The 234,990-nt window shown below is 26.9% G+C and overlaps 40 protein-coding genes across 44 annotated transcripts; 20 read left to right on the plus strand and 20 right to left on the minus strand.

Annotated features, from left to right (window-relative positions):
- Positions 1-16,501: 16,501 nt before the first annotated feature.
- On the minus strand, positions 16,502-17,790 carry LOC128957878 (forkhead box protein B1-like). The gene has a single exon (XM_054303693.1). It carries the CDS (start codon positions 17,708-17,710, stop codon positions 16,502-16,504), a length of 1,209 nt encoding a protein of 402 aa, XP_054159668.1. The 5' UTR covers positions 17,711-17,790.
- A 15,814-nt stretch (positions 17,791-33,604) lies between these two features.
- On the minus strand, positions 33,605-36,213 carry LOC128957527 (major facilitator superfamily domain-containing protein 12-like). 2 transcript variants are annotated; one of them, XM_054303300.1, is made up of 7 exons: positions 35,851-36,213; positions 34,704-35,723; positions 34,541-34,633; positions 34,281-34,460; positions 34,041-34,214; positions 33,872-33,959; positions 33,605-33,809 (listed from the first exon to the last, which is right to left on the minus strand). In XM_054303300.1, exons 2-7 carry the CDS (start codon positions 35,628-35,630, stop codon positions 33,712-33,714), a joined length of 1,560 nt encoding a protein of 519 aa, XP_054159275.1. In that variant the 5' UTR covers positions 35,631-35,723; positions 35,851-36,213; the 3' UTR covers positions 33,605-33,711. The 2 variants fall into 2 exon arrangements, with proteins under 2 accessions (XP_054159275.1, XP_054159274.1); XM_054303299.1 differs by having other exon boundaries at positions 35,795-36,213.
- Positions 36,214-37,200: 987 nt separating this feature from the next.
- On the minus strand, positions 37,201-37,581 carry LOC128957879 (gastrula zinc finger protein XlCGF62.1-like). Its single transcript, XM_054303694.1, has one exon. It carries the CDS (start codon positions 37,579-37,581, stop codon positions 37,201-37,203), a length of 381 nt encoding a protein of 126 aa, XP_054159669.1.
- A 172-nt stretch (positions 37,582-37,753) lies between these two features.
- Positions 37,754-38,539, plus strand: LOC128957880 (uncharacterized). The gene is made up of 2 exons (XM_054303695.1): positions 37,754-38,468; positions 38,526-38,539. Exons 1-2 carry the CDS (start codon positions 37,754-37,756, stop codon positions 38,537-38,539), a joined length of 729 nt encoding a protein of 242 aa, XP_054159670.1.
- Positions 38,540-38,982: 443 nt separating this feature from the next.
- Positions 38,983-42,292, minus strand: LOC128958355 (translation elongation factor 2-like). Its single transcript, XM_054304201.1, has 6 exons — positions 42,189-42,292; positions 41,527-41,938; positions 40,755-41,450; positions 40,498-40,693; positions 39,710-40,430; positions 38,983-39,641 (listed from the first exon to the last, which is right to left on the minus strand). Exons 1-6 carry the CDS (start codon positions 42,189-42,191, stop codon positions 39,132-39,134), a joined length of 2,538 nt encoding a protein of 845 aa, XP_054160176.1. The 5' UTR covers positions 42,192-42,292; the 3' UTR covers positions 38,983-39,131.
- A 126-nt stretch (positions 42,293-42,418) lies between these two features.
- On the plus strand, positions 42,419-43,525 carry LOC128958356 (translocon-associated protein subunit beta-like). Its single transcript, XM_054304202.1, has 5 exons — positions 42,419-42,524; positions 42,585-42,901; positions 42,970-43,068; positions 43,126-43,321; positions 43,391-43,525. Exons 2-5 carry the CDS (start codon positions 42,723-42,725, stop codon positions 43,514-43,516), a joined length of 600 nt encoding a protein of 199 aa, XP_054160177.1. The 5' UTR covers positions 42,419-42,524; positions 42,585-42,722; the 3' UTR covers positions 43,517-43,525.
- An 85-nt stretch (positions 43,526-43,610) lies between these two features.
- Positions 43,611-50,618, minus strand: LOC128958783 (peroxisomal multifunctional enzyme type 2-like). The gene is made up of 23 exons (XM_054304714.1): positions 50,318-50,618; positions 50,191-50,244; positions 48,389-48,496; positions 48,262-48,321; positions 48,117-48,185; positions 47,947-48,031; positions 47,571-47,635; positions 47,381-47,503; positions 47,067-47,309; positions 46,863-47,000; positions 46,629-46,798; positions 46,436-46,559; positions 46,182-46,360; positions 45,746-46,120; positions 45,342-45,660; positions 45,116-45,246; positions 44,850-45,020; positions 44,624-44,768; positions 44,430-44,563; positions 44,228-44,362; positions 44,019-44,160; positions 43,828-43,958; positions 43,611-43,759 (listed from the first exon to the last, which is right to left on the minus strand). Exons 1-23 carry the CDS (start codon positions 50,370-50,372, stop codon positions 43,661-43,663), a joined length of 3,255 nt encoding a protein of 1,084 aa, XP_054160689.1. The 5' UTR covers positions 50,373-50,618; the 3' UTR covers positions 43,611-43,660.
- LOC128957881 (uncharacterized) lies at positions 50,344-56,571 on the plus strand. The gene is made up of 5 exons (XM_054303696.1): positions 50,344-50,363; positions 55,079-55,289; positions 55,349-55,484; positions 55,568-56,182; positions 56,260-56,571. Exons 2-5 carry the CDS (start codon positions 55,099-55,101, stop codon positions 56,569-56,571), a joined length of 1,254 nt encoding a protein of 417 aa, XP_054159671.1. The 5' UTR covers positions 50,344-50,363; positions 55,079-55,098.
- Positions 50,864-58,853, minus strand: LOC128958784 (protein arginine N-methyltransferase 5-like). 3 transcript variants are annotated; one of them, XM_054304716.1, is made up of 7 exons: positions 58,713-58,853; positions 53,006-53,101; positions 52,852-52,934; positions 52,089-52,789; positions 51,946-52,023; positions 51,844-51,887; positions 50,864-51,780 (listed from the first exon to the last, which is right to left on the minus strand). In XM_054304716.1, the coding sequence occupies exons 2-7, from the start codon at positions 53,089-53,091 to the stop codon at positions 50,910-50,912; spliced, it is 1,863 nt and encodes a 620-aa protein (XP_054160691.1). In that variant the 5' UTR covers positions 53,092-53,101; positions 58,713-58,853; the 3' UTR covers positions 50,864-50,909. The 3 variants fall into 3 exon arrangements, with proteins under 3 accessions (XP_054160691.1, XP_054160692.1, XP_054160690.1); XM_054304717.1 differs by lacking the exon at positions 58,713-58,853 and adding an exon at positions 53,172-53,237; XM_054304715.1 differs by lacking the exon at positions 58,713-58,853 and having other exon boundaries at positions 53,006-53,163.
- A 3,760-nt stretch (positions 58,854-62,613) lies between these two features.
- On the minus strand, positions 62,614-68,846 carry LOC128958634 (insulin receptor-like). Its single transcript, XM_054304525.1, has 20 exons — positions 68,513-68,846; positions 67,760-68,181; positions 67,549-67,687; positions 67,312-67,487; positions 67,070-67,250; positions 66,898-66,999; positions 66,665-66,812; positions 66,211-66,585; positions 65,922-66,148; positions 65,691-65,861; positions 65,409-65,625; positions 65,027-65,346; positions 64,806-64,966; positions 64,581-64,743; positions 64,341-64,502; positions 64,083-64,281; positions 63,872-64,007; positions 63,622-63,799; positions 63,313-63,559; positions 62,614-63,253 (listed from the first exon to the last, which is right to left on the minus strand). Exons 1-20 carry the CDS (start codon positions 68,613-68,615, stop codon positions 62,707-62,709), a joined length of 4,374 nt encoding a protein of 1,457 aa, XP_054160500.1. The 5' UTR covers positions 68,616-68,846; the 3' UTR covers positions 62,614-62,706.
- Positions 68,847-70,532: 1,686 nt separating this feature from the next.
- On the plus strand, positions 70,533-73,128 carry LOC128957883 (co-chaperone protein HscB homolog). Its single transcript, XM_054303697.1, has 5 exons — positions 70,533-70,784; positions 71,705-71,909; positions 71,981-72,101; positions 72,323-72,480; positions 73,006-73,128. The coding sequence occupies exons 1-5, from the start codon at positions 70,636-70,638 to the stop codon at positions 73,126-73,128; spliced, it is 756 nt and encodes a 251-aa protein (XP_054159672.1). The 5' UTR covers positions 70,533-70,635.
- Positions 73,129-84,585: 11,457 nt separating this feature from the next.
- LOC128957884 (photoreceptor-specific nuclear receptor-like) lies at positions 84,586-90,035 on the minus strand. Its single transcript, XM_054303698.1, has 12 exons — positions 89,978-90,035; positions 87,903-88,449; positions 87,682-87,769; positions 87,531-87,546; positions 87,408-87,440; positions 86,327-86,428; positions 85,974-86,102; positions 85,334-85,572; positions 85,053-85,278; positions 84,863-84,968; positions 84,696-84,784; positions 84,586-84,629 (listed from the first exon to the last, which is right to left on the minus strand). The coding sequence occupies exons 1-12, from the start codon at positions 90,033-90,035 to the stop codon at positions 84,586-84,588; spliced, it is 1,677 nt and encodes a 558-aa protein (XP_054159673.1).
- Positions 90,036-93,957: 3,922 nt separating this feature from the next.
- LOC128958589 (uncharacterized) lies at positions 93,958-100,267 on the minus strand. The gene is made up of 14 exons (XM_054304470.1): positions 97,915-100,267; positions 97,675-97,840; positions 97,509-97,609; positions 97,332-97,408; positions 96,812-96,910; positions 96,189-96,225; positions 95,867-96,009; positions 95,496-95,582; positions 95,081-95,431; positions 94,769-94,981; positions 94,587-94,706; positions 94,437-94,520; positions 94,312-94,368; positions 93,958-94,244 (listed from the first exon to the last, which is right to left on the minus strand). Exons 1-14 carry the CDS (start codon positions 99,953-99,955, stop codon positions 94,173-94,175), a joined length of 3,648 nt encoding a protein of 1,215 aa, XP_054160445.1. The 5' UTR covers positions 99,956-100,267; the 3' UTR covers positions 93,958-94,172.
- Positions 100,268-100,304: 37 nt separating this feature from the next.
- LOC128958587 (cyclin-dependent kinase 7-like) lies at positions 100,305-101,952 on the plus strand. The gene is made up of 5 exons (XM_054304468.1): positions 100,305-100,671; positions 100,744-100,803; positions 100,868-100,969; positions 101,044-101,223; positions 101,274-101,952. Exons 1-5 carry the CDS (start codon positions 100,600-100,602, stop codon positions 101,910-101,912), a joined length of 1,053 nt encoding a protein of 350 aa, XP_054160443.1. The 5' UTR covers positions 100,305-100,599; the 3' UTR covers positions 101,913-101,952.
- Positions 101,953-101,984: 32 nt separating this feature from the next.
- Positions 101,985-104,836, minus strand: LOC128958586 (fibropellin-1-like). Its single transcript, XM_054304467.1, has 5 exons — positions 104,363-104,836; positions 102,972-104,294; positions 102,835-102,897; positions 102,454-102,758; positions 101,985-102,378 (listed from the first exon to the last, which is right to left on the minus strand). The coding sequence occupies exons 1-5, from the start codon at positions 104,778-104,780 to the stop codon at positions 102,169-102,171; spliced, it is 2,319 nt and encodes a 772-aa protein (XP_054160442.1). The 5' UTR covers positions 104,781-104,836; the 3' UTR covers positions 101,985-102,168.
- Positions 104,837-106,415: 1,579 nt separating this feature from the next.
- Positions 106,416-107,869, plus strand: LOC128958588 (charged multivesicular body protein 4b-like). Its single transcript, XM_054304469.1, has 6 exons — positions 106,416-106,619; positions 106,798-106,883; positions 106,940-107,106; positions 107,190-107,320; positions 107,375-107,597; positions 107,660-107,869. Exons 2-6 carry the CDS (start codon positions 106,804-106,806, stop codon positions 107,722-107,724), a joined length of 666 nt encoding a protein of 221 aa, XP_054160444.1. The 5' UTR covers positions 106,416-106,619; positions 106,798-106,803; the 3' UTR covers positions 107,725-107,869.
- A 57-nt stretch (positions 107,870-107,926) lies between these two features.
- Positions 107,927-109,939, minus strand: LOC128957885 (beta-catenin-like protein 1). The gene is made up of 3 exons (XM_054303699.1): positions 109,204-109,939; positions 108,906-109,120; positions 107,927-108,820 (listed from the first exon to the last, which is right to left on the minus strand). Exons 1-3 carry the CDS (start codon positions 109,799-109,801, stop codon positions 107,927-107,929), a joined length of 1,707 nt encoding a protein of 568 aa, XP_054159674.1. The 5' UTR covers positions 109,802-109,939.
- Positions 109,940-110,029: 90 nt separating this feature from the next.
- LOC128958712 (MAU2 chromatid cohesion factor homolog) lies at positions 110,030-113,157 on the plus strand. The gene is made up of 15 exons (XM_054304617.1): positions 110,030-110,453; positions 110,547-110,630; positions 110,698-110,793; positions 111,067-111,345; positions 111,404-111,479; positions 111,542-111,615; positions 111,688-111,778; positions 111,837-111,940; positions 112,016-112,159; positions 112,226-112,356; positions 112,422-112,499; positions 112,564-112,671; positions 112,739-112,833; positions 112,909-113,036; positions 113,111-113,157. The coding sequence occupies exons 1-15, from the start codon at positions 110,223-110,225 to the stop codon at positions 113,132-113,134; spliced, it is 1,743 nt and encodes a 580-aa protein (XP_054160592.1). The 5' UTR covers positions 110,030-110,222; the 3' UTR covers positions 113,135-113,157.
- Positions 113,158-113,894: 737 nt separating this feature from the next.
- On the plus strand, positions 113,895-165,081 carry LOC128958519 (protein unc-13 homolog B-like). The gene is made up of 25 exons (XM_054304390.1): positions 113,895-113,980; positions 114,044-116,136; positions 154,448-154,503; positions 154,682-154,763; positions 154,846-154,854; positions 155,149-155,223; positions 155,312-155,531; positions 155,594-155,714; positions 155,956-156,062; positions 156,626-157,053; positions 157,119-157,184; positions 160,848-160,945; positions 161,016-161,166; positions 161,559-161,627; positions 161,689-162,044; positions 162,105-162,317; positions 162,396-162,492; positions 162,571-162,792; positions 162,863-162,940; positions 163,005-163,093; positions 163,187-163,583; positions 163,648-163,867; positions 164,316-164,414; positions 164,485-164,644; positions 164,712-165,081. Exons 1-25 carry the CDS (start codon positions 113,929-113,931, stop codon positions 165,028-165,030), a joined length of 5,877 nt encoding a protein of 1,958 aa, XP_054160365.1. The 5' UTR covers positions 113,895-113,928; the 3' UTR covers positions 165,031-165,081.
- A 1,116-nt stretch (positions 165,082-166,197) lies between these two features.
- Positions 166,198-167,588, minus strand: LOC128957640 (probable phenylalanine--tRNA ligase, mitochondrial). The gene is made up of 2 exons (XM_054303441.1): positions 167,000-167,588; positions 166,198-166,935 (listed from the first exon to the last, which is right to left on the minus strand). The coding sequence occupies exons 1-2, from the start codon at positions 167,555-167,557 to the stop codon at positions 166,201-166,203; spliced, it is 1,293 nt and encodes a 430-aa protein (XP_054159416.1). The 5' UTR covers positions 167,558-167,588; the 3' UTR covers positions 166,198-166,200.
- A 143-nt stretch (positions 167,589-167,731) lies between these two features.
- Positions 167,732-169,614, minus strand: LOC128958886 (cell division cycle protein 23 homolog). Its single transcript, XM_054304846.1, has 2 exons — positions 169,526-169,614; positions 167,732-169,449 (listed from the first exon to the last, which is right to left on the minus strand). The coding sequence occupies exon 2, from the start codon at positions 169,438-169,440 to the stop codon at positions 167,797-167,799; it is 1,644 nt and encodes a 547-aa protein (XP_054160821.1). The 5' UTR covers positions 169,441-169,449; positions 169,526-169,614; the 3' UTR covers positions 167,732-167,796.
- Positions 169,615-169,854: 240 nt separating this feature from the next.
- Positions 169,855-171,907, plus strand: LOC128957565 (DDB1- and CUL4-associated factor 12 homolog). Of its 2 annotated transcripts, XM_054303354.1 has the most exons (6): positions 169,855-169,948; positions 170,152-170,632; positions 170,690-170,896; positions 170,973-171,224; positions 171,291-171,652; positions 171,733-171,907. In XM_054303354.1, the coding sequence occupies exons 2-6, from the start codon at positions 170,165-170,167 to the stop codon at positions 171,896-171,898; spliced, it is 1,455 nt and encodes a 484-aa protein (XP_054159329.1). In that variant the 5' UTR covers positions 169,855-169,948; positions 170,152-170,164; the 3' UTR covers positions 171,899-171,907. The 2 variants fall into 2 exon arrangements, with proteins under 2 accessions (XP_054159329.1, XP_054159330.1); XM_054303355.1 differs by lacking the exon at positions 169,855-169,948 and having other exon boundaries at positions 170,088-170,632; positions 171,291-171,659.
- A 625-nt stretch (positions 171,908-172,532) lies between these two features.
- On the plus strand, positions 172,533-174,793 carry LOC128957886 (methyltransferase-like protein 17, mitochondrial). Its single transcript, XM_054303701.1, has 11 exons — positions 172,533-172,681; positions 172,755-172,914; positions 172,985-173,116; positions 173,176-173,290; positions 173,366-173,447; positions 173,514-173,753; positions 173,827-174,102; positions 174,184-174,279; positions 174,353-174,416; positions 174,516-174,639; positions 174,703-174,793. Exons 1-11 carry the CDS (start codon positions 172,607-172,609, stop codon positions 174,791-174,793), a joined length of 1,455 nt encoding a protein of 484 aa, XP_054159676.1. The 5' UTR covers positions 172,533-172,606.
- A 2,283-nt stretch (positions 174,794-177,076) lies between these two features.
- On the plus strand, positions 177,077-179,214 carry LOC128957887 (piggyBac transposable element-derived protein 4-like). Its single transcript, XM_054303702.1, has 4 exons — positions 177,077-177,197; positions 177,286-177,350; positions 177,479-177,650; positions 177,836-179,214. Exons 1-4 carry the CDS (start codon positions 177,077-177,079, stop codon positions 179,212-179,214), a joined length of 1,737 nt encoding a protein of 578 aa, XP_054159677.1.
- A 2,194-nt stretch (positions 179,215-181,408) lies between these two features.
- Positions 181,409-184,105, plus strand: LOC128958373 (sphingomyelin phosphodiesterase 2-like). Its single transcript, XM_054304219.1, has 7 exons — positions 181,409-181,618; positions 182,147-182,243; positions 182,299-182,398; positions 182,484-182,591; positions 182,654-182,712; positions 182,773-182,959; positions 183,030-184,105. Exons 1-7 carry the CDS (start codon positions 181,566-181,568, stop codon positions 184,064-184,066), a joined length of 1,641 nt encoding a protein of 546 aa, XP_054160194.1. The 5' UTR covers positions 181,409-181,565; the 3' UTR covers positions 184,067-184,105.
- Positions 184,106-184,195: 90 nt separating this feature from the next.
- On the minus strand, positions 184,196-184,871 carry LOC128958396 (40S ribosomal protein S17-like). Its single transcript, XM_054304244.1, has 3 exons — positions 184,800-184,871; positions 184,482-184,739; positions 184,196-184,397 (listed from the first exon to the last, which is right to left on the minus strand). The coding sequence occupies exons 1-3, from the start codon at positions 184,800-184,802 to the stop codon at positions 184,263-184,265; spliced, it is 396 nt and encodes a 131-aa protein (XP_054160219.1). The 5' UTR covers positions 184,803-184,871; the 3' UTR covers positions 184,196-184,262.
- Positions 184,872-184,999: 128 nt separating this feature from the next.
- On the plus strand, positions 185,000-186,529 carry LOC128958379 (NAD-dependent protein deacetylase sirtuin-7-like). Its single transcript, XM_054304226.1, has 4 exons — positions 185,000-185,258; positions 185,321-185,670; positions 185,733-186,291; positions 186,348-186,529. The coding sequence occupies exons 1-4, from the start codon at positions 185,176-185,178 to the stop codon at positions 186,511-186,513; spliced, it is 1,158 nt and encodes a 385-aa protein (XP_054160201.1). The 5' UTR covers positions 185,000-185,175; the 3' UTR covers positions 186,514-186,529.
- Positions 186,530-186,994: 465 nt separating this feature from the next.
- Positions 186,995-193,320, plus strand: LOC128958362 (THO complex subunit 2-like). The gene is made up of 21 exons (XM_054304208.1): positions 186,995-187,115; positions 187,185-187,311; positions 187,368-187,419; positions 188,162-188,238; positions 188,318-188,439; positions 188,498-188,625; positions 188,687-188,847; positions 188,922-189,017; positions 189,098-189,420; positions 189,495-190,020; positions 190,095-190,658; positions 190,725-190,889; positions 190,957-191,099; positions 191,164-191,590; positions 191,654-191,782; positions 191,853-192,151; positions 192,218-192,618; positions 192,685-192,722; positions 192,780-192,893; positions 192,959-193,060; positions 193,136-193,320. The coding sequence occupies exons 1-21, from the start codon at positions 187,069-187,071 to the stop codon at positions 193,187-193,189; spliced, it is 4,095 nt and encodes a 1,364-aa protein (XP_054160183.1). The 5' UTR covers positions 186,995-187,068; the 3' UTR covers positions 193,190-193,320.
- Positions 193,190-194,593, minus strand: LOC128958385 (ribonuclease P protein subunit p30-like). The gene is made up of 8 exons (XM_054304233.1): positions 194,464-194,593; positions 194,341-194,396; positions 194,161-194,274; positions 193,942-194,103; positions 193,752-193,868; positions 193,634-193,701; positions 193,503-193,582; positions 193,190-193,408 (listed from the first exon to the last, which is right to left on the minus strand). The coding sequence occupies exons 1-8, from the start codon at positions 194,546-194,548 to the stop codon at positions 193,263-193,265; spliced, it is 828 nt and encodes a 275-aa protein (XP_054160208.1). The 5' UTR covers positions 194,549-194,593; the 3' UTR covers positions 193,190-193,262.
- Positions 194,594-194,607: 14 nt separating this feature from the next.
- LOC128957888 (gamma-tubulin complex component 4 homolog) lies at positions 194,608-197,244 on the plus strand. The gene is made up of 12 exons (XM_054303703.1): positions 194,608-195,034; positions 195,106-195,245; positions 195,322-195,378; positions 195,440-195,519; positions 195,584-195,798; positions 195,867-195,994; positions 196,049-196,202; positions 196,258-196,435; positions 196,505-196,697; positions 196,753-196,887; positions 196,958-197,047; positions 197,113-197,244. Exons 1-12 carry the CDS (start codon positions 194,608-194,610, stop codon positions 197,242-197,244), a joined length of 1,929 nt encoding a protein of 642 aa, XP_054159678.1.
- Positions 197,245-197,265: 21 nt separating this feature from the next.
- On the minus strand, positions 197,266-201,546 carry LOC128958364 (protein transport protein Sec31B-like). The gene is made up of 5 exons (XM_054304210.1): positions 201,244-201,546; positions 200,661-200,814; positions 199,808-200,593; positions 199,622-199,750; positions 197,266-199,530 (listed from the first exon to the last, which is right to left on the minus strand). Exons 1-5 carry the CDS (start codon positions 201,357-201,359, stop codon positions 197,293-197,295), a joined length of 3,423 nt encoding a protein of 1,140 aa, XP_054160185.1. The 5' UTR covers positions 201,360-201,546; the 3' UTR covers positions 197,266-197,292.
- Positions 201,547-201,955: 409 nt separating this feature from the next.
- Positions 201,956-202,956, minus strand: LOC128958386 (uncharacterized). Its single transcript, XM_054304234.1, has 3 exons — positions 202,426-202,956; positions 202,203-202,359; positions 201,956-202,136 (listed from the first exon to the last, which is right to left on the minus strand). The coding sequence occupies exons 1-3, from the start codon at positions 202,864-202,866 to the stop codon at positions 201,997-201,999; spliced, it is 738 nt and encodes a 245-aa protein (XP_054160209.1). The 5' UTR covers positions 202,867-202,956; the 3' UTR covers positions 201,956-201,996.
- Positions 202,957-203,481: 525 nt separating this feature from the next.
- LOC128957889 (E3 ubiquitin-protein ligase RNF113A-like) lies at positions 203,482-204,635 on the minus strand. Its single transcript, XM_054303704.1, has one exon. The coding sequence runs from the start codon at positions 204,544-204,546 to the stop codon at positions 203,482-203,484; it is 1,065 nt and encodes a 354-aa protein (XP_054159679.1). The 5' UTR covers positions 204,547-204,635.
- A 353-nt stretch (positions 204,636-204,988) lies between these two features.
- On the plus strand, positions 204,989-207,471 carry LOC128958374 (ubiquitin carboxyl-terminal hydrolase 3-like). The gene is made up of 7 exons (XM_054304221.1): positions 204,989-205,607; positions 205,722-205,805; positions 205,875-205,977; positions 206,050-206,808; positions 206,874-206,993; positions 207,055-207,169; positions 207,247-207,471. Exons 1-7 carry the CDS (start codon positions 205,363-205,365, stop codon positions 207,369-207,371), a joined length of 1,551 nt encoding a protein of 516 aa, XP_054160196.1. The 5' UTR covers positions 204,989-205,362; the 3' UTR covers positions 207,372-207,471.
- Positions 207,472-207,511: 40 nt separating this feature from the next.
- LOC128958389 (charged multivesicular body protein 6-like) lies at positions 207,512-208,553 on the minus strand. The gene is made up of 5 exons (XM_054304236.1): positions 208,383-208,553; positions 208,204-208,313; positions 207,897-208,137; positions 207,710-207,830; positions 207,512-207,652 (listed from the first exon to the last, which is right to left on the minus strand). The coding sequence occupies exons 1-5, from the start codon at positions 208,458-208,460 to the stop codon at positions 207,576-207,578; spliced, it is 627 nt and encodes a 208-aa protein (XP_054160211.1). The 5' UTR covers positions 208,461-208,553; the 3' UTR covers positions 207,512-207,575.
- Positions 208,554-208,778: 225 nt separating this feature from the next.
- Positions 208,779-210,073, plus strand: LOC128958384 (WW domain-binding protein 4-like). The gene is made up of 5 exons (XM_054304232.1): positions 208,779-208,863; positions 208,944-209,016; positions 209,112-209,174; positions 209,239-209,602; positions 209,667-210,073. Coding segments are annotated over exons 1-5 (879 nt in total). The 5' UTR covers positions 208,779-208,861; the 3' UTR covers positions 210,044-210,073.
- A 159-nt stretch (positions 210,074-210,232) lies between these two features.
- LOC128958375 (uncharacterized) lies at positions 210,233-212,562 on the minus strand. Its single transcript, XM_054304222.1, has 5 exons — positions 212,472-212,562; positions 211,971-212,398; positions 211,752-211,910; positions 210,810-211,690; positions 210,233-210,449 (listed from the first exon to the last, which is right to left on the minus strand). The coding sequence occupies exons 2-5, from the start codon at positions 212,247-212,249 to the stop codon at positions 210,308-210,310; spliced, it is 1,461 nt and encodes a 486-aa protein (XP_054160197.1). The 5' UTR covers positions 212,250-212,398; positions 212,472-212,562; the 3' UTR covers positions 210,233-210,307.
- A 2,882-nt stretch (positions 212,563-215,444) lies between these two features.
- Positions 215,445-216,791, plus strand: LOC128958383 (alpha/beta hydrolase domain-containing protein 17B-like). The gene is made up of 3 exons (XM_054304231.1): positions 215,445-215,940; positions 216,011-216,416; positions 216,479-216,791. The coding sequence occupies exons 1-3, from the start codon at positions 215,643-215,645 to the stop codon at positions 216,693-216,695; spliced, it is 921 nt and encodes a 306-aa protein (XP_054160206.1). The 5' UTR covers positions 215,445-215,642; the 3' UTR covers positions 216,696-216,791.
- A 2,395-nt stretch (positions 216,792-219,186) lies between these two features.
- On the plus strand, positions 219,187-222,132 carry LOC128957890 (dual oxidase maturation factor 1-like). Its single transcript, XM_054303705.1, has 8 exons — positions 219,187-219,434; positions 220,137-220,194; positions 220,245-220,472; positions 220,528-220,681; positions 220,748-220,977; positions 221,036-221,152; positions 221,721-221,782; positions 221,881-222,132. The coding sequence occupies exons 1-8, from the start codon at positions 219,246-219,248 to the stop codon at positions 222,130-222,132; spliced, it is 1,290 nt and encodes a 429-aa protein (XP_054159680.1). The 5' UTR covers positions 219,187-219,245.
- Positions 222,133-222,710: 578 nt separating this feature from the next.
- LOC128958377 (uncharacterized) lies at positions 222,711-224,297 on the plus strand. Its single transcript, XM_054304224.1, has 2 exons — positions 222,711-222,958; positions 223,022-224,297. Exons 1-2 carry the CDS (start codon positions 222,784-222,786, stop codon positions 224,251-224,253), a joined length of 1,407 nt encoding a protein of 468 aa, XP_054160199.1. The 5' UTR covers positions 222,711-222,783; the 3' UTR covers positions 224,254-224,297.
- Positions 224,298-234,990: the final 10,693 nt, after the last annotated feature.

Raw genomic sequence — 234,990 nt, forward strand, 5'->3', positions numbered from 1 at the left:
TAAAAATATCGGCAATTAATTTATCGAATAAATAATTCAATAAATTTATTCTGATTTAGCACTCATTGATATCCGATTATTACTTAATTCAATTAATTTAAATCAAATGCAGTTTATTAGGTCTAGTTTTTATGCAATTAAACACCAATAAAATAATTTTAAGTTTTTGTTGCGGTTCCTATTCTTCGGATTGGTTTTTAAAAATGATTTCGGTTTCTATGCCTATTATACAGTAAGAAGTAATTTATTTAAAAGTAAGGTAATTATAAACCATTAGTTTGATAAAACAAAAAATTAAGTGAGAAAAATTAATGGTCTAATAATTTAATTTATATATATTATATATATCATGCTTTTTATTATAATTAATAAAACAAAATAAGACATTTTTATGTAATTAGTAGTTATGATAAAATTATTTACTGTATATTAAATACTATATATTGTAACTTAAATTATCACTTAACACACATTACTTACTCTAACCATATGTTAAAATAATTGGTCTAATTTTGTTGTTATTGTCTGTTATCGATAAGTTGTATATAATATACAGTTTCACAGTTGGTATACCCTTTAACCCAAAACAGGAATTACTATTAGATGATTACAACGGACACTATTTTTGTTAAAGATAGGCCTATAGTTACGGTTTAGTTGATATTACAACACCTAAATGAGTGTAAAGTTATGGATATTTTGTGAAATGTGTGTAATATTTGATAAGAAGTCAAAACTAAAGTGTTTTAAATGATTGTCTGTTAGTACTATTTGGTGAAACTTATAGCTTATTATTAGTATTTAATGGATGTCCGGATCGTAACAATGTTTGATGTAATTAAAAGGTTAGTTTCATTGATAGAGAGATAGACTTATCACGAATTTCCGCAAAACATTAGTCCACAATTGCCATTATGAGTCCATTCATGTCATATTATAAACTTATGTTTAGTCATGTTTTACACCATTTCCTTTCAGTAGGCCTGCGATCTCTATAATTTGAACAAACTTTTTAAACAAACTCATCCTTTTGTATAATATATACATAATATAATATAATATAATATTATATATATAGACTATATTATGTTATGAAATACATATTTCTTAAATCAAACTATTTTTTACTTTATTGACACCTCAGGGCTGGTATGATTAGAGTGCGCTCTCATATCTTAATGATTATTATGCCTCAAAAGAGGCCACGGATGCGAACCAACACTGCTTACATTTAATTCATTTTATTATACATACTATCATAGTATTACTATACTATATATGTATTAAATTGTATAATGCAAATACTGTATTAACAATATTACAATATATGATTTGTATTTTTTTAAATCAAACATTTGAGACCATAATATCAATGATGGATAGTCGATATGGGAGTCAACAATTACATATATATATATAATATAATATATATCAATATCTGGATTTGGGTTTTATACTTGAAATGTTTGATATTTATGATGTGTTTCTCCAGTAATTCAATGGTATATATAATTCATTTGGTTTTTGTGTTCAAATCATTCATTTTGTTGAATATTTTGTTAAGTCTTGTTTGTATTAATATTACTATATTTAAGTTATCGTCTAATTGTTGAAGCATTCAATGTATTGAGTGTTTTTAAGCTCCGGGCCTTTCATAGGCTTACCCTTACTATTAAAATTATATGTATTATTGGCTCTTTTTTACAGTATTTGGCATATTTGCCGCACTTTCTAATTGAGTGGCCGTCCGAACTGCCTTTCCTTTAATATGTATAACCATTTTGTTCGGTGCTATTCTTGGTGGTGACCGTCACGTATATGAGTACAGTAGTCAACAAATGTTTGCCTAAATGTATATCTTTGGCAATACATATCAAGTGCATTGTATTGAAGGCAATCTTGAGTAATACCTGAGTGCACACCTCTCCACCTCTGTTGCAGTGGATGTGCACAGGGATGTTGTCCGTGATGAGCCCGGGGGCCAATTCAATGCATACTTCAAGTGTTTTGCTCTGTTATCGCAGCACTTGAAAGGCACCGACTTTACTCTTCGTGGTGTGAATGGTGTGAACACAACGCCCACAGACAACAACTTTGATAATAACATTCAACACAAACCATTGCTGGGCTGTCGACACCACTGTTATCAAAATGTGATCAAACAGTTATATAGTACTTGTAATTCATACTTATTGCTTGCATACCAGTGCTCAATGGCATCACTGCTCTACTGATCACATCTTCTAATGAAATGTAAATGATATGAAATGGCATTTTGAGCTACTCTTCAAATATTAAGACAAACGTTGCATTCATTTGAATGCCAATCATTGTATGCCATAGTCTGGTTGTAGCCATAAGTTGTGAACATCTTTATTGAATTATGAGGTGTAAAGTGTATATCAATTGTACATCAAATGCAAAACAGATAACCAATGCCGACGTCACTCAACCAATACGTTGCTATGAATGCCATCATATGATAATCATTTGATACTCAATTATCATAAAATTATTGCTCAAAAATATTAACATAAAAATATAATTTCAAAATAACTTTTCAAATCAAATGAATTAATATTCAAGTTTTTGTCGATTAATCCAAAGGCCTTTCAAAAATGTCTTTCAGATGCTATCCGACATAACATTGATTTACAAACTCTGATGACCACCAGTGGTTCAATCAATAGGCGGTTCCAATAGATCCGAGCAGTGGCGGCACGCAGACTGAGATGCCATCACTGACACTGACATACCTGTGCCTGACTTTGTGAACAACAATCTTAAAAATTACTCGAAAGCTATTTTTAGAGAGAAGTCTCACAATTAATTGGACGCACAGTTTGCCAACGCTTTTCTATAATTCATTGGTTTTTTGGGGGCAAAAACTCAATCAATACAACTGATCCTTATTTTAGCGTAAGACTTCATGTAGAGTCATATATTCAAAATTCCTCTTTCTTTCTTTCTCTTCATATATAGTTTATATTATATATACAGTATATATATATATATTAGTGAGATCTCAATTAATTTTTCACGCCTTTTATTAAACAATTGTTTTAAAAAACAATTTTATTTGAACTTCAAAAGTAATATATTTGAAACAAAAATATTCTTTCACTTTCTCTCAGATTTAAAATAAAATAAAAAGCAAGTAAATAATAATAATAATAAAGTGGTAATAAAATGAGGACTTAAGGGAAATGTTGAAAATATAGTGTAGAAGCGAGTGTGGGAACTGTCGATGCAGTGAATTGGATCGACAAAAGCCAATATCAGTGAACAAGTGATTCAATGACTGCATCAAAAAGTGCATCTCATAGCAAATAAAAGTTTGGCGTAACTGAGCTCTAAATAAACACACCTACAAAGGTCTTAAAGAAAACAAATTAAGTCCAATGAACTTATCTAAAAAATTATAAAAATATCAATTAAAATGTGTTCTCCTTTTTCGTACATCCCATGGCATCCTTGAGCTTGAAAACACTCAATGGATGGCTTCAATGGCAATGGCGTTCATCTGACTGTTAATTTATTTCTCAGGCCTGACTATAGCACTGACAATATTTTATATAATACAGTATATTATAAACTGTATATAACTAAAAGCCTTTGATTTTTATGTGAAATTGATTTTAATTTAATTTTAGTTTGTTTTTATTATAATGTTAAAACTATTATTTGTAAAGAAACTTGGATTTACATATTTAAAATTTATTGTCAATTGATAGTTAATTGGTAGAGAGTTTGTAAGTTTAGTTAGTCTTAAATGGGCCGATATATGGCAGTGTATTGAGCACCTGGTGGTGAAACAACGCCAAGCAGTCTCTCAAATGCAATGGAAAAGGTGTCAAAATTGGCATTCTTTAGCTGTTGGAAGTCTCACATGTTTTCTTAGCTATAATTCCCGTAAGGCATACCAAAGTCGGCAAATATGTTTGAAGCCAAACTTATAAGAGCTCGTATATGATGTGCCCCGCAGTGCCCCCAGTCTAGACACTCCCTTCCAACACATTTATCTTTAATCAAAACCTTAGAGAGAGAGAGAGAGAGAGAGAGAGAGAGAGAGAGAGCACAATAAGATTAACAAATAATTTTTTGAGTATTTTTGTCGATTTCATCCAAAGTGTAAAATCAGGAAAGAGTTTTACAACTGATACGAGATGTGAGAAAAAGGTGTGCAATACAATCAATCAATTGGACAGTAAGCTTACATGTCTGTACCATAATTTATATAAAATCATATCATATATTTATATATACAATATTTACTGTATACTGAATATACTATCATTTTGGTTGTACTCACACAGTGTTGACCACTATTATCAGGCAATTTTGATTATAAAACAAACAGCAAAGTAAAGCGGCAAATATATTGTCAAATTCATTGATCACATTAATCATATTTAAAGTCTATAATTTAGAGCGCCGTTTAAATAAACAGCTCTTAAACTATAAATAGCAGTCATTTAATGGACACTACATTTTATTAACATTTTTGTTGATTGCTTTTTTAATAAACTGTTTGTTGTTTTAATAAATGTCATATATTTTGTTGAAATTAGTATACATTTTTATTATTATTATTATATAGCAAGTTATAGCTTAAAATTCATTTTCTTTATTAACTCATAGTTTGCGTGCTTTAATGCTTTTGGTTGTAAAACAACAATTTCTCAATACTTGCTAATCAAATACAATATACTGAAAAATATTGTATATATAGCACAACAAATGTAAGATTAATTTTCATAACTTTGTGAACAATAACACAAAACACCACTAGAAATATGAATTTCTTATTATTATTTTATTAATATAATACATACATATTATGAATATATAAGTTATTTATGAATACATAAATCAAATTTTCAGTGTGTGCTCTATAAAAGGTGATTTAATAGCCGTTATTATGACTTATTTGTGGTATATTTTTAATATAATTATGTGCATAAATTTTGCACTTCAGGTCACTTTTAATAATAATAATAATAATAATTATTATTATTACATTATTTTATATATTTATAACGCATTTATATAATACTATATAAAAATAAAATATTATATACTGTATGATACATATTATGAGTCATTAGACATAAAGTTAGTTACTTCTTATTTAAAATTATTTTTTTTGTATTAAAATTAATTATCATAATATGTTTATTCAATTAACAAATTAATTATTAAAAGCACAGCAAATAAACATATGTTTCATTTATTATTTACATACAATATTAAGTTAATAAACATTATTAAGTGATTAGTTTAGTAAGAGTTGGCAACAAATACATCAATTGATTGATAAAAACAATTGAGAGGACAACTGTAAGCCATGCATAGCCTCAATAAACATATAAGTTGTCAATTGATACACTTAAGCCATTCAACAATCCGTAATTCCCAGTTTTTACTGGTGTTATGGTTGGCGACTCTGAAATGTGATGAAACACAGCCTAAATCAACACAACAATTAGCTTCACAAACAAATTTTTTTATTGGAAATCGTGTCTCATCTCAATCAATGTCATCTAATTCCGTGACATTAGACTTAAAGGCATTTAAAAGTTAAGGTTTGAATTGTTTTATATAATATTATATTTTGCATATAATATTAGCTAAAGTCATGCAAGAAAGTGACATTTGAGGTGTCATTTACTTGAAGTCTACACTACTCTATACATTAGTACTCAAATGTATTACCTCATTGTTTGACTATTATTTAAATAATTATATAATAAAACAAACAAACGCCTAATTATAAATAAAAAGTTATTGTCTTTAGACTAAACAAAGTTTATTTTGTTTGCAATTAAGACAATCTTTTTAACTTAAATTAAATTTCTCTCTTTCTTTCTCTTATATAGAAAGGGTAGTAAATAGAGGTAAATGTTGGTAGTGTTGGTAGTGAGGGCACAGGTAAGTGTTGGGCACAACATTGATATTGTATAGTATGTAATGCTTGAGGCAATAGAGAGGCAAAGAGGAGGTATTTTGTTTGGCAAAGTGTTTCTCTTTGTCGGTGCTGTCGGCGTCAGTAACATCAGGTGCGTTAAGCGCTGTTATATCAGTTATATATAAATAGTGTATATATTATAGTTTGTATGTATATAGATAGCCACAACACAAGGAAAAGCGATTATTATGATGCAAGAGATGCTTATCATAGGCGTTAAAATCAACAGATCGGGAACCAAATGAAAAGGCAGTGATGCCGACGCTCACAGCATCTGTTATACTGCCAAAGCGTAAGCCATATTAAATTGTATCACAAGTCAGGGCTATCAGTGTTATGAGTGCTCAATGCGCCTAATGTATAACGAGGGAGGGGTCAGAGGGGACTCATTGGTATTTGTATGCATTCCTCTCTCTCTCTCTCTCTCTCTCTCTCTCTCTCTCTCTCTCTCTCTTGTTTGCTCTACAACTATACAACTATTTAAACAAAACACAAGACATTCAAATTGCTTTTTAATCTTAAACTTCTCGCATAACATGTATTTTTTACAAATTATATGATTGGTATCACATACTGACTACAACTCACTTTTTTGTGGTCAAAAACAAACTGTTTTTACTACAAGAGATGAGTTCACTCGATATCTTATCAAAACATTTCAAATTTGATACTTTTATTAAAAAACATTTTTACTTTTTAACAAACTTTAAACACACAATATTTTGAATACATTCTAAAGTTAAATACCATACAAATGACTTGTTATATAAAAGTGTAACTTATATTATATTTTGATTGTAAATACCATATATTGCATGATAAGCCTCTGGCGTTTTGCTTATTTAACTAATAGCCATTGAACTATACATTATAAATTTATAAATTGTTTATTATTTATTGTATTGCATTACTTTCTAATTTTTGTTGTATATTATTCTGTAGTTATATAAACAATTTATTTAGTAAATCAATATTCTGCTAAAAAAATGTTATTTTAGTAGATTATAATATATATATACAATAGATTTACAAAGTTTTTATGAATATTTGTCTTAATAATTAAGATATTATTTAAATAATAAATTTGCATTAATTATTTTGTTTAATTAACTTGTTATAAATAACAAATATAAGTAAACATGTATTAGTAAAACAAAACAAAAAATATTTAACATAATACAGTATATACTATATACAGCTTAGCGCTTATATTTATGATTATATAATAGTATGTTAATTATTATGAAATAAAATATAGATTTAATAATACTAATAATTATAATAATAGTTTATAAAATAATTTTAATAATTATATAAATTTAAACAACATCTTTTATCTATCTATATTTCATTTTAAAATACACAGTAATTAGAATTTGCTATAAAAACTTTATACAATATATATATATTAAGAATAAGAATAAATATTAAAATTATTAAAACATTGCTATATTTATAAATTGTCTTTTGATTGAATGATTACAAACTGTGAATGATTGAGATGACATCCCAATTGATGTTTAACAATATACTGAATATAATTAATATTATTGTAAAATTATATTTATGTTGTTAATATAGAGTATACAAATATACATTATAAAAATACTCAATATTTTATCATATTTTAGAATAACATATTTTTGCAATGCATATAAAAGCTGTTTGTTTATAATAAAAAATTTCAATATTGTATTTCTGTGCGAATACTAATTATGATTATAGTGTAAACTTATTAAAATAATACAGAGATATTAAAATTGTATAATAATGCCTTATTATATATATATATTTATACATAAATTTATGCTAACAGATAAACAGTTTATTGTATCGACAAATGAAAGGAGAATAAACAAATGTTTTGATGATATGGATATGAATTATTTCAATATTAATTTAATTCAAATCAATATTTTATAGGATACGATACAATACTATAGACATTATAGTTTTGTGATGTGAGAAGCAAACAGTAGATACCAACAAAAAATGATAAGTTATGTAAAACAACGAATACTATAAATACTGTGTTATTATTGTGAACAAATTGAAATTAACTCAGTCTATGCATTACTATTACTAACTATAGGTTTGTAATATGCATATTCTGTATGTTACTAACTTAGTATACATGTATATACATAGTGAGTGAGTGTGTGTGTGTTTGACACACACACACACACACACAGAGAGAGAGAGAGAGAGAGAGAGAGAGAGAGAGAGAGAGAGATTGTATGAGAGTTGGCATCGGGTTTGGCACTAATTATGGTTAGTCAGTCGCTTATGCTAAGGTAGGCCATCCATAGCATCCATTGCTACTTGTGATTCAATAATATAAATTAATACTAAATACAACTACTGTTTTCATTTTGGGGTTAATTTTCATATTGCATGCAAACACTCGACTCTAATGCACGACAATTCACTGCAATTCACAACCATTTGTATCCGTCCAACAAAAATACTACAAAAACAGTCAAAAAGTGCAAAAACAATGGCAATCATAATATTTAGTATTATTATATAATAACTATTATATAGTATAATATTCATAATATTCTCCAATGAAATTAAATATTTTACTAAAACAGCGCCAATAAAAGCAAACATTAGATTTAGTACTTCACTCAATAAACACAAACTGCTATACAATTTGTTTCTAATTCTCATCAGTTTTATAATAATTATTATATCTAATATAAATTTATATATGTATTGCATAACCTTATCAATGGGCGTATTATAATATTGGTTTACCGACTGTATTACTACTAGTGCTATAACTGCCACAATGCAATCATATTTATTAAATAATGTATTTCTTTTATCAAATTGCATTAAATTTTATTTGTATTTTAGTAAAATATATTAAAAACAAAAACAAATGACTTTAAATGATCTAAATATTTCATTATTTAATTAAAAAAAAAACAACCATCAAGTCTATTACTCATTATATAGATATATCAATAAACATGATATTATTTGAAATACTGTAAAATGTTAATGTTTAACATAATATAAAAAGTTTATATTAAATATTTAATGTTTAATTAACATACTTTTGTATAGACAACAAACTAAACAATTACTTATTTAATGACATTATGACTAAACTATTAATTTTTTATAGTATTAATATTAATAATTATATAAAACATTAATTGTACTTTACTAATAGTTATTCAATAGAAAAATAGTATACTATTAATTGTATTATTTATCAATTTTATTATTTGTTATACAAAAGCTGACAAAATCGATATATTTGTTTCAATTTATCAATCTTTTTATAGTAATTTTATGTCAATTTAGTAAATATTTATTAGCATTAATAAAAATAACAATAATATACACACAAAAATTCAATATTTGTTTGCAATCAAACAAAACAATTATACCCTTTTTCTGGTAAAACAAATTCTTACAGTAATTGCATAAATCTATGAAAATATAAAACCTATTATTTCATTACTTTTTACGCGTCAGTAAATTGTCGGCAAAAAAATTGATGAACTTATCTTAAAAATAGTTGAGTTTTTTCAACTAAAATTGATGTTATAGTTTAGTTTATTTAATAAAAGTTATAGAGTATTTATTTTTTAAAATTTATATATTTTAAGTTAAATAAAAATTTAAATAACAGATAAATTCTTTTTTTTGCTGTAAATCTTTATAATTTCTATTGATTTTATTTTATTTGAAAAATAATATGAATGTGTGAAAATTGCTGCGGTAATAACAAAAATAAATACTATATATAGTTAACGCGTGTTTGTATACAATATCAATAAAAAATAGTAAATAATTTGTTCAATTATTGAATAGTTAGACACAAGTGGTGTATTATTATTATAATATATTAAATACATACAAATAACACATAATACTGTATATACGGTAGTTATTTAGTGTTTTTATATACTGTTGTAATGTTATGTTATTCAAAAACCTCGATCAGTCATAAAGTGTTGAATTGTGAAAATAAAGCGACAAAATCTACTGTAATATAAATGACATAAAAGATTTTGTCATTTTGTTGAAAACAAATATTGAATTTATGATGTATTGAATGCTTGTGTTTTTAGTTGAATGTATGGCCTCTAGTGTTGTCTCATATAATGTCTTTGCAAATAATAATCTATTAAAGGTATTACTCTATTATTTAGTTTGATTGCCTGCCAGTCCTATGTCACTGAGAGTCTATAAAAAGTATAGCAAATAATACAAATAATAGAAATAATACATGTAATACCAGGTGTATTACATGTTATATTATATATGATTTTAGTCTCAAAGTGTCAGCAAAAGACATGTTTGGCCAAACAAATGCCAACCCATGAGAGAGAAAGAGATGTATGTTTTTGTTCACTTGTATTCATATCAAATGAAACTACACTACAATATATGCAGGTATTGGCCAACGCTATCGGTGCTATCGGACCCTATTATTGTCGTGTGTAATGACTCGCTCTAAGTCATAGCTGCCAACTCTAACTTTAGTCTCTCTCTCTCTCTCTCTCTCTCTCTCTCTCTCTCTCAGAGAGAGAGAGAGAGAGAGAGAGAGAGAGAGAGAGAGAACCAATAAAAATGAAAATACAAAAACACTGAAATGGTTGTCAAGACTTCAAATAATATTTACAAAACTCAAACTCAATTCTTTGCATTGAATTACTATTACTATCATTGCTATCATTGTTAATGTCGTCCAACGGAAAAATCTCATTGACTTTAATATCAATCATTAAAAGATAAGTAAAAATAAACACTAATATCACATATAACAAGACATTCGGTTAATGCACTCATCTTTATGTCATATATTACTTGATTTTCTCTCAAATTATGTATTCTTTACATTGTTTTTATATACTTTTAAATAAATATTTTGATAATCAAGCAATAAATGAGTTTTATTTATACAGTATCTCTTATAGATTTATTAGTAATAAATTAATTAGTAGCATTATTTAAATATTTAAAAGTATTACTAAACATATCAAATAAATACATTAATACTATAGTAAATAAAAATATATAATAACTACAGAATATTAAAAGATTATAAAAACACAATAAAAGTCTATACTTTTATTAAACTAATTTAATAATTTTATAGACCATCAAAAAACAATAATATTGTTACTACATTGAAAAGTAATTTTCTAATGGACATAAAACCAATGCTAACATAATATATTAATACTATTTTACATTAAACTTAATAGTCATTGTTTTTATTATTAATATTAAAAGCCATTTTTATTAAATTAAAAATGTTGTTTTAAAAAAATATCAATAACATAATGATTATAAGTTATAATTTATAACATATACCAATAATATAATGTTTTGATGTATTATATTAATTTGTTGTTGATTTCCCTATATTTAAGTGTCAGATCAGATAAATGCAAGTCTAATGAATGGTGTTTTGTGTTGCTTTTGTTCGCACGTATTGTTAAAATATTTACAATTTTTATACATATCATAAGCATATATATAACCAAAAGGTTTTCTTAAAAAAAATTAATCAAAAATTGAGACAAATTTGTGTTCATTGGAAAAGCGGTACTTTTTTTGTTTGTGTTAATAATTTTAATGCCATTCTCTATGCTATTTCGGATATAATCGTTAAGTTTATATAAATATTATGTATAGTGTTATCCGATGCTCTAATCAAACCTGTTATAAGACATCAAAACATGTTATACACTATTTATGAACTCATTAACAATATTTTTCAAATCATTATAATTTTACAGATAATATATTATCCCCTATAATAAGTTGATTACGAGAACCTTATCGGATATCTTCAAACAATATATAATGAATCACTTTTTGCATTATTAGCTGAATTAATAAACTTAATTTAAAGAGCAATCAAAATGTTTGACTTTATTTTATTTTGCTTTCGGCCCTCACTTCTCTGTTTTTAAAACAATTTTTATGTTGTTATTAGAAACTAAATTATTAAATCAAAAAATATTTCAAATAATACGTTTTAGATAAACATTTGTATAGAAAAATTATAATATATATATATTTAAAAAATAAATTTTTGAATTTAAACTTGATTTAATTGAATTGAAATTTAAATTATTGTACATATTACAAATCTAGATAATAAAATGTTAATGATTTATATTTATTTTATTTATTTATTTATTTTGATACCATTTTTAGAAAACTCATTACTCTATTAGCAAATTGATAAATTATCTTGATCAACCATTGATTTATTATATATTTAAATATTTGATAAGTTTCTTGTAAATTATGCATATTTACATAATATTTAAAATTTAAAATAAACAATATATAGTACAGTATATAATATATTAATGTAACTGATGTCAGCAAATAAGTTGAGAGTAGTAAATAAGTTTATACATATAATATATACTATACTTATGTCGCACCTGTACTTCAAGTATCACAGAGGGGTGTCTTAAGAAGCAGTGACTCATTTTTGAATGAATGACTTCTTTATGTCCAACAAAAGCAACTCGACTTTCAATACTTAATTTAAAGATGACTTATAAAGAGTCAGTACTTTTCATCTTAAATCTTAAAATGCAATCAATATTATGTATAAATATTTTAAATAAATATATATTTAATTTATTAAATACGAATAGAAAATGTTGTATCGTTTCAGCATTTATAAGGAAAACCATTTGTTAGGTATATGTCTGCATTTTTTCACAAAATGTCAATTATTTTTATATTATTATTGAAATAAAAATATTTTTTTCAAAAAACATAATCAAGTATTGAAATATTGTAATGTTTAAAAGTTATGTTGTAAACATATTTTTATGAATTTCTGTTATATATGAATGCACTATAAATGAATGCCCGGTTTATAATATTAGTAAAAATGTAATGAATACATGTTTATCGTATAAATAGCCGTATATCCTTATATACCATATATATATATATATATATATATATATATATATATATATATATATTTGTTACTGATTGAGGTCTATTGCTTTTTGACAATAACCTAACATTTTTAAGTATTTGCTTGTGAATGACTTTTTGTAGTTTAGGTATTTTATGAAAGGCCTCACTATTAATGGACATAATAGAGACCAGTGATGGGCCATAAAGACCACCCACAACAAGCACACATACACACACTAACTATACCATTGAACAGATATGCTAATAATAGACAACTATTATCATTTAAGATGTGTATTCACTACCTATAGAAATCTATTGCCATTACCTCATTGAGTAAACATTTTTTTGACCCATAGATATTAGATATTAAATGTTATGAATATTTCGTATACATTAATCATGTGAATAACTTTCACACCAATAGTATTACCGAAAGTATCAGTGAACAGATCCCGGGGTTTTACTCACACACCACATAAATATAACTAAAAAACACAGATATTTATATACAATATATACTGTATATACGGTAAAATACATTATAGATAAACATTTTTGTTGGCCTTTAGCCCCTTTAAAAATCTCATCTCAAGGACACTCAATTTAATGGACATTAGCCGTAGATTAACTACAAATTAGAAAACACCGCAAATAATGCTTTTTATATGTAATTGCAATACAACTATTGAATATTATAGTTAAACGATATACCAAAATGAATAGCTATATAAACGATAAACTCAATCATCAATACATCTCTCGCATCGCAAGATATATCCTATACCTTCAAAGTGTGTGTCATTGGATACAGCATTTGAAATGTAATAAAATACAAATCAACACTAAAATTATTAAATAATGATTATTTAATAGCTATATGTAAATAATTTTACTTTCATTTATGTTACATGAAATTATGGCACTTTAAAGATAACATATAAAAATAATTTAAAAATTAAAAACTAATATTATAAAAACAGTTTTTATAATTATAAAATTTCTTTATTGTAAACTAATTTGTACAAACATTAAATTGTTGACATTGTAATTTTGTATTTTTATATATATATATATACTGTATGTACAATATTTATTATATTGTTATTATTATTATATAAAACATTTGAGTAACACTACAAATTAAAATAGATATAACATTTAAAATAATATAAAATTTTGAAGCAAATAAACATTTAAATAAATTTTAAGTTTTTTATATAAAAAAAAAGATCTAGAAATATATCAAATTTATATTTATTTTACTATTGAGATATACAATATATGTAATATACAACACTATTGCCATAAAGAGAGTATACTTTTAATATTGATTGAAAGATATTTCATTATTTTATATGTATTGTATATTGTAATAAAAATTCAATTATAATGTAATATATTTTTATATGTAGAAATTTTAATATATCATATGTTTCACTGATAATTTATATAAACATAATAACATCATTATTTTAATGATAATTTTATAATAATTATGACAAATATTTGTTTATATTAATAATATTGTAAATATATCGAATAAAATTTAAATTATATTTGTATTAAAGCAGTAAAATAAAAAAGTTTAACGATTGTAAGCTAAAGGTACTGAATATAACGTTACAATCAATTAATTAAAATCTCATTTATGAAATATTATATTTTTGTAATTAAAAATAAATTATCACAAAATATAAAACTTGAAAAAATATTACGTTAAATGATATTCTTTCATAACAGAGATATAAAGTGTTACTCATATTATTAATGATTCATTAGTCAACAACAAGTTAACTATTGACAAGTTTTTAAACATATATAAAACTTGCCGTATATTGTATTTGAGACAGTCTTATGAAAAACAGGAATCACACTCATGAATGTATTTAAATAAAAACTAAATCATTTGATTATTATCTCAAAAAATACAGTATTTTGTAATTATCTATTTGTTTGCTTTGTTTGGATGTGTGTTGAATGTTTGATAATATTATAATGCCTTATATTAAAAATGATGTCACTATTCAATGTATTTATTTCTCTTTTTTATTCTTAGCTTTCAGAAGTTTGTTTTACCAAAACTTTGTGTTATACTATATTGTGTATTCAAATATTTGTATAATAAATTAAATATTTACGTTAAGATAGTAAACAAAACATATTTTTATATACGATAAGATTTTGTAAAAAAAATATTTTTTTTTGTCACTAATTGAGTTTAATATCCTAAAAATTTTGCTTAGAAATTGTAAAACCTAATAAAATAGTAAATTACTATTATATAAATATTATTCACATATTTAGAACTATAAATATAGTTTAAATCAATAAAATAAATAATACTATCTTAGTTTTTATTGCTTTGTAATATACAATACTATAGTTTTTTAAAGATAATATAAATCTTCAAACTTATTGATAACTTAAAAATACTGTACAGTATAATGAATAATTTTAAAGAATGTTAAGAAAGAAATATATTTATTTTCATAAATAAAAAAATATGTGATATATTTTAAATGATGTATTAAATAGTATTTTAAAATAGTTTCTACTGAACTATAAGGTCAGACAAATAAAATCTAATCTATAGTTAATCCTGTGATGTATTGACTTAATTTGATGGCATTTAATTAGTCTATCTATTCAATGGTATTATCAAAATAGCTAAATAAAAAATTGTATTGTATATTGTAATATAAATTTACTATAAATACTGTATTAATGAGAGTGCCAGTGCTCATCATAAGTGTCGGTCCTTTTGTGTGGAGAGTAACTAACACATGGGCTTTAAGTCGTGAAACCGATTATACTATATATACGGCATAAGTTATATCTTAGAGTAAACTATATAAGCATTTAAGTCATGCTTTAAATATGAACTTAACTTTTTTTGGATGCATTATTGAGTTTAACTTTATGCGAGTTTTGAGTGATTGTGACATTTGAACACATATTTAAAGTCGCGCTTAAAAACTATTCAAATAATAGTCAAATGGATTTTGTTTTTCAATTATATAATTTTAATGAGCAAACGTGAGACTCATTTTAATCACATATTTGAGGCATAAATAAAAATTTTAATTATTACTTTACAATAATAGACAATAAATGATTATTATAAATCATAAAATTATTTCTACAATGTTTTTTGTATGTTATAAAATGATAGATTACTTTCACTTAATATTTATTTTTACAAAAATTAAATCCTAAACATTATACCTATTTAATGGTGTTATTAATCTAAACAATTAATTATATTATTGAAGGTATTAATCCTACCATTCATTTCATTCTTTAGATTCATATCTTCTTCATAATGTTTGTTAGTTTTTTTTGAGTCGTTGTATATCTTTTTGGAAGTTATTATTGCCGATCAGGTCCTCAAATATTTTCTTTTTATATGACTTTAAAATAAATATAGTTTTTAGGAACAGAAAAAATGGTGACAAATGAGACGATAATAATAATTATGTGAATGTGTTGATTATTTTTCTATACATTATATTAAATATTTAATACATTACACTATTTAACACTAAAAATATCTTAATACACAAAATGAGTCATTTTTATCAGTCTTTTGTAATCATCATTTAGTTGTCATTTGAATGAATCCTCTGAAACGACATCTAAAGACTTGGCTGAGACATCACTTGAAACAGAGTCCACTCTAACAGGAGGTGAGGGCGTACTGGTTGGGGGTGGCGTTAGATTTGCAGATCCGGCGGCACTCAGTAGAGCTGCAGTCTGATCGTGGGCTTCAAGAGCCGCGGCTGCGGCCGCAAAATTGGGAAACTGATGAAAAGCTGGTAACAAATGTTGTCGCACTGATGGTAATGAAGAAAAATTTAGAGAATTGAGTGAATTTAATGAGGTATTTGTGAGACCATGTCTTGCAGCAAACGAAGCGCTATTCATTGCCAACAAATGAGGAAATTCTGCCGGAAATGGTAGAGCTGTTGCTCCCAATGGACACCCATTGGGTCCCAATTGAGAGTGCAATGATGCCGCGGCTACGGCTGCCACAGCCATTGCTGATGATGTAGTATAGGGTGTAGTCCACGGTAGTGTTGTTGGAGGTACTCCTGGTGCTCCGGGAAATGCGGGTAAACCTGGCCTAAAACCAGGAGCCGACATAAGAGATCCTGCAGAAGCAGCTTGAATAGCAGCCCTAACAGCTGCCTGTGCCTGTTCCTGTGCCACTGCCAACTGGTGCGGTGATATCGACGAATTTTCTTTGGTTTTTTCTGCTCCGATTAGATTTTCTATTGAAAAAGACTGTTTGTTATATGGGTTTTGATGAAAACTATGACCGATGTCTGAGTTGAGATGTGTTTGCAGATGACTCGGAGCGGCCGCGAGAGCTGTCAGACGCATCTTTGCCTGTTCTTGGATGGAGTTGTGGGCATCCAAGTTGTTCTGGTATTCAGTGATACTTTTTTGTTGTTGTGGATCCAAGTCTTTAAAATGTTTTCCGAGTTTGAATCGTTTGCGTCGCCTAAGAAACGATCCGTTTTCAAACATATCACCACTAGTTGGGTGTAGAGCCCAATAACTCCCTTTGCCGGGTCTATCGGGTCTTCGTGGGATTTTCATAAAACAATCATTAAATGAGAGGTTATGTCTTAAAGAGTTTTGCCATCGCTGTGTATTCTTGCGATAATAAGGGAACCGATCCATTATAAACTTATAGATCTCACTTAAAGTCAACATTTTTTCCTTTGAACTCTGGATTGCCATAAATGTGAGCGAAATGTAAGAATAGGGCGGCTTTTGATCGCCGTATGTGTTTCTTCCCGGACGAGGCATCTCTTGTGACTATTTGTGACCACTTATACCACTTTCGTCTATCGACTCCTTCGTCACAAACTATAGGCAACTCTTTTCTCAATCCATTAAAGCTTTGAATAAAACTCTTAAACACCGCTCTTTGGGATTATTGTTTGGCATTAGTAGACAAAGATTTACAAGAATATCGGCGATTCACTACTTTTATTGATTTAAAAGTAAAGTCTAATATTTGATATATTCGTTGTATATATATATTGGTATAAATGTGTGTATCGCACGACAACACAAACAAAATTGTTTGATCCGTATAGAGATCACTGTTAAGCACACCTGCGATCACAACTAGTGATGCATATATTGAGGCGGAATATAATACGAGAGAGAGTATATCAACGCACAAAACATTACAAACATATCCATAGATTACAGTCAGAGAGGAGTGCAGTCATAGACCAGAGGACCAGTGCATGCGTTCACTAATGCAAAACACCTATACTATCATATAATCCAATATTTGCCACAAAACCAAATATTCTCAAAGCATTCTCTTAGCTTTTTAGACCCCCCTCTCTCCCCCCATATCTCTCACATAGTCTCTCTCTTTACAAATTCAATACTTACTAAACAACTAATTTTGTTTAGAAAGAGAGAGAGAGAGAGAGAGAGAGAGAGAGAGAGAGAGAGATGTTTATGACTCCTCCCGATAAACTAGAAAACTAAAGCTCAGGGAGGAGTTTGGTTGGAGAGCAAGTTGTGTTAGTTGTGTGACGAATAAAAGTCATCGGAGGAGTTGTGTTCACATTTCACATATCATTACATAATATTTTGTTTGGTACTCAAAAAAGTGCACACATTGTGTATGTATTAGTGTTATGATTGTGGGCACTGACATTAGCACTGGCATTAGGCATCACTAAATGAACAAAAGAGAGGCATCTTTGAGATGGATTGTAGTGTCAATATGAAGAATTGTCATATGAATAGTCCTATAAGATATGGACTCTTTCAATGGCCATTACAAAGGGGGCTCTTCTATGTGAAGAAGTTCTTCATTTGTATTGAACGGCCTCTTAAGGGGGCTTTCATTGCTATTATATTTTTAAAGAAAACTAACGCTAAAAATATGCCCTAAACTTGTTATAAACACTACAAAAGCAAAGCTAACCTAATACTGTATTTTCAAATATTTCTCACTTTTCCTATTTAATACTTAAAGACCACTCGAGCCCTGAGCTATCAATAACACCAAAATTGTAACCATTCTTCATGAATAACAATATCTATGAAAAACAACTATCAATTCACAACAATCTATTGTACAATACTTGAGACTTCTTGAAGTAGGTCTCATATAAATATATATACGAAAGAGAGGGGAGTGTGTGTGTGTGAGAGAGATAGAGAGAGAGAGGTACAATGATAACACTTAAAAATATAATATTATTATAAGATTTATTTAACATAACTAAACATAAGTTGGAAAATACAAATATTCTTTAGCCAACACACAAAACATGTGATTATCACCACAACATTGACACAAACCAACCAAAAGTCAATTTTTATTAATAGCCGTCAACGCGACATATCTTAACCATAGAAAAAACGACAGCTTTTGCGTGAAATTGTCTTTTATTATATGTACTGTACTATTGATGGTTTGGGATGTGTTGTGAGTATGGTATGGCATACTATGGCATAGATATCACTGATAAGAGTATATTGTATTTATGTGTGTATTGCTTATGTAACATAAATGCCGAAACTTTTGTGGCTATCAATCAATCGGCTCTTTACTATCAAAGTTTTGTATATTTTAATATTAAATAATCGAGTTATTAGTTATTAGCTAATGCTATGTTATCAATATATATGTTATCAATAAACTATATAATATACATATAGTTATACATTACATAAATATGATTTGATTTAATGTGCGGTCACAGCAACCGATGCCTATCGACTTTATTTTATGTTATTTAACGCTTCAATTATTGTGCAAATTTCAAACAATGAGATAACACTTGTAATACAATATATACATTACTTTTTATTCATAAATCTCTGTTTAAAACACTATTAATTTAAACATTGGCTTCACTTTTGATAGAAAATCATCCCTTAAATCACATTTTATAAAATATTAATAGAGTTCCACTTATATTATGCAAATTTATATTTAATACAAAATCATTTTTATGGCACTAAATAACAAAATTAAGTGATTGACTAACAAATTTTACTAACACTTTATACAATATTAGTTACTAAAAAAATTCATCCAAATTATAATTAAATGAATGATTGACTTTTCTAGTTTTCATTAAAATTGTTTCAAAGCTTTTATTGAAAAACAAATCAACTTTCGTTCACTTAAATCATAAATAAAACACATTTACGTTATATACTATATACTAAATAATATCTCATAAAATATGCAAATAATATCATACATTCATTTTTTTATAATTAAGCGACACTCTGAATATCTTTATATTTAATATTAAATTTTTTATCATTATTTTACCATTTAATTATTTCTAATTTATATAACAAATAATACTAATTATTTACTTTATTTGTAATAAATTATTCGCGTTAATTATTTTTTTATATTATAAATATAAAATTATACATTCTAAATTTACTTAATAGATAAACAAAAAATATGAATTATTTATTACAAATTATAATTTATAAATTTAATTTAAATTTTCAAACAATTTGCGAATTTTACTAATGATTTATGCATTCATTAGGCTAAACAAACTATTAATGGTTTAACATTATTGTAAGTTTATATCTTTTCATGTGTTGTGTTAATTATTGACATTAATTATTTCAAATATACAACCCTTTAATATAGTGTAAATTATATGAAACTAATTTGTAAAACAGTTTTCTTTTAAGCGTAACATTCAAAATGATAATACAGTTGTTGTATACGGTTTCATACAATAACTATAAATATAACACTTTTATCTATTATTTTCAATATTTGTCACTAAAAAATCAATACAAACATACGATCTCTTATGTTAGACAAAGTTTAGTCTACAAAACAGTTGCAGTGACTGACTTGTCGGCTAACTTTCACTGTAATTCTCTCTCTCTCTCTCTCTCTCTCTCTCTCTCTCTCTCTCTCTCTCTCTCTCTCTCTCTCTCTCTCTCACTCGACTTAATTAGTATTAAAATTGAATGCAAAGTACAATATTTGAATTCATGTACTGTTTATGTCATTAACTCTCGTAAATAGAATTACACTAATTATAGTCTACACTATTTATATCATATTTTGTATTTTATATGTGTATATAACTTATATATATTGTACTGCAATTGTTTGCAAATATAATACATAATTATTTTATGATTAGAATTTAGAAATTCAATTAAAGACATTTACTTTGACTTAAATATATGATGCGATTTACTATCCATACAAATATTGTATTATATAATATACTAAACATACTGTATATTGTATCATACCTTTACTATTATTAGTATACCGTATAACATACACATATTGCTTAAAGTGATGGAAACGGTGCTAAAATAGAGATAAATTTGTTGGAAATATAGCCGACTATATAATTATAGTTAACATATAATTGTTTAGTTTGTTTATCTCTCGACTAGTATTCAAATGAAGCCAAAAAGCATCACATTTTTTAGAGTACAACTGTTTTTAAATTACTGTTTGTATAAAATTAATGCTATAATTAATGCATTAATAGTATTATTTGGCGCACAATCTCTTTGTTATTATTATATTAACATTTAATGGTTAGCCGCAGGACTTTTTCACACAAACAGATGCACCGATCAAAACATAATTGATCTCAAAATCTTATATACAATATATAACATAACAGACTATTACACTGTGACCATAGCTTTTTAAGTATATTATATATGATATATAAGTTTTACAATAAGGAGTGATTCAGAAAGAGAGAGAGAGAGAGAGAGAGAGAGATTGTATAAAAGTTATTCAAAGGTTAGCCTTTTGGGACAACATTTTGTATTTCAAAACTAATATTTAAAGCAATTTATTTATTTTATTGACAGTAATTAATTAAAAATAATTATTATTTAAACTTCAATATTTTATTAGATGTCAGAAACAACACTTAAAACTCGTTTCACATCAAATAAATTAATGTTTATTATATATTAAATATTTTCATTAATGTTTTATTTATTCGGCACTTTTATATTGCTAAATAAAGGCATTTAATAATACAATTATTTAGTTTTTATAATATAAATAAGAAAAATCAAATTTTAAAATTAAATTAATTCATACTAGATATTTAAACAAAACTTTTATACAAAATTTATATCAACTTTTATCGTTAAATAACTATCGAAAAAAAGTTTATTATATAAACATTGTTAAAATTGTTGTGTTTTTATTATTTAATCACATTGTCTGATAATTGACACCAAATAAAATCTATAAAATAAAGGTGTGTAAAATTTATAATTCTTCAATAATCAAAAATTTCAAAACTAAAAATTGCTTAAATTATATAAGCATTTCAACTAAGTTTTGTTATTTGTTATTTCAATTAATCATGATTTAATATAGCAAACTAATTTTTTAGCGATCTCTAGTTATAGTTAAAACTGCAATATATATTTCAAATTTTCAATTAGGTTTGAAAATTATATCAATTATTGGAGACACTCAATTAGATAAGAGATATCATATAATTTAGTTAAACATTTGGTTATAAAATATATGTTGTTTTGATACCAAAACTACGTCCCTATAAATTAAGTATTATTGACTAATAGAAAAATATTCAATTATAATGTGTATTTCATATTAAAACATCGTATATATTAATAATTTAAATGCAAAAGAAGTGTCAAAAATCATCTGCTCTTTGAATATAACCTGAGAGGAGATGTGAGGAAATTGTTGTAAAAGTTTTTTGAATATTAGACTCACATTTAATTCAATTATAGCAATGACTTAGTAATGATATGTAGAGCTCTGAGTGTCTAAATTAAATCCCGGGAGTCATCTCATCTCTAAACTGATTGCTACTAATGGCACTAATGGTAGTATTGTTTTACTTATCATATATTACTTATAGTAGATTTCAGGTTCACTTTATTATAATTTACTTGTTTTTTACATTTGTTGTATACTATTTGGCTTTTATAAGACAATAATATTTTTTTTGTAGACTATTATAGACACTTTGCTTCCACTAAATTATAGCTTTTTATAATTTTATGTCTATGTATTTATTTATGTATTCGTATAATTGTATACATTATATTACATATGACTTTAAATTTTACAATCATTTTTTGGGATTCAAATTACTACTTATATCACTTATAGCCGGTAAGTAAAGACACTAAAAAAGACACTCAAATCCCGAAATGTGTTAACGGAAGTCACGTATTGTGTGTTTGTCTCTCCCATTCTTTTCCAGTCTTTCTATATCTCTATAATAGTGTTAATAATTACAAATGTCATTAAGTCTGATGCAAATCACTTTAACATTAAGGAGCAAACATTTACGCAATTTAAGTGTGTGTGCAAACTGTCCGCACAGGTGCTACAGCTTCTCTCTCTCTCTCTCTCTCTCTCTCTCTCTCTCTCTCTCTCACCCGGTGTCCGGTCTCTCCCAATCACATTTTGTTTAGTATCTGTTCACCAAAATTTAGCTCCCGGTGCATGTCTTGATGCCGCTACCCATCCTATTAAGACTTGCATATTGAGTATTTCATGTATAATACAGTACAATACGTGTAATGTACTAACACTTGTATAGCTTTATATACAACTTGTGCTTATTGTTTGCCACAAAAAAGTAATAAACATTAGTTGTTTGTGTTGTTCACGTATTACACAATTTTTATGATTATTTCTCATGACATCAAACAATAGATTCTGTAAACAAAATATAAACAATTTTATGCTATGTTTTCAAAATTAATTTTTACAAGTTTTTAACACAATCTACAATATGCTGATTAATTGTTTTAAACTTTTTTTTAGACACAACTTTATAATTAATTAATCTCAGACTAATTCAATTTTCTATAAGTGAATAATTTTATGCAAATATTTAAGAATAATTAGCAAATATTTATCTCTGAAATTAAGACATTATAAAAATACAATATTTAAGATATACTTGTAGTTCTTAATATAAATTAAATGCAAAATTATGTTTATAATATTTAATAAAGGTTAATTTTTTTAATCAAAAATTAGTAAAACAAATTTATACAAATACAACAATAAATTTGTATAAAACAATTTTATACAAATATAATACACTTTTATTGCGATGATATCACAACATAAAAGTAATTATTTGAAAGCCATTACCAGTGAAGCGATATATACACGAATTTGTGACAAATTTTCAAAATAATAATTAAAATGCATTTGAATATAACATTAAAGCAATAATTGTTTTTCTCATTAAACAAAAAGTTTATTTTTACAAATTTTTCTCGAAATAGCCCACAGTTTTTACATGTAATAAACTATATGATTTGCAAAACATAAATTGTTATATATATATATACAATAGTAATTTATATATATATATATATATACTGTATATAAAGGTTAGCAATGAAAGTAAAATAATATAATTTTTATTTGAATAACAAAAAAGTTGATGTATTATTTCGGTGTGTTTGACGAAGTACTCTATAACTTATGGCTTTCGGGCATTAATTACATTTAGTTACATATATATGAAACAAATAATTATTTACATTTGTTAGGTCTGTGTCCGCCCAGGATTCAGACTTGAGTTCATATATCATGAAATCCATGAGTTTGGCGCATATGATGCGGGTATATGAATGACAATCAAAACTTTTTTCTTAAGTCATATTACACGCACCGATATATACATTAGATATATATATATATATATATTATGATATATTATATATAAGTGCCATCAGTGCCATCACTAGAGTTGATATCATTTAATTCATTGCCAAAACGTGATCGCCGTTTGCAAACTCATGTTACGAACGGCTTCTATATATTATATATACAGTATATTATTGTTGCTAATGACCACAACTTTCATATTAAAATATTATTCATTACCCAATTTGATGATATATTTACTTTTAAATTATATTTTATATATTTTGCTAATATTATTAGAAAAACAAAATATTAATGACCTGAGCTATTTTGTTAAAATAAACCAATTTTGACTAAACATAAACTTTTTTTAAATATAATTATTTGTCATCAAAAGTGTTTTTAGCCTTTTATAAGTATTTTTAAATATTAATCATTTACATATAAAAACATTTTAAAAGATAAAAAGCAAAATAATCTTATTTTGTAATATTTTTAAAAATTATATTTAGTTTCTTTGAAAGACTATTTGTTAATTAATTATTTCCAGAATAATTAGCATATATTAATACGTTATACAAATATATTATTAACAAAATCACAAACAAATTATTTTATTATTTACAGTAATTATCTAATAAAAGTATTTTATAGCTACAATGGAGCAAAAAGTTACCGTTAAAATGTTTTAAAGCAAAGTTTACAGAAAAAAATGTAATTTTATCCAATGTGTCTAAATTTGATTAAACAGTATTTTTGTTTTATTAAAAATTTAATTGTATAAATCACTACTATTTTTTAATATTTTGTACTAGTTAAATTAAAGTATTTTCTATATTATTTTGCAATTTTAATCACTGATTTATAATTATTATCATTTTCATATAATAGTTTTATTTTTTGTGAAAACATTTAAACACTAAGCATTTATTGTAATTTTTTTATTATATAGTAAATTATTTGTAATTAAGCTTATTATGTTATTTGCATTTCAATATATTTGTTAAATTACTGTAAGTTTTCAATTTAATATTTTATAATAAACTTTTAAAACTATTATTATTTTTATCAGTCGTATCATTCATTATAATTTGAATAATCATAATTTACAAAACACAAGTTTAAAAATATTTGTATAAAAAATAATTAGAAGTTTGCATGACTAATGTAATAATATTAACTGAAAATATAACTTAATTTTCTTTTATCAATGAATTGTTAATCATATTTAACATATTTAAACATTTATAATAAATAATAAAGATTTGCAAAATTGGTTTATATGAAAAATCCTAAATTATTTGATTATTTTCATAATAAGTTAATTTTTAAATTTACTGAAATGGAAAGCTTTTTTAAAAATTAAAAGGATTTCAAAGTATAAATAAATTAATAATATTTTTAAAACAGATTTATTTAAAATATACTAAAAACTATTTAATTATCTTAAATCTTAATCAATATTTAGCGTGATTTCAATTATTAAGTTTTTAAATGATAAACGCTTAACAACACAATGACTTTGAATGCATTACAAATTAATAATTTTTTATTTAATAAAATTATAAATTTGATAATAATAATTATTATTATATAGATCGTAACGTAATCAAACATTTAATAATATTTTTAAAAATAATTTAGCAAAACATTATACCGTTTAAAATAACATTGCATTTCGTAATGATCTTAAACAACTAACTAAAAAATAATTAAATAAAATTATATTAATATATAAATAATTAAGTGCTAATAAATGTTTTATAATTAAAAATATATTGAATGAAATATAAACAATTTACATTTAAAATGTACTTTATTTACATTATCAAAATATTTCTAGCAATAAACAATTAATTTATATTAATTTTATTATTATTAAGTACAAGTTATCATAGATAAAAAATTAATTTTGAGTTTTTGTTTTTACTAATAATTACTATCGATTATAATAATAAATTTTTCATATATAGTCTAAAACAGCAAAAAAATTGCATATAATAATTTCATGATAATATTTATGATATGAGTATTTGTGTAGTGTTAAACTGTTTTAATTAATTGCTTAAATTAAAAATAATTTAAAGATTCATCTTTTATTTATATTATTATTATTTAATTTCATATTTTATTTTTTAGCAATAACTTCTAATGATTATTATTAACACTAAAGGCATTTATCGTTTTTTTCAAATAAATTAAAGTATTAAAACAATTTTTATTCAATTTTAGATTAAGTAAATATAATAAAAATAATTTTTTTGTATTTAATAAATTATTCAATAAAACAAAAATATAATGCAATGCATATTTATATTGTATTATTAAACAAACTTATTTATTCAGTTTTTAATTATAAGTTTTGATTCAGTACTATATTTAATCTTTTAAAAAACAAAACAAATGCTAACTTAATGATAACATATTTTATTTATATTGCAATATTAAATCTAAGTAAATGAAAAACTAATACATTATAAAGTTGTCATTATTGACCTGGACAAAAAATTAATTATTATTATGTTTTATATAAAATCATTTAAAAATACTTTAAAATATAATGTGTCAATAATACAGTATAGCAAAATTACATTTTATAATATTAATTATTATAATATTATAGATGAAAATTTGTATTATCAATTTGCATCAGACTTGTATCCACATATAGACCGTCACAATACTGTATACAAAAATCTATGATTAGTTAATTTTTCTATTACCATATCATTTATAAGTTAATGAATAAAATAAAAAATAAAAGTGTGTCTCAAAAAAATTATTTATTTATTAATCCCAATATCTCCAAATAATTATTAATAAAAATGGAGTTTAAAGTATTTTGAAAAAATGTTGTTTCTGTTAATTTTGATATAATATTAATTAAAATTGAGTTCAGTTGACATATAAATTATAATAAGATTTGTTGCGTTTTTGTAAAACTATTGACAACTATTTATACGTGAGAAGTGGCAATTGGTTATTGAAATTAACTGAAAAACATCTGTTGTCTTATAGTTAATAACAACTGACCAAAAAACTGCTCATAACATACAATGTATGGCATATACTGTAGATTATAGCACATAAAATAAGTATAGCATTATAGTAGTGGTCATTTAGAAATGATTAGATATTGTATGTAAGGTATGGGTAGACCCAATGAGGCAGTCAGTTATACGATGAGTGCTTACTGTAAGCTTATGGGTAAAGATATGTATAGATATTTATAGATATGTATGGATATCTATCGGGCGAACCGCCCATTCTTTACACCTGAGCATCATTGAGATGACACATTAAAATGTCCGATCATGTTATGGACATAAATGATGGCCAAGTTAGGGAACACCTGTGGTACTCATAAGGTATGGCCCCATAGTATATAAGTGCCCTCAAGTGTTCGTTTGGATGGTGAGACCAATTTGGATAACAGCAGGAGTTTAGCGGCGATACAAAAGACTACAATCTATTCTCAAGCCTTCAATCGAAAGTTCAATTGTGAACTAATGTATTGCAATCTATTGCACTCTTAACACTCTTTCATATTATTTGGCTTTTGTTTTTCAGAGCTCATCATCAGCTTCTTGACTGACACACACACATACATACATATATATATACACATACATACACACATACATACACACATACATACACACATACATACACACATACATACACACACACATACACACACATATACATACACACATACATACATACACAAGAATTGGCTATTATTTTTGACTGGAAATACTCAATGAAACTGCTATTAACAACAAACATCATTACCGGTACCAACAAAATATGAGAACAAAATATGAACCCGAGTTACCAATAGACTGTTTGAACCACTTATTAACAACTTCTGCCAACTAATAGTATATAATCTAAATGTATTATAACTTAGAGTATATGTATTATATATGTATTTACAACAATATGTTTTTAAAAAATCTAAGTATAGGAATCTTAGAGTTATATGATATGAATTGTTTTTAAATTTACAAAATGAATAATCCGAGACTTTTTAAAAACAATTCATATGATGTTCCGGTTTATAATAATGTATTTTTTATTGAAAGACAGTCATTAATAGTATGTGTTATTTGCGAGTTAACCCGTTTGTGGCATTTCCCATATAAATTAGCAGTTATTAGCCATTAATTTATTATTGTATACAATACATAAAACATTTTTCAATAATATATTATATAATAATATATAATATTATTGTGGTTTAGATTTGTTGCATGAGATATATCGAGATCAAGAAGTCATTAGCAGCGGCACAATGCGTTCAATGTCTTCAATGATTTTTAAATATACAGTAATATTAGTGTCATTACAGGAAATACAATTGAATTCAACAAAAAACAATTGCAATAAAGTTGTAAAATATTGTTTTGCATGTTATGTGATGAGTGGGTAATCATATCTTATTAATAGTTAGTACTTATATATAAGTTATACATGCAATCCAAGTGTTTGTGATTTAAGTGATCCGTACTTTTGAGACACTAATGAGTCTTCATTTTAAGTCCTTAAACATAGCAAAGATGTGAACATTTGTTGAATGCATACAAAGCCAATAGAGTATGCATTTGATACCACATAATACATGCACTCAATTGTTTAGTTTACATTACTTTTCAGTTGACTATATATTAGCTTCTAATATAATAATCTATTATTAGTTGTAAATTAAACCTATAAGTCTGTATACATAAGGATTGGCTACAAATGTTTGGCTATAGCTATGACTGTATAGTAAATATACAACAATTTTGTGGTCCTCTAAAAAGTAAATTTTTCACATACAAAGAGTTTTGTGTGTGTGTGAAGACCTTTACAATAACTATTGTGGGCATTGATAGCACCGATACCCCACTGGGAGCCCAATAACAGTTACAATGCAGTGGCTCTTCGGGCAAAACACCTGAACATCAATGAGAAGGACATAACTTTAGAGTATTTGAGTTTGAATTCAAAGTAAACCATTTGCTGTAAATGACTCGCTATATAAACTAAACTACATTTTTAACAAATACTTTATAGATTACAAACTACTTGAAACACACTTTTAAGTGGCTTTTCTAGTTGTCAAATGTGATACCTCAGCAAAACAACATCACCACTGATAGATCTCAACTTATGTTTACATTTACTTTAATACTGACTTATTTTCAATATGTGTTAAATATAAAAATTACACAAAAAAACCAATAGACATATCTATACAGTAGAGACTGATTTATGTAGTGTTTGTATACAAATTGATTTTTTTTATTGTACTATAAAAGTCAGAAATAATATTGTATTTGTTTAATAGACACAAAGTTTGAAGTAAAAGTAAACCGAAATACTTTAATTCAATCGCAAGTCTCTTTCAGCTCTCTTTCTTTCTCTCTTTCAATAACTACTATATTTTTTAAATTTCAATAAAATTAAATCTTTAAACAATATTACAAAACTATAATTACAAATTTGCTTTCGGTTTGCTTTTGATGCAAATACTGAATACATTTATACTGAATATATATATAATATTATATATATATATATATAATTATAATTACATTTAACTGTAAGTTTATTTAAGTTATTATTTTTAAAGTAAAGCTATTCTTTAATTGTTTATTCAATGCAAGTGATGGATAACATCACGAAAATGAGTGCACATTCAATGAGATCGTGAATGTGTCTCAAAATAGATACTAAGTCTTACTTATATAACTTTTTGCGATATCTATTAAGTATTGTGATTCATATGATGTTATAATCACTCATTAAATATAATTTTAAAGTAAAATATGTTTTATTTTTGTAAAACTATATGTTGTAAATATTATATTTATATTGTTTATACACTATATTACTATACAAATTATTATTAGTAAGCTTATAAACAATAGCAGTAAAAATACAATATATACAGTATGTTATATTACATTATAATGTACCGGTATATTACAATATATTTATAAAAAAAATTATAATAAAAATTTTATTATATATTATATTAAAAAGCAACAAAGTATAGAAAATTATATTATTAAATTATTTAGTTAAAATATTTTTATTGATTAAATTAACAGAAAATATTATTTTATTTTATAAAACAAGAAAATGCGTCAAATAAAATAAATTTAATAAATTAAAAAACTTTTGTTCATTATATTCATGTGATAAATGTTTTTACATTATTTTTCAATTGTGTTATCAAATAAGTTATATTACTTAGATTTTGCTAATATTATTATTACTATTACTGTTATTATTATGAAACTTTCAGCTAATTTACCACAAAATTCACATAAACTAATGTAATGACATTATATGTGTTTGTAATGTTTTATTTCATATCATTATTGCTATAATAATTTTCTTTCAAAATATAGATTATAATTTAAAATTTATATTTCTTTCGGTAATCGTTGTGAATAAACTTTTATATATAAGAGGGTAATCAAGATTTTTGGTTAACATTTCTAATAATATATATATATATATAATAATTTATTTTATTAATCCTTTAGAGATTCTTACGTAGATATACTTAAAATATCAATTACACGAATAATATATTTTCAGCAATGGTTTCTATATTAAGTGGTGAATAATATTTTTAACATGAATGCAGAGATTAGATAATAAAATAAATTAATAAAAAAGTTTTTGTATAAAAGTCGTGGCAATTGTGTTGAAATGTTAGAGTAATTTGTGCTAAAACTTGTTAACAATGCAACCAAAGACATAATAAAAATAAATAAGATTTTACTAAATGTAATAAAATAAATTTAATAGTCAAAGTAAGCAAATATGTATATGATATAAATGCCTTAATTTCCTATAATATAATGCATTTACAAATGTATATTATATTTAGTCATTTACAGCAATTTGCATCTGTTTTATAATGTATTAGTAAGTAACCAAGGTTATTTTGTTGAAATTTAATACTAAATAAAATATATATTGTTTTAATTTTCATAATTTTAGCGACAATGCCAATTACTCATAATGATAATATAGGAAACTTAAACTAGAAATAGTTAAACTAATATAGATTTTTTGTATTGATTTTTATAAAAAATAATAGTAAACAAATTGTTGTAAATGTAAACTTAGTTTTTTTAAAGTTTATAATTATTGCCCGTAATGTTTGACTTATATACAGTATATTATAAAAGTTGTGTATTTTGTTTTGAAAACACCTTGGTTACTTATGTCATTATAATCAAAAGTGATTTTGACAAAAATTATTGTATGTCTAATATTATTAATAATACTATAATAACTTTGCAAAAGTAATAAAAATAATGTTTTAACAACAGTGTTAACATTATTTGGCGACAATCAAAATGTTTGTCTCAGTAGTAAAACATTTGAAATACTGATGAGTTTTATTGAATATATAGTACAATATAAAAATTTATATTATTATAATAATAAATAGTGTTAATAGAGTAGAATTAATAGTCAATAATACACATATGATATCATTTACTTCTATAGTAAACTTTGATATAATGTTAATGTTATGTCATTTAATCAAAAGTTAGTCATTGAATAGATAACACAAAAATCTCGATGAAAGTTATAATGCAATGCTTATAATACATTATATAAGTTATGATTCATATCTTGACTAATATTATGAGTGTGTTATGTCATAACTTAATACACACAATGGTTACTCTTTGAGGCAGAAATAATAAGTCCACAAAAAGAGCAATATTTTGTTATATAATATTTTGAGTCACAAATGATAGGATAACACAAACTGTATATATATAATATATATAATAATTGTGCAAAAAGTGCTGTTTTTAGTGATTTATGAGCACATCATTTACAAAATACTCTTATATTTATAGTTAACATGTTTTTTATTTGAAGACAGATATATCTGTGAAAAATGGAAAGCCTTTTCCGTTTACACAGTTATACCAACTTTTATATGACAACTGACTCTTTTGTTATCATTATATAATATACAGTAGTATTATTATATCCAACATATAGTATATAATTTAGTCACTATAAAGCTTTAATCAATGCATTCAATGAACATTAACTCCAAATGCAATTGTATTGTCACTGATGCTCACAATATTAAACACCCCAAACAGCATAACATATTATATTAATACTTTTGGCAAAGCACTGGGTCTTACAATCAAATTGTTTAATGTAATGGCATAGCTGGGAATAAATATATATATTTTTTAAAACAAAGTTAACAATTTGATTAATACCACAGCAATTATCGTTGATATAACATACTGTATAACACGATTTTAGTTTTTAATTAAAACTTTTAATGCTAATAGACTATATTTTCTGGTTATATCTATTGTCAATTTCTCTATTATATCTTACATTATAAACAATTTTAGTTTTATGTAATATTTTGTTAAGACATTCAATGTTAAATAAGATTTTATGCAACCACTGGTTATTATATAACCACTAAAGATATACATTGTATAAAATAATTGTATTGGAGTTACCCGTACTTGGTTACTTTTCTATTCAAATTTAATATAAATTTTATACTGGTCATATACAGTACAATTTCAATATTTAATTCATTCAAAATTTTGTATTTATATTTTTTATCTTATTATTATTATTATTATTATTATATAACATTATATTCATTTGTCACAATCATCACTACTGTATAATTTAACAAATATTTTATAACATGTTTTTGAAAATCAATTTTTATGACTCAGAGTTTTAATAAATTGATTATAAATATGTATATTTAATATTTATAAAACTACAGTACCGGTAATTATACAGTAGTATTTCATTAATACAATATAATAAATGAAACCTATGATATAATAAAACTACAGGTATATTAAATAATACTACCATTCAATACAAATAAAACAAACAAAATGCTGTAAAATAATTTTTAATTTTATTGCAATAATTTTTTTATAAAACATTTGTTGGATAACTCAACAATAGATAATTAATTTAATAAATATAAATTATTATAAAAGTTTAATTTAGTGCTTTAACAGTTATTGTAGACTAGATTATATTATAAAAATTTATAAAATACCAATAAAAATAAACAGAATATATATATACTGTAAATATTTATATTTAAAAACAAATAAAATCAATTAATATTAATATCACGATTGTTGGAAATTAATGGCGAAACAGAATTATCGAAACAATTATCTAAGTCTTCGTCATCGGACTCAATCTCTTCGTCTGTAAATATTTTTTTTTGTTAAATTTAGTGTTAAATTTGAAATTCACATAATTTTTCATACCATTATTGATAGTATTACTTGTGGTAAATAATTGATTATTTCTTGAAACACCGATCGGATGCGGTGCTAACAGAGCCAATGCAATCAACTATTTAGTTAAAAATAATAATAATTATTATTATTTAGAAATAATTTAATGGTATAATCAATAATTATTAAATAGACATACAGTTAAAATGGTTGCACCACCGCAAACAAAAGCCAATATATTTCGATAATAATTATCACAAACACTACATCCGCATGTCTTACACGGATGAAGATTCTCGATGACAATCACAGCGATTCCATTCGACAATTTATCCATAAAACTCATGGCACCAAAAACAAATGCTCCGCTTGACTGAATCAGACAATTATATTACCGTTAATTATAATTTGATTAATAAACTTTAATTTAATAAAATACAGTGTTGTGTCCAATCATATCATTGGTGATCGACAAACTTGTGATTAACATTGTAGAGCCTGATATACCCATTAAAACTGTAACACCATAGATGTCATATTTCTTGAACGAATCATAAGTACCAAAATATAACCAAATGCTAGCACTCAATGATATACTGTTTCCAATAAAATAAGTTAACTAAAAAAATAAATATTAATACAATTATAAAATATATTTATAAGTTTTATTATTATAAATATAATACTATCGATAATTACTTTTTTTCCTATTTTTGTGTTAATATACTTCATTAGAAATGATGAGATAAATCCTGAACTGTATATTACAAGAGGTATATAAGCGATGCTATCCTAAAATTTAAAATAAATTATAATTATTTAATTGTAATTAAACACAAAAAAATGTATAAAATAAAAATACTTTTTTAAGTTTTAATGTTTCCTGAAGAAAAAGCGGGACATAAACCTGAATTAAATTAACGTAAAGTCTGGTACCCGTATAAAGAAGACCCACTTTATAAAACTGAGATTCTTTAAACCAATGTTTCCACTTGAGATGCGTTTCAATTGATGGTAAATCTAAAGTCATCAAATTATCTCTTGAGTTTCGTATATTTGTAACGATGGACATCTGTGGGGCTTCTTTGACACCAAAGTGAAAGATAAGTGATAAGACAACGCCGATAGACATAACAATTAGTATAATATCTCTAAAGATAAAGTCATCGTTAGGAGTGATTTGATCGCTGTCTGCTTTGTGTCTGCCGTCGAGATAAAACATAAGCCATGCGATTAAATAAACCGTTATATTAGAGGCAACAGATAAGGCATATCTCCAGGCATTCAATTCAACCCTTTCACTGGAATAAGGAGTCAAATCGGGAATCAGAGACAAATGACTGATCTGAACGGCTGCCCAACCAAACTGGAAGATCACTATAAACGCTGAATAATAGACCATTTTGGCGTTTTCACTGGTGCTGTCACAGCCAATACATTTGGTAAAAATTATGGGAAATGTGACACATATAAGAACTGTTCCCAATAAGTGCCAACACTTTTTACGACCATATCTGCAGATCCACCAGTCGTTGTCTTTGTCGAGTTCAATGCCAACAAATGGTGTGGCGATTGCATCGGCTATTTGTCCAATTAATAGTAAATAAGCCGCCGTTTTATGGAAACGATTAATAAAATGCATGTAAACCAAGAAGTATGAAAACCAAATGGCGGCGCAAACATCATTGAGGACATGACCCACACAAAAGGCCAATCGTTGTCTTAATGGTAAAAAATGACGATTTGTTGATTCACTTAACGATATCATCGCATCGTCTTCTTCAGCCATTTTATATCTAAATCACAATTAACTCTTACAATAGGCTATAGTCAACTACAGAGTGTGGATACTATTGTCATCAATGGTAAAGATTGGTATCATCTGAAAATAATTAAATAAAATTATGTCATTTTAATAGACTATAATTACAATTAAACAAATTAATGTCTAACCAGTCATTTGATGACAACAAGTGATAACAAATGTTTATAAATAGCAAAAATCATACATTTGTTTCCATCAAAAGTCTTTGTTTGTTTGTTTTCAAATCACAGAAGTCTTCATTTGTGTAATAAAAACAAATGTTTCGCATATATATTGTTAATAAAATTGTGACACAAATACAGACAATTACTGTACAATGATTTGATGATAATAGAGAAGACAAGTGACAACTATAGTGTGCAAACAAACGCCCACTTAAGTGATCACTTCAACTGATCTCACATTACTTTGTTGTCACTCCAGAGTCGTAACAATTAACACATTATTGTAATAAACATAGTATTCATATGACTATTGTTTTGATTGATTGTAAAACCTGTTGTCAAACAACTTTCAACCAATAGTTAGCACAACATTACAACTGATTCATCACAAAAATATTATTTTATTTTTTATATTTTTTAAATAACTCTTATTTAACAAATCTTTTTTGATCATCAAATCAATGAGTAATTTCAACTATTTTTTATATAACAAAATTTTAATATAGTTTCAAAAATAGTATAATAATTATTTAATTTATTAATTTAATGATTTTACTGGTATTATAATGACTACAAGTATTGCATCAAATGTTTTCAACACAATCTTGTCATTACAACAATAATAATATTGAAATAATAGTGAAACCCCTGGACTATAGACTTTACTGCAATTTTCATTGATTTTGTATTAATTGATATAATTTTCAAACTTTAATATTTAAGTGAATTTTTAAAAAATATATTTCAATTAGAAAATACACAATAAATTAATAATTTAAAAAGTAATTTACAATAATTACAAATAACTATTTTTTATGAATAAGATTTGTTTTAACATTTGGCTGACTCTTATAACTTTAAACATAATTATTGCAATGAAACCAACATTTATTATAATAATATAAATGATGGCTATATTTGTTTTTGGCGCTCATTTTAAACATTTTATCGGTAATTGATTATTAATATTTGAAATGATATTAACATTAATATCATTATTTCATTTTTAATGTAATATAAATCAAAAAATTAATTTTTTATGTTAACAAATTAATATTTATAAAAAAAACTTAATTGTATTTAAAAATTATTGAAATATCATAAATTAATTATTATTATTATCTATAGACTATAGCTAATAAATAAAATATCCTATTTGTTTAAATTTTTGGTAATTACGGTACTTTAAAAAAAGTATTAATTAATTAATTGATTGATTGATTACAAAAAAAGATAAAATAATTTTAAAATTTATTTTAGTTATAAAATTGCGATAAAACTAGAAATATAATATAATCAATGAAATCGATGAAATAATTATCGTATTATTTGAGTTCAATAATAATAATAATAATAATAATAAATTTTATTTAATTAAGAGGTCTGTCGTGTGAATATAACTTTTGATGGACTTGTAATTGGTTTTGAGTGAAGAAGTATTTTGCACACCAAAGACATATAATGGGCTCATCTGTCGAGTGGATCACCTGTTTGTGTAACTCTAAGAGTGATTTCTTTTTAAAGTATCGTTTCGGTTGACAAACACTGCAATGCATTTGTTTTGATGCAGTCTTCTTGCGGCTCTTCTTAGTATTTCTTGTGGACCGACTTCTTGTGTTTGTTTCACTTTCATTGTTTGTATTGTCTGCAGTCGTCAACAGACATAAGTCTTCAATCTCTTGTTCATCACTACTTTCTTGAATTATCTCGTATTGTGGATCAGGTGATGGTGTGTCTGATGATTTGGACATTTCTTCATTTGTCAGTTGTGGTCAAACATCAAATTAATTGAAGTGTCAGTCAATTGGCTCTCAAATTACTAAACATATGATAACTGAGTTCAACACTAATGTGAGTAATATTAGACTCAATGATGCACTCAATGCACGTGTATTTCACAGTTATTATAACTAAATGTAAACAATGTTTTCAATCAAACATTCAATCATTAAATTCAATACAATTGTCACTAATTGTATGAAACAAACCATTTATAATAATGTGAGACAACTGTCTTCAAGTCATGACATGCCAGACGATGTCTTTGAATTACCACCATTGATGCGATTCACACCTCGAGGAATGCCTAATGTGTTAAAAACATTGAAGAATCAGTTTTTTACGTTTTGGTTGATTAGACCAATGATTGACAATGACTTTCAAATGAATATTTTCCTTAATGGCGCCAAACAGGCCTTATCTACCATTTCTTGTAATTTGGCCAATGATAACATCGATGGCATTCAAGAAATGCTTACCAAAGAAGCTTACGATGAGGTGAAGACTAATTTAGCCAAATATAGCCCTCAAATGAAAGAACGACTTAAAGTGAATGTCGAAGACATCATCTTTTGTTTTCCATATGATATTAGTGTCGAAAGATTGTCATCTGATTCAGCGATCATTAAAATATTTGTTGTCTACGATTGTATAGTTGGACTTCAAGATGTGGTGCGAGATATGGCTTTCAACCGCAAAGACCTGAATCTGAAAACTTTTTTTGGTTTTGATAAATATCTCGAAAACAAAATTTGCTGTAATTATGAGTTTAAACGACATTATGTTAAAGGAAAGGATAGTCAGTGGATAGTAAACAAGTTATTACATATTAAGGACAGGGATGTACTTAAAATGTATGGTTTGTTTAAAAGATAAACAATTTATTCAATTGTAATATTTGTATTTATAATTGTAGTTAATTTAGAATAACTTTAAAATTATTACTGCTATTTGATAATATATTTATGATAAATATAATAATTTACATTTTAAATACTAATCAATATTATATACTGATAGTTAGTATTCAATGTTTTATTTACTGTACATACATTTTATTGTAATTGAGAATAACATTAAAAATATAGTAATACTGTATAATAAACTTAATAAATAATTAAATTATAGTAAAGATATGATTTATAAACTTACGTTAATATCAAGAAATTTAATACTATAGTAACTACAGTATAAATAGATAAGGAGACACTTGACGTTGCGATAAATAGCAGATTTACGGTAATATCAAATTACTATTTTTCATTATAATAGTAAATCAAATTTAATAATTAAGAATAAGAAATATAAATAAAATTGATTTATTGCTAATTATTACCAAAAGTATGCAAAAGCAATAAAAACAAAATGATTTATCCTATTTTAATAGGTTAATGGGATTTTAATTTGAATTTAGGTAATGGATTCAGTATTTAAAATATTAAATCAATTTATAATCAAAAGTATTTATTGTAATAATTTGATAAAACAATTGTCGATAGACTGATCTTATAAGAAATTGTTCTTAAAGTTTATCCATATATGAGTCTAAGTCTGGAAGTGAATCCTTAAGACCTTTACGTTTTCGGGTGTCCATCACGACCTGCCACGGGCGGGACTTGCCGTCGGTTGGATCTCCGGGTAGAATCTGCCAGTGATCAAACACGCACTGCGGGAAGGCCTGTCCACCCGTATTGGATCGTAAATCAGCAGTGAATCCGAATGATTCATTGACGGGAAGATAAGCCTTGACCTGAAACATAGGAGTTCCAGTCACTTGATTCTCTTCGACAACATGTCCTCTTCTTCTGTTTAATACACCGTAAATGCCACCGACAGCCGATTCAGGACATTGAATCTCAACGTTATAGACGGGCTCAAGAAGTCGTGGAGCAGCTGTCAAAATACAAGCATAAAAGCAACGACGAGCTGTTGGGATAATTTGTCCGCCGCCGCGATGAATGGCATCGGCATGAAGTGTCACATCGTGAAGATTGAATCGGACGCCTCTCATATTCTCTTCGCACAATACACTCTATTGATAATAATATAATATATCATTAGTTATAAATTAAAACCATTTACTCAAACCACTTCCTCTACCTCTTTGGTGGCCCATTGGAATCCAGCGACAACACTATCCTTGATTTCGTTTAGATATTGGACTCCTTTAGTAACATCACATAATAGATTAGGACCGGTTCCTTCGGGTCCAAAGGCCCAGATTTTTCGGGCTTCAGTTGCGTCCCATTCATATTTCTCGGCCAAATAACGAGCTCTGGCCTTAAATTCATCCTTTGGATTAACTTTTCCATCATCAATGTCTTCAGGAAGACCATCAGGCATTGGCACGGCTTTCATGTAAAGACGATTGTGTTTGTTTGGAGATTTTGATAGACACATAATATTGGATTCTTCTGATACTGTTTCTCTGTATGTAACCACAGGGTCTGATGTCTTAATGGGGATCTGTGCGTGATCTTCTTCCAAATCTTTAAGACAGATTTCCAAATGCAATTCTCCAGCACCGGCAACAATATGCTCTCCAGACTCTTCATTAAAACATTGAACCATAGGATCAGATTTAGCCAATCGTTTCATTCCTTCGACCAATTTTGGCAAATCTGCCGGATTTTTAGGCTCAACCGCTACGCGCACAACAGGACTCACTGAAAACTTCATAACTTTCATGTTATGAGCGTCTTTGAATGTCGACAGAGTTCCTGTCTTAACAAGAAACTGATCCACACCGACCAATCCACAAATGTTACCACAGGGCACGTCCTCAATAGACTCTACGTTACGACCCATCATAAGAACTGTGCTATTATTAGAATAAATAAAACAATATTAATACTTAAATCATTGCAAATAATATATTAAATATCAACCGTTGAATGGCTTTCTCAACCAAATCCTCCTTCTTTCCGGGAACATAGTTGGGTCCCATAATTCGCACCTTCTGTCCGGATGAGACAATACCAGAGAAGACACGACCAAAAGCATAGAATCTTCCCTTATCAGAGGTCGGAACCATTTTCGAGATGTACATCATAAGAGGTCCTTCAGGATTGCAGGTCTTAATAGCTATAAAACAGTTTACAATTAGCAACTAATCATTTGTAACAAATGGTAACAATCAACGTACCAACAGCTGCTTCATCGTCATGTGGTCCTTCATAAAGCATTTCCATTCTATACTTCTGTGCGGTGATCGGTGACGGCAAATGAATGGCTATCATCTGAAGCAATGAGTCACCGGCCGGAAGCCAAGTTCGCATCACAACCTTTAACAAGTCTTTGCCTTCTTTGTCTTTATCGTCTCCCTTAAGAGTGACATTGATTTTCTCCAACAACTTTGGAATCTCATCCTTCTTGAAGTTCATGATATTATCGAACACTCTGAAGATGGGCTCCAATACAAACATACAGAAGGATCTAACATATCCGTCCTCATACTTCTTAGACCATTTGCGAGTCTTTGGGTTATAAAAGTTTTCGCCCCACAGTCTGTTCATTAGCTTTTCGGTGTCGATCTTAAACTTTTCGGCGTACATCTCAGAGAACTGTTTCAAAGTAAAAGCCCATCCATGAAGTCCTGATCCAAAACCAACGCTACCTTTTGATGGGTCGACCTTAATGTCACCCATAGGACCCGATTCGTCGGCATAAGTGGCGATAATTACGTTAACAGTTTCAACAATACGAGCAAACTTCTGGTAAAGATCCTCTTTTTCCAGTTGAAGTGTAAGCATTGCTAAATCCATTTTATTCATAAAGACTACCGGTTTTATTCTCTCAGCAATGGCCTGACGTAAGACAGTCTCAGTCTGAACACAGACACCTGTTTTGTATAAATAATTAGTTAAATAAATTTAATCACTATATATATATATATATATATATTAAGTATGCCTTACCTGACACACAATCAACTACAACGAGTGCACCGTCAGTGACGCGCAAAGCTGCTGTTACTTCAGAGCTAAAGTCCACGTGACCGGGACTGTCGATCAAATTAATTAAGAAACCTTTTTCTTCTCCCGACTCCTTCTGATCGCCAGCTTTGATGAAAGTCATGTCCTGTTCTCTCATTTCGAAGAACATCGAAATGGCGGTCGACTTAATTGTAATACATCTTTCCTGTTCGTCCTTTCGGGTGTCAGTGAATCGCATTTCGCCGGCCTTAGAGGCGGCAATGATACCGGCCTTTGATACCAAAGAGTCTGTCAAAGTTGACTTTCCGTGATCTACGTGTGCGATGACAGACATATTGCGGATATTCCGCTTCTTGTTCATCATCACACGGATCTCGTCGACCGTGAAGTTCACCTATCAATGACATTACATATCATTACAATCAATGGTTAACCATTATGTCATACAATCGTAATGACATTTAACTGATGCCAACAGTGATTAACATTCAATACATGCCATGCTTTCTATGGTAAGCAATGGCTCTCAACAACGTGTCTCACATTTGGTCACATAATTGACATTTAAATCATTTAAATTATTTCATCAATCAATTGATACGATTGTTGACATATTAAGACATGTGTTAACATTGATTACATACCATTTTGTCGTTGATTTAGTGGACAATCAGTTTTAATACAACAGTAATGACAGGCAATGAACCAAACGGTTAGACAAATGCCAGAAAAGAGAGAGAAGTCGTCACTCAATCGTACTATTAATGCCTTAATGGCGATAATCAGTCCAATCGTTAGCCAATCAGAGAACTGCAATTGTATGACGTTTGGGGCAATCAAATGAAGTCAATACTGTTTAGTTGCCCTACAATGTCATCGATGGTTGCAATCGATTGTCTAAACTGTCGATTCATCGAAACCGGTGTTGAGCTCCACGTGTCAGTCAAATGGCATTTAAAGGCATTTAATGGCAACCAATGGTATGACAACCAATCAATTGACTCAATCTATACTTTACTTGAATTTATGTATACTTTTAGACTGTTTTTCTCCAAATCATTACTTAATGAAAACAATTGGTTATAAAGACTTAATATGTTTTGTTGACCACTAACTCAACCATACATTGGACTCATATTTGAAGAAACAATCATAACATTCATAATAATTATTAAAAAATGGTTTTTAAAACATTAGTGTTTTGTTTATTAAGTATATCATTGAGTGGTATAGTCGTGACAGAAGAAGAGGTGGTAACTCCGGCCAGACTTCTGATAGAGAAACAGATTCTCAACAAATATTTGGTCGAAAGCCGAGACATTGTTGTTAACTATAATATCTTTAACGTCGGACAGAGGTATTGATTGGTGTCAACAGTTTTATTGATCAACTGATGCCATAATTGATGAGTTGTCCCGTTTGTAGTGCCGCTGTTGATGTGCACATCGCGGACAGCAGTTTCCCGGCGGAACACTTTGATGTGGTCAGTGGTGCTCTCAAAGTGACGATCTCACGATTGGCGCCGTAAGCAAAGTACTTGTTTGTTTAAAACAGTCTTAAGCTATTTGAATTGTCTTTCAGTGGATCCAATTTAACGCATACATCAGTTGTTCGCCCGAAGATCGGCATTTGGGGCCGATTTAACTTTACGGCCGCTGAAGTGACTTATTTACCTATTGAAGACTCAAAGGACATTCAAGTGGCCTACACTTCTGAACCGGGAGAGGGTTTCATTGTTTCGCTTAAAGAGTTTGATAGACGGTTCTCACCCCATGTGGTTAGTATAAGAGTAATGATAAGTAATTTGATTACCTGTAATACATTAATATAATTAATGTTAAAACAGTTGGATTGGGCGGCATTTGCTATCATGACTTTGCCATCACTTGTCATACCATTCCTGTTGTGGTACAGAAGTAAAAGCAAATACGAGTCAATAGTATCAGCAAAACTTGCGAACAAAAAACATTAGTTTTGCCATTAATTAAAATAAAAAGATTTTTATTAAAAGTTTATTCAATTGTATTTTATCTTAATATAAATTTTTATAAAAAAAAAACATTGTATAACAAAATATATCTAACTATACATATAATTATAAAATAGTGTAAATAATTTAAAGCTTTGCTCTTGTAGTCGGAGTTGCAAACAATACGTTTATCTTTTGTGGTATACTTGTATCACCCGATACTTTGATTCTTCGGCACGAAATAGCCTATAATTGACAAGAAATTATATTATTGATAAATGTTAGACAAAACAATTAAAATGTATTAATTTTACGTCTTGTAAATTAAGTCGATTGTATGTAAGTCTGACGAAGTCGTCGTCATCAATGGTAAGAATACAATATTTACTATCAGGTAATCCCCGATCGAAAACTCCGGTCAATTTGTTTTTAGTAAAATCCAGAGCTGTATTAAATATTTTTAAAAATATTAATATAAATCTAGTTTAACGGTTAGATTTCTTACTCCATTGCGATACAGATTTGTTATCTTTAGTGATATCAAAGCCAATAAGTGTAGGCAATTGAGTGCATAGTTGAGGCAAACGAACTAATCTCTGGACTAATTCAATAATCATTGATTCACTTCTTAATCCAGGGATAACACTCTAAACAATTGATTGAATATAATTTGTTTAAATAATTTTTTATCAAAACATAATAAACAAAACACACTGTTTTAAGCATCATATCAGTCAAATAGGGTAATTCCGGTGCTTTTCCAGCTTTTTGTAAGTCCATCCAAAGTGAATTGAGTTTTTGAAGAAGCATTATATTGCCCTTAATTTTCAACTTTCCCATCATAAATGCCTATCAAATTTGAGTAAATCATTTAGTTATTAATATATGTGTAAATTAATACAATAAAAATACAGACCCGTTGGGGATTCAATTTTCCAACCATTAGCTTAAGGAAATCGTCGTCTTCTACGGTCACCAAACAATCTGATTTTCCGTTCTTTGGCGGACCAATATATACATCACCTTCAGGTCGTGATTTATTATCGGTTGCTTAACATAACATAATATAACATAAGTTTATATTAAATAAAATATTAAATAAATTCTTACTCCAAATGGTCTTCAATTTTCCGTCAATTGTTATATTGAATTGAAATACAACTCTAAGACTTCGGACAAGTTCTGGCTCTTCATGCATACGATTTTTAAATACATTAAACACAATATCACATTTGAGTCCAGATGTAGGCACTGACTACAATGTATATAAAAAATATATATTTTATAAAATAATTAATTATATTAATATATGATTTCAAATCAATGGTTTACTCACTTCTAATAGAGCCAAATCATCTGTCGAGTTATTCTGTGAGGAATTTGTTGATACCATTGGTTTTTCATCTAAACTAACTGATCCGCGCGGCGCCTCTTCAGACCAAAGTTGTTGTAGCTTTTGTGCGGCTAATATATTGCCAGAAATTTTCAGTTTTCCGCCCATAAAAGCCTTGATTTTAAAATTTAAATGAGTAAAACATAAATGTATTTGAGATAATAATTTATATTAATATTTCCAATTGATTATCAATTTTAAAACCATACTTTCATAGCGTCTTCACGACCTTCAAATATATTGACTGCTGCTTCTTCATCTATAATAAGAGTACAGTCAGCTTTTCCTGTTTTAGGACTACCCTTATAAACAGCTCCGTTACCATTTTTTAGATCAAGAGCTACAACAACAAAAATTATACGGTATTAGATAATATATAAAAATTACTATTTTTTATAGAATTATATATTAATTAATAATTATTAGAGAACTCACTCCAAACAGTAAATACTTTGTTATTTTTAGTAATATTCCACTGATAGACAGTTTTAATAATAGGAACCAACTCTTTATGATCACTAATCCTAACTGATAGCCATCCGTCAAATATCTTATCAATTCGTGAATTATGTTCATCTCCTCCTCCACCTGACTGTCCATCATTACTACCATAAGGAGCGCAAACAAATTTAATATTATTTTCCAAATTTTCTCCTTTTATATCATCCATTGAATAACTTTCTATTTCTTCGACATTTAAAGCATTGTTTGTATTTATGACATTTGAATTTAGTATAAAACTATTATTTTCCTTCTAATAAATAAATGTAAAGATATTTTAAATACATTAGTATACACCTAATATATAATATAAAACTTTATAAATGTATAAAGCAAACCTCATTAAGTCTAAATTGATTTGAATTGTTGTCTAAATAATCATCAGATCTTCTATTGTGATTGATGTCCACATAAGCGCCTTTAATAATCTGTTTTCCCGTTTCTTTAATAAAGCTCTCAAAATGTATTCGTTTGCCTTCTTTCCACATCCGAGTTTCAATGGTCTGACCCGGAGTTATGGGTCCAACAAATCGGGTTTTAATACAATCAAATAGACGAACGTTATAATCGGCATATTGTTTCAAAACGTGTCTCAAAGCATAACCCATTGTACACAAGCCATGAAGTATAGGATTTTGAAAACCTCCAGCCATTGCAAATATCGGATCGATATGTAATGGATTTTTATCACCACATAGACGATAGAGAGCCGCCTAAGATATTTATTTATTTATTTATATTATATTTGTTTTCACATAAATTAACTTCAATTACCTGATCAATAGATGTCTTTTCTAAAATTATAGCATCCGGTGTTCTTTTAGGTGGTTCCACTATAGGTATAATGCTATTATCATCACTTACTCGTTTTCCATTGAAATTTCCAGCACCAATCATAAACAATGATAATTGATTGTAAAATATGAGTGAATCCGTTTCATCATAAGTGTTAACTTTAAATTAAATATTTTCATTTAAATAATAATTTTATATTAACTTTATATTACTTAAAACATTTAGATCATTACCTCCTATAATAAATAAAGCACCGGATCCCTTATCTAACACATCAATTATTTTAGGAACTGATTTAAGTGAACCAAATGGAGGAATTGGTTTCAAAAGCTGAAGGTATTGTTCCCCGTGAACTAACTAATCACATCATCAAAACAATCAACAAATTATAAAATTGAAATCTTTTTAAAATAATTAATAAAATACTTTAGTCACATCTCCTGTTATATTGAGGGCAATCATCGCGTCTTGCATTAGGGAACTATTCATAGCAGCACTAAGACTAACAACTGCACCATAAGTGGGAATCACTGAATATTCTTCATTACATTCATAAAGAAAACTCAAATGTTTTGATTCTTGAGTCGACACACCAACTGTTAAACCAAACAATCATTTCAATATTTGAAAAATAAAAAAAAATATTTTACATTAAATTACCTGATAATGCATAGAGTATAGTATCATCAATGGTATAATTATGAAGTGTTGAATGATTGGATACATTATCTGAGAAATCAATTTCATCTTTCTTATCATTTTTATCTTTAATTGAATTAACCAAAGTTAAAGTATGTTCTGTATTAAATAAAAAATGTAATAACAATTAAATTATAAATTAATCGATTTGTTGAACTATCAAACCTTGAAAGTTATTAGGAGATGTAAATCGATTCATATCAGTAATTTGTTGCCAATTATCTCTAATGGCTTCTATACTTATAGTATCGGGTGGTGTAAATATTTTGCCGTCTGAACGCATCCACTGATATTTGCCAACAAAACCTCCAGCAGTTTCGAACAGACCGCCTGTTTCGGGACAGTCCTCATGTGAAAGCCAGGCCACCAAAGGAGCCACATATGAAGGTTTGAAATACTCCATAAAAACTAATCATAATTAATAATAACGATATGTATATTAAAATTAATGATTATCGATAATTTGAAAGTATTCATACTTTCTGGAAATATATCCTCAGTTAGTCTGGATGCAGCTACCGGTGCAATAGTGTTACACTTGATGTTATATTTTGCTCCTTCAACTGCTAATGTATTGCTGAGTCCTACTAAACCAAGTTTAGCTAAATGTATAAAATATCAAAATAACATAAAATTTATTGATACCAAATATAAATAATAAACAATTACCTGAACTGTAATTTGTTTGACCAAAATTTCCGTAAATACCAGCCGGTGATGAAGTCATAACAATTCTATATAACAGTCAAAAAATATCAATTTAATAGAATTTATATATTAATATTAAAAAATAAAAACTAATATATGTGTGGATTAACCCAACAATCATATATTTTTATAATTGTTTTGTAATATTATAAATGGATTTTCATCAAATGTCATCATTTTTACAAAAATATAAAGTATGAATAATAAATGTTACGGTAATATAATTATTTCCTAATGTTATGCTATTTATTATTGTATTAATATAAAAACAAAATTGTTAATATAATTTGACAATTTATAATAAATAATAATAAAGTTAATATTAAATTGGTCAGACCGGCCATATTTTTGTTGTTGAAAGTAAGGCCAGGCAGCTTTGGTCACTAACATTGACCCTTTCAGGTGTACATTATGTATAATATCTGTAATCAACAATATAATAGATATATTGATATAAAGTATATATAATTTATAAATAGTTATTATAGAAATATATGCAATTAATACCCCAATCCTGTTGAGTCAGTTTTGTAAATGATATGTCGCGAAGTATTCCCGCGTTGTTTATAAGGATATCTTTACAATTGATATCAAATTAAATTATTTTATTATATATTTTTATAAATAATTTTAAATGAAAGTTCAAATTTACCGATACGTCCAAAGTTATCGATAGCAGTCTTAATAATCTTATGCCCCTCTTCTACAGAGTCTAGTTATACAAAATGTTTGATTAATTTATTTGAAAACATTTAATTCAGATATTATTTAATTATTACTATAGTCTGCCACAGCTTTTCCTCCCCTACTTATGATGTCTCGGACCACTTCATCAGCAGCTGTACTACCAGTTCCTTCTCCACTACGACTGCCGCCCAAATCATTGACTAAAGTTTAATAAAGTTTTTTTTTACAATAAACGAAATATCAATTTCTAATGAGAATTGGGATATGAGTTAACATTTGATAGGTATCTGTGTTTTGGAGGACTCGAGGGCTGACACGACAACACTCTTTTTAAGATATAAATCGCTTAAATATGTTATGTTTAGCTCTTTTAATAAACAGGTAAATGCTCTTATAGTATAGTATACTAAGTATAGTGATGTTTAGTATAGTTTACAAAAATAGCAAACAAATATTGAATACAAATAACAGGTTTTCTTTATTTTTGGACTAAACATAAATAAGTTCATTATGTCATACAATATATAATTAGATGATTTGAAATTACTTGAAATTATTGTTTACATCCTATCAGTCATTTAAGAGCAATTAATATCTATAATATGTTTACAATTCTAATAAATACAATTAGCAATGATTTTTTTATTAAATAAAGTAACTATTTTTTCCAAAATTTTGAAAATAAAAAAGATTTAAAAATATTAATTATTTCTTATACACTGATATAAGATAATCAAAATTGGGTTTTCATTATAATATTTTCCCAAAAGGCCAACAAAAGTTTCATAAAGACTCATATTTTATGATATAAAAGCAAATCACAAATAAATTTAATGTTATTTTTGTTAAATAAGGAAAAAATAATGAAACTATAATTTCTAGTAATTTCATAAAATCGTTTTTTATATGCATTATAATATAGTTTTTTCACTATTATTATATTATGATCTATTGATGTTATTTACTGCAAATAATAATAAAAAAATATATGTTTAAAATTATTATAATAAAATAGAGACAAATTATTAGTTTGACTACTTTTTGCACTATTGTAATACTGTATTTAAATATTTGATTTTTTTATCATAATATAATTTAAATTATAATATACATTAAAAAAATTTAACAAAACTTTAATATATGACATTTTTTGTTGGGTTTATTGTTTGTACTAAAAGTACTTAAATACAAAACTTAATAATATCCTAAAAAATATGGTTTGTAATATTAATATATTGTAAATTATGAATTTCATATTAAAATTAAATTTTGCAATTTTAGTGAAATAAAATATAATTATAATTTATATCAAAAATTTTATCTTAAGTTAAACAAAACATCAGACAAAACCTATAATACTAGACATGAATTGTGTGATATATGTATAGACTATTGAATTGTCACAATTTGTTTAAGTAATTATTAATTAGTTTTATTTTATTTTGTGTAATAAAAAATCAATAATTTGTTGCAACTTTTTCAGAGCACAGCACAGCTAAGTAATTATTGGACTAAAGATATAAATAATATCTTAATATAAGTCATACAAAAATTTCAATCAAAAGTAGCCCTAAATATTTGCTATCATTTTTAGGTCACAAATATTTAAACCATTTATTTTTAATGTCTTTCAATTATAGATACAAATTGACAACAATTGAATGCAATGTATATAATTAATTATTAACAATTAAATATATAAAATAAGCATGCTCATTAACTTGACATAAACTTCGATCATTAATAAAAAACTAATTAAATATTTTATATAAATAGATATAATATAAATATAGTATTAAAAACATAGAAATAATTTGAATTCATAAAAGTATTAATGAATTAAATGATAATTCATTGGAAATTAGTTATCAATTGTTGTCAATACAAGACATACCTACAAGTGATGCCCCTTTCGATGATAACAACAGTGCGTACTCTTTGCCCAAACCTATTGATGGATACAATAGACTGTCATTTGATTTATGCCAATAATTTGCATATAATATCACTAAAAGTATGACCTCTGGCAGCGCCGGTAACCACAGCCACCCGTCCATCGTATCTCAAGTGAGACATTATTTAAATTTGATTCAATTGATGATTACACTCAAGTATTTATATAATTATTAATATCACATATAATTTAGCAATTGATGAATAAATTTATTAATAAAACATTTATATCATATCATTCATACAGAGTATAACTTATCATAACTTTAATCATAAATAAATAAATGAAAACAAAACTCAAAATCCCTTTAAAAGTGTTGTGTATTTTACACACAAACAGTCAATAGTATAATACAAACAGTGTTGACGTCAGTAATAATTTATATGCATTTCTATGAAATCTAAGATCCACTCAATTATCAGTTAAATACATCAAATGCTATGCTTTTAATAACATTAAATTAATTTTCATATATATTTAAATATTATTTGATTGCTTTATTTTTTTACTAATTAAAAATACACTTTTATAAATTTAAAACATTGATTTTACAATGAAATTAACAAAATTGGGTCAAACATATTGACTATATTTTTAATATACTTAAAACTTGCGATAAAATGAATTTCAATTTAAAACAATACTAAATGAATATAACATTACAAAAGACCGATAGAATAGGTGCGACCGTTTGGGTTATGGATTGCCGATGGAATCGGATCAGTGATCGCCCACTCATACCAAATCTGTCGACGACTAGTCATTCGCCAGTAATCCACTTTAAATGTCTGACCGGCCTTTAGAAACATAGGACTGAAAATTGGAAAATATATGGGAAACCAACTAAACATTCCCGATGTATGAGTCGAGGGGACAGTCGATAGTTTGATATTTCCATAGAGAGTGGCTTCAAAATAACCGGCAAATCCGTGGCAAACGGTGTCCACTTTGACTTCAAAATCAAGTGATTTGAAGCGAGAATTGTCTCTTTCACTTGGCTTTAGTGTGAGGTTGTTGTGACAAAAAGTGAAGAGAGGTTTGGGGGCATCGATGCTATAAAAGTTTCTCATAAACACCACATAACCCGTTTCAAAGACACCGTGCGCTGGTTTATCCCTTTCGCGAAGCTGTGCGGCCTCACTGTAAAGTCTTTGTGACTGAATTGGTGCTAAATATGAAGTATAAGAGATCGGAATAGAAACAGCCGTTTCCTTCACATAAGACCAAACGCCATCCAAACACTCCGGACTCAATTCGTTGTCACCAAAAGAGCCTAAAAGTTCTGATATAACGATATCAGCCTTTTTAGATGATTCCCAGTCTCTCATATCACAGGCAATGACATCAACTTTGGAAAATTCAAGTCCTTTCTCTCCTCCCCATCGCTGATCACGAAGTGTTCGTAACGTCACCACAGCGTTGGGGTTCTTCTCGACGGCAAAAATTTGAACTTTCTTTTTGCACTTTTGTGACGCAGAAATACTCGCCTCAACTAACGGTCCTCTTCCGGCGCCAACAACCATAATAACTCTATAATATTTACAATCAATTAATAGTTATTTAAAATCACTAAATAATTGTAATAATAATTACATTTCTTCATTGCTTTGTAAATCACTCAACGCTTGATTTATGGCCTAAAAATGATGACAAAAATGTTTAAATGTTTAAAGTATAAAATGGATTATTTGAAACCTTTCCATATTCTTCATATTTTATGGGATCCTTTTCAAACACCTCATAAGTACACGACTCCAAGTTATCCATCAATGGCTAAATTAAGAAAATATTAGTTAATTAATTAATTACCGGTAATTTAAATGACTTCAACAAATTACTTGAAGTGGTATTTGCAGAAAGTCTTCATAGCCTCGAGCAAAGGTGGCCACCGGATCGCTTGGCAATTGAGTCAAACGAATGTGATCTAAATATTGGACATAATGTCTAATATCTGTATGTCTGTTGTGACCTTTGATTATAAAATGGATATCATTTGACATTTTTGTCATTAAGAGGCGTACAAACAATTGATGAGCTTTTGTTAAGACTGGATAGACTTTACGATTACTAAGAAACATAGCGGTTGATAGGAAAATAGCCTTAACGGGCTCTCCAGCCCAACGAGCGATCATATTATCATCGGGTAAATCACCGTTAAGTTCGAGAGCAACGGCCAACCTTTTATCAGTTGCAATGAGACTTCTAAGACGATTCCACCAAAACCAAGTGTCTTCACTGTCATTGTCATTATCTACCAAATCGTTTCTCCAGTTTTTCGAGTTTTCATTCGGTGATTGAACTGGAATTTGAATCCAAAATTGAGGCAAATTTTGAAATCCACCCGAAAATGTGAGCCGAGAATTGATAATTCTCGCCAATTGGTTGATGCCATCAATAGTAGTGGGACATTGAAATAGCAGAGCCGGTACACCTAAATGTACTGCATATGTAATCTCGGCCTCCATTTTGGTTATATTCTCTAAAGTATTGCTTAAGAGATCAAAGTCTGACATAATTCCCACCACAAGAGTATTCCAATCTAATAACGAACACAACTCTAAGATAATTCATTTAATACTTAAATTAATAATAAAATATTACCACTACTTGACAGCTGAAGATCACTGTATGGAGTGAAGTCATGAGATCGTGGATGAACTAAATTGGTTGCAATAAAATTAAAACTAAATGTCAAAAATAAAAAAAGCAATATTAAACAAATGTATACTTAAATATGTTATCAAATTAAAAATACCCGCTATTTGTAGCCAATTGTATGGCTGATGGCAAGTCTTGACAATGATTTACATAATATCCACATTTGAGTTCTTTGGTGGACATTCTTCGGAAGCTATATTGAGATAAATATCTGGACATCATTTTTAATCTTTCAATAATTTGTTAATTATTTTTAATTTTACCAAAATTAAGTATTTTAAACAATCTTATAATAAATGTCTGTAATTGTTATATTATTTATTAATTTTTATCGTAATTTGTTTGATTAATTCATTTATTTAAATGCAGTTCAATATACTGTATTATATTATATCTCGTGAAATACATTACAATAATTATTATGCAAAACCTTTATCGTGTTATTTAAGCCATTATATAGTCTTTTAGTATTATTTAATAATTAAAACAATTAATATAATAATTATTTCATTTGTTAAAATATTATCTGATATTACAGTATTGTATTTAATAAGTATAACTAATAATTGCTATAATTGTTTGATATTGATATAATTAATAATTAAGTTTTCATATTATAGTCATTTTATAGCAATTAATTTAATTCTTAATCATTGATCTAAAACTGATACCTAAGTCAAGTCTGAGTCTAATTATAATACATGTTATAAGTTATAACATATAACATACATCTTCTCTGTTCTCTATTATCTATTATTTTATTTCAAATCATAATAAATGACTACTTTTATAATCATTTGAGTAATAAATAGCATTTTCAGAAATAAACTTTAATAGCATTAATTACTTCGTAAAAATATCCCAAATATTCATTACTAATATACAGAAACATTGGATGAGTTTATGAATAAATTAAGTTTTACTATTAATTAAATAATTTAAATTAAATTTACTATAAATTATTATAAATAACCGTATTTTTCGTTCTTAAGTCAATTTTAGTAGATTTGACATTTAAACCCAACTTTTCAGTCAATTTTTTGTTATTTTCCGATTTTATTTAATCGCATCTTGAGATCCCAAAAGATGAAGTTTTGACTACTTTTCGATTACTACACTAATGGCCTGTCATTAGTTATTTTGTCAACTTTTTTCAAAACTAGATTTCGTAATTAACAACCAATTCTTTGACAATTAATTTATTTTCCATTTTTTTGCCTAAAGTCAGGTTTATTCTGGACTTTATCCGGATTTTATGATTTTTATCTTTAGATCATTCCTTTAGATAATGTGATCCTGACTTTGAGTATTTGATTATCACTGAAAATGACGACATTTTCAAAATGCATTTTTAATTAAAAATGTTAATTTTACTAAATTTTGTTTTGTATGAAAATAAATATAAACGTAATTCAAATCTTTATTAAATAACTTCAAAAGTTCATCCAATGTTATGTAAAAATTATAAACAAAATATTTAGTTTATAATCTTTATAAGTAATATTATATCTAAAATAATCATTAATATAAGTATTATAATAATGTTTTATTATATTTATCTTATACTATATATTTCTAATCTTTTTAAAAAATATTCCTAATTTTAACGGTTTGACTAATGCTTCTTAAATCACTCTTATTCTAAATTTAAGAGATTTATATGAATTTGTATTTTTATAATTTGGCTGTCATTATGTCTGTTACTAAACTAATGTAATTTTATTTTAAATTAATTAATAAATTAATAAATTATTTTTCATTTTCTAACCAAATCTGAAATCAGAATTTGAAAATTTGCAAAAAAAAACATTCGACAAACAGACAGACAGACAGACACATTCCAGAAAACAAACCTTTTAAAGTTTGTTTGAAAATATTTATACGAATTAATGATTATTATAATACTCTATATTTGTTAGATTTCTAGAAAATATTTTAATTAAAATATTGTTCGGTGTCTCAGAGTTAGGCGTGTCATAAGTGTCCCTGAGTTAGGAACAGTTAGCTTTAATATATAGACTGGAAGGGTATATAGAAAGTACTGTATATACTATTTGTGCTATACTTAACAGCCAATAATATGCAATTATATAACTAGATTAGTAATTATACTGTATATTACACATAAATATAGAAAACTAATCAAAACATATACTCAATTGATATTCAGAAAGTAATAAATTGAAATCAATGCGGATCTGTATAATAGGTGCCGGAGCTGCCGGTCTGTGTGCGGCCCGACATCTCTCACAAAACAAAGAGTTTGAGTTTGAAATCTTTGAAAAGACTGATAAAATCGGTGGCATTTGGAACTACACTGATTTGGTAGACTTGGATGAAAATGGACAACCAATACATACGAGTATGTATAAGCACATGAGGTATGCATTTATTATAATTTCATATTTTGTTAATTATTATTAATCAAACCTTCATTCAGGACTAACCTTCCGATGGAAATCATGGCATTCCCTGACTTTCTAATAAAATATGAGACATCATTCGTATCGCATACTCGTGTCCTTCAATATCTCAATGAGTATACAAAACATTTTCAATTATATCAATATATTCGGGTAATTATTATCTATTAATTTATAAATACTTTCCATAAGACAAACTATTCTGTAATGAATTTATCGTTTTTACCACAAAATAGTTTAATCACTTGATATTAAATGTCTGGAGAAATGAAAATGTTTGGAAAGTTAGTGTAAAAGATTTGAATACAAATCAAATTAGTGATAATACTTATGATTCAGTTTTCGTTTGCAACGGAAGATATTCAAAGCCTAAGATTCCTAATATTAAAGGCTTAGAAAATTTTAAGGGAAAAGTAATACACAGTCATAGCTATAGAGAACCGCAACCTTTTAAAGATCAGATGGTTCTGGTGTTAGGAGGGGGTCCGTCGGGAATCGATATCGCCATTGAAGTGGCAGATCAGGCAAAACAAGTCATTTTTTGTCACACAAATGATAAACCATTTATTAATTTACCCAAAAATATTAGACAAGAAATAAGTAATATTAAAGAAATCTCAGAAAACAAAGTTTTATTGAAAAACGACAATCATTTTACAATTAATGCTATTATATGGGCCACTGGTTATCACTTTGACTTCTCATTTCTTGACCAAAACTGTGGTATTAATGTTAATACTAATGGGAGAGTTGAAGGCATTTATTTACATTTAATTAATCAAAAGTTTCCCTCAATGGCTATATGGGCCATACCTATGACTGTTATACCATTTCCTTTATATAATCTACAGGTAATTCATAATCTAAATATTTAAACTATAAATTTACTACTATATACTACAATATTAAATTTATATTAAAATATTAGATCTTATTATTTATCAAATGTCTTACTCGACAATTAACATTACCGTCCATTGAAGACATGGATAAAGATACAAAACAAGACCTAGAAATGAGACAATCGCTGGGATTAAGTGAAAGACATAGTCATAAAATGAGTGGAAATTTATTTTTTCAATACTGCGATAAATTGTCACAAATTGCTAATATTGAGCCCTTTTCACAAGTTATGAGAAAACTTAATAAAGATATACATGTTATGCGACAAAATGATATAACCGGATATAAAAATGTAAATTTTCATATTATTTCTGATAAAACTTATATAATTAAGTGATTTCTAATTGAAATCTTAACTAATGTTTAATCTTATTATTAATACAGTAAAAGTTAAATCAGTAAATATATTACAATAATTTTTATATTAAAAATGACCCGTCTTTAATTAGCACTTAAATGAAAATATTATTCAAATAGACTATTATTTTATTATATAATAATTTATAATAAGCTATAATCTCTATTTTCAATTATCAATAAATTCATTTGTATTTGAAATTTAAACAAAATTGTCATAATTTATAAAAATGATATTTTTAGTCGTCTATAAAAAAACTGTTTGTCAAAATAAGTCTCATAAAAGTAGATTAATTGTATTCATTAAATATATATTCAATTATTAATTGTTTGTAATATAAGATAATTATCATATATTTTATAAACTATTATTAAATAAGATATATATCACTACAAACTGAGATATAATATGTTGTATAATACAGTATATGAATATAAAATTTATTACAATAAAAGTATCAATTTATAGTCTAATTTATATTTACGATGTATTCATAAAAATTATAACAACTATTTCATATGTTTATTAAATATCATATCATTTAAATGATATTTCAATTAATGTCAATATATTGATGTAATAGTAATACATATAAGACATTAATAACAATTGAATGCACACAAAAAACAAGTTTTTAAAACCGTATTTGAATACAAATCAATTTGTATTTAGAAATGTATTTAAATACAATTGTATAAATACAAAAAATATACAAAAAAAATTGTAATAAAATTGTAACTAATTGTATTAAAATACAAAAATAAATAAATACAAAATTTTTGTATTAAAATACAATTTTTTGTATTAAAATACAATTTTTGTTGAATACATTAATGACGTACTCAAATATCTCAATTATAAGTTGTAATATATGTTTAAATAGTATTATTTGTATTTCAATTGTATTTTGATACCAAATAAATATACAAAATTGTTGTATAATATCTTAATAACGTATAAAAATGAAAATAGTATACTATTATATGTATGACATGTGAGTTGAATCAATATTACATTAAATATCCGTTTGTTAGTAATTCAATGACTATTGATTGACTGTTTGCCTAAAAAAATAAATTATCAAATAGTATACTATATATGTATTATTAATTGATTTAATTATTTGATATGATTATTTGATTAATTGATTATTTGATTATTTGATTTTTGATGTCAATTATTTTCTCAAAAGGTATTTTCAATTAAACTAATAAATAGTATACTATTTGATAATTATTTTAATTTTTCTAATTTATTATTTTATAGAGAAGTTTCAGAGATTCACAATGAAGTAAATCATATTAAGTAATAGTGTTTAAAATATAATATACTATTAATATTGAAAATCATATTATAATCAATTTATTTTTATTGTAAATCATATAATTATTTAGTGATTATTTTATCAAATTATTGTCATTTAAAATTTTTGTTTTATTGTAATTATTTTTGAATATTTAATGTATTTTTTATATTTTGCATTATTTTATGTATATTTATAATTATATTGTTTGTAATAAAAAACAATTTATTTGATTATTTTTGTATTTGAATTCATTTTTATTTGTATTTTGTTTTGCACTTAATTACAAATGAGTTACAATAATATTGTATTGTAATACAATTTTTTTGTATTTTGGTTTTCATTACATTACAAATGAGTTACAGTATTATTGTATTGGACTACAATTTTTTTGTATTTTGATTTGTATTATTATGCAAATAGTATGCAATTGATTTTGTATTGTAATACAATATTTTTTGTATTTAATTTGTATCTCAGAATACAAAAAAAAATTGTAACTCATTTGTAACAAAACATCGAGAGTTGTATTTTAATACAAATTTTTAATTCTGTGTGATTCAAAACAATTAATTTCAATAATAATTACAAATTATTTAATCGACTAATTGTCTCATTTTATTGACTAATATTGTCAACACGTGTTCATACACTTTGTAATAACACGTGTTTAGTTAACATATAAATGCTAAACATTTGCTAAACAGTGGTCAAAGTGGTCACAATCTCTGCCGACTTTTTACTTTAATTTCAACGCACGTGTCGTTAGTTTGATGGGTAAGACTAATGTTAATATTGTTTATAATAACAAACTTACCATAAAATATAAGACGATTACACTAATTGTATAAATAATTTGATTATAAAAACTATGATTTAAATTAAAACAATTAAATAATAATCAAATGTTTTTAATGAGAAATGTATTCAAATGTATACACATGTGGTTCACAACAATGACATCAAATGTTAACACCAATTACGTTGACTTTAATTACAATTATATTTAATTATGTTTTATATAATTTAATTATTAATACTATTTCACACAAATTTTTAGTTTTTTTTAATTATATAAATAACAAATCAATAAACTAACTGTTAATAAAAATAATAATATAAATTTGATTAAAATATAACGTAAACTGTGAACAGTGTATTGAAAATTTAAATGTTTTGGCGCTAAACAAATAAATTTGAATTACGGTATGAATTGAGGAATTGCTAAAACATTTAATATTATTAATAAATTGTTGTTAAATAGGGTTTAATTTTGCGAATTCCTGTAATCGTTTTCTGAATAAAATATATAAATAACAATTAATATTAATTATCATTTAATTAAAATTAATTTTATTGAAAATATCAAACCTTAACTCTAAATCAATGCCAGAATTACGGTTTATTTCAATTGATTCAATACAGCGATTCATTTGACCAATCAATTGATGACAAAGATGTGGACACCATTGACACACATATTTTAAAAGACTAAATACTTTATCTCTTGAATGACTATTCATTAAATTGGTTTCAATATTATTGAATAAAACTCCATCGATAAGAATCCTATGAATCAAATCGTTAATAAAAAACAAATAAATTATATTTAAAATATTATTTAACTGACCTATCATTATGTTTCTCAACAAATATCATAATTATAGATTGAATTAATAAAAATATAGAGTTTTGAATGTTATTAGATAAATACATGGCATCAATAATATCTGTTAACACTTGAATCAATTGATTTTCAGTTAAATTATTGAAACAATCGTCGAGTAAATTGCTGTCAAAATTTTGTATTTGTTGGCAATAATTGTAAATCGCTTTTGCAATGAATTTAATATATTTCTCTTCATTAATCAATTGTGATTTCAACTTAAAACATGTGAATATAAATTTTAAGATCATTTCATATATATTTGAGTTAGTTTTGCTAAACAATTGGTTAAACTGAGCCAATACTTTGTCACTGATATCACTCCAAATTTCTACTCTGATATTAATAATAATCAAATAAAATGTCAATAAATTAAAAACTCCGGTTTCGTTGAGTTTATCGATTATTCTGGGCTGAAGACTGGCCATAAACTTGCCCTTCAATTTGATCCAATGTATCTTTGCATTTGATTCATTCAACTTAATAATAGTTGAAAATTGTTTATTCATTAATTTTAAGAATAAATAAAATGTATTTTCATTATAACTATTGTTACGATCACTAATTTGTGACAATTCATTGATTATTTGACTCCAGTTATCACTAGACTTAGGAAACAGTGACAACTCTTCACTACTTGTTTTGACAAAATTTTTGTTAAGATTTTTGATAAAATATTCAACAAATGGTAAAATTAGATCTGTGTTTGGCTTCCAATAACTACTCGATTCCGCACACAATCTAATAATAACTGTAATTTCATTGTCACTGACATTGGATTCATTTTTCTTTAAAAACTGATTTAATGTTTTCTGAAAAATCAAAGGAATTGGTTCTGAATTGAATTGTTGTTTCAATTGACCAAAAATGTTAAAATCAAATGTTTTAACTATATTCGTGACAAACCATATAAAATGTAGCGAAGAATTATCACAAGAATAATGACTTAAATGAATTGTTTTGAACCAATTTATTGGTATATTATCTTCTGAATTGGTATTTGGTATTAATTTAAAAGTCGATAAAACTGTTTCAAAGAATTGTTGGTTATTTTGATTATCACAACAATTAGATTCATTCATTTGATTGAATATATGTCTTAACAAAATAAACAATTCTTTAACACACAAACAGTCAAATACTGATAAATGGATGTAATTTAGCGATTGTTTTGCTTGTTTGAAGCGATTGACTGATAAAACAATCAAATCATATAATACTAAACTTATAATCTGTTTACTTAAAGGACTGCCAATTAAGTCATCAATTAAAGTGATGTCATTTAAAGTAATTTCGTTGTTTTTCTCTAAAATATATATAATTTCAATGGCTTTCCACCAAATGTCAAGACATGAGTGATAATAATTATAATGACTAGTCTTGTCATCACTAGTTATAGACGTTTGGATCTCTTCAGGCTTGAAGTTTGAGAGACGACCGACAAATAGTAACAGAGATTTCATTTGTTTTATAACTAAAAAACAAAAACAATTGTCATTAATAGACATCTCATTATTCCACTTCTTTAAGATACAAATTTCAAAGAGACGTCTTGTAATAAACATTAAGAAATGTGTGATTTCGTGTCGTATTTGATGGAAATCGGGCCTTCGGTCGTTCGGCTCATTTCGGTGGTCAACATTTACGGCCAAAGATTCATATCTTAGTTGATTCAAGTATTTCCTGACAACACATCCATTTAGTTATTAATTGCAATTATTATTATTAATATATGATATTTACTTAAGTAATGAAAACAAGTCTTGGATGAGCTCTTGTGTGATGTCATTGTATTTAATAGAAAATGTGAACAAATGAATGGTGTCTTCATGTGTCCAAACATTGCAATAATCATCGCTTCCCTGTAAAAGACTTCAAGTATTTGTCAATTAGTTTATGAAATAATAACATCAAAGACTTTTGAATACCTTTTCAAATGATTTGATCCTAAATATGAGTTTTCAATGCTTTTGTTGTTTGAATTACACCCAAAATAAGTCAACAATTGATTTATTGAATCAATCATTACTTTATATCATTTAAAGTCAATAATAATCAGTAAATCGTTTGTTATATTATTACTGTAAATAAAAACATATTTTGGCGCTAAATGTATGACAATATTAATGTGCAAAACATATTGCCATCTATTGATATATTATTGAATTATCATTTTTATAACATCTAATAAAATGAATGTAAATTTAATACTGTATTTATAATACTGTATATAACAGTATTATATTGAGTAGTATAGTGACCAACAGTTTTAGTTAATGTCCTGGAAATTACTAAAATTGTTGAATAAATTATATACACCTAATAATTATTTTGATAGTAATAAATTAATTTGAATGTATAAATTAAATTCAGTTAAATTTGTTATAAAACTATAAAAATCCTCGAAAAGTATTTAAATAAAATATACTTTAATTTTTCAATAGTTTTATTTAATCTTTTGATTGAATTGTCTGTCACTCTCAATCTAAACGGTTTGATAAATATATTAATATAAATACTATATTTTATTCAATCAATTTATTAAATGATATAAATAATTTATATTTTCATATTTTATTGAAATTTGTATGAATTAAGTATTTGATATAACAATATATATGTCCAATGAATTTAAGGAAGGCTTTTACGATGCGATTTAATAATTATATTATATTTTGTGTGAATAATAAATAAAATATTTTATAGTATATCTATGTATATATATATAAATATATATATATATATAAATATTTACAAATTTATATTAATGAAAACAATGATTTATATTTACAAATATTAAACTAATATATATTATGTATAAAATAAATCAATTATTTTGTCACCAAATGAAGATAAAAGTAAATTTACATTACATTTTAAATTTAACGAATGACTTCACAATGGTTTAAAAACTAATAAATAATTTCAGTTAAAAATGTAATCATTTGTTGAAAGCCATTAAATAATTGAGTGAATTTAAAATTATTTACAAATATATGGCACTTATAATACAATAAATTTGTCTAAAATTATGTTACAATTGATGTCATCTTAAATGATAATAAATGGCATTTTAAAATTCCTGAGAATTAATGAATACTTAAATATAGATAACAAATGGAAATGAGGAGCAGTTAGAGCACTGTCAGCACATAGTTGTCTTATACTGGACTATATGTCCATTAGCTATGGATCCATTGGATGTGGTGCTACTGATTTTGCTGCCTTTACTGCCATCAGATGACTGTTTACTATTACTGTTATGATTATTCATATTATTTTGTTGATCACTCGAAACATCTTTGAGTAGTTGTTCGTTGGAAAACTCGTCGATTGTGTCGATGTCGTAGTCCTCCCGAGTCATGGCTTCATCATCTTCTTCATTATCACCATTTTCTGTCACACATATCTCACGACTCAATGGAAAAAAATGAATGGTTGGGTCATCACAGGTATCGATCAAATTTTCTTCTGCATTAAAAGAATTTGATATTTGTTTCAACGGCATAGACATGTCGTCGACAATAGATTGAGACGAAGACTTGTGTTGCTTTAGTTGTGACTTATATTTTGAATAATAACTAACTTTAAGAAAACCTTCGTTCGTATCATTTAATAAAAATTCTATCACTTCTATAAAATTTGGTCTTCGCTTAGGAGTTGGGCCCCAACACCAAGACATTAGATCCCATCTAAAAATAACAAATATTTTATAAATTTAATTTTAATTCTCATAACAATATAATATTACAATTTTTGGGGACAATCTTCAGGTCTTTGCATTTTTCCGCCGTCAACAACATATTTAAGGACGGCTTCATTTGATAAGCCCTGATAAGGCTGAGAGGCAAGTGTTGCCATTTCCCATAAGACTATACCATAAGACCAAATGTCTGAATAAGTAGTAAAGACTCCATCTTTAAGGGACTCGGGAGCCATCCATCGCACGGGTAACAGTCCTTTTCCACCTTTTCTGTAATAATCTGTTTCATATATGTCTATAAATAAAAAACAAGTTATTTTCACTTATTTTTATACAATTATTGAATGTTAAACCAACCTCTAGTCATACCGAAGTCACCAATTTTTACGGTCATATTCTCCGCAACCATACAATTACGTGCCGCTAGATCTCTGTGAACAAACTTTTTTGAGGCCAAATAAGCCATTCCATCGGCAATTTCTATTGCCATTTGTATTAATTGTTTTAAAGTCGGAGGTCTGGCGTTTGGGTTCTCCTATAAAAATCAAATAAAACAATTTAATCAATAATTATATCAAGAGTTGTCATTTAATTTTTTAACGCATACCTCACTATCCGGTCGGTGCGACCTTAAATAGGTTCTGAGATCTCCATTTGCCATAATCTCCATCAATACATAAACTGGATGTCCCTTAGAAATAATACCCAACAATTTGACGACATGATTGCAATCGACAAACGATCTAATTTATCATAATATTCAGTCATCATTGTTAGTAAAAATAAACAGTAATTAAAAATAATAGTTTATAATATACTTCATAACATCTGCTTCTTTCAAAAAATCGATGCGGTTTTTGGCCATCGCATCATTGACTGTCTTAACCGCACATTTTATAAGCTCCTTGTCCTTCAAATAATCGCCTTCATAGACCATACCAAACGATCCCTGACCTAACTCTTTTCCCACCCGAATCTTATCGCGATCCACTTCCCAATAAGGATCCGCTTGATATTCTGTTAACCAAATGTTATGTTAATAATGTTTAATTAGTTTACATTAGTTTATAACATACCGATTCCGGCACTGATATATTCAGGATTGACTGATACATAATCGAGGGCTCGTTTATTCTTTTTATATTTTAAATACAAAACACCGGCCAATATAACAAACGAAACACTGACTACAGCGGCCACAGGTATTACGATATATATCAGTAGTGGATATGTTTGGGCTATAATAACATGTCATCATATTGTTAATGTGAGTACCAGTAAGTGTTGTCCGCATATATAAAGCATATATAACTCACGTCTCTCTTTAACAGTAAAGTAAACCGGTTTTGTCCACTTTCCTAAACTGGCCAATGAATGAGCTTTCAATATAAACGAGTAGTTACCGGGAGATAGATCTTGTAGTATATGTCCATTATTATTTCTATATTGATCTTGAGTAATACATATTTGGGTATATGCCTAATATATAATTAAAAACATTATTTAAATAATAATTTGTATAAAACAATAATATAAAATACCGATTCAATTGACACTTTTTTGTACTTTAAATGGTAAGAAACAATAAATCCATTTGGTTTCGATGGCTCATCCCATTTGATATAAACTACTTGTGATTCAGCAGTTGTGTTATTATCAGTGATAGAAGTAATTGTACTTTCGATTATGTCATCGGCATTATCTAAATGTTTTTTCATTTTAATAATCAATACATTCATAAATTTAATAAACAAATGCAAACCTAATGGAAGAGTTCTGACAGATGTCATAGCTTTAAGACTGCAATAATCAGTAGATCTGTTATCATTAAGTTTCCTGTCCTGACACGCGCGCACTTCTATTGTATATTCAGTAAAATGAGTCAAATTAGTAATTCTGGTACTCTTTACGTTAACTCTCTCTTGAAATTGAAACACCGGTGCACTTGTTGTCAAAGGTCTTTTAGTGGTCACATTGCTCTCAATGCTTTCAGTCGTCAAATGTGATAACAAATTGTCATCACTTTTGCCAGTTTCTCTTCTTCTTCTTCTCCTTCTCTTTGAATTATCACCAATATTTGGTCTAATGAAAGACAAATAAAGAAAATGATAATTTTGCTTTTTAAATGTTTTTAAATATTTTACTTTTTAACGTATATGGTATTAATCAAATGATCTTCAAAACTAATCCTCCGTTCAGCTTCCATACCGTCGACAATAGTTGGCTTACATGAACAACATTCCTCTGATTCCGAATTAATAGATTTGTTTTTTGGTCCAATCCATGGATTATGAGATTGAGTACAATTGTTTTCACTGACAATTTCTTCAGCAATCTTTTTCGGTGTGTCGTGAGTTATGGCTAAATAAAATCATTTATAAATTATAAATAATTTTTAAAAATTAATTAACCAAAAGTATACATACGTTCTAAACAATAATTTCTATCCGAAGAAAACTCAATTTCTTGCATGTCTTGAGTTGCAGTCACTAAAAAATGAGTCACTTCTCCGTTAGGACGCGACGGCTCTTCCCATTCAATCATTATTTCTAAAGAGTTCTCTGATCTGGCGCTCAGTTTTCGTGGTTGAGATGGAGCTGTTTGTGGTAAAAAAATCAATAATAGATAATTTGAGATAATTTATGGTAAATGCTTACTATCTTCTTCTGTTTTAAAGTAATGAACAGCACTTTGCGCTCCTTTAGTTTCAGAAGCAATTGTATAGGTTTTGATATATAGTGCATATTGGGTATAGGGTTTCAATTGTGGGATAATATGTGTAATATATTGGTCATCATTATCGCCGGCCTCATAGTCATCCACTTTCCAAAAATTTGTAGAACAGGCGTCTCTTCCATCATATATACTAATGTTCTTATAAGGACTGGTAATGCAAATACAAAATATAAATTATGTGAAAAACATAAATACTTATAGAAATCTTACGCTTCCTTATAGTAGATAAGATATCCGAGAAGAGAGCGCTGGTCATCCATTCTATGTTTAAAATTTTGAAACCTAATTCCAACCATTTCGGGTTTGACGCCCCAAATAAAAACCTCCAGTTCCTGTACTTCACAGGCAACTTTGTCACCATTAGAATGAGGCGACACGTCATGTGTATCCCAGGGTCGACTGTGGTTCCTAATGTCTGCGTATGTGTCAAACATTTTCACGATCTTATTGTAGCATAATTTGGGATTAATGTGGAAAAATATTTTGCCCCTTAATATAGTCAATGATTTTTCTGTTTTTATACTATTGTCATCAAAGCTCCACAAGTCTTGAAGGTTTGGATTATCCAAAACAAGGAAGGAATACCTGAAAAAATAATATAAACAGTAAACAAATATAATAATAATAATAAATAATAATATGAATCAAATGCTAGACTACTAACTCATTTCTCTCTAATTGGTTGCCATGAATGAGGCGCAACCTCTTGAGAAAGTTGAGTGTAATGAGAGGGAATGACCTTGCCACTTTTAGGAAACCTGTTATCTCCTCCAAGTGCTGCAAATTATCTTCCAATTCTCGAATAACATTAGCTATTATTAATTTTTGGCACAAAAATCACAAATAAATAAATTATTAAAAATTTTCAAAACAAAAAAATATTTTATCTTCAAATACCTCCACCGCTTTGAATATATATTTCAAGAGAGCCATTAATTTTAGTGCAACCCCTAAGACTTTGAGCTGATGCTATGTTAGTCACCTGAGCTGCAGAACATACTGTAAATATATATAATTAAGAGTTAATTTCAATTGTTGTAATCATTAAATTGTTGTATAAGTATATAACCTTTAGGACAGGGACCGTCACAACTCTCACATTTGTGTCGATTTTCTGAATTCTCACTAAAACCAAGCGGACATTCAGTGGTACAAACGCCATCAATTGGTTTCAAAAACTTATCTTTATTGTAATATTTGGCAGAAATATTAAGACATTCCTCTTTGGTTACACATCTTCTACCCAAATACTAATAAATAAAAATTATTATCAATTAAAATGTTAAAATCATAAAAATAAATATTTATTACTTCATAAGTATCTTTGGGACACTTGTTAACACATTTGTTGAGATGAAAAAACTTTTGACACGAAAAGCATTGGTTGACATCAGAATTACTACAACCACTTAAACAGTTTTTGTCACAACATCTCCCGGAGCGCGAACACGACTGGTTATTACGTTCACATTCCACGGGACACGACACTAATTGTGGCAATTGTTATATTAATTAAATAAAATCTTATAAACTTTTAAAATGTCATACAGTGTTGACACGAATCGTTTTGTGAATTCCAACAAAGTCTTCCGCTTTGATCTCCGATGACTTTTCCATCAGGTGTTCTGGTGCTCCCATACAGACATTTTGAGCTACAAGTGGGACATTCCTTCCTTGCTTTGTTACCCTATATATACAATATATATCATTCATTAATTGATACAATTTATATCTAACAATAGTATCCAAATTAACTCACGTGAATGTAATGACCATTTTTGGCACTTCTGGCGATGCGATCCCAATCAATGGTTTCAATGAAACATAGATTGGGGTTCTTCTCGATCCTTACGGCGCCCCTAACTATATGAGTGAGCGATCGGAGGCCTATTTGTTGCAAATGTAACATCTCATAGATTACAAGTGCAAAGTCATGGAATAGATTGCGGCCTCTAATCACAGATAAATTAGGAAACAGTTTACCCAAAGTCGGTAAACCCATCGCTCGAAATACTAATAAATAATCAGTGATTTCTCTCAGAGCCGGAAACGTTAGGTTTTCATAGTCTTTAGGCGTTCCGTTATCTATCAATACTATCTGTATGTATCCCTCAACTACTGAACAGTTCCGCAATTTATTGAAGTTCTCCGCTGTGTTCCTGATGTCAACACTTCCACACACTAGAGGTATAATAATAACAAATTATATCATCATTTGAGACATCATTACAATTGATGAGTGTTTTCAAGTAATCAAAAGTCATTTCATTGATAATAATTACTTTCATATCAATCATAATATTATTAAATTTCATAACAAATAATCAAAACTATCATCAATTATAAGACTATCACCAAATGGTAAACAGGATATCAAATGTGTGTCAAACATAATGACTGTGTTTAAGAGTAGGTCTGACACTCACAACAAACTCATAAATGTTTGGACATTAAGACAACAAGAGTCGTGACATTTATGACAATTAATAGTAATACAAAACTAAAGACATACCGATCTCTTGAGCCGAAATTGGATCCATTAGACAGACAATGGAGAGAAAAAGGAGGCCAACAAAAGTGACGACCATTTTTGAACAATTGTTTTCAATCATCATTTAGTGATTGAGAGGTAAATCATTTTGTTGGTCATCGGATCAGTCATTTGTTTGGTCATCAAGTGATCAGTCAATCAATTGAAGTAATAGTTGTAGTATTGAGTCAATAGTAGACTATTTGATAGTATAGTCAATACAATGGATGACAAACACAGCAAAAGTGTTAAAACCATACAAACATATAACCAATACATACGTCAAACACAATATATGACATCCATTGCACTCACTATACAGGGATTCAATTGTATAACAACATTGTTTGTGGCAATCAATCCCTCAATTGCCCCATAAATTGGCATTTAATGTATACTCGACCTCAAAACCATACGTTAAGATTCCATTGTTTTGCATAATATATATCATATACACTACATCTACATGTAATATAAATGTTATATACTGTACAGTATATAACACAATAAATAATAATTTTAATTAATATTATACTTTAATGTATATATTATTATTAGGATTCGGGCAACTTTCCAACTTCCCGTAAAATAGGGAAAATATTTTATATTCCCTCCCTTTAATCGTTAGAAAGAAAAATTATTTTATATTTTTACAATAAATAGTAAGAAAAATAAAACATTTTGCATAAAATTTCATTGAAATATTTAAAAATCAATTTGAATTCAATAAAATTAGTAATATTATTCAATAATAACACTCATAATACAGTTTAATATTATATTTGTTATTCAAATTTATATTAAAATTTGTTTAGAGTTCAATAGGTGGTAACACAATGAAATAGATTCCCTGGGAATTTCCAGGGAGTATGGAAAATAGGGAACTTTTAAATTAAAACAATAGAAATAACTTGTCCGAACCCTAATTATTATAGAAATTATAATGTTATAACTGAATTAATACACATAAATATATTTAAAGTTATAAAGTTTTAAAATAACAATTATTATACAAATAATATTTAACAATTAATTAATTAATAATGTTCTACATTGTATTAACTAATATATTATATTTTTAAAATAATTTTATAATTAAATAGATTTGTCATATTAAGAACTTAATTATTATACCTATAAATATATTGTGACATTTGATAATTTATAAATTTTTGTGATTTCATGTCAACATTTTTTATATGATGCGTATAAACATGTGTTATATTTATAGTAATACTTTCTGAAAAAAATTATTTTCGAAAATTAAATTAAACTTTTTATGAAATGTTAGATTTCATTATAGTAATCAATATTTAAGGCTAATATATATAGAAAACACATAATATATTTGATTTTGATAAAAATAAATTTCAACAAATTATTACTTTTAATAATTTTAGAATCAAAGACTAACTAATATTTTTTATTTACAATCTGTAATACTGTATATATTTATATATATTAATAACTTTTCATTAATAAAATCTGGATATTTTTTGGTAATCATTAAAATAAATTGAGTTTTGCAAATTATTTTTCTCATAATAGATATAATAGGAAATTTATATTTAAAATATATATAATTGTAATTTTTAAAATTCTGTAATTTAAGTTATAAATAATATTTTTATATATAAATTATTCATTTTTCTGTAATAGACAAATCATGATTTATATATCAAATATAAGTTTATTTCATTTTAATATTAATATGACAAAGCCTTTCAAATGTAATTCAATTTCTTTAATGTAATAAAACTTTAAAAATAATAAAATATTAAGTTATTAAAAAAAATGTAAATAATAATATAATATTTTTGACCATTACACTTTTTTCAAAATTTCAAGCTTTTATAAATTATATAAAACATTAATACGATGGCTGACTATACGTGTGGTTAAAGTTGTTTTGATCTAAAAAGTGATGAACCAATCGGATTGATTGTGTGTTACAGTAGTGTTTGGTGACGTCATTTGGAAAAAACTTGTAAACAACATCAGTATTATATGTGTTATGTATATGCAGTACAATATAGTATAGTATAGTACAGTATAGTACAGTGTGTATGTGTATAAACTGTATGTATTAATATTTATTGTACATAATGTATATGTGTATGTATATGATGGCCAAATACAATTTTGTCAAAATCAATACATTTTCATACCATCGATGGCGAATCGTCCGCACACTTGTATGCAATCAATTGAGACTACTTTCATGTGATGGACAACTGGTCCGCAATAATAATTGGTATGCAATTTATATATGACTTTTAATGTTACATATGATTGCATAATATATTGACAATCAGTTTACATATGGATATATTGAATGTCCTCCACTTGTATTGAATGCTATGATCAAAACACCGATTGACAAACAAACAAAAAAAAAGTCAAACACTAGTAGTACTACACATAAAAATATTTGACAAAATAATAATTATTTCATTACAACATATAAAGTGTTATTTTATGACAAATTACAAGAAAAAACAACATTTTGACTTATTTTTTGATTTAATTGTCATTTAATTTTTTAAATAACTAAATCATTTATCTGAACCTTCATATATAATCTATACTTTCTATGTGTGATGTAAGTGATGGTCAATTGATTGAATTTTTATATTATTTTTACGTTTAGTTTTTGAATAGTTTTCACACACTTTACTAGACTTTAGTGAATTCCGTTCACTGATTGCGACCAATAATTACTATAATATAATCTCTATGAGAGCTAATAATAATTTAAACTTTAAATGATTTTATTAAATTTATTTAATAATAATTATTTATTCAAATAATTTATTTAAAAAAATGGTTTAATTCACAATTATTGGTCTGATTTTGTTTTATTCAAAATACTTGATCCAAATTATATTACAAAACTCGATAAACCAATTCTTTAATTTATTAGTTGAAATATCAAGAAATTTATTATATTATTAAATTGTAATTTCCTGTAAGCCATTTGTTTTTAGATTTTAATTATTGTATTAATTTTCTGTTAAATACAATATATTGTATTAAATAAGTAAAAGTTTTTGTTCAAATAATTTAAATTAAATGACCTAATATTTAAGATAAAATAATTTTAAACAAATGAAATAGTTTTATGAATTTTTGTCCATAAATTAAATATAAATTATTGATCAATATATTTGACAGTTGGAAATGTGGACAACAATTGATCTCAAATGTGATGCTTTTGTGCCACAATTGCCATTCAATACAAGCTATTGAAGAAAATGTCAATTATTTTAATTTGTTTGACCAAAACATATCGTTTAATATTAATTTGATTGACTTGAGTAAGACATATAAAAGTCTTCAGATGACAACACATCCCGACAAATACGTAAAGGCATCACAAGTAAGATTTGATGACATTTTTTATTCAACTCTTTATATATATATATATATTGTATGTATAATTGATAACAGACTGAACACATCTATTCAATGGACAATTCGTCACTTATTAATAAAGCTTACAAAACCCTTCGGGAACCGTATGAAAGGGGACTCTATTTGGTGAAGTTGTCTGACAATCATATTAGTGAAAGTAAGTCAACAAAACAAACTAGTTTTTCAATTAATGTCTATTTTTATTACTAAATTAAAATGATATATAAATACAATATTAAACAGTATTTAGTAAAATTGATTTATTGAAATTAACATAAACAATTAAATCTATTATATAATTATTAGCTACAGTATATGATAAATATTTAATGATACATTATAAATATATGATTAAATAAAACTTTTATTAAAATATAGGCCACACTCACATGGATTCACAATTTTTAACGGATATTATGAAAATTAATGAAGACATCGATGAAAATGTAAATTCAAAAAACAAATTATTAGAAATCTTAAAGACAAATGAAAATAATATGAATGATGTTATTAAAGAAATATCACTTGCTTTTAGTGTTAATGATATAATTAATGCTAAACTATTGTTAGCAAAATTTAAGTTTTATATTACATTAGACTTAAATTTAAAAGAAAAAATAGAAAAGTTGGAATAATATATATAAGACAATAAACATAAAAATATTAATTAATTAAATGTTAGATACAATTGTGTATTATTATTAAATTAGTTGATATATTATTTACTTTTAAGATTGGTTTTGTTTACTTAACAAATTAAAAGACAACTTTTGATTAGTTCAACAAATGGCTATTCAATTAAAATGAATGCTTTTGTTTACATTAGTATTTGAAAGTTGTTTTTTGATGGCATTTACAAAAAATGATTGTTTAATTCAAATATTATTATTATTATTATCTTTATTGAAATTGTTGTAAGTTTTTGATGTTTGTTCGCACGCACAGCCATTTCTTACGCGAATGTAATCCAAACGCCACGGAAACGACTATTTTTTATGAGAAATATATAATAATAATTTGATTTAAATTTTAATCTGAAAATTATGATAATTTTGATACAGAATATAATGTTAACTAACTTGCGGTGCATTGAATTCTCTGACCAAAGCGTAAGTAAAGCTATATTTCTGAACGCATCCAAACCTCGCAATCAACCGATTCTTTGGATACATTTGTGTGAATAGACTGCGTCCGCAACGCTTACCCTTCTCTTGACACGAATATTGATAAAAACTTTGCGTTGAATTGACGTCTCTATACAACTCTAATATGCGTCCACTTCGGGATACACCACCTCATTGGACATTATATTAATTATTAATAATTATTTAAATTATTTAAAATTAATTATAATTACCTAAAGGTTTAATAATTTCTTCTACAACACCACAGCATTCGTTTATTATCGGATAATCTTTTGGATATCTTTTGTTTAAATGTATTTTGTTTTTATAATTTACTAAATTTATTCTATTAAAAGTTGAAAAAATAAACATTTTATTAATAGAAATAATAGAAAAAAGAGCAAAAAATAATTATAAAAGATGTCATACTTTTTAATATAATTGAGTTTTCGTTGAAGGCTTTCATTATCAACTATTGTATCATTTTTCGAAAATGCACTCAATATTATCGGAAATGTCTAAAAATAATAAAAGTTTTTTAATAATTTATTTTTTATTAGTATAAACAAACGTATTCTATAAATGTTTATAAACTACAATACATACTATATATTGAATTTTATTTGTAAATATTTGCTTTCAGGTCATTATAATGTTAATAGTGTGGTAAAGTAGAGTATATAGTATATACCGGATTACAATTTTGGTGTTAATATTAAATCAAGCAATAGATGCTTCAAAATTTATGCGGTCTTATTAAATCAGTTGAGATATAAGTTAAAGATAATAAGTTATACATTATTTACTACTAAATATTGTAAATAATGTATTATTTTAATCCATAGTATTATAGAATATTTATATATCAAAAGGTTTCACTGTTTTATTAATATCTTGATTATTTATCGGACAATATATTATCAATAATTAAATTTATATATATATATAAGAAATATATATACTGTATAAATATTGTGTGTGTGTGTGTGTGTGTGTGTGGTGTCTATGTATGTACTGTAGATTCATTTAAAATTAGACATTATAAAAATATCTAAATATTTTATTTAAATCTAGAGATGGACAAATAGAATGTTTCTAGAAATTTTCTCAGGAATAAATTTCTAAAGAAATTTAACTTTAAAGTTATACTATGGGATCCCCATATTTATAGCTATTGTATAATTAATACTACTATATTAATGAGACATAATGCATAAGTACTATTATATAACGTTAGATAATATTATTCTATATATAAAATTATTATTATAATAATTATATAATAATAATTAGTTTTGTAACATTTTATTCATCATTTTATTATTTATAGTTTAATATAATTTAATTAATTAATTTTTTACTTTAATTAATAATTAAATTACTACTAAAAATATTTAATTATTACTTGTAAAAACAATGTATTGTTACAAGATGACAATAATTAGATAATAAAATTAACATGGAGATCTCATAGATAGAAATTTCTTTGAGAAACTTTTTACAAATTCCTCTATTATTTTATAAATTTTTCTATTTTGCCAAAACTATTTAAATCACAAATCATAAGAACCAATATATTACTAAACATTTTAGATATTAAAACACATTTAGATAAACAAAATCAACATAAAATTTATTGACAGAAATCTAGAAATTCAAAAAATTATTTTTCATTTAATATAATAATTTTATTGGTTAATGTTAAAACAAAATCAAATAATTTTTAACCACTAATTTTTAAATAATTAATAATAAAACTACAAAAATAATAACAGCTTATTTATGAATTAATTAAATAGATTATTATATAATTTTAATTGAAAACATTTTTTATATGTGCTATAATAATAATAAAATCTCAAATTYAMATTTTAGTTATATCGGATATGATCATTATTTTCAATTTATAATTATTTTTATCATAATTGATACATAATGGGACTCACATTTAATTTAATGAATACTAAATGATTATAATAAGACTTCAATTAGAGTATATTTTTAGAAAATATTTTTATATTAAAATAATTTCTATTTACCCAACACTACAGTAGAAATTATTAATTATTCAATAGTATTAATACACCCAAAATCAACTCATTTGATATAATAATTAGTGACAATATAATTTATATCGTTAACATAATTTGTAAATATTTGATAGTTTTTAATATATAAAATAATTAGTATTAATTGCTATTTGTATTATTTTGATTAATTCATGCATTTTTATAAATATAGGGTGTGCATATTTGCATCATAACATTTAATATACAGTAATTATTTATTGTTTAGTTTGTTTATTATTGTATTTTTAAAATATAATAACAATAAGGAAAAATAAAATTATAGTAATATGTTTGTTATATATTTATTATCCTAATAACTTTAAGACATTTGTTTTGTCTGTTTGTTTGTTTGTTTGTTTGTTTGTTTGTTTGTTTGTTTGTTTGTTTGTATGTGTGCACACTTCCTCAACAACCATTTTTTAATTCAAAGCTAAAAATATATTGTTATATTTTCAATTTTAATTTAAAGCAATATTATTTCTATGGGAAATTTTAAATGATTATTGAGCTCAGGTAGGTTTTAGGGACAGGTAGGCTGGTGTCGTGTAATTACACTTTGCTATATTATATGAGTTACAGGGCACTGGGAGGTAAGCTACCTGTGCTAAATTTTTGCAAAATTTTCTCAAATGCAAAAATTTTCAATTTGTGTTAAAATTTTCAATTTTAATTTAAAGCAATGTTATTTCTATGGGAAATTTTAAATGATTATTGAGCTCAGGTAGGTTTTAGGGACAGGTAGGCTGGTGTCGTCTAATTACACTTTGCTATATTGTGTGAGTTTATGGCACATGTTAGCTACATGTGTTAAATTTCAGTAAATTTTTTTCAAATATTATATGAGTTACAGGGCACCGGGAGGTAAGCTACCTGTGCTAAATTTTTGCAAAATTTTCTCAAATGCAAAAATTTTCAATTTGTGTTAAAATTTTCAATTTTAATTTAAAGCAATGTTATTTCTATGGGAAATTTTAAATTTTTGTTGAGCTCAGGTAGGTTTTAGGGACAGGTAGGCTGGTGTGTCGTGTAATTACACTTTGCTATATTGTGTGAGTTTATGGCACATGTTAGCTACATGTGTTAAATTTCAGTAAATTTTTTTCAAATGCAAATTTTTTTTCGCAAAAATTAAATTTTCAATTTTTATTAAAATTATTTAAATATATATAAAAACTAAAATTTCTCAAAAGTTTAGTCGAATTAATGTGTATTGGTTCAGTAGTTTTGTTACATTAGGTTATGTAGTAGTTGTATAAACAAATTAAGTCTCATTCAAATTACTTATAGTAAAATAAAATTATAGTAATATGTTTGTTATATATTTATTATATATTTTAATAATAATATAAAAAGTTATTGTAATAATAAATAATATACAGTAATATAAATGTTTATTTAAAGAGTTTTACATATCTGTAACATTTATAGAGTATTACAAAACATGTAAATGTTAATCAAACTATCAATTCATTAATACCTACAGCAAAGAAATTTAATTATAATTTTTTATATAATTAAAAAATCATATTATTTATTAAAAATTGATAAAATTAGATGACAAACTCTTAATTAAATTATTTATAAATTATTGTACTTATACATTGGGTAGTTTAATTAAGAAAACAAATTAATTATACAATAATTATTTTTTAGTATTAATTAAATAAATTTTAAAAAATAAAAGTGATAAAATTAATAAATAATGGATTATCTATTATATATTATTATAAAGTTTATCAATAAACTGTAGGTTTAGTTAATAACACCGAAAAGTGTTGGGAATTATTTGTTGTTTTGCAACTTAGTTATGCTCTTAAGTATGTCTTTGAAACCATTTTATTTAAATAAAGAAAATTTAAGAATTTTTAAAATTATTTTGACTTTAATACTATATAAAAAAAAGTTTAGTTTAATGTTGTTAAAAAGCAAAGTTTTAAACATTTGATTTTGTAAACTTATATTTTTATTGTTATTTTCTAATTTGTTTAATTATACTTTATTTTTTAAAAAATAATTTGTATTTAATTAATTAATACCTTTAGTATTAAGTTTTGGTTATTGATACACAAATAAAACTTTTTTGCTGTCTAGTCATATACTTTTCATTTGAAAACATCAATTACATTAAAAAAATCTTATTTAGATAAACATTTTTATCACGAAATGTATAATTTATATATTTGTAATTATTTTCAATATCAAATATAAATGAAAAATACAAATTATGTAGCTCAATAGTCTATTTACTACGAGTTTTAGTAATTTTACATTGAAAAGTTTAAAAAACAAGTTTTTTGAAATTAATTTTTAGCAGAATTAATAATAAAATTATTATTATTCTGTATACTATTTAAATAGATTATAAAATGCTAATTTTGCAATATATTATATAAGTATAAACATATAAAAAACTAAACAAAAAATTAATATTTTAATAAATAGTTTTTTCTTATAAAAATTTTTAATACTATTTAATAGTATTAGTCTATAAAAAGTATCAATTTCTAAAATAAATTTGAATTATCGATTATTGGATTTTGTATATAAAAGATTTTACTTGAGTTTTATGCAATTTTATTATATTTTATTGATTTTTGACTATTTTGGATATTAATATTTTTGACTAATATGACAAGCGTTACTGAATTAATGTATTGTTATAAAAAAATTAAAATAATCTATAAATAGTATATTATTTAAGGGTTATTTAAGTTTTGTTTAATTTTTATTTGTTTTAGTCCCAAACCGGGAATTTTAGTTAACTACACTCTAATGGGGAACATCTATAGTAGACTTATATAACGGAATCAGAACTTTATGTACCAATAGATAATCCAATATTTATTATTATTATTTGCATATTAATTATTAGACATTTTTAAAAATATTGGTGATTTTTAGTATAGTTTTATATTAATTTATGAAAATTTAAAAAAGTATATAACTAATATAAAGTTTAAATAAGCTATAAAGTATTATCAGAATAAGCCAATATATACTGTGTAGCTTATATATAAATATCTAATTTGTATATTTAATTGTTGTCTAAATAGTTAATGTACACCCACACTCACTTAACCAATTTTTCAGTAACAAACTTTCAAAGTTTATTAAAAATACCTGTACTTTTATATATTGTTCAATATTTATACTTATTTTTGCAAATGTTAAAAAATCAACGTATGATTTTTAAATAAAAAGTCAATGTTTTATAACATTTAGGGTTAGTTATATACTATCGCAAAATTATTGCTATAATTATAATTATATAATAATAAAATACTTTATTATAAATATAATTTTAAGTACTTTTGCTAATATAAATGTATTGATATACTGTTTCTCATGGGATGTAAACACGTGAACTATTTCCGTAACTATTGTTCACTGGAGTTAATGATTGCACTCTTTGATGGCTATTACTGAACTGATCTTTCTATATGACTATTTGAGTCCAATTTATAGCTTAAAATAATTTACAAAATAATCAATTTATTAATTAATAAAATTTTAGAATTAGAGCTATAATTTGCTAAAATAAATACTAATTATAAATAATATTATTAAAGATAATTGATAACAATTTATAAATGATAATAAAGTAAAAGTAACATGGTGAACTTAGATGTCAATAAAGTGTGTTATAACAGAGATATAATAATAATAATAATTTTTGCTTAAGAGCTGGAAGTATATATAAACTATGAATAAAGTAAATAAATAAAATTGTCATAAATAATAAATATTTTATTCAATGATATCATTTTTATACTTTAATATTTTAAATAAAACTATACTAAAAAACACCAATATTTTTTTAAAATGTTTAAAATTGACACAATAGTATACATTACCATTTAAGTACTGTAATTACACTTTCAAAAACAATTGATAAAATAAACAGTAAATATTTAGCAATTATAAATTAAATAATAAAATATTGAAAATTTTTATACTATTAAGTATTTATATAAAGTTCTCAATATTTAATTAAAACATAATTAATTATTTGATTAATAATATGCAAATATTTAATTTATTTTTATCAATTGTTTATGAAAATGTGATTAACTAACAAATAAATATAAAAATACGTCAATTCTGTTTAATAATTTTTAAGTTAACTTAATGTTTACACTATTCTAAGTACAGGTATATACCGACAAAAATGTTTGCGCAAAACTTAGTTACATATATAGAGTTAAAACGATGACAAACAATGAAAATATAATATCAAAAGTACTAAAATTGATAAATATATTGCTTTTGAAAATATTTCTAAGTATTGAATAACATGGGATAAAAAGTTTATTTTAATTGCTATTTATTGAATATATCGTATAAGTGTCATTCAAAAAGTAAAATAAACAAACAATTCATGTATTTATAGTATAGAGATTTAAAGAAGTTATATTTTTAAAAAAATTATTTTTTTATTTGAAGTTGACGATTGAATTGGTTTTATTACTTTATTATATTTAATTTAATTTATTTAATTAGTTTCCGTTTATCTTATGTGATATTTGTAGAAATTAGTTTTTATAATAATTAGATTATATTAGTTTTTACTAAAGAATTTGACATTATTGTTGTATTAAAAATAGATTTTAGTTTAAATTTATTTTTATAGAAAAAAATAATTTTTTAATTAAATTTTTTAAAAATGCTATAATAAAATATTCATAATAAGTTTTTCTATTATTTAGATTTAAGTTTTCAATGTATCAATACTTTTAATTTAAAATTTATTAATATATTTAGCCATTTTAAATTAAATGACTTTTAATACACAATTAAACAATTAATGAATCATTAAAACAGATACGAACTGTAAATCAATGAAATTAAGGAAATATCTTAAAATCATTTCCTCATTAGACTACCAACTGATGATTTATTTTGAATATCTAGTAAACCATATTTTAAATATAAAAATTGCTAAATGGCAAAGTCATAGACAATTTTATAATGAATATATTTAGCATAAATATGCCAAAAAAATGGTCATTTTTTATTTAATTGTATTATTGACCAGATATTTGCACCCGACTTATTTTAAGGGGTGCAATTATTTGGTTAACATTAAAATTAAATAAAAATAATCAAATACAAAATTATACTGTAGTGTCTATGACTTTGTCATTAATCATTTAAATTATTTAAAATATGGTTTACTAGATATTCAAATAAATCACTATTTGTGAGTCTAATGCGACAATCATATTAAGATAGCCTGAAATTAAAGATGTCAATAAATTTTAATAAATTATAGAATATATATATTTTTAAATCTAGAAGTTTTATAAAATGAATTAGAAATTTTTATTTGTTTATTGAAAATATTGGATTTTAGAGTTTCCTGTTTTATCTTTTTATTTTTTTAATTATTTACTTTATATTTACCCCTCAGGTGTTTAAACCTCAACCCTCCCAATAAATGATGCAATCAGTAATCTTATATATATATATATATATTTAACTTATTGTATATTTATGAATAGTATATATTTGTTTATAAGCTTAAGTATAATAAATTAACTTAAAAATTTACATTCTATGTTAGTTAATATGTTATATTTTAAAATGTAATATAGTATTATAATATATTAAAATTTTGTAATAAGTGTATTTATTTTTAAAAATCCAATTTATTATTTTTTGTATTATAACTTATAAGATTAAAAAATAGATATTTTATATAATGCTAAAACGTCAACATTTGATAAATGATGAGCTGTACTAAAATTAAGAAATATTTTTATATATTAAATGTAAATATATATTTAGCTGAAATATTAGGCAACAGTTTTATTAAACAATAGTTTAACGTGTTTTTTGTTTATATTTAGAAATATTAATACTAAATAGTAAGCTTGTTTTGTTACGCATATTAATAAAAAACAATTTGCTTTAATTTAATAATCTAATATAAATATAAAATAAAATAGAATTAATGTATTGAATATATACATTATTATTTAGTTGTATTTTTTACTGATAAATTTTAAAAACTCAATTTAAACAAACAAACATAATATTAAGTAATAATAAATAAATTCAAAAGTAGAAATAATATCAAATATAATTAAATATAATTAAATAACTATGTTTAGTTAAAATATATTTTAACTTATAATAGAGAGATATATATAGAGAAGCTTAAATATATACAGTTTAGTATAGTTATAACTACAAAGTAACTTTGTATTGTTTTGGTGATACTGGAAGCGCTTAAGTGATGTATAGACCATCACAATGTAATTATATCTAAGATTGTTTTTTTACTTTTCAATATTTTTTAGAAAATTAAATTAGAAAATTTGTATTATTTTAATTTACTATTATTTCATTATTCAATTTCTAATTATACAATAATGTCATTTAATTGCCTTCATTTATACTATTATTTAATTTAAATGACAAATATTATAAATGTCTTATTTTAATAAAATTTTATATTCATTTTTATTTACTAATATAAATTAAGAATTTTATTTTTATTAATTTTATCTTTTTTCTAAAGTTTTTTTTTCTAAATATAGTTAAATATTTGTCATATAATATTTAAACATTTAAATATATCATTTAACTAAAATTAAAATTGCATTAAATTGCTATAAATTCTTTAGAGAATAATATAAATATTTTGAATTCTTTTAGGTTTTATGAGTTTAAAGACTATTTCAACTATATTTAGTTACACTTTTCTAAAGTTTAAAATAAAATCAATGATATTTCTATTTTAGTTAATTATAATAACACAAACTATATTTAAACATTATTTAATAATTTATTTTAATATTTATAATCAAATTTTAATAAAATTAAATAACAGTGTATTAAATAAAACATTAGTAAACAATATACATGTTTAATTTAATATAAACTATATTTAAAAATACATTATTTAATATTTTTAAATAATAAAAATGCTAAAAATATCAATACTCACCAAAAAGCAATAAATTGTTGCTCGAAATGTTTTATCCATTTGATTAAATTTAAAATCAATTGTATGATTTGACTTAATATTTCATATTTCATTTATAATTAATTCAATTGAACTATAATAACTCATTTATTTATTTATTGAAATCTGTTAAAACTTCAATTATGTTAACAAAATTAAAGCTTATATTAATGAATAAAGTAACAAAAAAAGTTGTGTTAATGATATAATATACTGTTAATGTTAAAGCAGTTGAAAGCTGTCTATAGTTATATTGGGACTGATCTTATCAAATGCCTTATGTCTGACACCAATACTATTATCTAATGGTAACAACAACTTCACATGTGCTGAGTCTCTCAGTCTCGCAATATCTTTGGTATGACTCCCACAGCAAAAGGTTGAAAAAAGGGAAAAAAGACGAAGAGATGACATGAAATTCATTGAGGAATTGCTTTCTCATATCATTTGATATATTTTGATTGCATTAGTCATTAGCATAAGTGTTAGCATTTGCAATGACTTAATAATGACTGATCAAATCAATTACTTTGTGTTAAACTTTGCAAACAAAATCATTATTTAATTGACATATTGACATAACATTTTAATTTAAATAAATTTTTATATAATGTTGTTATACTTTTATTAGAATTTTTAGAATTCATAAAAAATGAATAAAAATATTCAATTTTATACAATAATAATATTTACTTAAACATTAAAGAAAGTAGATTGTTTAAGTTAGATTATGTAATTATTATATATATATATATTTTTATTATAATAAAATCTAATAGAAGTACATTTTGTTACAGTTATCTATTGTATTGATTGTAATAATGAAAAAATGATATATTGTTAGTATTATTATTATGAGAGATCATATCTAGTTTATACAGGATATATAATCATATTTTTATAAACAAATGTTTTGTTACATAAGTGGATATAATTTGATAATATATATAGATTTGTTAATTTTTCTGTTTGATTATATAAATATATATTATCTGAAATTTATTTTTTTATATAAATTTCTTATAGAAAAAATATTTCTTATTTTAATTATATGTTATCTCTTTTTATTTATATATAATGATTCCTATATAAGATCTAATTCAGCGCTTAATTACACTTTATTTTCAGTGAGTGAACACATAGTGTAGACGTCATTATCTTTTATAACATTATGATATACAGTGTCTGACGTAATAAAACAAAGTCACGAGTTTTGCAAATAATATTAAACTCATATTTTGTATTGTTTTAATTTTTTCTTTATTAATAAATATCAATCATGTATTCAATAAAATAAAATTATTTTGAATATTATTTTTGAAATGAGATTAAAATTGTGTGAAAATGATTTGTATGATAAACTGTAAGCATTGTATAGTTACTTAAAAAACACTTCACTGCAATACAATGTAATTGCAGTGATTTCATAGAAATTACAATTAGTTTTATGTAATAATATTAATAGTTCTCTATTACTATTAATATTCAAATGGGACACAGAATCCAATTGATTTAATCAAATTAAATAAGTTATCAAATTATAACTATTTACCCAATTGATGTTAAATTAAATTTGAATTATTTAAAAATGGATTATAAATATTAGTTTGTCAAATAGTACAAATATGAATGATAGCAAAATATAATTTAGTTTATAATTTCAAGTATTGATTGATTGCTTTAAGCTTTTACTTGATTTAATGAATAGTGAGAAAAATATTGGTTTATTTTTAGCTTTAGGTCAATAATGTTAATAATGATCGCTAAATGTTTTTTCTGACACTTACACTTTTGGCCACAACGTTGACATCAAATATATTTAACTCATTATATTATAATATACACAACTGTTGATAAACTGGTAGGTGTTTAACATTTATTTGATGCTAAAATAATGCAAATATATACACTCAAGAAATTTATCATTGGATATTTCATATATGTGTAAGTATGTTATAATTTAATAATTTTGTATATTTTCCTAAAAATTATTAACTATATATTTATTTTTTGATAACAATATTTAGATATTTTTATCATTACTAAATAAAAAATATAATTAATTAGACAAATTTATTACAATTTACAGATTTTTTAAATAAAACTATTAAATAAGTTAATATAATAATTTGTTATAGTTTATATAAATAAATTAACATAATTATTTTACTGAATTTAGTTACAACAATTATTTATCAAGTTTAATAACTTGTCAAAATTTTATAATTAATTTTTGTATATCGTTCTAAATGTAATTTGATTTTTATAAAAAAAATTTTTAAAAAGTTTTAAAAATCTTGTTTTTGTTATGATTACTATATTTAGAAGCATTTAGTATATAATTTAAATATATTTTTAAAAAATTATTTGTGGTTTTATAAACTTGAAATTACAGAATGGCTTACAATGAAAATTACAACTAAATTAAGTATTAAATTATATTGTAATATATTATCATTTGAAAGACTTGAAAAATGATCAACACTTAAACATATCACATAACAACTTCTCCATAGGAGTGCCTAAAAATAACAACAAAATTGATGATAATTTAGACCAAATTATAAGATAAAACAAAATAGCATTACTTCCTATAGTCCTTTGGAAATAAATGTCTGCTATTCTATCGGCAGAAATGATTCGCAACGACAACAATGATAACAATAATTTCCCGAATCTATTAGATTTTAATCATAATTAATTGCATTATTAATACTGAAATTTAAATATATAAGATATAATAAAAGATGAATACCTGGTAGGGTTGGTTGGGTGATGTGTTTTGATGTGTTGTAATAGCATGATCTGACCCTGGTCCTGCATGTGCTCAATACGCGATACATCTTTTAGACCTCTGGCCTCTAAATTTAAAAAATAATATATAAAGTAATTATTTGAAAATTACTAATTAGTATAATATATAAATAATTGATAAAATACGAGACCTGGTTTAAAAAGAGCCAATGCCTTCAAACAGGCGAATTCAGCCGCATCTACAGCAGTTCCTCGGTATCTATTCAATGAATCGTTTAATACTCTGATATCAGAGGAATGATTGGCGCCATCGGGAATGTTGGCCACAGAAAACAAGGGATTCTTATCTAAAGGTAAACACCATTGAATGGCACTCAACAAAAATATCTCAGCCCACGACTCCTCCAATAAAATAATCTTAAATCAAGAAAAATTAGTTATAGTAAAATGATTTAAATAATTCAATGTTTACCTGATCTCTAAATGTTAAATTGGCAAAAGAGGGCAGATTTTTGGCCCATTTGACGGCCATAAATAATAGTCGCGCCGATGTCTCGTAAATGGATTCTGAATGGCACTGAACCATAGCATTGAATGCCTGGTCAGCACCCGATGTGTAGCTCAAAGCCGATAGTGAACCGACGGGATTGAGGTTCACATAATAATTGCCACTATTGTTGTAATCAAAATGTGAATTGACCCGGGCTCTTTCTAGTTAATACATTTTACATTATTATTTCATTACTATTATTAAATATATAAAATCTTTATTAATACTATTTTACTAAATATGACACAAATTTTAAAATAAACGATATTTTACGTTAGTTTAAAAATATTTTTGTTATTTAAATTATAAAATATTTTTACTTTATTGCTTCAAAAAGTTAATCATTTATTTATGAATCAACTCTTATAKATATAAGGCATAGACTGACGATATGTTTCATAATATAATATAACTCTATATTTATGTGTTATTCGACTGTTAAATATTTATATATTCACATTAATTAAAGATTAAATTGAAATTAAATAAAAATTATTAAAAATAAAATTAGTTTTAATATTTTAATTAATTAATTTTACTTTATTTAAAATAAATTCAATACCTTTATTATTGTCGTCTATGTTATCATCATTTTTATTTATAGTATTTCTTACATCAGATGCTAACTTATTTTGTGCGGTAAATCCAATATTATGACACCGATTGTTGGGAAGAGACCGAACTCCCATTCCTTATTAAAAAATAAAACAATTCTTAAATTTAAATTAAAATTAAATTAATTGACTTTTTTAGTTAGTTTAGTTTATTTCTAATAGCTTATTGAAGTGATTTTTACTGTTTAAAATAAAATAAATAAATTATATATAATCGTTAAATTGCAAAATACAATATATAATTTTTATTTTTTATATAATTTATTATTTAGTTATAAATAAGATACAAGTGCTGACATACCGGTGCCGGAGGCGAAAACAGCGGCCACAGTGGCTGCCACTCCATCTCTTAACAAACGTTCGCTTTCACTATCGTTGAGCAGACTCTCAGGTCTTATAGTAGCTTAACATTGATTTATCAGTTCATTAATTATATTAACTTTTTTAAGTTATAAATTATAGCTAAAGTTTATATATAATGAATGTATATTAAAAATTTAATTACTTATTTTATTTTATTAAATTAAAATATTTATTATTAGTTATTTTAACTAAATAAGGTTACTGTTTAAATAATAAAACATTAATTAATAATTTAGTTAAATTAAAATATTAACCATTAATTTACTATTTTAACTTAAAAAACATTTTCTATAATTAAAATTTTATTTTCATTAAATTATAATTTAGTTTAGTTATAGTAAAATAATTCATAAACTAAAGAAAAATTGTAGCAATTTAAAAAAAAAAAAAGATTTTTTGCAATAATGATAACTAACTAATCAATTAATATATTATTCATACAGTAATACTCACTCACTTTTACTTTATATTAAATTTATAATATTAAAATTAAGTAATGTATACATTTTGTATTAGTATTCACAATTTGTTTCGAAATATTAACTAATAATTTAATGATTTCTTTGTAAAATTCAAACTATTACTAAAAGTATAAATGTCTCAAATTATTGATTTTACTATCAATCAGTATTTTTATGCGAGATTCAAATGTGAGATAATTGTATTTTCTATCTATGACTCTATGAAAGATTTTTTATGATATAATATATCAATTTTATCTCTATAATTGGTAAAATTGACATTATCATTAATAAAAGATAATTAATATTAAGTTAATCATTTAAAAATTTTACTATTAGTACTAATTCAGTAGTATATTAAAATATTTATAAATATAATTCAATTTAAACAAATCATTTTTATCAACATATTTACTCTTATTTAAAGAGTTTGCAATAAAAATTAAATATTTATTATTACTAAATATATAATACTGTAATTTATATTTATATAACACTAATTTGTAAGCTTAATAAAAATATTATAAAACGTGTTTGAAATAATTAATTAATTAATACCTGTATTACGGGGTTGTCGTTCATTTTGAACAGCTATTTGTGTAAAATAATAATTTTAAAAAATATATTAATAAGCAATTGATTGTTTAAATTGCAAGATTTAATTTAATTTAAAATTCTCACCGTCTTTATTCATACCCTTAATTGTAAGCATTGTATAAAAATTTTTAAATAAAAATATTTTGTTGAAATGTTTATTTGTCATATACAGTATATACATATAATATAATACAGATTACAGGTATATGTATATATTAAAATTAATAAGACATACCATTGTTAAGCATTTTTTAAGTCTACACGATTGACACTGATTTCTATGCTGTTTGTCTATAACACAGCCACCAGTGCCCGCTTGACATCTATTTTAGTAAATAAATTTGAATATATTTTTAATTATATACAGTATATATATATATATATGATATTTAAATTATTGAAAATCTTATAAATAATTTTATGAATAATATATTATATTTTATTAATAACAACAACCTATAGATAAGTTTTCTGCGAACACTTCTCTTGAAGAAACCACTGCAACCATTGCAGGCGAGTATACCATAATGTTTGCCACTGGATGTGTCACCACAAACAACACACATGAGTCCAGGAGATGGTCTTTTAATAGAGTTTTTTATAATTTGATTGTTTTGAATCAAATTATTTGAATTTGATTGGTTTGAAATCGATGAACAATGGTTTGGTGTGATTTGTGAAGTATATGAAACCGATTCGTGGGAAGAATTAGTTACCGATAGATTTAGTGGTCGGCCTTGAGTTATGGTGTTTGTTATAATTGGTTTAAATAGGTTTGGGCTCAGAAATAGAGGAGAATTGGCCAGTGATGGGAAAGGTGCTGATGAACAACCATTTAATGTAAAAGAGATATTCGTATCAAAAATATTTTGTCGTTTGATAGGCAGTCCATCGATACGATTGAGTAAATCAGTTTGAGATGGACTTTGAGGAGAAATTGCTTTTTCCGGCTTAAAGTCAGGTCTAGATTCTGAATCGCTGCCATCACTACACGATTGAGAGTCTAAATCATAAGTATTATATAAGAAATTGTCACAAATATTGTATAAATTCATTGATACTAACTATAGATTCGTTCAGTCAGTTAGTGTATGTGTTATATAGTGTTTTGTGTCTAATGTATAGCAATTTAAGTAATCCATTGATGCGAGTCATCTCTCCATAGATATAATACTATGAACTAAGCATTGAATCGTTAGACTGAATGTGTTTTATCATAATAGCAAAGATGTGTGTCTTTTATGGGCTATAACTATATAACTATAACCCAACAGACAAATTGAAAGAGGATTAGATAGCAGTCATTCCGACTTTATATCAAATCTAATACATGCCTTCTTTATGCCTGATATGTCTGTGCCATAGTTATAGCTATATATATACCAACTATTATAGTATGCATATATACATATATATATATATATATATATATATATCTTTTATATTGATTGTGCGATTTGTGAGATTGTGACACAGCTAGTGATGCTACCGATGCTGTGATGGACTCTTTTAAGCCGATTACACCAAAACGCATCACTTTAATTGATTTCTATAGACTAACATTTAGACCTATAATACACAGCATTATTATAACTACCAGTTCTCTACTCTACTCTATCAAATGAAATGCAAAAATCTATTCAAACATTAGTGGTTTGCGATCCAACAAACCCCAGAAACTCGACAATCAAATGATGCAAACAATAAATGAATTGCTACTATTGGCACCTGATATTGATATTGATATATCAATGATAATCACCGATTATCTAATGTTTGAATTAAGCCGTGATGTGAATAAATATCATAAAAGCATTTAAACCCAAAACTAATCTAAAAGTCGGATTTAAGCTTAAAAATTATCGTAATTGAGTCACATTTGCAAACACTGATTATATTGTTTTGTATAAAATACTCTACATTACGCTTATTAAAAGTTTTTAATGTAATGTTTTTATTAAAAGTTGAAATTATCAAAATGTTTTATTTATAATAGTTTAAGCAAATAGTCTTTTAGATAACAATTGTGTATAATTTAAATTGATTTATAAAGATTAGATTTAAATAACTAATATTTTTAAGTGTATTATTTTATTTACAATTAGATCACTAGTAACAAATTTAGTTATATATTTTTAAAGATTTATATTTTATTAAGTTAATGAAAATTTTTATTAGTAAATTACTAATAAAAATATATACATTGAATAACTACTGTAAAAATTAAAAGTTAATATAATAAATTATTTTATGCAAATTTATTTAATAAGTTAATTAAATCATTTGTTATATATTTATTTTAAAAATTTATTTAATATAAATATATATTCTCAATATAATTTCACTATTTTTAACATCTATAAAATAAAAAATACATTTTAACTTGATTGTATAAATAACTAACAGTTAAATATTTAAATATAAAAACTAGCTAAAATAATTTTATAACTTACACATACATATATATTTTAATTAAAATACATTATAGTTTAATGTAAATAAAAAATAAGTTAAAATATTTAAATAATTACCGCTTTGTTTGTCTTCAAAAGATTCATTTTTGTGAATTTTTCTGCCATTAGTTTCCATATTAAAGGTCACAACAAATATATTTAAATACAATTGTAAAATGAATGCAATGTTATCTAAAGTTATATCAAATCAGATATAAAGTCAGTTATGGTCCTAATCTTAGGCCTGGAGTGGGAATGTTGTGATTGTGTATCACATGAATGGTATAATGCAATGAATGCCACTCCTTATGGACCGCCTTTGAGAGCTTTAGTTTAGTATTTTTGGTGACATGACTTTGGATGACTCCGTCTTCTCGAGTCAATCGATAAATTCATCCAATAGTGACTATAATTTGGAGAAACACAGCCAACATCACTACCGGAGCACTACTGTAAGCAAAAGCCTATATTTATACTTATTTTTCTTAATATTTTTATTTTTATTCAAATATAAAGTTGAATCACAAAAATCAAATATAGAGTCAAAATAAGTTGTTGTGCTTACCATTCATTACAATTGACTTCATTTCAATGCTTTTCAATAATCTATTCATTCACTTATTTAAGCACAAAATCAATTGATTTCAATATACTATATAATAACTTGTTTGCATATTTTTTTATCTTATATCTCAAAAATAGACTTTATATTAGTTTACTAAAAAATAAATTTTTATGTATATAAATTAAAATTAAATCTATTTTAAGATTAAAAAAATAAAGTTTAAATGTTTAAAACAATTTTTTAATAACTTGTTACATTAATTATATACTGTATAGTATACATTTGATATGAGAAAATTAATATATAATCAAAATGCGCATATTTTTTAAATATTAATATAAACAATTTTTGATAATTTAAATGACAATAATATTTTCAACATTGAAACAAAATAACAATAAGATTAGTGATACAAATATGAACTAACTGTGAATACATGCTGTGAGATATCATTGGATATGATTTGTTGAATATAATACACAGTAAGACTTGTATTTTGAAATTTTCTGAATTTGACACTTAAATCGACATTCGCTCTCATAGCTGATGCTTCTCTCTCTCTCTCTCTCTCTCTCTCTCTCTCTCTCTCTTTCTCTCTCTCTCTGCTCCGTATGTGTTGTCTGTGTCACTGATGTTGCCATTTGTATGTAAAGTATATGATAATACAATAATAGACAAGTGTTGGTGTAGTTGTGTATCAGTCATACATGTAGTACTGTATAAATTTGGGGATAAAATGAGTGTTGCATTTGTATAGCATTTGGGTTCAGGTCTGGTATTGTGCTATATATGACTATACTTTATGACTAGTAATCGGGCCTTAAATCCAAAAGGATTTTTGCTGCAAAACAACACCTGAGTCTCAAACTGGTGTCAAAACGCAAGCTATGATCATATGAGACAAACATACTATCAAAGAGTCATCACTGAAATTACATGAAATGACTTGAAATGGATGAGAGTCTGACAGAGAGTCACATTTGCATTGAAAACGTCTATAAAGGCATAAACTGTCGTTCAATGCATTAAAGTATTACAGGGATTGCCTTCTTATGCCTTCATTGAATGCAATATCTCTATACTATATATGCAAAGAGTCGTGCATTAAATACAAATGCTTTCAATCAAAATGTTTTAAATCTAAACTTTTGGCCGATTATTATAAATTCAATTGATTTCATTTGGAGAGAAGTTTTATGACTAAATAGAGACCATTTGATAGCAAAATAGGAAACATTAAAACAGAGCTTTAAATGAATTGCTGGCCATAGAGTCAAGTATGTTATGGATTGGTATTGGCTTTAGGCTCAGGGATTGTCAGTGGGATGAAGTGCTTCCAACTGATAGGTCTTCTCTTTAATCATCGTCAGCGTCATAGTTGAGTGTCAAAAGAGACCAATTTGTCTCTCAAGGCATGACTTGGTTGACAATATGTGACATACATTCACAGCAAATACAAACTCATAAATAATGGTCACATCCGTAGCAACCAAAGCATCTAAAGAAACAAAAAGTGAATACTTTTGCAGCTTTTCTTCAAAATCAATGTATGAGTTATGTGTTATGTATTGTGTTATATACTATATATTAAAATGACAATTGAGTTGAAGTCACTGTTTTGTGTTATGCTTTCAATCAATTAAAGGTATTCAAAGGCAATGGCAAACACAACATAAACTTTTATTATATATAACTCTCGTCACTCTCTAATCAATTGAATTAAACGAAAACGTGATTATCTGATCACTTGATAATAACACTACACTATAGTCAACGCATTCAACACTCATTTAACAACTCTAACACCAAAAGCACGATTCACTTCATCCTAATCGTAGGTCTTTCCCTATATTTCCTTCTCTCACTCCTCTCTCTCTCTCTCTCTCTCTCTCTCTCTCTCTCTCTCTCTCACACACACACACATATATATATATATATATATAAATTTACACATACCCTTCTCATAAACGCATTGACACAAAACATCAAATCAAATCGTAACTTAAATAACTTAACAAAACTAAATGCATTTCAAATCAAACGTAAATATATTGTTATAATTGATTGATTGAGTGATTCAGTCCTCCTATTGTATATATATATATAAACTGTTTTATGTCAACAATTCAATGCAATTTGACATCAATTCAATTGTTTCTTAACTGAATCGCCCAAATGAGACCCTAAAAGCATTGTTCACAATATTGTTAACTCTGTTATCATTTTTGCTCATTAAAACATTATTTATAATTTAATTGTTTTCTTACTTTATTGCAAATATAATTTATTAAATTAAATTAATCAGAACCTCTCTAAGTCTTGATTTAAAATAAATAATAAATATTGATATTTACTAATTTATTTTAATTTAAAATAATACTCAAAATCACAAATATTTAAAATCAATTTTCAATTTGGCATTTAATAAATAATTATATGAATTAAATATCGGATTAGAGATTAATGATATTAATGCCACATCGATAAAAATGACCAGTGTTATTTTAAACAAATTTTTAGAAAAATCAATTTACACATCTTTACACTTATCTTTCAAATTGTTTTATTGTTTCATCTTTTTATTATATAATTAACAATTTGAATTTATTATCAAATATTAATATATACTTTGTATTAATATTTAATAATACAATAATATATAATAATAAGAAATTATCAACAAAAATCAAATTTATTAGTTTATATTTTATTCAATTTATTGACTAAATATAAAAATTACAAGAAATAATATATTTTAAAAATGAATATAACGTTAATAAATAAACATTTATATATATATATATATATTTGATTAGATTTAGGGTTACTTTATATACTTATACCAAAGCACTGACAAATGAGACAATAAAATTGCACATTAAATGTAATTATTATTATTAATGGAATTAGGGATTTGAGTTATTTGGTATTTAACACATACATGTATGGTATTTAATATTATTAACTCATATAAATTAGTGTTCAAATTGTTAGATAAATAAAAAAATTGGCAATTATTTAAATGTGTAGTTTGACCATCTATTGACAATTGATGTTACAATATTAATGCTATAGTACTGTAGTACCAATTGCTTCAAATTAACTGCTCCTCCCTATTGACAATCACATCATAATTACATTGGAGGCCAACATCCTGGGTTACGACTCGTATGTCTTATAAACTAAACCAATTGCTTAAGTATACATTTATATTTAAACATATATTTATTTAATATAAAATTTAAGTAATATTTAGTGAGAAATTTATTAAGATCTTTGGTTTGCAAACAACACTTAAATAATCACATTTTATGCCATATTTTAAAAAAATCAAATGACATGTTGACTAAAATTTTATGATAAAAATGTTCATATATTCTATCAAATATCAAATACATTCATCAATGGCTTTGAATTAATTTCAATTACAAATCTAATTCACAATTAGTGATGTTTAAAAAAAAATCATCTATAAATTAACTGAATACACGATGAATACAATTATCAATTATTAGTTTGTATTTAATGATGAATATAATAAAAGCCATTAAAAGAAACAATTGTCTACACAATGCACTCAATTATGCAGATATATACCATATAAAGGCACAACTGTTTAGGTCTTAATGTATATCAAGATTAATGCGAAATAAGTCATATGAAGATAAACAACGAAACCAATCGTTGATATCAAAACTAAAATCAAAATCACATATAAGTAGGCATTTCCTGTCCTGTTAATAGTCTAAACATTGAAGTTGGCATAGTTTTCATAAGTATCTGTAAAATCATTTTATAATCACATAATTAATATTAAAAATTACTAATATATAACTACAATATCTACCTCTCCCACAGAAGTGGCTAATAAATTAACGATACGATCGTGAGGAACTGCTACAACCTGTCACAACATTTAGCAAAATTATAAAATGGTTGTATAAAACAATATATTAATTATACAAATCTTACACTTTGTCCATTGATTTCAATGATTCTGTGTCCGACTCTAACACCTCCTCTTTCAGCAATACCTCCCCGTAATAAACTGCAAATCTATAAAAATAAAATAACATTAAAAAATTATGCTTTACTTTTTAAAAATGTTAAAAATAAACTAACCACTCCATTTTGAACACTGAATCCCAATTGATACTTAGTGTCCGGCCGTTTAATCTTAACCTCAACCACTGGAGGACAGGGAACTACTGTAAACTTGACTACAGTTTGGTTTTTTGTATTCTTTAAAAAATAATTTTTTTAAAAAACAAAGTTTTTAAAGAAATAAATATTTAAAAAATTACTTTAATATAATTTTGACATGTCGATAGAGGAAGGCCTACTAGACTAACTCCATTAATTGCTATAATTTGGTCACCGATGTTAAGTTGGCCGCAACGAGCACTTGGTCCGTGTTGTGCCATATTAGCAATGACTACTGTAGGCAACATTGAACCCCATCCAGACTCTACAATAACCATTCCCAATATTTCACCCTTTTGTTTGGGAACAATAACCTAAATAATAATAATAATAATAATATAATAACTAACTTTACCTAAATTATTGTATATTTAGTAATAATTTTAAATGTGTTTAATTTAATTAATAAATACTTCTTTTTGTTTTTCCTTTTTGGCAAACATTTCTAATTCATTGCCAAATATCTGCTGTGAATTAAGAACTTCTTGATAATCCATTTCTTTAACAAAACTGCTGTCTTCAATGCCATTAGCTTTGAGGAACTCCATATATGCCACTTGAAATGCCTGTCCAATAGATTGTGCAATAAATTGGGCCTCTTCTGACTCAAATATATGACATATCATTTTGGGTATTCTTTTAATTCCCGATTCATTCGACTCGTCCATTGGATTCAATATTCTTCGTCTAGCCATCAAAACTAATAGGTCACCGATGTCTGCAATGTATGATATAGTGCGTAACGAGTGATCCATCATTATTTCCTTTTTAATAACGAACAATAAAATTTTAATATAAATATTAATTTATAAAATATTAATAAATCACCTTAAGATCAGTATTGAGAACCATTATCTTTTCAGTAGAGATAAATAGGTCGACATCAGTGCTCGGTTGAGTTTCGCCATCCGGTGCCTTAAATTAGTCAATACATTAGAAATCATTTAATAAAAATATTATTCATAAATAATACATTAATTGAAATAATAATTGAAAAGCAAATGAAAAACTTACCAAAGTCTTTATGGTTAGCATTTAAAGATAAGAAAATAAGTAGTGATAGAAAATTTTGTTATCAGATAATTAACAAAATAAATAGATATTATCAATATTATCACTAAATATTAATGCAAGTTATAATACTGTAGTTTATAAAATTATTAACTAAAGATAAAAATAAATATTAGTAATAGGTATACCTTTATCCTAGAAACGGCTTCCTCAGCCTGCATCATACGAGTGGCTTTAGTTGGCTGTCCCTCACATACTAATTGAGTTGATCCCAAATATCGGGCACGAAATAGGACGCCTTCAATCAAGACTGTCGGGTCATAATTAAAGGCTATAATTTCAATATATATATTAAACAATTAGAAATCTTCGCAAAATTTTTTTTGAAAAAATATATAGTTTACTCACGTATTATAATATCATCATAGAATATATGATAGTTTTGAAAATTAAGATAAATTTGTTTAATAACTATATATTATAAATGTATTAATAAATATTGATTCATACCTTCACGTGTGGCATTTGATCTTTTATTTGGATTGCTCTGTAAATAAGTAATATATACATATAAAGTAAAGTATATAATTTAATATCAATTTTTCATAACATAAATATAAAGTATATTAAAATTATTAGTATAAAAAATTATTATGTTATATTATATAAAATTAAATAAGCATATGATCTATGAAAAACAATGTTATATATATATATAGTATATACAATGTGTAAGCATTATAAATATATAATTAAATCAATTATGAAAAGCATTGTTAAAAATATAGTATCATTATATACAATACAGTAAATTATATCAAATAATATATCATATTAGCAAACTTGCAAACAGACATCATAACACATTTAGTCATTATTTAATACTGTATTATATTTTATATACAATATATTGTTATACAAGTGTTTATATCAAATGGTAAAATGTAAAAAATAAGTAAAAAACATTATATCAGCAAATAATACAATTATAGTTCAATTTAGTTAATATTTAGTTGTTTTGATCGTCAAATAAATAGTGATTAGTCGTGAATAATAAAGCACTGAAAAGCATTGCGTGATTTCAAATGAATGAAATTATTAGTGATAATCATATAATTGTATAATCAATATACCTGTTCATCACAACAGTTCTCAATTCTAATGTAGTCATTGTTTCGGGGATTTAACTTAAACAGTGATGACATAGAAGTGAATCTAAAGTTAAGTCGTTCCTGAAATCAGGCATTAATTCAAATGTATTTTCAGTTAACAAAAATTCACTTTCTTTTCGTTTAATAATCAAATCCAATATATTAAACGTTTATAACATCTCAATCGATAGGAATTAACACAAAAGCAATAAATTATAAAAACATATCTTATATACAGTAATACAAACACACAAATAGAGTCATAAATTAACTGTAAATAAAATATTTTAATAAATATACGATTACTTTGTATCAATTTTAAGCATTGCATTGTATTAAACATCTGCGCAAAAGTTAATTAAATGCAATTTTCCAGAGCTTTTCAAACCATTTCAAACGCTTTATCCATAATTTTTATCACAATAATTATAATCATTTATATAATTCAATGTTTAAAAATATATTATAATCTAAAAAAGGAAAATGTGTTTAAATGGCTTACTTTATGGTCAAAGAAGCCGCGGTCATCACACCGTTGGGCGCCTAATAATCGGTCAGTTTCTTGATCCGTATCACAGTCTTTATTATAATAATACAGTATATTAAGTATTTATAATTTTATAATTAATTTAATAATTAGTATGAAATAAATAAATAAATGAATTTATTAAATGGTAACCTTCGTCGTGATGGTGATGTCGCGAAACATTTTGTTGTTCACAATTAGTTGAGTCATCGGTATTGGCATTGACTGACTTATTGACATTTGTCTCATTAGTTCTACATTTAATTAATTGTATTAATTATAATTTGATTAAAATTAATTAGATGTCCTATTCATATACCTGGGCACCCAAATTGAATCATATGATTCATTTTGTTGGCAACCGTTGCCATCATTTATATTATTACAATCTTTATTATGATCACTACTAATCTGCTTATCTCTTACTTCATCGATATTTGATTTATTTTCGTGACAATAATTTTGTGTATCATTTGTATCATTTCCTAATATTTAAATCAATGAACTTAAAATCTGTTTACTGTATTTAATAAAAAGATTAATAGATTGTAAAACTTACGGTAATTATCGTAATGATTATGAGTTGTGACACTTTTATTGTGCGAGTGATGACTATTATAAGCAATTTGGTGCTCTTGAATGCCATCATTTCGCTTAAGTTTAGCATTAAGTTTAGCGACTAATTCCCTCTCCAGTCGTTCACACATTTGTTTCTTTGAATTGGAAATATGTGTCGGAGACTCATTATCGTCATCCAACTCATTATCACTGGATGGCACACCACTGGAGAGACCATCTTCGAGTACAGGCATTACTAATTTGTTTGAAAGTAAACTGCCTTCTAATGAAAGTTCACTTTCTATTTCATTGCTGTCACAATCAGTAATATCAGGTGAAAGAGTAAAATTTCTATTCATTTCTTTAGATTTATGTTCTACTTCTGGTTCAGTGTCGACACCGGTTCCAACTGATATCCGATCAGATGAAACCATTTCATTAAGTATATGTTGTCTGACTCGTTCATGTAATAAAATTAACTCATTTTCATGAGCTATCAATTGGTTTGAATCATTATTAAGGCTTTTTGAAGGACTGACGGCTACTGATGTGTCGTCTTCCGAATCGGCAGAGGATTGTGTGGCTAAACGTTTGCCGACATATAAGTTGCCGACTTTGTCTACTTTGTTATCCATTCGATACAATTTATAATCCAAGTCTGAAAATGGATACATTTTAGTATCAGAAGATTCGACGAGCACTTCATTTCTATCAGATTCACTAACAGCTGCACTTTGGATGCCAGATGACTGTGACTTTGAACCGTTGGATGCATTGGTACAGCTATTAGTTGGCGAGTCTTCGTATTGCGTGGGAATACTAAGTATTGATTTTACCAATTCATCACATGATATGTCGACTAATCCTTTGTTGGATTCATTACTAGAATTGGCTAAACCTACCGAAAGCTCATCATTATTAATAACTCTTTGAGGATAACCGGGTGGTTTAGGTCCATATCTTCTGGGAGATCCTTCATATTGAGCAATTGGAACATTTCCGATCACTCGAGCGATCTCTTTATTTTCATCATCGATTGATATACGGTCTCCAAAAGAAATGCTGTCTTTACTGCAATCACTTTCATTACAATTGTTTTCGACAACTTCTTCTTCAATCTCCAATTCATTGCATTTTACTATAGGATCACAATTGACATCTATTTCTTTGACACTGTTATCAGAGTTTTTGCTATTAGTCTCTATCGGTTTAACCGATAAATGAATATCTTTTTTATCTAAATCTTCGATGTCATCATAAATAATCTCTGACTCTGTATTTGAAATCACGTCTTCATAGACTACAATACCTGAAGTAAGTGTGTGTTTGTGTTCAATACCTTTACTTAAGTCAGTCAATAGATCACTGATTGGTGATTGAAGTAATTGATTAATTGATGAGTTAGTGGTCATTGAGTTAATGGTTGAATTAGATTCAACTGATATGTCGTTATTGACAACAGTTTGTGTCGTATTATTCCTCTTAGATTTTGTCGCATTAGAAACAGCTTTGTCTTCATTATGAATGTTATGATGAGATAAATGTTTTCTTTTACTAAATTTATTCTTCGATGCGCTGAATATCTCTCTTCCGCCGGCGATCTCAATGCGACTCTCTCTTAGAGTAACGTCATTACCATTATTAGACTGTCTGTCGCTATCAATATCTTCATTGCTACCAATGGATGGTTTGCTACAAAAGTTATAATTCATTGGTTTGTATTCTTCTTCAGGAGATAACAATAGTTGATCCAATTTGAAGCCAATGTTTGTCAAATTGCTTTTGATGTAATTGTCTGTTTGCTGAACGCAATCCCTGTCACGAGCTTTATCTTTGTTGTCATTCATGGTATTATCATTGATAACATCCAAATCAATCAAAATATGTTTATCTCTTAGACTATAGTTTTTGTTGATATCATTAAACTCATTGGTTGTCTTATTCTTGGGCCGACATTTTGGGAAGAGTTTGTCAATCAACTCGTCATTAATGATATCTTCATCGGTGGTATTTATATTGAATTTATTGAATTCATTCGCCATAATATCACAACATCTGTCACACCGATGTCTATATACATCACAACCAATTGGTGGACCAACCAGTCAGTCATCAATCACATTATCACATCAATTAAGACATCAATTTGTCATTTCAACCATTTGTGGTACAATTCATTCATACCATATCTTCCTCTTCATGCACTCAATGGTCACTATATCTTATAAATTACAGTCAAATACAAATCACTCATCAATTGTTGTGACATTTGATAAACCATTTCAATAAACAAATCACTCGATGTTTACAAAAACAACTCATAATATCATAACATTAATACAGTTATAGACATTGTATTCAATGAGAGAGTCATTCAATGATTACGTTATATCATATGAATGTATTAATACATTGTATTGAATGAATGAATGTATTATTTAACGTAAATTTAATCTCAATTTATACACACATTTGACACACCATTTGAATTGAATATTAAGTTCTATTGTTTTGACGATTAATTAAATCAATTGATTACTCATTAATGACAATCATATCATGTGATTATCATATGATTTATATTTACTGATAACTGATTTTAAAAAGACTTTGACTATTGTTATCATATGTTTTGATTGTTTTACTGTTATTGTCATTGAATTAACAGTTATTATAATTAAATTGAATGATGTATTCAACAAATGATAATAAAAAACAAAAACGATACGAAAAGATTGAGTTCTTGGGTGAGGGACAGGTAGGTCTTGGTTTGAATATTAATATTATTATTAATATTATATATTATTGTTTTTGTTGTCTTCGGTGACAGTTTGCCACCGTTTACAAAGCAAAAGACACGGAAACCGGTGATATTGTGGCCGTCAAAAAGGTATTAGGATTTTAAGATATGTTGAAGATATTTATTATTATTATTATTAAAAATATGACTTCAGATAAAACTCGGCACAAGAGCGGAGGCCAAGGATGGCATCAACCGAACGGCTTTAAGAGAAATAAAACTTTTACAAGAGTTGAATCATCCAAATGTGATCGGTGTAAGTCTTGTTGTTTAATTGTTTAATTAAAACACTTATGTCTTAAATGATTAATTGATGTTTGTTTGCATTAGTTGGTGGATGTGTTCGGTCATCGCTCTAATGTATCGTTAGTTTTTGATTTTATGGATACAGATCTCGAAGTGGTAATAAAAGACACTAATATAGTGTTAACTCCGGCTCACATAAAGTCATATATTTTGATGACATTAGAAGGATTGGAATTTCTGCACATGAATTGGATTCTTCATCGGGTAAACCATTGATTGATATATTATTTTTATTAATTTTCTGTGTATTTTAGGATCTAAAGCCAAATAATTTACTAATTGGTGAAAATGGTGTCCTAAAAATTGGTGACTTTGGTTTAGCCAAAGCATTTGGTTCTCCTAACAGAATATATACTCATCAAGTGGTTACTCGATGGTATAGAGCACCAGAACTTTTGTTTGGTTCACGAATGTATGGAACGGGTGTTGATATGTGGGCTATTGGCTGTATATTAGCTGAATTATTATTAAGGATTCCATTTCTACCCGGAATGTCTGATTTAGATCAATTGAGTAAAATAATGCAGGCTTTGGGAACACCATCTGAAACGACTTGGCCTGGTGTTGAAAGTTTACCCGACTATATAACATTCAAGTATCAACCGGGAACACCACTTCGGGAAATATTTACGGCAGTCAAAGACGACTTAATTGAAGTGTTATCATCAATGTTAACATTGAATCCATTGAAACGCTGCACCTGTACTCAGGCTTTACAAATGGCATACTTTAGCAACAATCCCACTCCGACTCTAAGCGAACATTTGCCACGACCTCAAAATTCATCGACATTTGATCCAGATATGTATACCAGAGCTTCAAGTAAACGTAACTTAAGTGACAAATTTGCACCAATGGCTAAACGACTTCATTTTGATACTTCTCTCAATTAACTCACAATTTTTGTGATAAAAAAATAAAATATTTTACGACTACTTTTTAATCAGAAGTTATTTAATTTTATTAAATTATGATTAGACATCATTTAAATTATTGTAAATGACAATAAAAATAGATTATTATTAATAATAAGGCATCGAAAGTTGTATATAAATAATAATAGAGTAAATTTATAAATAATACAAATATTAATACTGTACTAAAAAAGTTTATAATTACATAAAGATTTATAAATTTGTCAAATTGTCTCTAAATCAGTCTTTCTTCGGGCGGAGGCTTTAATATTTCAGATGCAGAGTTGCCAAACATCTCTTGCGTGGACGGAGAGTACGTGCCACGTGTGGCGCGCGCGTGTTTGACACTTCGGACAAATATTAAAGACACCACAAGTAAGGCAATTATAAGAATACATCCCATCGTTATTATTAAATAAAATATAAAACTCATCGGAGATGATCTCTATATGATTGTATGATTATATCAATTATCGTTATTAAAGTAATTTAAGTCAATTAAAATCGTTATATTGCTTACCCTTTCTTCACATATAAGTCCAGTCCATTCTTCACTACATTTACACTGATAACCAATTCCTTGATTTGGATTCGGAACACAAGTACCGCCATTAAGACACAAACCAAATATACTGCAGTCAGTAATGGCATCACAATAGGCGTGATTGGAATGATGGTTAGGAAGACAGGCGCAGATCTCCTCCTGGACACAGTGGGAGAAGTCTTTATGACATTCAGATGTACACGAACGAGACATATGACACCTTTCACCAGTGAATCCAATCGGACACTTGCATACATAGGTCTCATTTGTAACTTTAAGACCTTTTATTAATTAACCAAAACCCAAATTAACATTTTTCTATTCAATTGATTAAATTATTAATTATATATAACATACAAGTGGCACCATTTTCACATGGATTAAGAACACATGGATCAGTCATATACTGACAAATTTTACCTAAAAAATTATCACAAATATAGTTTAGTAACTTATAATTACAATAATTATAATTATGTAATAAATGAAAATACCATCAAATCCTGTTTGACATAAACAAGAATAAGAGTTGATCTCATCAATACAGGTGCCGTTATTCATACAGGAATGGTGTTCGCAATCATTTATATTGAGTTCACAGTTGACTCCTTCAAAACCTGATGGACACTGACATAGATATCCAGCCATTTGTGAGAAATTGATATATTGGTCACGAATTAAACTTTCAGAAAACTTGTTAATCAAGTGTTGGTGACTCTTTTCGAAACAAGTGCCACCGTTAAGACATGGAGAGGAACTGCACTCATCGATATCAATCTCACAATGTCTTCCAGTGAATCCTTTCCAACAATGACATGTATAGTTGAGAACCAAGTCTTCACATGATTTGGCGCCTTTGCTGCACGGATTGGACGCACACTCATCGATATTTGTATCACAATTTCTGCCCTCAAAACCTGTTTGATTGCAATCACACGTATAATTGTTGACCAAATCAATACAGTGACCGCCGTTGAAGCACGGATTGGACAAACACTCGTCAATGTTATGCTCACATCTGTTGCCTTCATAACCGGACAAACACTGACAATGAAATGCCCCGATTTGGTCCACACAAATGGCATCATTCATGCAAGGATTGGATTGGCATTCATTGATGTCGTGCTCACAGAGATCACCTTCAAAGCCGTGTTCACATTCGCATTCAAAGTGTGCGATCTTGTTGTGACATTTGGCACCATTCTTGCATGGATTCGATGCACATTCATCTATATCTTGATGACATCTTTCACCTTCAAAGCCATTGGAACAGTTACACTCATAACCGCCAATCTTATCGATACATACGGCACCGTTCTGGCAGGGATTGGGATCGCATTCATTGATATCAAACTGGCACTGATCACCACTATATCCCATTGGACACGTGCACGTGAATTTAGCTATCTTGTTGTTACACGTGCCACCATTTTTGCATGGATGTGATAGGCATTCATCTATGTCTATATGACACTGATCTCCAGTAAACCCAGGTATGCAAAAGCATTGGTAAGCATTGACCAAATCTCGACAAATACCGCTAATACATGGATTGGAAGCGCATTCATCGATATCAGTCTCACAATTTAGACCCGTGAATCCCGCTTCACAGGTACAGGTGTGACCCTTGGTGTTTGAACTACAGGTGCCGTTGACACATGGGTTTGAAGCGCAGTGGTCTATACTTCGCTCACAATTATCTCCTTCCCAACCTTCTGGACAAATACACTCATAATTATTAATTTTATCGATGCAATGGTGACCAATAGGACAGACAACTTGTGCACATTCATCGATATTGGTCTCGCAGTTCAGTCCTAATATTAGATTTTAAAAACTTTTTTAGACAATTATATAATTTATATAATATAGAACTATAACTGACCCGTGAATCCCTGTGGACACGTGCAGGCATACAATGGTGAAGGTGGTTGTGTAGTACAGGTGCCGTTATTAGCACACGGGTTGCTCTGACAGGAGTCATAAAACTGGTCACAAGTGAGACCAGTGTATTGTGAGGTACAGATACAGGTGAAGCTGACATTGTGTATGTGATTGATCAGGTCTTGACAGGTACCACCATTGGCACATGGATTAGACACCTGACACACACTCTTACTGATGGCAGTTGTGGTGATAGTTGTAGTGAAGGGACTTATAGTGGTCGTCGTCGTCGTCAAAGTTGTGGTACTAATGTTTGTTAGATTCAGTTCATTGTTATCACAGATAAAGCCGTTTATCAGATATAATGCAACGACAAGTGTTAGCTCTAAACGAAGCCAACAATTGTTTGATCGATACATTAGACTTCAAGTTTTCACAAATTATTATTACATTTAAAACTATTAATTTGTTTGTAAATCACATATTAAATAAAAAAATAAATATTTATATGATATATAAAAAAAACTTTCATTTGTTGTCATTTTGTAACAAACGGATCCATTATTTAACTTATGAAACCTGAGACCTGTTATTAAGTGTTTAGTCTAACTCAGGGCTCACCACTTCTTACAGCACATACCTTAACAGCACTTCAAAGTTTAAGATATAACAAAACATTGGGAACTTTCCTCTAACGTCCCATACCAGTGCTCAATGAAAAATTTAACTAGATCAATTAATAATATTTATTTAGCTGTTTTACACTATTATAGTACTAATATAATAAGCATTTAATTACGACAACACATATTGTCAAGTATTTAATAACTAAAATAAACTTTTGTTATTTTATTAATTGTTATACATTTCAGGTAACTATGTCGACACTGGGTATGCCTACTAACAACCATACAGGTGTGTTGGCTTCAAAATGATTGTAATGAGCCTCAGGTGAGTCACACCTACAGCAAAGTACGTGATATTCATTGCTTTTAAAGGTATAGCACTTTATTTCATCGATTGGTTACTTATTTTTATTATTAATCTAATTTCATATCAATTTTTATAATTTAATTGCTATTTTTATAATTAGCATCTAATAAACAATTTGTAATATTTTGTAAATTAAAGATTCATTTAACTGCATATTTTTATTATTATCATATAATTATTGTTAATAAATATTTATATTTATTATCACAAGAAATTATTGAAATAACAAAATCTATTTTAACAGTAAAAAAGATAAGACTAATCTAAACTATTTTGTTTAACTCATAATTTTTGTTTTATAAATAACTGTAAATATATAGCCTTGATAATTTATTTGCTGTGAATTATTTTCTAAATTTCCTAAAAATAACCCAGGTCTATGGTCTATGTTTTATAGTTATATATAAACATTTGTTTACAATTAATATTTTGTCACCAATTATTGTGGATTCATTTGTCCTCATTTTCTAACACTAAAATCAATGAAGACATTAATAATATCATATAATAAAAGAGATAAAACATGGTTTGTGAACAATATTATTGTTTAAATTAAACAAAAACCTTATAAAACAATGTAAACCAAATAATACCAAATAATAGTAAAGTTTTTTAAACACATAAAGTTGTAAAAGTTTTTGACCCAAACTTATAAAAAGATTGCTTCAAAATGACGTAATACTCGCTATTGCTTTAATATGACTACTGTTTTACTATACATTTATTGTAATAACATTTATTACATAAGTTTCTGACATAACTTTTATGTTATGTTCATTGATATGAACGCTAAGACATATTCAACTAAATAAAAAACTTAAACACTATTTCTAAAACTTATATTAAATTAATTTTAACATTAAATGGTTTAAAAATTAATTGAATCAATGATTTTACATAAAAGAAATGCATTCAAATAAGTCGTTACTTAATATAAACTAAAGTTATAGCCATTGATTGAATGTTAGTGTTTGTAATGTTATAGTTATTGTTAGTCATGTGTTATATAAGTGTTAGACTCGAACCACACGTTAACTGCAATACGTTATACATTGCAGTCATATATAGTGTTTGGTTTGGATTGCAATCACTCAGTGATTACTCATCCGTTTGTTTAGTATTTTTAGTCAAACTGTTTGTCAATCAAACCATTTATTTATATGAAAACCACTTAATTGTGGCTAAAATTATATTTTAACCACCAATTGATTGATTACTTTTTAAAATCATTTATAGTTTAAATTCATCGTTGATTTTATAAATTAGTGAGTATTTGACATAAATATTGAAATATTTGTATTAATTTTTATAATTGATTTGATTTTTAACTCAAATATCTATGATTTATGTTAATTAACTAAAGTTATTGTAATTAGACTTTTGTTTTGAATAGTCATACTTAATGGTAAAATATATGAATATCACTAATGAGATGTATTTCAGGTGAAGATGTCGGGTCTATTCAAGTTATTTGGCGGCGGAAAAAACTCCAAATCGGCGGCGCCGTCGCCCGCGGAGGCCATACAAAGGTAGGTCACTCTTGACTTATTAAGACATCTGTTAAAAATAATATGTTTGTTATCAGACTTCGAGAAGTAGAAGAAATGCTTCATAAGAAACAAGAATATCTCGAAAAGAAACAAAATGAAGAATTAGATGTAATCAAGAAGAATGGCACTAAAAATAAAAGGGTTAGTCTTCAGGCACTCAAACGCAAGAAGAGAATCGACAAACAATTGGAACAAATAGATGGTTAGTACTTATTATTATTTGATAATATTATAGTTAATTAGTTTAGTCTTAAAAAATGTTTTACTCTATTGTATATCTTTTAGGAACCTTAACAACCATTGAATATCAACGCGAAGCTCTCGAAAACGCCAACACTAATACCGAAGTACTTAAGATTATGGGAGTGGCGGCCAAAGCACTCAAACAAACTCATAATAATATGGATATCGATAAGGTTTGTAATAATTATATCCAATTGGTTATCAATTGTTACACAATTTATATTTAGGTCGAAGACCTTATGGATGAAGTGAAAGAGCAACAACAGATTGCTGAAGAGATAAGTAATGTTATCTCTAATCCAATTGGTTTTGGACAAGACGTAGATGAAGATGACTTAATGAAGGAACTGGAAGAGATGGAACAGGAAGAGCTCGACAAACAACTATTGGACACAACGCCTGAAGTCTTGCCAGAAGTGCCCGCAGCAGAAGTTCCAGTGGCGGCGCCGCGTAAGACTTGTTTGCAATATTTAATCCTTATTTTGATATATATTTTATTTTATATTTTTTAGGCGCGTCTTCAAAGAGAAAGGAAGAAGACGACGAATTAGCAGAGTTGGCTCAATGGGCTAATTAGACAGAGAGAGAGAGAGAGAGCACATGATTATTGTAATATATATTTACGGTAATTATATATTTCTAATTACCGTATAATTTAAAGCAAAATAGTCTAATGAAATGTATTATCAAATGCTATTATTTTATTAAATTAAAAATAACTTCAATTTATAATAATCAAGATTTTACATAAAATAGAAATGTTTGTTAACTTATAATACTTAAAATTCTTGAACAAGTTTTAAAATCAATTGTTTTTGATGTTCATCGCGTTCATTGGCAAAGTTTTTCATAATAGTCTTAATAAATTTATAATGATTTACTGAACTAATTGCGTGCAAATTAATTAACTTCATTACACGTGATTTTATCGTCTCTTTATTTGAAGTGCTATTGTTTTGTTCACCTTTTTCGGTGGCCATTGATTCCAACATATCGTCATAAAGAGAACATATGAGAAGAATGATGTGATCAACAATCTGAAGAGTAAACAATCCTCCGTCAGTGAGTCTTCTCATGAAGAACTCGTCTTCATCTATGGTTTCTTCGTTAATCATTTTCAAAGCCCTTTCTTTTTTTATCAACGAATCACATTTGATGAGTCGTTCGGAATACTTGAAGTGCATTTCAATGAGACGATCGGTCTTTTCAAAGTCTAATTCACTAAACTTAGCTAAAACTCTTCTTTTAAGATCTGTTTTACAATGTGTCAGTAGTGCTACTATTATGGAAAGGCAATGCTCCTCAACCTCATCAATAGAAGTCAACTCTTTCTTATTGCTAACAATTGATTTGGGTTTCATAAGGATAGGCATCAATACTCGGAGGCCAAGTATTTCCACAAACTTATTACAACACATGTCTATCATTTCTTCATTACTCTTGTCTGAACTTAAACAATGATTAATTACTTTAAGTGATCCAACTTTTACACAACTATTGGATCCTTTTTTGCGTTTCTCTCTTAATATTAGATTCATTAATTCGATGCCTTCGCCTTTGAAGAACAGATCTCTATTTGATGAACAACATAACAATGAAGAACATAAACAATTAAACAAATTTTCAACATATTCTTGTTCGTCACCAATAGATGGGTCGTGTCTTTTATAGTACTAAATTAGTTTAAAATATTAATAATTGAGTTTCAAAATAATAAATATAATATATTTAAAAATATTAATAATATAATGGATATACAGCTATGACTCGAAGCAGAGTATCGACACCATTGGTCTCACCAAAGAGTTTCTTGTTTTCGTCATTGTTTTGAAGTAATATCGATAGTATTTCAGAAGAGTATAGTTTGTTGCCATCAAATGGTAGCTTAGCTTTAAATCGTTTCAAAATCCAGACAATTAAAGATTGACAATCGCTTAGGTTTGGCTTAAAATCAGTCAAATTTTCAATAATTGCTGTAAAAATTTAATTAATTATTAAAAATTTCAATACAAATCATATTTGTAATCAATATATTAATAATTTAATGTAAAAAAACCTAAAGAATTATAAACTCCTTCGGCTTCTGCTTTAACTGTTTCATCCAATCGCTCCATATTTGTCACCAATAATGCAATCACTTGACCGTTAAGTAATTCGTCGAGAAGAAGACTGACATCGTTTAGTTCTTGAATATCATCCAAATCTGTTAATTCTTGAAGAAGTGCCACAACAGCACATGAGATATCTGTATTGTCGTGCGATAAAAGTCCGAGAAGTGTGGGAATGATATTCAGTTCAACAATGATGTGATACTGTTGTGGTTGAGTACTCAAGACATGAATGCATTGAATCCCATCAAATAATTCCATTTCTGAATCCATAAATTTCTGTGGATTGTCACCAAATTTGATCCGCAATTCTTGATTCTTAAGCACTTTACGCTCAAATTGTAGTAAAAGTCGTTTGAGTGCCGTTTCGTCCACTTCGGCCTCAACTGAGTCTGCCGTCACGTCCAACATGTGTTGATCGGTCACATCGTCCGACAATTTTGGCCGTTTGGCCGAATTAGCTTCACCTGAATGACGGTCTCGTCCATTAAGATCTACGGCGTCGGTAGTCAGCGGCGTGTAATTGAGGACATCGTTGATATCCATTTGATTAGCCAATTGGTGACCAACTTGTGGCCAATCGATAAAATTGGCGGTCAATTGAGTCTACGATTGATATAACTATTGATTTGTTTGTTGACAACAATGTGTTCACAATAAGCGTTACATCAGTTGAGACCCCTTTCGTATTATACATAGTCTATGAAAGACACTGTGAGTGACTGAGACACTGATTGTTGCCATACATTGAATGTAAAGTTTGAGTGCAACGGACAACACCTCTACAGTCAATATGAAGACTCAATTGAATTGATTGTTGACTCAAATGTTGAGTAAATTACATACAAATGTAAATAATTTGACAAACAGTTGACTATTAAGTGATTGAAAACATTGAATACATTTGATTGACATGTGATGTGATGTGTTGTGACGGCCAGTGATTATCACCGATAAGTCTTAGACAATGACTGCCATCAACGACAACCAAACATGTTATATGGCATTGATGTCGATGGCAGAGGAGTTCCGGACACAGTCGCCGCCCGACATGAGATCATGTGTCCAGTGTTTGCTCGCATCACTCAATGTGGTCACACATCCCGCCATTGAGGCCAAAACACATCTTCATTTGGGAAATATTTTGTTTCATTTCACTACCAATTTAGACAAAAGTCAGTCACATCTGGAAAAAGCGGTCAGTTGTCACTTAAGACACCAATTAATTAATTAATTATCATTAGTGATGATTGAATGATAATTTTAATAATAACTTTTATTATCATTTTAGTGGTGTTTATCGCAATCAGTGCCCAATTGTGATGAAATCCTATTTGAATCGGTGTCACTGTTGGCAACAGTTTACGATAAAAAGGTGACCATTAATGATGACTATTGTCTTGTAATAATTGTTTGAATTAATTGCTATATATATTAAACAGAATGACTCGCAAAGAGCTAAACAGATGATAATCAATACATTAGATCGATCGCAGCCCTGGATCTATTGGCACTCAAGACTTCTGTTCCAATTAGCCGTTAGTTTTCATTTTAATTACTATCGTATTAATTACTTATCAAATATTACATATCCTATAACCTCAAAACAAATAAGCTTTTTATTTGGATATATATTTTTTATTGATCTTAAAATTTAATGATATTTTGTGATAATATTTGACTGAATGATTATAATGATTGTAATATTTTTGTTTGTTTTAATCATATATCAAGTTGTCATTTAGTAATATTAATTACAATTAATTACAATTATTTATAATTTTTAAAAACAAATTTCTATATTTGTACAGCAAATACATGCAAACGATAAGGAATATCATTTGGCGTCTAATATCTTGAGTGTTGGTGCAGATTATGCCAACAATTCTGGTGCTCACTACACACGCATATTGTTTTTGTTAAGTAAAGGAATGACATTAATGATAGACAAACGTCTTACTGAAGTTCATCCAGTCTTGAGTCTCGCCGGACAGTTAGTCGAGACATGGAATGGAAATCTTCAGATGAAAGAAGCACTCAAAGTATATTTTCTTGTCCTTCAAGTTTGCCATCACTTAAATGCCGGACAAGTAATTAATTTAATAAATATATTTGTTGTCAATTTTTAATTGTTTGTTTTATTTTCAGGTGAAAAGTGTAAAACCATGTTTGAAACTTCTCCAACAAAGCATTCAAAGCATAACTGCTTATCACAGTGAAGATGGTATGATATTTGATGATTGATTTGTTATTTATTTGTTAATGAAATAACTTTTTTAACAACAGATTATGTGAATGTCAATCCAAATGAGTTGTTTATTTGGATGCCAAGAGAGCATATGTGTGTTCTTGTATATCTGGTTTGTATTGTTATTTGTATTATAAAATTAAAACAATAAACTATAATGTGATATCATATCAAATAATATCAGGTGACAGTACTTCACTCAATGCAAGCCGGATATATGGATAAGGCTCAGAAATATACTGAAAAGGCATTAATGCAAATCGAGAAACTTAAAGGTTAATAATTTAAATTAAAACAAAAAACATAATTTAATTTTTTGCATTTAATAATTAGCTGTAGGCACTCATCCAATGCTCAACACATTTCAATTGCTTCTCTTAGAGCACATAGCAATGTGTCGGCTGGTTATGGGTAACAGAACTTTAGCCATCAAAGAGGTATTATCATTATAAGAGTAAATTTAATGAAAATTATAATTATCGGTAATAATATTTTTATTTTTGTGATAATAGACAGTACAAGCACTCCAAATATGTTATGGAGACCCAAAACTTAAGATAAGACATAAGCCGTTAATTCACGCACTTTTAGGAATGTATGCCATGTCTATGAATCAAACAGATGCAGCTGAAGCACAACTGGCCACTGCTTTAAGAGTATGTTTATATATATTATATATGTATATATAACAAGATATATGTGTTATATTTTGGCCGTTTTAGATACCGAGTGCCTGTACCGAACTGCGGGTAATGACCAGTTTGAATTTAGCCATTGTTTACTTAAGGAATAAACGCGAAAGAGAATTAAATGACTTATTGGGAAAATTAAATCCCGAAACCCTTCCCTCAGTGTATGTATTATTAAACTAATTTAATTAATTTTCAAATATTTAACATATTTTATATTATATTATAGATCTCAAAGCCTGAAAGCGGCAGCTTATTATGTATTGGGATTGAACTCATTTTTTCAGTCACGATATAATGATGCTAAGTATGTCCATAATTATTGCAATAAAAACCAAGTTATTTACTTTAATTATTTATTAAATCAAAAGGCGATATTTAAGAGAAACATTGAAAATGGCGAACGGAGAAGATCTTAATCGACTAACTTCTTGTTCACTCGTCCTCTTGGGTCATATATTCTATGCTTCTGGGAATAGGTATATCAAATGATATCTTTAAATAAGAGTTTAAATAATTTATAATAATTGATTGATTGATTGATAGTCGTGAAAGTATGAATATGGTTACTCCGGCTATGCAATTGGCCAGTAAGATACCAGACATTCACGTTCAACTTTGGGCCACATCTTTACTTAAAGGTATACTAATTTATATATTGACTCTAATTGTATACATCGACCATAACTTTATAAAATGTTTATATATTTTTGAAGATCTTTACGGCCAGTTTGGAGAACACGGTCGACAACAAGAAGTGACTTTAATGCACCAACAATTCTCACAAACTTTAATCAATGATCACATCAACGCATCTCAACTTCAAGAACATAGTTATATTCATGTGAGTTAAAGTTTAATGATTTTATCATTATTTTAATTAAATATTAATTTTATGCTTATATTCTTTAATTCTAGTGGTTTGATCAAAACGATTGTTAATAAAACATAATATATTTTGGTTCATTTAATTCATTATTTCATTTTCTAATATATATATATATATATATATATATATATATATATATATATATTCATATAACTTAATGGGAATTAAAGATTTTAATTTATAATAAATAATAATAATTATTATTATTTAACAAATTCTGTAACATAGTTGAATATTTATAAAAAAAAATCTTAAAATTGTTTTTTATTGTAATGATTATATGCAAAACAATATAAATAATAACTGTATAGTAATTCCAAATAAAATAATATCTTAAAATAACAAATAAAACAATTATTATAGAGTTATTAATGAAAACACCTGTTAGAGCACAGGTATTGCTATGACATTGCGATTGTCATCAGAGAATATATATTAAAAGTATGGTATTAGTGCTCTATTAGCAAATGGTTAGGTGGAGCCTATAGGGCTGTCACTAATATTTCAGAACATATATTCTGAATGTAAAATTCTGGTCGATTTTATACTATATATACGGTATAGTATACATCATATACTGGTATTCACATATAATTTATATATATTATACGCTTTCATACCTCCATAGCTGATCCACATTACAGTCATTTGTTTGTAATTTCCGTTATACCGAAAAGCTTGACATCAGAATGACGTCATCTAAGAAGCGATGTCTTTGATATTAATTTTTTGTTTGTTTTACTAATTTGAATATATTGTACCAAATGTTTAATACAAATAATTTTAAATATAATGTTTTTGATCGTCGATTTGATCCATTAACGAAATATTGAACTTTGGTAACAATATGTCTTTGCTTTGTGTGACAGTCCGGAGGGCTCAACTCGAAGGCAATGATGGTATGTATTTGAAGAATATTATATTATATTGAAGTGAATTAACTGATTCTCTTGTAATTACAGCTCAATTCAGTACTTATGTGACACTTAAGCTCCAGAATGTTAAGTCAACGACAGTAACAGTAAAGGGTTGTAATCCTTGTTGGGAACAGGACTTTATGTTTGAGACGAATCGCATAGATACTGGTCTTGTCATAGAATTATGGAACAAAGGTCTTCTATGGGATAAATTGATTGGAACCAATTGGATGCCTCTAATTAACATCCAATTTGCTACTGAAGTGGCTGAAGGACAATGGCTATCATTGGATGCAGAACTAGAGATAATAAATGGTGAAGTGTGTGGCACTCATACACCAACTGGTCATCATCTTCTACTTGAAGCACACTTTGAACCGCCTTATGAGTTACAGATCGATGACGTGGGAGAGTTTAGCCGCAAATTGCAATATCTTAACACTTATATGGAACAGGAAATGATTGCCTGGAATCAGGAACAGAGAACTCGTTTCAATCCTCACGCAAACCAACTTTATTCGGGACTCTCTGAAGATAGTGATTATACCAGTGATGTTAGTTATCCATTACAACAGCCCTGCACTTCAGCACATCACGCAAACAGCTCGACCTCACACTTCGCTAGTGCCGCTCAATTCACACAACGGGCCTTAGATACCATTGATCGCGACTACACTTCTGGCCATTACGTCAATGATATGTCCGCAGAAGAGTCGTTTGATTGTGTGAACCAATCAAATCAAATGCATAATAGCTTTGATGAAAATCCTAATCAATCCTATGATTCAAATCAATTACCGGTACATAAATCCTATAATCCTAACCCAAATTATGATTATTATGGTAGCGATCAAAATAATTATCAAAATAGTTTTCCAGAAGAACCTCTTTCTTATAATAGTCGTCCAAAAAGACGGACATTACCTCAGATTAGTGATAAAACCCGAAAAAATTCTTTTGTTAATAATGTTAATCAAAATATAGAAACTCCAAACTTTCCAAATAATCAAATAAATACTGATTTACAAAACTCTCAGTATTTCAATCAAATGGATTATAATAATATCAATGATGTGAATCATATGCCGATTCCCAACTTTCATAGGTCTCGACCAACAGTTCCACAACGAAAACTGCCTCTCCGTAAGCCTAGCCTTGAAAGACAGGGATGTTTTGAACACTATGAAGAAAATTTTGAATCTAACCGTCAAATTCAATATAATGATTATGAGACCAGTTATGATCAACAAAGACCTGAATTAACTGATCAATACTATAGTGTTGACGAAACATTCAAAGATGAAGACAAATATGATTTAAATGATTATAACAGTTATGTGGATACTGTCGCACCAAACACTGTCCTCCAAAATGATTTAGTTATTGATAATAATTATAATAATAATCAATTTATTAATAATAGTAGTAATAGTGTTAATAATAGTGTTAATAGTGGTGTTAATAGTGGTGTTAATAATAGTGTTAATAATAATATAAATAATACAAATCAACAATTATTACAACGAAACAATAATCTTGAATTAAGTGCCGGAACTGTTAACAATTGGAACAACGAAACTATTGATAATCAATTGCCAAATGAGTTTCAATGGATCCGCAAGAATTCAGACAAGAAGAAGGAACAGTGGAAGAGTTCAGCGCAAACCGAGTCAACCATTTGGCAGACTGTCGAAGAAGACCACTTCGACGAGTCATTACCAGCAATGGGAACCACTGACAAGCAATCGCCACAGTTTATCACTCCTAAGAATAGTATTGATCAAAATAGTGACACATTTAATGATCAAAACGATAGTGTAGTACATAAAAGTACAATCGAAACAATACCTGTCGATGAAATCAATGACTTTGCCAATGAAATGCCATCGATTCCCAGTACTCTTCCGCACAGTGCTATCAAAAGTGATAACAGACCTTCCGGTGAACCAAAAACTGTTAAATTTAGTGATGATATTTGTAAAAGTCCTCCAAAAAGTGAAATACCAGCGCCTTCTTCATTGATGATGACATCAAGTCTGACAACAAGTCTTTCTAGTAATTCAAACCCTGAAGGTCTGTCCAGAGCACGAGTCCGATGGATCACAGCCTTCAATAAAATTACATCTGAATTATCAGAGGTTTGTTCACATTTTCTATCATTTATTCAATATATTGCAAATTAGAGGAGTCCTATAGTAATCATATACTTACTGAAGTTTAATGCAAATAATTAATAATTAAATGTAGTTTAAAATTTGCAAAATTATATTTAAGTAATTTATAATATTAACTTAATATTAATTGTTTGACATTTATTCAATTGCTTAATTGAAGTTAAACTTTACAAAATAATACAACTAAAATAAAAATTTTGTTTAATTTGTATTATATATTATTATTTATTTGTAAAATGTATTTTATTTGGCAAAAATTTTCATATAATATAGTATTTTCAAAACGATATTTAACAACAAATATTATTATCATTTAAATTTATTTGCATATTGTTATTGAATAAAACTATTGAACATAAAGGAAAAATACATTTAGATATTATTTCAATTAACCATAAGTTAACTTTATTATAATTTCAATTTATTTTCAAAAAATCTTTTTATGTACTTATATTATTTCTAAAATAAAATACTAGTTTATTGTTTAGAATTTTCAATATAATACTTATTTACTTTATAAATTAAAAATGGGTAAATTTTTAAAGGACGTCTATATTTTATAGATCATTTATTTATTTATTTTTAAATTCTTACTAAATCAACAATAATTTAATTAACCTCTCGTTTGTAATATATGTGGACGTCCATTAAGTATGGATGCCTTATTGTTTTAGAAAGTATTATAGCATAAAGTATACTATACTATACAATAATGTAATACTGTTAAGCAATTGTTAAATACTGTATAATATTAATACTTTATATTACTATATGTGATGTATAGACAATAAATATGTTATCCATTACTGAGATTATATGTTATATTGAGATATACTATAAAATATTACTATTTTTCTGTTTTATTTAATAATAGTATAAAATATAATTTATAGCTTATTTGATACTTAAATCAAACAAAACAAATAAGATTTTCTATTATTTGATATTCCGGTATAATAAATATATTTTAATATTTATATAGGATTTGATTAGATTAATATTTAATTATAATAGAAAATAATAAATAAATTTTAATTATTTTTTCAATTTTAATAAATTATGAAATCGAGTTATAAATTAAAAAATAATGTAGAATTTTTTATTTAATTTTTAGTGGAATTGATAAAAATTATTAATATTTTTTATATTTTCACGAATATCTTTTTCTAAACTGATTTATCTATTGATTTATTAATTATATTTTGATGATAATTAATAAAATATAAATAAAACATAAAATTTTTTATTTATCTATTCTATAATTATTTTTTTGCTTAAAATTATTATAGACATCAACGATAAGAGCTAAATAATAGTTTAAAATTTTTAAATAACATTTATAATTAAGAAGATTTAGATTTTCAGATTATAATTAAATTAATAAAGAAATAATATTTTAATAAAAACAAAATTTATATATTTGAAAATGAAAATACTTGTTTACAAAATTATTTTTTATTGTTATGCTATAATTTAATATTTATTTAAGTTAGTATTTTACATTTCATATTATTATTATTATTATTGTTTAAAAAAATATTGGTTTAATTTATTAGATATGCATTATATAATACTGTAATTATTTATTTAGATATTGTTTCTAATATAAGCTCATAGAAAATAAAAATAGTCTAAATATTTTCATTTATAATAATTATGATATTATTTTTTAGTAATTAATATTAAATAACAATTGTTTTAACATACAGTATACTGTATGTACAGTGAGATGCATATCATTTATAACTCGTTAGTGTTGTTAAGATATTGTCAAATTCACACTTGCATTGTCTGGTAATTGTGTGAAATTACAACACAATTTAATTTAATTTTTTTATATAAATATAAACATTTGTTTACTAAAAGGAAAATGAATAACAAATAATTATTCGATAATTTTTAAATTTTATTTGAATTATTTGATGATATGTTTTATTCCAATTACAATATATTAACACTTATTTGTTTAAAAGTGTAATAAAAATAAGAAAAGTTATTTTTGTTAAATGTTTTTACAGTACATTTTAATATACTGGTAATTGCAATTTTACTAATTCGTAATAGCATGCAATTTTACAATTAAGAAAATTAAATATTTATATTAATTTATAAAGAAATTAACAAGATAACATATATTAATTATAAAAAATTGAACAATTTTTAATAGTTTTCTATTTCGATTGTTTTATCATTGCATATTCAAAAATATTTATTTATTAATTATATTTTTGTTTAATTAAAACTTTTTAATACTCTATAATAGTCAAAAGGATAACTAAATTACATTAAAAAAAACATTTAGAAACAATATAAAAATAAGTTATATTTTATGTCATTTTATACAGTATATCCTTATCCGTTATGTCACATAAGTATAAATTTCATTAAATATAAACATTAGTTTCTTAATATTACATTTTTTAAGAAGGATATATCAACTATTTTATATCATATACTAACTAAACATTTTATATATCATATAATACTATTAAATTTAAAAAGTGATTTATTTCGATAATTTATAAGAAAATGAAATGTTTGTTATAATCGATTTGTGTTACGCGACACAAGTGACTATAAATTGTAAATTTAATATAACATACAATTCTTTTATAAACCAATTTTTATATAAATAAATTATAATAACTTATACATGTAAAGTATAAACACTTTATGTTTGAAAATAACTTTAAAATATCTATATTTCACTAAAATATAGCAATAATTTAATTATCAAATAGACTTAAATTTAGCATTTTTGCCATTTATAGAAAGTATTCACTTTCTATATGTTTATTACTTTTCAAATAACTGCCGACTATTTTATGGGTCAAGTATTGCCTAAAATCTCTATATAAGGGTCAGCACTGACCTTACATTTTATGCTTAGATATACCTGTGCTTCACGACTGCAACATATAAACTAAATTGTAATACAATTTCATATTAAAATAAAATGTTTTAATAAAAATAAAATTAGTTTTTTTAATCTATTGGTGCGTCAAATGAGTAAATGCCGTAAAATTCAACTAATGTTTTACAAGTCGGCAGGATTGTTAACCTGTCCGGGAAGCCCCCAACCCACTACATGGCCACCAATTCAAAAGCATGTAAGGAAATCAGCATCCGGTATGGTCCCGTCAACAACACGGTCGGGAAACTCCGGGACCAATAGTCCGACCATATCGTTAACTAGGCTACGGCCTCAAGTGGACACACCACCTCGACGGGACTGGACTCGGAAGCACCGATCACCGCGGGAAACAAATATCCGACGGGACTGGAATTGGAAGAACCGAACCGCCGCGGGAAACAAATACCCGACGGGACTGGAATCGGAAGAACCAAACCGCCGCGGAAAACTGACACCCGACTGGACTCGGAAGCACCGAACCGCCGCCGGAAACAAATCGCAAGATTTAAATAATAAGTTTAATTAAAAAAAATGAGTCAATAATTATGAATTTAATTTTTAAAATACTATGTTTTAAATCATAAAATAATTTTAGATAAAAAAATGTAATCACTAAAATACACTGCATATAATTGTAACAAAACTCTCTAACCCCCCCCCCCCCCCGGGTAAACAACTTAAAACAGAGGGATGTAAAGTATAAACACTTTATGTTTGAAAATAACTTTAAAATATCTATATTTCACTAAAATATAGCAATAATTTAATTATCAAATAGACTTAAATTTAGCATTTTTGCCATTTATAGAAAGTATTCACTTTCTATATGTTTATTACTTTTCAAATAACTGCCGACTATTTTATGGGTCAAGTATTGCCTAAAATCTCTATATAAGGGTCAGCACTGACCTTACATTTTATGCTTAGATATACCTGTGCTTCACGACTGCAACATATAAACTAAATTGTAATACAATTTCATATTAAAATAAAATGTTTTAATAAAAATAAAACATTTTATTTTAATATGAAATTGTATTACAATTTAGTTTATATGTTGCAGTCGTGAAGCACAGGTATATCTAAGCATAAAATGTAAGGTCAGTGCTGACCCTTATATAGAGATTTTAGGCAATACTTGACCCATAAAATAGTCGGCAGTTATTTGAAAAGTAATAAACATATAGAAAGTGAATACTTTCTATAAATGGCAAAAATGCTAAATTTAAGTCTATTTGATAATTAAATTATTGCTATATTTTAGTGAAATATAGATATTTTAAAGTTATTTTCAAACATAAAGTGTTTATACTTTACATCCCTCTGTTTTAAGTTGTTTACCCGGGGGGGGGGGGGTTAGAGAGTTTTGTTACAATTATATGCAGTGTATTTTAGTGATTACATTTTTTTATCTAAAATTATTTTATGATTTAAAACATAGTATTTTAAAAATTAAATTCATAATTATTGACTCATTTTTTTTAATTAAACTTATTATTTAAATCTTGCGATTTGTTTCCGGCGGCGGTTCGGTGCTTCCGAGTCCAGTCGGGTGTCAGTTTTCCGCGGCGGTTTGGTTCTTCCGATTCCAGTCCCGTCGGGTATTTGTTTCCCGCGGCGGTTCGGTTCTTCCAATTCCAGTCCCGTCGGATATTTGTTTCCCGCGGTGATCGGTGCTTCCGAGTCCAGTCCCGTCGAGGTGGTGTGTCCACTTGAGGCCGTAGCCTAGTTAACGATATGGTCGGACTATTGGTCCCGGAGTTTCCCGACCGTGTTGTTGACGGGACCATACCGGATGCTGATTTCCTTACATGCTTTTGAATTGGTGGCCATGTAGTGGGTTGGGGGCTTCCCGGACAGGTTAACAATCCTGCCGACTATATGTCAGATAGTGGGGTTGGTATCCGACAATAGTTATAGATATTATTATTAAATAATTGCAGTCGATTTAATTGAGTTAAAAATAATAACTTTATTTGTTGAATATTTAAAATGAAAAATACATTGAATGATAAAATAGTTTGAGTATAACTTTCAATACTCATGAGAGACAATCACATACAGTATAGAGTGATACAGGGCTTATATACCCATTTTATGATATGCACTGTACAGTATATTTATAGTGACCACTGTCCATGTGTACCCTGAGGTCAACACTGACCCTGGATATCTGGGCATCAGTGTGCACCTGGTGTCGGTGTGTTTGTCGGTATATTTGTAGTTAGTTTTTATTGGTATACAATAGTTTATTTTAAGTGTATATTGAATATTGTTTGTATGATATGTGTGGGAAAATATAAATATACAGTATTTGTTAAAAATATTTGTTAATTAAAATAAGAAAAATGTTTGATTAAATGCAGTTTTATTGATCACCACTACATCCCCGTTCTTTATGATGACTGTCGGGACTAAATGGTCTGAGTTTAGAGATATGGTATGTATCAGATGTCGTACCCTTTTTGTCAATTTCAATAATGTATGATATGTTTGACAATCGTTTTACCACTTTGAACGGTCCATGCATTATAGGGTCTAATTTTTTTCTAGAAATGTTATTTTTATAATCTACTAAAACATAATCGTTTTCATTTAATACAATAGGATTATGACTTTTATCATAATATGATTTATTAATTGCATGACATTTATTTGAGTTTTCAAAAGCTATATCTCTAGCCTTATCTATGCTAATATCTGACCCATACATGTATTGTTCAAATGGCTTAACACCAAAAAGTAAAAAATTAGGCGAAAATTTTGTTACATTATGTATTGTATTGTTGTATTCAGTGTTACAATCAGTTAAAAGTTTTGGCCAACAAATGTTTTGTTTGTTATCATTTATTTTGCACCTAAGTCTAGTAACCATTGTTTGGTTAGCTCTCTCACACAACCCGTTAGATTGTGGACAGTTAGCTGTTATAAACATGATTTTAATATTGTTTTTAGTTAAATAATTACAAAATTCAGTAGATTTGATGCCTGTATAGCGATCAGCCAAAACTAGTTTAGGTTTTTGTGTTTGTGAAACATTATTAATTAAGTTTATAAAATCTTTGGCATTTTGAGTACTTGAGGCCATTGTCCATATAAAACGAGTAAAATTATCTATTGCTAAGTAAATATAACATTTGCGAGAATTATAGCCATTGAACCCACCTATAGTGTCAATAGAGATAATATCAAACGGTTTGCGGGCCGGGCCTATCTGTGACAATGAACCTAGTTTAGTTTTTCTATTGATTTTGTTTGTTTGGCAAACTTTGCATTTGTCTATAAAAAGTTTAACTTTTTCATATATATTTTTGACATAATAAGCACTAGTGATTAATTGAACCATTTTGTGGGCACCTATATGTCCAAACATGTTATGACAATTAGTTAATAGTTTTTTAGTTATTGATTCGGGTATATAAATACGTTTCATATCTGCTGTTTGTCTTATTATGAGATTATTATCTAATATACAATGTTTGGGTAAATTATTTAAATAACATTTTTGTGTTTCAATGATATCTGTTATGTCAAGTATATCAACAAAATGTTTTGATTGTTTGTTAGATATTTCTAATAAATTGATATATTTTGTGTCTGTGTATATGTCTGTACCTTCAAGTACAGGGTTTCGGCTTAATAGGTCTGCACCAACATTATGTTTACCGGCTATGTATCGTATATCAGGGTTATATTGACCTATTCTGAGTGACCAATTGAATAGTCTAGTGGACGGCTTTTTTATTGAATTAAGCCAACGGAGAGGATTATGATCTGAATAAACAATAATTTTATTACCGTATAAATAGTAGTGCCAATAGTCTAGCGCTTGAATCAATGCTAAACCACGGCTCTCCCGTTATCGTATTACATTATACTGTTATCGTTGTACACGGATATGCACGTATTACACGATAGACAATTAGTCCTACATTAAAACTAGGATATAGTAATCCTAAAATTAAATGAATCACAAATTTTTAATTTTGTGTGCATTAATAACAGTTTTAATAATAACTACAGTTGAGTGTAATATTTTCCGAGTTTTAATACCAGTCGCAAAGCAATTGGCGAGTGAAGCGGCCGAAGAGTTGGCCAAACATAACAACAATAAAAAAATCAATCCATCCATCGATCACATCAAAAATGACGGCAAAGAGGACCAGACGTCGAGCACAGAGAGCACCATCACAGGCACCGGCAGAGAAAGAGTTGGACCACAACAACAGCACACCTCCCAGTCCTACACCTCATCAATCCAACAGTGTTGGCGCCCAAGTGTTACATACCATTGTTGACGACGACTCAACCGATACGGAAGTATACGACAGCTCTCGTTTCAAGACATCACACAGTAAGCCAAAAATACAAGTATTTAAGGGTACGGCCGATAAGGTCACTATAGAAAACTGGTTTAAGAGGCTTGAGATGTTGGCCACACATTACAAGTGGTCCGACACCGAGAAGTCAGTCCTATTGGGCAACTATCTCGAAGACGACGCTCTTAACTGGTATATAGAAAAGAATAATAATAATATGTATGACACAATTAAATGTAAAATGATAGCTCCACCTATAGTGTCAATAGAGATAATATCAAACGGTTTGCGGGCCGGGCCTATCTGTGACAATGAACCTAGTTTAGTTTTTCTATTGATTTTGTTTGTTTGGCAAACTTTGCATTTGTCTATAAAAAGTTTAACTTTTTCATATATATTTTTGACATAATAAGCACTAGTGATTAATTGAACCATTTTGTGGGCACCTATATGTCCAAACATGTTATGACAATTAGTTAATAGTTTTTTAGTTATTGATTCGGGTATATAAATACGTTTCATATCTGCTGTTTGTCTTATTATGAGATTATTATCTAATATACAATGTTTGGGTAAATTATTTAAATAACATTTTTGTGTTTCAATGATATCTGTTATGTCAAGTATATCAACAAAATGTTTTGATTGTTTGTTAGATATTTCTAATAAATTGATATATTTTGTGTCTGTGTATATGTCTGTACCTTCAAGTACAGGGTTTCGGCTTAATAGGTCTGCACCAACATTATGTTTACCGGCTATGTATCGTATATCAGGGTTATATTGACCTATTCTGAGTGACCAATTGAATAGTCTAGTGGACGGCTTTTTTATTGAATTAAGCCAACGGAGAGGATTATGATCTGAATAAACAATAATTTTATTACCGTATAAATAGTAGTGCCAATAGTCTAGCGCTTGAATCAATGCTAAACACTCTAATTCAGAGATATTATAATTTTGTTGGTAATTAAGTAATTTGCGGGAAAAATATGCAATTGGATGTACTGTACCATCATTTTGTATTTGCTTGAGTACAGCACCGGTACCTGATTTGCTGGCGTCGGTATATAAAATACATTCCCTATTAGGATTATATATAGCTAGCACTGGTGTACTAATTAAATAATTTTTAATGTATTTGAATGCTATATCGCAATCATTACTCCATACAAATTGTGTATCTTTTTTAAGTAATTTATATAATGGTTCTAATGTTTTGTTAGCTTTAGGTATAAATTTATAATAAAAATTTATTTTACCTAAAAATGATTGTATTTGTTTTGTATTATTAGGTTTAGGGAAATTTTTTATTGCTATCAAATTATCATTAATTGGTGAATATTTATTTAATGTAATGTTATGTCCTAAATATTTTACCTGTTTTTCGGCAAATTTACATTTAGATAGCTTTAGTTTAATGTTTTCATATTTAAATGCATTGAATACTAATTCAATGTGTTTTAAATGTTCATCTATTGATTGTGAATAAATAATTATGTCATCCAAATAGTTTTGGGAAAAATTATTTAAATTATGTTTTTTCAGTATATTTGAAATAACTCTTTGAAATATCATCGGAGAGTTCCGGTATCCTGTTATCCCGGACGAATTACAAAAATTATTATAAATTTATACCTAAAGCTAACAAAACATTAGAACCATTATATAAATTACTTAAAAAAGATACACAATTTGTATGGAGTAATGATTGCGATATAGCATTCAAATACATTAAAAATTATTTAATTAGTACACCAGTGCTAGCTATATATAATCCTAATAGGGAATGTATTTTATATACCGACGCCAGCAAATCAGGTACCGGTGCTGTACTCAAGCAAATACAAAATGATGGTACAGTACATCCAATTGCATATTTTTCCCGCAAATTACTTAATTACCAACAAAATTATAATATCTCTGAATTAGAGTGTTTAGCATTGATTCAAGCGCTAGACTATTGGCACTACTATTTATACGGTAATAAAATTATTGTTTATTCAGATCATAATCCTCTCCGTTGGCTTAATTCAATAAAAAAGCCGTCCACTAGACTATTCAATTGGTCACTCAGAATAGGTCAATATAACCCTGATATACGATACATAGCCGGTAAACATAATGTTGGTGCAGACCTATTAAGCCGAAACCCTGTACTTGAAGGTACAGACATATACACAGACACAAAATATATCAATTTATTAGAAATATCTAACAAACAATCAAAACATTTTGTTGATATACTTGACATAACAGATATCATTGAAACACAAAAATGTTATTTAAATAATTTACCCAAACATTGTATATTAGATAATAATCTCATAATAAGACAAACAGCAGATATGAAACGTATTTATATACCCGAATCAATAACTAAAAAACTATTAACTAATTGTCATAACATGTTTGGACATATAGGTGCCCACAAAATGGTTCAATTAATCACTAGTGCTTATTATGTCAAAAATATATATGAAAAAGTTAAACTTTTTATAGACAAATGCAAAGTTTGCCAAACAAACAAAATCAATAGAAAAACTAAACTAGGTTCATTGTCACAGATAGGCCCGGCCCGCAAACCGTTTGATATTATCTCTATTGACACTATAGGTGGGTTCAATGGCTATAATTCTCGCAAATGTTATATTCACTTAGCAATAGATAATTTTACTCGTTTTATATGGACAATGGCCTCAAGTACTCAAAATGCCAAAGATTTTATAAACTTAATTAATAATGTTTCACAAACACAAAAACCTAAACTAGTTTTGGCTGATCGCTATACAGGCATCAAATCTACTGAATTTTGTAATTATTTAACTAAAAAAAATATTAAATATTTATTTAATGTAATGTTAATCCCGGAATCCATGAGATTATTATCTAATATACAATGTTTGGGTAAATTATTTAAATAACATTTTTGTGTTTCAATGATATCTGTTATGTCAAGTATATCAACAAAATGTTTTGATTGTTTATTCAGATCATAATCCTCTCCGTTGGCTTAATTCAATAAAAAAGCCGTCCACTAGACTATTCAATTGGTCACTCAGAATAGGTCAATATAACCCTGATATACGATACATAGCCGGTAAACATAATGTTGGTGCAGACCTATTAAGCCGAAACCCTGTACTTGAAGGTACAGACATATACACAGACACAAAATATATCAATTTATTAGAAATATCTAACAAACAATCAAAACATTTTGTTGATATACTTGACATAACAGATATCATTGAAACACAAAAATGTTATTTAAATAATTTACCCAAACATTGTATATTAGATAATAATCTCATAATAAGACAAACAGCAGATATGAAACGTATTTATATACCCGAATCAATAACTAAAAAACTATTAACTAATTGTCATAACATGTTTGGACATATAGGTGCCCACAAAATGGTTCAATTAATCACTAGTGCTTATTATGTCAAAAATATATATGAAAAAGTTAAACTTTTTATAGACAAATGCAAAGTTTGCCAAACAAACAAAATCAATAGAAAAACTAAACTAGGTTCATTGTCACAGATAGGCCCGGCCCGCAAACCGTTTGATATTATCTCTATTGACACTATAGGTGGGTTCAATGGCTATAATTCTCGCAAATGTTATATTTACTTAGCAATAGATAATTTTACTCGTTTTATATGGACAATGGCCTCAAGTACTCAAAATGCCAAAGATTTTATAAACTTAATTAATAATGTTTCACAAACACAAAAACCTAAACTAGTTTTGGCTGATCGCTATACAGGCATCAAATCTACTGAATTTTGTAATTATTTAACTAAAAACAATATTAAAATCATGTTTATAACAGCTAACTGTCCACAATCTAACGGGTTGTGTGAGAGAGCTAACCAAACAATGGTTACTAGACTTAGGTGCAAAATAAATGATAACAAACAAAACATTTGTTGGCCAAAACTTTTAACTGATTGTAACACTGAATACAACAATACAATACATAATGTAACAAAATTTTCGCCTAATTTTTTACTTTTTGGTGTTAAGCCATTTGAACAATACATGTATGGGTCAGATATTAGCATAGATAAGGCTAGAGATATAGCTTTTGAAAACTCAAATAAATGTCATGCAATTAATAAATCATATTATGATAAAAGTCATAATCCTATTGTATTAAATGAAAACGATTATGTTTTAGTAGATTATAAAAATAACATTTCTAGAAAAAAATTAGACCCTATAATGCATGGACCGTTCAAAGTGGTAAAACGATTGTCAAACATATCATACATTATTGAAATTGACAAAAAGGGTACGACATCTGATACATACCATATCTCTAAACTCAGACCATTTAGTCCCGACAGTCATCATAAAGAACGGGGATGTAGTGGTGATCAATAAAACTGCATTTAATCAAACATTTTTCTTATTTTAATTAACAAATATTTTTAACAAATACTGTATATTTATATTTTCCCACACATATCATACAAACAATATTCAATATACACTTAAAATAAACTATTGTATACCAATAAAAACTAACTACAAATATACCGACAAACACACCGACACCAGGTGCACACTGATGCCCAGATATCCAGGGTCAGTGTTGACCTCAGGGTACACATGGACAGTGGTCACTATAAATATACTGTACAGTGCATATCATAAAATGGGTATATAAGCCCTGTATCACTCTATACTGTATGTGATTGTCTCTCATGAGTATTGAAAGTTATACTCAAACTATTTTATCATTCAATGTATTTTTCATTTTAAATATTCAACAAATAAAGTTATTATTTTTAACTCAATTAAATCGACTGCAATTATTTAATAATAATATCTATAACTATTGTCGGATACCAACCCCACTATCTGACATATAGTCGGCAGGATATAGTAATCCTAAAATTAAATGAATCACAAATTTTTAATTTTGTGTGCATTAATAACAGTTTTAATAATAACTACAGTTGAGTGTAATATTTTCCGAGTTTTAATACCAGTCGCAAAGCAATTGGCGAGTGAAGCGGCCGAAGAGTTGGCCAAACATAACAACAATAAAAAAATCAATCCATCCATCGATCACATCAAAAATGACGGCAAAGAGGACCAGACGTCGAGCACAGAGAGCACCATCACAGGCACCGGCAGAGAAAGAGTTGGACCACAACAACAGCACACCTCCCAGTCCTACACCTCATCAATCCAACAGTGTTGGCGCCCAAGTGTTACATACCATTGTTGACGACGACTCAACCGATACGGAAGTATACGACAGCTCTCGTTTCAAGACATCACACAGTAAGCCAAAAATACAAGTATTTAAGGGTACGGCCGATAAGGTCACTATAGAAAACTGGTTTAAGAGGCTTGAGATGTTGGCCACACATTACAAGTGGTCCGACACCGAGAAGTCAGTCCTATTGGGCAACTATCTCGAAGACGACGCTCTTAACTGGTATATAGAAAACAATAATAATGATATGTATGACACAATTAAATGTAAAATGATAGCTCGTTTCGGTGTCGAAATAGTTGAACCGATCATAGAGTTTGTTAATCTAAAATATGATGTAAACTCTGGTATTAAAGAGTATTTTGAGGCCAAGCGTAGGTTAGGTATTGCCGCTAAACTCACTGAATCCCAAATGATACCACTTATGGTACACAACCTAAACCCAAAAATGGTTGAGTATTTCACGGCAGTTAAACCAAAAACTTTTGTCGAGTTTTATAGCATTGCAAAAACAGCCGAAAATAATATCAAACGGTTTCAGTCTACTAACAAACCTAATGTACCGATCAAACAGATCCCGAAACCACGGTATGATTCAAAATCAGACAAACCTAAGCGTAAACCTCCCTCTCCTTGTCTTATATGTGACAAACTTGGTTTCAAAGGCCGACTATTTTATGGGTCAAGTATTGCCTAAAATCTCTATATAAGGGTCAGCACTGACCTTACATTTTATGCTTAGATATACCTGTGCTTCACGACTGCAACATATAAACTAAATTGTAATACAATTTCATATTAAAATAAAATGTTTTAATAAAAATAAAATTAGTTTTTTTAATCTATTGGTGCGTCAAATGAGTAAATGCCGTAAAATTCAACTAATGTTTTACAAGTCGGCAGGATATATGTCAGATAGTGGGGTTGGTATCCGACAATAGTTATAGATATTATTATTAAATAATTGCAGTCGATTTAATTGAGTTAAAAATAATAACTTTATTTGTTGAATATTTAAAATGAAAAATACATTGAATGATAAAATAGTTTGAGTATAACTTTCAATACTCATGAGAGACAATCACATACAGTATAGAGTGATACAGGGCTTATATACCCATTTTATGATATGCACTGTACAGTATATTTATAGTGACCACTGTCCATGTGTACCCTGAGGTCAACACTGACCCTGGATATATGTATCGTGTCGTACAATAAAATAGCAATAAAAAAAATTTCCCTAAACCTAATAATACAAAACAAATACAATCATTTTTAGGTAAAATAAATTTTTATTATAAATTTATACCTAAAGCTAACAAAACATTAGAACCATTATATAAATTACTTAAAAAAGATACACAATTTGTATGGAGTAATGATTGCGATATAGCATTCAAATACATTAAAAATTATTTAATTAGTACACCAGTGCTAGCTATATATAATCCTAATAGGGAATGTATTTTATATACCGACGCCAGCAAATCAGGTACCGGTGCTGTACTCAAGCAAATACAAAATGATGGTACAGTACATCCAATTGCATATTTTTCCCGCAAATTACTTAATTACCAACAAAATTATAATATCTCTGAATTAGAGTGTTTAGCATTGATTCAAGCGCTAGACTATTGGCACTACTATTTATACGGTAATAAAATTATTGTTTATTCAGATCATAATCCTCTCCGTTGGCTTAATTCAATAAAAAAGCCGTCCACTAGACTATTCAATTGGTCACTCAGAATAGGTCAATATAACCCTGATATACGATACATAGCCGGTAAACATAATGTTGGTGCAGACCTATTAAGCCGAAACCCTGTACTTGAAGGTACAGACATATACACAGACACAAAATATATCAATTTATTAGAAATATCTAACAAACAATCAAAACATTTTGTTGATATACTTGACATAACAGATATCATTGAAACACAAAAATGTTATTTAAATAATTTACCCAAACATTGTATATTAGATAATAATCTCATAATAAGACAAACAGCAGATATGAAACGTATTTATATACCCGAATCAATAACTAAAAAACTATTAACTAATTGTCATAACATGTTTGGACATATAGGTGCCCACAAAATGGTTCAATTAATCACTAGTGCTTATTATGTCAAAAATATATATGAAAAAGTTAAACTTTTTATAGACAAATGCAAAGTTTGCCAAACAAACAAAATCAATAGAAAAACTAAACTAGGTTCATTGTCACAGATAGGCCCGGCCCGCAAACCGTTTGATATTATCTCTATTGACACTATAGGTGGGTTCAATGGCTATAATTCTCGCAAATGTTATATTCACTTAGCAATAGATAATTTTACTCGTTTTATATGGACAATGGCCTCAAGTACTCAAAATGCCAAAGATTTTATAAACTTAATTAATAATGTTTCACAAACACAAAAACCTAAACTAGTTTTGGCTGATCGCTATACAGGCATCAAATCTACTGAATTTTGTAATTATTTAACTAAAAACAATATTAAAATCATGTTTATAACAGCTAACTGTCCACAATCTAACGGGTTGTGTGAGAGAGCTAACCAAACAATGGTTACTAGACTTAGGTGCAAAATAAATGATAACAAACAAAACATTTGTTGGCCAAAACTTTTAACTGATTGTAACACTGAATACAACAATACAATACATAATGTAACAAAATTTTCGCCTAATTTTTTACTTTTTGGTGTTAAGCCATTTGAACAATACATGTATGGGTCAGATATTAGTGTACGGTGAATTCAAATACACGCATATGTCAGATAGTGGGGTTGGTATCCGACAATAGTTATAGATATTATTATTAAATAATTGCAGTCGATTTAATTGAGTTAAAAATAATAACTTTATTTGTTGAATATTTAAAATGAAAAATACATTGAATGATAAAATAGTTTGAGTATAACTTTCAATACTCATGAGAGACAATCACATACAGTATAGAGTGATACAGGGCTTATATACCCATTTTATGATATGCACTGTACAGTATATTTATAGTGACCACTGTCCATGTGTACCCTGAGGTCAACACTGACCCTGGATATCTGGGCATCAGTGTGCACCTGGTGTCGGTGTGTTTGTCGGTATATTTGTAGTTAGTTTTTATTGGTATACAATAGTTTATTTTAAGTGTATATTGAATATTGTTTGTATGATATGTGTGGGAAAATATAAATATACAGTATTTGTTAAAAATATTTGTTAATTAAAATAAGAAAAATGTTTGATTAAATGCAGTTTTATTGATCACCACTACATCCCCGTTCTTTATGATGACTGTCGGGACTAAATGGTCTGAGTTTAGAGATATGGTATGTATCAGATGTCGTACCCTTTTTGTCAATTTCAATAATGTATGATATGTTTGACAATCGTTTTACCACTTTGAACGGTCCATGCATTATAGGGTCTAATTTTTTTCTAGAAATGTTATTTTTATAATCTACTAAAACATAATCGTTTTCATTTAATACAATAGGATTATGACTTTTATCATAATATGATTTATTAATTGCATGACATTTATTTGAGTTTTCAAAAGCTATATCTCTAGCCTTATCTATGCTAATATCTGACCCATACATGTATTGTTCAAATGGCTTAACACCAAAAAGTAAAAAATTAGGCGAAAATTTTGTTACATTATGTATTGTATTGTTGTATTCAGTGTTACAATCAGTTAAAAGTTTTGGCCAACAAATGTTTTGTTTGTTATCATTTATTTTGCACCTAAGTCTAGTAACCATTGTTTGGTTAGCTCTCTCACACAACCCGTTAGATTGTGGACAGTTAGCTGTTATAAACATGATTTTAATATTGTTTTTAGTTAAATAATTACAAAATTCAGTAGATTTGATGCCTGTATAGCGATCAGCCAAAACTAGTTTAGGTTTTTGTGTTTGTGAAACATTATTAATTAAGTTTATAAAATCTTTGGCATTTTGAGTACTTGAGGCCATTGTCCATATAAAACGAGTAAAATTATCTATTGCTAAGTAAATATAACATTTGCGAGAATTATAGCCATTGAACCCACCTATAGTGTCAATAGAGATAATATCAAACGGTTTGCGGGCCGGGCCTATCTGTGACAATGAACCTAGTTTAGTTTTTCTATTGATTTTGTTTGTTTGGCAAACTTTGCATTTGTCTATAAAAAGTTTAACTTTTTCATATATATTTTTGACATAATAAGCACTAGTGATTAATTGAACCATTTTGTGGGCACCTATATGTCCAAACATGTTATGACAATTAGTTAATAGTTTTTTAGTTATTGATTCGGGTATATAAATACGTTTCATATCTGCTGTTTGTCTTATTATGAGATTATTATCTAATATACAATGTTTGGGTAAATTATTTAAATAACATTTTTGTGTTTCAATGATATCTGTTATGTCAAGTATATCAACAAAATGTTTTGATTGTTTGTTAGATATTTCTAATAAATTGATATATTTTGTGTCTGTGTATATGTCTGTACCTTCAAGTACAGGGTTTCGGCTTAATAGGTCTGCACCAACATTATGTTTACCGGCTATGTATCGTATATCAGGGTTATATTGACCTATTCTGAGTGACCAATTGAATAGTCTAGTGGACGGCTTTTTTATTGAATTAAGCCAACGGAGAGGATTATGATCTGAATAAACAATAATTTTATTACCGTATAAATAGTAGTGCCAATAGTCTAGCGCTTGAATCAATGCTAAACACTCTAATTCAGAGATATTATAATTTTGTTGGTAATTAAGTAATTTGCGGGAAAAATATGCAATTGGATGTACTGTACCATCATTTTGTATTTGCTTGAGTACAGCACCGGTACCTGATTTGCTGGCGTCGGTATATAAAATACATTCCCTATTAGGATTATATATAGCTAGCACTGGTGTACTAATTAAATAATTTTTAATGTATTTGAATGCTATATCGCAATCATTACTCCATACAAATTGTGTATCTTTTTTAAGTAATTTATATAATGGTTCTAATGTTTTGTTAGCTTTAGGTATAAATTTATAATAAAAATTTATTTTACCTAAAAATGATTGTATTTGTTTTGTATTATTAGGTTTAGGGAAATTTTTTATTGCTATCAAATTATCATTAATTGGTGAATATTTATTTAATGTAATGTTATGTCCTAAATATTTTACCTGTTTTTCGGCAAATTTACATTTAGATAGCTTTAGTTTAATGTTTTCATATTTAAATGCATTGAATACTAATTCAATGTGTTTTAAATGTTCATCTATTGATTGTGAATAAATAATTATGTCATCCAAATAGTTTTGGGAAAAATTATTTAAATTATGTTTTTTCAGTATATTTGAAATAACTCTTTGAAATATCATCGGAGAGTTCCGGTATCCGAAAGGCATAGCTAACCACTCATAGTGTTGGTCTACCGTAACAAATGCTGTTTTGTGGACATCTTTTGGGTCAACCCTTAAATGCCAGAAACCGCTAGTTATGTCTAATGTCGTGAAATATTCGCAGTCCCTTAGTTTGTCTATGATATCCATAAACAGTGGGAACGGGAAGTTATCGGCAACTGTTAGCTTATTTAGCTTTCGATAATCAATTGTTAGCCTACTTTTGGTTCCCTCATCGCGTTTAAAGGCTAAAGTGATGGGAAAACTATATGGGGATACACTTTTCCTAATTAAACCCTTTTGTAATAGTTTTACAATTTGTTCATTAATTGTTTTTTGGTCGGCCGGTGAGCACCGGTATGCCCTCAAATTGATAGGTATTTGGCTCGTGAGCTCTATTTTACACATTTCGGTACTAATCATACCGATATCATACTTGTCTATTGAAAAAATATGTGTAAATTTATTTAATAAATTGTTTAATTTAAATGTTTGTTCATTACTTAAGTGATTTGAATTAAGCAATTCAAATGTGTTTATCTCATAACTTTTATTATTTGTATTTGAATAATTAGATAGTATTTCACTCTTAATTATTTTATTGTTTTTATAGTAATTTTGAAATATTTTCAAATTATCTGTTTGATTGAGATTAAATAATTGTATTAAATTTAATCCTATAACTAAACTATAGTTACAATTTTCAATTACATGTAAAATACATGTATGTGTTGTATAACCTATTGTTAAATCTATTTTTACGAGACCTAAGCAATTGCCTAAATTGCTAATAGTTTTAAAATTTATATTTTTATCAATAATAGTTAAATTTAATTTTTTTAGCTAAATCGCTATTAATTATTGATATGTTAGCACCACAATCATATATTGCATAAAATATATTGTTATTAACTATTGTTAATATTTTGATTAGATTGTGATGCTTAGGCCTCTGTTTTAGTTTAAATTAATGGCATTGATATCATTTTCATGCATATCTATACCATTAGATTGAGATTCAAATGTATTGATTTGAGTGTTATTTGTTTTGTTTGGGTATTGTTTTGTTTTATTTCGGCAATCGTTGGCCCAATGATATCGGCCTTTGAAACCAAGTTTGTCACATATAAGACAAGGAGAGGGAGGTTTACGCTTAGGTTTGTCTGATTTTGAATCATACCGTGGTTTCGGGATCTGTTTGATCGGTACATTAGGTTTGTTAGTAGACTGAAACCGTTTGATATTATTTTTGAATTTGATGAATTTAATTTTTAAAATACTATGTTTTAAATCATAAAATAATTTTAGATAAAAAAATGTAATCACTAAAATACACTGCATATAATTGTAACAAAACTCTCTAACCCCCCCCCCCGGGTAAACAACTATATGTCAGATAGTGGGGTTGGTATCCGACAATAGTTATAGATATTATTATTAAATAATTGCAGTCGATTTAATTGAGTTAAAAATAATAACTTTATTTGTTGAATATTTAAAATGAAAAATACATTGAATGATAAAATAGTTTGAGTATAACTTTCAATACTCATGAGAGACAATCACATACAGTATAGAGTGATACAGGGCTTATATACCCATTTTATGATATGCACTGTACAGTATATTTATAGTGACCACTGTCCATGTGTACCCTGAGGTCAACACTGACCCTGGATATCTGGGCATCAGTGTGCACCTGGTGTCGGTGTGTTTGTCGGTATATTTGTAGTTAGTTTTTATTGGTATACAATAGTTTATTTTAAGTGTATATTGAATATTGTTTGTATGATATGTGTGGGAAAATATAAATATACAGTATTTGTTAAAAATATTTGTTAATTAAAATAAGAAAAATGTTTGATTAAATGCAGTTTTATTGATCACCACTACATCCCCGTTCTTTATGATGACTGTCGGGACTAAATGGTCTGAGTTTAGAGATATGGTATGTATCAGATGTCGTACCCTTTTTGTCAATTTCAATAATGTATGATATGTTTGACAATCGTTTTACCACTTTGAACGGTCCATGCATTATAGGGTCTAATTTTTTTCTAGAAATGTTATTTTTATAATCTACTAAAACATAATCGTTTTCATTTAATACAATAGGATTATGACTTTTATCATAATATGATTTATTAATTGCATGACATTTATTTGAGTTTTCAAAAGCTATATCTCTAGCCTTATCTATGCTAATATCTGACCCATACATGTATTGTTCAAATGGCTTAACACCAAAAAGTAAAAAATTAGGCGAAAATTTTGTTACATTATGTATTGTATTGTTGTATTCAGTGTTACAATCAGTTAAAAGTTTTGGCCAACAAATGTTTTGTTTGTTATCATTTATTTTGCACCTAAGTCTAGTAACCATTGTTTGGTTAGCTCTCTCACACAACCCGTTAGATTGTGGACAGTTAGCTGTTATAAACATGATTTTAATATTGTTTTTAGTTAAATAATTACAAAATTCAGTAGATTTGATGCCTGTATAGCGATCAGCCAAAACTAGTTTAGGTTTTTGTGTTTGTGAAACATTATTAATTAAGTTTATAAAATCTTTGGCATTTTGAGTACTTGAGGCCATTGTCCATATAAAACGAGTAAAATTATCTATTGCTAAGTGAATATAACATTTGCGAGAATTATAGCCATTGAACCCACCTATAGTGTCAATAGAGATAATATCAAACGGTTTGCGGGCCGGGCCTATCTGTGACAATGAACCTAGTTTAGTTTTTCTATTGATTTTGTTTGTTTGGCAAACTTTGCATTTGTCTATAAAAAGTTTAACTTTTTCATATATATTTTTGACATAATAAGCACTAGTGATTAATTGAACCATTTTGTGGGCACCTATATGTCCAAACATGTTATGACAATTAGTTAATAGTTTTTTAGTTATTGATTCGGGTATATAAATACGTTTCATATCTGCTGTTTGTCTTATTATGAGATTATTATCTAATATACAATGTTTGGGTAAATTATTTAAATAACATTTTTGTGTTTCAATGATATCTGTTATGTCAAAAATATATATGAAAAAGTTAAACTTTTTATAGACAAATGCAAAGTTTACTTACCACCCCACTATCATAATGGATTAGTCGGCAGGATATAGTAATCCTAAAATTAAATGAATCACAAATTTTTAATTTTGTGTGCATTAATAACAGTTTTAATAATAACTACAGTTGAGTGTAATATTTTCCGAGTTTTAATACCAGTCGCAAAGCAATTGGCGAGTGAAGCGGCCGAAGAGTTGGCCAAACATAACAACAATAAAAAAATCAATCCATCCATCGATCACATCAAAAATGACGGCAAAGAGGACCAGACGTCGAGCACAGAGAGCACCATCACAGGCACCGGCAGAGAAAGAGTTGGACCACAACAACAGCACACCTCCCAGTCCTACACCTCATCAATCCAACAGTGTTGGCGCCCAAGTGTTACATACCATTGTTGACGACGACTCAACCGATACGGAAGTATACGACAGCTCTCGTTTCAAGACATCACACAGTAAGCCAAAAATACAAGTATTTAAGGGTACGGCCGATAAGGTCACTATAGAAAACTGGTTTAAGAGGCTTGAGATGTTGGCCACACATTACAAGTGGTCCGACACCGAGAAGTCAGTCCTATTGGGCAACTATCTCGAAGACGACGCTCTTAACTGGTATATAGAAAACAATAATAATGATATGTATGACACAATTAAATGTAAAATGATAGCTCGTTTCGGTGTCGAAATAGTTGAACCGATCATAGAGTTTGTTAATCTAAAATATGATGTAAACTCTGGTATTAAAGAGTATTTTGAGGCCAAGCGTAGGTTAGGTATTGCCGCTAAACTCACTGAATCCCAAATGATACCACTTATGGTACACAACCTAAACCCAAAAATGGTTGAGTATTTCACGGCAGTTAAACCAAAAACTTTTGTCGAGTTTTATAGCATTGCAAAAACAGCCGAAAATAATATCAAACGGTTTCAGTCTACTAACAAACCTAATGTACCGATCAAACAGATCCCGAAACCACGGTATGATTCAAAATCAGACAAACCTAAGCGTAAACCTCCCTCTCCTTGTCTTATATGTGACAAACTTGGTTTCAAAGGCCGATATCATTGGGCCAACGATTGCCGAAATAAAACAAAACAATACCCAAACAAAACAAATAACACTCAAATCAATACATTTGAATCTCAATCTAATGGTATAGATATGCATGAAAATGATATCAATGCCATTAATTTAAACTAAAACAGAGGCCTAAGCATCACAATCTAATCAAAATATTAACAATAGTTAATAACAATATATTTTATGCAATATATGATTGTGGTGCTAACATATCAATAATTAATAGCGATTTAGCTAAAAAATTAAATTTAACTATTATTGATAAAAATATAAATTTTAAAACTATTAGCAATTTAGGCAATTGCTTAGGTCTCGTAAAAATAGATTTAACAATAGGTTATACAACACATACATGTATTTTACATGTAATTGAAAATTGTAACTATAGTTTAGTTATAGGATTAAATTTAATACAATTATTTAATCTCAATCAAACAGATAATTTGAAAATATTTCAAAATTACTATAAAAACAATAAAATAATTAAGAGTGAAATACTATCTAATTATTCAAATACAAATAATAAAAGTTATGAGATAAACACATTTGAATTGCTTAATTCAAATCACTTAAGTAATGAACAAACATTTAAATTAAACAATTTATTAAATAAATTTACACATATTTTTGATTTTTTTTACAGTTAAATTACAGATTTTTGACACAAATTACAGATTAATTGAACCATTTTGTGGGCACCTATATGTCCAAACATGTTATGACAATTAGTTAATAGTTTTTTAGTTATTGATTCGGGTATATAAATACGTTTCATATCTGCTGTTTGTCTTATTATGAGATTATTATCTAATATACAATGTTTGGGTAAATTATTTAAATAACATTTTTGTGTTTCAATGATATCTGTTATGTCAAGTATATCAACAAAATGTTTTGATTGTTTGTTAGATATTTCTAATAAATTGATATATTTTGTGTCTGTGTATATGTCTGTACCTTCAAGTACAGGGTTTCGGCTTAATAGGTCTGCACCAACATTATGTTTACCGGCTATGTATCGTATATCAGGGTTATATTGACCTATTCTGAGTGACCAATTGAATAGTCTAGTGGACGGCTTTTTTATTGAATTAAGCCAACGGAGAGGATTATGATCTGAATAAACAATAATTTTATTACCGTATAAATAGTAGTGCCAATAGTCTAGCGCTTGAATCAATGCTAAACAGGTTTGTTAGCAATACGATAAAGTGATCCCTGTAATTCCGCTACGTATTGCTAAACAAACTTTATAACAAAAAAGTATACGCGTGACTACATAGTATATAAATATATTTAATTATTGAGACTGTAATCTATTCAAATTATTATTTTTTTGCAATTTGGGTAAAATATTTTTTTGTCGTGACTTTTATTCTAATAATAACTAATACATATTAAATGTACTTATTATATATATTTTAAAAATCTAAATTAATTAATATAACAGTATAAGTATGTTTTACATAACGATTGAGTCCAGAAACGTTTTTTTCATAATTTTATTCACTAATTTACAGTATAATCTATAACTATATTTATAAATCATTAAAATTGTATTATATAACTAATTAAGCGTTGATTAGAATTGAGTTGAGAAGAGAAAAAATAAATGGTTTAAATAATAATAAATATATTATTTTGATAAAAATTATATAAATTGTATATATATATACTATAACCTATAAATTTATATCACCTATATATATATATATTATCTTCATTATTAATATATATCTAATAAAAATAAAATATTATTTAAAATATTATGTTAACATTTATTAAATTTTAAATAAATAATTTTTTCGACAAAATTTCAAGAATACAACTAATTTTTATTTTTCGCCTAATGATTGGATACAAAATTAGTGTTTTTTAATAAACGAAAAATATTAAACTTTATTTATAATAAAATTTAATATGTATTATGTGTGATATACTGTATTATATTTAATTTTATTGTTTTTTCATAAATATCTAGAGAATACATGTAATAATAAATTTTATTCAAATTAAAAAAAAAATATTTTAGCATTTAAACTAAAAATTTTATTAATATACATTATAACAATTAAAATAAATACAATAGCTAATTAATAATTTATTGTTTTTAATCAAAACAATTATTTTTATGATTTGGCGCTTATACTCATGAGTTTGTATGTCCACCAAAATGACTGGAGGATCTGATTCGTGATATATATTAAAATTATAAATAAAATTATTTTCTGATAATAATTATTTTTTATTAACCTATACATTAAAACTTCAAATTAAAATTCACTAATAAATTATTATATTATATATACTGTATTTATAGGTTTTACAATATTTTACATAATATTAAATATTTTTCTGAAAACAATCCAAACCTAATATCTCAATAGTTGACTGAATAACTATAATAATTATATATTATTGATATTTTGAGAACAATTTCAATAGAGCACTAAAGGAGTGAAATTTGAAAAAAATAATTAAATTATATTTATTTAATCTATTATATCTAAATCTAAAAAATCTAAATAAATAGTATATTTTAATTAAAATTAAATATTTTATTACATAATATTTAATTTTTAATAATCAACAGAGCAATTGCGCAAACATATAGTATTGTAAAGCAACAAGCTTATTTTATTAGTTTTGACTCATATACTATTAAATATATCAATAATAGACATTATTTCTCTTTTAATATATTTGTTATCAAAAACATTTATCTATTGAACCGAAACTCTTTTAACACTAATATGAACCCAATATTGCGTAATTGTTCCGCTTGTTTGGTTATAATAGATATCGTAGAAATTGTATATTAGATTTGTAAGCATTTCAATATATCCAAGAAAAATATATGTTAAAACAATTGTCAAACAATTATTAATATTACTAATTAACAATTTTGTATATTATATATTTCTATTATTTACATTATATAGTATATTGCAGTATTTTTATAGTATTTTGATTTAAATAATTACACTCAGGTAATAATTGTTGAAATTAATTTTTAAATATTTAATATTTTTACATTTTAGATATACTGAACATTCAACTTATACTGAATATTATTTTAATACGTGATATATATAATAAAATATAGTATTTCGTATATTTATTTCTGAATTTCTATTTATATACAGTATATATACATTACATTTTTTTGAATGTGATAATGTAAAATACAGTATCTTTATTTAAGAAAAATATTTTTATTAATGGTATAATAATAATTCAGTATAATACATGTAATTTATGTATATATATGATATGTTAGAAAATACACGGTTTACAGTTTATTATAATATAGTAGTTAAGAATTTTCAAGTTATGATAATAATATAAAATGTGAGATAAAATATTGAGCGTAACAAAAGTCATAACATTTTCATCTAATTTAGATTCAGTTCAGACTTTTTTGTAGTTATAAATGTTATACACTTTGGCTGATCATATAATAGATATATTGTTATACAATATAATACTTTTATAGTATAGTGCACTTTATTGAAATGTACATCATTTTGATGAAAACAAGTATATTGTATTAAATAGTATAGAAAAATAAAAAAGCAAAATTAATTAATAAAATTATTTAATGAGTCAAATTCATTGTTAATTAACAATGCATTGAATCTTATTTGTGGCTAACATTTAATTTAGTTAAAGTAGTTTAACAATGAATGCGATAATAGCTAAATACTGATGAATGCAATGAATATATTTTATAGTATGTAGTGATAGGTAGTAATTGTAGGGAATGGTATCTATAAGTATGAATCTAGTGATAGTATAGTACAGTATAGTGTTTTGGATGTGTCAGTCAAACTGTAGTAGTGATACAGTGGTAGTGGCAATGTATGTGTCGATCAATTTGGTTGTTCACATTTAAGCTCATTGCTAGAGATCCAGTGCCACGACTGGCATAACTACCAGACCTGGTGTGCTATTTCTGTACACACATTGTATATGTTTATACAGTAGTATTGTAGTGTAGGTTCACAGCAATACACATATCCATACAGTCAAGTCTACCCTTGTATAGCATCTACAATGGATGGATCCGATGGTTGATGAGGTTGTGTGGTATATGTGTATATGTGAGGAATGGCATCTGCGCCCTAACCTATCATACTGTTAGTAAAGCATTAGTGTTTGAGTTGAAATGCATGTAAACTCTATTATATAAGATAATGGCCTATAGCTGTGCTGTAGAGATGTTCATCTATTGATGGTTATAGTGATGGACGTACTGATGATACTGTAGTTGCAAAACGATAGTATTGATAGTGTTTAGAGTAGATCACAGATCACTCACATTATATTACATTAAGATTGCATTTGATTTGCCATTTTAGACAACTATTGGTTTTGATCATCGAGTGTGTTGTGCTATTAAATATAGTGATCCAATAATTTGTGGCCACTTATTGTGTAATCTATCCGTCCGTCCCATTACTTTATTACTCATATAAAATATATGCAAATCTTATGTTTGATCACTTTTTTTATTTCAAACAATTTCTTCAACTAATTTTGTCAAATTATTTATCATTATTTTTGATGTCTATTTAAAAGTTGATTAAACCAAACTATTTGATTGTTTCCACAATCTATTAAAAAGAGTATTCTCTGTATTCACACAAGTTTTCAGTGGGCTTTTATTTTACATAAAATAAAATGCTTTCAAAAAAGTTTTAAATTATGTGCTTATGTGTGTTATATCAATAATATATATTTTATACATTTAGTATATATGTATAAATTTATGATTTCTATTTAATTATGATATTATTATGTATTGAAAAGCTTTATTGTATGACATTAATATTATTACTATAAAATCGAGGCTTATGTGCGAAACTTACTTATTAAGCATATCGTTAAATCAATATTATTTATTTGTTATAATAAATAATTACAAATACATTCAAATAATTATATTATCTGACCTTTATATTTAATATATATATATATATTTATTTATTTAAATAATATAATCAAACACTCAATTATCTATATTTTGACTAAATTTAAAACAAATTTATATAATCTAAATGTTATATTATTATTACAGTAATATATACAAATGTGTAAAATAAATGCTTGCTATAATAAATATTAAGATATAATTTTTGAAATTTATTATATATCAATAAATATAATTTGTTATAAATAAATGTATAATATAACTACTAAAGAGTTATTACAAAGTGCTTTAAATACAATTTATCTCTTATTAAATTGTGATTATTAAGTTGTTGACCAATTTTTTTGTTAAAATGCTATTAAACTCTAAATTTAAAATTTCCTCTTAAAATGTTATTTACACATCAAATAATACATATTCATATAAATTGGTGCAGTTTTTTATATAAATTGAACTCTCGATCATTTGATATATAATCATCTTGTTGTGCGTTTGCTATATCCATATACATCATATATATAATATATATATGTTTGTATATATACATCATAAATATCTATATTATAATATATATATATATATATATATAGTTTATATATTATATATTACACATATACCACCTGTACGTCTTGTTATAATTTAAATTGTATGATATCTCTCATACGCTCTCTCATAAAAAACCAACAAAACAGACAAAAGAGAAAAGCAAGAAATCAATATATGATTTATACTATTGTATGCTTTTTATACAATATTTTAAGTATAACATCATTGAAGCGATTAATTTAATACAATTCATAAGCAAATGGCATTTATTACATATTCTTAAACACATTTCAATTATTAAATGCTTCTAAAGAATTGGATTATTGAATAAAAAACTAAATTCAGAGATGGATAGCAATCCATATCCGTCTCAATGTTTAGCTTCAGAGGGCACTGAAGATGATTCACCCGATTATTTCGGTTATGAGTCCCGTATCGATCAGGCGGTCGATGTGTTTATGGACAGAATTGGTGGTCGTTTAGGGGAACTGGAGGTTGAGTTGCATTACGCGTGGAGTACTGTCGACATGTTATCCCAAGAATACGTGCGAATGTGGGAAAAACTGGAGAGACTTGAGATTCTTCTCTACGAACAGCAGAATGTCATAACACAACTGTTGGCTGTCATGCAAACCAACTGCACTTCAATACCTATTGACCAGCATTTTGATAGTATTAACAATGACTTACAATATTTTGATACTAATGATGATTATGACATAAATATGGAAGAAGAAGATGATATAGAAGGTCTCGAAGATGACATTAATTTAAGTAATGATCCAAACGAGTCGTTTTCAAATAAGACATTTCAGGAATGGCTTTCACAACATTCACTATCTCTGCAAAAGCTCGAGTCCTACGATGAATCACAAGTGACTGATAACCATAGTCTTGCAGATGTAATGCTAAACGACACCAATTATAAACTGGTATCTTCTGCATCAACACCTCCTACCTCTCCTAAACACTCGTCCACTCGTTGGTTAACTAGAAGACAGACATTGAGACGATGGCAGGAAATTGATGACACAACCGATTCATTTGAAAAAGTGCTACAAAATGCTAAACAAATTGTTAACAATAATAGTAGTAATGAAACTCAAGTGACACAAGAAAGCGAAATATTTTCAGTCAAAGATTATTTAGATTACAGAGCAATGGATATAACTGCAGATAATTCAAATGTTTGTGAAACAGACTTTCGGGAATTGGATCAATTGGGAGATAACAGCAGCATAAAAGTCAAATGTGATAACAAAAATGAAACACAAAATTATGATAATATTAAGAATAAAGAAGAAGAGAATAGCAGTGAACAGTGGCTTAGGGAACGGCTAAATGCTTGTAAAGTGCTTTTAATACACGACAATGAGGTCGACCAGCAAAAGATGGATACAATTGACACATTTGATGGACAAGTGTCGACTCAGAGCACGCTATCTGCTCCTCAAACTGAATATCGCAATGAAACACAAACAGAAAATTTAATTAATGACAAAAACATTAGAGATTTGACGTCCAATGTATCCAATGAAACGCCTATTCATAAGCAAAATTACAGACAACCTGTCAATGATTTATCACATCAACAGCAAAGTGAGAGTCAGTCAAAGCAAAAGCACGAGGAGTTGGTTGAGAGCGCACAGGAATCTCGTTTTGAGGACAATATTAGCTCAACACAAATGAGTCTATTAAGGGATCAAATGGAAAGTAATCAAAAAGTTTGTACTGATATTGAAACTGAAATTGAAAATAAAATCAATGATCACATGAAATGTACGACCAGTTATGATAACCTTAATGATAATATAGCAGATATTACACTAAATGAGGTTGAAATTGAAATAAACAACGCTTTGAAACTTATTAATGACATTGAAATCAAATCCAATAATTTAGTTAATAAAAATAGTAATAATAATAATCATAACATTTCTAATCAAAATAATAACATTAATAATGATATTATTGATAATAATAATAAAACAAATGAGATTCAAAAGGAAACAACAAATGGAGACAAATGTGAAGAGAAGGTTGAGTTAGAAGTGAATGCAATTACAAGTGATTATACATCGGAACAGACCGTTCACTATAGCAATGATCTCACAGACAATCAAACAACTGTCGCATTCATTACAGACTCTTCACTACCAAATGACAGCCAATCATTAATATGTGAGACAACGAGTGATCACATATTTAATAGTGATATTAAAGACACCACTCAAGTGTCAAAAGAGGAAATGAAAGTCTTGTCTGAAAGCGCACAAAAAGACGACTCTGAGTGCAGTTCATTAGCAATGCAAAGAACTCCGAGCGGTAAACGAAAGCTACCGACTCTGCCATCTCTTCCTTCCTCTCCTAAAGAGAGGGTTCAACTAAATGCTCAAAACGATTCAAAGCAATACAACCGAATTGATAGCCAACCCATTCAACCACTTCATAGACCCGAACGCCATAAGGGTTCCGTTCCCGTTCATCCCATACCTGAATCTCCCATTACTAGCCATCCAACTAATAATAACAGCACCCATAGGCGCGGTAATTCATACGACGAAAACAAAAGTTTATTATCATCATTTGCAAACTCGGTATTTCATGGCTACCAAAGTGTCATAAGTATGCCGAGTCTACCCGTCCTTTTCAAGAGAGAATCTCAGGAAAAGATTAATGTAAGCGCTGTTAGTAGTAGTGAACAAACGATTAAAAGTAATCAAGGATTTAGTGGTATATTCAGTGGCTTTGGATGGAAATCACAACAATCTGTGCCTAATAGGACTCAAAGTGAACAGCAAACAGATGCGACCAAAACCAGAACAAGTGTCCATCAGTTATCTCTTCCAGAACTCAATTTAATGGAACAAAAACAAAGCGAACAAAGAGCACAAATGGCTAAGAATTCGTCATTAATTGACTCAAAACCCGATTTTGTTGACAATAATAATCAACGCAAACGACAACTGCCTTACGCTAATAAACAACAAAGTGTGCCGTCGTTTGTAGGACACAACCAATCAATAGTAGGTCAGACATCACAGGCATCTCCATTACCTTCAAATGGCAACACAGCTGTTGATATTAGTAATGCTTGTGTTGCCACAGAAAGACGGCCTCAAAACGCACAACACATCCAAAATCAAAACCTATTGTTTCCAAATCAGGCAGAAGTTAAGCGAAACATCAGACAAGTTTCAAGAGAGGACTCCTTAAGTGTTAATACAAAGGGACAGTTAGAAAAAAGTGTGTCCGAAGAGTCGGCATTTTATTCATGTGTCAGTCAAAGTAGTAGACAGAGCTCTATATTGCAGAGTGACTTCGGAAGTATTGAGTCCAGTGATTCCATTGCTCTTTCTGTGAGTCAAAGAGAAAATCATGACAACAATGACAGACAAAATCTAAGAGTCAGATCCGAAGATGACTCTGCCTTTTGTAGCACTAATGGTGATAATAGAAGTACAGTTGTAGATGAAACTGATCAACAAAGCCTAACCTCCAGTATCTCACCTCAAACTTGTGCCCAGTCATCTACATCACCAACCAATGTGTCGACAAATCAATTGGCTATAAATAACAAACAAAGAGTAACTTCTGTGTCGACTCCTTTAGAAAAAAGAGATTCAACTTCTTCTTCAACTGGATTTCAGAATAGATTTGCATCAATAATGAAGCAAAAGCTCGAACAGAGGACACAACAAACTTCAGCCTTCTCTCAGTCCACTGATATGAGTATTACTGACAGTAGTATTGATTCGGATATAATTCTTGAAGACAGTCAAAGGGGTCCTAAAAAAGGGAAAACTAAATGGATGGCTGCTGTGGTTCGTAGTGTCATATCTAATGATTTTACATTTAAAATAAATATATATTTCCTTTTTATATCATAAGTTAATATTATATAATACGAATCATACGATATATACATACAATTTAATCCACTATATAATGCAAAGCTTCTCTCATTTTCACTCTTTTTTATTATTGCTTTATTTATGACTACCACTAAAACAAACAGAAAAATACATTAAATTTTATGTGAAACTCTTGTTTTGCAGATTTAAATTTACTATAAATATATAGTAAATAACATTAAACAAAGGATTAATTCATATTTGTCTAAATTTTACATTATTATCAAATGTTTCACTGGTTTACTATGTATTTGAAAATGCATCAAAAAGTCAAATGATTAATTATTTTCTATATTAGTTGCAATTACTTGAACTAACCTTTATATGTGTAATACATATATTTTGTAATATTAAATTAGTATAACTGTATTAAAAATTAGTTACAATAATAATTTGAAGCAATTTTGATAATTAGAATTTGTTTAATTAAAAACAGATATTATATGAGTGTATTGCAATCTATTAATAAAATAGTGAATCTTATTTGGATTCATGTCTAGTATAGCATTACATTTGATAATAATATGTAAATTATATCATAAATTATTTATCGCAAAGAAAATAATTTTTGATTCAAATTTACTATTTTTTAGTTTGCAGTGTATATTAAATTATATTTAAAAGTATGTCATTTTATATCTCATACTTTGTAACATAAATTATTTATTTATTCTATTTTAATGCAAATATACTATCACTGAATCTTACTATCATTTTTTATAATATTATTAAATTAAATAATAAAAACAATTATTTTTTCAATAAAATTTTAATTACAGAATTGTTGTTTAGAAAAAAACTTAGTAAATACTATATTATAACATGTAATGTTTTGGATTTTAAAAATTCAATGTTTATGATCACAATAGAAAAATAGAGTAAATTGAATTTAATAACATAAATGATAAAACATTATAATTACGATTAATACAAAATTTTAATTATACATTTAAAATGAATCGTTTTTAATCAAATGTTTAATATGTTTACACTTGATTTAAAAATATTTACTATTATTAAGTTATAAGAAAACCAAATGTTTTTATTTATATAATTTTTTTAATGTTCGTAATCGTAAACCAGATTTTTCTCAATTTGATACTATAATGTAAATGTAAGATAAACAACATAAACCAGTAATAAATATAATGTATATTTTTGTTGACTATTATTAAGAATCACAATAGTAGTCAATAGTATAATATTAGATGAATGACAAAATCAATATTATTATTTAATAATACTTAAATTAAAACCTTTGAAGTATTATAGCTTACATTAACTTTTAATATGATTATAATCTTATATTTATTTTGCTCATAGACTGTTTTATTAGTATACATATAAAGTATAATATAACCTATATTTAATTAATAATATTAATAAATAAGATATTTTTAATTACAGTATATAATTATTTAGCTCAATATTTAGCAAAATATATTAATTTTTAAAATTTTGTTATATTATTTTAATTTAATATTTGAATAGTTTTGTTATAATTAAATTATGCAAAATATTAAAATTTAATATTTTAGAAATTAATCCATTTATTAAAATATATTTAAAATACCCATAATAAGCTATGTTAGAATCAGATTTATCAATTGTTTTATAAATTGTTTTATAAATTGATTGTACAATATTTGCTAAATGCAACAATAAATCTTATACAAAATCCAATTAAAATGATTGCAATAATTGAATCAAATCATTAATTTTAGAGATAACGCAAAGATATTTATAGAGATAAATATTTGTTATATTTTGTATTTATATATTTACAATATTTAATCTCGTATAAAATATGTAAACAATTTAAATAATTTTTCATTTATCATCTTATAATTTTATGATATTTTACGGATTTATAATATTATAAACAATGTCATTTAAACAATAATATGCAAAATAAATTGTTTATTCACTTTATTATATTTAAAATACAAACAAATACAATAACTATTGAATTGCATGACGTAAAGATATACTTTATGTGATAAATATATATATATATTGAATATAAAGAATATTTGCTAAATTATACTTTATTATATTTTTTGAGATCAAAATTTATTTATCAATATTTCTAATTTTAATAAAAAAATAAAAAGTAATTTAGATAAAGAATAATATAGTGATAAAGCTGGCAATATTGCAAACTCAAACATCATTATATAAATTACACATAAAAATAATTTTCTTATTATATGTCATTTATGAGATATTTTATGCAATAAGTTTCATTCATTTCTAAAAATACGGCAAAAGAGAAAACAATTGGTTATTATAATACTGTAAAATATATTTATATGAAATTTTATTGCAGTAATTATCGATTATTATAAATGATTCACAATTAGTTTATGATAAGCATAATTAAATATATAAATAAAGCCCTAATTTACTATTTTCTAAATGATTATTTCCACAATATTTATTTGATATTTTATATGAATTGTTAAATAATTAAATTAGAGAATCATTTAGATATTTAGAAAGTTAAAAAAATATTCAAATAACTATTTCTCATTTAATTAATACTGAAAGAAAACAAATGTTTTTACGCTTTTTATCTTATTTCCAATAATTTTTCTTATTATTTGTTATATTTTGAATAATATATTATTGATTTAAACATATAGTATATATCAAACAAAATTGTAGCATTTTTATATAATATGAACTCTATTATATTAAATAAATCAAATGAATATTGATTTTCGTATTTTACAAATATTTGTAAACTTACATTAATAGGATGTATACATTTGATACAGTATATCAATAATATACCTAAAATTATATCAATACAGAATTATATAAATATATTTTGAAAGCAAAAACATATAGATTTGTGATGTGATGTGAAATTAATAAGTCTATTAGTTAAATGATTAATTAGGAATTGGCTAATAAGTTGCCATAAATTGTATGTGACATACAAAATGACACACAATTTTGTTTCTTACATTTAGATTGATTTTCTTTAACAAAAATGCTTGAAATAGATATAACATCTAAACTTACATTTACTTAATCAATACTTGTTTCTTATATCAACACTAATGCTAGAAAACATTAGTTGATGTCATAAAAACAGTAAAACAATAAAAACTGCTTTTGGTTGAATCAAATGCTAGAAATGATTTTTTTTAAATATATTTTATATGAAGAATATATATATTCAAAATCTTACTTATATTCAACAATATCCTGTTTGTGTAATATTTATATATTAAAAAATATAATATCACTAAAACATAATGTAAGTCCAGTTTTTATCAAATGTTTTATTTTTGTGAACTTTAGCTGACATTTATATAAAAAGTTGGTTTTATTAGTTTAAGTGAAATGTCTCAACATTTAGTTTATTCACTTTGTCTTTCCTGTTGTTAGTATAAGTCTATCAATTTGTATTCAAAAGCCATTCAAATACTTGCAAATAAATTTATACATAAAAATCATTAATTACTCTTAAGCTTTATAAATATGTTGTGTCAAATATAATTATAGATTAGTAATACTGAAATTTTATAAAATATTAGAAAATTTCTAGAAAATTTTTATATAGAATTTCCTGCCTATGGGTCACCGTATATATATATTATATAAATTAATGTGTATTAAGTTATATATGTTAATAAACTATAATTATTAATAATAATAATTACTTTGAGTATTTATTATTATTATTATTATTATCAAGCTTAAAAATTTATGTTTTTAAATATTTTGTCAGATTATTTTAAATTTCTATTTTTGTGTCATCTAATTCATTACTTATAAAATAAATAAAAACATCAAATAACTATTGAATAAACTAAAAATTTTACTATATATATTGGGATTTAACTTGTAGTGTAATATAAATTTAGAGTATATATTATAATTTTGAAATTACAATTAGGAATATATTAATATAATAAAATTATTTATAAATTTTCCATAATTTTATTAAATAAATTTATTATAAATATCTATTTGTCATTATAAATAAAAATCAAATTAATTATAAAGGCATTAAACTAAAAAAAATTATATTAGCGATATCAACGCGTATTCAACATTTCATTTAATGTATTATTTAATAAATCATTTAAAATATAAAAATCGTTAATACTGTATATGTAATATTGTATAGTGTAAATTATATTTTTTATAGTAATAGCTAAAATATTTTTTAATAATTAATATTATTTTAATTGAATAAAATATTATTTTATTATTAACATATTTAATTAAAGAGATATTTTAAAAATATTTTCCTTTAATTTTAAACGAAAATATAATTTTAATAAATATTTTATGTAATGTATGAACTGATATTCAAACGCAAATATTTTAAAACCTTTAAAATTGACATTTATGTTGAAAATTATACTACAGTATAGTAGAGTAAAATATAAAATAATCATATTTTGGTATTTTAAGATTTTAAAAAAATATAAATGTCTATAAGATTTTCTAAATAATAATAACTTTAAATTTTAAATATATTTTTTTTAAATAATAAAGATTATCTTTATTTATTGTTATTGTACTGAATATTGTAAAACAATTAGTAAATTCAGTTATTTTTATTTGTTGGATCTACCCTTATTTATATATATATGAATAAATTATCATAAATAATTCATAAAAATATATTTATTTATTTTGTAAATTTTAAAATTAAGTATTTTAAACTAACACATACACATTTAATAATTTAACTTATATCTATTGAATGAATCACTTTAAATTTATAATACAAATTATAACAAAATATGATTTTTAAAATCCATTTTTATTATTTTCACTTAATTAGTTTTTATTACAAATTATTATATAGTAATTGTCGCTTACTTTCTAAATTATGTGCTAGATTCAATTAATGATGATAAACATTCAATTAGTGTGTAAAAACAATTAGCATAATAAATGAACAATTATAAAATTATATTATTTATTGAATAATCTAATATATGATATAATATATTACTATTATATAAATTTTAATAGCATATTACCTATGATACAAATATGAGTGTTCAATGATATAAAAATCATTTATACATTAATTATTAAAAAATATTTTTTTTAATAATAGGGTGACATTTATATAATATATTATATAATACTGTATTAGTATACGTACAGTATTTACATGAAAATAATTTTTTATTAATAGTGTATTATACACAAGATATTTTTATTTTTATGTTATATCAAAATTAATTATAATTTTGTTTTAATAAAAAAATAAATATGTTATTAAAATATTAATAGTATCCATAATATGTTATTTACACAATTATAAAAGTGCAAAATTTAAATTCATATTTTGTTTTTAGAGCAAATTTTTTAATTTTTCGTTAATTTAAAGATACTTAACATTTAAATGATCTATCATCTTATGAAAATTATACGATTTAGACGAAAATTTATTTATTAATTTATTTTTTATATGAGTTTTAAGTACAGTATATATATATATATATATATACCTGTACTCTAATTTTCATTGAGTTCTTTATCGTGCAAAGCAATAATAAATTAAATTATAATAATATTTTGGGTTAATATCAAATAACAGATTAATTTATTTTTATAACAAATTAGCTTAATTTTACGGTTAATTTTCAATATTGAAATAAATTTGCACATTGTAATAATTGTGATTTTTATTTAACCATTTAAAAATGCATATATATATTATGTTTATGCCTTAAACCAATATTTTGAGTTTATTATATATTATACAGTATATATAGTACATTATAATAAGTACAGTAGTATGAAATACAGTAAATATCAATACACACACACATACAGTACACACTATACTATATAATAAATAATACTCTGTATATACAGTAGTATTGTATATAAAATAAAGTCTACATTAGGATTCATTGAGCATCTTATCGATCCGATTCTCAATTCAATCCAATTTATTTCTATAATATTCTGTATTATATTTTACTTACAGTGCATTCAAATCGATTCCTTTATTATTTATTAATAAATTTATGATTTATTATATTTGAGTGGTTCTTATATTTATCTAAAATATATTATTAAATTTGTATTAATTTAAATGAATGTTAAATTTGATATCATATAATTTTTATCTGTTAGGCTGAACCATAAATAAGCCAAATAATTGCGGAATACATTTGATTTGAATAATAATTGACAGTAAAGTCTCGGGAATTATATTATATAATAAACTTTAATTAAGATAATAAATGTGTCACAAAAGACACATTAAAAATACTAAAAAAGCTACTATTTAATAGTCATATAAATAAAAACATAGTAATTGTTTAATATGTTTTTTTAGTCAAATTATTTATTCTATTGTCTGAAATACAAACAAATATTTGTATATATTGTGGTCTATTTGTAATGACCTAACAAATGCACATTATTTTCATCCGGGATGTGCTAAAAGCTATAATATTTTGCTTAAAACATTTAAACATTTTTATTAAACCAAAATAAACATTAAGACTTAATTACTTGTATAATATGTTTACAAAGTACTAATTATTTTGAAAATTAGATTTAATACAATTTCATACAGAAATATAATACAAATACAAAAATCTCTATAAAAATGTTTATATAACACAATAACTATCAATTCATAACATATGTATCATATGTTTGAATAATATAAAATAACAAGAAATGACAAATTGGTTTCTAACAAATCCCTAAATAATACAATTAAGGACTCCTTTAATAATATCAATAAAAATTTGAATTCACTGAAGACTATACAAATAAAATGATACTATCAGTGATTAATGGGATTTATTATGACTTTTCTCATACAGACCGGTGCGCGACAGGGAAGTGGTGACGGAGTCAAGAGTTTGTGGCCTAAAGGAGGGTTAGTTATTATTTATATAATTATATTAACGGATATTACAACTACATTGCGTATTGTTTTACGCAACGTTTCATTTAACATTTACATTAAAAGTGAATTATTGACAATTGATTAACAAAAATAAATCAAAACAATTGAACGAAAATAAAATGGATTTATTTCATTCCTCCACTTCTAGTGATAATCCATTCTTTAGCGGAATCGACGCAATGCCTGATATAAGACCCCGAAAAAAGTCAATTCCGTTGGTCAGCGAATTGGTATGAATTCACATATTTTATTGATTTGCCTTTTATTTAATTGTTTCTATTTTTCATTTTTATCATAATTTACATAAAATAGGTTTTAAAGGTATGTAATTTTTATAACTTTTTTATATGTTTATAAACTCGAATAAATTATTTTAGATTTTGCAGTTTTTATTTATTTTGAAGTTGTATTATACAACTTGTATACTATGTGTTTGTAGTATAACAACAATTTTAATAATTAAATATTAACAATTTTCAGTATATTGTTTTAATATTAATTGATGATATTCCAAATTGTTAGTATATATATACAGTATATATATATATATATATATATATAATTTTTATATTATAATATTTAAATATAATATAATTACTAAATTAAAACCTAAAGACAATGGCAGCGACCAAACGTAACGCAGGTCTGACATCCGCCGTTCCCCGCGCTTCCCTTAACGACGAGGAATTGGTTAGTCAACTACTTATACCTATTATTCTCTATTTTCAATTCATATCCTATCAAATAACTCTGTAATCAAACTTTTATGGCAATACAGAAAACTCATGTCTATAAGAAAACACTTCAGGCACTGATATATCCCATATCGAGTACAACACCACATAATTTCCAGCCCTGGACTGCTACCAGTCCTACGTATTGCTATGAATGCGAGGGATTGCTTTGGGGTATTGCCCGACAAGGAGTCAGATGTACTGAATGTGGTGTCAAATGCCATGAAAAATGCAAAGACTTATTAAATGCCGACTGTCTTCAAAGTAAGTCATTTAAATAATCAAAAATTAATGATAACTTTAATTAATTTTGATATAAATATTAGGAGCGGCCGAAAAAAGCTCAAAACATGGGGCCGAAGATAAGGCTAATAATATTATTACAGCAATGAAGGATAGGATGAAAGTGCGAGAACGGGATAAACCAGAAATATTTGAACTAATCAGGTATGTCATCAAATTGTCATTTTTAGATATATCTATAGACAAAACAGTAGTGCATTATATCACAAAAAATAAGTGCAATTATTAATAAAAATGGATAAATATAATAATGGTATTGTATTAAATGAAATTCATTATTAATAATTTTTATACAACTAATACCGTATATTGAAAATTAATTGGTAATGTATTAAACAAAACAAAAAATAAATATTTGGCAAAATTTATATATATATAAATATAGGGATGTGTTTAGTGTCGACGAAAAGAGTCATTCGGGTCATATGAAAGCCGTAAAACAATCAGTACTCGACGGCACTTCCAAATGGTCGGCCAAAATTGCCATCACCGGTAGGTTTGATCTAATAAAATACCAGACATTCAATGATAACCATAAAACATGTCATAATTGGATCAAATGATTATTTGGTGTAAAATACTTTGTGCTGTTATGTAAATGTCATGAGTTGTCAAAAAATCAATCGTTGAAATGCAATTGTGTCCCAAACAATGTGTTGCCAAAAGTGTTGCACTTATTTTAATTCAAATTTTAATTTAATTATTTATAATAATAAATGCATGAATTGTTTGGTCGGTGTTGTGAGTGTTGTATTTGTCTAAATGTCACTTTAGGGTCACTTTTGGTATACATCCAGACTCTCATATCGATGAAATGCAAAAGTCAGAGCAGATAATGCTTGCCGGCAGTTGGTCTGCTAAGATAGCCATCACAGGCATGTATTTGTCTCCTTTTTATCCCAATCTATGTCTTCTCTTTGGACGTCAATTCAATCAAAACCTTGTCTGTCTTTCGACGTTAAGCACGATATATATATTATATATTTGTTTTTTATTAATTAATTTTAACACTTTAATTACATTTTTAATTTAATAATATCATATGAATCGCATAGTGATCTGCGCTCAGGGTCTTATAGCCAAAGATAAGAGTGGCACAAGTGATCCTTATGTGACCACTCAAGTCGGCAAAACCAAAAAGAGGACCCGAACTATATCTCAAGATTTAAATCCAGTCTGGAATGAAAAGTTCTTCTTTGAGTGTCATAACTCCTCCGACAGAATTAAAGTTAGGGTTTGGGATGAAGACAATGATCTCAAATCTAAATTAAGACAAAAACTGACGAGAGAATCGGATGACTTCTTGGGACAAACTATTATTGAAGTCAGAACTTTGAGCGGAGAGATGGATGTGTGGTATAATCTGGAGAAAAGGACAGACAAGTCTGCTGTTTCCGGAGCCATACGATTGCATATAAGTGTTGAGATTAAGGGTGAAGAAAAAGTAGCGCCATATCACGTCCAATACACTTGCCTTCATGAGGTCAGCACTTCCAACCTCTTCAACCAATATATCATAAACTTATTTTTCATTTATTTATTGTTAAGAATTTGTTTCATTATTTGTGTGAAACTCAAAACAATGGTGTCGTCAAACTGCCCGACGCTAAAGGGGTAAGTCTTTTATATTATATAATAACATATTATGATAGCCTTTATAATGATTATTATTATTATATTATAATATAAAAATATTTTATTATAACAATAGATCCATTTATTACATTATTTAGAAATTATAATAGATATGAAATATTTAAAAAAGTAGAACTTTAGATATACTGTAATGTTAGTCATTTTATAGGTCTATTAAAGATTATTAAAAAAAATAAATGTTTATTATATAAAATTAATATATTTTATTTATAAATACCACTAAATTATGTATTGTTAGACATAAATATATCAAATACAATGTATATCATTAATGCGCTATTTACTGTACTGTATATGTACTTTACTTTAATCAATTATCAATTAAATAGCTGTAACTTTGATAATAATCATATGATTATTACAGTATTATTATAACTAAGCTAATCGTTATTATAAAACTTGAAAATCAAATTGAAATTTAGTTATATTATATTTAAAACTTAATGTATTATTTATATTTATATTTAAAATGAATGTATTAAATTGAGGTCTAATATAAAAGCCCTGAATCCACACCAACTTATTTATCCTTTTAGGTCCATATATTCATAGATGAGATCAATAATAGTTATTAGTTCACCTGAGAATAGTTTAATTTGATTTACAGTATAATAATACACTATAATAAATAACACAACTTATAAATCAATATATTTGTATATTATATATATATATACAGTATATTGACTATATCATCAAATTTTATGTTATCAATACCTATTTGATATTCATGTCGTAAATTTAAAAAGATTATGATATTCAAAAAAAAAATTATTTGATTTTATTTATACAAATCTATATTATATACAATATGTAAGTTTTGTATAATGTTTTGAAAGCTTAATATTCAAAAGTTTCAATAAAAACTTGATGTTTAAAACAACTAGTTTTTTTGCAATATTATAATATTTATAAATTATATTAAATTTTATAAATTAAAAGAATTTTTGTCATTTGAATTTAAATTTCAACAAATTTAATAAACAAACTCATAAATCATTAGTTAAGTGAATATTTGCTGAAATAATCAAATAAAATGTTAGTCACAACCAGGGTTGGAAAAATACAAGGTTTTCAATTTTGGCTTTGTAAATTACAGTAAAATACAATGTACTGGATGTATTTTACAATTATAGAAAAATTACATTAACAATGATAAAATATTTATTTTTTTATTAAAATTATTATTATTACATAATTTCAATATCGTTATTAGAATTGTTGTTTTCTAAAACTTAAAAATTAATATTAATTATTTTATTAATATATTTCAATACCAGCATCAAATTGAATAGTTAATTTCAAATTTTTTTAAATAAAAAAATTATTATTACAAAACATGTTTGTTTGTGAATTTTTGTATTTTTGTTACTAGGTGGCGCTAATTTTTTTTAAAGCCAAAATTGTCATGTAATTTACATTGTATTATACTGTATAATACGCTTTGTATTATACATACACTTTGTCTCTGCCAACACTGGTCACAACTATAACATTAATTTCACTTTTTCTTAACGATTAACTGCTTAATAGCTAATCTCTATATACATCGTTGAACCCAAAGACTCACTACAGTTATAGTCTATTATAGATTCTATAAATTTAATAATAATTTTTTGATAATTTTGATAAATAAAATAAATATAAAAATTTTTGGTGAATTATTAAACTATTATACCAAACAAAAGTTATTAGAATACTATAGTACAGTATATAATATATATTTCACTTATGATTATTATACCAATCCATATCCTATATTATAAATAATACTAAATATTATATATATATATATATAGGAAATGGATTGATATCATAATCATTTTGAGATATAACTAGAAAACTGAACCACAAGTATGTTCAGCCATGCATTCAATTTTAATGTATTTTTAAAAAGGGCCTCATTTTGCAAAGTCTGATGAAAAAAGTTTTAGATTACTTGAAATTGAAAAATGGGCTCAAATTATATATACTGTATATTGCATTGACCATAAGGCCATTACATTTTCAATTTGTTTGCTCACTACTGTACTTTCAATTGCAATAAACAACTATTGAAAGGCGAAATGCTTTTTGCTTTTTTAGTAATTCAATTCAATAAAGCAAACAATCTTTAAATGTCATGTAAACCATAATTATGTTGAATACACACAAATATTTAATATCTTCAACTTTTTATTATTGTTGTTGTATTTTAAGGAATAAACTATTTGACTCATTAACTTATATATTACTAAAAACTCCTCTTTCTATATAAATTCAAATGTTTATTATTAAACAAAAGAATAATTAAATATAATAGAGAATTGAAGGTTAGTTTTATTGTTTTATTTTATTAATACTATTAATAAGTCAAACCATATTATGATATAAATGATAAAATAAATATATCTAAAATATAAATTAAAAATATCTCTATGATAAACGAAACCAATATATTACTAAAGGAATTAAGGCTATTAAAATATTTTTATTTAAATTATTAGTCTTGAATTTTATGTCAATTCACCTCAATATAAATGTTAGATATATATATATATTGGTATATTAAAGTGTATTTTAATATAAGGAATTTTTAAAGGAATTTCTAGATTCTATAGTAATTTTACCAAAAATATGTTTTATTTACTAAATATAAATAATATTCCTATACTATGTTATATAATATTATACAAACAGATAATATATAATTTAGTAGTAATAGTAAAGTACAAACAAATCTAATGGATACACAAATTTTGAGACAAATTAAAATTAAGTACATTTTAGTCACATAGAGTCCATACATAGAGCTTGTTGTCTAAAATACTACACATAAATAGCATTGCTTTTTACGCTCCAATTATTTTTACCTAAATTGTTATCTAAATCTCATTTTGCATGTATTCAGTGCTATTAAATAATGTTTCCTTTCATTATATGTCAAAACATGAAGTATGCGAACAAAAATAATAAACATTTTTTTTAAAACATTTTTTATCATTTTTGTTAATACAAACATCCATTAAAACTTAAATTTATAACTTGTGTTCAATGACTGATCCGTAACCTTAAGGCATATATTTTGCTTATAACATAATTTTCATATATAAAGCATTTTTATATAACAAAAAAATGGATGAAAACATTTTCTGAATTACATATTTGTTGCAAATATTTTAGGGAAAAAATCTCATTAAATAAATTAATTCATTTGTTTAATACAATACAATACAATTCAACCATTTTTTCTATTTCTATAATTAAATGCTAAGAACTAAACAAATTATTATGAAATCATTTATTTTCTTTTTATTATAATAATTATAAACCAAATTCTAAAATCTTAATTAAAGATATAAAAATTATAATATCAATAAGTTAATTATATTTTTGTATGAATATATATATAAAGTTAATTATATTGTAAAAATAATGAGATTTTTAAAAATAAATACAATAATTTAATGGAATAAAATTAAATTCATTACATTATATATTTATAATTATAGAAGAAAAATATTATTTATAACTTTTATAATTATACAAAATATTAAAATATTAACTAAACAGATAACTATTATATTTATTATTATATTAATTATTTAAATTATTTTATAATAAACATATTTTTTTTAATAGGACGACGCATGGAAAGTCTACTTTGAATACCCGGCTCGAGAAATAGTCGATGAGTTTGCTATGAGATATGGCATTGAATCTATATATCAAGCCATGACGTATAAAAATATATATAATTAATATACTAAGCTATCACTTAAACTGCCTTTTATTATATTTAATAAATAGTCACTTTCACTGTCTGTCCACGAAGTACTTATGTCAAGGAGTTCCTGCAGTGATGAGTACCCTATTAGCCAACATCAATGCATACTACGCCCATACGGCCGCATCATCTGCCGTCTCGGCCAGCGATCGCTTCGCTGCCTCTAATTTCGGGGTATTTTTCTTCAATAGATTTCTAATTTAATTTACAAATAACTCATTAATTTTATGCAAATACGTAAATACAGAGTTAATGTGATTATCAAAAAGCATAATTCATATTAATATGCAAATTTATTGTGTATTATATTATACAATATAAATAATATTATATGAGATCTTTAATTGCATTTCACACATAGTTGCCATCAGCTATATATGTAAATAACTTTAAAACCAAAACATAAATTGATATAATATGCTTAAATTAATTCAAATTAATTATTAACTTTTTATTTAAATTATTTCACTCAGAGATCATTTATATTATATTACAAACTATTAAAACTAAGAATTATGTTTAAAATTACAACAAATTATATGATATTGTCTTAAATCAATTGACAGAAAGAAAAGTTTGTTAAACTGTTGGATCAGTTGCACAATTCGCTTCGTATAGACTTATCTATGTATAGGGTATGTCACATATGATTTAATACTATACATGAAATGTTGATTCACTTGTGATGTCATACAGAATAATTTCCCCGCGTCTTCACCCGAGAAACTTCAAGATCTCAAATCAACGGTTGACTTACTAACGAGTATAACATTCTTCCGTATGAAAGTCCAGGAGCTGTCGAGTCCTCCCCGAGCCAGTACTGTCGTCAAAGATTGCGCCAAAGCATGTCTGCGATCGACATATCAGTTCTTATTTGAAAACTGTACAGAATTGTATGGACGAGAGTTTCAAACGGATCCAAACGAGAAAAAGGAGGGTCAGGAAGATCACGGACCAAGTCTTCAGAATCTTGACTTTTGGCACAAACTCGTGGCGCTTATGGTATCCATCATTGAAGAAGACAAAAATAGTTACTCTCCTGTTTTGAATCAGTAATTATAATACAAATAATGTTTTTAAATTCTATTATTGATAATCAATTGTCACAATAGGTTTCCTCAAGAGTTAAATATCGGACATTTAAGCGCTGCCACGATGTGGAGTTTGTTTGCTGTTGACATGAAGTATGCTCTCGAAGAACACGAACAAAACAGATTCTGCAGAAGTTCTGCGTATATGAACCTTCATTTCAAAGTCAAGTGGTTTTATAATACATATTGTAAAGATGTGCCACAATTTAAAGGATCAGTTCCTGAATATCCCGCGTAAGACTTATTTTTAATATACTTTAAGTACATCATTAAAAATATTATTATTAATAAATTTGTTAAATCAATCAATAGATGGTTTGAACCATTTGTGATGCAATGGCTCAATGAGAACGACGACGTATCCCTTGAATACCTAAACAGTGCCTTTTTAAGAGATAAGAAAGATGGGGTCAGTTATCTTATTTCATCTATTAATCCATCACTCTATCCAACAATCAAATAATAATTTCAATTTTTTAATCAACAGTTCCAACAAAGTTCAGAACATTCTTTGTTCTCCAATTCAGTGGTCGATGTGTTCACTCAATTGACACAATGTTTTGATGTCATCTCCAAACTCGAGTGTCCCGACCCTGAGATTGTCAAGAGATATATGAAACGATTTGCTAAAACTATAGTCAAAGTATTAACCGCTTACGCGGACATCGTTAAGAAAGAGTTCCACAATTATGTGGCACAAGAAAAAACTGTGAGATTATTATTATTACATTTATTATAATTAGAGTTAAATTTATAATTTATTTTTAAAATTATAATAGGCCTGTATTTTAATGAACAATATTCAACAATTGAGAGTACAATTAGAAAAAATGTTTGAATCTATGGGTGGAGAAAAAGTAATTAAATTAAATGAATAATTAAATGAATTATTGAATGAAATGTTTTTAATTTGATTGACAGCTGGAATCAGATGCGGCAAACATTCTCAAAGAATTACAGCAAAGTCTTAATGGAGTTCTCGACGAATTGAGTGCTATTTTTGCCAAAAGGTAAGTATTTTTATTAAATTTTCAATATTTTATATATTAGTCAATATATTATACGAATTTTAATATTATATAATTTTAATAAATTATTAACAGTTTGGAGGGAACTATAAAACAAAGTGTTCAGGAATTGGGAATTCTTTTACAACAAATAAAGGGTTCGTCCGGCAGTTCATCGCAAGCAAATCAAGCTCTTCGAAACAGTCAAGAGGTTGCCGCCGATGCCGACCATATATTACATCCTCTGATGGATCTATTAGATGGAAAGCTTTCAATGTTCGCTCAATTCTGTGAAAGAACTGTTTTGAAAAGGCTATTGAAAGAGCTCTGGAAGATAGTTATGCACACATTAGAGAAGACTATTGTTTTACCACCGATGAGTGAAAAGAATGTAATCCTCCAGAACCTTCCAAACGCTAAGATTGAAGACGTTTCCCGATTGTTCCGCAATCACGTCACAGCTAATCGTTTACCAACTCTTGGAGTTATGGAGGTATACTAACATATTGTTGCCGTTAATTACGTTTATTATTAATTTAATTGTTTTTATATAATAGTCACTTCAGTTTGAGAAAAATTTGAGTCCAAAACAATGTGCTGTTCTCGACATCGCATTGGAGACAATAAAACAATACTTTCACGCCGGAGGTAATGGACTTAAGAAGACATTCCTCGAGAAGAGTAACGAATTACAGTCATTGAGATACGCATTGTCTTTATATACACAAACCACTGATGCTCTCATCAAAACCTTTGTCACATCTCAGACAAAACAAGGTCTGATAAATATTTTTATATAACATATAATGTATATCTATATACTGTAGATATGTCTAACTTTACCACTTTGAGATTAAACCAATTATCTGATCTTGGTGATTTTTTATAGTAATAGTAATAGTATAGTAACTCCCTGATTGAAAAAATTATAAATAAAAAAATTCAAAATTTAAAACTAAATAAAATATTAAATTACTATATTTCTAGTGAAAAAAAATATTTTGAAAACATATATTGACTGTTTTTTAAAAAATTAAAGAATTTAATTCATAATATTTATTATAAATTATTTATTTGTATTTTTCTGAATCTAAATTTTGAAAAATTTGACATTCAGTCAGACAAACAAAAATATAAATAGATTTCAGTAATAAACTATTAAAAGTGTCTCTGTGTATATACTGAATATTAAATGAATAATTATTATATATATAAATGTCAATAGATTTGCCGACACAAGAAGATGGACCGGTGGGTGATGTTTCCATACAAGTGGATCTGTTTACTCATCCGGGAACAGGTGAACATAAGATCACAGTTAAAGGTAATTCCAAGTTTAAGATAATATTTGTTTATAAATTATAACAAATTATTGCTTAAATTATCAAATTAAGTGGTTGCGTGCAATGAGCTTAAATGGCCCAACACTAGTATGTTTAGGCCATTCGTTGAGGTCAATATGATTGGACCAAATTTAAGTGATAAAAAAAGAAAGTTTGCCACCAAATCCAAGAACAACAATTGGTCGCCAAAATACAATGAAACCTTCCATTTGTATGATTTAATCACACATTTTATTGATTACATGACTGATTCTGTCATTTACTGTATAATTCATTAGTATTATCGGTAACGAAGAGGAACCGACATCTTTTGAAATTCATATCGCAGTTAAAGATTACTGTTTCGCTCGAGAAGACAGACTGGTTGGGGCCGCTATCATGCAGTTGAGGGATATTATTGAACAGGGAAGCTGTGCCTGTTGGCTACCATTAGGTAGACGGGTCCACATGGATGAGACCGGTTGGACTATCTTAAGGATACTATCGCAGAGATCCAATGATGAGGTCGCCCGAGAATTCGTCAAACTTAAGTCAGACGTCAGAAATGATGAAAATATAGCACAATCTCAACAAAATCCTCAACAACAGCAACAATGAGTTGACTATTACTAAGACATGTCTTTATCTAATCTATTATTTAATGATATTTGTATTGCTCTAAAAAATTAGAAATCAAAGTAATACTTATCGTTAAATAATAAAGTGTTGTTTTTCAAATTATATCATAAATACCATAAAACATTTGTTAAACATATATATAAAATATAATAATTCATTTGAATAACCATTGACTTATAATTAATAAGAGAAATTTTGCATATATTGTTTGAATTTGTTAAAACTTAAATTGTTAAATAATATTTATAGATATGTATTGAAAACATGTGATGAATAACAGATAATTAGTGAAATTGATTGTTAATTTTGTTAACATAATTATAGTGAGAATTCTGGATTCAATTCATCTTAGCTTTCAATACATTATAAAAATTGACAAATTCTTTCTATGACTCAGTTAAATGTATATTTAAATTTTAAAACCAATTTTATTATCTTTTTATTATTAGTTAATATATATTTTTATAAAGTTGACCAATAATTCAAGATTTATGCACATTTTTAATACTTGTATGTAATATTTCTCGCTATATAATACTTTTAAATATTGTAAAAAATAATAACCAAGGTCTTTCCTAATATGTATGGGGTGTCCAATAGTAATAAAAATAATGAAATTATAAAAATTGCACCAAAATTTAAACTATAAGAGTGCCAACCCCTGCATTATATCATTAATTTTTAATGACTTAAAAGTGCATATCATTTAAGTGAAACCAAACAAATAAAAAACAAAATGTTATGTTTGTGTGTTTTGTGTGTTTTTTGTGTGTGTCCTTAATTTTTTATACCTATAATACTGTACAATACATAAGAATTTTAATATAATTAACTTTTATTTTATTGTTATTATAAAAATATTTATAGCACTTAATAATGTTAAATAATTGAATAAACAATTTATTATATGAGATGAGATTAACGCCTAAAGCCTTGATATGAAGGGAAACCTCTATTTGTTAAAACATTTGAGTGAAATTGATATATAATTATTTAAATATTATATTAATTCAAATTTTATCAATTTCTGTGATTTAAAATACTAATCGTATTAAATAAATATTGAATTCAATAAAATAAAACAAATAATATAAAAATTATAATCAATTTAGTAATTATTTAAACTAAATACTTAATAATACGATGACTTTATCTAATGATAACTTTCCAATTGTCGGTAACGTATTGTTCAATCTTTTTATGTAAAACATTACATTCATCTTTAGTTAACATTCTTTCATGACTTCTATAAATAATCCGAAATGTGTTTGAAGTGTTTCCCTTTTTATTTGTATATTCGTCGATCACCTTAACCTGTTCCACGAGATCACCACCAATATTGCGGACAACATCGTAAAAGTCATTATGACACCAAAATATGTCTTGTGGTAACCAAAATGATAAATCAAAATAGATTTGTGGGTGGGATGAGATAGGTTTGTATACAATTTTGTCCAAATGGGTTATGTTTTCAAATTGACACAGAAATCCTGTATCATTGGTCCAGAAGATTCTTATATCAGGTATTTGGTAGCGAATCATTGCCAGTCTCTCCAAACCAATACCAAAAGCCCAGCCTATCTTATCGGTATAACCGGCGTTTGACAATAGTTTGTGCTCAACAATACCAGAACCTAATATCTCGATCCACTCGTTGTTGTAATATATCTCCAGTTCCCAACTCGGATGAGTAAATGGAAAATAAGCGGAAACCCAACGCATCGGTAAGTCTTCGGCCATAAGATATCGAATAAATGATTCAATAGTTGTCTTCATTTCTGATTCAATCGCACGAACTGCTTCTTGGCTATGATTTTCCTGTTTTGTGTCCGTTTTTAATGTCGAATGATTGTCAAATATATTAGAAATACCGCTTTGGATCAGCTGGTGATATAAGTAATAATAATATTATTAATAAATTAAACATAACATCACAAAACAACAACACCTGAGGACTCTTATTATCGTAAAGTTTGAATCCTTCGCACTGATGAAAGACTGAATGATGTTTTCTGTCGATTTCATCTCTTCTATAAACATCTGCAATGCAGATGAAAGCCATGGATTTGGTTTCGAGACAATGGTTTTGATGAGCGCTTGTATGCGACCGAAGAACATAGTCTTTGTTCACATAATAAGTGTCACTCTTTTGTCGTGAAACGTGATCTTCAGGTATAAGCAATGAGTCAAAGTTGGCCTTCAAGTCGACCACCGGATCATTGAAGACAAAGTGATCGTAATCTTTGAAGAAGTTTTTAATTCCTTGAGACAGAAAATACAATGGATTTCCATTTTTGAGGTAAAGATTACGTCCGACAAATGAGACCACTTTCGGCGTCACGTTTGTCCACTCGTCGACAACATATTTCTTGTCCAATATATTGACCGACTCTTTGAATAAAAAACTAATTTCTTTTGTTTTTGTACTAAATCTGCATTTTCTGACTGATTTGAAAACATATTTAAATTTATTAAATAATATATTTGTCTTCAATTTAGTCCACATTTTGTTTACAAACACTTTGTGAATGTATTAGTCGTGAGAGTCACGTGTTTTGTGACGAAATGCTTTCAAAAGCAAAGCTTTCAATCATTTTTTGATTTCATTTTTCAAGAGTTTTATGAATTAAAAGTTAAATTATTAGTTATTTTTGTTAAAATTAATTTTTATTATTTCTTACAATAAAATATTATATATAATGTAGTGATTAAGTCATAAATCAAATTTAGGTGACAATTATAATGTCATTCTATTTGAGAGCACTTTTTCTGGATCTCCTTAAGCAATGATTTTCCTTCATCTCGAGTTTCGGCAAATTGTGAGCACTTGTGTGCAGCCAATTGAGCCAATTTAAGATCGCCATTATTCAGATGATAATTGGACAGAAATCGGTAACTATGAGCCATATCTGAGCTATGAATTATATTTTGTTTGTCATTAATGTCCAAATTGGACACTCGGGATATAAAGTCAGTATAAGCAACGGCTGCCCTGTCGTCCTCTTTGAGTCGTTCATAAAGAGATGCCAATCGGAAGAGTCCGATACCACCCGCTTTCCAATAGCATTTGATGGCATCATTGTTTCGCTCCAACTTTTCTAATGTCTCTCCCGTTGCGATCATCATTCGTGAGTCATTTGGTCTCAAGCAATGCGCCACAGAGTAATAGTAGAGACTGTAGGCATGCATTTTCATGATATCATATGTCTGTCCCAACCCATACCACGCTCTATAGTCACGTTTGTTACACTTGATTGCCGAACGGTATGCTTGAATGGCAGCTCCAGTATTCTTCATTTCCATATATTCGTGACCCATCAGAGTCCAGGCAGACAAATGACGAGGATTTAGTTGAAGAGCTCTTTGGAAATAAACAACGGCTTTAGGATGTTGTCCACGAAGGCTATAAAAATTAGCGATTATACAACACGTTTCCACTCGAAACGGGTCGATATCGTTGGCCGAGTGCGCCAATGAACTCAATTCAGTTCGCATTTCTTTAACATAAAGCAAATTACTGTAGATATCCATAGTGTCGAGTCGTGTCGGATCTGATTGTCTGATTTGTTTAAACAATTCAATGGCTCCGTCGACATCACGCAAGTTGTGCTTTGTTATCGCTATTTGACTTAATAAATAATTACAAGAATTGAAACTTTGCTGTAATGAAGTGTAGAGAGTAAGTGCCTCTTCATTGAGTTGGAGCTCAAGATAAATATCTCCCAAAAAGAATTTCTTAAACCAATGATTAGGCAACTGAAGCACTTCCAGTTGAGATTTATCATCGATTATGAATGACAATTGATGCCATGAACACCAATTTAATGGATCCAAACCTACACTCTTAGCTAATACCTCTTTTGCTTCCCACGTGAGTTCAAGTTTAAGCAAAACAATGGCATAAACGTACAGAAGATATGAATCTAAGTTAAAGTCATTGTTAGTAAAGTAAAGATCTTGTAATTCATCCTTTAAGTCTGTGAACAATTTGACGGCCGAATCAGTGGCCATACAATTGGTTTCCGACATTCGGTCTAATCTTTTCTTTTCTGCCGACAAATACCTCGAATAGAAGTACAGAAATCTTATTTCACTGACACTCGAGTTCTTTGTCAAGAATGTGGTCCTCTCGAACTCATTCAAATCATAACAACTTTTTGCCATTATATACATGGGATCAGTCATGACATGAATCACTTCAATACTTGAATGGCTATTATGAATATCACTCATATCGGCGCTCAAGTCATCACCCAATCCATTGGATTCAATAGTCTTCGTCAGAGACAACAACAACTCTGCCGCCCATTTGGTCGCCTGTTTGAGGCCACGGATTGAACTTCTTTGATAGCATTCAAGCAAATCCTTTCGCATCGCTTCCGAGTCCATGACTTTTGACTTTTAATTAATAAATATTTAAAAACAATTAATTGAGTCAACAGTTTGTCAATAGTTTGTCAAAAATCTATATTACTTTCAAAATATTTTCAAATCATTGACCAAAAGGGCAATCAATAGATAACGTTATTATTTTAACACCATTTGAGTGCCAATTGCTTTGATTTCTATGTGTTTATGACATGACTTTTATGTAACCATTTATATGAAGTGGACTTTCAATTGAATTTAATGGCAAAACAGTAAACATTTGATTATTACTAAACATTTATAACATTTAATTAGAAATCGCATTGTTTTTGAATAATCATTAAATATATCATACATTTGAATATCATTTAAAAACATTAATCAATTAACAGTTGACATCAAATTAGTAATTAATTACTAATCATTAGATATAATGTAAAAGCAATTATTGTTTTGAAGACATGAAAAACACAATCAATTAAATGTTTGATTAGTGTTAATGACTGTTAACTGTAATAACAATCATATTGTAAGTGATATTATAATAACTAAAAACCAAACAATACTATTGATAGACATTTAGAGCGCGATTTTAATGCAAATAATATATATTTAAATAATAATTAGTTATAATTGTGTTTACATTTGATTTAAAAGTTTTTTAACTAAACATTTAATTATAATATCGGTTAACGTTTTTGTATTGATTTTCATTTGAATTGTTATTTAAAGCTCTTTAAAGACGATGGCTTTGGTGAAGAAACGCCGAATCGATGCTAAAGATAATTGTAGTCAATATAACAGTAATTATCTTGACTTAGATTGTGGACCAAATGAAGACCAATCAAGTAGTAATCAATTGACACGAAGTGATAGTTTCACACAAATTAAACGTAAAACAAGACACGACACTAAAGACTATAGACTATTATCTGATCCCAAATGGATTGAGCGCTTCTTAAGCGGTGAAATCGATTCATTATATTATACATCCGATAAATCCCAAAATGTTGTCGACTTTTTCAATTCGCGACAAATCGATAACAGAGGCCTCCGAAGAGCCGCACATTTACCACAAGTGTTTGGTACGAGACATCTCTTAGCAAATAATCTTCTTCGGGAAAAGTGTTTTGCTTTTGAATCATTTAATAAAGTATTTTCTTCGCAATGGCTTAATGACCAACAAGTCGTCTTAGGCACCAAATGTAACAAAGTATGTATTAGTTGTTTGTAGCGATTGTTTTGTTTCATAACTGTTTCTATTCAACAGCTGATTGTTGTAGACGTTAACAATGAAAAGCATCACTTAATTCCAACACTAAAGAGTTCTCCGAATGGAAGGACACCCGAGAATCCGTGTGGTATTCACGCGATTGAGATAAATCCGTCGAAAACTTTGTTGGCCACCGGCGGTCTAAATCCTAACGATGTGGCCGTTTACAGATTACCGACATTAGACCCATTTTGTGTCGGAGAAGTAAGTTATTAATGAATTTAAAAATTTGAGAATATCTTATATTTATTGTATATTTAAATGATATTTTAATTGAAAGAATGCTCACTCGGATTGGATTTTTGACATGAAGTGGTTGGACGACCAGTTTTTGATAACTGGTTCACGAGATACTAAACTAGCGCTTTGGCGGTTCGATGAGTCGGAATGTTTTGACGAATCTGAATCTCTTGACGAATCAGAAACGACAGATTCATTAATTCCTAAGCATTCATATACGCGACCACTTCTTGTTAAAGAATGTAGAAATGCTGAGAAAATTCGTGCCATTCTTTATAATCAGAGACAAGAGGTATTTGTTATTATAAGATATTAAATTACCGGCAATTGATTGCTGAGTTGATTATATATTTATTAGGAAATGGTAGTGTTATCACTGAACGCTCAAATTCATTTATTTGACTCACAAACACTTAACCAAAAGTTTTCCAGAATATTACCCTATTGTTTGGAAAATGTATGCCTCACTCAACAAACTGATCGCAATATATACGCTGTCGGCTCTAAATCTCACGTTTCAATTCTGGACACTAAGACATTAACACCCATTAATAAAGTGTTATCTAAGAGTCAGGGCAGTGGTATACGATCTCTTAGTTTTTGCAATGAATTGTTGACAATAGGAACCGGTGATGGGGAAGTGCTATTTTATGATATCCGAGCCATGAAATATCTTGAATCCATTAACAAACATTATTCACGTCTTAAAGCAAGTAAAGGGTTTGTTGTAAGTAATGGTTCAATAGACTAATGAATTAAATTTTTTTGATTATCTATTTAATCTAATGATGTTTTTTTAGTACACCGATGAGATATTTAGTGATCTATTTATACAAATACAATACTCACCCGCTGTATACACCCATCAATATGACTCATCCAAAACACGACTGTTTACTGCCGGTGGTCCCCTTCCAGCCAGTCTTCAGGGCAGTTATGTTGCACTTTGGAGTTGAATTATATTGACAATAATTGTTACATAGATTTTCCATTATTTTCTATAATTTATTTGTAAAAGTCATCTTAAATTCTAATCATTTTTATTTAAGTAAGTTTTACTACATTTATGTTATGCTTAAAGCAGTTATTAATATATTTGTTTCTATTTAAAATGTTTTTTATAAAATTTGTTATTTGTGTCTATTTATAATAAAATTACAACTAAATCGTAATGTATTGATATAATCTACTTAATTATTACTTGTATTAAATAATTTAAAATAAAGTAATAAAGAATTTAGTTTTTTAGTAAATTGTATAACAAAAAACATTGAATTTTATTTATTTAGACAAATATTAATATTATATAAATAATTACCGTAAATATAAATATTTACGGTATATCACTATTTTAATTATTGACAAAAATTTAATTATTAAATTACAATACAAACATATAATACTGTAATACTTGAATGAATAAATTGTAATATAATATTTAAAATAACTATGGTAATTAGTGTTGTTAATATTTAGCAAATTAACAGTTATGGAAATTTTACATTACTGTACATTACATAATAATTGTCACTTAAGTCTAGATTCTTAACCACACTAATTGTAATGATTAAAAGCTCCGCCCTTTTAGTCACATGAAACACATTGATGTGTTGTTTGCATAACATTACTATAGTTTTTGATTGTATTATTAACTTTTAATTACAATCATTTGAAATGTTGTTAAATAGTTTACAATTATTTAGTAAATCATTGAATCAAACAAATAATTACAAAAATCAATTGATAAGAGTTAGTCACACATCATATCAAATGTAAAATTAATTTCATTTAATATTTCTATTGATTTTATTATATCAAATAGTTTTTATCAAATAAGCCAAAGTTTGCCATAACTATCAACGATGACATTGACAACCAATTTGAAGCCGGCCTTAAATATCGTAAACATGTTGGCCGTAGACGTGTACCGATTGTGTCGCTACCGATCCGATTGGAGGCCGCGGCCAACACAGTCATTGAAAGTTAGTTTCATTTATCACTTTTTTTAAATTCATACATTAATACAGTAATTGTTTGTTTTACCACTTGAAGAGTATAACAGTCAACAATTCAGAGAAGATGTAAAGACAATGTTTAGAGTGATTATGGATCACAAGATGCCGGCGGAACCAAATGAAATGATGGCAAAGAAAAAAGAGATTAGAGTTAGACTTATGGACAAAGGTTTGGTTTCATGTGATTCTTCATTTTAAAAGTATTATAATATCGATTGGATTTTACAGAAGCTATTGATTTGAAAAGTATGTCACCTGAAGAAAGACACGAAGTTTTGCAGAGAATTGATATAAAGGTTGAGAAAAGGCTAAAGGATTCACTTCTTAATCATTTACCCATAGAGTACAGTATTTACACAAAACAAATGTTTACAATAAATATTTTTAATTATTTTATTTGAATATTAAAAATATTTAGATATAATGAGTGGAAGGCAGCAGTTTATTTGGCCGCCCGATTGCCACCAAATTTTGCATCAATTTACTCTGTTTTTAAAGAAGTAATTTTTAAAATAACGTTATTATGTTTTCAATTAAATTAATAATTTAATTGAAATTAAAATCAGATTAGGGCTGAAATTCCTGATTTTGTTCCCAAAACTTTATTTGATTTCGGGTCAGGAATCGGGACAACGCTTTGGGCGGCAAATGAGTTGTGGCCAAAGGGTTTTGATGAATACTTTTGTGTTGACATTAATGCAAATATGAATGAACTTTCAAGACTTTTAATACAAGGCGGCAATGAAAATAAGAAAATGATTTTTGATCCGGTCTTTTATCGACAATATTTACCCGTTTCTCACAATGTATGACATATACAGTACATACAGTACAAGCATTTGTTTATTTATTTATTTTTTGTTGAACTTTTAATTACAGATTAAATATGATTTAGTTGTTTCTGCGTTTTCATTACTTGATATCCCTGACGCTAAAAATAGGATTCATGTAATTGAAAACTTATGGCATAAAACTCAAGATGTATTAGTGATTGTAGAACACGGCAATCGGTCCGGTTTTGCAGCCGTTCTCGAGGCCCGAAACCTTATCTTACAATTATCCGGACATAAAATCACAGCAAACTTTAATTATAATCCAAATAATTCTCAATTATCAACTGTTAGTCAATCAACTGATGCTACTATTATATCACCGGTAATATTAAGGAATAGTTTTATACAATTTGTACCATAAATAAGATTACCATTTATTGAGATATAATAATATTAAATACAGTGTCCTCACGACCTGACGTGTCCGCGACAGTTCACTGATGGTCCAGTTCTTTGTAATTTTGAAATTACTTACAATCCATTACGTTATGGACAACAAGTATTAAACTTTTGTTAAAAATCTATTTAAATCTTTTAATTGTATTTAAATTTTTCAATTAATTAAACAAAAGAAAGCTCTGACGGGAAGAGAAAGGTATTCATATGTTGTCATTCGTAAGACAAAAGAACAAACAGGTCTGTTGTCGCTTAAGTTGTCTTTTAATTATATTTAACTTACGGTAGTATTATTAAGTAGTAGTTGTCTTACATTTTAAAAATATAATAATTTTTTAGCGACAAAGAGTTGGCCCCGTATTGTTCAACCCGTACTCACTGGTCATCACAGAGCCATTTGTCGGATGTGTTGCAGTGACGGACAAATTAGAGAAGTGATTGCCACCAAATCAAACCATCCGAAGTAATTATTTATTATTATTATTTATTTTAAATTTATTTATTATCAATAATTTTTTATCATAAGACACGCTTATAAATGCGCCAAACAAAGTGATTGGGGCGATAAGCTACCAGGGTTGATTTATGAAACACAAAATAACCAAAATCAAGATTAAATTTATTTGAAAATCATCTCATCTAATGCTACATAATTTTGTAATAAAAATTTTGTTAAAACAACATAAATTTTAAACTAAAAACAATATATTTAACGATTATTAAATTTGTATAATAATCTACACATACAATAAATTATTGTTTAATTGACTGATACTTTACTTAATAACAACATTGCTTTTAATAATCAATTTCCAATCATTTTTGTCATAATACTTAAAAAAGATATTTTTACTTTTTATTTTATGACTATTTTCTAGAAAATTATTCAATTGGTCATCACTTATAAGTTGTTTAGTATAGAAACATAAGTTTTGCAATTTTCTTAATTTACTTAAGCTATTGATTATCACATCAGTAATACCGACCACACGTAATGTCAATGTCTGTAAATTTGGTAAATGTTTATCAATGTTGTTAAAGAAGTTATCATTGAATTCAAAGGCATCTGATCTACAAAATAGATCAATAGTTAAATGTCTCAATTGTTTGCATTGAGTGAACAATTCGGATGTAATATTAGTCTCATATGAGTGAATGGTATCGTCGTCTTCGTGATTGATTTCAATGGATATTTTCAGACATTTTAATTGTTTGAAATGTTTGAATTGATTAAATAATAGCCATTTGTGTGAATCGGATGTTATGACTAAACGCCAATAAAGGCATAACTTATTTAGTTTCGGACAACTTTTGGCCAATTGTCGAAAATTAGTTAAAAATAAGTAATCGTCGACATCAAAGTTGGACCAGTCCTCCACGTGGACCAACTCTTCAACATTAGTTAGTCTACATAACTCTGTGTACATATAATTCAAGACATTGGTGTCAATAGCATAGGTCTCAATATAAATTGATTTCAACGTTAGATTGTTATCTATAAAAGTTTTAAAATTGTATCGATTGTCTTCACTGAAATTGATGGTACATTTGGTCATATTATAGACCAAACATTTATTGTCATTAATTACTTCATTCAAAACAGACAAATAACTCCAGAAGCACTCAATTTGTTTAACATTAGGAAAAAATTTCAGATTTCTCTTAATATTTTGTGTCGACGGATGAAATGCAAACCTTTTGATTTTTAAACCAAATTTGTCGACAAATGTCTGCATTGTTTGTGGTTTAAGTCTCTCGAAATTCAAGTCAACTCTTGTTAAGTGATGGCAATACTTGGAGATGTAATCAACGATTTCATTATATACACTATCATTGAGTGTCTCATCCATGGATATATCGATGTACTCTAAATTGTGACATTTCTTCACAATTGTCTCAAAGTTAGTAGTATTGAAATTGTCATAACCTTTATCTGATCCGTCTTCTCGTTTGCTATGATCCCAAAACAAATCATAAGTATTGATATGAGTCTGACTATCAAAGAGACACATCTGAAACTGTTTGGACACACATTCAAGTCTGAGTTTGTCTTCAAGTGACAGATAACTGAGCAAAACTTTACACAAGTCATCACCGCATCGGTCATCAAATGAATCTAATCGGTAGTAATCACCACAACATCTGTTGTTAGACTTGCACTTCAATTGCTTACCACAAGACATCATATATGAGAAGCAATCAAATGTGATGTCAAGTAATGATTGCATACAATGTTTTGTTCATATGTTTTACAGTACAGTAGTTATCATAAGTCAGTATTAACCCTTGTTGCGATGTCTGGCGCAATAATAGGCAATTTTACATTTAATATTGAATTAAAAATTAAATTTTGAATAGAATAAAAAAATATTTTAGAAATACCTCAATAACTAATAGATCTAAATGTTTATATAAAAATAAATTAATTAAATACATAAATTAATTAAATAATTATAATTTTGTATAATATTAGGCCACACATCGCGATAAATTATATTATTTCATAGTATAAACAGTGCTTTTATATATTTTACAATTAATGTTTTACTGCATAACATGTATGCTAAGCAAAAAAAATAACTTTAATATAAAAATAATAACACTAAATACTGCGTGGCCAGATAATATTTTAATACATTAGATGATGTATGGCCTAATATTAGTTTATTATAATAAAATACATTATTGTTGTAAACAATAATCATATATATTTTGATACACATATTATTATATGTTTTATATCAATATGGATATCTCATTGTTTACATTATTTCCATTATGTTTATCATTAGGTATATTGTATTTGATTATATTTTATTTAATTTTATTACGTGCTCAAGACTATATTAGTGATAAAAATGTTATTATAGTTTGAAATATTATATTTAATTTTAAGTATAATGGCTCGTAAATATTTGACTGAGGAAGAGATAAATGACTTATTGAATGTCGCTAATGATTCAGACAATGATATTAACTCTAATAATACTGATTGTAGTGATCATAATAGTGATTCAGAATGTGATATCGATTCAGATAATGAAACTTTTAATTTAAATTTATCAATAAATACACAAAAAATTAATTTAAACCAAAATATCATCTCTAGTGACACAAATGTCTTACAAATTAGTGATACAGTGTCTGATCACCAAAGCTATCAATTTAATGAAAGTACTCAATTATTTGATGATATATTACCGGACAATATATTAACCACTTCAATTACGCCAATTTATGATTTTGATGATAGTGTTGAAAACACTAATATAACACAATTAAATCAATCCTTAAATTCTCAGCAATTAAATCCAATAAATGTAATTCAACCATCAACATCACAATTAACATCTCAACAATTACCGATACTATTGCCTCAAACTTTGTCTCAGCAATCATCTCAAACGACATCTAACATATCTCAATCATCTCAACAATTGTCTCCAAAATCAACTAATTCATCACAAAATTCAAGTCATACAAATAGTCAAAAAAATAATTCAACAAAAACATTGTCTCATAATATATGTCGGTTCAAATCAGGACCAAAAATACCGGAAAATGAATGTTTAACACCTGTAATGACATTTAGGCATTTTTTGACTGATTCAATGCTTAAAACCGTTATTATAAATACTAATCAAAAAATTGAAAAAAAGAAACCGAATTAGATCGTGAAAAACGAAAGCAAACATATAATAATTTAATTGATGAAAAAGAAATGCTTGCATATATTGGACTTTGTATTCTTATAGGAGTTGATAGATCTTCACATGAAAATCTCAATGATTTATGGGACACTGGAGGAAGAGGACGTGACATATTTAGGGCAGTAATGCCTTTGAAAAGATTTCAATATATTACTGAACATTTGTGTTTTGATCATATAGCTTCACGTGAAGCTCGTAAACTGAATGGTGACAAATTAGCTCTATTTAGTAATATTTTCACTGAATTTAGAAAGGTTTGTCGACAAAATTATGAAATGTCAACAAACGCTACAATTGACGAAATGTTAAGACCTTTCAGAGGTCGGTGTCAATTCAAGCAATATATGCCCAAAAAGCCAGCAAAGTATGGCTTAAAATTTTTTATTATATGTGATTCAGAAACTGCTTATTGTTATGATGCCTTATTTTATACCGGAAAAGAAAATAATACAAAAGCTAAAAGTGTCTCTCAAAATGTTGTCTTAGAATTAACAAAACGTATTAAACATACTGGACGTAATATTACAACAGATAACTGGTTTACAAGTTATCCGCTGGCTAATGAATTATTAATGTCTAATCTAACACTTGTTGGAACAGTAAAGCATAATAAGAAGGAAATACCAAAACATTACTTAGAAAAAAAGAAGAGAGTTATCGGTTCTTCTGAGTTTTCATCCAATGATAACATTACACTCGTTGCCTATTATCCTAAGAAAAATAAAGTTGTTTTGGTGTTAAGTTCAATGCATTCTACAGAAATATGCAGTCCTCCAAAAAAACCAGAAATTATTGAATACTATAACCATACAAAAGGAGGGGTCGACACATTAGATCAAATGTGTGCAACTTATAGTACTGGTCGTAAAACAAATAGATGGCCAACTGCGGCATTTTTTGCACTTTTGGACATCATGGCTGTAAATTCGTATATAATTTATAGACATTATGCATCACATTTGATACCAGAACCAAATGAAAGTAAAAAACGTCGCGAGTTTTTACACACATTAGGTGAAGGCTTAGCATTCAAACAAATGATGTCAAGATTGGAAATCAATGAATTAAGTCAAGACTTGAGAATGAGAATAAAACTCATTATTAAAAGAAAACATCCAGAATTACTACCTAAACCTAATGTTACGAAAGATGCTGGCAAACGAAAAAAATATAATGCAAATCAAAGTCGTTGTTATTTGTGTCCGAGATGTGATAACAAAAAGGCTACTATTAGATGTAATGATTGTGATCAGTTAATTTGTAAATCAAATCATATGATTATCTATTGTACTCAATGTTCTGATAAAGATTATACTTTAAATGATTAACAATTAAAATATAATTAATTTTTTTGTATTGTTTTTTATTGAAAAAATAAATTTATTTGTATTTGATTTATAATTATTATAACAAAGTAATAAAAAACCATTTTTAATGACATTATTATATTTAATATTATAATTATTGTTATTTAATTATTTTTATATTATTAAAATTAAGTAATAGTAGTAATAGTAGTAATAGTAGTAATAGTAGTAATAGTAGTAATAGTAGTAATAGTAGTAATAGTAGTAATAGTAGTAATAGTAGTAATAGTAGTAATAATAGTAATAGTAGTAATAGTAGTAATAGTAGTAATAGTAGTAATAGTAGTAATAGTAGTAATAGTAGTAATAGTAGTAATAGTAGTAGTAGTAGTTGTTGTTGTGGTAGTAGTTGTTGTGGTAGTAGTTGTTGTGGTAGTAGTTGTTGTGGTAGTAGTTGTTGTGGTAGTAGTTGTTGTTGTGGTAGTAGTTGTTGTTGTGGTAGTAGTGGTAGTAGTGGTAGTAGTGGTAGTAGTGGTAGTAGTGGTAGTAGTGGTAGTAGTGGTAGTAGTGGTAGTAGTTGTTGTGGTAGTAGTTGTTGTTGTGGTAGTAGTTGTTGTTGTGGTAGTAGTTGTTTAGTTTAAGGTAACATATTTTTAATTTATTTTTATTAAATTATATTAATTATTATTTTTTCTATTTATTCTAGTCCAAAGTCCAGCCAAAATTTTCCTGAAAATTAAAAAAAAATTGGCCATGACCCGTGTGCAAAGGTACTTTTTAAAAATTTTGAAAATATATATTTATGGCATTATTTTTTAAGATAAATAAAAATATTTTAATAATTAATAATATTATAATATATATTAATATATATTATTATTAATATTATTAATTATTAAAATATTTTTATTTATTTTAAAAAATAATGCCATAAATATATATTTTTTATAAATAAATGAATGTACACAATGTTTTTAAAAATTTTATTATAAAATATAAATAAAAAAGTGAATAAAAATAAAGTAACTAAATTGTAAATAAGTTTTAATAATAAAAAATTAATAATAAAAAGTTAATATATTTATATAATTAATAATAATAAAATTAATATAAAGAAAATTTTAGCTATATTATAATCTAAATATTTTTTAATAAATGTAATTTTAAATTTTGTATTAAATGTTACTTTATTATATTAGTATAATGAAATTATAAAAATGCATTTTATTTAATATATGATTTTATAACTTACAAGAATATACGTTTACATATGGCCTAATTTTAGGCCACACATTCTACTCTGTTTTTAATTATGTGGCCTTATTTTATACCACACATTCTAATTTGTTATTAACTTTTGGCCTATAATTAGGCCATACATTCTTATTAATGCTATATTTCCAAAAACCCTGTATGGTTATTTTCACTGCAATACTGGTATATTATTTGGCCACTTTATTTTTTATGTAACAATTTCACACATCGCATCTAGGGTTAATAGAGTTTATATAAAACAGTAAAAATGATTTCAGTTTCATATTTCGGTTTCGGTTTGTTTTCTAAGTTTTTTTATACTTTTAAATTCTAGTCTTAAAAATTAATGTTTAAATAACAAAAACAATTCTTAACTTAAATCTGATAAGTATTTTCTATAATATAAATCTATAATTTTTTTATTAATAACTATTCTTTAACATCTAATTATTAATTAGATTTATTAATTAAATAAATAAAGATTAAATTATTATTGTCAACAATAATTTATAAAAATTTATAAACCGTTTTCAATTTTAGCTTTAATTAATTATTTTTTCATTTTTTAATAACTGTTTAACTTGTTTTACATTTTGACATTTATTTCCCTTTAAAATTAGTTGCTTTTTTATCCGAATAATTCGGTTCCTAAAAAAGCTATGATTTGCAACTCTAATAGTGTGATAATAAATATTTAGTATATGTGTACAGAACAGAAATTATTGGGTATTTATAGTATAATTTACGGCAACTTTTCAAGTAATTCCCAATAATTATTCGTAAAATATATTTAGTAAAACATATTGAAAGTTATTTTTTAAAAAAAGTTAATATAGACATTGAGTTTATTCAAATTAAATCATTAATTTCATTATATTTTTTTAAAATGTTTACATATTATTAAACTTATGAAACGGAGGGAATTTATTCTCGATATTGCATTTAAGTGTGTTTTAAGTGAATAATTGTGAACAACACTACACAACACATCATTGAATCTACAAATTAGTGATTGTTTTGATTAGACTATCACTGACTGTCACTCAATGAAAGTGTCTTTAAATTGGTTTAGTATTTCATTTATTGTTAAATATTTGATGTATTGAGTGATCATTTCAATGGATCAGATTATCACTGAAACCAGTATTAAGATATTTACCCTAAATTGTTGGTAAGTTTTGTTTGAATACATTATACAGTAATTAACAATCGATTTAATTAATACTGTATTTATAAATTGCAATCTAAATGATATACGGCTAACAATATCTAAAATATTTAAATATAATTAAATTGTCAATTGAACATGCACATTTATTAATAACATTAATCAAATTACCATATATGATAACAACATGTGACCATGATCATTTAACAATTTACACGATATAGTAATTAAATTGACATGATTTACAAATAGTCACAATTACTAATAATAATATAATATATATGATATTATGTACTAATACTATGATATATGATATTTTAGTTATACTTTATTATATTATTGTAAATTAAGTTTATTAATAAACATTTTACTATATATACAATACATTATTTAACTGATTGCAAATATATTCTAAGTTTTACTATTAATAATATGTATACAGTATTGTTAGTATTATAGAAATATATTTATAATAAGTTTATAACAATAATAATAATATATTTAAATTGATTACAATTATAACCAATTTAGGGGTCTCTGGAAAGTAGCCAAACATAGGGAACAGCGAATCAATATAATAGCCAACCATTTGGCTAATCATGACTACGATATCGTTTTCCTACAAGAAGTATATCATTGATTACTAATTGAATGACTTATTTAAATGATGTCTAAAAATGAAGGTTTGGGTGCAATCAGACTTCGAGCAGATCTGGAAAGCGACTGAATCTAAGTTCAAATTTGCACATATGTTCAAAAACGGCAGTGTTTTAGGCAATAGTGGTATGTTTAGTGTCTTTTATATGATTGAACACATTTGACGATTAAATACATTTGAATAACATTGTGTTGAAATTAATTATTAAAGGTTTAGCAATTTTAGTCAAATGGGTGCCAAAAGTTTTTCATTTCCACCCGTTTTCAGTGAATGGCTCTCCATTTCAAGTAACACACGGAGATTGGTATACATCCAAAGGTATATATATCATCTTCAAAACGGATGTTTTATTATGACTACTAAAAGATCCATATCTCTAGGTATTGGATACGTTCGCATTGAATTGGATTCACTGAATCTACATTTATTTTGTACTCATGTATGATATTATTTTTATTAAATCTAATGATATACCGGTAATAATGTTATGTATCATCAGATGCACGCTCAATATGATGAAGAGGAGAAGCTTAATGATCAATATTCAGTACATCGGATCTGTCAGTCCTTTGAAATGTCAAAATTTATTAAATCGATGACTAATTGTCGATCAAATGCTAAGGACTTTATTATTCTTGCCGGAGATATGAACACATCATCTAAAGAACTGCCTTATCGTTTGTTAGGTTGGACTTGAAATAAAATTTACTATAATTTTTATAATATAATTAGTATTTTCTATTTTTGCCAATTTAGTTGATTTACTTGAATTAAAAGATTGTTTTAAATTCCGAACAAAAACAATGGCCGACAATGTCTTTGCTGCCGCTGGAGATTCTTTGACCAACGATTATACCGATTCCGAGATGTCTGACGATGAGTTCCATACGTGTGGACATCGAGATAATACATACACAGAAAAGAATACAAATGGAAAAAGAATTGACTTTATTTTATATCGATTAACTGATTCCGTGTACAACAAAAATAATGAGTTAATCTCTGAATCACATTTCGAGCCTTTTGGCAAATATTTCTGTGTTGAACATCATATGGTTCACTCTAAAGACGAATCGGGAATGTCTTTTAGTGACCACCAACCAGTTGTGGCACAATTCACTATAAGATTAACTGACATATCTTCTGATTTGAAGTCAAACTCAAATACCAATACAGTTAACGAAAATCATTGCAATGGAAATAATACCCACAACGGAGTTAATGGTAATAATGGCAATTGTATGGCAAAGGGTGGCGGTTGTGTTCAGTATAGGAAAGTGCATGAAAGGAGGGGTTCGGGAGGAATGGGTGATCAGAGTCACACATATAAGGAGATGGATAGTTCCGATGTTAAAGGATTATTATCCTGCAAATCGAAACTTAAATCCAATATTTTGTTAGAAACGGCAACAAAGATGGTCAAGAATGGTCCTCTTCAGCTCAAACACATTGCTTCCAATGCCATCCGATCGAAATATGGCATCAATAGTGGTAAACGGCTGACTCTTGAACGTGTTAGACATCAACTGGACGTTTATGTGGCCGATAATCAATTAACTCTCAAATCATTTGTATATTTATTTCTGCTTTTTCTCCTTTTCTTATGTTTTTTCATTTGGATTATTACAATGGCTGTTAACGTATCAATTCTTGAGGCATCACTTCTTATATTATTGCTATCAGTCTTTGCTTTTGTCTGTTTATTCTTCAAATTTTTAGCCTCACGTCAGGAGAAGAATGCTATTAAAGCCATTATTAATGATATCGACAAAGAGATACTTTTATATAATTAAGTAATTTTGTTTAATACTAATTTCAACTAATTTAATACAAATTGAACGGTAAAAGTAAATTACCGGTAAATTAATATAAATTATTTGTTTTTTAATATACCTCAAGGTTTTAAATGAAATAATAAAAGAAAATATTTTAAATTTAATTCAACACTTTATTATCGAAATTAATATTAAATTCAAATGAAATCATTCCTTAAGAGCGACCACTTCTGAATGGTACCGATGGGTTGGTCTGCTGTAAGCCAGCGATCTTATCCATAGACATCTCTTTAAGCATAAGATACGAGTCTGGATCTACTTCAATGACATCCACATCGATAGCAGATACCTAATAATAGAAATGCAAATCAATAGATGAAATAAGTGATAGAAAATTATTTTCATGTGAACGGCGTGTTTCGGCAATACATACGTCAGGAACGTAGTTATCTCTTCTTTCGCGCTCTTCTTCTTGCAATTTGATGGAAATACCTCTGACGGGCGCCCTTTGGATGCGTTTCATCAGATGAGTCACAAAACCGGCGATTTGGTTGCGGAGACGCTTTGATGGTATAATAGCGATCTCCTCACAGATCCGCTTATTGGTGTGAAAATCAAGAGTAAGTCGAGTGTAATACTTCTCGATCACCACTCGGGAAGCCTTCTTAATAGTCTTTGTCCTAACGCGACCCTAAATTGTCAATAAATTTCATTTAAATTACCGATTAATTGCTATTAACTTATTTCATACCATTTTGACGATTGAATGACAAACAGGAAAAGGAAGTCAAACAACAAATAAACCAAACATTCAATCATTTAATGCTTTAAATAAACGTTATTTGTGTACACAATACTCATAAAACTTATCATCATTTTGTACCTTTACATACATTATAAGCATTGAGTTAGAAGTATAAATGGAACCAATTTGACAGACAAGTCATTAAATTATGTAGTACTGTATAAACAATGTCTGCAATCAATTGAATGTTTTGATTGTAAAGTCAATGAATGAATCAATGAATGAATCAATGAATGAATCAATGAATGAATGAATGAATGAATGAATCAATCAATCAATCAATCAATTGAAATGTCATTCATTGGACACTAACTTACAAACGATGGACTCATCTGGTGATCGACGAAGAGATCGCAAAGATAAACATCTGATGAAAATCAAATTACAGGAGGAATTGACGGCTAAGTAAGTGTTTCAACTAATTTCGACAATAATTGATATTTTTATGTTTTTTGTAAATATTAAAGAAAACGACAGATTGTGTCCATTCTTAAGAAATGCAAATCTGAACAAACAAAAGAAGACATCAAAGTTTTAAATGAATCAAAACCATTGGTTGATTTACTTCTTCATAAAAGACAAAAAATTGAGTTAAACAAAGAGAGATCAAAAGAAGTAGAGGACGAACCACAAGTGATATCACAAAAATGTCTTATTTTGGCCGATTTGATCCGTCAATCAAAGAGAGCTGTGGTTTATACCGGTGCCGGTATAAGTACTTCAGCGCAAATACCTGATTATAGGGGACCTAATGGTATTTGGACACAACTCAAGAATGGATCGCACATTGAACAACATATAGATCTAGTTTTGGCGGGTAAGGGATTAAACCAAATAAGTATCGGTTGTTATTAAATATATAAATGATTGTTATATTAGAGCCGACATTCACTCATATGGCTATCACTGCATTAAATCGTAAACGTATTGTTAGACATGTTGTCTCACAAAACTGTGATGGACTTCATTTAAGAAGTGGTTTACCACAAAAACATTTGTCTGAAATTCACGGCAATATGTATATTGAAGTTTGTGCTAATTGTAAAACACAATATTTAAGATCATTTGATGTCACTGAAAATACGTCACTTCGGCGACACAAAACTGGTCGCAAATGTCATTTATGTCCAAAAGATAGGGCGGACTTAATCGACACAATCGTACATTTCGGCGAAAAGGGCAAACTTTTATTGCCTCTCAATTGGGATGCGGCGGCTAAGTCGGCAGCAAAAGCTGATCTTATTATTTGTTTAGGAAGTAGTTTAAAAATACTTCGCAAATATCATTGTTTATGGCCTAAGACGGCTAAGATTGCTATCGTTAATCTTCAGTGGACTCCAAAAGATTCACAATCAATGCTCAAAATTAACGGTAAATGTGATAATGTTATGCAAGAAGTTATGAAGCATTTGGACATTCAAGAGAAACCATATATAAAGTTAGTTTAAAACTTTTGAAAATTTTTGAATTAAAAATGTTTTTATTACACATTAGATCTAAAGATCCCATCTATTGTTACTCGACATCACTCAAGTCAGAAGAGCAACAAACTTGTAATCGACTCAAACTCTTTGAATCAAATGAATCGACTAATAAAATATGCGATTCAGTGGTTTGCAGTCCGGGTTGGTTCGGCAAAGGCATCAAACGAAAAAAATAATTGTAATAAATATGTATTATATCTATATATTGTCAAAATAGTCACTTATTTAATGTAAAAAATAAAACACAAAAATTGTTTAATAAAATTTTATTACTAAATTACAATTTATAGGTACAGTACCTTGACACTTTATTATTTTCAATGTTATACAGTTTTACAATAATTGTTTAAGGATTAGTACTATTTTTGATAAAAGTTTATTAATGGTTTCAAACTACAACAACTCAATTATCGGTAATTATTTTATATTTATGCGGTACTAATAAAAAACAAATTCACATAAATATATAGATAATATACTCATAATAGATATAAATTACTTTTAGTTTCAAAGTCTAAGTTAAACCTAAAGTTTTAGATTATATTTATGTTTAATATTTACACAAAATTTCAGCAAAAATTGAGTCTAACATCACTAACTGTAATACAACTCTACATAAATACTGTATTAAACGTACAGTAAATTGCATTCAATGTATTGATTGTTAGCGTCATCTGTGAGTGACATTGAAATGGATATGCGTTTGAATGCATTGAATCAGTGGTAACAATATGGCCGACAAAGACAGTGCCGCAGATAAAGACCAAATGGACAACTTGTGAGACCAACTATTAACCTAATTATTGGGTGATATTTCATACTAATTATTGATTGATTTGATACACAGTGTAAAACAGTGCCGAAGTATTAGCGACAGAGAGAAGTTGCGACAATTGGTGTATGATTTGTGTGCCCGAGTAGTCAATGGACAGTCCAAAGCAGATCCAGTCGTCATTGCGCTCATCGAAGTCATTGTAAGCCACGAAACCATCATTTGATTGATTGATTAATTGTCTGACTCTTTGATTAGGCGCTCAATTCAGATATAATTAACATATTAAGTGATGTTTTGTTACTTTTTGGTAAGTTTTTGGATCTAATGACAAATAAGATGAAACATCATCTGAATGTCACAATGAATACCATTACACATATGACTGAATCAAAAGGACGGGACAGTCATGTGCTTCGGTCTCATATCAGGAACAATGTTAGTAATGAAGTGGCGATGATATGAAACATAAGTCATACCATTGTTTTATTGGTTTATTTGTCTTCTTCAGGCATTCTAAGAGCTTAAATGTCATGAGTTTTGTGTGATTGTCTGTAATGAGTTGTAGCGATAACCGAAAATATGAATCGATTGCCGAAAGATAAACCCGAAAGTTTCGATAACTATCGCTTTGAATGACGGTTTGAACCGATTTTAAAGTAAACACAATCACAACATCCACGACATCGAAGTTATCATCACTTGATGTATATGTGAAATGTTGTGAAGAAATGGCTAAAGTTTTGCTGATTAATCAAATCTTTGCAATTCTTTTTAAAAATTAATATATATTTCTATAAAAAGGTCGCTTTTCGTCGATTCACTCATTGGTTAACTCACTAAATGTCATTAAATTTATATTTAATTTTTTTTTATAATCATCATTAATATACGATTTAATATATGTTAGAAATAATTAAAAATGATAAATAAGATGTGACCAAACATTAGAAGCATTAGTCCTGATATGTGGCGTTAAGACCGTTATCACCGAAACCCCAATTCTTGAAACACGTCGTAAACCAAATGCCTTCACATTCTTTGTTATATAGATGTTGAGACACAGACTTTGGAAAACAAAGACAACACAAGAGACCATTATCTGCAACTCTTATCTGCCGTTAATAATGTAAGACATTATTATATACATATAATTATTAACCGATAAGTAGTTTATAACTTTATTGATTGAATTCAATTTATTACAGAGAGTTATATCTGAATGGGTTCTTAAGGAAAGACTTGATTACGAGACCACTGGCGATGCGAGGATTGTTTCGAATAAGAAGACTGCGTCGACAAAGTTTATTAAACTTAAGACAAGACTTTTGTAAGTTTTATAAAGTCTAACAACAAATACTAAAAGTTAAATATTATTTAAATTAAAGTTATAAACAACAAAAGTTCAACTTATGTCGAGAAGAGAGTGAAGGGTATGGAAAGTTGATTGTCGAGCTCTGTCAGGGCATTGCTTTTGATCACAAATATATGCTTCAAGTGGTTAAGAAACTTATCGGTTGGTATCCATTATCATCTTTATAACAATTTTTAAATAACATTTGATTTCTATTTCAAAGGTTGCTTTAATTTGGATCCGAATCGTGTTTTGGATATAATTCTTGAGTGTTTTGAGTACAACATTGATCTTCACAAATGCTATATACCTCTAATTCAAGAATATTTACCAAACTCTACGACTTTAACACAAATATTAGCCTTTAAATTAAGTTTTTATCAGGTATTGGATCAGAAATTATTATTGTTTACTATTTAAAGAATTTATTAATAATCTATATATTTAAATATTATTAGAATGAAAACTCATTACAAACTCCCGACACATTATATCAAGTGATTGCATTGGCTCTACACTACAAACTTATTGAATTGAATCAATTATATGATTTTGTAAGTGGTTTTTAAAAACATTTATACCATTAAATAATTGTTTAAAACAATCATTGGTTTTTTGTTTTATATTTTAATAGTTATATCCAAATGACAACAAAATATTAGATGATTTTAAAAATGAATTGTCAGAAGCGAGAACTTTTGCGAAGAAAATAAATTCAATTTTGACAAATCCTGAAAAACAAAACGAAGACGAAAAGAATGTCGAAGAAGAGCGACAAAAACAGTTCTTAAGTAATCAGAAGTTAGGTTTAATATTAGCACTTCTTAAAGTCGGCGATTGGAAGAATGCAGAGCTTTTGATCAGAAAATTGCCCGAATATTATGCCGTCTCATTCGAGACCATTGCTAATCAATTGTGTGATTTAATTCATTATTCAATTGATAAAATTTATAAACAGTAAATATAACTTTTTGTTATTATAATAATTTTATTTTTGGTTGCATTTAACTAAATTAATTATTAATTTATAGGTACTCAGGTTTGCCAACAGTCATTGCGTCCAAAATCAAATCATACAAATGTGCGAAACAACCGCTAATTAAACAATTTGAAAACGTTTCCGAATTGAAGAGCACAGGATTCACAATGATATCATCGATCGGTCCATTTCTTTATAAGGACACACTATTGATCTCTAAGATAATTAGATTTTGTCGAACATTACTATCGAGTTCTTCAACTGCCAATTCAGTCAAACACGACATCATTACAATTCTTGATGAAGCAATACTTCCATCAATGTCTTTAGTTGAGAGTAATTGTGCCCTTTCTGAGGAACTGTGGCTTCTTATGAAATCATTTCCTTATCAACAACGTTACAAACTCTATACTAACTGGAAGGCCGAACCATCTAATACTTTGATGATAAAGACCAGAGCGGCTACTCTTAAGAGAATTAAATATATAATGAAGAGATTGAGTAAAGAGAATGTGAAGCCTTCTGGTCGTCAAATCGGTAAATTGAGTCATTCGAATCCATCATTTCTTTTTCAATATGTAAGTCATTGATGAATATGAAGTCGAGCTTTAAATTGTAATTTACATAAAATATTTGTAATTTATTTGTGTAGATATTATCACAAATTCAGTCGTATGACAATCTTATTGGACCAGTTGTTGACGCATTGAAATATTTGACAACCATTTCATACGATGTGTTGGCATTTTGTATGATTGAAGCACTGGCCGATCCGGCCAAAGAGCAGACTAAGCACGAAGGCGCCACAATCTCTCCATGGCTTCTAAGTTTAGCCAGTTTTTCTGGATCTGTAGTCAAAAAATATCCGATTGAATTGCCGGGAATTCTCCAATTTGTTGCCAATCAACTCAAGTCTGAAAAATGTCTCGATTTACTTGTTCTTAAAGAGATTGTTCAAAAAATGGCTGGAATTGAAGCTTTAGATGATATGACAAACGAACAGTTATCTGCATTGAGTGGAGGGGAACTATTGCGGGCAGAGGGCGGGTATTTCAATCAAGTGAGGAATACCAAGAAGTCGACGAGTCGTTTAAAAGACGCATTACTTGACAATAATCTAGCGATGCCTTTGTGTATACTTATTGCTCAACAAAGAAATTGTATACTTTTTCATCAACAGTCACACATCAAACTGGTTGGCAAACTCTATGATCAGGTATTGCATTATTTGTAGTGATATTTTAAAATAAAATACTAATTACCGTAATATTTAAATCTATAGTGTCAGGAAACACTTGTCCAATACGGTAGCTTTTTGGCCAACACTCTCAACATTGATGACTATATTGAGAATCTTCCGCCACTCGAGAAACTCATTTCCGATTATAGTCTAAGTGCTGACATTACCTTTTTCTTAGTGCGACCAATGATTATTCATTATATTAATGTGAGTTAGAATTGTTGAACGATTTATTTGTATACAATTAATTTTTTTTTAATTACCGATCCGATAGTCCAAATTTGATGAACTGAAAAAAGTTGATAAGACTTCCAGTAAACTAACCCAATATTATATCGACGCCTCCGATACAGTTACGACACCACTCGTCAAATCTATAGTTCCCGCATATTCAGCAAAATTTTGGGATGATTTAAGGTTTGATTGAAATTTTATTTTGATTTTTTAAAAAGCAGTTAAAAAATAATAATTTTGATTTTAGTCCTCGATTTTTTGTCACCTTTTGGACCTTAACAATGTATGACCTTCAAGTGCCCACTCAAAGTTATGAACGCGAACTCAAGAAATTCAAGGATCAAATTACTGCGGCCGACGATAATAAAGATTTAGCGCCGAATAAAAGGAAAAAAGAGAAAGAAAAATGTTTATCAATGATGGAAAAGTTGACCGACGAAGAAGCTAAACAACAGGATCATAAAAGTCGTGTTTTGGCACGTCTTCAGAAAGAGAAGGATCAATGGTTTCAATCAAAAGTGGCTAAAATGGAAATGACGACACAATTTCTGCAACACTGTCTGTTTCCTCGGTGTAAATTTGCCGCTTCTGACGCACTATTTTGCGCCAAATTTGTCCATTTGTTACACGTTTTGCAAACTCCCAACTTTTCGACACTTATTTGTTACGATAGAGTATGTATTTAAAAATTTTTATACAGCATATAATGTTTTAATGTGTTTATTATTTTTTAATAGATTTTCGGTGATATATCATACACGATGTGTTCGTGCACTGAGAACGAGGCCAACCATTACGGCCGCTTTCTTTGCGCTTTATTGGAGACAGTAATGAATTGGCACAAAGATAAAGATGTTTTTAATAAGGTTTCTATAATACTATACATTAATTTGATTTATTTGTTTGTAATATTGTTGTTGTGTTCATAATTTGAAGGAATGCGCAAAATTTCCGGGATTTGTCACAAAGTTCTGTGAGAAAGATCCGGTTCACGTGGACTTTGAAAACTATCGACACGTTTGTCACAAATGGCACTACAGACTGACCAAAGCATTCATATTATGTCTCGATTCTGGAGATTACATTCAAATTAGAAATTCACTCATTATTTTGACGAAAGTTTTGCCACAATTCCCAGTCATGATTAGCTTCGCTCAAGCAATTGAACGCCGAGTTGATAACATTCGTAATGAGGAAAAGGAGAAACGGCCCGATCTCTATGCATTGGCCACCGGGTATGTCAACTAATTGTCTATATTTTGATAGACTTTTTTAATCATCAATTTTAATGTAATTTCTAGATATTCCGGTCAATTGAAGTCCAAAAAGTCGACATTCATTCCTGAATCAGAATTTCATATTAAAGAGACTAAAAAAGTGCCACAAAATAGCACTCAAAATAATGTGAAAACAGAAATAAATAGTAATATCAACATCAAGAAGGAACCCAAAGAAGTAAATAATATCGAAAAAGAGACAATTAAGTCAAAGAACAGTATTGATAGTAAAGAAGTAAATGATAAAAGAAAAGAATCAAAGAAAGAAGTGATTAAAATGGAATCGAAAAATAAGAAAATATCAAATGAAGAGAAAAATAATACCGAAAAGAATCACAGAAATGATTCTCGTTCTTCATCGGTATCATCATTGTCTCCACGAAGAACTGAACACAGAATTAAAGAAGAATCCATTGATGATAAAGGTTTGACTCATTATTATATTTATTTTTTCTATTAATTAAAATTATTCAAACATTTATTGCTTATAGAAAGGGAACACAAGAAAAGGAAAGTCGATTCTAATAAGGTTTGTATTTAAAAATAAATCCGATTATTATAGACTTATTTAATTACTGTATTATAGGATGAAAATGATATTAAACGGGTTAAGGATGAACTCAATAATGGAGTTTCAAACGCACAGACAGTTAGGTCTCATGAAAAGAAACAGTCATCGACTGTCAGAAAAAGACAACAGGTTTGTCATTAAGATTGTTAGCACTGTTTTAATATACAATTTGGATATATATTGGTTTCAAACAGAAAGAATCGCCAACTAGTGATGTGACAGATATTAATCAAACCCCTAAACGCCGTAAAGACGACGACACGAATAAAACTAAACGCGAAGATTCCAGAAATAAAGTAAGTCTTAAATTAAGTTTATATTATCATCAAAAAAGTTGAGGAATATATTAATATAATTATACTGTTTTTTAGAGCACAGATAAGAGAAGCACTTCTCGGCGTCACAAACAAGAAGATGACAAATGATAGCATGTTTTGACTGTTATTTATTAATTATTTTGTTATAAATAATGATTATTATAAATATATAGAAATTCGTTTATATTTTAACTTTTTTTGTTTTACTTGACTCGTCATCAGAAACTCTCTTAACTGAAGCAAACTCTTTGTTTAGCCATTTGTTTTCATTATGTAAATCACAAGAAGTTAAACTAATTGTTCCCATATTTACATTTTTACGAATTTCTAAATTTTAAAAAATAATTGAATTAACAAATAAACATTTTTACAATAATTGTCATTATTACTGATATTTATATTATATACAGTATATCAATACCTGAGTGTTTCAACACTAATATTGGGTTTCTAAAGACAGCAGCTTTGCTTTGATCACCATTTAAGCCAAACATTAATCCACTAAAATATAACAACTTATGTTAAATAGTAAACAAATTTTGAATAACTCACAGATAAGTCACATCTTTAGGAGCTCTCAATGCAAAGCTTGTGGTCGATCCCGAAGAGATGACTATATTCTGTGTAATAAAAAAACTAAATATTTTTCAATCAAATATTTTTCGCATACTTTTGATTTGGTTTTTTCGACCAAAAGTTGTGACAATGAAAATAGTGATCGTCTTGAAGTGGGATCTAATAAACTGTTTCCGTAATTGATTTCAATTCCAACTCCTTTTGATATCGGCTTTAAAAATATGTTTTAAATTGATTATAGAGTGAAATACAGTATAATAAGAGAGTAATTAAATGTTTAATACAATTGAAAAGTTGGACCGTTTTATGTCCGGACAAAGAGTGGAACTAAAGTTAAATGTAATCAAATCGGTATCAAAGTTGCCTTTATTCAGATGACTCAACATTTTATCATTTAATGGTTCAATTGATAACAAGTCATACTTCTTGGCGTTTTCTGATTGATTCTAAGGTTTCAAACAAACAGCCATTGAATCCATGAATCATATTATCAATTATATTACCAATCGATGGGTTTGGATGTGTTCTTCAACTCTAACATTAAGACGAGTTTTTATAACAACGTCTTTGCGATCAAGTGCTATGTCCTCCAGTCTAATGATCGGCGGAATTGGGATCTAATAAATCAATTGACATAAAATCAATTTCAAGAAATTATGTAAAATATTTATTTAATTCATTACATGTGGGATGTGTTGGTGATCGACATCAACAGTAAGACCGATAGTTCGGAAACCCACTAAAAGTTTATCAAACAAATGGTATTAATTGTTAATTCATGTGATTATCACCGAAAAATGACATACAAGTCATGGCATTCTTGACTTTATCGGCGATCACTTGTTTGGTATCAAACGTCTTGTTTTTGCCAATAATTACATTTAAATCCATTTAAATTCAAATGATTTGATTCAATGTTTATGTTATGAAATGTTTATAATAAATAACACATGAATTCAATGTTTATATCATTTGAATGTATGAAAAGTCAACACAAATATAGACTTAATTTGTTTTATCAAAACTCTAAACAGTTTTTTGGTTTATTTGGCGCCAAAAGTATCACTCATTTGATAGAAACGAAAATATCTGAAGAAATCATTGATGACATGGCATCACATCAAGTGATTCATCAGATATTCAAAGACAAAAGGAGTCTACTCTTTGAGATACTCTATAGTCTGGAGGGAATTGACGGCGATTTGGTGGACAAAGTGGTGGACAATCAACACATGAATCGATGCAAACAATTTGATTGGTCTGAGAGTCAAATGAATGGATCAATTGGTTTATCAGAAATCAATTTAATTGATATTTTACTCGTGTTGTCAAACAATTACTTAATTATTACTAAATTTATCCGACACTTTGGTTCAGGTAATTGTGGTTTATTTGATGGTTAATATAATCGTTGAATTACTAATTGATTTATTTTATTATCACTTCAGACGCCAACCCATATAATCGACAATTGGCTCAAACTATGGATAAACTGATGACTGATTACAGAAATGATTTAATTGAAGTGGAAATGGATTTACACAGAGATATCGATTACTCTTTGATTAAATTCAACAAATTTTTGAAAGTAATACTTTAGATACTTATGATAAGTAATCATATCATTCAATGGTATTCAATGTCTTAAACTTTTTCATTCATAGTATTGCCAAACATTTGATTTTCTTCATCATATTATAAATCAATTTAATAAGAGTCCGGTAAACCATTTATAAGACAATCACAATTGCGAAGAGATTTTTAATGAATTTTTGTTTTTAGCAATCGTTTGCTACAACTCTCGACTTTCTTAAAGACAATTCTTTGTCAGGATTTTCTCAGATACAGAAATGCGCAAAAATGTATGTCTTTTTTAATCAAAATCAATCACTAAAATATTAATTTTGTTTATTATATAAATAAAAGGATTTATGAAAATAGTGATACTTTGTATTCAGACATCTGGTCGTGGATTATGTTTGGGTTTTTAAGTCATAAAACTGATAATTACTTTTTTATTAAAGAAGATAATAATAAGACAGTGCTTGATATGAGTCGTGTTCCACCGTTTATGAAACCAGAAGACGCCAACAAAGTTCATCAGATCGGAGAAAGTGTTCGTTTGGCTCAAAGTCGCGGCAGTAAGTGATACACAATTTAAGATAAGATGATTTCATTATCAATTGTTTTTATCTTTATATGATAACAGTTCCGTTCATATATAAAGAAAGAGTAAATGAAATGTTTGATCGCTTTAACGACATGAAGAATAAGTCATCAACTGATAAGAATTCTTTCACACAATTCATCGAATTTGTCCGACAAATCGTTTCAGAGGTTTGTGTTAACAGTTCTTTTTAAAAGAAGTTATCATCTGTTTGTAAACTGTAGGAGAATTGGAAATATGTAATGAATGTGGAAAAACTGAAACACCATTTGAAGACAATAAAGAGTTTTTATTTAATGGCAAACGACAACTTCTGGTCGTGTTTTGTGTCACACATTTCGTTAATTGAATTGAATGGTCATAAACGCTACCGAATAGGTTGGTTGGTATCAAAACAAATGTTTCATTAGATTTTAATAATTTATGTTTTCAGATGTTGAGACAGCTTTTCAAAAGACATTGCATCAGGTCTTCAATGAGAATGAAGTCAATGAAGTTTTATCTAATTTTTCTATCGTTACATCTGAAGAACCAAAAGATTACACAATTTCATTAAATTACAAAATACCGACTTATCTTCAAACTATAATTTCAAACCTATGTTTTGATAAGTAAATTACTAATTATTTGAAATATCTATTGAAATATTAATTGTTATATTCTACTGTATATCTTAACAGATACAACAAAATAATGTCATTTATGCTAAATATCTATTTATTGCGTTACCAATTGAACCAAATTTGGCTCAAAATTATTAAATGTAAAACAAGAGGCACTTACTTATCATCGGTTCAGTTAAAAGCATTAACTCTAAGGAATTCGCTTTCATATATGATAAATGCTTTTTTCTATTATTTTAAAGTATTACAAGTAATTTATCACATAATCGCTTATAAATATAATTATATTTAAAACTTGTCTTCAGGTCGATGTCATTGAACGTCATTTTCGATGTTTTACCGACAAAATAGAGAAAACGCGTGATATCGAAGACATTCAAAAAGATCACCAAATATTGTTATCAGACATTATCGGACAGTTATTCCTGAAAACTTCTGTGGTATTAAATGTCTCATTAAATCACAATATTTTACAATAATCTTAAAACACATTTTTTATTCTTTATAAAGATATACAAATGTTTAGAACAACTCTACTCTTTATGCGAACAATTGAAGACAAATGACAACAATGAAGAGGCACTAAATTCACTGATTGAGGTCTTCTTTCAAATTTTATATTTACTGATAATTTCATTATTATTAACATTATTTTTAAACACCAGAGCTTTGACCGATTAAAAGTACAAATCTATCATTTGTTGGCAAACTTGGAAACATATAAAACAAACCAAATGCTATCGAAACTTGTGGTAGAATTGGAAAAGTGTTCCAAACAAGAGATCCTTTTCAGTTAATTTCAATAAAATAACTTTATATCTGATTATAGTTTAAATAATTACTCTTTAAGTGTGAAACCGTTGCAGAGCTAATTGTAATATAACTTTAATAGCGGGCAGAAAAGCGGCCGTTTCCCCGAAAGTGGTGGCCGCCACTAGATTTGCGTGATATCCCAGTGCTGTGTGAAAATCATTGCGATCGATAGCCGTCGCGATTTGATTCAAGCCTTGCATTGTATTACCCGATAGATTACCACTCGGAGCTAACTTTACTCTTAATGTTTCTAATTTGTGTTTCGAGTCTTCAAGTTTTCGGCGAATATTCAATGCTTGTGAGTGAGGGCTTTGTTGTAGATTTGTTACCAAACGAAGAAATGAGTCGTATATCAGTTGGTTTTGTGGTGAAAGTGGTTCGACTATAGGAACTGGATGTTGACTTACTTGTGCTACGTTTTGTGTCACTCTTTCGTTTTCCATTACAGGTAATGGTGTTGTTATAGTATTTCCTTGAAGTGGATTCAACAAAAGTTTTTGATGGTGTGTTGAGCTAAAAGAATTATGTCTAGACTTAGTTGGAACGGGTGGGTCATTCCAACCGGGACTAACATCTTGCTGTGTATATTGTAAATCACCAAAATTATGTGATGTCATTGAATGAGTATGTGTTTGTGTATACATTCCCGGTTGAGTTGGTCCCGAAGGAACAGTTGGTACAAACGAAGGTGGTGTAGGATAAGCTGGTGCACCATAATTGATTGGACCTTGATGGGTTGATGGTCCTACTGATTGTGGTGGTGGTGGTGGCATACTAGACATCATTGGTGTTACCGGTAATTGTGGAATCATTGGTGGTGGTCCTTGAATTGAAGTGCTATTTGGATTGAAGTTCCCAAGTGGTGGAGCTCCATATGGTGAAGGTGTTTGAGGTTGCGATGACATTGGAGGAATAGATGGCTGACCATAAAGTTGTCCCATATTTGATGTTCCGTACGGAGAATTATATTGAACAGGTGTTGGGACGGGTGTTGCAGTGGTTGGATAAGCATTGGTTCTGTTATATGTTTGCGGAATCTTTTGAAATCGAGAAGTAGTGGTAACTTGAGTTTGTTTAGACAATAGTCTACTATTTGGTTGTAAATTATTAATAATTCTATCTTTAAGTTCGACTTCATTCTCGTCAATGTATTTAAGGGCTAAATCTAGCTTTCCTTCGACAGTCAATAACTTTGCGTAATGTGCTGTCAATTGATTGGTCGAAAATGGAGTGTTAGTTGACTTTTGAAGAATTAATGATAACTCTATGCGATCCAAATGACTACCAAATGGGACAAACTTTGATATATTTTTGAAGTCAGCGTTTATTATATAACAATACATCGCAGCGTTCAACCAATTATTAGAGCCGGTGTCCACATAGCTATCCATCAAACGTTTAGCCAATTTGTTAATTAAATAAACTTTTGTATTGGAATCGTCCCAATTGTCCGATTCTTTAACAATAAATGCCAAAACTTGAGCCCAATATTTGAGTTCAAACTTAAGAACAAGTTCTTCATAAATATGAATCAATGATTCGTCATCAGTGGTAGTTTGCGCTGATATAATACACCAAAGTAATGGAGACCACGAGTTGTTATTTGACGAAACAATATAATCAAAATATTGACGTAAAGTAGAGGCCGTGTGTTCAGGAGATACAAAGCAACACAAGAGTATAGCTTCCGTCCAGTTGTTATTTTCTATACAATCTTTAATAACGGGCTCCAGATTACCACTTAATATCCCACGATTGATATTCTGACCTAATGTATGACCTGTCGTTTCAATTGACACATTATCGGCAAGTTTTTGTAAAATAGTTTCATTATAATTATTATCAATGACTGCATTTGAATTAAAATTATTCACAATATTTGGTGAAATATTTGTAGTCAAATGTCTATTTGTTAAATCACACAAATTGTTGATATTATTCATATTATTTTTCATTTGATTCATATCATTAAAGCCTATAATTTGTAACAAACAATCTCTTTGTTTGTGTGGATCTCTTTCAAGATGTAACTCAACTAACTTCCAGGCATTTGACAAGTTTTCATTGTCTGAATGTTCTGCTATTTTATAGCGACAATAATCGGAAAAGTTTCCGTTATTTAATGCGTTTTCAAGTTTTTCGGATCGACTTATCAGCTCTGAATCAATCATCACGTGATAAATATTCAATACGTGTTGAGTGTATTGAACGGGTGGTTGTGTCTGACTTTGAGAAATGACTTTATTATAAGTGACTAATTTTCCGCCAAACTGTTAAAACAAATAATCATAACATGTGTTATCAATCAGTTGTATTAGTGAATTGTTAGCAAAAAAATCGTAATTAAAATGCTTAACTGACCCCAAATGATGGTCGACAAGGAGAGCGCATCCATTTGGGAGCTTTAGCTATAATGGGTGGTCTCTGGACGGAAGGTTGCATTTGTTGGACAAATTGGTTTGTTGTGTTTAAGTCAAATGACTCCAATATCTAAAAAAAACATAATTAATATAACAAACAATTTACGTGAAATAGATTTCAACAAACTTTTGTATTCGTTTGATTCAAACAATTGGTTTGTGTTATATTATAGATAGTAGTGTTGCCGTCAAACGAGTTAATAGCAAATAGAGACGGTTCCCAATGACACCAATCAATGTCAGAAATCCATTGATTTGTTATGTAAGGTATAAATGCTTGAAGTGATTCCTCATTCACGTTAGAAGTCGGATCCCAAAGACAAACAACATTGTCTTTACCGGCGGACAACAAAAGTCGTTCATCAAATTTATTCCAAGAAATACTTTGTATTCCTCGAGTATGACCTCCTTTAAAGTGATTGAGAGGAGATGTGGCGTATCGCAAATCCCATAATTGGATAATAGGATTGGCATCATTACTGTTGGCCACAATAAGAGTAGTTGAAGTGGATTCTGACCAAACAAGTGATCGAGAAATCATAAGCGATTGTTGACCACTTCCCCAAAGCGAAGTAGCATTAGTGTCGTGAACTCTCATTATTGGTCCGCTATTGACTGCTTTACGTGTATCCCAAACCTGAATGTTGGAATTGGAGGCTTCGGCCAGTATTGAGCTCACCTGACGGTTCCATTTAACCACATTTATTGAGTCATTAGCTGTCGATGAATTCAGATTTATATTTTTCTCTGGTTTGCCTTTGCTCTCAATATCCCAAATGCCAATTGATCCATCTTCAGAACCAATGGCCAATGTATGCAATTCTTTGGGATTTATATCCAGACAAGTGATACCAGATGTTTGACCTTCAGTTTCATATATTAATTTAATTTCATTGTTTGTCGTGTCGTAAAACTTTATTACAATATTAAAACAATAATATTACTAAATGTGTTAAAAATTAATTTTAATTAATATAAACCTGTAATGTCTTAAGATGAGTGCCACCAATAAGTGCACTGCTATGCCATCCAAGACAAGTAAATGTATTGTTAACCACTTGTGATGATAACAAACGAGTTTCTTCACTGATCTCTTCTATATTGAGACCAAAGATCTCTAGTTTGCTGTCATTGCTATAAATTGAAACACAATTTAAGTAAATTTTATGATATATTTATTTATTAATTATTTATTAATTTCTAATAAAATTAATTAACATTTTATAATTGATTTAAAACTAATATCAATTTTTAATGATTAGTATTAATTAATCCATTAATTTGAATCAATTTAAGAAGTATATGACAACTAAGATAATGTGATTAATATTATAATCTTATAATAAAATATCATAAATGATATAATAAATCAAATAATCAATAAAATATGTTTGATTTACATTACATTTTGACAAACATTAGGTTTAATTGTTTTCACAATTATATGATATTTTGTTAATTATATAGTGATAAATATGATGACAATTATTTTAATTATCAAAAGAGACAAATACTATCAAAGATGACAATAATGACAGTCGTAATCATAAGAAGCAAACAAACCTGAAGTTAGTGTCAAACTGTTGAGCAGTGGTTCCGATGGCGAGTCTCATGTATTGTCGGGTCGGCGACCAACTCAACACACCGTTGCGTTTCAATTGTTTTAACTTCATTGTCATTAAAACTATTGATAACTATTATGATTAAAATGTATCAATTGATAAAAACAATGGTAATATTTGTTGATCTCCAGCGTGGCATCAATTGTGGACAACAGCTGATCAATGTATGCTATGTTGAGAGCAATACTAATGACGAGACATATCATACATACTATCGATGCTATCGTTTAATGCATTTTCCATATGATGTAAGTGTGTAACAGTCACGTGACCTCATTGTCCAACTTTTAGACAATTAATAAGTTTTTAATTACCGATTGCTTTACTACTACTGTATGTCCTATTGTTTTAATCATTAATTAATAATTATGTCAAATAATTTGATGATATATTAAGTATTGGTTCGCAACACAAAAGTCTAACATTTATTAATCAATTATATAATGTGTTATCCATTTATTAATAGTCATATAATTATATCTTTGAAATATTGTCAGATATATACCGTTAGTTATATTATGATATTATTTATTAAACCTCTTTTTATTTTTTAAAATAATTTTTTTATACATAACTTTTTACAAGAATTTTTCTAATATACAATTTTTAAAAATAAATATAATATAATAAATCAATTTTATAATACTTTACAGGAAAATGAAGGAGAATATCATAAAAATCAAGTCTTAATAGTTTAGAATTTAAAGGGAAAGTTGAAAAATCGTCTTAAAATTGAATTTTGATCATTAAAGTGATTAAGAGGTCTATCGATAATAGTGTTACTTATGTTATCGTCGTTTGGCCCAAACTGACGCTTGAAGTCATTGACTTCATCTGAAAAAACATTTAAGAGAAATAAAAATTAAAGATTTAATAATTAAATTATTTAAAAATGCATACTTTGATCCAAATTGTTGACCACTTCTTTGGTTTCGATGATCTCATTATTTTTGTCTCTTTTGACAATTTTTGTCACATATTTATCTCCAATACGTTGAGTGATTGACGTCTCTGTGTTTCCATTGCCGTCGTTACAAGTCTTCTGTTCTTCAAATCGCTAATAAAATTAAATAATAATTAATTAAAAATTGATAAAAAAATTTAAAAATTATGATAAAATTACTCCGTTATTATTGACTGAACTGTAAGAATAAGTTTTGATAAAACTTCGGGTCTGTGAGGGAGTGGTCACTGAGTTAGACCATTCATAGGTCGGACCGTCTTTCAAGACAACATCCAAACCTTTTTGGCCAACATTTGTGTCTAAATCGGTGTCCATTTGTGAGTTTCTTTTGTCTTCACTTGACTTAAGCATCAAATCTCTGACATTTGTGTTTTTGTCCACTTCTTGCCATTGATTTGGATCACTAAATATCGACATATTGTTCATTGAATCAAATAATACTTCAAATTGTTTTGTCATTTCCAGAAAGTCGCGATTCATTTGCGAACCAAAGTTGTGGTCATCGCTGTCCTCAACCAATGGACTCCACTGACGACCAAACAAGTCTTCATTTGGTTCGTTAAATCTGAAGAATGCGTTTAAGACATCTCTTAAAGACATTGCAATCGATGGCTATTTTCGGTAATCTTTTGACAATATTTCGTCACTTTTTTGATGACTTTTTTTGTTTACAATTATTCTAGAAATCGAAGGAAAACTCGCGACACGTGTGGAGACATCTGTTAAGACAAACACGTATTGAATATTAATTTAGTGACAGTTTTATGAAACCTAATGAAAATCAATCAAAAATATTATGATAGCATTGACAGAATAAACTTCGAGAAAATTTATATCTAATAATTGTTTGTCAACTGTTTTGTCCCATTTATCACCCACTTTATTGGTAACACACTCACCCACTCACCCACTTAATCACTTAGTTAATCAAATATAAAGTAGATTTATTAAAAAAGTAACAAATATTTGGGAAATTTGTTTGAAAAAAATATATTTGCCATTTGGTCGACATTTTTAAATAAAATTATAGAAAACATTCCTAATTATAGTTTTTGATATTCTTAAGTAAAAACTTTAAAAATCACAAAAAATGCAAAAAACAAACAGACAGACAAACAAATAGATTTCATATAACGATCAAATTATAATTTATGAAAACATTTATTTAATTCAAACAAATAAACAAATGAACGACAAATGAGTTCAACAAATGACTTAATCTTCAGAGTCATCACAATCTGATTCCTGCAATTCGTCTTCACTTTTATTTTCAAATTCATTGATTGGTTCTGAAATGGAGTCTTCAGGAAGTTCATGATTGTGTTGTTCAAGTCGTTTAATGAGCTCTTTAGCGATGTTAAAGACACCTCCAGTCTGTTGCTGACAGACATAGCAACGGCCGGTCTTCTTGAAGTGATTCAAAGCACACTTCTCGCAGAAATAATGCTTACATTTTGTCACAACGGGTGATACAAAACTTTCGCGACAAATAAGACATTTAAAGGGGAGATTGTCATCCTCTTGGATGACATATTTATCGGGATCTTCATCGGCATCGTTGTCATCTTTACGTTGTGTCTCTAACTCCAACTGCCAGCCGGCCTTATAATCACTTCTGTCGTGAAGAAATATACAACTGTCACCAAAACCACAAAATCCCGTTTCTTTATAGTCTTTGCAGATATTTGGCTGATAATCCCAACGTACTGTTGATCTAATATTTTCGGGCGCTCTCACGGGACCTCTGCGGACGTGTCCTGAGGATGCGTTGCCCATCGGAGTATCTTTTTTGGTCACATATTGGGTGTAATTATTAATACCACGATATATGTGGTCATCTTCTTTGCCTTTGAGCTCTTTATTTACTTCCAAAGCCTTTTGATAAATACTTTGCGCGTCCTTTTCCTTCTCAGTTTCCGTCTGTATGATAGACGTGGCGCCCATATCTTCGGGTCCCTCTCTTTGTCCGCTTTTATTCGAGCGGTAAGTAAATCTAAACGAGTCTTTATCTTCACTATCAGATTCTTCATTGATATCATTTGTTTCTGAATTATTCTTTTGTTTCTTTAGTTTATTAAATGAAAGCGTTGACTGAATCATAGGATTTGCATCTCTTTTACGATTCTTCACCACAACAGACGACTCTTCGTCGGACGCGTCACTTGAAGACGACTGTCGACTGACTTTTTGACGAATACGACGATTCGTATTACTCTTCTTGACGAAGAACTGACACCTATTAGTGGTGACCGACTCTTTCGATGGCTCTTCACTTGACATCTTAACTATCACTCAATTATGTCCACAACTTCTTCACTATTAATACATTCAATACATTCATATATATCGTTACGATTTGTAATTTATTTGACATTTATTGGTAAATAAAAAAATAAATGAATAATAAAAACAATTAATATATTAATCAATAATAACTCAATATATAAATCAAATAATGTTTTATTTGATTTATATTTTTACACAAACATTGAAATATCAATATTTATTACAGAGTTTGTTAGTATAGTTAGACTATTGCTATATTTGTTTGAAATTAATTAATTATATATTTATTTATAATAAATGTATTTAATTTACTAATATTTAGTATTGATTGGTATTTAAATGATGAACTGACTTATTGTGTATTATTTTATTAATACAATAATTGTTAATCAAATCAATTGTCAGATGAATGCATACATAATATAATATACAATGAATTCAATAGTAATAATACAGTAGTTGTTTGAGTGTTGAATCAAATGAGATAAAGGGATAGCAATAGTAATATACAGTACTGTAGAGTGCATTCAATATTGAATACATTGAATACATTGAGTGAGTGATAGAGTGCTCGAAAAGTTTTCAATGAGTCAGTGATTTCATGCATTGATATTATAATACATTGAATGCATTGAATGTCTATCTGTTTGTCTTTGTTTGAGTTGATGTGTGAATCGCAATACAATTGCAATCAATTGGACACCACTTTTGACAACAAAGTAATCATATGTTTATCAGTCAATTGCTTTGACGGACAGTATTATTGATAACAATCGGTTGGATTCAGTGGTTGAATCGGTAGTGGCAGTGATGGAGTGCCCGCACTTGTGTCTCCTGAACGGCACTAAAGTGGCCAACAGTTTGCAACTCAAGACACTCATCCAATCGGCAGAGTTTGAGTGTTCGGTCTGTAAGTCGAAGAAGAGTTCGTGGCTTTGTGTCCATTGCGGACAAATCGGTTGCGGACGCTATGTGTGCGGACACGCAAAGCAACACTTCGAACAAATTCCCGAACACTCGCTTTGCTTTGACTGCACCTCTTTCGCCGTCTTCTGGTAAGTCGTTAACACATTTATCACCAATTGATCCATACATTGGAAGCCAAATGTGTGTTATTTTTAGACAATCACACGATTAATGCTATTAATAGTATTGTTTGTTATCAATAGCTATCTCTGTGATGACTTTGTGATTAATGACACCCGATCTCGACATTTACATCATTTAAGAAACAAATTTCAATCAAACATTGAGTATATTATTATTATTTTTATTTATATTATTAATAATTGATTACTAATTGATATCTTTTGCATCAATAGTCCAGAGAATTGCCGACAAAATCAACAAAACGCACAAAACTCTCATAAGTCTAATGGAGTTAAAAAAAAGAGTGAAAACCAACAAAAGTCTAATAATAAAAAAGTATTTAACATTTTATTTAATTAATTAGTGTTTTTTATTTTCATTGTTTTATTTTTTAAAATTTCTTATCAGATGAAAACCAACCAAAGGCTGGCCAAAGCTCGAGCCGCAGGACTGCGGAACTTAGGAAATACGTGTTTTATGAATGCAGTTCTCCAATCATTGAGTAATATTCAACAATTTAGTTGTTATTTCAAACAATTGCCATCATTGGATAAACATCGATGGAATGGTAGCCGAAATTCAATTGTTTCGGCAAAACGCATGAGCGATGGAGATGTCCTATTAGCTGAAGAGTTGCGCAAGACATTGGTGTCTCTGTGGGAGGGGAGTAAATCTGCCATTTCTCCCGAATCTTTATTTGCTGTGATATGGAAAGTAGTTCCACGTTTTCGAGGGTATCAACAACAAGACGCTCACGAGTTTTTGCGCTATATGTTAGACAGACTTCATACGGAACTATTAGGAATACTTCCGTATCCAACTAAAAGACATAACACACAAAATCTTTATTTATTACCGACGGGTAAATCAACAATAGTAACGGCCATATTTGGCGGTGTTCTTCAAAATGAAGTGACTTGTCTGGTGTGCGGCAATGAGTCCAAAAAACACGATCCTTTTCTTGACTTATCCCTAGACATTCCTCAACTATATTCATCCATTAAGAACGGTGGCACTGAAGAAGTGGTCAAAAATTATCATTTAACAGACTGTTTATCAAGTTTTACTGAACTCGAAGAACTAGCAGAAACTGAACTCTATAACTGTCCAAATTGTAAACAAAAGCAGAGGTCAACAAAACGCTTTTGGATTAGAAGACTACCAAATGTACAGTTTGTTTAAATCATTTATATGAAAGATATTATTAATTTTTCTTTTAATTTAAACCTCAGGTTCTTTGTCTTCATTTGAAACGTTTTCGATGGAATAATTTTTTTCGAACCAAATTAGATAATTATATTGAATTTCCAGTAAAAGGACTCGATATGAGTAAATACGTTTTGTCTAATATGGTTAGTAATATAGTTATAAATAATTTAATGATTTATTTTTAATGCATAACTCAATTGATAGCATGAAACCCGAGGCAATGCGTGTGGAAGTCCTTTCTATGATTTGGCGGCTGTTATTGTACACCACGGAAGTGGAGCCGGTTCTGGACATTATACTTCTTATGCCACACACGAAGGTTTACTTTTGATTTTTTAAAAATTACCATTAATTACATAAATACTAAATAAGATTATTTGATGACATTTTGAATAGATATGTGGCATCATTTCAATGATAGTACAGTTACTGTATGTGATGAGGAAACGGTAGCCCAGAGTAAAGCCTATATCCTGTTCTACATTCGCCGTGAGCTCAATTTATCGCCATTTAATCTATAAGTGATTAACAAGCGATACCGTTTGAAACTATTTTTGATAGTAAATGATATTGTATTCAAAGATATCGATTTGTAAACATTTACCGTAGTATTCAATTGAAATACAAAGAGATATTTTAATAAAAAAATATCGAATTATTAATAAATATTAAAATACAAATATATTAATTTGATCTCTGGATTAATAAATAATTTATGACTAATTTCATGACTCGAGAAGCGCTTCCACTTCTTTGGTTCTTTTGGTCGGTGTCTTCTCTTTTGTCTTCTCTTCGATTACCACTTTATGACAAAAAAAAAATAATTCAACGATATTTCTAATATAGTAATATTACTTACGTTCGGTTTGCGGTACTTCAGGCAAATTATCTGTAGTTTGATCTAACATTTGGTCTAATTCTTGGAGCAGACTTTCTTCGTCTGTTTCAATGTTGAGTCCAAGTAAAAGATCATCGATTTCCTGAATTATAAATCAATTTAGTAATCAGTTATAAAAATCATTAAAAATGACAAGACTTTAGATTACCTTTTGTTTTTCAATTCCTTCTTTAGTTTCTTCTAAAATGTCTTCAATTTTTTCAATTGATAATATTTGATGTAATTGTTTGAGCGCTTCATTTCCAGTTTGAAGTCCGTCTATAATTTTGGTCTCAATTTGTTTGAACTCTATATCAGACACCAGTTTCTCTAAATTGATTAACTGATTGTCGGTCTTCTCTAATATGGTTTCCATATATTTCTTCTTTTTAAGCAACAGAAGGGCTTTCCTTTAAATTATAAAACAAATTAGTTTAAAGTCGAGTAAAATATTGAAATCAATTGCTGGACTCAACTCTTTTTTATTATCTTTAACCAATTGTCTGGCAATTTGTCTTTCTTTGTCAATGTCATCAATGATCCTCTTCTGGTATCGTTTCACTGAATCTCTCTGTTGTTTGAGTTGCTATCAAATGAAGAAATTCAATCAATTTAGTCATCAATTAATTAAAAACATTTAATAAAATGCAAAAACCAGTATAGCTTTGTCCGCTTCAGTGATCAGATCTTTCTTTATGGTCTTAGACTTGGATTTACCGAAGAGGTTACCCATTATAGGGACACAAGTAATGAGTCAATTGGTGTTTAAATATCAACACAACTGTTGACAAAACAGTCATCAAAACAATGACTCAATTCATTCATCTCTTTCTCTATAAATAATGTCTTTCATTAACTTATTGTTTATTTTTAATATATTTATTATATTATTATTATTTAAATTGTTTTCTTACATTATTTTATTATTAATAAAATAAATGATATAATAATGTTATAAATTTAACCAAAAAATAAATAGAAATAAATTTAAGATTACATTTAAATGTCAATTAAATAATTAGTTGTAATTTATTAGTAATTTATTAGTAATTTGTTTATGACTTTGACATCAATTTTATTGCTTTGACTTTATTTTTGTTTACATTTTATTTAATCAATGCTTTGATCGACAAAATGTAAGTAAATTTATTTGTGATTATAATAATTATAATAATTATTAGTTAATCAATAGTTAATTACTTTATTATCACTTAAGGGCTGACTATTGGAAGTCATTACCGAAGAAGTACTGCGATTTCTGCAAGTGTTGGTTTGCGGACAATAAAGCCGTAAGTTTTGGTCACCAATTTGATGATCAATCGGATATTTGAGACACAATTTACTAATTATTTTGAATTAATATTATTTTTGTTTTTATATAAAGAGCGTTGAGTTTCACGAAAGAGGTTGGAATCATAAGACAAATGTTAAGAAAAAATTACAAGAAGTAAGTGTTATAACCATTGATTTGATGACCAGTTGATAATATAATGAACTTATTGTCACAATAGTTACAAAAGAGAGGATCAAAACAGCAAAAGGAGGAAATGTTATATAATTCAGAAATGATGAAAATAGAGTCAAAAGCTATGAAAGCATTTCAAAGTGATGTCCAAAACAATCCACAGTTGGCTAAAGAGTTTAATACAAATATAAAGTTGTATAAGAAAATAGATATTCCCGAGACTTCCACTAAATTGATATCTACTTCTCGTTTTGGTGACGACTCTTCAGCGTCTGAAGAAAGTTCAACATTAGTTAATGGCCGACAACGAGCTCTCGAAACAATCTCCAAAAAATTGGAGAAAAAGAGCAAATGGTTAGAGAAAAAGACATCCGAAGGAAAAACGTTTTACGTGAATAAAGAAACAAATGGTTTGAAATTATTTTTTTTGTTACATTAATTTAATGTTTGATAATATTTGTTATCATATTTTAGATACCATATGGGAACCACCGAAATGCGGATTTCTTTCGCTTGAAGAACAAAAACATACATCAAATATATTCCCCGCTAATGATTGGACACCAGAATCATCTACTTTTAAGTACAATCCTTATGGCAAATGGCAAACAGTGAAGTACAATGAGTTTGACGATAAAATGATTGATTTACAGTTACCGGACCAACAGTTAGAAATTGTTGCCCCAATTGTTTCCGATCAACCAAAAGATGAAAGAATAGAATTCAAAGAAAAAACAATTGATTCACTCAAACATAAGATCTCATTCGGAATTAAAACAGAAGAAAAAGTTTTGTTCAAAAAACGCAAAACCGGTTCCGAGCGTAATGTTAGACAACGAACTGATGATTGATTTATTATTATTATTATTATTACCACAATTTACTTATTGTTTAGTTGTCACTCATTTTTATATTCATATCATTACAATAAATTTAAATATAATTAGAAAATAATATTAAGTGAGTTATATTTATCATTTGTTGCAAAAAAGTTAACATGTTAATATAATTTATACAAAATTAAATAATTTACACGATATTGAAAAATACTTTAAAATAATAAATTAGTTAAAATATATTTACAAGTGGTATGAAAAGTAAAAATTAAACTAATGTTATGTATGAGGAATGGCTGGCATTCCTGCGATAATAATTTCACGTAATTGTGGTAAACATCTTCTCAGGACATCAACGGCAACCAATTTGTCGCCCTGAAGAGGTCGGACACCACTTCTCACAAATGCGTCCTCATGTAGTCTATTATCATAAAAATTATATAGTATTAGACATTATACTGTAGTATATATTACTGGTAATGTAATTAAAGAAATGTCATAATTATTAAAATAAGTAAATCTATTCAAATATGATGTCGACTGAAACATGATTATTATGACATAATATTATACAATATTACGGGTAAGTATTAGCTATATTTAAACAATAATTATAACCCTTTCTCTCTCTCTCTCTCTCTAATTTCCAAACTTCTATGAACTACAATATAAACAATTTATGTTGTGATCATCTAAAAGAATTTTCACTAATGTTATTATATAAACTAAATATACTTTAATACTATTGAGTGTATAATTGATTGTATTGGTGAAGACATACCGAGTGCACTCATATAGCTTGACTTGAAGTATCTTTTCAAGTATGTAATGAGCTGTTAATATAGAGACGCCTCTAAACATTTTGGTCACCACATCACTAACAAACACTGCTTGTTGTGCTGAGTATGGCTTTAAGTTAATTGCTTTAAGAGAAAAACCATTTATTTCGGCTCTTGTAATCTGATGTAATCCACGCAAAGCATTTGATGAATTGGTTGTCTGGGATGTCATCAACCAATTGTTGGAGTCATTTAATGTCTGAGTAGATGGTCGGGACAATGCTGAAGAACTTGAATACACAGTTGGACTGCTTGTAGGCTTAGAGTTAGGAGGACTGCACTCTTCAATGTGTAGAGGACATAGAGATGCATCCCATTTAAGGTCTGAGAGAAGACACAGTGAGTCATTGGACTGGATCTGGATGTGATCAAGTGATGCATAAGTGCATAGCATTCGTAAATAACTGGCGTCCCATTCAGTCATCTCAATCTTATCCACTTTAACTAACAGTACTATCTGTTGAACTAATGATTTGGGCACATATTTAGCCACTTCTTTTGAATTTTCGTTTCTTTTGGCAATATATGGGATTATATGGGAACCGGAAATATTGATGAAACCCAACCAATCAATACCACTCTTGGAAAGTCCGAAATGAAATATCTCTTTACTGGTACTTAAAAATTTATATAATGTGTTGACATCTTCTATACAGACGACCACATCTTTTGTAGTAAACGGTTCGCAACCGTACTGTAGTTCGCAGTGATTCGAGTTTATATCGTTAAGAAGTCGAGACTCATTGTCGGTCACATAATAACTCTTTATGTTAATACATGAAAACACATTCCACGGCAGATATGCACTGAACTTAGCTATCACCTAATGGATCAACAAATACACATCAATTTCAATATCAATTAAAATTATTTTAAATCTATACCTTTGATTCAACAATTCTGACGGCAACCAGTTTTTCATCTTCACGGAGAATCACTGGTAATGGTATGTCATTGACTGATTGCCACCCGAATATGCCTTTAATACTGGTCACATCCACAGCATTCTCCGATAACTTGTCTTCATTTTGATCATCATTTGTCTTAAGTAATTCACTTTATTATTAACTAAACGTTTTCATAAAAAACTAATAAATCCTTACCTTTGAATCAGTTGTATTTGTCGTCACATTTTTATTGGTTGCGGTCATTGAGTTATCATTGGTTTGTGTCAACCCATTCATCGATAAATTAGATCCACCGAAGAATCCACTCGAGAAGCCGTTCAATATGTTTGATGACATCGACGACGAATTGGTGGCAAATATGTCGCGAAACACATCTTTCCTCTCTTTCTTGACATTCACTGAATTATTACTGTTAGGCATGTCTTCCAACCACTTCTCCAGAAGTGATTGGTTTCGAGGCAAAGACATATCCATTTGGGATGTGATCACAAGTGATACACCATTTCAATGATAATCATTAAAATCAAAACATAACTCAATGTTTACAACATTTGCTAAACAATTGAGTCAAACAAACATTACATCAAAACACCGATTGTTTGCTTCAATTGTAATCAAATTCACTGTAAATGACAAAACATTTAGACATTTGTAACCAATTTTGTTGTTCTAATTAAATAAAAGGACTTAACTAACAATCAATTAATACGTTTACATCAATTAGATTTCAATTAACAATTAAGCCATTATTGCATTCATGTCATTCACTCAATCAATTCCATACATTTATATCACTCACATATCACGTGACAGTAAAGTAATATTATTATTATTATAAGTAGTGATAAAAATTTTATGAAATTTTTAAAATAAATTTATCTCAACATACTGTATACTAAATGTATGTAAAATTTTGTAATTTATTTAATTTTTAAAGATTTTATAATTGATAATTTAATCAATATAATTAACAAATTATCAAATATCATTCTTTAAATAATAATAAAAATTTAGTTAACTAATTATTTTTATATAATTTTATAAATAATTTAAATACATTTGGTAATTCTATATTTAATTTTAATCATATAAAATATTAACATAGTCAACTTGATATATTTAACTTAAAAATTAATATGTTTACTTAATAAATTAATCTAATATTTAAACTAAATTTGTTAAATTTTATCAAAATTTATTCCAAACATCACTACTTGTAATAAATACAGAGTAAAAACACTCAAATGGTTTGTGAATTTGTCTTACTTTACGTTATATTCGCAAACAAATTGATAAATATTTTACTCATAGATAAAAGTTTGATAATAATATCGATAATTATTATATAATTTTAATATAATATTAATAATAATACAATTAATATATAAATTGTTATTAAATACGATTTATATTAAGGAATTAAGTTTTTAATATTTTCTTTTTTTCAGGAATTTTATAGTGAATTTATGGTAACTTTATAGGGATTTTATAGGGAATATTATGCAATTAATTTTTATTCTAATTATCATTTAAAATAACTTTATTATATTTTTTTATGTATTCATATTTTTTTACTACTGTATATTTTATAATAAATATTTGTAAATAAATTTTCTTAATAATCACACGACTGATTTACATTGATTTTAGTCGAAACTGTGATATGTATTAGAGGGAGGAACAGAAACGGTTTGGTTTCATAAAACCGAATGAAACCGAAACGGTTTTATCACGGTTTTGGTTTTTGTGTTTCGGTTCCTGTTTTTCAGGTCTGGTTTGGTTGCGGTTCTTGTTTTTAGCTTTTGGTTTTAAAACGGTTTCGGTTTTAGAGACGGTTTCGGTTTTAAAAACGGTTTTAGATTTAAAACCGATTTGAGTTTAAATTAATAGCACAAATAAAATTATCTTTAGAAATACTTTTGTTAATATAATTAAATATTTTTATTTAACTATTATTGCTTTATAATAATATAATAATAGCATTTAAAAATAATTATTTATAACTTTTAATTATAACTTTTAATTATTATTACTTTTAATTATTTATTAACTAAAATTTTTCTATTTTTAATTAATTATTAATTTAGTTATAAAATTATATTTATAAGTTTATATGTTATAATAAATATAATAATTATAACCGTATTTTATAACGATAAATAAAAATATGAAAATCAATTTTTTAAATTTTAAGCCCACTTTTTACCCCCTTAATATTATTAACGTTATTTATGTAAGATTACGGTTCGGTTCCGGTTTCATTCGGTTCCTAAGTTTTAGTTACGGTTCTGGATTTTCAGATTTTTCGGTTTCGGTTCGGTTACGGTTCTTGTCTTTGAGATACGGTTCGGTTGCGGTTCCTAAAAACTCTTCGGTTCTCCCCTCTAATATGTACTATTATGTACACATGTGCAGCATCTATGAGACTATAACTTTTGTATTATTATTTAATATACAATACTTTAATAATACTTTAAATTTATGTTTTTAATATTTGTATTATTAATACCTGTTAATTAACATTACCTGTATATTAATATAGTTGTCATAGAAACAGTTAACGCAATAAAACAAAAGTTATAAATATTTATAATAACTGTTTGGATATTAATTAAAGTAAAATTACAGTTATTCGACATATAGTAACGTATTTTGTATGTTTAGATCATTTAGAATATTATCAGATATTAAATGATTAAATAAAAAGTTTATTAGGAATATAACTATAATTATTAATATAAATATCAATTTCTATAAATTATAATTTAGTTATTTTTGTTAGAATAGATATTAAGAGATAAATTATTTTATTAATTGCTTACATTAATACATTACAAATCAATAAATATTAACTATTGAAAGTACCTATTGATAGTAACTTTATATTTAGGTCATTATGTTTTATGATAATATAACTTTTATTGTGACCCAGGTACTTAGGGATTTAATTTAAATTATTTAAGAGATAATATAATAAAATATTACTTTTATTTTAAGGTTTGAATTTTTTATTGTATTTCTTTTAATTAAAAAAATTTTGATTAGTAAATATTTGAATTACTAATAATATTGTTAATAACTGTTTTAAATTTATTATAAATATTTATACATGAAATTAGAAATAATAAAATCTATTGTAAACTTATGTTTAATGAATTAATGTACAAAATGTGCACATGTTTTGAATGTATGATTTGATTATAATGTGAATGATCTTCACTGTCGAGTCAATCATTTGTTCGCAAATACTGTAACCAAATAACGGTATTATTGATGTAATAACCAAAGTATTAACATTTAGGGTAAATACTTATATTACTACAAATATTATAAATTAAACAATTAATGAATAACTAAATAATTTATACTAATATTTTATCAAATATACAGTATATTAATATAAAAGTATAAGATTTAAATAATATGAGTCATTTTGTAATTTATTTTAATTTATATTAATTTTGTCTTTAGCAAAAACACAGTTTTAAGAATTATACTTTATTTTTTTGTATTTATTTATTTGTATTTTTTATTAGTAAAAACTTTATAAATTAGTATTTAGCATATATTTGAATTATTTGACTATTTTTGATTTAATAGTGTTTATAACTAAAAGCTTAGAAATCAATACTCTAGTTATGACTGATTGAGTGCATTATTCTTACACTTTATGAATGCATTGAAAACATGGAGTGTTTATAGTGTTTGACTTCAAAGCAGTCATTCATTAATTGTTTTGTTTTTATAAAAATAATAAAAACATTACATAAATCTGTCATTGGATTTGTCGATCACTTATTTGGTCCATTGATTCGGTGTTTCTGGACGTGTGGTAGCAGTGATAGATGTCATTGAATTGTTATCTTAATGTCTTCGAGTGAGCCATCAGTGGAAGTGACGACAACGCCATCAAACAATCAAAGAATGAATGGATTATCATTTAGTGAGTTGTGTTGTCTTTTTTGTTGTCCTCCGTGTCCGGCAAAGATTGCGGCCAAATTGGCTTTCCTTCCGCCGGAACCAACATATAGTCTGGTGAGTGACACGACTCAGACTAAACATTCGTTATCTTTGACCGAAAGAGCCGAATGGCAATACACTAACCGAGAACTCGAAGCCTTCGACGTGTTCTTCTCGCGGACCAATCGCGGCAATCGTATTGCATGTATGACCACTACTGACCACTTTTATATTATTTACTTTTCTCACTTGTTTTTTAAATTTTTGTTGAACAGGTATGTATGTGAGGGCCACTACAAACCCGAAGTACACGATATTATTCAGTCACGGAAATGCCGTCGATTTGGGACAAATGAGTAGCTTTTACTTAGGTTTGGGCACAAGGATTGGGTGCAATATTTTCAGTTATGACTACTCGGGATATGGCGTCAGCGGAGGAAAGCCATCCGAGAAGAACTTGTACGCCGACATTGACGCCGCCTGGCATTCATTGAGGACTAGATATGGTATAAGTCCGGAACATGTGATACTCTATGGCCAGAGTATAGGCACTGTTCCTACTGTGGACTTAGCTTCTCGCTATGAAGTGGGCGCTGTTATCCTTCACTCACCTCTAATGTCAGGAATGAGAGTTGCCTTTCCTAATACAAAGAGGACCTGGTTTTTCGATGCCTTTCCCAGGTATTGATTCATTTTAATCATAACATTACTATATTATTGTATTTATTATTATTATGATTTAGTATCGATAAAGTGCCGAAAGTGACGTCTCCTGTATTAGTAATTCATGGGACTGAAGATGAAGTGATTGATTTTTCTCACGGTCTGGCAATGTATGAGCGCTGTCCGCGAGCTGTCGAACCGTTATGGGTTGAGGGCGCCGGTCATAATGATGTTGAACTATACGGTCAATACTTAGAGAGATTGAGACAATTTATTTCAGTTGATTTAATTAACTGACATAACTTTTTATTAGTTATTTTCTGTTTTTTAGACAATTTAATGGCTCATATTTTGATCCAATTTTTTCATTGTATTTCAAATATAAAATACTTCATTTATAACAATAACTATTTATTTATAAATTGAAATCATATCTAAAATTTGTTACAATACTTTTCAGATAATAAACAAAACTTTTTTCTATTGCTTTTAATGGTCAACAAAACATAACTTCTTACACACATATATATACCGTATTCCCTTTCCGTCCTCTCATTATAAACTCATTTTATACACAATTTATTTTATTTTGATAACAGTTATCTATAGAAATATACAGTAATCATCACTTTTATACTTCAAATTTTATTTTAAACTTATTTAAAAATATAATTTATATAATATTGAACTGAAAATTGTTTTTTATTTTTAATACTCTAAATAAGTTTTGCAACTTAAATATATAGATTTACCGAAAATATATTTTATTGAATATTTCAATAGTACAACAAATATATTACTATGAGTAAAACTATAGCAATTTAAATTAATTTTTCATAATTAAAATTTATTGTATAACTAATGTTTTATTTATTTGCTCAGTATTTGTCAATATGTTGTATATTTAATTAAAAAAATTAATGTATATTTAGACCATATGATAACTGTTTAACTTATTTTTGATCATGATCAATTTCAAATATTATTTATATTTTTATATCCCTTGAATAAATATAAACATTTTGAAATGAATTTGTCAATTGTTGTTTAATATAAAATTTATCAGAAAGTTATATTTAAATATTGATAAACAAAACTGAGTTTTAAATTCATAAATTAATTTAAAACTTTAATAAAAACACTAAATTAAAACCATTAAAATTGATTCAAAGGAATTAATCAAATAATATAAATTTAAAAAATATGTAAAACATTTGCCAAAAGTTTTACAGTATTAACATTTTTTGGCGCAAAAATTAATTAAAACATATATTTAAAAAATAATCATTTAATTGAAATATAAAATTTAGATACAAATGTAGTTTAATTGTTGCAGTCGTATAGCACAGGCATATCAAGACATAACTTGTAAATTATGGTCAATGCTATGACTTCTATAGGGATTTATAATAAAGGGTTGACCTATAAATATATCGGCAGATATTTGATGGCTAATAAATGTAGTCAAAGTGCTATTTACGTCTAGTATATTAAAAATATTGAATTTTATGTTATTTATGATAATTTGTTAATTAAATAATTACTTTATTTATATGAAATATTTATATTTTTAAAGCATTTATACTTTACAAATAAAACTAATTTTGATTAGATTTTATAAAATTATATTTTATAGAGTAATATTGTAATAAAAATATTTGACTACAAATTTTCATAATTGCGGTTCAATTTATTTTTTATATTTCATCATAAAATCATAAAAAAATTAGATAATGAATAACTTTAAAAATTTAACATTTTTAATAAATTTCGTTTGTTATGTGAAATCTATTTGTGTGTTTGTGTGTCTGTTTGTCGCATTACGTACTTCAGTATAAGATAGACAATCAAAAAGTAAAACAATGAGTTTAGGTTAATATTAAACTAAATGTGTGGTCAATGACTAAATAAGCAGATGTTAAGTGGATTAAGTAATAAAAACAGTTTAAAACAATGTATAATAATATACTTCTAAAACATGATTTTAACAAATACTATATAGAATTGTCAAATGATTATAATTTAAATTATTATATAAAAAATAACAGTATTTCGAGTCATTCGCTATGAAACTAATTTTATAATTAATAAATTTTCAGAATACTATTCAATGAAACTTATAATATATTATATTAAACTTATTATTGTTACAATTGATACAATTATTGTTATTTAAGTATAAATATCAATTATACACAATTAACCCAATTATTTGCTTTCACTAATGTATAGAGTCTTAAACAGCTATTAATTACAATTATCTGATCAAACATTAATTTGGATTAAAAAGTGACCAAGGGCAAAGTTGTAGATAATTTTAAACTGAATAAGATTGTACTTGGTCAGTTTTTAATTAATTGTATGATAGATCAGATAATTTACAGTCGACTGTTAAAAAAATTAAAATAATATTCGACTGCAATTATCTGCCTGATCATATTATTAAAAACAATAATAATATTTATAATTTAAATTTATAGCTATAAAATTAATGATAAATTATTTTCATTTTTTGTTGCTATTTCTTATAATTTTATATTAATTTTTATCATAAAACCTTTGATATTTTAACAGATATTAATATATTTTTCGTAAAATTTTAATATAATTTTTGTTAAAAAAAGCAAAACATTGATTTCCTTAACAGTGAGGATCTACTGTATGGCTGAGGAAACTGAAAATGTTTGTAATTGAAAGGATAAATAAAGTTTCCGTTTTTTATTTGGTTTCTCTTTAACGACACTTTATTAAACTTTTTCATTATTTACAGTTATTAACAACTTTTGGGTAATGCATTGATAGTGAAAAAATGATGTCTAAAGTGTTTTCAATTAATTTGTGAAACCAATGGATGCCTTTGAAAAAGTTAGAAATACTAACTTATATCAGGCCTTCAGATCTGAAGGCTATCCATCTATTTATGACGAATACAAGATAAATGCTGCCATCGATGTCGGCTTATCGACTATCATCTACACATGTGCTGCCATTGTCTTATCAATATTACTTATATTACCCGGATTTAGGGGAAAACAGGTGTTTATTTTAAATATAAAATTAATATATTAAGATGTTTTTATTTATCTACATTTTTCTATTTTTGTTAATAATTTTTGACAATTTTTAACAAGAGTAATGATAATTTTGATAATTATTGGTCACAATTTACACTTTGTTATAAGTTATAACTAAGTGACTTATAGATTAATAGATAGGGTTATAATATATTATATTTGTATTAACAATAAATACATTAATAGTTGCAATAATAAAGTTAGTCTTTTGTTAGTCTTTTTAATTATTTAATGATAATTTACTAATGCTATATACAATGTGATATATTTATTTTATATAGATAGTAATTAGATGAGAGAGAGAGAGAGAGAGAGAGAGAGAGAGTTGAGTAATATACTTAATATACTGTATAATATTCTTATAAAAATATTTTTTAATGTTTTACAAAAAAATATATTTTAATGAAAAAAATCAATGTAATAATAGTAGCGCTAAATATTTTTTAAGAATTAAAGTCCAATAAAAATGAATAATATTTGTGACCAATATTTCTAATGTCTTTTACATAATTCAAATATTGTATATTTAACTATTTAAGAGTTAATAGACTTTAACTTTATGAATGATTTTTTTATAGTTTCCATAAAATGCTTTTATTGTATTTAATATTAAATGAATTTTGTCTCTAAAATAAGTAATTTAAGAATATTTTTGTTTATTTAGCGTTTATGTGTATTCACTCGATGTTTTGCTAATATTTTCATTGGTTTATCGATATTATGTAAGTATTTAATAAATAAGTTAATAATAATAACCAATAAATGTTAAAAGTGTGTAGTTTTGAGCATCACTGGGAAAGTGATTCTGTGGACATTAATACTCAATATAAAGCAGGCATAGGTAGACACGTCAATGTCTCAATTGGACTTAAAATAGGACTTAAAGGAGTTAATATCACACTTAAGGGTATTCCTGAAAATCAACTTGGTGAAATTATTAATTATAATGAACATTATTCATGGGAATGGGATCAGGGAAGACCTGGATTTGGATCACAAGGTTTGTAAAATTATTTATTTATCAATAATTAATGTTAATTTAATACTATTCAAAGCGGGAAGATTTCATAGAGAATATCGAGAGTCTCAATACAGAGGTGTTCCCCATCCCATCCAATGGGTTGCGGAATACTTTACTTTTGATGGCGAAGGTGTTCGTTGGGGTCGTCATTACCGACTGTCCGGTTGGTACACACATATCCTTATGTGGTTTGTTATCTAATAATAATAATAATAATTTGATTAATTTTTAATGTGAAATATTACTTTTAAAAGGTTATCAGTGCCACTGTTTGTATTGTCAAACATATTATTTCAAATGGTTATACAATACGGCGCTCTCTTTCTCATAATGTGTGGCTCATCCCTAATAACGGCTAATATAGTCTATTCATTGATAAGAAATCCAATACCATTGCGAATCCCATTTGAACAGTACATAAGCGGTCAAACCGTATATTTAATGCCACATTTTTCGTGGTGTTATTACTTGAATCTTATTAATGGTATTTTGTTGATAACTATTTAAAAAATATATAATTAATTATATTTTTTGTTTAATAGGAATATTTTGTATGTTTATTGGAATCGTTGTATTCTTCTCTGATCTCCGATTTCCCGACGAAACGGCAGAATTTTTTGGAATTGATGTCCTCCAGAGTTATGAAGAATATTTTGCCGGTATTTTAAAATTATTATATAATAGTATAGTTTATAATGGTTTATATACACTGTATATACATATCATATGTATATACAGGATATATACATATGTATATATACTGTATTATATAATTTATATTTAATTAACAATTATATTTTTAAATAATTATAAGTAAAAACATCAATTGAAAAACACTTAATATGACAATACTAGTGAATTGGTGTACAATATATGGATAATGTTTGGGTGACTGACAACACACCATCACATCATCATTAATGCACTTTCTTATAGTCATTGATACCAACAGTGCTGTAAACAATACGAGAGGTCCGGACACGAGTTTTGTAGAAAATGTTTTTATAATTTTGTGTTTTTTAATATTTTAATATCAATTATTATACAACAATTCACTAGTATTGTCATATTAAGTGTTTTCAATTGAAGTAAGTTTTTTACTTATAATTATTTAATATGTGTGAAAACAACTAAAAAATACACAATAAAATAATTATATTTTTATCTTAATTAAAAAGTTATATAAATATAATTTCCTAAAAACATTTTATTTGTAATGTTTAATAGATATCAAAGTAACATCAAATATAAAAGTAGATATCAATAAAAGTAAAGATTCTCAACAACAGGTTAGTCAATAATTATTGTCATTTAATTGTAAATTATTTAATTATAATATTAATATTTAATGTATTTAAACAATATTTAACACAAAATATAATTAAAGCAAAACGTGAGTCAAGTTTATGCCGGACTCAGGAAACGAAATCTTCCGAATCGATTGTCACGACTCCAGAAATCATGGGTTAGAAAAAAGCCAATGACTCAGCCCAGGAGTATTAACAATGATTTACCATTAATTCATGGATCAAATCATCACAAAGATAACCTAATTTATGACTTGGATGGGGAAACACCACTCTATGAAAACTTTAGACACTTTGATCCCATTGAAGAAACAGAAGAAAATCAATTTTAGACTATTGAATGTAATTTATATTAAGTTATATTAAGTTATATTAAGTTATATTAAGTTATATTAAGTTATATTAAGTTATATTAAGTTATATTAAGTTATATTAAGTTATATTAAGTTATATTAAGTTATATTAAGTTTATATTAAGTTGTATGTATTGAAACTAATTATTATTAACTTATAAAATGTTTAATCTATGTCTATGTTTAATGTTTCAATAAATTATTTATATTCATTGACTTTTCACTCAAATACTATATATTAATTATATAATGTTATTAATTATATGTTATATAATGTTAATGTAATTAAGTATTACAAAAATAATTATTTACATAAAAACCAAACCGAAACCAAACCGAAACCAAACCGAAACCAAACCGAAACCAAACCGAAACCAAACCGAAACCAAACCGAACCGTTTGAAAGCTTTTAATATAATAATAGTAAGAAATTGATGTTTGAGTTAATTGTCTGACAGACAGTGTTTTCATACGTTAGGTGTCGTATGAGTGCTATTGTGTAATACAAATGCATTACTATTACATTACTATAACATTACTATAATATTATTATTATTAATATGAATGAAGTTTTCAACACATGTTTGAATTGAATATGTTTTGTAAACATTAATTTGAAATCATTTAACAATGAATTCATTAAAAGTATTCAAATTATATCACAAATGTATTCATTCAATGAATATATTGAGTCCTCCGATGACCACAAAGTGTTTTGTCCGCACACTTCTTAGTCAATCCTATAACTGTGACAATCAATGGGAGGCCCGACTCGATAACGATTTGTTGTCCAAAATCAATGCCCGTAAGTGACAATTGAATGATTCAAATGATAACTTTGTCTTATTATTAAATGATTGTCTTATAGAGTCCTTCTTCAATGAACTGAATCAGAGATATCAGAAGAAACTAAGAGTGACTGCAGTAGACATTGATTTGTTTGCCAATAGTGTGACTCGTGAGGAACAGTTGGAAGAGTTACAGCATTTAGTATTTCAATTGAGACGAACCAAAGAGACTGTCAATACATTGGACTCAACTCATCACTCCTTTTGTAGGATTTTTCTTAAGTACCGACAAACGGAACAATTAGTCAAAATCATTAGCAATCGCATTGGTTTTGGTATATTTCCCGACCAATTCTGTTATAACATGATTTTGGATCAACTAATTGAGGACAAGAATGTGCGAAATGCAGCCAAAGTGTCCACTCTTATGATGGCTCAGGAAGAAGAAGGTACCAGTTTATCACAAATACTGAGCTTATATGCGGTTCACAAATACATTAATGGAAATTATGACAAAAATGAATGGTTTAATAGCGAAGAACTCGAAAGATTGACCAAAGAGAGTGAACTCTATCCGAATGCGTGCACCGATAGAGCAGTCATTACCACTGATGACAACGATGAAGAAGTGCGTTATATACGAGTGCCTTATATTAGAAACGAGTATTTTGATGATCACTTTGATCTTCGAGATCCCAATCATTTGTGTGGTAAAACACTTTACTTTTTTAGTCAAAAATTTGATGATATTGTCGGCAGAAGCTATCAAATAATTGGTTTGATTTTATATGAAAAATGGGACAAATGTTTACATTTATTAGAAGTATTATCAAAAAATAAACAAAATGTTATCGTAAAAGAAGTGGTCGATAGAGTCGATCAGTTAATTAACTCTATTAGTGAAGAAAATTCTGATAAACAGAAATTATTAGATATTAAAAAAGTTTTGAATGATATGAGCAGTGGATCACAAATAGTAGACCAAAATTTAGATGAATTGGTTTCAGAAAAATTAAAACATATAAAGGATTTGGAGAAACAAGATATGCAATTAATGACCAAATTATTCATAGACTGGGAAAATGAGAGGCAATTGGCACTCAATAAACAAATTGAAGAACTTTTTAGAGAAGAGAAAAAACGAGAAATCGAAGAGAAGAAGAGGGAATTGCAAATGACTTCACGTAAAGTATATTTCTTTGAGAACTTTACCAAACATGAGATGGATTTCTCTGAAGCCGAACGCAAAATACAAGAACTTAAAGCCAAAACTGTGGTCGAAGAAGACTATATTCCTCCAGAAACGTACTAATTATATATAAAATAGTAATAATAAATAAAAGCTTTTTGTAGTGAACGCACGTATCATTAATTTATCAAAAATATATACTTATATATGCTTTGCATTCAATATTGCATTTTTGCCAATTACTGCAATAAATTGATTAAACAAATACAACACATTTTTATTTCAGGTTAAAATTATTTATCACAAATAGTTTTCATTTTGTAGCAATTTTAATGAAAATGTTATCAATGTATTGAATTTTTTGAAAGTTTTAAATGAAAAATAATTAAATAAATACAACAATATTATTATATTTAGTGGCAAATGTGTTGATTTAATAATAAGTTGTGAGTCATTAATTGGAAACCAATCTAAAAGTGTTAACAATTTTATTTAAGGGAAAAGCCTCAGGCTTTAGACACCAACACTGCATAACATTTAATGAAAAGTTTCACTTCATTTATAGGCTTTCATTAACCAAAAGTATTACTTTTATACGATATATTTAGCTGTATATATAACAGTACAGTATATTACTTGAGTACTGTATAAAAGTATATATATAATACTGTATACCGTAGTTATAGAGCTTACTGTCAAAGGTATCCAAAACGTGAAATGTTTACATAAAAAGTATGAATGTATTGAATGTATGTCATTATTTAAGGCTATTGTTATACAAGTATTATTGGGTTTAAACCATACAAATGACCGCAAATCCCAAAACAACTCCTGTTTTTGATACAATTCCGCTCATCTGACTTATAATTACTAATAATTTTACCAAAAATATTACTACTTTTTAATAACTATCTAATTAAGTATTTCATTAACATATTCACGATTACATTTCAAACAATTTTTGTTATGTTTGACAGCAAAATCTCTGTAGGAATGTGTGAATTATATTGTTTTTGCTTATTATAGATACTCTTTAATAAATAGAGACTTTATTAAGTATAATATAATACTCACTATTTGTATTAAATATTTAAATTTTAAATTTTAAAAGTTTATATAATATTTAATTAATAAAATTAATTCTGCAAATATTTTTTATACAATTTTTATTTAAATATATTTGAAAAAACATTTTGCATAAATGCATTTTATGAATCTTGAATTATACATATTGTATTGATAGTTGAAAAGTTTCAGACTGTTATTGATTTATTAAAATGCTAATCTTTTGACGTTATATTATGAGAAAAATACATATTTTCATAAATACAGTAAATGTCTAGTACTATATAAGTATAAACATAAAGTTAAAATATAATATAATAAATATATGAGATTATAGATTGAGATTTTTTACGCCATTATATATTTATGTCTAGTATTTTTTGGAGCCTTTGACCGAAATATTGTTTGATTCAAAAAATTACAGTTTAAGTATATAATTCAAATTAAAAGTACCTATAAATTGCAAATATACTGTATTATATAGTCTTAGTTATAATTACTTACAATTTTTAAAACAGTGTAAGTTTTCCTAAAATTTAGAATATTTTGGTCAAACAGTTTTTAAAATAAGTAATTGTAATAAAACACCAATTTGTTAATAACAAAAAAATAATAATAAAACTTACAATTAACAGATTATTAAGAAATAATTATTTTGCATAACTTGTATAACTAATCGTATTATTGATGTGTTATAAATTATATCTTAAAATATGTAAGAAAGGTATTATTATTAGGAAAATGTTATTAAATATTTAATCAATCATAAAAAGTTATATAAATAATTTTGTATTATATTATCTAAGAGGCATTGAGCCATTTATAACGTTATCTCAAGTCATGTATGTTTATATTGTTTTATCATCTTATAAATACAATATTAATTATTTATATTAATATAATATAATACATTTTTCTTGATTTAGTCTCAATTTTGTTAAATGTAGTTTTGCACACAAAATGGTTATAATTATAAATGTTTTACATTATAACTAATACTTTATTATAAATTATATCAACATTTTATTACAGCAATTTAAAAATTAATGGCTAATATTACGCTAAATATAACGTTAGTTATATAATACGCTTTACAAAATTAAACTATAATTTTATATAACTTGATAATGATGATAATTTAAGCATTAGCATTAATTAATTTAATTGCCCAAAATTAATAAAAAAAATGTTTATCAAATATTCGTATAAATTAAATTTAAATAACAAAACATAAAGTTTAATTGTCATTTTTATATAACACAGAATATATTACAATAGATTGAGTATATTATATATTATATATGTACAAAATATATGGAAATTTTTTAGTGGATAATTGTATCAATGATTTAAATTCAAGCAAACTATTGAAAAGACATTTGCATTTGTAATTCATAACAAATAAATGATTAGCCAAAAGGCAACTCATTATAATATGGGAATATCATTGTATATCAAATGGGAATTGCAATGCAATGAGTGGTCTAACTGTAGTCTAACTCTGACCTAACTTTTAGCGATGAGTTTGCGATCAATACTAATATTATTTAATTCTGTACTTCAATACCATCTCTTAACCGCATCTTTTCAAGAGTTTCCTATCACGTGATCACGTCTACAATTTTGTCATATATTTAATATTTGCGATAACTTTATATTATTAATAATTGTTTTCATATGTTTTTTCCATACATCTGTTTAAATAAATTTTTGCCAAATAATTTATATGAACAAAATGAATCCAGATAATTTAATAAACAGTTCAATAATCTTAGTATTTTTTAACTGCCTTTAATATAACAAAAAAAAAGTTTTATAAATTTTATAAATAAAACAGCTTTTTGTGTGATTTATAGTTAATAATCTAATTTTACATTATTATGATTAATACATTATATTATATTATAAAATAGGTCATTGAGATCAATTATATAAGTACAGTATATAAGATTAAATAGTCTTGATTATATTTACTGATATCTTGGTTATCATAAGAAAATTCAATTTAGTTTTACTAACTTGTAGTCTAATTTTGTTTTTTTATTTTTTGAAAATAAAATTTATAATGTATAATGAGCTAAAAATTCACTAAAACTACATGTTATGTTAATATTAAAAGTTAAACTAATTTTCTATCTATAAAATAACAACTTATAATATTAATTAAAAAAGTATTATATATTTAAATGAAAAAATCTTAATTTTATAAAGTTTTAACAAATTTGATTTTATTATGTTATCTTACTTTTTAGTTTATTTTCTGTACAAAAAATAAATTATTATAAGCAAATAAATATTTTTTGTTTATACTGTACTATATTATATTTATTATTTATATTGGATACATTTTTGTAATCACATGAGACATTACTAAATTAATTTTATTTTTTGCACTAAAGGTGAACTTAGATTAGATAAATAGAAATAATTTTAATTATAGATTCATTAAAAGTTTTTTACTTAAAATAATATAATATATATAAATATTAATAAAATAGTAAATAATACAAATAAATACTTTGAATATTAATATAAATATGTGTTGTTTTTAAAAATGGGTAAATGAAAATTACTAATAAATTTCTTTTGGGAAAATTTATCAAGAGTAAATTTCTATATGAATAATTTTTTATTATTATACCATTGGATCCCCATATAAATTGCCTATATTTAATTAATATGTAAATTAAAATAAAAATATATTCATAAATATGTGTTAAAATGTATTAATTTTGTTAATTTAAAAATAACTTAAAATAATAATCATTAATAATAATTTTCTTTATATTACAAGATAACAAATATAAGAAAACAAAATTAACATTAGTATACAATTGACAGAATTTTTTTAATAACTTATAGAGGAATTCCCTAATATTTTAGAAATTACTATTTTGACACAACTCTATTTGTTTCATTAAATAAAATATTTTATTTTATATATAAAAAGCAAATAATTGCTAATATCGTTGTATCTTTAATATGCTAACAAAATTATTATCGGTTTGAAAATAACTAATAAAAGTGATGTTACTTAATGTTATTTGTTATTATTTGTTAATATTTGTTATTAACTATATTCGCTATTTTATTTATAACATTAATATTCTGTACAGTATATGAAATAATATCATTAATATGTTATACTATCAAATATATAATAATATTTAATAGTTAAAATTTGTCTATTATTTGTATTTGTGTTGAAAGTAGTAATCTAAATGCAATTTTAACTTTAATTGAGACAATTTGTTGACTCATTGGTATGTTATTTGCCTGAAGATCTTTTTATATGTTTGAATATAGATATAAAAATTTGTCGCTAACTTAAACGTGTGCTCTCAAGTAATGTATAGCTTATATAAAAATCATAGATAACATCATACGATACTATGCAACATATATTCATATATATATAAAGTCACGTCTAGTATAAAATTCATGAGCAATACTATGAGCTTATGTATGAAAAATAAAGTAAAATGAATGAAATTATTCACGAGATGTACATCATATCAATAGCAGGCAATAGACACAAACATTATGGTAGTCGAGCTCTTCAATAATATAATCATATGTATTATATCCATAACGTTATGCATGACTGTTGAGAGGGTATGGAGTGTATGACGATTTGTAATAACATATTATATATACAGTATAACTGAGGTAATACTTAAGCGTTAAGGACGCGACTAATATCTCAAGAGGATTACTGGTGGCTATACCTACCGATGCGCAGATGCGTCCCACAAACGGTACCACCGATTGCCCCGAACTACCGCATAGTTAGCCAACCCATACAACTCAAACACGTGTAGGTCTACTAACTCATTCACTATCTAAAAGTGGCTCAAAAAAGTAAGCTAACCGTTAAAACTTTTTCCATGTTTTCACAATCAAAACATTTCTTATATTATTTTATAAAAAGCAAAATCTCGAAAATATTTTTATTTCATTTAAATTTAAATGATAACCTATTTTACAATTTTATAACAAATTTATTCACTAAACCAAAGCTTTGAAAACAACGTTGATATTTAATAATAGTATTTTGTGACATATTGTGAAAACATTTAAAAGTTTTGAATCACCAATTATTAGTGACAAAATTAGTTATATAGTTAATAATAAAAGATAATACATTAATATATTCAAGTTTTTATTATAAACTTTGTTATATTTATTCATCTTTAGGGAAAAATAAGCGAAATTATGAAAACTTTTATTAAAACTCTTATCGAGGGTATGATTCTTACCATTTTTATTATATCTTACAATTATGTTTTATTCATACATTTAAACATTATTATAATTTATTTATTATATATTTTGTAATTTATTAAATAATAAGATTTTATCCTAAATGATTTGTTTATTTTAAAGTTTAAATTAAACAACAGTATATATAAAATGTAGTATTTTATGCACAGTGTATTTTTATAATTAAAATTCTAAATAATAAATTTTAATAATAAAAGTCAAATGTAATATCAAATTATTGTATATAAGATCAGTAATTAGAAATATCATTACATAAAATTGTACATATCTTGAGGTCAAGCTTTATGTGATGAAAATCTAGATAATGTTATATAAATTGTTAGATACTATATATATATACTGTATATATAAGCTTTATAAAAATTATATTAAAAAATTAATAATATTTATATTGTGGTAAATTATACTGTACTATCATATTATAAACAAGATAACATAATATTGCGTGATTGTTATCAACTATTGTAAGGTCGAGGACATACAGTAATATTAAAAATGTTAATTAAATTATTATCCATCAGATGCATATCTGTCTCAATATTATTTAACTAACTAACATATTTTTAATTAGAGATATTTTAATGTAATTTTTATGAACTCAATATTATTATATTTAAAATTTATAAGTTTTAAAGATATATATATATATTTATAATCAAATTTATATATAATTTATATATACGTATATAAAATTTAAACACTATGAATATAGAAATTTTATTACATAAAACATTTTAAATTGCTTTTATGGTTTTTAAAATGTAAGATAACTTAAAACTATTTCTAATAGAAAGTATAAAAATTATATATTAAATACTGTTATCATAAAATGTAACTTTTAGTGTAAAACACTTACGTAATGCAGTGCAGTCACATCACATCAAATTTTGTTATCTTTTTGAAAAAATCTTTTGATAACTCAATTAGTCTATAAAAATATAGATATTATATATATATGAATTTATATTATATATTATATAATTTAGATATTTTATAAATTAGATTAAGATTTGATATTTAATATATTAATAAATAAATTTACTAAAAATTATGACTATTATTAAACACTTATGATTTTAAAAACCTTTAGCGGACTTTGTTTTGTTAACTAATTGCTTAATAAGTAGTGCTATCATAATATGAATATTAATTAACACTTCAATTAATCGTCACGTCATATAATTATAATCTAATCGTCAAAAGTATTATTTGAATCATCATTTTAATTGCAATTAAAATAATAGATTCAATTTATTTTGTCTATTATTTATTAATCATTTTAAATTATTAAAGTTTTATTAAATAAATATTCATAAATATGAAGTATTTGCTAATTTACATATGTATTATTTAATTTTATAATTTTAAAAAACATAATAATTATTTTTAATATATCCCGATTTTCTATATTATATTTATTGATTTAATACAATGTATTATATAAATTATATAATATTATATACAGTATATACAGTATATACAGTATATTGTATTAAATACAGCATTTTGTATAGTAAAGACTATACTATGTATACATAAATATCAAAAATGTTTGATTGCAATACATTACTTGCATTTATAATGTTTGTATTCAACCGTTTGTTTCTATCGAATATACAGTTGTATATATTTGTACTAAAATATATAAATTATATTTTCATAAAAGTTTACATTTTTGCAAATTATTTCACAGACAAATTGCTCTCAATTTATCATATGATATATGATATATAATTTATACTTACTATTCATTTTATGATATTAACAATATCTTATATTTATTTTTATTTTTCAAGAAAAACAAACTCATATACTATAATATTGTTTAATAGTAAAATTAACAATTTATTATATACTTTAATAACTTTTAATTTGTATGATAATTGAGGTTAGAATAAAATTTAACTTTTATAAGTTTAGTCATATTTTTAATTTTTTATTGAAATGAATTAATGTATTAGATTTTCGTTATATTATTGCATATACAGTATATATCAGAGTTAAGCAAGTTTTTGAATCTTAAGGGAGGTATAGGGAGGGGTAAAATGGCTATACTCCACCATACCCCCTTGCTTAATCCTGATATATAATTAATTTTATAATTATTGATATTAACATTTAATAATAATAAAGCAGTTATTAATATCAATAATATTGAAAAGCCAACTTTACTTAAATACATTTGAATCTTTACTTATTTTCTTTGTTTTTAACTAAAATTAACATAATAAAAGTTTGCATTATCGCTTTAATCGTTTTTTATTTTTATTATACCAATATTTTTAAACATAGTTACACAATAAAATTTATAAAAAACAATTCACTAAATAAGCTATTTTTATATTAAATTGAAAAAACATATTTAATTAATTAAACCAATTCATATGTGTACTATAATATACATTACCATATAATATACAAAATAGAAATATAACATTAGATTTGTAATTACAATAAGGTTAATGGATGTATTTATATAGATGAAATTGTATACATATTGCTATATTTGTTAAGTAATCTTTAAATGGTTGTTTTATTGTAATTAAATTAATAAAGCAAAAGCTAAACTTACAAAAATAGTAAAAAATATTGTTAGACCAAAAAATAAATATATTATATAAGATGTAACTTTTACTACTTATATAAATTAATTTAAATTGATTATGTAATGAAAACGCAATATATAATGAAATACAATAGTTTTTAGTAATAAAAAACTATTAAGTTATGCAAATAGTAATAACTACAGTATAACGTTATTAAAAAGTGTGTTGTGTTTTGTTACACATTTGTTTGACTCAATTATACATATGTTGTCAATATTTTGACTTATTTTAAAGATGTTGTTTTTTATTTAATATATGCATAATTTTGTATGAGTTATAGTATTTTGTAGTTTTTATTTTTAGTATATAATAACACATTATTTAATATACTTTTCTTTGACTGCTGTTTCATAATACTATATTATTTAATTGTGGTTTTTTTAATAAAAAATATGATCCATTATTTTTATATATTTAATGGACTCATTAGTTTCCATTTCTGTTCTTTCTTTTTATGAAAAATTATAATATTTTGATATTTCACGACACGTTTTCCACTTTTCTCTGACATTACTTTTTTTTAAAAATAATACTAAAAACTTATAGTACAATATATCTTGTACTCTATGTGCACAATACTCACAATACTTCACTTTAGTTTTAATATATTAATATTATCAATATATTCTCTCTAATAGAAGAGTAAAAAATGAAAAATTAGTTCAAATATATCTTTTATTTTGTATGTTTTGTACAAAATATAATATTGTTTAGTAGATTGTATTTAGAGAAGACTGAAAATATATATTAAAATTCATAAAAAGTTCGTTGTTTTCATTTATTGAGTTATTATATTACTAAATATTGTAGAATACAAATACACTAATGTACTGTAAATTATAAATTACAAATAAATTTTATAATTAATATTTAGTGAAATTTTATAATAATCAATTAAATTCTAAATATTCATAAATTAAATTATTATTATATAAGAAAACTTAGCTGATAAAAAAGTGTATTGCAAAATTTACAAAATCTATAACTACTGGATTTTTATAAAGACAATATATTAATATATAAAGTAAATTACATTGAAATAAATTACAATTTTAACTAAGTCTATAAATTTTTTATTGAAATCAATATATCATGTTAAAGTATTCAACTTATGCTTTTAAATTTTCCATTTTAAAAATAATAGTCTAAACAATAAAGTTTTTATTTTATATTTTCTACTAGTATTATAACTTTAGAAACATTTATTTATTTTATAATCATTATGACTTATACTTAACAGATAAATTTATTGAGTTATAAATTATAAATAAAATTTATATCTTAAATAAAATTATTATTTATGTAAAGAATTTTATTTAATATCTAATTATTTATATGATATAATTGAAATGACTATTATCTTTGTATATATAATAAAATGTTCGGTTAAATAGAAAAATAGATTTAAAGATTAGACAAACATTTTATCGATGCATACATAGTATGTATATTAAGTAATGCAACAATTTATGTGATGTGTGTCCTGATGTACACTTGAGTACAATTTAAGGCTAATTTAGACGCAAACTACTGTATATACGACCGACAAGTGCTTCAATAGAGCCATAAGAATAACTTATAGTACCTATAATTCTGGTGAAACACTGCAACAAATGGTAAACTTTTTTTGGTACAAACTTTTTGTACATTTACTATGAAATTATGCTAAAAGATAGTTTGCAATATCAATATAATATGGACTAATGGTTTACAAATATCAACAAATTGATTGTTATTAAGTTTTTACAAACAAAATATGATAACATTACAAATGGTATGTCTCTGTTGTTACTGTTTGAGTGAGTAGTGAATGCATTATTTAAAATACACTTAGTTTGCACTCGTATTTACAGTGCACTCTTCATACCGGTATAACCTACATGTAATAAACGCTGAGTTTGACTCTAAATTATGTAATAGTCATACACATACACATACACATACACATACACATACACATACACATACACATACACATACACATACACATACACATACACATACACATACACATACACATACACATACACATACACATACACATACACATACACATACACATACACATACACATACACATACACATACACATACACATACACATACACATACACATACACATACACATACACATACACATACACATACACATACACATACACATACACATACACATACACATACACATACACATACACATACACATACACATACACATACACATACACATACACATACACATACACATACACATACACATACACATACACATACACATACACATACACATACACATACACATACACATACACATACACATACACATACACATACACATACACATACACATACACATACACATACACATACACATACACATACACATACACATACACATACACATACACATACACATACACATACACATACACATACACATACACATACACTCAATAAATGTTTGACTAAAATGTTTTATTAAGGAATTGAAGCAAACCATCGAAATCCTTAAATAAGATATCAAAATATTGTATATATTGTATATACTGTCTATAATCAAAATATAAATATAAAATACTATACTTATATTTATATCTAAAGTGCAAATGTTATATATATAATATATATATATATATATATATTTCTATTTACTTTTATTTTCTTCACTAATATTATAAAAACATATTCACATAAATTATTTACTGTTTTCTGAGTTTTATTTGCAAATTAATTATAATACATAAATTATATAATAAATAAGTTTATAATTAAATAAAACCTTTAAATAAAATATATATTTAAAAATTATTTTATTATTATTGATTTTAATTAATTAAAAATTTATTTAATGATTACGTAAAGTTATTTTGACTAACAATTTTTAAATGAAAACTGAATAAATAAA

Source organism: Oppia nitens, unplaced genomic scaffold, assembly GCF_028296485.1.
Source record: "Oppia nitens isolate AA-2021 unplaced genomic scaffold, nextdenovo-longstitch-racon4-pilon3 scaffold3_pilon_pilon_pilon, whole genome shotgun sequence".
Taxonomy (NCBI): Eukaryota; Metazoa; Arthropoda; class Arachnida; order Sarcoptiformes; family Oppiidae; genus Oppia; species Oppia nitens.

Coding starts and splice junctions, on each gene's coding strand:
- LOC128957878 (XM_054303693.1), bottom strand. CDS start 17,710: ATGCCTCGTCCGGGAAGAAACACATACGGCGATCAAAAGCCGCCCTAT.
- LOC128957527 (XM_054303300.1), bottom strand. CDS start 35,630: ATGGCTGAAGAAGACGATGCGATGATATCGTTAAGTGAATCAACAAAT. Junction 34,634..34,703: donor AAACATTAAAACTTAAAAAA/GTATTTTTATTT, acceptor TTTAAATTTTAG/GATAGCATCGCTTATATACC. Junction 33,810..33,871: donor AAGTAATACTATCAATAATG/GTATGAAAAATT, acceptor AAATATTTACAG/ACGAAGAGATTGAGTCCGAT.
- LOC128957879 (XM_054303694.1), bottom strand. CDS start 37,581: ATGTCCAAATCATCAGACACACCATCACCTGATCCACAATACGAGATA.
- LOC128957880 (XM_054303695.1), top strand. CDS start 37,754: ATGTTTTCAATCAAACATTCAATCATTAAATTCAATACAATTGTCACT.
- LOC128958355 (XM_054304201.1), bottom strand. Junction 40,694..40,754: donor TGACGATGAAGCAGCTGTTG/GTACGTTGATTG, acceptor ACTGTTTTATAG/CTATTAAGACCTGCAATCCT. Junction 39,642..39,709: donor TCCAATGGGCCACCAAAGAG/GTAGAGGAAGTG, acceptor TATTATCAATAG/AGTGTATTGTGCGAAGAGAA.
- LOC128958356 (XM_054304202.1), top strand. CDS start 42,723: ATGGTTTTTAAAACATTAGTGTTTTGTTTATTAAGTATATCATTGAGT. Junction 43,069..43,125: donor ACGATCTCACGATTGGCGCC/GTAAGCAAAGTA, acceptor ATTGTCTTTCAG/TGGATCCAATTTAACGCATA. Junction 43,322..43,390: donor GACGGTTCTCACCCCATGTG/GTTAGTATAAGA, acceptor ATGTTAAAACAG/TTGGATTGGGCGGCATTTGC.
- LOC128958783 (XM_054304714.1), bottom strand. CDS start 50,372: ATGTCTCACTTGAGATACGATGGACGGGTGGCTGTGGTTACCGGCGCT. Junction 45,021..45,115: donor GTCGTGAAGACGCTATGAAA/GTATGGTTTTAA, acceptor TTTAAAATCAAG/GCTTTTATGGGCGGAAAACT. Junction 43,760..43,827: donor ATCGACTTAATTTACAAGAC/GTAAAATTAATA, acceptor TGTCAATTATAG/GCTATTTCGTGCCGAAGAAT.
- LOC128958784 (XM_054304715.1), bottom strand. CDS start 53,130: ATGATGTCCAGATATTTATCTCAATATAGCTTCCGAAGAATGTCCACC. Junction 52,024..52,088: donor TTCTGCAAATACCACTTCAA/GTAATTTGTTGA, acceptor TTCTTAATTTAG/CCATTGATGGATAACTTGGA. Junction 51,781..51,843: donor TTACAAAGCAATGAAGAAAT/GTAATTATTATT, acceptor TAAATATTATAG/AGTTATTATGGTTGTTGGCG.
- LOC128957881 (XM_054303696.1), top strand. CDS start 55,099: ATGCGGATCTGTATAATAGGTGCCGGAGCTGCCGGTCTGTGTGCGGCC. Junction 55,290..55,348: donor AGTATGTATAAGCACATGAG/GTATGCATTTAT, acceptor ACCTTCATTCAG/GACTAACCTTCCGATGGAAA. Junction 56,183..56,259: donor TTCCTTTATATAATCTACAG/GTAATTCATAAT, acceptor TTAAAATATTAG/ATCTTATTATTTATCAAATG.
- LOC128958634 (XM_054304525.1), bottom strand. CDS start 68,615: ATGATGATTGAAAACAATTGTTCAAAAATGGTCGTCACTTTTGTTGGC. Junction 66,149..66,210: donor CTTATCTACTATAAGGAAGC/GTAAGATTTCTA, acceptor TTGCATTACCAG/TCCTTATAAGAACATTAGTA. Junction 63,254..63,312: donor GAAGATTGTCCCCAAAAATT/GTAATATTATAT, acceptor TGTTATTTTTAG/ATGGGATCTAATGTCTTGGT.
- LOC128957883 (XM_054303697.1), top strand. CDS start 70,636: ATGTATATGTGTATGTATATGATGGCCAAATACAATTTTGTCAAAATC. Junction 71,910..71,980: donor AATACGTAAAGGCATCACAA/GTAAGATTTGAT, acceptor AATTGATAACAG/ACTGAACACATCTATTCAAT. Junction 72,481..73,005: donor AAATATCACTTGCTTTTAGT/GTTAATGATATA, acceptor ATTTTGATACAG/AATATAATGTTAACTAACTT.
- LOC128957884 (XM_054303698.1), bottom strand. CDS start 90,035: ATGGAAACTAATGGCAGAAAAATTCACAAAAATGAATCTTTTGAAGAC. Junction 84,969..85,052: donor ATTGGCTCTTTTTAAACCAG/GTCTCGTATTTT, acceptor TTTTAAATTTAG/AGGCCAGAGGTCTAAAAGAT. Junction 84,785..84,862: donor CACCCAACCAACCCTACCAG/GTATTCATCTTT, acceptor AAAATCTAATAG/ATTCGGGAAATTATTGTTAT.
- LOC128958589 (XM_054304470.1), bottom strand. CDS start 99,955: ATGGCGAATGAATTCAATAAATTCAATATAAATACCACCGATGAAGAT. Junction 96,010..96,188: donor ATCAAATGCCACACGTGAAG/GTATGAATCAAT, acceptor TTGAAATTATAG/CCTTTAATTATGACCCGACA. Junction 94,707..94,768: donor CATGTCAAAATTATATTAAA/GTAATTTTTTAA, acceptor TATTTTTTAAAG/AATACAAAAAACCAAACTGT.
- LOC128958587 (XM_054304468.1), top strand. CDS start 100,600: ATGATGTATTCAACAAATGATAATAAAAAACAAAAACGATACGAAAAG. Junction 100,804..100,867: donor ATATTGTGGCCGTCAAAAAG/GTATTAGGATTT, acceptor ATATGACTTCAG/ATAAAACTCGGCACAAGAGC. Junction 101,224..101,273: donor TGAATTGGATTCTTCATCGG/GTAAACCATTGA, acceptor TGTGTATTTTAG/GATCTAAAGCCAAATAATTT.
- LOC128958586 (XM_054304467.1), bottom strand. CDS start 104,780: ATGTATCGATCAAACAATTGTTGGCTTCGTTTAGAGCTAACACTTGTC. Junction 102,898..102,971: donor ATGTCAAACAGGATTTGATG/GTATTTTCATTT, acceptor ATAATTTTTTAG/GTAAAATTTGTCAGTATATG. Junction 102,759..102,834: donor ATGTGAAAATGGTGCCACTT/GTATGTTATATA, acceptor AATTAATAAAAG/GTCTTAAAGTTACAAATGAG.
- LOC128958588 (XM_054304469.1), top strand. CDS start 106,804: ATGTCGGGTCTATTCAAGTTATTTGGCGGCGGAAAAAACTCCAAATCG. Junction 106,884..106,939: donor CCCGCGGAGGCCATACAAAG/GTAGGTCACTCT, acceptor GTTTGTTATCAG/ACTTCGAGAAGTAGAAGAAA. Junction 107,598..107,659: donor AGTTCCAGTGGCGGCGCCGC/GTAAGACTTGTT, acceptor TATATTTTTTAG/GCGCGTCTTCAAAGAGAAAG.
- LOC128957885 (XM_054303699.1), bottom strand. CDS start 109,801: ATGGATATCAACGATGTCCTCAATTACACGCCGCTGACTACCGACGCC. Junction 109,121..109,203: donor AGGAGTTTATAATTCTTTAG/GTTTTTTTACAT, acceptor AAATTTTTACAG/CAATTATTGAAAATTTGACT. Junction 108,821..108,905: donor CTCTGCTTCGAGTCATAGCT/GTATATCCATTA, acceptor AAACTAATTTAG/TACTATAAAAGACACGACCC.
- LOC128958712 (XM_054304617.1), top strand. CDS start 110,223: ATGACTGCCATCAACGACAACCAAACATGTTATATGGCATTGATGTCG. Junction 111,480..111,541: donor TGCTTATCACAGTGAAGATG/GTATGATATTTG, acceptor TTTTAACAACAG/ATTATGTGAATGTCAATCCA. Junction 112,834..112,908: donor GGCCACATCTTTACTTAAAG/GTATACTAATTT, acceptor ATATTTTTGAAG/ATCTTTACGGCCAGTTTGGA.
- LOC128958519 (XM_054304390.1), top strand. CDS start 113,929: ATGTCTTTGCTTTGTGTGACAGTCCGGAGGGCTCAACTCGAAGGCAAT. Junction 162,493..162,570: donor TAAGAGATAAGAAAGATGGG/GTCAGTTATCTT, acceptor TTTAATCAACAG/TTCCAACAAAGTTCAGAACA. Junction 163,584..163,647: donor CAACTCTTGGAGTTATGGAG/GTATACTAACAT, acceptor TTTATATAATAG/TCACTTCAGTTTGAGAAAAA.
- LOC128957640 (XM_054303441.1), bottom strand. CDS start 167,557: ATGTGGACTAAATTGAAGACAAATATATTATTTAATAAATTTAAATAT. Junction 166,936..166,999: donor ACGATAATAAGAGTCCTCAG/GTGTTGTTGTTT, acceptor TTATATCACCAG/CTGATCCAAAGCGGTATTTC.
- LOC128958886 (XM_054304846.1), bottom strand. CDS start 169,440: ATGGACTCGGAAGCGATGCGAAAGGATTTGCTTGAATGCTATCAAAGA.
- LOC128957565 (XM_054303354.1), top strand. CDS start 170,165: ATGGCTTTGGTGAAGAAACGCCGAATCGATGCTAAAGATAATTGTAGT. Junction 170,633..170,689: donor TAGGCACCAAATGTAACAAA/GTATGTATTAGT, acceptor TCTATTCAACAG/CTGATTGTTGTAGACGTTAA. Junction 170,897..170,972: donor ACCCATTTTGTGTCGGAGAA/GTAAGTTATTAA, acceptor TTTAATTGAAAG/AATGCTCACTCGGATTGGAT.
- LOC128957886 (XM_054303701.1), top strand. CDS start 172,607: ATGTTGTTAAATAGTTTACAATTATTTAGTAAATCATTGAATCAAACA. Junction 173,117..173,175: donor AGTTAGACTTATGGACAAAG/GTTTGGTTTCAT, acceptor TGGATTTTACAG/AAGCTATTGATTTGAAAAGT. Junction 174,280..174,352: donor CATTACGTTATGGACAACAA/GTATTAAACTTT, acceptor ATTAAACAAAAG/AAAGCTCTGACGGGAAGAGA.
- LOC128957887 (XM_054303702.1), top strand. CDS start 177,077: ATGGCTCGTAAATATTTGACTGAGGAAGAGATAAATGACTTATTGAAT. Junction 177,198..177,285: donor TCATAATAGTGATTCAGAAT/GTGATATCGATT, acceptor TATCATCTCTAG/TGACACAAATGTCTTACAAA. Junction 177,351..177,478: donor AAGCTATCAATTTAATGAAA/GTACTCAATTAT, acceptor TTAAATTCTCAG/CAATTAAATCCAATAAATGT.
- LOC128958373 (XM_054304219.1), top strand. CDS start 181,566: ATGGATCAGATTATCACTGAAACCAGTATTAAGATATTTACCCTAAAT. Junction 182,399..182,483: donor CAGTGTTTTAGGCAATAGTG/GTATGTTTAGTG, acceptor TAATTATTAAAG/GTTTAGCAATTTTAGTCAAA. Junction 182,713..182,772: donor TACATTTATTTTGTACTCAT/GTATGATATTAT, acceptor ATGTATCATCAG/ATGCACGCTCAATATGATGA.
- LOC128958396 (XM_054304244.1), bottom strand. Junction 184,398..184,481: donor GAGATAACTACGTTCCTGAC/GTATGTATTGCC, acceptor TTCTATTATTAG/GTATCTGCTATCGATGTGGA.
- LOC128958379 (XM_054304226.1), top strand. CDS start 185,176: ATGGACTCATCTGGTGATCGACGAAGAGATCGCAAAGATAAACATCTG. Junction 185,259..185,320: donor CAGGAGGAATTGACGGCTAA/GTAAGTGTTTCA, acceptor TAAATATTAAAG/AAAACGACAGATTGTGTCCA. Junction 186,292..186,347: donor CAAGAGAAACCATATATAAA/GTTAGTTTAAAA, acceptor ATTACACATTAG/ATCTAAAGATCCCATCTATT.
- LOC128958362 (XM_054304208.1), top strand. CDS start 187,069: ATGGCCGACAAAGACAGTGCCGCAGATAAAGACCAAATGGACAACTT. Junction 187,116..187,184: donor AAAGACCAAATGGACAACTT/GTGAGACCAACT, acceptor TTTGATACACAG/TGTAAAACAGTGCCGAAGTA. Junction 191,100..191,163: donor AAATTTTGGGATGATTTAAG/GTTTGATTGAAA, acceptor TTTTGATTTTAG/TCCTCGATTTTTTGTCACCT.
- LOC128958385 (XM_054304233.1), bottom strand. CDS start 194,548: ATGGATTTAAATGTAATTATTGGCAAAAACAAGACGTTTGATACCAAA. Junction 194,397..194,463: donor AGTCAAGAATGCCATGACTT/GTATGTCATTTT, acceptor ATAAACTTTTAG/TGGGTTTCCGAACTATCGGT. Junction 194,275..194,340: donor ATCACCAACACATCCCACAT/GTAATGAATTAA, acceptor TTGATTTATTAG/ATCCCAATTCCGCCGATCAT.
- LOC128957888 (XM_054303703.1), top strand. CDS start 194,608: ATGAATTCAATGTTTATATCATTTGAATGTATGAAAAGTCAACACAAA. Junction 195,246..195,321: donor AATTCAACAAATTTTTGAAA/GTAATACTTTAG, acceptor TTTCATTCATAG/TATTGCCAAACATTTGATTT. Junction 195,995..196,048: donor TCCGACAAATCGTTTCAGAG/GTTTGTGTTAAC, acceptor TGTAAACTGTAG/GAGAATTGGAAATATGTAAT.
- LOC128958364 (XM_054304210.1), bottom strand. CDS start 201,359: ATGACAATGAAGTTAAAACAATTGAAACGCAACGGTGTGTTGAGTTGG. Junction 199,751..199,807: donor TGAATCAAACGAATACAAAA/GTTTGTTGAAAT, acceptor TGTTTTTTTTAG/ATATTGGAGTCATTTGACTT. Junction 199,531..199,621: donor CTTGTCGACCATCATTTGGG/GTCAGTTAAGCA, acceptor TTGTTTTAACAG/TTTGGCGGAAAATTAGTCAC.
- LOC128958386 (XM_054304234.1), bottom strand. CDS start 202,866: ATGTCTTTAAGAGATGTCTTAAACGCATTCTTCAGATTTAACGAACCA. Junction 202,360..202,425: donor GTTCAGTCAATAATAACGGA/GTAATTTTATCA, acceptor TAATTTTATTAG/CGATTTGAAGAACAGAAGAC. Junction 202,137..202,202: donor GGTCAACAATTTGGATCAAA/GTATGCATTTTT, acceptor ATGTTTTTTCAG/ATGAAGTCAATGACTTCAAG.
- LOC128957889 (XM_054303704.1), bottom strand. CDS start 204,546: ATGTCAAGTGAAGAGCCATCGAAAGAGTCGGTCACCACTAATAGGTGT.
- LOC128958374 (XM_054304221.1), top strand. CDS start 205,363: ATGGAGTGCCCGCACTTGTGTCTCCTGAACGGCACTAAAGTGGCCAAC. Junction 205,978..206,049: donor AAAAGTCTAATAATAAAAAA/GTATTTAACATT, acceptor ATTTCTTATCAG/ATGAAAACCAACCAAAGGCT. Junction 207,170..207,246: donor TTCTTATGCCACACACGAAG/GTTTACTTTTGA, acceptor CATTTTGAATAG/ATATGTGGCATCATTTCAAT.
- LOC128958389 (XM_054304236.1), bottom strand. CDS start 208,460: ATGGGTAACCTCTTCGGTAAATCCAAGTCTAAGACCATAAAGAAAGAT. Junction 208,314..208,382: donor AAGCGGACAAAGCTATACTG/GTTTTTGCATTT, acceptor TTCATTTGATAG/CAACTCAAACAACAGAGAGA. Junction 207,831..207,896: donor AAGGAATTGAAAAACAAAAG/GTAATCTAAAGT, acceptor TTTATAATTCAG/GAAATCGATGATCTTTTACT.
- LOC128958384 (XM_054304232.1), top strand. Junction 209,175..209,238: donor TTAAGAAAAAATTACAAGAA/GTAAGTGTTATA, acceptor TTGTCACAATAG/TTACAAAAGAGAGGATCAAA. Junction 209,603..209,666: donor CGTGAATAAAGAAACAAATG/GTTTGAAATTAT, acceptor ATCATATTTTAG/ATACCATATGGGAACCACCG.
- LOC128958375 (XM_054304222.1), bottom strand. CDS start 212,249: ATGGATATGTCTTTGCCTCGAAACCAATCACTTCTGGAGAAGTGGTTG. Junction 211,911..211,970: donor CAAATACAACTGATTCAAAG/GTAAGGATTTAT, acceptor GAATTACTTAAG/ACAAATGATGATCAAAATGA. Junction 210,450..210,809: donor AAGCTATATGAGTGCACTCG/GTATGTCTTCAC, acceptor TTATGATAATAG/ACTACATGAGGACGCATTTG.
- LOC128958383 (XM_054304231.1), top strand. CDS start 215,643: ATGTCTTCGAGTGAGCCATCAGTGGAAGTGACGACAACGCCATCAAAC. Junction 215,941..216,010: donor TCGCGGCAATCGTATTGCAT/GTATGACCACTA, acceptor TTTGTTGAACAG/GTATGTATGTGAGGGCCACT. Junction 216,417..216,478: donor TTTTTCGATGCCTTTCCCAG/GTATTGATTCAT, acceptor ATTATGATTTAG/TATCGATAAAGTGCCGAAAG.
- LOC128957890 (XM_054303705.1), top strand. CDS start 219,246: ATGGATGCCTTTGAAAAAGTTAGAAATACTAACTTATATCAGGCCTTC. Junction 219,435..220,136: donor CCGGATTTAGGGGAAAACAG/GTGTTTATTTTA, acceptor TTGTTTATTTAG/CGTTTATGTGTATTCACTCG. Junction 220,473..220,527: donor ACCTGGATTTGGATCACAAG/GTTTGTAAAATT, acceptor TACTATTCAAAG/CGGGAAGATTTCATAGAGAA.
- LOC128958377 (XM_054304224.1), top strand. CDS start 222,784: ATGAATTCATTAAAAGTATTCAAATTATATCACAAATGTATTCATTCA. Junction 222,959..223,021: donor GTTGTCCAAAATCAATGCCC/GTAAGTGACAAT, acceptor ATTGTCTTATAG/AGTCCTTCTTCAATGAACTG.